The sequence below is a fragment of the Caloenas nicobarica genome, chromosome 35 (assembly GCF_036013445.1).
Source record: "Caloenas nicobarica isolate bCalNic1 chromosome 35, bCalNic1.hap1, whole genome shotgun sequence".
NCBI classification, from domain to species: Eukaryota; Metazoa; Chordata; class Aves; order Columbiformes; family Columbidae; genus Caloenas; species Caloenas nicobarica.
Genome location: NC_088279.1, coordinates 240,366 through 501,317, shown reverse-complemented (window position 1 = coordinate 501,317; position 260,952 = coordinate 240,366). Strand labels below are relative to the sequence as shown.

The window sequence follows — 260,952 nt, the reverse complement described above, 5'->3', positions numbered from 1 at the left end:
ATGGACTCTCTCACCACCCCGTGGGCTCCATCCCCGACTCACCATGGACTCTCTCACCACCCCGTGGCTCCGTCTCCCGTGTCCCCAACTCACCATGGACTCTCTCACCACCCCGTGGGCTCCATCCCCAACTCACCATGGACTCTCTCACCACCCCGTGGGCTCCATCCCCGACTCACCATGGGCTCCCTCACCACCCCGTGGCTCCATCCCTGACTCACCATGGACTCCCTCACCACCCCGTGGCTCCATCCCTGACTCACCATGGACTCTCTCACCACCCCGTGGCTCCGTCCCCCGTGTCCCCAACTCACCATGGACTCTCTCACCACCCCGTGGCTCTGTCCCCCGTGTCCCCGACTCACCATGGACTCTCTCACCACCCCGTGGCTCCGTCTCCCATGTCCCCGACTCACCATGGACTCCCTCACCACCCCGTGGCTCCATCCCCGACTCACCATGGACTCCCTCACCACCCCGTGGCTCCATCCCTGACTCACCATGGACTCCCTCACCACCCCGTGGCTCCATCCCTGACTCACCATGGACTCCCTCACCACCCCGTGGCTCCATCCCTGACTCACCATGGACTCTCTCACCACCCCATGGCTCCGTCCCCCGGGTCCCCAACTCACCATGGACTCTCTCACCACCCTGTGGCTCCGTCCCCCGCGGTCCCGCCAGACCCTCGACGACCTGGACCAACGGGTGAAGGAGGCCGGGTTGGAGATCACCTTCCGCCAGAGCTTCTTCTCCGACCCCGCTGCGCCCGTCAGGAACCTCAAGGTGAGGCCACCTTGTCCGTGTCCACGTCCTTGTCCCCACCAAGTCCCTCCATGGTGCCCACAACCATTGGGTGAAGGTGGAACCTCAAGGTGAGGCCACCTCGTCCATGCCAAGGTCTTTGTCCCCACCGAGTCCCCCCCCACCATGGGGATGGACGTGGAACCTCAAGGTGGAACCTTCTAGGAGCCACCTCCGAGGTGATTTGTCTCCCCGCAGCGCCAGGATGCCCGGATCATCGTGGGGCTCTTCTACGAGACGGAGGCGCGGAAGGTCTTCTGCGAGGTGATTGGGAAGATGGGACAGTGGGTGGTGGCCGGCGGGTGGACATCAGGTGGACATGGGGCAGTTTGGGGACAGTGGGATGGAGCGAAGTGGGGTGGGACGGGTGGCGGAGTTAGAAAGATGTGAGGATGGGTGGAAATGGGGGGAGATGTGGTGGGACACAAGGATGGAGAAGAACATGGATGGATGAAGAACATGATGGATGGATGGATGGATGATCTTCTTGCCCCACCCAGGTCTACAAGGAGAAGCTCTATGGCAAGAAGTACGTCTGGTTCCTCATTGGCTGGTACGCTGACAACTGGTTCCGCATCAAGGACCCGGCCATCAACTGCACCGAGGCCGAGATGGCCGAGGCCGTGGAGGGCCACGTCACCACCGAGATCGTCATGCTCAACCCCGAGAACACCCGCAGCATCTCCAACATGGTACAGGGTGGGCAGGACCTCCCAGCAGGTCCCAGCCATCCCACCCCCCACGTCACCACTGTGGTGATCTCTGTCCCAGACCTCCCAGGAGTTCATCGAGAAGCTTCAGAAGCGGCTGGGCAAGAACCCTGAGGAGACGGGCGGCTTCCAGGAGGCCCCGTTGGCCTATGACGCCATCTGGGCCTTGGCCTTGGCCCTCAACAAGACCTCGGCCGAGCTGGTCAAGAAGGGTTTGCGCTTGGAGGACTTCAACTACAACAACAAGAACATCACCGACGAGATCTACCGGGCCCTCAACTCCTCTGCCTTCGAGGGTGTCTCGGTGGGTTGGACGCCCTTGAGGATCTGCTTGTCCCCAGTGTGTCCCTTTCTCTTTGACGACATCTCCCATGTCCCCAACAAGGTCTCCCATGTCCCCAAGGTCTCCCGTGTCCCCAACTCCTCCACCTTCAAGGTGGTGGTACCTTGAAGGCATCTACCAAGGGTTCCCTCACGAGCCACTCCAAACCGTTCTCCCAACGCCCTTCTGGGGGGCGTGGTCCTGTCACCCGCCATGTCCCCGTCACCCGTCTCCGTTCCACCACAGGGACACGTTGTCTTTGACGCCAGCGGTTCCCGCATGGCCTGGACGCTCATCGAGCAGCTCCAAGGTGAGTGGGGACAAGCGGTGGCCACAGCGGGGCAAGAGAAAGTCCACAGGCTTGTAGAGCTTCTTACTGGTCTGTACTGGTCTGTAGGGCTCTCTACTGAACCAAACGGATCAGTAGAGCTCCCTACTGGTCTGAACTGGTCTGTACTGGTCTTCTGTACGTCCCGTACTGATCTAAATGGATCTGTAGGGCTCCCAGCCGGTCCGAACTGACCCGCTCCTGCTCTTCCAGGGGGCGTCTACAAGAAGATCGGCTACTACGACAGCACCAAGGACAACCTGTCCTGGTACAACAACGACAAGTGGATCGGTGAGTGACGTCACGCGTTGCGGGGGGGTCCCCGCCGCGGGGGAGGGGTTGAGAAGACCCCACCCCATGTCCCCCAACGGTGTCACGACAGGAGGAGCCCCCCCGGCCGACTACACCAAGGTCATCACCACCTTCCGCTTCCTCTCCCAGAAGCTCTTCATCTCCGTCTCGGTCTTGGCCTCCTTGGGCATCCTCTTGGCCATCATCTGCTTGGCCTTCAACATCTACAACGGTCACGTCCGGTGAGCGACACCCCCCTGGTTTCCTTGGGTTTTGGGGCAAAATTGTACCTTTTTTTGCAAAAACAGGGCTCAGCTGCGCGTGGTGGGAAAGACCCGAAGTCAAAACCAGAGGATTTTGGGCTTGTCCAGAAGGCGGTGGTGACAAAACATCCTTATTTTAGTCGACGTCGTTCCCCATCTCATTGTGGGTGACAACACGTGTGGTCAGCAACACCCGAGGGTTAAAAAAAGGGCGATTTTGGGCTCCTCAAGAACATGATGATGATGATGACAAAACATCGTCATTTTAGCCGACATCGTTTCCCGTCTTGTCGCCTCATTTTTTGTCCCTGTTTCTCATGTCCCGTTGGGTTTGTTGGATGTCACCGATGGTGACACGTTGTCCCCTCGATGACCTTGTCCCGCCAGGTACATCCAGAACTCACAACCGTACCTGAACAACATGACGGCTGTCGGCTGCACCCTGGCGCTGGCGGCTGTTTTTCCACTGGGACTCGACGGGTACCACATCGGACCAGGGCTGTTCCCCTTCGTCTGTCAGGTACGGAGGGGTGGGTACAGTCAGAGGAGGGACAGTCGGAGATACAGGCAGAGGACAGGGACAACTGGAGGAAGAACAGTTGGAGCTATAGCCAAGTGACGGGGACAAATCCAGGGGATGGGGACAACTGGGGGAGGAACAGTCGGAGCTACAGCTGGAGAAGGAACAGCTGGAGATACAGGCAGAGGATGGGGACAACTGGGGGAGGAACAGTCGGAGCTACAGGAAGAGGATGGGGACAGTCGGGAGCTCTAGATCTCCACGGTCGTTGGCCAAGGGAGGTCCACAGGTGGTGGGTCCCGTCTGTGGGGGTGTAACGGAAGTGGCTGCACCCAGATGGGGAGGTACAACTGAACGGGGGAAGTACAACCGGCTCTTCCCAACCCCCCCAGGCCCGGTTGTGGCTCCTGGGCTTGGGTTTCAGCCTGGCCTACGGCAGCATGTTCACCAAGATCTGGTGGGTCCACACGGTCTTCACCAAGAAGGAGGAGAAGAAGGAGAAGAGGAAGGTGAGGAGTGTTACACCCATGGGGCAGTGTCGGGGGTGACAACGCGGTGACGGTGACGCCATCGTCCCCCCCCGCCCAGACGCTGGAGCCCTGGAAACTTTACGCCACCGTGGGGCTGCTGGTGGGGCTGGACGTGGTGACCCTGGTTGTTTGGCAGATCGTGGACCCGCTGCACCGAACCATCGAGGTGGGGAAAACCGGGGGGACCCTCGGGGTGCTCCTGACCTTGGGGGGACCCTGGGGGGCTGCTGGGGTGTGATCTTGACATCGGGGGACGCTTGAGGCCTTGGGGGGCTGCTCAAGATGTTGGGGTGCTCCTGGGGGGGACAGTCCTGGTTTTGGGGGATCCTCATACCATCGAGACACTTTGGGGGGCTTGGGGGACACCTCACATCACCCCCATGTCCCCCCCAAACCCCCAGGAGTTCACCAAGGAGGAGCCCAAGACGGACACTGATGTCTCCATCCTACCCCAACTGGAACATTGTAGCTCCACCAAGATGAACACCTGGCTCGGTGGGTCAGGGGGCTGGGGGGGGATTTGGGGGGCACTTGGGGGGGTCCCCAGTTGACCGTTTGTCCCCTCCCCCCCGCCTAGGGATATTTTATGGTTTCAAGGGGCTGTTGCTGCTCTTGGGCATCTTCTTGGCCTATGAGACCAAGAGCGTCTCCACCGAGAAGATCAATGACCACCGCGCGGTGGGAATGGCCATTTACAACGTGGCGGTGAGACCCCCGGGGGGGTTGTGTCCCCTCCCCCGTTGTCACCCCACGTCACCCATGACCCCCACAGATGTCCCGTGTCCCCCCCAGGTCCTTTGCCTCATCACAGCGCCCGTCACCATGATCCTCAACAGCCAACAGGACGCGGCCTTCGCCTTCGCGTCCTTGGCCGTCGTCTTCTCCTCCTACATCACCTTGGTCGTGCTGTTTGTCCCCAAGGTGACAACGGGGACAGGGGTGGTGGCGTCGGGTGTTTTGGGGTCCGTGTGTTTCTTCTGGAGTGGGGAGGAACAATCGTCCAATGTCCTCGTTGGGTCAAGATGTTGCCTCAAGGTTGTTTCTTCTGCACTTGGGTCGTGGAGGTGACGATGACCGTTGGGGACGTGGGACCACCAGGTGGGGGCGTCGCTTGGGTTGGGGACATCAGTGACGCTGGGGGGACGTTCCAGATGCGCCGGCTCATCACGCGGGGCGAGTGGCAGTCGGAGCAGCAGGACACCATGAAAACGGGGTCGTCCACCAACAATAACGAGGAGGAGAAGTCCCGGCTGTTGGAGAAGGAGAACCGTGAGCTGGAGAAAATCATCGCTGAGGTGGGGGGCCCCAAAAATATGGGGGTTTTGGGGGGGTAGGCACCCCCAAAATTCATTTTTTTGGGTGGTGGACACCCCAAAATGGGGGTTCGGCCACCCCATGTAGGCGGGTTGGAGCTTCAAGGGGTTGATCATCTCCAAGACGCTGACACCTCAATGAGGATGACGTGGGAGGGGGGATCCCACTTTTTAGGGTGTAGAGACCCCAAAATTTGTCTTTTTGGGGGACAGCCCCCCCAAAATTTCATTTTTTGGGGGTCTAGACCCCTCAAAATCCGCGTTTCTCGCCCCGGCAGAAGGAGGAACGCGTCTCCGAGCTCCGCCAGCAGCTCCACGACCGCCAGCAGCTCCGTTCCCGCCGCCGCTCGTCCAACCCCGCGCGGGACGGTGACAACAACCACCTGCCCCCCGGGTTGGGGTCCCCCCCGCCCCCCTCGGCCCCCCCGGGTCCGTTCTACCCCCCCAACCTCCCCCTCGTGCGCTGCCTCGTGTCCGAACAGGCGGACAAGCTGGGACGCGGTAACTGCGACGGGAGCCGCGTCCATCTCCTCTACAAGTGACACCCGGAGGGGGCGGAGCTAAGCAAGGGGGGGGGCGGGGCTAAGCAGGGTGGGGTCACAGGGTGGGGTTGGGGGGGCGGAGCCTCTTGGGTACCTGATGGGGTATTTTTAAGGTGTTTAACTGGTTTTTAAGTCCCGCCCCGACGCGGGTTTGTGGGGGGTTGTGTTTTTGTCACCCGCCCACCGGTGTGGTTGGAAGGGCCATGGGGGGTTGGGGTTAAAACAGCATGGAGACCCCCCCATGTCCCCTACAGCCGTCCCATGTCCCCTACAGTCAACCTGTGTGCCCTACAACTGTCCCACTGCCCCTACAGCCGTCCCATATCCCCTACAACCATCCCACGACTCCTTACAACCGTCCTGTGCCAGCTACAACTGTTCTGGGTCCCCTACCATTGTCCCATGTCCCCTACAACCGTCCCTTGTCCCCTGCCGTCATCCTGCAACCCCGCAGCTGCTGCCTACAGTCCCACGTCCCCTACAGTCATCTCATCTCTGCTCCAGTCAACCTGTGTCACCTACAACCAGCCCACTGCTCCTACAGTCATCTCGTGTCCCCTACAGCCATCCCGTGTCCCCCTACAGTCAATCTCTCACCCCTACAGTCGTCCCATCTCCGGTACAGTCACCCCACATCCCCAACAACCCCCCGTATTCCCTCCAGTCAACCCAACTCCCTCGGGTCGTCCCCTCTCCCCTCCAGGTGTCCCCAACACCCGTCCCACCTGGGGGTGCCGGCGGTTGCATCGTGATTCCCGTAGTTTTAACGTCAGGCTGTAGCGTAAAACCCGAGTCTAGTTAAGCCAGGCCGGAGCGCCCAACTCGGACGGACAATCGCACAACGGGATCGGCGACTGTGACGGCCGGTTCGGGATCGGTCGTCGCTGCAACTGCCGCTGGTTTTCGCTGCCGTATCGGCCGCCTGTAACAGGCGGCGTGTGGAAGGTCGAGCTCAGCGTTAGGCCGGGCTTTAGACTGTTGTCTTGGGGGTCTGGTTTGTCTGATGTACAGTTGCACTTTAGTGAACAACCAGACTCTGCTCCTTGTCACGGTGTTTGTTGTGGTGGTTTCACCGCGCAAGGGAAATGACACTCGGTCCTAAACCGGCCGGAGAGCTGTAGGCCTGGCCTACAGTCAGTCCTAGGGGTTGAGTTCAGCTTTGGGGGGGAGGAAATGATCCAGCTGATCCTGGGTCCGGCTGTTCTTTGGTCCAACTGATGCTGGGTCCAACTGATCCTAAATCTGGTTGTTCCTTGGTCCAGGCTAATCGTGGATCAGGCTGGTCCCAGGCCCAGTTTATCCTCAATCTAAGCCGGTCTTAGATTCTGCTCTTCCTGGATCTGCCTGGTCCTGGAGCCAACTGGGTCCAACCTCTTCGCTCCCGTTGTTCTTAGATCGAATTGGTCCTAGATCAAGCTAAACCTGCTCCCAGGCTGGTCTTGGATCCAGCTTATCCTGGATCTGACTGTTCTTAGGTCCAGTTCATCCTGGATCCAGCTTGTTCCTAGATTTGAGTTGGGCCTGGATCCACTTAGTCCTGGATGAGGCTCTTCCTGGATCTGGGCTTATCCTAAATCTGATTGTTCCCAGCTCCGCCTGGTCCTTGGTTTAAGCTGATCCTGAAGCCAAGTTGATCCCGGATCCAGGCTGGTCTTGAAACCAGGTTTGGCTGGTCTTGGATCCAGTTAATCCTGGATTTAGGCTGGTCCTGGACCCAACTCGATCCTGAATCTGATCGATCCTGGGTTTAAGCTGCTTCTACACCTGAGCTTATCCCAGATCCAGCCCATCCTGCACCAGCCACAACCCCCCCCAGCTTTGCCTTAATACTGAGTCTAAACCCCGCAACACTCCCAAACTCCCCAGATTGGCCATTCTGGGGGTGCGGCCCAGATTGGGGTGGCAAAATAACAAAAAAACGATGAACCGCCCCAAATTCATGTGCCCCCTCCCCAAACCCCACAGTACCAAAAATTCCCTTTGGTGACACCGACTCTGCCCCTTCCCCCCCCCCCCCCAATATTTTGGGGGATCCACCGGCCCAGTTTGACCACATTGCCCCCCCCCCACATTTGGGGGGCTCAGCTCCCACCCCCTTACCTGAAAATCGGGGACATTTGTCACCGCTGTGTCCTGTCCATGGGGGGCGACTGTGTTGTCACCGCCCCCAATTTGGTGACACTATGTGGGGGACACCCCAGACTTGGGGACATGGTGGGGGGACAAGGACCCCCCGAAACACCAACCAACCTCCCCCCCAGCCACAAAACACCCAGAGGGGTCACAACCAAGTGACATTTATTGCCGGGGGGGTGACACCAGTGACATTAACGGTTGGACTTGGCCACACGCTCCAGCTCGTCCTTCTTCTTGATGGCGTAAGAGTTAGACGAACCCTGGGGGGGGCGGTAAAAAATGGGGAAAAATAAGCAAAAAAAGGGAGGGAATTACTTTAGCGGGGGAGCAGTCACGTCCGCAAAGTGTTAAAGGTGCTAATTGCATCCCCATCTCGTTACCTTGGCAGCGTTAATGAGCTCGTCGGCCAAACACTCAGCGATGGTTTTGATGTTGCGGAAAGCGGCTTCGCGCGCCCCGGTGCACAGTAACCAAATGGCCTGAAACAGCCCCAAAAAAAGGGTCGGAGAGGTGAAATAAAATGAGATTTTGGGGGTGAAGGGGATAAAGGGGGTGGGGGGCGTTTTTTGGGGGGACACAGACCTGGTTGACGCGGCGCAAAGGGGACACGTCCACGGCTTGGCGGCGAACGGTGCCGGCGCGGCCGATGCGGGTGGAGTCCTCGCGGGGGCCCGAGTTAATGATGGCGTTAACGAGGACCTGGAGAGGGTTCTGGGGGGGCGGGGGGAGGGATTAGGAAGCTTCTCACGGGGAAAAATATACGCCCAGCACCCAAAAGTGTCCCCACGGGACCCAAAAGTGAGATCCCAGCACCCAAAAGTGCCTCCTAGGAGCTGAAAAAAACACACCCAGTGGCCAAAAAAGGGCCCCATAGCACCCAGAAAGCAAGTTCTAGTGCCCAAAATAGTCTCTCCAGCACCCAAAAAACAAGTTCTAGCACCCAATAATGCCCCCCAACACCCAAAAATGCCCCCAAAGAGCCCAAAACCGCCCCCGTAACACCTCAAAATTGCCTCCTCGACATCCAAAAACACTCCCCAGCACCCAAGAACGTCCTTCCAACACCCAAACCCAGCTTTTAGTACCCAAAAATGCCCCTCCAAGAGCCCTCAAACAGCCCCTCGACACCCAAAAATATCCCTCCGACATCCAAAACCCAACTCCTAGCACCCAAACCCACCCCCCGTCCTCACCTCCCCGGTGAGCAGGTGGATGATCTCGAACGCGTGCTTAACGATGCGCACGGTCATCAGCTTCTTGCCGTTGTTGCGCCCGTGCATCATCATGGAGTTGGTGAGGCGCTCCACGATGGGACACTGCGCCTTGCGGAAGCGCTTGGCCGCGTAGCGCCCCGCGCTGTGCGGGAGGTACTTGGCGTATTTCTCCTTCACCGCAATGTAGTCCTGGAGGTGATGATGTCATCGTGTCGTCAACCAACCGCCCGCCTTTGAGGACCATCCACCAACCAACCAACCAACCGCCCAGCCTTTGAGGACCGTCCACCAACCAACCAACCAACCGCCCGCCTTTGAGGACCGTCCACCAACCAACCAACCAACCGCCCAGCCTTTGAGGACCATCCACCAACCAACCAACCAACCAACCGCCCGCCTTTGAGGACCATCCACCAACCAACCAACCAGCCTTTGAGGACCATCCACCAACCAACCAACCGCCCAGCCTTTGAGGACCATCCACCAACCAACCAACCAACCAACCGCCCGCCTTTGAGGACCATCCACCAACAAACCAACCAACCGCCCGCCTTTGAGGACCATCCACCAACCAACCAACCAGCCTTTGAGGACCATCCACCAACCAACCAACCGCCTTTGAGGACCATCCACCAACCAACCAGCCTTTGAGGACCATCCACCAACCAACCAACCAGCCGCCAGCCTTTGAGGACCGTCCACCAACCAACCAACCAGCCGCCCGCCTTTGAGGACCATCCACCAACCAACCAACTGCCCGCCTTTGAGGCCCGTCCACCAACCAACCAGCCAGCCGCCCGCCTTTGAGGCCCGTCCACCAACCAACCAGCCAGCCGCCCGCCTTTGAGGCCCGTCCACCAACCAACCAACCAACCAACCGCCCACCTTTGAGGACCGTCCACCAACCAACCAACCAACCAACCGCCCGCCTTTGAGGACCGTCCACCAACCAACCAACCAGCCTTTGAGGACCGTCCACCAACCAACCAACCAGCCTTTGAGGACGATCCACCAACCAACCAACCGCCTTTGAGGACGATCCACCAACCAACCAACCGCCTTTGAGGACGATCCACCAACCAACCAACCAGCCTTTGAGGACGATCCACCAACCAACCAACCAGCCTTTGAGGACGATCCACCAACCAACCGCCCGCCTTTGAGGACCATCCACCAACCAACTGGCCTTGGGGACCATCAAAGGCCTTGGGGGCCACCAAGTGGCCTTGGGGAACGTCCACTCTCCCCAACGTCCTCCTGGTTCTCCAGAACTTCCACCTTCTCCTCAACCTTCTCCTAAACGTCCTCCTGGTTCGTCAGAACCTCAGCCTTCTCCAGAACCTTCTTCCCAACCATCTCCTGGTTCTCCAGAACCTTCTCCTGGTTCTCCAGCCACCCCCCGAACCCTGGAAACCCCCAGCAAAACCCTCCCCCCATCCCACCCCCCCAAATCCCCAAAACCCCCCCAAACTTTCCCTCCCAAAATTCAAATTTTCTACGGGGAAACCCCGAGACAAGAAGTGACCCCAAACCCCCCGATTTCAGCCCCGAACGCGACCTGCAGGGAGATGTCGTTGATCTGAACGTCGTCCGTGCTCCATTTCCCGAAGAGTTTGATGTCGGGGGTCTCGGTCACGGCCGGGGCCGTTTCCCAGTCGCTCATACTGGGAAACCAGTTGGGAACTGGGGTCAGGGGAGGGGCCTGGACCCCCCCATTAACCCCCCGACCCGCAATTAGTGCAGCCTTAGTTAAGCCACGTTAATTATGGACAAAAAATTAAGCCTGAGTCCCAGTGAAGAGAAAGCGCCTTAAAAGGGCCTTCCCAGTATGAACTGGGAGGGCTCTGGGGGATACTGGGAATGAGACTGGGGGGGGACAGGAGGCTCTTGGACCCCCCTAAGACCCTCAAATCAGGCGGGGCTTAATTAACCGTGATTAATTAAAACCAAAAAGCGATTAAAGACTACTCCCAGTTGAACCTGGGAGAGCTGGGAGACGAGCGTTGCCCTTTTAAGGGGCAGCTCTGGGCCCCACCGTGCGGCCCTTAAAGGGGCAACGTCCCGTTGCGGTTTGGGGGCTCAGACCGCCCCTCCCCCCCCAGTCTGAACCCCCAAACCCCACCCCAGGGCCGCCCCAGTTCCTTCCTCACGCACCCCCCCCAACCCTGAGCCCCCTCAATTCCTACTTTATGCCCCCTCCCATCTTCACTCCCCCAAATCAGGGCCCCCCGTAGGCCTGAACCCCCGATTCCCGCCTCGGCGCCCCCCCGCCCCCAACCCCCCGGCCCCAAAAGGCCTCGCGCCCCCCCCAAACCCTCCGGGGTCCCCCCCGACCCCCCCAAACCCCCCGACCCGGGCCCCCCCCGACCCGCCGAACTCACGTGGCGGCGGCGGCGGCTCCGGGCAGGAAAAAGGGACCCAAGCGGGGCTTCCCGGCTCCTTATGCAGGGGCGGTTGCTTCCGGCCGCGCATGCGCAAAGCCCCGGCGCGACGCCGCGCTTCCGCCCGCCCGCCCTTACATGCCCCTGGCAAGCCCCGTGCGCATGCGCGCAGGGAAAGCGGCCCCGCCCGCCGCATGTCGCGCAAGCGCAGAGGGCGCTGCTGAAGCCGCCGCCGCCATGTCTGTTGTGGGCGCCTGCCCAAACGCCCCCATTTGAGAGGCGGCTCTTTGTAGGGCGGCTACACGGGGGGACAGCAGGGTCGGAGGGGACACGGAGGGAGGACGCCCCGTCCCTCGGGAGACGTTATAGCAACAAAAATCCCTCAACTCCGCGGAGCGACCAATGGGGGAGCGCGCAGCTCGTGGCGTCACGCGTCGCTAGGCAGAACTCGGCGGACAGGGAGAGGCCGGGGGGGCGGAGCGGCGGCGCTGCCGCGGGGGCTGACGGGATCGTGGCGGGTGGGGCGGCGCCGCCGCGGGAGGACCGAGCCCGGGGGCCCGGGGGTCTCGGAGCCGCTTCCGGAATGTTCTTCACGTGCGGCCCCAACGAGGCCATGGTGGTGTCGGGTGAGTCCCCCCCGCACGCCTGGGTCCCGCCATCAGCCTCCTGGGTCCCGTCCCCGGACGCCTGGGTCCCTCCATCAGCCTCCTGGGTCCCATCCCCGGACGCCTGGGTCCCTCCATCAGCCTCCTGGGTCCCATCCCCGGACGCCTGGGTCCCTCCATCAGCCTCCTGGGTCCCATCCCCGGACGCCTGGGTCCCCCCATCAGCCTCCTGGGTCCCATCCCCGGACGCCTGGGTCCCTCCATCAGCCTCCTGGGTCACATCCCCGGACGCCTGGGTCCGCCCCGGACGCCTGGGTCCCCCCATCAGCCTCCTGGGTCCCATCCCCGGACGCCTGGGTCCCATCCCCGGACGCCTGGGTCCGCCCCGGACGCCTGGGTCCCCCCATCAGCCTCCTGGGTCCCATCCCCGGACGCCTGGGTCCGCCCCGGACGCCTGGGTCCCCCCTGACTTTCGCGTCCCCGCAGGTTTCTGCCGCAGCCCCCCCGTGATGGTGGCGGGGGGCCGGGTGCTGGTGGTGCCGTGTCTGCAGCAGATCCAGCGGTGAGGGGGCACGTGGGGGGGGACGCGGGGGGACGCGGGGGGTGACACGAGTGTCACACGTGTCCCCAAACCCGCCCCCAGGATCTCCCTGAACACCCTGACGCTCAACGTGCGCAGCGAGAAGGTTTATACCCGGCACGGGGTCCCCATCTCGGTCACCGGCATCGCGCAGGTACCCCCGGTGTCACTGTCCCCCCCAAAGTGTCCCCCCCGTGTCCCCGCAGCCCGGCCCTGGCAACAGCGGCGTTGCCCTTTTAAGAGGCGCAGGGGTGGGCCCCACCGCGGACCCTTAAAAGGGCGATGGCACGATGCTCTGTGGGAGCGGGTCCTTAAAAGGGTCAGGTCGCGGTGGGCCCCACTGATTCCCTTAAAAGGGTCTTGGACGGGGCGGGGCGGGGGGTCTAATGTTGATTATAGAGGGTCCTTAAAATTTGCTGTGGTGGGGCCCGCTAGCCCTTAAAGGGGCAGCACATCAAAATACACTGTAGAGGTTTTGCTGAAGTAGTGCTGGGGTGGCCAAGGTGTCTTAAAAGGGTCTTGTCAAGTGTGGACCCCACCCATTCTCTTAAAAGGGCGTTGCCGCAGCCCCCACTTAAGGGGTAGAGGCTCCTAAAGGAGTTATTGCAGTGGGTGGGGTGCGGGAGGGTCTTAAAAGAGTAATGCTGCAGAGCCACACCCTTCTTGCTCTTAAAGGGGCAATGCTGCAGAGGCGGGGGGGGTACATGGGTGATCACGTGACGTGTGGGCGTGGCCGGGGGGACACAGGTGAAGATCCAGGGGCAGAACAAGGAGATGCTGGCGGCCGCGTGTCAGATGTTCCTGGGCAAGTCGGAGGCCGAGATCGCCCAGATCGCCCTGGAGACCCTGGAGGGGCATCAGCGCGCCATCATGGCCCACATGACCGTGGAGGTGCGGGAGGCCCCGCCCACCCCCAAAAGCCCCGCCCCCATAAGCCCCCACTCCTCCAGAAACCTCCCCTGGAAGCCCCGCCCCCATAAGCCCCACTCCCCATAAGCTCCGCCCCTGGCGGCCCCAACCCCCATCATCCTGCCCCATGAGTCCCACCCCCTGGAGGCCCCACCCCCACAAGCCCCACCCCCAGAACCCCCACCCCACTGAAGCCCCGCCCCCCGGAACAAGCCCCGCCCACAAAGGCTCCATGCTTTGGCCCTAAATGTGCAGGGTGCCCATTGGCCCCAACTGGCCCTTGGTGGCCCCGCCCCCCCAGGCTCTGGCCCCGCCCCCAGCCCCGCCCCCTCTGGCCCCGCCCCCAGGAGATCTACAAGGACCGGCAGAAGTTCTCGGAGCAGGTTTTCAACGTGGCCTCGTCCGACCTGGTCAACATGGGGATCAGCGTCGTGAGCTACACGCTCAAGGACATCCAGGATGACCAGGTGACAGTGGGGACACCGGGGGGTTTGGGGACATTGGGCACAACGAGGGCGTTTGAGACAATGGGGACAATAGCGATATTGGGGATAATCAGGACGTTGGGGACACTGCAGGGCCCTTGGGGACACTCCATGTGTCTGGGTATGTCCCCAAGGGAAGGGGACAAGTCCCAGGGGTGTCCTTGTGTCCCCAACTGTCACCAACTGTCCCCAAGGCCCTTGGGGATCATCCGGAGGCCTTGGGGACACTCCACCTATCCCGGGACGACCCCAGTTGAAGGGGCCAAATCCCAGGGGTGGTGGTGACTGGGGTGTGTCCTTGTCTCCGCGTGTCCCCAATTGTCCCCAACTGTCCCCGATGTCCCCAGGACTACCTGCGCTCGCTGGGGAAGGGCCGCACGGCCCAGGTCCAGCGCGACGCCCGCGTCGGGGAGGCCGAGGCCAAGAGGGACGCCGGGATCCGCGTGAGTGTCACTCTTGTCACCGGCGTCACCTCCCGGGTCCTCACGTCCCCTCCGTGTCCCCCCGCCATGTCCCCTTGTTTTCCCCATCCCGTGTCCCCTGTTTCCTCACCAAGGTCCCAATGGCACCGGGGTCCCCTCTGCTCCACGTCACCGGGTTGTCCCCAAGGTTCCCATGTCCCCACTGTGTTTCTCACGTCACCTCCTGTGTCCCCGTGTCCCCCCATGTCCCCCCATATTCCTCTATGTTCTCATGTCCCCCCATGTCTCAGTGTCCCCAGTGTCCCCATGTTCCCATTGTATCTGGAGATGCCGACTACGCCACGGCCAGCGAATAGCAGAGAACCCAGGTGTCTGGGGACCCACATTTTGGGGTTCTGGGGGCCCTGCGTGTCCCTAAGATGGGGTCAGCGGGTGACATATGACATGTCCCCAATGTCCCCTGTGTCCCCCGGTCCCTGCAGGAGGCCCGCGCCCGCCAGGAGCAGGTGTCGGCGCAGCTGCTGAGCGAGGCGGCCACGGCCCGGGCCCAGCGCGACTTCCAGCTCCAACAAGCCGAGTGTGACGGCGCCGTCAGTGCCCGCAAGGCCCAGGCTGACCTGGCCTATCAGCTCCAGGTACCGCCCCCCCGGACGCCTGGGTCCCTCCCCGGACGCCTGGGTCCCTCCTCCTCCATGGGGGTGCCATGGGTGCTCTGTGGGTGCCGTGGTTGTTCTGTGTGTCCCGTGGGTGCTCACTGGGTGCTGGTTTCCAGGTTGCCCGCACCCAACAGGCCATCGCGGCGCAGCGGGCGCAGGTGGCGCTGGTGGAACGGGCCCAGCGGGCGCAGCTGCAGGAGCACGAGGTCGGGCGGCGCGAGCGGGAGCTGGAGGCCACGGTGCGCAAACCCGCCGAGGCCGAGCGCTACCGGCTCGAGCGATTGGCCGAGGCCCAGCGGTAAGCCCCGCCCCCTCCCCAAAAAGTCCTGCCCCCTCCCCGACCAGCCCCACGCCCCCAGGTGTGGTTCCCACCCACCAGCTTGGGTGGAGGCGTTGCCCGTTTAAGAGGAGCCCTGCCCCTTAACAGCAAGCCACACTCCCTAGAGGTGGGCCCCACCCCTGGGCGAAGCCATTGCTCCTTTAAGGAAAGCTGCGCCCCTTTAAAGAGGTGTTTTGGCCCCTATTTGATGCTGCTTCTTTAAGGGGAGTGTTGCCCTTTTAAAGGACGCCCGTCCATCTTCTCCCAAGCCACGCCCCCAGTGGGCGGTCCCCTCCCCTTGGGGAAGCCCCACCCCCTTTAAGGGGCTTTTTGCCCCATGGGGTGGACCCCACTGCGCTGAAGCCATCACCATTTTAATAGAAACTGCCCCTTTAAGAGGGAGCCCCACCCCGAGGCTCCGCCCCCCAGAAGCCACGCCCCTCTAAGCCCCGCCCCCTCCACAGGGCACAGCTGATGATGGAGGCAGAGGCGGAGGCTGAAGCCATGAAGGTGAGAATGGGGGACCCAGGCGTCCGAGGAGGGACCCAGGCATCCGGGTGACCTGGCTTGGGGGTGGGGGTGACATGTGACGTGTCCCCCCCACCACGTCCCTTGTGTCCCCCATGTCCCCATTGTCCCCATTGGAATTGTAGGTGCCGGTGGGGAACCCAGGTATCTGGGAACCCACATTTTGGGGTTCTTGGGGACACCCGGGTCCCCCAGAACCCTGAAATCTGACCCATCCCTGTGTCCCCCATGTCCCCATTGTATCTGGAGGTGCCGACTACGCCATGGTGGGGGAATAATAGAGAACCGAGGGACCCGGTGACCCACATTTTGGGGTTCTGGGGGCCCCGTGTGTCCCCAAATCGGGGTCAGGGGGTGACGTGTGACCCATCCTTGTGTCCCCATGTCCCCCATGTGCTCTATGTCCCTTCATGTCCCCGCCATGTCCTAGTGTCCCCAATGTCCCTATTGTATCTGGAGGTGCCAACTACATCACAGCGGGGGAATAACAGAGAACCCAGGCATCTGGGGCCCCACATTTTGGAGTTCTGGGGGCCCCGTGTGTCCCCAGGATGGGGTCAGCAGGTGACATATAACACGTCCCCAATGTCCCCCGTGTCCCCCTGGTCCTTGTGTCCCTGTGTTCCCATTGTATCTGGAGGTGCCGACTACGCCATGTTGGGGGAATAACAACCCAGGCATCTGGGGACCCACATTTTGGCGTTCTGGGGGCCCCGTGTGTCCCTTAACTGGGGTCAGGGGTTACCGTGTGGCCTATCCCCGTGTCCCCATGTCCTCCATGTCCCCGTGTTCCCAATGTCCCCATTGTGTCTGGAGGTGCCGACTACGCCGCGGCGGGGGAATAACAGAGAACCCAGGCGGCCGGGAACCCACATTTTGGGGTTCTGGGGGCCCCGTGTGTCCCCAAACCAGGGTCGGGGGGTGCTGTGTGACCCGTCCCCATGTCCCCCCCCCAGGTGACGGGGTCGGCCCGTGCGGACGCTCTTGCCCGGCGCTCACAGGCCGACGCAGCCCAGGCAGCCGCCAAGGCCGAGGCCTTTGCCCGGTACCCGGAGGCCGCCGTGGTCGACATGGTGCTGCAGCGGCTGCCGCAGGTTTGGGGCGAATTTGGGGTGTTATGTGGGTTAAATTTGGGGTATTTTGGGGTCCCCAAGGGGGATTTTGGGAGAATTTGGGGCTCTCCATTGGGTAGTTTGGGGTCTTTTTGGGGGGTTTGGAGCATTTTAGGGTCCCCAATGGGGTTTTGGGGCATTTTGGGTTCTTTATGGGGGTTAAATTTGGGCAATTTGGGATGAAAAGGGCGGGTTTTGGGGCATTCTGGGCTGTTTTTGTGGTGAAAAATGACTATTTTGGGGGTGAAAAATACCATTTTTGAGGTGAAAAAAGCTGGGTTTGGGCTGAAATCCCCATTTTTCCAGGTGGCGGAGGCCGTGGCGCAGCCGCTGTTGGGGACGCGGCGGGTGACGCTGGTGGGCGCAGCCTCGGGACCCGTGGGGGTCGCGCGGATCCCCAGCGAGATCCTTGATGTTGTTTCCCGCCTGCCCGGAGCCATCGAGGCCGTCGCCGGGGTCACGGTCACACCGGTCAGGGCGCCCGGACGCCTGAGTCCCTTCTGGGGCACTCCTGGGTCCCTTTGTGGGAGGCCTAGATGCCTGGGTCTCCTTTTTGGGAGGGTGGGGACACCCGGACGCCTGGGTCTCCTTTTTGGGAGGGTGGGGACACCCGGACGCCTGGGTCTCCTTTTTGGGAGGGTGGGGACACCCGGACGCCTGGGTCCCCTTCCCAGTCCCCTCTTTGTCCACACAGGCTGCCCAGAAGAAGTCGGAGTGTCCGGCCTGAGCCGCTGTCACCGCGTCCCCAAAGTGCCACCGTATCCCCGAAGTGCCACCAGCCCCCCCAGTCTGTGTCCCCACGATGTCACTGAACCTCAGCCAGCACCCCCTGGTGTCCCCAAAGTGCCACCACCGCCCCCCCCCCGTGTCTGTGCCCTGGGGACACATATGTCACTTTGTCCCCAGCTCATTAAAGCTGCTGCGTCTGCATGGGGCACTCCTGGGTCCCTCGGGCACTCCTGGGTCCCTCGGGCACTCTTGGGGCCCTCGGGGCAGGGGCTGGGGACACCAGAGGTGACACGGGGACAGTGACAGAAGCCAAAGGGGACATGGGGACACTCGAGGGGACACACAAGGGACACAGGAGGGGACATGGGACACAAGGGACATTGGGAACGTGGGGACACTCAAGGGACATGGACAGAAGAGATCCCAAGACATCCCCTAAACCACTTGGGGTGGGTCCCCTCCCGGACGCCTGGGTCCCCCCCTCCTCTCCTCACGGTGCCGAACTCCTGGGTTCCTCGGGGGGAGGGGGGGTCACAGCAGCTTTTATTGTCCCCAACCCCCATAAAGGCTTCACCTCTGACCCCCCCTCCAAGTTCCACCTCCTGCCTGGGTCCCCCCCCGGATGCCTGGGTCCCCCCGGACACCGGGGTCCCTCAGTCACGCTGCGGCCGCAGCTTCATCTCGGTGAAGGGGATGGAGAAGTCGAAGCCTTTCCAGGGGAACCAGTTGATGCCCTGGGGAGAACCGGGGGGACATCAGGCCCTATAGGTGCCCTATAGACCCCCTATTGACCCCTATAGGTACCCTAGAGACCCCTACATACCCCTCTAGGTGCCCTAGTTCCCCATGCCTATCACTCCTACAGAGTCCCCCCACCGGGGCAGAGCAGACCTGAGGTGCCTCTATAGGGTCGTGGGTCCTATGGAGCCCATAGGGTGTGTGGCTCTGCAGCCCCCACAGGGCCCCCATCCCCTATGGGGGTGCAGCGCCCACACATCCACCTCTTCCCCATCAACCCCCTGTGGCCCCTATAGACCCCATTATGCCCCCCGCTACGGCCCCTATTAACCACGGTCTGCCCCACGCGCCCCCCGCTCAGCTGCCCCCGTGTCCCGTGCCTGGTGCAGCCGGGGGGTCCCGTAGCGGCCGTTGAGGTTGGCGTAGTGGCAGTTGTGGTACCACCAGGCGCCCGCGTAGGCCACGGCGCAGGGACGGGGGCGGCCGCGGGGGTCCCGGTCCCGCGTGGAGAAGGGGCTGCCCGCGTGGTAGGACAGCGCGTCGCCTGCAGGGGATGCTGTCAGCCCCGGGACCCCCCCAGGGAACCCCCGCCCCGGCCCACCCCGAGGTCCGAGATCCCCCAAGACCCTCCCAAGGACCCCACGCGCCCCCTCCCCTCCAGCGCTGGAGACCCCAAGACCGTCTCGTGGTCCCTCCATCAGCCAAGGGACCCCCAAGAACCCCCAGGACCCCCCCAAGAACCCACGAGCCCCCTTGCATCTCCCAAAGCCACCCCAGATTGCCCCAAACCTCAACTCGGGACCCCCCAAAACCCCTCCAGGACACCTCCAGGACCCCCAAGGCCCCCTCATGGGACCCCACTCATGAGCCAAGGGATCCCAAGAACCCCCAGGTCCCCCCAAAACCTCTCATGATCCCCAAGCCCACCCTAGGACCCCACAAGACCCCCCCTCTCTTACGACCCCCGAGACGTCCCAAAGCCCCCCAGGGACCCCATTGATGGGCCAAAGTCCCCCCAGGACCCCCCGTGACCCCCCAAGACCCCTCACGACCACCCTAGAACGCCCCAAACCTCAACTCGGGACCCCCCCAAGCCCCTTCCAGGACACCCCCAGGAACCCCCCAAAGGCCCCCAGGGGACCCCCAGCCCCCCGCACCCGCGGTGCCGCTGTAGCCTCCCAGGCGCAGCCGATAATGGTCCTCGGGGCCGGCGACGGCGAAGCCGCGGTACCGGGCGAAGGCGGCGTCGTGCGGGGTGCGCAGGTCCACGCGCAGCTCCGTGGGGGTCCCGGCGGTCAGCGCGTGCAGCGCCTCGTTCCCTGCACCCCAAATCCCCCCAGAACGCCTGGGTCCCTCCCAGCGCCTCGTTCCCTGCACCCCAAATCCCCCCAGAACGCCGGGGTCCCTCCCAGCGCCTCGTTCCCTGCACCCCAAATCCCCCCAGAACGCCTGGGTCCCTCCCAGCGCCTCGTTCCCTGCACCCCAAATCCCCCCAGAACGCCTGGGTCCCGCCCAGCGCCTCGTTCCCTGCACCCCAAATCCCCCCAGAACGCCTGGGTCCCTCCCAGCGCCTCATTCCCTGCACCCCAAATCCCCCCAGAACGCCTGGGTCCCTCCCAGCGCCTCGTTCCCTGCACCCCAAATCCCCCCAGAACGCCTGGGTCCCTCCCAGCGCCTCGTTCCCTGCACCCCAAATCCCCCCAGAACGCCTGGGTCCCTCCCAGCGCCTCGTTCCCTGTGCTCCCACATCCATCTGGCTGTTACCCCAGACACGTGGGTCCCCCCCAAACCCCCTCAGACACCCCTTCAGGCCCACCCAGATGCCCAGGTCCCCCCCCAACATCTGGGTTTTCCCCCAGAACATCGGGGTCCCTCCCGGACACTGGGGTCCCTCCCAAGACCCACCCAGGTACTGGGGTCCCCTCCCCAGACACCAGGGTCCCCCCAAATCCCCTCAAACACCTGAGCCCCCTCCCAGACACTTGGGTCCCCCCGGAATGGCCAGGTTCCCCCCCCCAGGTCTCCCCAAACATCTGGGTCCCCCCCAATGCGGGGTCCCGTCTCCCGGACGCCGGGGTCCCTCACCCAGCCAGAACTCGCCGCTGACGTTGCCGAAGCCGCGAGCGTAGTCGTCCCACCCCCGCCAGAAATCGGTGCCGCCGTCCTGGCGGCGCTGGAACACCTGGGGGGGGCGAGCTCGGGGGGAGCCCAACACCCCCCAGGGACCCCCAGGCCCTCCCGGTGCCCCCCAGTTCCCCTCCAAACCGCCCAGTTGCTCCCACATGCCCCCTATTGCCATCCCAGAGCCCCCAGTGCCCACCAGGACCCCCCAATAACCCCTCAGGACCCCCCAGTACCTCCCAGTCTCCCCCTGTTTCCCTCGGTGCCCCCAACCCCCCCATAACCCCTCCACACCCTGTAGAGCAGCCCCCAGTGCCTCCCAGTTACCCATCAGCGCTTCCCAGTGCCCCCCAGCGCCCCAGGTGCCCCCCAGCCCCTCCCAGTGCCCCCAGTTGCCCCCACTCCCTCCCAGTGTCCCCAGTTGCCCCCAGTGTCCCCCAGCCCCTCCCAGTGTCCCCAGTGTCCCCACTCCCTCCCAGTGTCCCCAGTGCCCCCCAGTGCCCCCAGTGCCCCCCAGCCCCTCCCAGTGCCCCCAGTGTCCCCAGTTGCCCCCACTCCCTCCCAGTGTCCCCAGTGCCCCCAGTTGCCCCCAGCCCCTCCCAGTGCCCCCAGTCGCCCCCCAGCCCCTCCCAGTGCCCCCAGTGCCCCCAGTCGGCCCCCAGCCCCTCCCAGCACCCCCAGTTGCCCCCAGTGCCCCCAGTCGCCCCCCAGCCCCTCCCAGCGCCCCAGCGTCCCCAGTTGCCCCCACTCCCTCCCAGTGTCCCCGGTTGCCCCCAGTTGCCCCCCAGCACCTCCCAGTGCTCCCAGCTCCTGCCAGCGCCCCCAGTTGCCCACCAGCCCCTCCCAGCGCCCCCAGTTACCCCCCAGCCCCTCCCAGTGCCCCCAGTGTCCCCAGTTGCCCCCAGTTACCCCCCAGCCCCTCCCAGCGCCCCCAGTGCCCCCCAGCCCCTCCCAGTGCCCCCAGTGTCCCCAGTTGCCCCCACTCCCTCCCAGTGTCCCCAGTTGCCCCCACTCCCTCCCAGTGTCCCCAGTTGCCCCCCAGCCCCTCCCAGTGCCCCCAGTGTCCCCAGTTGCCCCCACTCCCTCCCAGTGTCCCCAGTTGCCCCCCAGCCCCTCCCAGCGCCCCAGTGTCCCCGGTTGCCCCCAGCGCCCCCAGTCGCCCCCAGCCCCTCCCAGCGCCCCAGTGCCCCCAGTTGCCCCCAGTCGCCCACCAGCCACCCGCCACCGTCAGTGTCCATGTCGCAGAAGACGCGCAGGGGCCTCCGCGGGTCCCCCCCGAGGAAGACGAGGGTCTCGCGCGAGGGCCCCGGCCCGTTCAGCTGCTCCTCGGCGCAGTCGCGGGGGTGCGGGTGAGGGAGGGCGGCTGGCGGGGGGACGGCGGGTGTAGGGACCCCGGCGTCCTGCTGCCCCCCACCCAAGAACACCCCCCGTCCCCCACCCACCCAGGAACCCAAGCATCTGGGTGCCCTCCACCCAGGGACTCCCCGCTCCCCAACCCAGGGGCCCACCCAGGGGCCCACCCAGGGACCCCCCACCCGCCCAGGGACCCCTCCCGCCCCCCCCACAGGGACCCAGGGGGCCCCCCACCCAGGGAAGCCCCCACCGCTCCCCCCCCACCCAGGGACCCAGGCGTCCGGCTCACGGGTGTCAAAGGTCGTCTCCAGGGGGGGCTGGGGGGTGTCCCCCCCCCGCCCCCACAGCTGCACCCCATAATGTCCCTCCGGCTCCAGCCCCCACAGCTCATGGGACGTCGCCTCGGGGGGCAGCCGCAGCGTCTGGGGGGGCACAGGGGGAACCGGGGTGCCTGAGGGGGCACTGTTGGGGTCCTCTGGCTGTCATTGGGGTCCCCAAGGGGGTACTGGGGTCCCCGGGGGTGGTGTTGGGGCCCCTTTAGTCATTATTGGGGTGCCCTGCCTGTTATTTGGGCCCCCCAGGGACTTATTCATGTCTCGGGGGGGGGGGAGATTGAGGGGCTCTGAGTGGGTATTGGGGGTCCTACAAAGGATATTGGGGTCCCCAAGTCATTATTGGGGTCCCCAAGTCATTATTGGGGTATTCAGGGGGTTATTGGGGTCCCTGGGGCATTTTTTGGGGTCACCAGGGGCTTATTTAGGTCTTGGGGGGGACACTGGGGGGCTCTAAGGGCGTATTGGGGGGCTCTAAGGGTGTATTGGGGTGCAGAGTGGGGTTCTGAGGTCCCGGGGGGGTGTTGGGGTGCCCAGGGTGGGGTCTGGGGTTTTTGGGGTGCTCCAGGGGGGTCGTTACCTGCTGGGGACCCCCGGGGGGGCCGTAGACAAGGTCGTAGCCGGCCGGGGGGGCGCGGGGGGGCGCCCAGTGCAGCCGGGCACTGCGGGGCCACACGGTCCCTGCCCAGAGCGTCCCTGGGGCGCCTGCGGGGGGCACGGGGCCACTGACACCCCAAAACCCCCCAAAGACCCCCATGACCCCCAAGCCCACGGAGCCCACCCAATGCCACCTCCTCTGGCCACCGACACCACAGAAACAGAGACCCCCATGGACCCCCCCACCCCCCTGGTGCACCTCGGGCCCCCCCCAGCCCCCAGGGGACCCTCCCAACTGGGGACACCCCACCCAGGGCTCCAGCACCCCAGTGTCCCAACCAGCCACCCAGGCGTCCAGTCAGGAGCCGTCCAACCATCAACCATCAACCATCCAAGCATCAACCGCCCAACCGTCCGATTGTCCAGCCTCCGGTTGTCCGACCACCAATCGTCCAACCCTCCGACCGTCCATCCAACCACCCATGCATCACAATAGTCCATCCGTCTGTCCAACCAACCGTTTAACTGTCCATCCATCAAGCATTCATCCACCTACCCAGCCATGCACCCTCCCACCCACCCCACCACCCAGCTGTCCAGCCATCAACCACCCAACCGTCAAGCCATCCAACGGTCCAATGATCCATTAACCACCCAACCATCCAGTTGTCCAATAAACCAATCATCCCAGGATCCCTCCCATCCACAGAACCACCCATCCATCTATCCAGCTCTCCATCCAACCTTCCATCCGTGCAGCCACACATCTGACCATCCAGTCACCTCACATCTCTCTCTCCACCCACCCATCCCTCATCCATCCACGCTGCGTCTCCTCCAGAGCCATGTGCCTGTCCACCTGCCCACACATTCTTCTGCCTGCATCTATAATGGTCCACCCTTCCATCCATCCACCCTTCTATCCATCCAATCATCCATCCATCCATCTGTCCAGCCAAACCTCAGTCCGTCCACCCATTCAACCAACCATCTAAACATCCATCCACCCATTCAACCAACCATCTAAACATCCATCCATCCATCCATCCCTCCAACATTGCACACACCCATCCCAGCATCCACACCCTTGTTCACACCCAAGAGATGTTGCCAGATCCCACCAGACCCAAGGGACCAGGACAGGTCCTGTCCAAGCTCTTGCTGCACCCAAACCAAATGCCATCTCTGAAAAGGTCCACAGGGTGCCCACAGGACCTCACCTGTGACAGCATCGGTGGAGACGGGACCCAGACGTTTCCGACCCCACATCCCATACAGGTTGAACTTGTAGCGGCGGGACGGTGACAGCCCCGGCACGGTCACCGTGCGGGAGCCCCCGTCCACGGGCAGCACCTGCGGCTGCCCTTGCGCATCCCTGTACTGCAGCGTGAAGGAGTCAAAGGTGCCCTCGGGGACGCTCCACTGCAGCTGCACCGAGTCGGGGCTGATGTGGGAGGCCGTGAGCTCGCCCAGGCGGGGCGGGGATGGTGGTGCCTGCTCTGGTTCGGCTGCAGCTGCAATGGAGAGGACACAGTGCAGGGTGTAAAAGATGGAGCTCTGAGCAGCCTGAGCAGCCCGGTCTGGGTGAAGATGTCCCTGTTTATGGCAGGGGTTGGACTAGATGAGCTTTGGAGGTCCCTTCAACCCAAACTGTTCTGTGATTCCATGATCCATCCATCCACCAACCAAGTATTCCTCCAAACATCCACCCACGCTCCATGTACCTTGAACCATCCATACCTCCATCCATCCTTCCCTCTGTCCAATCATCTGTCCGTTCAACCAGCCAAACACCATCCATCATATATCCCCCAGTTCCTTCAACTTGCCTCCTCCCATCCCTTCATCCATCCACCCTACCTTCCATCCATCCTTCCATCCCTGCTTCTGTCCCAACATCCATCCCACAAACATCCTTCCATCCATCCCTTCATCCCTGCCGCCCGACCTGTTCCCAGCTCTCCATTCATTCCCCAGACAGCGACCAAGTGACGTTCCCAGGTCCCACCAGCCCCAAGGGACCTGACGGTTCCTGCCCAAGCTCCGCTCATACGCCAAACCCATCACCCAACGGCGACATGGAAGGGTCCCGTACAGCCCCTCACCTGTGATAGTGCCAAGGGAGACAGGACCCACACGTTTCTGCCCCACTATCCCATACAAGTAGAAATTGTAGCGGTGAGACGGTGACAGCCCCGGCACGGTCACCGTGTGCATCGATCCATCCACAAGCAGGGACTCGAGCTGCCCTTGCACATCCCTGTACTGCAGCGTGAAGGAGTCAAAGGTGCCCTCGGGGACACTCCACTGCAGCTGCACGGAGTCGGGGCTGATGTGGGAGGCCGTGAGCTCGCCCAGGCTGGGAGGGGATGGTGGTGCCTCCTCTGGTTCGGCTGCAGCTGCAATGGAGAGGACACAATGGATCAACCCATCCATCCAGATACCAAACATCCATCCTGCCAGGTCTGTCCACATCCTTCATGCAACCAGTTATCATCTGTCCATCCATCCATCCATGCATCCATCTGTCCATCCATGCATCCATCTGTCCATCCATGCATTCATCCACTTCTCCGTCCAACCCAACCCTCCAACATTGCACACACCCATCCCAGCATCCACACCCTTGTTCACCCCCAAGAGATGTTCCCAGTTCCCACCAGACCCAAGGGACCAGGACAGGTCCTGTCCAAGCTCTTGCTGCACCCAAACCAAATGTCATCTCCAAAATGGTCCACAGGGTGCCCACAGGACCTCACCTGTGACAGCATCGGTGGAGACGGGACCCAGACGTTTCCGACCCCACATCCCGTACAGGTTGAACTTGTAGCGGCGGGACGGTGACAGCCCCGGCACGGTCACCGTGCGGGAGCCCCCGTCCACGGGCAGCACCTGCGGCTGCCCTTGCGCATCCCTGTACTGCAGCGTGAAGGAGTCAAAGGTGCCCTCGGGGACGCTCCACTGCAGCTGCACGGAGTCGGGGCTGATGTGGGAGGCCGTGAGCTCGCCCAGCTGGGGAGGGGATGGTGGTTCCTGCTCTGGTTCAGCTGCAGCTGCAATGGAGAGGACACAATGGATCAAGCGATCCAGCCATCAATCCAGTTATCAAACGTTCATCCTTCCAGGTCTGTCCACATCCTTCATGCAACCAGTTATCATCTGCCCACGCATCCATCCATCCACGCATCCATCCATCCACGCATCCATCCATCCACGCATCCATCCATCCATGCATCCGCTTGTCTGTTCAAGCCAACCCTCCAGTGTTGCACACACCCATCCCAGCATCCAAACTCTTCTTCACACCAAAGGGATGTTCCCAGTTCCCACCAGACCCAAGGGACCAGGACAGGTCCTGTCCAAGCTCTTCCTCCACCCAAACCAAACATCATCTCTGAAACGGTCCACAGGGTGCCCACAGGACCTCACCTGTGACAGTATCTGTGGAGATGGGACCCAGACGTTCCTGACCCCACGTCCCGTACAGGTTGAACTTGTAGCGGCGGGACGGTGACAGCCCCGGCACGGTCACCGTGCGGGAGCCCCCGTCCACGGGCAGCACCTGCGGCTGCCCTTGCGCATCCCTGTACTGCAGCGTGAAGGAGTCAAAGGTGCCCTCGGGGACGCTCCACTGCAGCTGCACCGAGTCGGGGCTGATGTGGGAGGCCGTGAGCTCGCCCAGGCTGGGAGGGGATGGTGGTGTCTCCTCTGGTTCGGCTGCAGCTGCAATGGAGAGGGGACAATGGATCAACCCATCCAGCCAGACACCAAACATTCATCCTGCCAGGTCTCTCTACATTGTTCATGCAACCAGTTATCGTCTGTCCATACATCCTTCCATCCATCCTTCCATCCATCCACTTGTAGGTCCAACACAACCCTCCAATGTTGCACACACCCATCCCAACATCCACACTCTTGTTCACATCCAAGGGATGTTCCCAGTTCCCACCAGACCCAAGGGACCAGGACAGGTCCTGTCCAAGCTCTTGCTGCAACCCAAAGCCAACGTCATCTCCAAAATGGTCCACAGGGTGCCCACAGGATCTCACCTGTGACAGCATCGGTGGAGACGGGACCCAGACGTTTCCGACCCCACATCCCGTACAGGTTGAACTTGTAGCGGCGGGACGGTGACAGCCCCGGCACGGTCACCGTGCGGGAGCCCCCGTCCACGGGCAGCACCTGCGGCTGCCCTTGCGCATCCCTGTACTGCAGCGTGAAGGAGTCAAAGGTGCCCTCGGGGACGCTCCACTGCAGCTGCACGGAGTCGGGGCTGATGTGGGAGGCCGTGAGCTCGCCCAGCTGGGGAGGGGATGGTGGTGCCTCCTCTGGTTCGGCTGCAGCTGCAATGGAGAGGACACAATGGATCAACCCATCCATCCAGATACCAAACATTCATCCTGCCAGGTCTGTCCACATCCTTCATGCAACCAGTTATCATCTGTCCATCCATCCATGCATCCATCTGTCCATCCATGCATTCATCCACTTCTCCGTCCAACCCAACCCTCCAACATTGCACACACCCATCCCAGCATCCACACCCTTCTTCACCCCCAAGAGATGTTCCCAGTTCCCACCAGACCCAAGGGACCAGGACAGGTCCTGTCCAAGCTCTTGCTGCACCCAAACCAAATGTCATCTCCAAAATGGTCCACAGGGTGCCCACAGGACCTTACCTGTGACAGCATCGGTGGAGACGGGACCCAGACGCTTGCGACCCCACATCCCGTACAGGTTGAACTTATAGCGGCGGGACGGTGACAGCCCCGGCACGGTCACCGTGTGCATCGATCCATCCACAAGCAGGGACTCGAGCTGCCCTTGCGCATCCCTGTACTGCAGCGTGAAGGAGTCAAAGGTGCCCTCGGGGACGCTCCACTGCAGCTGCACGGAGTCGGGGCTGATGTGGGAGGCCGTGAGCTCGCCCAGGCTGGGAGGAGATGGTGGTTCCTGCTCTGGTTCAGCTGCAGCTGCAATGGAGAGGACACAATGGATCAACCGATCCAGCCATCAATCCAGTTATCAAATGTTCATCCTTCCAGGTCTGTCCACATCGTTCACACAACCAGTTATCATCTGCCCATGCATCCATCCATCCACGCATCCATCCATCCATGCATCCATCCATCCATGCATCCATCCATCCATGCATCCGCTTGTCTGTTCAAGCCAACCCTCCAGTGTTGCACACAGTCATCCCAGCATCCAAACTCTTCTTCACACCCAAGGGATGTTCCCAGTTCCCACCAGACCCAAGGACCAGGACAGGTCCTGTCCAAGCTCTTCCTCCATGCAAACCAAACATCATCTCCGAAAGGGTCCACAGGGTGCCCACAGGACCTCACCTGTGACAGCATCGGTGGAGACGGGACCCAGACGCTTGCGACCCCACATCCCGTACAGGTTGAACTTGTAGCGGCGGGACGGTGACAGCCCCGGCACGGTCACCGTGCGGGAGCCCCCGTCCACGGGCAGCACCTGCGGCTGCCCTTGCGCATCCCTGTACTGCAGCGTGAAGGAGTCAAAGGTGCCCTCGGGGACGCTCCACTGCAGCTGCACGGAGTCGGGGCTGATGTGGGAGGCCGTGAGCTCGCCCAGGCTGGGAGGGGATGGTGGTGCCTCCTCTGGTTCGGCTGCAGCTGCAATGGAAAGGACACAATGGATCAACCCATCCATCCAGATAGCAAACATTAATCCCTCCATGTCTCTCTACATTGTTCATGCAACCAGTTATCATCTGTCCATCCATCCATCCATCCGTCCATGTATTCATCCCTCCATCCACTTGTCTGTCCAAGCCAACCCTCCAATGTTCCACCCACCCATCCCAACATCCAAACCCTTGTTGACACCCAAGAGATGTTTCGCTTCCCAGCAGACCCAAAGACCAGGACAGGTCCTGTCCAAGCTCTTCCTCCACCCAAACCAAACATCATCTCCGAAAGGGTCCACAGGGTGCCCACAGGACCTCACACAGGACCTCACCTGTGACAGCATCGGTGGAGACGGGACCCAGACGTTTCCGACCCCACATCCCGTACAGGTTGAACTTGTAGCGGCGGGACGGTGACAGCCCCGGCACGGTCACCGTGCGGGAGCCCCCGTCCACGGGCAGCACCTGCTGCTGCCCTTGCGCATCCCTGTACTGCAGCGTGAAGGAGTCAAAGGTGCCCTCGGGGACGCTCCACTGCAGCTGCACCGAGTCGGGGCTGATGTGGGAGGCCGTGAGCTCGCCCAGGCTGGGAGGAGATGGTGGTGCCTCCTCTGGTTCGGCTGCAGCTGCAATGGAGAGGACACAATAGATCAACCCATCCATCCAGATACCAAACATTCATCCTGCCAGGTCTCTCTGCATCGTTCATGCAACCAGTTATCATCTGTCCATCCATGCATCCATGCATCCATCTGTCCATCCATGCATCCATCTGTCCATCCATGCATCCATCCGCCCATCCATGCATCCATCCGCCCATCCATGCATCCATCCGCTTGTCTGTCCAACCCGACCCTCCAATGTTGCACACACCCATCCCAGCATCCACACTCCTGTTCACATCCAAGGGATGTTCCCAGTTCCCACCAGACCCAAGGGACCAGGACAGGTCCTGTCCAACCTCTTGCTGCACCCAAACCAAACGTCATCTCCAAAATGGTCCACAGGGTGCCCACAGGACCTCACACAGGACCTCACCTGTGACAGCATCGGTGGAGACGGGACCCAGACGCTTGCGACCCCACATCCCGTACAGGTTGAACTTGTAGCGGCGGGACGGTGACAGCCCCGGCACGGTCACCGTGCGGGAGCCCCCGTCCACGGGCAGCACCTGCGGCTGCCCTTGCGCATCCCTGTACTGCAGCGTGAAGGAGTCAAAGGTGCCCTCGGGGACGCTCCACTGCAGCTGCACGGAGTCGGGGCTGATGTGGGAGGCCGTGAGCTCGCCCAGCTGGGGCGGGGATGGTGGTTCCTGCTCTGGTTCAGCTGCAGCTGCAATGGAGAGGACACAATGGATCAACCGATCCAGCCATCCATTCAGTTATCAAACGTTCATCCTTCCAGGTCTGTCCACATCCTTCATGCAACCAGTTATCCTCTGTCCATGCATCCATCCATCCACGCATCCATCCATCCATGCATCCATCCATCCATGCATCCGCTTGGCTGTTCAAGCCAACCCTCCAGTGTTGCACACACCCATCCCAGCATCCACACCCTTGTTCACAACCAAGGGATGTTCCCAGTTCTCACCAGACCCAAGGGACCAGGACAGGTCCTGTCCAAGCTCTTGCTGCACCCAAACCAAACGTCATCTCCCGAATTATCCAAAAACTGCCCACAGGACCTCACCTGTGACAGCATCGGTGGAGATGGGACCCACACGTTTCCGACCCCACATCCCGTACAGGTTGAACTTGTAGCGGCGGGACGGTGACAGCCCCGGCACGGTCACCGTGCGGGAGCCCCCGTCCACGGGCAGCACCTGCGGCTGCCCTTGCGCATCCCTGTACTGCAGCGTGAAGGAGTCAAAGGTGCCCTCGGGGACGCTCCACTGCAGCTGCACGGAGTCGGGGCTGATGTGGGAGGCCGTGAGCTCGCCCAGGCTGGGAGGGGATGGTGGTGCCTCCTCTGGTTCGGCTGCAGCTGCAATGGAGAGGACACAATAGATCAACCCATCCAGCCAGACACCAAACATTCATCCTGCCAGGTCTCTCTGCATCCTTCATGCAACCAGTTATCATCTGTCCATCCATGCACCCATGCATCCATCTGTCCATCCATGCATCCATCTGTCCATCCATGCATCCATCCGCTTGTCTGTCCAACCCGACCCTCCAATGTTGCACACACCCATCCCAACATCCACACTCCTGTTCACATCCAAGGGATGTTCCCAGTTCCCACCAGACCCAAGGGACCAGGACAGGTCCTGTCCAAGCTCTTGCTGCAACCCAAAGCCAACGTCATCTCCAAAATGGTCCACAGGGTGCCCACAGGATCTCACCTGTGACAGCATCCGTGGAGACGGGACCCACACGTTTCCGACCCCACATCCCGTACAGGTTGAACTTGTAGCGGCGGGACGGTGACAGCCCCGGCACGGTCACCGTGCGGGAGCCCCCGTCCACGGGCAGCACCTGCGGCTGCCCTTGCGCATCCCTGTACTGCAGCGTGAAGGAGTCAAAGGTGCCCTCGGGGACGCTCCACTGCAGCTGCACCGAGTCGGGGCTGATGTGGGAGGCCGTGAGCTCGCCCAGGCTGGGAGGGGATGGTGGTGCCTGCTCTGGTTCGGCTGCAGCTGCAATGGAGAGGACACAATGGATGAACCCTTCCAGCCAGACACCAAACATTCATGCTTCTAGGGCTCTCTACATGCTTCTTGCAACCAGTTATCATCTGTCCATCCATGCATCCATCCGTCCATGCATCCATCCCTCCATCCACTTGTGTGTCCAAGCCAACCCTCCATGTTCCACCCACCCATCCCAACATCCAAACCCTTGCTGACACCCAAGAGATGTTTCGGTTCCCAGCAGACCCAAAGACCAGGACAGGTCCTGTCCAAGCTCTTCCTCCACCCAAACCAAACATCATCTCCGAAATGGTCCACAGGGTGCCCACAGGACCTCACACAGGACCTCACCTGTGACAGCATCGGTGGAGATGGGACCCACACGTTCCTGACCCCACATCCCGTACAGGTTGAACTTGTAGCGGCGGGACGGTGACAGCCCCGGCACGGTCACCGTGCGGGAGCCCCCGTCCACGGGCAGCACCTGCGGCTGCCCTTGCGCATCCCTGTACTGCAGCGTGAAGGAGTCAAAGGTGCCCTCGGGGACGCTCCACTGCAGCTGCACGGAGTCGGGGCTGATGTGGGAGGCCGTGAGCTCGCCCAGCTGGGGCGGGGATGGTGGTTCCTGCTCTGGTTCAGCTGCAGCTGCAATGGAGAGGACACAATGGATCAACCGATCCAGCCATCAATCCAGTTATCAAACGTTCATCCTTCCAGTTCTGTCCACATCCTTCATGCAACCAGTTATCATCTGCCCACGCATCCATCCATCCACGCATCCATCCATCCACGCATCCATCCATCCACGCATCCGCTTGTCTGTTCAAGCCAACCCTCCAGTGTTGCACACACCCATCCCAGCATCCACACCCTTGTTCACACCCAAGAGATGTTGCCAGATCCCACCAGACCCAAGGGACCAGGACAGGTCCTGTCCAAGCTCTTCCTCCATGCAAACCAACCATCATCTCTGAAACGGTCCACAGGGTGCCCACAGGACCTCACCTGTGACAGCATCCGTGGAGACGGGACCCAGACGTTTCCGACCCCACATCCCATACAGGTTGAACTTGTAGCGGCGGGACGGTGACAGCCCCGGCACGGTCACCGTGCGGGAGCCCCCGTCCACGGGCAGCACCTGCGGCTGCCCTTGCGCATCCCTGTACTGCAGCGTGAAGGAGTCAAAGGTGCCCTCGGGGACGCTCCACTGCAGCTGCACGGAGTCGGGGCTGATGTGGGAGGCCGTGAGCTCGCCCAGGCTGGGAGGGGATGGTGGTTCCTGCTCTGGTTCGGCTGCAGCTGCAATGGAGAGGACACAATGGATCAACCCATCCATCCAGATACCAAACATTCATCCTGCCAGGTCTCTCTGCATCCTACATGCAACCAGTTATCAACTCTCCATCCATGCATCCATCTGTCCATCCATCCATGCATCCGCTTGTCTGTTCAAGCCAACCCTCTAGTGTTGCACACACCCATCCCAGCATCCAAACTCTTCTTCACCCCCAAGAGATGTTCCCAGTTCCCACCAGACCCAAGGACCAGGACAGGTCCTGTCCAAGCTCTTCCTCCATGCAAACCAAACATCATCTCCAAAAGGGTCCACAGGGTGCCCACAGGATCTCACCTGTGACAGCATCGGTGGAGACGGGACCCAGACGCTTGCGACCCCACATCCCATACAGGTTGAACTTGTAGCGGCGGGACGGTGACAGCCCCGGCACGGTCACCATGCGGGAGCCCCCGTCCACGGGCAGCACCTGCGGCTGCCCTTGCGCATCCCTGTACTGCAGCGTGAAGGAGTCAAAGGTGCCCTCGGGGACGCTCCACTGCAGCTGCACGGAGTCGGGGCTGATGTGGGAGGCCGTGAGCTCGCCCAGCTGGGGCGGGGATGGTGGTGCCTCCTCTGGTTCGGCTGCAGCTGCAATGGAGAGGACACAATGGATCAACCCATCCATCCAAATATCAAACATTAATCCCTCCATGTCTCTCTACATTGTTCATGCAACCAGTTATCGTCTGTCCATCCATCCTTCCATCCATCCTTCCATCCATCCACTTGTCGGTTCAAGCCAACCCTCCAATGTTGCACACACCCATCCCAGCATCCACACCCTTGTTCACCCCCAAGAGATGTTGCCAGATCCCACCAGACCCAAGGGACCAGGACAGGTCCTGTCCAAGCTCTTCCTCCACCCAAACCAAATGCCATCTCCGAAATAGTCCACAGGATGCCCACAGGACCTCACACAGGACCTCACCTGTGACAGCATCTGTGGAGACGGGACCCAGACGCTTGCGACCCCACATCCCATACAGGTTGAACTTGTAGCGGCGGGACGGTGACAGCCCCGGCACGGTCACCGTGCGGGAGCCCCCGTCCACGGGCAGCACCTGCGGCTGCCCTTGCGCATCCCTGTACTGCAGCGTGAAGGAGTCAAAGGTGCCCTCGGGGACGCTCCACTGCAGCTGCACCGAGTCGGGGCTGATGTGGGAGGCCGTGAGCTCGCCCAGGCTGGGAGGGGATGGTGGTGTCTCCTCTGGTTCGGCTGCAGCTGCAATGGAGAGGGGACAATGGATCAACCCATCCAGCCAGACACCAAACATTCATCCTGCCAGGTCTCTCTGCATCCTTCATGCAACCAGTTATCCTCTGTCCATCCATCCATCCATGCATCCATCTGTCCATACATGCATTCATCCACTTCTCCGTCCAACCCAACCCTCCAACATTGCACACACCCATCCCAGCATCCACACCCTTGTTCACCCCCAAGAGATGTTGCCAGATCCCACCAGACCCAAGGACCAGGACAGGTCCTGTCCAAGCTCTTCCTCCACCCCAAAGCCAACGTCATTTCCAAAATGGTCCACAGGGTGCCCACAGGACCTCACCTGTGACAGCATCCGTGGAGACGGGACCCACACGTTTCCGACCCCACATCCCGTACAGGTTGAACTTGTAGCGGCGGGACGGTGACAGCCCCGGCACGGTCACCGTGCGGGAGCCCCCGTCCATGGGCAGCACCTGCGGCTGCCCTTGCGCATCCCTGTACTGCAGCGTGAAGGAGTCAAAGGTGCCCTCGGGGACGCTCCACTGCAGCTGCACGGAGTCGGGGCTGATGTGGGAGGCCGTGAGCTCGCCCAGGCTGGGAGGGGATGGTGGTGCCTCCTCTGGTTCGGCTGCAGCTGCAATGGAGAGGACACAATGGATGAACCCTTCCAGCCAGACACCAAACATTCATGCTTCCAGGGCTCTCTACATGCTTCTTGCAACCAGTTATCATCTGTCCATGCATCCATGCCTCCATCCACTTGTGTGTCCAAGCCAACCCTCCAGTGTTCCACCCACCCATCCCAACATCCAAACCCTTGTTGACACCCAAGAGATGTTTCGGTTCCCAGCAGACCCAAAGACCAGGACAGGTCCTGTCCAAGCTCTTCCTCCACCCAAACCAAAGGTCATCTCCCGAATTATCCAAAAAGTGCCCACAGGACCTCACCTGTGACAGCATCGGTGGAGACGGGACCCAGACGCTCCTGACCCCACATCCCGTACAGGTTGAACTTGTAGCGGCGGGACGGTGACAGCCCCGGCACGGTCACCGTGCGGGAGCCCCCGTCCACGGGCAGCACCTGCGGCTGCCCTTGCGCATCCCTGTACTGCAGCGTGAAGGAGTCAAAGGTGCCCTCGGGGACGCTCCACTGCAGCTGCACGGAGTCGGGGCTGATGTGGGAGGCCGTGAGCTCGCCCAGGCTGGGAGGGGATGGTGGTTCCTGCTCTGGTTCAGCTGCAGCTGCAATGGAGAGGACACAATGGATCAACCGATCCAGCCATCAATCCAGTTATCAAATGTTCATCCTTCCAGGTCTGTCCACATCCTTCATGCAACCAGTTATCATCTGCCCACGCATCCATCCATCCACGCATCCATCCATCCACGCATCCATCCATCCACGCATCCGCTTGTCTGTTCAAGCCAACCCTCCACTGTTGCACACACCCATCCCAGCATCCACACCCTTGTTCACACCCAAGAGATGTTGCCAGATCCCACCAGACCCAAGGGACCAGGACAGGTCCTGTCCAAGCTCTTCCTCCACCCAAACCAACCATCATCTCTGAAACGGTCCACAGGGTGCCCACAGGACCTCACCTGTGACAGCATCGGTGGAGACGGGACCCAGACGTTTCCGACCCCACATCCCGTACAGGTTGAACTTGTAGCGGCGGGACGGTGACAGACCCGGCACGGTCACCGTGCAGGAGCCCCCGTCCACGGGCAGCACCTGCGGCTGCCCTTGCGCATCCCTGTACTGCAGCGTGAAGGAGTCAAAGGTGCCCTCGGGGACGCTCCACTGCAGCTGCACGGAGTCGGGGCTGATGTGGGAGGCCGTGAGCTCGCCCAGGCTGGGAGGGGATGGTGGTGCCTCCTCTGGTTCAGCTGCAGCTGCAATGGAGAGGACACAATGGATCAACCCATCCATCCAGATACCAAACATTCATCCTGCCACGTCTGTCCACATCCTTCATGCAACCAGTTATCCTCTGTCCATCCATCCATGTATCCATCTGTCCATCCATCCATCCATGCATCCATCCCTCCATCCACTTCTCCGTCCAACCCAACTCTCCAATGTTCCACCCAGCCGTCCCATCATCCACAACCTTGTTCACACCCAAGGGATGTTCCCGGTTCCCAGCAGACCCAAGGGACCAGGACAGGTCCTGTCCAAGCTCTTCCTCCACCCAAACCAAACATCATCTCCAAAAGGGTCCACTGGGTGCCCACAGGACCTCACCTGTGACAGCATCGGTGGAGACGGGACCCAGACGCTTGCGACCCCACAATCCGTACAGGTTGAACTTGTAGCGGCGGGACGGTGACAGCCCCGGCACGGTCACCGTGCGGGAGCCCCCGTCCACGGGCAGCACCTGCGGCTGCCCTTGCGCATCCCTGTACTGCAGCGTGAAGGAGTCAAAGGTGCCCTCGGGGACGCTCCACTGCAGCTGCACGGAGTCGGGGCTGATGTGGGAGGCCGTGAGCTCGCCCAGGCTGGGAGGGGATGGTGGTGCCTCCTCTGGTTCGGCTGCAGCTGCAATGGAGAGGACACAATGGATGAACCCTTCCAGCCAGATACCAAACATTCATCCTGCCAGGTCTGTCCACATCCTTCATGCAACCAGTTATCAACTCTCCATCCATGCATCCATCTGTCCATCCATGCATCCATCTGTCCATCCATGCATCCATCCGCTTGTCTGTCCAACACAACCCTCCAACATTGCACACACCCATCCCAGCATCCACACCCTTGTTCACCCCCAAGAGATGTTCCCGGTTCCCACCAGACCCAAGGGACCAGGACAGGTCCTGTCCAAGCTCTTCCTCCACCCAAACCAAACATCATCTCTGAAACGGTCCACAGGGTGCCCACAGGACCTCACCTGTGACAGCATCGGTGGAGACGGGACCCAGACGCTTGCGACCCCACATCCCGTACAGGTTGAACTTGTAGCGGCGGGACGGTGACAGCCCCGGCACGGTCACCGTGCGGGAGCCCCCGTCCACGGGCAGCACCTGCGGCTGCCCTTGCGCATCCCTGTACTGCAGCGTGAAGGAGTCAAAGGTGCCCTCGGGGACGCTCCACTGCAGCTGCACCGAGTCAGGGGCAACATGGGTGACTATGAGCTCGCCCAGTTGCGGTGGGGATGGTGGTTCCTCCTTTCGCAGGGCCAGAGCTGCAACAAGGACAGCACAATGCAGGACACACTGGGGACAGACGTTTCTCCATCCATCCATCCGTCATTCCACCCCCTGCTATACCCATCTAATCCCTCAGCCATCACTCCACTCACCCAACCATCTCGTTTCCATCCATTTCTCATTCCTGCAGCTCTTTGTCCACGCACCCAGCCATCCATCCAGCCATCTCTTTGTATGGCAGTTCATCCTACCAGTCAGACAGAACTCTGTCCTTCCATCCATCTGTCCATCCATGTGTCTTCCCACCCACCCACACTTCCTTCCATCCACTTCCTCTCCATGACCCATCTCCCTCACATCAGTTCATGGATCCATGAAGCAAATGTTCCAAGCACAGAACCGTCCACCTGCCTGGTTGTTAAACAGTCTGACTGTCCATCTGACCACTCACACTTCCATCCACTCATCTGTTCAGCCATGAAACCAACCATCAAGCAATCAGACCACCCAAACATTTTTCAAGTCGCCCATCCAAAAATCCCCTTCATCCATGATCTATCCAATCCCAGCAATTCATCCACGCATCTATCCATCCATGATCCATCCACCCATCCAGTCCCAGTTCATCCACCTCCCCACCATCCGATCAGCCATCCACACTCTCGGCCAATCACCCACCCTTCCACATCAACAACCCTCCACCCCTCTGACCCAACCCCAGCACCGAATCAAGGGCCAGATGGTCCTCCCACATCCCTCAGGGTCAAAGAACCCCCCAAAGCTCCTGATGTGCTCCAAGCCCAACACCCGCAGGGGACACAGACGGGGCCCAGTGTCATCCTCACCTGTGACGGCATCAGTGGAGACAAGACCGACCCTCTTCCGACCCCACACCCCATACAGGTTGAACTTGTAGCGGCGGGATGGTGACAACCCAGGCACGGTCACCGTGCGGGACCCACCATCAACTGCCAGTGCCTGAGGTTGTCCTTGTGCATCCCTGTACTGCACCGTGAAGGAGTCAAAGGTGCCCTCAGGGACGCTCCACTCCAGCTCTACGGAGCTCGGGGTGACACGGGAAACCACAAGCTCGCCCAGGCGGGGCCGGGATGGTGGTTCCTCTGACGGTGGGGCCGGCACTGCGATGGAGACAGCACAGAGCAGGAGATGAAGATCCACCCACCCGTGTGTCCTTCTGCCTGTTCCGTCCATCCACCTGTCTATCCAACCTTTCATCAATCAAACCATCATCCATCCATCCTTCCATCCATTCACACATCCATTCAATCACCTATCTTTGCACCCAGCCAACCATCCCTCCATCCACCTTTCTACCCACCTGTCTATCAAACCTTCAATCAAACCATCATCCTTCCTTCTTCCATCCATCCAACATTCCATCTACACATCCAAGCATCCACCCATCCTTCCACCCACCCACCCATCTACCCAACCTTCCATCAATCAAACCACCATCCATCCATCCAACCACCCACCCAAAAATCCATCCCCAACTTGTCTACCAAGACCAGATGACCCCGAACACCCATCTCCCTCCCGGTGCTGCCATGGGCCACCTGATGGTACCTGTTTTGGCGACGGCACCTTGGGGCTCTGTCAGCTCCAGCTCGTACATGTGCTCCCAGCCCAGCGGGGGCTCCTCGGTGCCACCTGCCCCTGCACCCAGAAGAGCAGTTATGGGCCGTCCCCACACAACTGTGTCCCTGTCTCTGTCCCCATCACCCACCTGCCGTCACCAGGAACGTGTAGGACTTGGAGACGTGTCCCCGCACCACGCCGTGCACCTCCACCCGGTACCTGGCCCCCGGCACCAGCCCCGGCAACCGAACCACCGCCGTGTCCCCCGGCACCTGGAGCTCCCCCTCGGCCCCCGCTGGCTCATCCAGGAGCCGGTACCGAATCACCACAGTCTCCACGTGGCTCCGCAGCCCATCCAGCTCCACCAGAGCCTCCCCAGCGGCCCCCGGCACCAGCTGGGGCTTGGGGTGGGGGCTCTGGCGGGGGAGCTGGTGACGCAGCAGGGCCGGGCTGCGGCGCAGGAGGTAGGAGAGGATGGCGCGGGCCACCGCTGGCACTGTTTGGTTGCCCCGGAGGGGGAAGTTGGTGGCCCTTAGGTGGCTCTCCAGGCGCTGCAGCAAGGAGCCGTTGTAGGAGGACAGTTTGGCCACCAGGTCGTGCAGGGATGGGCCACCTGGGAGCACTGGGGACAGTGGGGCTGCTGGTGACGCCGGAGACCATGGGGATGGAGGTGATACAGGGGACTGCGGTGGTGCTGGGGACCCTGGAGATGCAGGTGACCTTGGGGACACTGGGGATGCTGGTGCCTCTGGGGACTTTGGGGACGCTGGGGACCCTGGAGACCCTCGAGATGCTGGGGATCCTGGAAACCTTGGAGATGCCGGGGACCCTGGTGAACCTAAGGACCCTGGTGACCCCAAGGACAGATCCGGCGATGCTGGTGAAGCCGGTGATCCCAGGGACCCTGGTGACCCTGGGGATCTTGGGGATGCTGGAGACCCTCGGGTTGGCGGCGACGCTGGGGCCACTGGTGGCGCCGGGGAGCCCAGAGGACCCTGAGGGGACCCTGGGGTCCCCCTGTGGGCAGGTGGTGTCTGGGCAAGCACTGCGAGAGCAAAGGGGACCCGTGTCATCCACGGGTCCCCAGACGTCCCCATCTGCCAGAGCCCCGTGCGGGGACACAGGGAAGGAGGGACACAGGAAGGGACGGAGACAGATGTATGCACTGGGACAGACTGGGGACACCCCTAGGGACAGACCATGGACACCTGGCTTCATGGAGACAGACTAGGACAGAGAGACAGACAGGGACAGACTGGGGACATTCAGACCCGGGCAATGGAGGGACACATAGGGAAGGACCAGGAGATGTGGGGACATGCAAACCCAGGGGACATACAGACCCCTGGGGACAGACAAGCCCATGGGGACACATGGACCACAGGGACAAATGAGGATAGACGGGCCCAAGGGGACACACAGACCCCTGATGTCCATGCTGTCCCCATCGCTGTCCCCACACCCATGACCATGCCGCCACCCTCCCCACAGCTGTCCCCATGCCCACACCCACCACCATCCCCACGTTGTCCCCATCCCTGTCCCCATGCCCACACTCGTTGCCATCCCCATGTTGTCCCCGTCCCCATGTTGTCCCCTCGTGGTCCCCACGCCAGGCGGGTGACACGTACGGGTGCGGACGCGCAGGGTCCCGGGTGCCCCGAGGTGCTTCTCCCGCTGGGGCTGGATGAAGAGCTCGAAGGCATGGCCAGGTGACAGCCCTGTCACCTCGAAGGTGACGGCGGAGCCGGGCAGCTCGTGGGTAGTCATTGCTGCCGGCTCATCCTGGGGACAAGGGACATGCTGGGGACACCACGGTGGGACCTGGCCCTGGATCAGGCAGGTGGCCACAGCCAAGAGCTCTCCAGGGCTGGGGGACGTGTTGGGGACACGATGGGGACACATTGAGGACAGCAAAGGAGGAGCACACTGGGGACAATGCGGTGAGGACACGTCCTCGCCCTGGACGCTTGTCCTGGGGCTAGGGGGACACATTGGGGACATGCTGGGGACACCGGGGAGGGGACATGTCCTTGTTCCCCAGCAGGGCTGCAAGGAAAGTGGCTCATGCTGGGGACAAGGGACACGTTGGGGACACTGGGGAGAACCATCCCTAAGCCAGGCAGCAGATGGGTGACACCACCACAGCTCATCCTGGGGACAAGGGACACACTGGGGAGATGTCCCCATCCCTGAGTCAGGCAGCAGCGGCTTCAACCACTGGCTTGCTCTGGGGACAGCAGGGGACATGCTGGGGACACCGTAGGGACATGTTATGGTGTCCCCAAGCAGGGCTGCAGCAGGTGGCCACAGATGTCACTTCATCCTGGGGATGATGGCCACATTGCGGCCACCACACCGGGCCAGTGCGGTGTCACCACCCCTGTCCCCATCCCCAGCTCACCAGGGGGATGAGGGACACGTGGTAGCCGTCCACTGGCACGGCTGGACGGGGCCAGGTGACACGGAAGGACGTCTGGTTGCGGGTGGCCAAGCGCGGTGTCACCGCAGGGATCTCTGTGGGGACACAGCTCCATCAGTGGGTGCCACCGCGGGGACACCCTGGGGCACCACAGAACGGGGGACCCTTGGGATGGGGACACCCTGGGGACACCCTGGGACAGGGACAAGCTGGGATGGGGACACCCTGGTGATCCAAGGGATGGGGACACCCTGGGACAGGGACAAGCTGGGATGGGGACACCCTGGTGATCCAAGGGTTGGGGACACCCTGGGGACACCCTGGGACAGGGACAAGCTGGGATGGGGACACCCTGGTGATCCAAGGGATGGGGACACCCTGGGGACACCCTGGGACAGGGACAAGCTGGGATGGGGACACCCTGGTGATCCAAGGGATGGGGACACCCTGGGGACACCCTGGGACAGGGACAAGCTGGGATGGGGACACCCTGGTGATCCAAGGGATGGGGACACCCTGGGGACACCCTGGAACAGGGACAAGCTGGGATGGGGACACCCTGGTGATCCAAGGGATGGGGACACCCTGGGGACACCCTGGGACAGGGACAAGCTGGGATGGGGACACCCTGGTGATCCAAGGGATGGGGACACCCTGGGGACACCCTGGGACAGGGACAAGCTGGGATGGGGACACCCTGGTGATCCAAGGGATGGGGACACCCTGGGGACAGCACAGAGTGGGGCACCAATGGGATGGGGACACCCTGGGACTGGGGCACCAGGAGGACCCCACAGGACAGGGCACCCACTGGCTGGGGACACCACAGGGACATGTAGGGGACACCGAAGGAACAAGGTCACCCAAGCCATGGGGACACCAGGGTATGGCACCCACAGGACAGGGACACCACAGGCACACTCAGGGCCAGGGCACTGGGGGACACCGGGGGACACTGGGGGACACCGGGGGACACTGGGAGGACTGGGCGAGCACTGGGGGACACCAGGGGACACTGGGGGTAATACCCAGGTAGCATCAGGGTTCACCGTGGCTTGTGGGGACAGGAGGGAGGGCACTGGGAACACTGGGGTGGAGACGCTCGGGGAGCACTGGGGACCCTGGGGACACTTGGGAAGCCTCGGGGACACCTGGGGACACACCGAGGGTGCAGTGGGGCCCCCCGGTGCCAGGGGGACAGGCGGGGGTGGCGCACGTGGGGCCGGTGAAGCCGGGGAAGCAGCGGCAGCGACCCCCCCGGCAGCGACCCTGGTCACTGCAGCCCAGGGGACACGGGGGGGACACGGAGGGGGACACGGAGCGGGACGCGGGGGGGCAGCCGCAGCCCTCCCCGGTCGGGGGGTCACAGAGCTCCCGCGCCAGCGTGTGTCCTGTGGGGACAGGAGGGGGTGACGAGGTCACGTGGTCCCCCACCCGGCCCCCTGCATGTCACCCCCCGTGTCCCCTCCGCATCCCCCCACACATGCCCCATGTCCCCACGTCCTCCAACATCCCCTGTGTCCCCATGACCCACCCATCCCTGTGTCCCCCCCATGTCCCCTCACATGTCCCGTGTCCCCACACCCCACACACACCCATGACCCACCCATCCCTGTGTGTCCCCCATGTCCCCTCGCATGTCCCGTGTCCCCACATCCCACACACACCCATGACCCACCCATCCCTGTGTCCCCCCCATGTCCCCTCACATGTCCCATGTCCCCACATCCCACATATACCCATGAGCCCCCCCATGTCCCCACGTCCCCTCATCCCCACTTCCCCCCTTGTCCCCATGTCCCCTTATCCCCCCATGTCCCCTCACATGTCCCATGTCCCCACATCCCCATGTCCCCTCATATCCCCATGACCCTCCCATATCCCCCCATGTCCCCCACATACCGGTGCCAGCCTGAGGTCCCCGGTTGTCCCCGCACTGTCCCTGCAGCGCACGCACTTGTCCCTCCAGCTCCCGCAGACGCCCCAGGATGGCCACGAGCGCCGCTGCCCCGCAAGGGGGGCCCGGGGGGGACCCGGGGGACATCCCCGCCCCCCCCCGCAGCGCCAGTGCCAGCAGCAGCAGCGGCAGCCCCGGGGTCATGGTCCTGCGGGAAGGGGACACGTGGCAGCCGTGGGGACACCTGGGGACATCCCCTGGGACACGAAAGGGACACAGGGACACCCGCGGGGGACTTACAGACACCCTCGGGGACACCCAGGGGACACAGGGACAGCACAAGGGACTCGTGGACATGCAGGGGACACACAGACACCCACAGGAGACACCCGGGGGACACATGGACATGGTGGGAGGGAAACGGGGAACGCAAGGGACACAGGGACACCTGTGGGGACACCCAGGGGGCACAGGGACACCCACAGGGGACATCGGTGGGAACACGGACTGAGAATCACGGACACCCCTGGGGACACAGGGACACCGTGACCCCCAGCACCCTTGTATGGCCCTGCGCCAGCACTCCCAGTAACACCAGTAACCCCCCAGTAAGCCCCCAGTAACACCAGCACTCCCAGTAACACCAGTAACCCCCAGTAACCTCCCACTAACCCCCCAGTTCTCACTAACTGCAGAAGCTTCATCCTCCCAGTCCCCATTAACATCAGTAACCCCCAGTAACACCAGTAATCTCCCACTAACCCCCAGTAACCCCACTCTCCAGCAACACCCATAACCCCAGTGCCCAAAAATTCCAGCGACATCAGTAACTCCAGTAACGCCCAGTCTCCAGTAACACCAGTAATAGCAGCAACTCCACTAGTCCACACCAGTAACCCCAGTAACTCCAGTTACATGCAGTCTCCAGTAACACCAGTAATAGCAGCAACTGCACTAGTCCACACCAGTAATCCCAGTAGCTCCAGTAACATGCAGTCTCCAGTAACACCAGTAATAGCAGCAACTCCACTAGTTCACACCAGTAACCCCCATAACAGCAGCAACCCCAGCAGCACCAGTAACTCCAGTAATGCCCAGTCTCCAGTAACACCAGTAATAGCAGCAACTCCACTAGTTCACACCAGTAACCCCAGCAGCACCAGTAACTCCAGTAATGCCCAGTCTCCAGTAACACCAGTAATAGCAGCAACTGCACTAGTTCACACCAGTAACCCCAGCAGCACCAGTAACTCCAGTAATGCCCAGTCTCCAGTAACACCAGCAACTCCAGCAACACCTGTGACTCCAGCCGCTCCCCAGTAACCCCAGTAACACCAGCAACACCAACTCCGGTCACCTCCAGTAACACCAGCGACTCCAGCAATCCCAGTCACTTCCAGCACCAGCGACGCCAGTAACTCCCATAACTCCAGCGACACCAGTAAGCCCAGTAAGTCCCAGTAACCCAGTACCTCCCGTCCGCGCTCGGTTCCTGCGGCTCAGCTGCGGGATGGGGTGGGGTCGGGGGGCGTGGCCGGGGGCGGAGCCACATCCCACGCACCTGCCCCACAGCTGCTGCCCCACAGCTGCTGCCCCACCAGCTTCGGGGCCCCCAGGTGCCCGGGCCCCCCAAATCCTGCCCCACAGCCCCCCCCCGCACAGGGGACCCAGGTGTCCGGGTCCCTGAAGTCCTCCCCCCCCCGCAAAGGGAACCCAGGCGTCCGGGAGGGGACCCAGGCAGCCGGGCAGGCCCCCCCCCGTGTGTTTATGGTTGCAGTTGCCGCAGTAACCAAACATCTGGGCGAGGGCAGCCAGATGTGGGGTCCAGCTGCCAGAGCGGGGGGGCCGCTCCCAGTAACACCAGTAACATCAGTAATGCAGCACAGCCCGCCCCACAGCTCCCAGTGACACCAGTAACCGCAGTGCCACCTGCCCCAGTGCTCCCAGTAACATCAGTAAGCCACACAGCCTGCACCAGTGCTCCCAGTGACACCAGTAACCGCAGTGCCACCTGCCCCACAGCTCCCAGTAACACCAGTAATGCAGCACAGCCTGCACCAGTGCTCCCAGTGACACCAGTAACCGCAGTGCCACCTGCCCCAGTGCTCCCAGTAACATCAGTAAGGCAGCACAGCCTGCACCAGTGCTCCCAGTGACACCAGTAACCGCAGTGCCACCTGCCCCACAGCTCCCAGTAACATCAGTAAGGCAGCACAGCCTGCACCAGTGCTCCCAGTGACACCAGTAACCGCAGTGCCACCTGCCCCAGTGCTCCCAGTAACATCAGTAAGCCACACAGCCTGCACCAGTGCTCCCAGTGACACCAGTAACCGCAGTGCCACCTGCCCCACAGCTCCCAGTAACACCAGTAATGCAGCACAGCCTGCACCAGTGCTCCCAGTGACACCAGTAACCGCAGTGCCACCTGCCCCAGTGCTCCCAGTAACATCAGTAAGGCAGCACAGCCTGCACCAGTGCTCCCAGTGACACCAGTAACCGCAGTGCCACCTGCCCCACAGCTCCCAGTAACATCAGTAAGGCAGCACAGCCTGCACCAGTGCTCCCAGTGACACCAGTAACCGCAGTGCCACTTGCCCCAGTGCTCCCAGTAACATCAGTAAGCCACATAGCCTGCACCAGTGCTCCCAGTGACACCAGTAACCGCAGTGCCACCTGCCCCAGTGCTCCCAGTAACACCAGTAATGCAGCACAGCCTGCACCAGTGCTCCCAGTGACACCAGTAACCGCAGTGCCACCTGCCCCAGTGCTCCCAGTAAGCACACTGGGGCTGCGGATCCCAGTCGTGGGGCCAAGTCCCGGGTGGGGCCGTGACTCAGCCCGGCCCCCCCGCCCCCCCCGCTGTTGTTTTTGCTGCAGGACACGGGGGTGGGGGGGAGACTTGGCCGGACGCCTGGGTCCACTATGGGGGGGGTCAGGGGTCAGCCAGACCCCTAGAAGGTGTTTGGGGGGGGGATGTGGAGCAGGGAGGATCCCGGATGCCTGGGTCCCCCATGGACAGTGGGGTGCGGAGGGAGGGGGGGGGTGGAGATCCCGGATGCCTGGGTCCCCTAAGGACAGTGCGGGGGGGCGGGGGGGAGGAGGGCACGTGCATTCGCCACGAGGCCTGGCGGGGTCAGGAGGGGGTGGGGGCCCGGACACCAGGGTCCCCTGGGTGTGGGGCAGGGCGGGGGGGGGGCCCGGACGCCTGGGTTCCTTGGCCAGGGCTGGTGGTTTGGTCATTGCCCGGGGGCTGGGTGGGTCCCACACATGTGGGGCTGGGGGCAGAGGGCATGGGGCATATGTGGGGCTGGGGGGTGAAGATGGGGCAGATGCGGGGCTGGGGGTTGCCGTGGGGCTGGGGTGATGTGTGGGGCAGAGGCTGCAGGGGGGGCCCACCCTGGCCCAGCCCCATGGCAGCTCCTGCCAAGGAATTTTCTCGTCTCCATCAACAGCGTGAGGTAATGGGGGGGGAGGGAGGGAACCCAGGCGTCCGGGTGGGGGGAGGAGGCAGATGCACGAGACACGAGGGGGGGGTCACAAGACAAGCACACCCCCCCACCCCAGGATCCCCTGGGACACCCAGGACCTGCGTCACTCGGGGTCCCCCACGCCCCCCACTCAGGTGGCCAATGGCCCCACGGACACCCCAGGTCCCCCCAGCCCCACAGCTCCATCCCATCCCGCCCCCCTATCCTGTCCCCACTGTCCCCATCTTGTCCCCACCGTCATCTGGTGCCCCAGGTGGGACCCCCAACTCCCATCTCCCGCCCTTCCCCAACCCCTCTCCCCCTCCCTCCCAGCTCCGGGGCCCCCCAACACACCCCCAGGTACAAACCCTTGCCACAGCTCCCACTGTCCCCATCCCTGCCCCCAGTGTCCCCATCCCCTGGTGTCACAGGGGACATGGGGCCCAAGAATCAAGAGGACATGGGGAGTTGAGACCCAGGGAATGTGGGGATGGGAACCCTGGGGACATGGAGACCAAGGGGACACAAGGACCAGGGACCCAGGGGACAGCAGGACTCCCCATCGTGTCCCCATCTCCCCCAGCCGTGTCCCTATCACGTCCCTCTGCCCCCCCAATCAAATCAGATTAGGATAGGAAGAAATAAAACCAAATCTTGAAACCCCTTCCCACCCTTCCCTTCTTCCCAGGTTTAACTTCACCATGGACCTCCCTGGGCTACAGGTTCAGATCTGCTCCCCACGGACCCCATGGGCTGCAGGTTCAGATCTGCTCCCCACGGACCTCACGGGCTGCAGGTTCAGATCTGCTCCCCATGGACCTCCCTGAACTGCAGGTTCAGATCTGCTCCCCATGGACCTCCCGGGCTGCAGGTTCAGATCTGCTCCCCACGGACCCCATGGGCTGCAGGTTCAGATCTGCTCCCCATGGACCTCACGGGCTGCAGGTTCAGATCTGCTCCCCATGGACCTCATGGGCTGCAGGTTCAGATCTGCTCCCCATGGACCTCCCGGGCTGCAGGTTCAGATCTGCTCCCCATGGACCTCATGGGCTGCAGGTTCAGATCTGCTCCCCATGGACCTCACGGGCTGCAGGTTCAGATCTGCTCCCCATGGACCTCCCTGAACTGCAGGTTCAGATCTGCTCCCCACGGACCTCACGGGCTGCAGGTTCAGATCTGCTCCCCACGGACCTCCCGGGCTGCAGGTTCAGATCTGCTCCCCACGGACCTCACGGGCTGCAGGTTCAGATCTGCTCCCCATGGACCTCCCTGAACTGCAGGTTCAGATCTGCTCCCCACGGACCTCACGGGCTGCAGGTTCAGATCTGCTCCCCACGGACCTCCCGGGCTGCAGGTTCAGATCTGCTCCCCATGGACCTCATGGGCTGCAGGTTCAGATCTGCTCCCCATGGACCTCCCGGGCTGCAGGTTCAGATCTGCTCCCCATGGACCTCCCTGAACTGCAGGTTCAGATCTGCTCCCCATGGACCTCCCGGGCTGCAGGTTCAGATCTGCTCCCCACGGACCCCATGGGCTGCAGGTTCAGATCTGCTCCCCATGGACCTCACGGGCTGCAGGTTCAGATCTGCTCCCCATGGACCTCATGGGCTGCAGGTTCAGATCTGCTCCCCATGGACCTCCCGGGCTGCAGGTTCAGATCTGCTCCCCATGGACCTCATGGGCTGCAGGTTCAGATCTGCTCCCCATGGACCTCACGGGCTGCAGGTTCAGATCTGCTCCCCATGGACCTCCCTGAACTGCAGGTTCAGATCTGCTCCCCACGGACCTCACGGGCTGCAGGTTCAGATCTGCTCCCCACGGACCTCCCGGGCTGCAGGTTCAGATCTGCTCCCCACGGACCTCACGGGCTGCAGGTTCAGATCTGCTCCCCATGGACCTCACGGGCTGCAGGTTCAGATCTGCTCCCCACGGACCTCACGGGCTGCAGGTTCAGATCTGCTCCCCACGGACCCCATGGGCTGCAGGTTCAGATCTGCTCCCCATGGACCTCATGGGCTGCAGGTTCAGATCTGCTCCCCACGGACCTCCCGGGCTGCAGGTTCAGATCTGCTCCCCACGGACCTCACGGGCTGCAGGTTCAGATCTGCTCCCCACGGACCTCACGGGCTGCAGGTTCAGATCTGCTCCCCACGGATCTCCACTGACAATTCTCGGCACCAGGGGTCAGTGCTCGCAAAGCAGACAGCAAGCAGAGCGGCTCCTCTGCTCCCTGGAGCCCTTGAGCCCAGCGGACGGTCCCCGTGGGGTCTCTGGACACTCGGGAGGCTCCCACCGCCTTGTCCCAGATTTCCCCCCGTGATCCCTCATCCTTTCGCCGCTGGCTGAGCTCCTTGCAGGTTACAACTCCCAACACGCGTCCCGCACGGAACACGCGACACCGGCTGCCAGACAAGCCCGGGGGAGCTGTGGGGCGCCGGACGCCTGGGTCCCCCCCGGGACGTGCGGGACACGGGGGTCCCGGGGGGTTCTGGGGCTGTGGGGTCCCAGGGCTGAGCCCGGTTTGGGGGGACACAGGCAAAGCGGAGGGGTCGGGGGGGTCTCGGACCCTGAGGAGGGGTCCGGGGGGCTGAGGGCTGGGCTGCCCCACGGGGGGTCCCGGCCCGAGGGTCCCCGGGGTGGCGGGGTCCCCAGAGGGTCCCGGGGGTCCCCTGTCCCCGCCCCCCCACGCTGCCTCCGGCGCTTTCGCTTCCAACCTGCGGAGCCGGGATCTGCCCGGCGCTTGGTGACGTCATGCATGGATCGGGCGGCCATTGGCGGGCGGGCGGCGGCAGAGCCAATCGCGAGGAGGGGCGGGGCTGGGGCAGGTGGAGCTGGAGGGGGCGGGACCAGGCGAAGGGGCGTGGCCGAGAAAGTGAAAGCAAACGGCGGGACTGGCTGTGCTGGGAGGTACCGGGTGGGACTGGGGCTGCTGGGGGATGTACTGGGATGTACTGGGATGTACCGGGTGGGACTGGGGCTGCTGGGGGATGTACTGGGATGTACCGGGATGTACCGGGTGGGACTGGGGCTGCTGGGGGGATGTACTGGGATGTACCGGGATGTACCGGGTGGGACTGGGGCTGCTGGGGGGATGTACTGGGGGGCTGTGCTGGGAGGTACCGGGTGGGACTGGGGCTGCTGGGGGGATGTACTGGGGGGCTGTGCTGGGAGGTACCGGGTGGGACTGGGGCTGCTGGGGGGATGTACTGGGGGGCTGTACTGGGAGGTACCGGGTGGGACTGGGGCTGCTGGGGGATGTACTGGGGGGCTGTACTGGGATGTACCGGGTGGGAGTGGGGCTGCTGGGGGGATGTACTGGGAGGTACCGGGTGGGACTGGGGCTGTACTGGGGGGGCTGTACTGGGGGGCTGTACTGGGATGTACTGGGATGTACCAGGTGGGACTGGGGCTGCTGGGGGGCTGTACTGGGAGGTACCGGGCTGTACTGGGGGGCTGTACTGGGATGTACCGGGATGTACCGGGTGGGACTGGGGCTGCTGGGGGGATGTACTGGGAGCACTGGGCTGTGCTCTAGGGGGCTGGGTGCGGTGCAGGGGAGCTGAGGAGGCTGGACTGGGAGCACTGGTGTGGACTGGGTGAGCCCCAGGGTCCTGGGCGGAGTCCAGGGAAGCAGAGGGGGCTGGACTGGGAGAACTGGTGTTGACTGGTGAGCAGCCCAGGGTGCAGGGCAGGGTCTTGGGGATTCGGGCTGGGACTGGAGAGCTGGACTGGGAGCATCGGTGTTAACTGGTGATTTCCCCAGGTTGCCGAGCACAGTGCAGGGGAGCTGCGCGGGGAGCACTGGTCGTTACTGGTGAGCACCCCCGGCCATGGCGCTGCTCCCCGCCGCCCGCCTGGCCGCCGTCCTGCTGCTGGTTGACCTGGTGCTGCTGGCGGCGCTGGCCCGCTTGGCCCCGGCACTGGCCCGCTTGGGCCCGGCGGCCGCCTGGCTGGAAGCCGGACTGCGGCTGCCGGCGTTTGCCGCGGCCGGGCGGCTGCTGGCGCCGGGGGGGCCCCAGGGAGCCGCCGTCGTGCTCGGCCTCGCCCCCGCCGCCTTCCTCACGCTCCAGAGCCTCGTGGCGCCAAATGGCCCCGCACCGGCGCTGCTGGCCACAGCCACACCGACGTGGGTGGCGCTGACCCACGGCGTGGCCGCCGCGGCGCTGCTGGCTTGGGCTGTGCCATCACCGGGCAAGGCCACGGGCCCCGAGCCGCCGGTGTCCGTGTGGCGGCTGCTGGCGCTGGCGGGGACCGAGTGGCCCGTCCTCGGCGGCGCCTTCTTGTTCCTGGTGTTGGCCGTGCTGGGTGAGTGATGGCGGACGGGGGTGCGGGACGGTCCCGGTGTTGCTCCCCTGCACTGACCCCCCACCGGCGCCCGTCCAGGTGAGACCGCGGGGCCGTACTGCACCGGCAAAGCCCTGGACGCCGTGCGGAGCGGGGACGGACTCACGGCCTTCGCCGCCGGCCTGGTCGTCGCTGCTGATTTGGGCGGGTGGGTGTCCCTGTGTCCCCTGTCTGTCCGTCCGTCCCCCACGGCCGGGCTGACGGGGTCTCGGTGTCGCACCCCCCAGCGCGCTGTTTGGCGGCTGCCGCGGGGGCCTCTTCATCCTGGCACAAGCCCGGCTCAAGCGGAGCACCCGCCACCAGCTCTTCTCCCGCCTGGTGCGCCAGGACCTGGCCTTCCTGCAGGGGACGCCGGCAGGTAGGGGGTCCCCATCACCCCATTGCCCACCCCCAGGTCCCCCAGCCCCACCGCTGACCCCTCCCTGGCCCCACAGCCGAGCTGTCCGCCCGGTTGGCCAACGACGTGCCCTTGCTGTGCCGGGCTGTGCCGAGCAGCGTCAACATAGCGTCGAGGAGCCTGATGACGGTGTTGGGGTTGGGCGGCTTCATGGTTGGGTTGTCGCCCCAGCTGGCGCTGCTGGCGCTGGTGGAGGTGCCGCTCACCATCGCCGCGCGCAAGGTCTATGATGCCCGGAACCAGGTGATGGTGGGGACGAGATGGGACAGGATGGGATGGAGGGGACAGGATGGAGACCGGGGGGCTGGGATGGTGGGAATGGCATAAGGTGGTGGGATGGGAAGTGGGCACATGAGATGGCGCCGGTAAGAATGGTGGGGACGGGAGGTGACAGTGGATGGGATTGGATGGTAGGGATAGATGGTGCCCAGGAGTACGGGGTGGTGGGGATGGGATGGGGCAGTGGAGACAAGAAGGGGATGGAGGAATCAGGAGAGGATGGAATGATGAGGGTAGTGGGACGGGGACTGGGCACGAGATGGTGAGGACGGTGCAGTCAACAAGGATGGGGCCAGTGGGGTGAGGACAGAGCTCTGGGGCTGGTGGGGACATCCCGTTGCCACCCGGTGGGTGCTGAGTGTGGCCACCCCGCCCAGGTGCTGCAGCGAGCGCTGCTGGACGCCACGGCCAGCACGGCGGCCGTGGTGCAGGAGGCCGTGTCCTCCATCGAGACGGTGCGCAGCTTCGCCGGGGAGGAGGAGGAGGAGCGCCGCCACGACCAGGCGGTGGCCGAGATGCTGAGGCTGAAGAACCAGATGGACACGGAGCGGGCGCTTTTCACCTTCGTCTGGCGGGTGAGGCGGGCAGAGGATGGACCCTGGCGACGGGCGCCCCTGTCCCCCGCAGCGCGCTGACCCCGTCCCTGCAGGCGCTGCAGCTGGCGGTGCAGGTGCTGCTGCTCTGCCACGGGCACCGGCAGCTCCGTGAAGGGACCATCACCGCCGGCAGCCTCGTCACATTCCTGCTCTACCAGGCTAAAGTTGGCCACCAGGTGCAGGTGAGACCGCGCAACGCGTGTCCCCCCGCCCCATGTCCGTCTGTCCCCGGTGCCAGCGGCTCTGCCCCGCACAGGCGCTGGTGTTCGGCCACGGTGACTTGCTGAGCAAAGCGGCAGCCGGACGCAAGGTCCTGGAGTACCTGGACCGGGAGCCCACAGGGGACGCCGGCGGCACCCGCGCACCCGCCGCGCTGCGGGGCCACGTCGCCTTCCAGCGCGTCTCCTTCGCCTACCCCGCGCGCCCCGAGCGCCTCGTGCTGCAGGTAGAGCTGGGGGCTCTGGGGCACCCAAGGAGGGAACAGGGGCGTCCCTCAGCACCCACCACCACATCCCTCCCCCCTCCCCAGGACGTGTCCTTCGAGCTGCTCCCCGGCGAGGTGACGGCGCTGGCGGGACTCAACGGCAGCGGGAAGAGCACGTGCGCGGCGCTGCTGGAGCGGTTCTACGAGCCCGGGAGCGGGGAGGTGCTGCTGGACGGGGCGCCGCTGCGGGACTACGAGCACCGGTACCTGCACCGCCAGGTGAGCGCTGCGGCGGGTGGCGGCAGCACCGCTGCGCCGAGCGCTGCCCGGGCTCATCCTGCGCCGTGGCAGGTGGTGTTGGTGGAGCAGGAGCCCGTGCTTTTCTCCGGCACCGTCCGGGACAACATCACCTTCGGGCTGGAGGGCTGCGGGGAGGAGGAGGTGAGGGCGGCCGCCGCCGCCGCCGGCGCCCTGGGCTTCATCTCGGCGCTGGACCGGGGCTTCGACACCGGTGGGTGCCGGGGGCTGGGGGCGGGCGCGGGCGCTCGGGTCCCGCTCACCCTCTGGCCGATCGTCCCGCAGACGTCGGGGAGAAAGGGGGGCAGCTCTCGGCGGGGGAGAAGCAGTGCCTCGCCATCGCCCGGGCCCTGCTGCGCCAGCCCACCGTCCTCATCCTCGACGAAGCCACCAGCGCCCTGGACGGGGAGGGCGAGGCGGCGGTGAGCGGCGGGAGGGGCCGGGGTGGGGGGTCCCGGCCCTGGGGTCGGTGCTGACGGCGCCGGCGTCTCCCGCAGCTGCAGCGCTGGGTGCGGGGATGCGGAGCCCGGACGGTGCTGCTCATCACCCACTGCCCGCGGATGCTGGAGGCGGCCGACCGCGTCGTGGTGCTGGACCGCGGCGCCGTGGTGGAGGTGGGGCCGCCGGCCGAGCTGCGGGGCCGCCGTGGGCCCTACAGCCGCCTGCTGCAGCGTCATCCCGGCGCGGGGCGGCCGGAGCCCCCGGCCATGGGCCACGGGGAGCAGAAACTCGGTCCTGCCCCGGCGGCGGGGCGGGAGGAGGGGGCTGCTCCCCGCGGGACGGGGGTTTGCACGAAATAAAGCAGAATTGCTGCAGAGAGGAGCAGCTGCAGCGCCTGCAGGGACGGGGTCAGCGCGCTGGGGGGGACGGGGCGCCTGGACGCCAGGGGCCATCCTCTGCCCGTCTCACTTGCCGGATGAGGGTGAACAGTGCCTCCGCCGTGTCCATCTGGTTCTTCAGCCTCAGCATCTCGGCCACCACCCGGTCGTGGCGGGGAGCAGCGCCATGCCCGGGGGTGCTCACCAGTAACGACCAGTGCTCCCAGCGCAGCTCCCCTGCACTGCGCTCACCAGTAACGACCAGTGCTCCCAGCACAGCTCCCAGCGCAGCTCCCCTGCACTGCGCTCACCAGTAACGACCAGTGCTCCCAGCACAGCTCCCCTGCACTGCGCTCACCAGTAACGACCAGCGCTCCCAGCACAGCTCCCCTGCACTGCGCTCACCAGTAACGACCAGTGCTCCCAGCACAGCTCCCCTGCACTGTGCTCACCAGTAACGACCAGTGCTCCCAGCACAGCTCCCCTGCACTGCGCTCACCAGTAACGACCAGTGCTCCCAGCACAGCTCCCCTGCACTGTGCTCCAGTAACGACCAGTGCTCCCAGCACAGCTCCCCTGCACTGCGCTCACCAGTAACGACCAGTGCTCCCAGCACAGCTCCCCTGCACTGCGCTCACCAGTAACGACCAGCGCTCCCAGCACAGCTCCCCTGCACTGCGCTCACCAGTAACGACCAGTGCTCCCAGCACAGCTCCCCTGCACTGCGCTCACCAGTAACGACCAGTGCTCCCAGCACAGCTCCCCTGCACTGTGCTCCAGTAACGACCAGTGCTCCCAGCGCAGCTCCCCTGCACTGCGCTCACCAGTAACGACCAGTGCTCCCAGTGCAGCTCCCAGCGCAGCTCCCCTGCACTGCGCTCACCAGTAACGACCAGTGCTCCTAGTGCAGCTCCCCTGCACTGTGCTCACCAGTAACGACCAGTGCTCCCAGCGCAGCTCCCCTGCACTGCGCTCACCAGTAACGACCAGTGCTCCCAGTGCAGCTCCCAGCGCAGCTCCCCTGCACTGCGCTCACCAGTAACGACCAGTGCTCCCAGCGCAGCTCCCCTGCACTGCGCTCACCAGTAACGACCAGTGCTCCCAGCGCAGCTCCCCTGCACTGTGCTCACCAGTAACAACCAGTGCTCCCAGCACAGCTCCCAGCACAGCTCCCCTGCACTGCGCTCACCAGTAACGACCAGTGCTCCCAGCACAGCTCCCCTGCACTGTGCTCACCAGTAACGACCAGTGCTCCCAGCACAGCTCCCAGCACAGCTCCCCTGCACTGTGCTCACCAGTAATGACCAGTGCTCCCAGCACAGCTCCCAGCACAGCTCCCCTGCACTGTGCTCACCAGTAACGACCAGTGCTCCCAGCGCAGCTCCCAGCACAGCTCCCCTGCACTGCGCTCACCAGTAACGACCAGTGCTCCCAGCACAGCTCCCCTGCACTGTGCTCACCAGTAACGACCAGTGCTCCCAGCACAGCTCCCAGCACAGCTCCCCTGCACTGTGCTCACCAGTAATGACCAGTGCTCCCAGCACAGCTCCCAGCGCAGCTCCCCTGCACTGCGCTCACCAGTAACGACCAGTGCTCCCAGTGCAGCTCCCAGCACAGCTCCCCTGCACTGCGCTCACCAGTAACGACCAGTGCTCCCAGCACAGCTCCCCTGCACTGCGCTCACCAGTAACGACCAGTGCTCCCAGCGCAGCTCCCCTGCACTGCGCTCACCAGTAACGACCAGTGCTCCCAGCACAGCTCCCCTGCACTGTGCTCACCAGTAACGACCAGTGCTCCCAGCACAGCTCCCCTGCACTGCGCTCACCAGTAACGACCAGTGCTCCCAGTGCAGCTCCCAGCGCAGCTCCCCTGCACTGCGCTCACCAGTAACGACCAGTGCTCCCAGTGCAGCTCCCAGCGCAGCTCCCCTGCACTGCGCTCACCAGTAACGACCAGTGCTCCTAGTGCAGCTCCCCTGCACTGTGCTCCAGTAACGACCAGTGCTCCCAGCACAGCTCCCCTGCACTGCGCTCACCAGTAACGACCAGTGCTCCCAGCACAGCTCCCCTGCACTGCGCTCACCAGTAACGACCAGCGCTCCCAGCACAGCTCCCCTGCACTGCGCTCACCAGTAACGACCAGTGCTCCCAGCACAGCTCCCCTGCACTGCGCTCACCAGTAACGACCAGTGCTCCCAGCACAGCTCCCCTGCACTGTGCTCCAGTAACGACCAGTGCTCCCAGCGCAGCTCCCCTGCACTGCGCTCACCAGTAACGACCAGTGCTCCCAGTGCAGCTCCCAGCGCAGCTCCCCTGCACTGCGCTCACCAGTAACGACCAGTGCTCCCAGTGCAGCTCCCAGCACAGCTCCCCTGCACTGCGCTCACCAGTAACGACCAGTGCTCCCAGCACAGCTCCCCTGCACTGCGCTCACCAGTAACGACCAGTGCTCCCAGCGCAGCTCCCCTGCACTGCGCTCACCAGTAACGACCAGTGCTCCCAGCACAGCTCCCCTGCACTGTGCTCACCAGTAACGACCAGTGCTCCCAGCACAGCTCCCCTGCACTGCGCTCACCAGTAACGACCAGTGCTCCCAGCGCAGCTCCCCTGCACTGCGCTCACCAGTAACGACCAGTGCTCCCAGCACAGCTCCCCTGCACTGTGCTCACCAGTAACGACCAGTGCTCCCAGCACAGCTCCCAGCGCAGCTCCCCTGCACTGTGCTCACCAGTAACGACCAGTGCTCCCAGTGCAGCTCCCCTGCACTGCGCTCACCAGTAACGACCAGTGCTCCCAGCACAGCTCCCAGCACAGCTCCCCTGCACTGTGCTCACCAGTAACAACCAGTGCTCCCAGCACAGCTCCCAGCGCAGCTCCCCTGCACTGCGCTCACCAGTAACGACCAGTGCTCCCAGCGCAGCTCCCCTGCACTGCGCTCACCAGTAACGACCAGTGCTCCCAGCACAGCTCCCCTGCACTGCGCTCACCAGTAACGACCAGTGCTCCCAGTGCAGCTTCCAGCGCAGCTCCCCTGCACTGCACTTGGCAACCTGGGCTGCTCACCAGCCAACACCAGTTCTCCCAGTTCAGCCCCCTCTGCTTCCCTGGACTCCACCCAACACTCTGGGGCTCACCCAGTCAACACCAGTGCTCCCAGTCCAGCTTCTGTGTACCTACCCAGATACCTGAGACCCCCACCCAGTACTCTGGGGTGCTCACCAGCCAACACCAGTGCTCCCAGTCCAGCCTCCTCAGCTCCCTTGCACTGCACCCAGCCCCCTAGAGCACACCCCAGTGCTCCCAGCACAGCCCCCCAGCAGCCCCAGACCCAGCTGGTACCTCCCAGTACAGCCCCCCAGTACAGCCCCAGTCCCAGCCGGTACCTCCCAGTACAGCCCCCCAGTACAGCCTCCCAGCAGCCCCAGTCCCACCCGGTACCTCCCAGTACAGCCCCCCAGTACAGCCTCCCAGCAGCCCCAGTCCCACCCGGTAGCTCCCAGTACAACCAGTCACCCCGACCGCCCTTTGGTTTCACTTTATCGGCCCCGCCCCTCCCGCCCTGACCACGCCCCTCCCGCCCTGACCACGCCCCCTCCCCGCACCAAACTGCTCCAGTTCCGTCTGCCCGGCAACTGATGACGCCGCCGCCTCGGCCAATCAGCAGCGCCCACCCGACTCTGGTCCCTCCCTGTCCCGGGCGGGGACAAGCGGGATGGGGATTCCCGGTTATACCCGGTGCCCCCCCGGCCCGGTCCCTCCCGGTCCCGCCCCCGCGGTGCCCGGGGCCCCGCGTTTCACTTTCCGAGAAACGGCGGCGGCTGCCGGGAAGGAGCCGAACCGGGAGGGGGGAGAAGGGAACGGGCCCCCCGGAACGGGATCGGAGCGGGGACACCGGCACCGGGAGCACAGCGGGGCCGGGACCGGATCAATCGCCGCGGGTCACTCCGGAGCGCAACAGGAGCGGGACCGGAGCACAACGGGACCGGATCGATCACACTGGGACCAGGACCGGGACCGGACGGGAGCACAACGGGACCGGATCGATCACACTGGGACCAGGACCGGGACCGGACCGGATCGATCACACTGGGACCAGGACCGGGACCGGACCGGAGCACAACGGGACCGGATCGATCACACTGGGACCAGGACCGGGACCGGACGGGAGCACGACAGGACCGGATCGATCACACCGGGTGACACTGGGACCGGGAGCAGGACCGGACGGGCACGTCGGGGGCAGAACCGGAGCGCGTCGGGTCACACGGGAGCGCACCGGGACCAGGGCACACCGCGGCACAGCGGCAGCGGAGCGGGCGCAGAACCGGAGCGCGTCGGGTCACATCGGGCGGCACCGGGACACGCGATGGGCGCGGCCCCCGCCCGCCGCCTCCTGTCCCTGCTGAGCCCCGAGCGCGGGCGCTGCGCGGTGGTGGCGGCGCTGATGGCGGCTTCGGTGCTCGGTACCGGGGCCGGGGCATCGGGGGGCACGGGGGGCAGCACCCAGTTCGGGGGACAGCATCCAGCTTTAGGGGGGCAGCACCCGGTTGGGGGGACAGCATCCAGCTTTAGGGGGGCAGCACCCAGCTTTAGGGGGGCAGCACCCAGTTCGGGGGACAGCATCCAGCTTTAGGGGGGCAGCACCCAGCTTTAGGGGGGCAGCACCCAGTTCGGGGGACAGCATCCAGCTTTAGGGGGGCAGCACCCGGGGGGGATGCTCTTGGGGAGGGTGAGGCAGCACCCAGTTGGGGGGACAGCATCCAGCTTTAGGGGGGCAGCACCCAGTTCGGGGGACAGCATCCAGCTTTAGGGGGGCAGCACCCAGTTAGGGGGACAGCATCCAGCTTTAGGGGGGCAGCACCCAGCTTTAGGGGGGCAGCACCCAGTTGTGGGGACAGCATCCAGCTTTAGGGGGGCAGCACCCAGTTGTGGGAACAGCATCCAGCTTTAGGGGGGCAGCACCCAGCTTTAGGGGGGCAGCACCCAGTTCGGGGGACAGCATCCAGCTTTAGGGGGGCAGCACCCAGTTCGGGGGACAGCATCCAGCTTTAGGGGGGCAGCACCCAGCTTTAGGGGGGCAGCACCCAGTTGTGGGGACAGCACCCAGCTTTAGGGGGGCAGCACCCAGCTTTAGGGGGGCAGCACCCAGTTGTGGGGACAGCATCCAGCTTTAGGGGGGCAGCACCCAGTTCGGGGGTCAGCATCCAGCTTTAGGGGGGCAGCACCCAGCTTTAGGGGGGCAGCACCCAGTTGTGGGAACAGCATCCAGCTTTAGGGGGGCAGCACCCAGTTGGGGGGATGCTCTTGGGGAGGGTGGGGCAGCACCCAGCTTTGGGGGATCAGCACCCAGCTTTGGGGGATCAGCACCCAGCTTGGGGCGGGGGGGCAGCACCCATTTGGGGGGCGCCCTGAGCTTTGGAAGGGGCAGCACTCCCAGTTTGGGTGGCAGCGCCTGTTGGGATGCAGGGGACGGGGACCAGTGCCTTGGTCACACGGTGGGGTCCCCCCGCCGGGGAGGGGCTGCCGCAGGCACCGGGGGGGCCCTGTCATCCCCACGCTGTGTCCCCCCCGCAGGGGAGGTCGCCGTCCCTTACTTCACGGGGCGCGTCACTGACTGGGTGGCCAGCGAGGACGAGGTGGCGGCCGCCTGGCCCATGGTGCTGCTGGGGCTCAGCAGGTAGGACGGTGACACCGGGGACGTCGCATGGGACAAGGGGGGGTGACACACGTGTCCCCACGCTAAGCCGCCCTGGTGCCACCACCGCAGCGCCGTCACCGAATTCGCCTGCGATGTCACCTACACGGGGACTTTGAGCCGGGTGTTGGGACGACTGCAACGCCGCGTCTTTGCCGCCGTCCTGCGACAGGACGTCACCGCCCTGCAGGCGACGGGGACCGGAGCGGTGACGGCGCGGGTGACGGCGGACGTGGAGGCCACGCACGCGGCGGTGGCCGAGGCGCTCAACCTCTTGCTGTGGTACCTGGCGCGGGGCCTTTGCCTCCTGGTCACCATGGCGTGGTTGTCACCCCCCCTGGCCTTTGTCACCCTCCTGTCACTGCCCGTCCTCCTGCTGCTGCCCCGGGCTGTCGGCAAGATCCAGCAGGTACCGGGGAGAGGGGGGGACACAGGTCCCTTGTCACCTCCCTGTGCCTTCCAGCCCCTCCGAGTGCCCGGTGTCCCCTCCCCATGACTGCTGTCCCCTCCGCATCTCCACTGTCCCCTGCACATGCCCGCTGTCACTGCCCTCTGCCACCTGTCCCCTCCCTGCACCCCTTGTCCCCTCCCCATGACTGCTGTCCCCTCCGCATCTCCACTGTCCCCTGCACATGCCCGCTGTCACTGCCCTCTGCCACCTGTCCCCTCCCTGCACCCCTTGTCCCCTCCCCATGACTGCTGTCCCCTCCGCATCTCCACTGTCCCCTGCACATGCCCGCTGTCACCTGTCCCCTCCCTGCACCCCTTGTCCCCTCCCCATGACTGCTGTCCCCTCCGCATCTCCACTGTCCCCTGCACATGCCCGCTGTCACCTGTCCCCTCCCTGCACCCCTTGTCCCCTCCCCATGACTGCTGTCCCCTCCGCATCTCCACTGTCCCCTGCACATGCCCGCTGTCACTGCCCTATGCCACCTGTCCCCTCTCTGCACCCCTTGTCCCCTCCCCATGACTGCTGTCCCCTCCGCATCTCCACTGTCCCCTCCACATGCCCGCTGTCACTGCCCTATGCCACCTGTCCCCTCCCCACGCCCATTGTCCCCTCCGCGTGCCCCCAGTGCCTTCCACAACCCATTGTCCCTTCCATGCACCTTCTGTCCCCTCCGTGCCCCCACTGTCCCCTGCCTGTCCCCACCACCCCCCCCTGCTCCCCCTGTCCCCACGTTGTGCCCGCCGGCCCTGAGGTGACCCCGCTGTCCCCAGGGGCTGTCACGGCAGGTGCAGGCGGCGCTGGCGAGCGCCACCGAGGTGGCGACGGAGACGTTCCAGGCCATGGCCACCGTGCGCAGCTTCGCGCACGAGGCCGGGGTGGCCGAGCGGCACCGCCAGCGCCTGCAGCACGTCTACCGCCTGGAGCGCCGGGAGGCGGCCGCCTACGCCGCCAACTTCTGGGCCGGCGGGGTATGGGGACAGGGGACAGGGGGGTGAGGGACATGGGGATGGGGTGGCAGGGGGCTGGGGGACGTGGTGGCATGGGGCTGGGGAACATAGGGATGGAGCGGCGTGGGGACATGGGGACCTGGTGGCATGGAGCTGGGGGACACGGGGACATGGTGGTACGGGGTTGGGGGACATGAAGGCACAGGTCTGGGGGACATGGGGATGAAGTGGTGTGGGGACAGGGGACGTGGGGGCGTGGTGGCATGGAGCTGGGGGACACGGGGACATGGTGGTACGGGGTTGGGGGACATGAAGGCACAGGTCTGGGGGACATGGGGATGAAGTGGTGTGGGGATGGGGACATGGGGACCTGGTGGCATGGAGCTGGGGGACACGGGGACATGGTGGTACGGGGTTGGGGGACATGAAGGCACAGGTCTGGGGGACATGGGGATGAAGTGGTGTGGGGATGGGGACATGGGGACCTGGTGGCATGGAGCTGGGGGACACGGGGACATGGTGGTACGGGGTTGGGGGACATGAAGGCACAGGTCTGGGGGACATGGGGATGAAGTGGTGTGGGGACAGGGGACGTGGGGGCGTGGTGGCATGGAGATGGGGGACATGATGGCACAGGGCTGGGGGATATAGTGACGGAGTGGCCTGGGGACGTGAGGACAAGGTGGCACGGGGCTGGGGGACGTGACGTGGGGACATCAGGGCACAACAGCTCAGGGACTCTGGGGCACAGGGCTTCAGTGACCTGGGGATGTGACACCTCGGGGACATGGGGGGAACATGATGGCACGGAGGAGGTGACAGAGCAAGGCGGAGAGGTGGCCACAGCGAGGAGGGTGACAGGGACAGCACCCTGGGCAGTGTCCCCAGCAGTGACCTCCCTATGGTGTCCCCAGGTCTCAGCACTCGCCCTGAAGTTGGGGCTCCTCTGCTACGGGGCATGGCTGGTGGCCTTGGGGACCGTCACCACCGGGGACCTCGTCACCTTCCTCATCTACCAGATGCAGTTCACCGAGGCTGTGGAGGTGACCCCAAGGGAACGCCGTGTCCCCAAGCCCACCCCACTGTCCCCATGGCCACCCATGTCCCCATAACCTCCTTTGTGTCACCATATCCTCGCTGTTGTCCCCATGCTCGTCCCACCATGTCCCCGTGTCCTCCCATGTCCCCCCACCATGTCCCTGCGTCCTTTGTGTTCCCGTGCTCTCCCAGCAGTGTCCCCGTGCCCATTCCTAGTGTCCCCCCACCCGCCCCGCCACGTCCCCTCTGTGTCCCCAGGTCCTGCTGCACTACTACCCCAACATGACCAAGGCCGTGGGCTCCTCAGAGAAGATCTTTGAGTTCCTGGACCAGGAGGAGCAGGTGACACCCACGGGGACGCTGGCGCCCGATGTCCTGCGGGGCCACCTCCAGCTTGAGGACGTCTGGTACTCCTACCCCAACCAGCAGGAGCCCGTCCTCAAGGTGGGCACGGGGACAGGGCGGGGGACATGGGGACATGGTGGGGGACATGGTGTGAAGGGCATATGGACATGGGTGGGGACACGGAGGTGGTGGGGAGGGTGTGGGGACAGGTGAGGGGACAGAGGGACATGGTGGGGACATGGCAGGTGGTCATGGGGGCAGGGTGGGGACCCAGAGGTGGTGGGGAGGGTGCGGGGACGTGGCGAGGGGCCATGGGGACACAGTGGGGACATGGCGGGGAGGGCACAGGGACATGGTGGGGAGGGGATGGGGACATGGTGGGGGACCATGGGGACACAGTGGGGACATGGCGGGGAGGGGATGGGGACAAAGATGGGTTGGGGAGGGGATGGGGACATGGTGGGGGACCATGGGGACATGGTGCGGGACCATGGGGACACAGTGGGGACATGGCGGGGAGGGCGCAGGGAGGGCTGGGAACACTGCGGGAGGGGGCGCGGGGATGTCACCTCTGTCCCCCCCAGGGCGTGTCCCTGCAGCTGCGCCCCGGGGAGGTGCTGGCGGTGGTGGCCCCCGCGGGGGCGGGGAAGAGCACCCTGGTGTCCCTGGCCCTGAACCTGCGCCCGCCGGCGACCGGGCGGGTGCTGCTGGACGGTCACCCCCTCGCCGCCTACCAGCAGCCCTACCTGCGCTGCCAGGTGCCACCACCACGCCATGTCCCCCGCGGGTCCCCGCTGCCAGCCCCTGGCCCCAGCTGTCCTCAGTGGGTCCCCAGCACCACCCCGGTGTCACCAGCCATCCCAAACGGGTCCCCAGCACCACCCCGGTGTCACCAGCCACACCTAATGCATCCCCACCACCACCCCAACATCACCCAGGTGTCCCCACTGCCACCCCCTCTGTCACCAGCCATCCCCAACGGGTCCCCACCACCACTCCTATGTCACCAGCTGTCCCAAACGGGTCCCCAACATCACCCAGGTGTCCCCACTGCCACCGTGTCACCAGCCATCCCAAACGGGTCCCCAGCACCACCCCGTGTCACCAGCCATACCTAACGTGTCCCCACTGCCACCGTGTCACCAGCCATCCCAAACGGGTCCCCAGCACCACCCCGTGTCACCAGCCATACCTAACGTGTCCCCACTGCCACCATGTCACCAGCCATCCCAAACGGGTCCCCACTGCCACCATGTCACCAGCCATACCTAACGTGTCCCCAACATCACCCAGGTGTCCCCACTGCCACCGTGTCACCAGCCATCCCAAACGGGTCCCCAGCACCACCCCGTGTCACCAGCCATACCTAATGTGTCCCCACTGCCACCATGTCACCAGCCATCCCAAACGGGTCCCCACCACCACCCCGTGTCACCAGCCATACCTAACGTGTCCCCAACATCACCCTGGTGTCCCCACTGCCACCCGACGTCCCCACCGTGGCCCCAGCACCACCCTGTGTCACCAGATGTCCCCCTTGCCTGCCCAGATGTCCCTGCCGTGTCCACGCTCTGTCCCCACCGCCTCTCCCGCCGTGTCCCCAGCACATCCCATAACGTCCCCACCGTGTCCCCGGCCACGTCCCGCCATGTCCCAGCCGCGTCCTGCCGTGTCCCCGGCGTGTCCCCAGCTGTCCCCTCGGCCGCAGGTGGCCGCCGTCCCGCAGGAGCCGGTGCTCTTCTCCCGCTCGCTCCACGCCAACATCGCCTACGGGTCGGGGACCTGGAACCGGGCGCAGGTGACGGTGGCCGCCCGCCGGGCCGGCGCCCACGCCTTCATCACCCGCCTGCCCCGCGGCTATGACACAGGTAGGAGGTGTCCCCCATCGCCGTCCCCGCGTCCCCGCGTCCCCGCCCTGACCCCGTCTCGCGCAGAGGTGGGCGAGCTGGGGGGGCAGCTCTCCGGCGGCCAGCGGCAGGGGGTGGCCATCGCCCGCGCCCTGCTGAGGAACCCCCGAGTCCTCGTCCTCGACGAGCCCACCAGCGCTCTGGACGTCGAGAGCTGCGTGCAGGTGGGAGGTGACGCCTGTGTCCCCGCGGTCCCCCTGTCCAGCAGCATCCCGGTCCCTGGGGGTCCCCCTGGGTCTCCTCTTCCCGTCTTCCCCCGGGTCGCTGGTTCCCGTGTCCGCTTGGTCCCCAGTCCCAGTGTCCCCTGGGTCCTCTTGGTCCCTGGCGCCTGATTTCCCTCGGCCCCCAGTCCTGGTGTCCCCCGCGTCCCTCTCCCAGCAGCCCCCTGGTCCCAGAAGGGTCCCCCCGCATCCCCTCTTCCAGTGTCCCCTGCGTCTCTGGGCCCCGTGTCCCCTTCGTCCCCAGTCCTGCTGTCCCCTGGGTCCCCGGGCCCCATGTTCCCCGGGTTCCTCTCCCGACAGCCCCCTGGGCCCCATGTCCCCTCGACCCCCACGCCCCATGTCCCCAGGTCCCTGGGTCTCTCCTTCCTCTGCCCCCCTGGGCCCCGCGTCCCCTGCGTCCCCAGGTCCCGGGCCCGCACTGACGCTGCCACCCGCCGCAGGTGGAGCAGGAGCTCTTCGGCGCCAGCGGGGCCGGGCGCGCGGTGCTGCTGGTGACGGGGCAGGCGGCCCTGGCCACGCGGGCGCAGCGGGTGGCCGTGCTGGACGGGGGGCGACTGCACGAGCTGGGGTCCCCCGGGGAGCTCCTGCGCCCCGGCAGCCGCTACTGGCGGCTGCTGCGGGGCGGGGGACAAGGGGGGACAGCGGGGGACGGGGACGTGGGCAAGGAGGGTGAGGGACAGCGGGAGCTGGGGACGGGGACACCAGGTGCCAAGATGGGGACACCAAGGGATGGGGACACTGAGAACACGGATGGGGACACCCTGAACCAGGACGGGGACACGGGGGGCAGAGATGACATCCAGAGCAGGGATGGGGACACCAGGAACAGAGATGGGGGCTCCGGGGACATGGATGGGGACACTGAGAGTTGGGATGGGGACGATGGTAGCTGGGACAGGGACACAAGCAGCAGGGGTGGGGACACTGAGGACAGGGATGGAGACACGAAGGCCAGCAATGGAGACACCAGGGACAGGGATGGGGACGCCAAGAGCAGGGACGGGGACACAAGGAGCAGGGATGGGGGCACCAAGGATGGGGACACCGCAAACCTGGATGGGGACACCGCAAACCAGGATGGGGACACCAAAAGCCACGACAAGGGACAGTGAGAGCCGCGATGGGAGTGGTGGTGATGTGGCAGGACACGGACTGAAATAAACCGTTTTGTTTGTACCCAGGGTGTCTGGGGGACCCTGGAGCTGGAGGGTGGGGGTCAGGGGTGGGGGCGCGCCTGGCTGGGTTACCAGATCACGGAACCCCAGGTTGAAGGGACCGCAAGGATCACCTGGTCCAGCCTTCCTTGGCACAACCCCGGCTTAGCCAGGCTGGCCCTGGCCTGTCCAGCTGAGACTTAAACGTGTCCAGCGCTGGGGGATCCACCACTTCCCTGGGGAGATTATTCCAATGATTGCTCTCATGGGGAAAAACGTCCGTCCCGTGTCCAGTCGGAACCTCCCCCGGTGTCTTCTCCAAGGAAGAAGGCGTCTCCAGCTTCTTCGTAGCCGCCTGGCACACGGCGCTGAGGTCTCAGCCCCTTTTCTCCCAGCTAAACGAACGCAGTTCTCTCAGCCTTTCCTCACGCGGCAGCTGCCCCATCCTTGGATCATCCCGGTGGCCATTCCCTGGTCCCTCTCCAGCCTGTCACAGCTGTTTGGTACAGCAGGAACCAAAACCAAACACGATATTGCAAGTGTGGCCCGAGTAGAGCGGGATGGTGACTTGTCCCCGCTGGAGATGCCCGTGTTGCTGCAGCCCAACACCCCGTTGGCTCTTGCTGAAGGAGCCACTGATCTCTCATTAAGTTTGCTGTCCCCCAGGTCCCTCGCACAGAGCTGTCCCAGCCGGGAGGTCCCAGCCGGTGCTGCTCTCCTGGGTGATGTTTGCCCGGGTGCACGACCTGACACGTGTCCTCGTTGAACGCAGTGAGGTTCTCGTGAGCCCAGCTCTTCCAGCCCCTCCAGGTCACCTCCTCCCCCTTCCCAAGTGTCCATTTCCCCCCTCACTTCGGTGCCATCGGTAAACCCCACCAGGGAACACCCGATCCCATCCTCCAGATCGCTTATGGAGATGCTGAACAGCGTTGGGGCCCAAATCGAGCCCGGGGGGAACCCACTTGTGACAGGTCACCCTGTTCAGACTCATTGCTGTGCTGCCAGCATGGGTTCGGGCACGAATCCCAAACACCGCACCGTGCCGCGCTACGGTGAACAAAACCAGCTCCGTCCCAGATAAAACCAGTCCAGCCCCAGCACCGGGAGCACAGGCACAGCCCAACGGAGGGGGCAGAGCAGGGTTTATTGAGTGCGCTGGGAAATGTAATCACACGGAAGAAATCAGTTCTAAGCCCAGAGTTAAAAAGCCACAAGCAATCGCAGTGCCTGATTTTAGCAGGACCAGAAGCAGGGAAGCTCCCCCGGCCAGAAGCGCCGCCAGCGCAGCCGGGGAGCGCAGCGCAGCGGGCCCGGCTCTCTCCGCGGGCAGCCGCCGTCTCCTCCAGCCCCTCTCTGCCTCCCGCCGGCCAGAGGGCAGGGGCCGCGTCCAGCCCCGTGCCGGCCCCGCGCCGGGCGCTCAGGCGGTGAGCACTGCGGGGACAGGAGGAAGAGACAGCGTCAGCCAGGGCCACCTCCCTGTCCCCAAGCCTCTCCCCGCAGCTCTGTGGCCCCTGGGCTCCGGGTGCCCCGGGGAGCAGGGAGAGCTGGGGCCGCCCCGTCCATCCCCCCGGTCCCACACCGCACCTGGGGCCGAGCTGCCCGAGCTGCCGGACCCCCCGTCCGCGCCTGCGGAGAGAAACAGCCGTGAGCTGCCAGCCCCGCGCTCCCCGCGGGCTCGGGGCCGGTGCCAGGAGCCGGCCCGGGAGCCACGGCCACGCTGCAGCCCCCGCCGGAGGACAACGGTGCCACCAGCAGCGGGGGCAGACACCGGCTCTGCCTCGGGGCTTTGCAGAGGGGGGCACAGCGGGAAACACCGGCAGCGGCCAGAAACCGGAGCCACGAGACCGCCCCGGCGCTGGGCAGCAAACGGAGCCGGACCTGCCCCCGGTACCCCCGGTACTCACTTGGCGCCATGCCGTAGCCCTTCTCCTTCTTCCCTAAAGAGACAGAGAGCCATCAGCACCCACCGCGCTTCGCCGCCGGGCCCGGGGGCTCCCCAAGTGCAGCGGCTCGTCCCGCAGCCCCCCCAGCCCCCAGCCCGGCCTTCCTCCCACACCCTCTGCCTCACCGGCCCCCCTGCTTTACCTGACCGGTACTTCCAGATGGCGAACCCAGCGATGCCGGCGACGACCCCCAGGACGGCAGCGGCCACCGCCAGCGGGATGATGAACGGGTTGGGCTCCGGCTCTGGGGGAGAGCGGGGCCGTGAGCAGGGGCAGCGCAACCAGCCCAGCCCAGCGCCCCACGCGCCCGAGGCCACCGGTCTCACCGCTCGCGACGAGCAGGGGCTCGCGCAGGCTGGCGTGGTCCACGCGGCACCGGTACTTGTCCCTGTCCTCCGGGCGGGCCTCGATGGAGGCAGAGGTGTAGTAGGTGCCGTCGCTGTTGGGCGCGACGCCGCCCCACTCGGTGTCCTGGTCCCTGACCTCGCCGTCCTTCAGCCAGCTCACGGTGATGGGCCGCGGGTAGAAGCCGTACGCGCGGCAGCGCAAGGTCAGGGTCCCGTGGGCCTCCGTCCCCGACACCCGCACCGAGGGGGGCTCTGGGCAGGGGGCAGCGTGAGGGCCAGCACACGCGCCCGCGCCGCCCGGTCCCCGGGTCCCCGTCCCGCCCTCACCTTTCCTCTCCAGCACGGCCTGCCCGTAGCTCACGTATTTCTTCAGCCACTCGATGCAGGTGTTCTCCAGGTAGTGCTTCTGCCGCTCAGCTTCAGTCCCGTCCTTCTCCCACTTCCTCTTGGTGTTTTGTGCCGCCACATCCGCCGCGGTGAACGTCATCGTGTCCAAGTCCAAGGCGATGTAGTCCCTCCCGTCGTAGGCGGACTGATAAACCCCCCCGGTGCTACCGTCCTCCAGGAGGTCACAGCCGTACATGCGCTGCCTGGTGCGAGCCCCTGAAACACGACCAGGAGCAGGGGGACGTTCAGTGGGGCACAGACCCCCGGCGGCGCCCCCGCCCCAGCCCTGCGCGAGGCCGGGGGGTCGGGCACCGGCAGAGCCGCCCCGTCCTGCCCGGGCCCACGGCACCCGGGCTGTCACAGGAGGCTGTGACACAGAGCCCTGCACGCTGGGCATGGCGGGGCTGCACCAGCCCCACGGCCCCGGACAGGCCCCAAATACTGGGGGAGGACAAGGAGATGGGGTGGGGGTCTGGTACCACGGGGAGGGCAAGGGGCCACACACTGGGGGTGGGAGCCCGTCGGGTTCTGGGGGTCTCGACTGCCACAGGGGAGGCGAGGGGCTGGGAGGGGACAGCCAGGAGCTGCGGGGACAGGAGGGGCTGGGACGGGGTATCCAGGAGCCTCCCAGTCCTGGGATGGGGCTGCTGGGCACTGGTGGGGGGGATGTGCTGGGCTGGGCGGCCAGAAGCCCCCCTGGCTCTGGGATGGGGGTCCCAAGCACTGGGAATGGGACAGGGCAGCTGGGACCCCCTCAGGTGGGGGACAGGGGGGCTGGGACCCCTCAGGCGGGGGAACGCGGGGGCTGGGACCCCTCAGGCGGGGGAACGCGGGGGCTGGGACCCCCTCAGGCGGGGGAACACGGGGGCTGGGACCCCCTCAGGCGGGGGACACGGGGGCTGGGACCCCTCAGGCAGGGGACACGGGGGCTGGGACCCCCTCAGGCGGGGGACTGGGGGGCTGGGACCCCCTCAGGCGGGGGAACACGGGGGCTGGGACCCCCTCAGGCGGGGGAACACGGGGGCTGGGACCCCTCAGGCGGGGGACTGGGGGCTGGGACCCCTCAGGCGGGGGACTGGGGGCTGGCAGCCCCTGACAGTGACACGGGGCAGGGAAGGGCGGGCACAGGCCGGGGCAGGATCTCAGGGGTGGGTTAGAAACTCTCCCGTCCCACGGAGCCCCATCCCAGCCCCACGGGGCCCCCGCCCAGCCCACACTCACTCCCGCTCTGGTTGTAGTAGCCGCGCACAATTTCCAGGTTCATGCGATCAATCTGCTGATCGCTCCGTCCGATCTGGGTCTGTCTGTCCCAGTACTGCTGATCCAGGTTGGCCGCCATCCAGTCCGCCCGGGGCACTGCCCTCCCCGTGTCACTGTCGTAGCGCATGATGAGGTTCCCGTCCACGTACCCCACAATCATGAACTCAGGCACCCCCGGGCTGGGCTCCGACACCACAACATAAAAATAGCGCAGGGAGTGGGGCCCTGTGGGGACACGGGGGGCAGTGAGAAGCGGGGGGCAGCGGCGCCGGGGGCAGACGGGTGAAGGTGCAGGGATGGAAAGCGAGGGTGGGCGGGGGCCCAGATCGGGCTGTGGGGGCAGCGTCAGGGGGGACGCGGCTGGTGGGGGATGTTGGGGAGCGAGTCGTGTCCTGGGAACCAGGAACAGAAGCCCAGAAGCTCCTGGTATCGAGGAAACGGGGTCTGGTGGTTGGGGGACCCGAGTTGCGCAGGAAGGTGGGTCCAGGGGGGGCCCTGGTGTCAAAGAAATGAGACCCAAGGGAGGGGATGAGGAGGGGGGTCCGGTTCCCGGGAAATGGGGGTCCAGCATCCAGTGGGGTCCCAGGAAGGGGGACCGGGGTTGGGGTTTGAGAGCGGGTGCTGGGACCCGGGGAGGGGAACCGGGGGGGTGGGAAAGGGAGATCCGAGGGTTCCCTGTGCCGGGGGGATTCCTGGTGCCCAGGGACAGAGGGAGACCAAAGCGGGGGAGTCCCGGGGCCCAGGGAAGGGGTTTCGGGGGTCCCGCTGCCCGAGGAAGGGGGTTCCAGGGGGTCCCAGTGCCCAGGGAAGGGGGGTCCAGGAAGGTCCATGGGGGTCCAGGAGGTCCCGGTGCCCAGGGAAGGGGGGGTCTAGAGGGATCCACGGGGGTCCCGGTGCCCAGGGAAGGGGGGGGTCCAGAGGGATCCACGGGGGTCCCGGTGCCCAGGGAAGGGGGGTCCAGGGGGTTCCAGGGGGTCCCGGTGCCCAGGGAAGGGGGGTCCAGGGGGTTCCAGGAGGTCCCGGTGCCCAGGGAAGGGGGGTCCAAGGGACTCCAGGGGGTCCCGAGTCCCCGCGCTCACCGCTCGCCGCCCCGCCCAGGACCCCCAGCAGGACCCCCAGCAGCAGCGCCCGCCCCGGCCCCATCGCGCCGCTGCTCTCCCGTCCTCCCCGGGCCGCTCCGCACGGACCCGCACAAAGCCCCGCCCCAAGCCCCGGGTCCAGCCCCGCCCCTCCCCGCGATTGGCTCTGCTGCCGGCTGCCCGCCAATGGCAGCCTGATACGTGCATGACGTCACTAAGCGCCGGGCAGATCCCGGCTCCGCAGGTTGGAAGCGAAAGCGAAAGCGCCGGAGGCAGCGCGGGGGGGCGGGGAGAGGGGACCCCCGGCACCCTCTGGGGACCCCGCCACCCCCGGGACCCTCGGGCCGGGACCCCCCGTGGGGCAGCCCAGCCCTCAGCCCCCCGGACCCCTCCTCAGGGTCCGAGACCCCCTGACCCCTCCGCTTTGCCTGTGTCCCCCCAAACCGGGCTCAGCCCTGGGACCCCACAGCCCCAGAACCCCCCGGGACTCCCCAGGACCCCCGTGTCCTGCACGTCCCGGGGGGGGGAACGCAGGCGTCCGGCGCCCCACAGCTCTCCCCACACACCACCCCGGCTCTGCCGCCCGGAGAGTTTCTGGGTGAAAAAGCTGGGAAAATGGTCAAATAATCCTGGGGAGTGTGGGCACCCCCAGGGGTTGTGCTCAGTGTCCCTTGCACCCCGTGTCCCCTGTGCCCAGCACTGCCTGTGCCCAGCGTCCCTTGTGCCCGGTGTCCCCTGTGCCCGGTGTCCCTCGTTCCTGGTGTCCCTTGTTTCTTGTGCCCCGTGCACATTGTCACCCATGCCCAGATGTCACTCGTTCCCCGAGCACATGGTCCCTCGTGCCCGCATGTCACTCGCTCTCTGTGCACATGGTCCCTCGTGCCCGGCATCACTCATGCCCCCGTGCACGTTGTCCCCTGTGCCCTGATGTCCCTCGTGCCCTATGCACAATGTCCCTCGTGCCCGGCGTCACTGACACCTGGCAGCACTCGTACCCAGCCCCGCTCGTGTCACATCCCGGGTGTCCCCTCAGCCTTTTCCCCTCAGCGGGATCCCCCATACAAAACCACCTCGTCGCCACAGAGCGTGTTTATTGTTGATGGTGTCACCCCGAGGGTGACAGTGACATGGTGGGGCCATCGGGGCCAGGAGGTCACCATCCCGGGGGTCCTCAGATGCTGCCTGGGGGGAAAGTGGGGATGCAGGAGGGGGGACACACCCCCTGGGGACCGGGGACGGGGACGCGCGGGATGCGCCGTTACCTGCGGGGTAGTTGTCTCCGGGGAGGGGAGTGTAACCTGCAAGAGGGAGCAGAGGGGGTGAGGAGGGTCCGTGTCACCCGGGTCGCTGTCCCTGTCCCCCCCAGCCCCTGTCCCTCCCCACGGCTCACCCGGTGCCGGTGGCCTGGCCCGGTAGCAGTAGACGCCGGCGATGAAGAAGCTGAGCCCCAGCGCCATCACCACGGTGGCTGCGGCCACTTTCAACGCCAAGCCGGGGGACAAGCCGGGACCTGTGGGGACACGGTGGGGTGAGCAGCAACACGACGAGGACCCAGGCGTCCGGGTGGGTGTCCTCCCCCGCCCCCGCTCACCCCAGTCCTCCAGGAGGGGCTGGTCCAGGCTGGCGTGCTGCACCGAGCACGTGAAGGTGTCCCCGGCCACCGGGGCCACCATCAGGGTCACCTGCGTCTGGTAGGTCCAGTCGCCGTTGGGGACGGCGGAGATGGGGGGGTGGTCACCGGGGCCCACGACGTCCCCGTTGTGCAGCCAGATGACGGTCACCTCGCGGGGGTAGAAGCCCCAGACGTGGCAGGTGAGCAGGACGGGCGCTCGCGCGTTGCCCGTCTTGGAGGGGATGATGCGGGCTCGGGGCGGCGCTGCAGCGGGAGGGGGGCAGTCAGCACCAGGTGAGCCCCCTCCCCAGCCCAGGCCATGTCCCCACGCAGCATCCCCATGCGATGCTCCCTGCAACGTGCGATGCGACAAGCGTGTGCAATGTCCCCGTGCAACGTGCAATGCAACACCCTGTGCAATGCTCCGTGCAAAGGTCTGTGCAACACCCTGTGCAACGCTCTGTGCAACATCTCCAAGCAATGTGCAATGCCACATCCCCGTGCAATGCTCTGTGCAACATCTCCAAGCAACGTGCAATGCCACATCCCCGTGCAATGCTCTGTGCAACATCTCCAAGCAATGTGCAATGCCACATCCCCGTGCAATGCTCTGTGCAACATCTCCAAGCAACGTGCAATGCCACATCCCCGTGCAATGCAACGTCCCCATGCAACACCCCATGCAACACCCCATGCAATGTCCCCATGAAACACCCCGTGCAATGCAATGTCCCCATGCCACATCCCTGTGCAATGAGCACTGCAATGCCCTGTGCAAAGCCTTGTGCCGTGCTCTGTGCAACATCCCTGTGCAATGCAATGTCCCCATGCAACCCCCCATGCAATGTCCCCATGCAACACCCTGTGCAATGCAATGTCCCCATGCAACATCCTCGTGCAATGCAATTTCCCCCTGCAATGTTCCAAGCAACCTCATGCAACGCTCCCCCACCCACGTCCCCGTGCGAAGCCCCCGTGCGACGCCGCGGGGCTCACTCTGCCGCAGCGCCGTGGAGGCCCAGAACCGGGGGGCCAGCTCGCGGCACGCCTGGCGCCGCTCCTCGGTGCGCTGCAGCCAGGCCGTGTCGTTGTTGAGGACGGTGGCGAGGTGGGTGGCGTAGGGGTGGAGCAGCCCCCAGTCGCAGGGGACGAAGCGCCGGGCGCTGGGGTCGTAGCAAACCAGCGGGTTCTTGTTGAAGACGAAGGCGAAGTCGAAGGCCAGCGCGGAGCCGTTGGGCGCCAGCGCGCAGGAGCTGGACACGTGCACCAGGAAGGCGCCTGCCGGGGGGACACGGGGGTGAGGGGCGTCTCCCATGGTGCCTCTGTCCACCCCCGTGTCTCGGTCCATGTCTGTCTGTCCCCATCCCTCCATCCATCCCACTCCTCCATCCATCTCTGTCCATCCCATCCCACCATCCATCTCATCTCCACCTCTCCGCCCATCCCTCCATCTCTTCCCCAGCTGAATCCATCCCTCCATCCAGCCTCATCCCTCCATCCAACCCCGTTCCTCGCTTCCTCCGTCTCCATTCACTCCCATTCCTCCACCCACCTCCATCTCCCCATCCCTCCACCCACCTCCATCTCCCCATCCCTCCACCCACCTCCATCCACCTCCCGTCCATCCCCGTGTCTCCATCCGTTCCCACACCTTCATCCATCCCCATCCCTTCATCCACCCTCACCCATCCCCACCAACCTCCATCCATCCCCCCCAAAACCGTCCCTGGGCTCCTGCGGGACTGAGAACCCCGAGATTGTCCCTGGGGTCCTGCAGAGCCCCCCCCAACCCATCCGTGGAGTTCTGAATGGCTGAGCCCCCCCAAACCACCCCAGAATGTCCGGAGAGTCCCACAGGGCAGAGCCCCCAAACTGTCCCTGGGGTCCCATGGGACTGAGTCCTCCAGAACTGTGCCCAGGGTCCCACACGGCCCCCCCACCCCAACCATCCCTGGGGTCCCATGGAGCAGAGCCCCCAAACTGTCCCTGGGGTCCCATGGGACTGAGTCCTCCAGAACTGTGCCCAGGGTCCCGCACGGCCCCCCCACCCCAACCATCCCTGGGGTCCCATGGAGCAGAGACCCCCAAAATGTCCCTGGGGTCCCACAGGACAGAGCCTCCCCAAATTGTCCTCATGGTCCCACAGGTCTGAGCCCCCCCCAACCATCCCTGGGGTCCCATAGGGCAGAGACCCCACATTGTCCTCAAGGTCTCTCAGGGCTCAGCCCCCCCAAGCCATCTCTGGGGTCCCACAGGGCTGAGCCCCCCCGATTGTCCCCAGAGTCCTGTGGAGCTGAGCCCCCCCAGATTGTCCCCGGAGTCCCATGGAGCTGGGTCTCCCCCACTTCCATCCTCAGGGTCCAATAGGCTAGGCCCCCCCCAATCCACCTCGGTGGTCCCACGGGGCTGAGCCCCCCCCGATTGTCCCCAGAGTCCGGTGGAGCTGAGCCCCCCCAAACATTCCCCGGGGTCCCACAAGACAGAACCCCCCCAAACCATCCCCGGGGTCCCACAAGACAGACCCCCCCAAACCATCCCCGGGGTCCCACAGGACAGACCCCCCCAAACCATCCCCGGGGTCCCACAGGACAGACCCCCCCGAAACCATCCCCGGGGTCCCACAAGACAGGACCCCCCAAACCATCCCCGGAGTCCCACAGGACAGACACCCCCAAACCATCCCCGGGGTCCCACAGGACAGACCCCCCCAAACCATCCCTGGGGTCCCACAAGACAGGACCCCCCAAACCATCCCTGGGGTCCCACAAGACAGGACCCCCCCAAACCATCCCCGGGGTCCCACAAGACAGGACCCCCCAAACCATCCCTGGGGTCCCACAGGACAGACCCCCCCAAACCATCCCCGGGGTCCCACAAGACAGAACCCCCCAAACCATCCCTGGGGTCCCACAGGACAGGACCCCCCCAAACCCTCCCCGGGGTCCCACAGGACAGGACCCCCCCAAACCATCCCCGGGGTCCCACAGGACAGACCCCCCAAACCATCCCCAGAGTCCCACAAGACAGACCCCCCCAAACCATCCCCGGGGTCCCACAGGACAGGACCCCCCAAACCATCCCCGGAGTCCCACAAGACAGACCCCCCCAAACCATCCCCGGGGTCCCACAGGACAGACCCCCCCAAACCATCCCCGGGGTCCCACAGGACAGAACCCCCCAAACCATCCCCGGGGTCCCACAGGACAGGACCCCCCCAAACCATCCCCGGGGTCCCACAGGACAGACCCCCCCAAACCATCCCTGGGGTCCCACAAGACGGAACCCCCCGAAACCATCCCCGGGGTCCCACAGGACAGACCCCCCCCCATCACCCCCAGGGTCCCCGGTCCCCCCGCAGCCCCCACCTGCCCCCCGGGCGCCCAGGGCCAGCCCCAGCAGCACCAGCATGACGGGTCGGGGGTGTCCGGCCGCTCTGCCCCCCGCACCCCCAGCGCGGCCCCCGCACCCACGTCGCCGGGGGGGCCCCGGGACACCCAATGCCGGGCGGCGCCGCGCGGGCATCACCGGTTGCCGGAGCAGGAGGCCCGGGCGGCCGCCACCGCGGGGACATTGCGCGGCGAGCGAGTGTCACCCGCTGTGTCCCCAAACCGCTGTTCCCACGCCGGGGGTCACCGTCCCGTGGGAACCCTGATGTGACCCCCACCCCCCAAAGAAGGTTGGGGACCCAGGCGTCCGGGCTGCCCCCCCAGGGGTCCGTGTCTCCCCCCAGCACCACTTCCGCGTGTGGCGCTAACCCCTCCCCGCTCCCAGTAACCTCTCTGTCTCCAAACTGGGAGCACTGGGAGCCCCCCCAGTCCATGAGGGGCCACCACGGACAAAGCCACTCCAGGACGGGGGGCACAGAGGGTTTTATTGGGGGGGTCGAGGGCCCCCCCGAGCGGGCACCCCCAGGCTGGTCCATGGGGGTCCTGGTGCCCCGAGCCCCACAGGGGGTCACAGCGGGGGGCTCAGAGTTTGGTCACCGCCTGGTCACGCGTGGCCAGGGGGGGACCAGGATGGGCACCGGGATGGGGACCAGGACTGGGACCAGATCCGGGACCAGAACCAGATCCAGGACCAGGACTGGGAGCAAATCCGGGACCAGGACAAGAACCGGGACCAGGACAAGAACCAGGACCAGGATGGGGACCAGGACTGGGACCAGATCCAGGACCAGAACCAGATCCAGGACCAGGACAAGAACCAGGACCAGGACACGGACCAGGACTGGGACCAGACCCAGGACCAGGACACGGACCAGATCCAGGAGCAGGAGCAGGAGCAGGACCTGTCAGACCTCAGAAGACAAATCAGCGACACCCCTAATCCTGCCAGGTGCCGTGTCCCCCAGCGTGTCCCCCACCTGCCACACACGTGTCCCCACACGTCCCTCACCCGCTGCCGGAGCCTGACGGCAATAGCAGAAGGTGCCAGCGGCAAAGATCATCAGCCCCAAGGTCAATGTCACCGCTGCCACCACCACCTTCTCCGTCAGCTCCGGGGACAAGCCGGGACCTGCAGGGACGGAGCGGCCACGCTGAGCCGGCGGGGACCCAGGCGTCCGGGTGCCACGTCCCCGTCCCCCGCGCTCACCCCAGCGCTTCTGGAGGGGCCGGTCCAGGCTGACGTGCTGCACCGAGCACGTGAAGGTGTCCCCAGCGCGGGCGGTGACCCTCAGGGTCACCTGCACCTGGTAGGTCCAGTCGCCGTTGGGCAGGAGCTTGGCCGTGTCCCCCGTGGCCACCACGTCCCCGTTGTGCAGCCACAGGACGGTCACCTCGGGGGGGTAGAAGCCCCAGACGTGGCAGGTGAGGACGGAGTTGGGGGTGTTAGGGAGGGAGTTGGGGACGATGCGGATTTGGGGTGGCGCTGGGACAGGGAGGGGACAGTCAGTGCTGGTGACAGTCCCGTCCCCACTTCGTGTGGTATCCTGTGTGGTGGCTGGTGTGGCGGCAATGTCCCTGTGCAATGTCCCCGTGCAACGTCCCCGTGCAACATCCCCATGCAATGTCCCTGTGCATTCCCTGCGCAATGTCCCCAAGCAATGTCCCCATGCAACAGCCCATTCAACGTCCCACTGCAATATCCCATACAGTGCCCTGTGCGACGTCCCCATGTGTCATCCTGTGCAATGTCCTCGTGCAACATCACGTTCAACGCCACATGCAATGTCCCCGTGCATTTCCCATGCAATGTCCCCATGCAACCTCCCCGTGCAACGTCCTCATTCAGTACCCCATGCAATGTCCCTGTGCAATGCCCCATACCCTTCCCGTGCAACATCCCTGTGCGAAATCCCCATGCAATACGCCTGTGCAATGTTCCCGTGCAATACTCCTGTGCAACACTCCTGTGCAACATTCCTGTGCAATATGCCTGTGCAATGTTCCTCTACAATATTCCCACGCAACATTCCCATGCAACACTCTGTGCAATGTTCCCATGCAATGCCCCATGCAATACTCCCGTGCAATATTCTCTTGCAATATTCCTGTGCAACGTTCCCATCCAATGTTCCCGTGCAATACTCCCACGCGATGTCCCCATGCGATATCCTCATGCAACGTTCCCGTGCAACACCCCGTGCAACGTTCCCATGCCATGTGCCCATGCAATATTCTCATGCAACACCCTGTGCCACGTCCCCGTGCAACCCTCCCACGCGAAGCCCCCGTGCGGTGCCGCCGGGCTCACTCCGCCGCAGCGCCGTGGAGGCCCAGAAGCTCGCGGCCAGGTCGTGGCACGCCTGGCGCCGCTCCTCGGCGCGCTGCAACCAGACCGCGTCGCTGTTGAGGATGTCGGCCGCAATGGTGGCGTAGTCGTGGAGCAGCCCCCAGTCGCAGGGGACGAAGCGCCAGGCGTCGGGGTCGTAGCAAACCAGCGGGTTCTTGTTGAAGACGAAGGCGAAGTCGAAGGCCAGCGCGGAGCCGTTGGGCGCCAGCGCGCAGGAGCTGGACGCGTGCACCAGGAAGGCGCCTGCCGGGGGGACACGGGGGTGGCCGCTGTCCCCAGGAGTGGCCGCTGTCCCCAGGGGTGGCCGCCCCGCCACAGTGTCCCCCGCAATGTCCTACCTGCCCCCCGGCAGCTCAGCGCCAGCCCCAGCACCCCCAGCACCCACATGCTCGGCAGGTGAGATCTGGCGTCTCCTCAGCCTTCATCCTTCCTCCTCCTCCTCTTCCTCCTCCTCTTCCTCCTCCCCGGGGCTTTCCCGGGGATTTGGTCCGTGCGTTGCCGGCGGTGGCCGCCACCCAAGTGGACTGTGCCCCAGGGCTGGGCTCGGCACAGCCGGAATCGTGAGTCCCTGCCCAAGGGGGAAACTGAGGCACGGCTCTGGAGGCAGGTTTTTGGGGGGTGCAATCCAGCTGAACCCCAATATCGGCCAGCGGAGAAGCCACCACCACGGCCACATCCCGCCCTTCTTCCTCTTCCCAGAGGGGAAACTGAGGCACAGCTCTGGGGGAGGCTTTGCAGGGGGGTGCGATTCGGCTGAACCCCAACATCAGCCAGTGGAGAAGCCACCACCACGGCCACATCGCACCCTTTGGCCGTGGGGAAACCGAGGCACGGCTCTGGGTACAGCTCCTGGGGGGGCGATCCAGGTGAACCCCACATGAGACAGCAGAGGAGCCACCCCAGAAGCCGCCCCCCCACCTTTCACAGTGGGGAAACTGAGGCACGGCTCTGGGGAGGGCGATCCAGCCCAACCCCAGAATCAAGCAGCGAGAAGCCCCCACCGTGGCCACATCCCACCCCTTGGCCGTGGGGAAACTGAGGCACGGCTCTGGGGACGCAGGGACAGACAGGGACTCTGGGCGCAGCCACAAACGGGGTTTAATCCTTGCGGGGGAGAAGGCCCATCCCAACCCCCCCCGCCGCCGTCTTCACTCCTGCACCGAGCGGCTCCGTCCTCTGCGCCAACCGCGCTCAGCCTGGGGGGGACACCAGAGCGGGGTCGGTGATGTCCCCACCCCACCCCACCCTCCCCAGTTGGGACCCCGGCGTTCGGGTTGTACCCCGCTCACCGTACCCCGCTCACCATACCCCGCTCACCGTACCCTGCTCACCGTACCCCGCTCACCGTACCCCGCTCACCATACCCCGCTCACCGTACCCTGCTCACCATACCCCGCTCACCGTACCCCGCTCACCGTACCCTGCTCACCGTACCCCGCTCACCATACCCTGCTCACCGTGCCCCGCTCACCATACCCCGCTCACCATACCCTGCTCACCATACCCCGCTCACTGTGCCCCGCTCACCATACCCCGCTCACCATACCCTGCTCACCGTGCCCCGCTCACCGTACCCTGCTCACCGTACCCTGCTCACCATACCCCGCTCACCATACCCTGCTCACCATACCCCGCTCACCGTGCCCCGCTCACCGTACCCCGCTCACTGTGCCCCGCTCACCATACCCCGCTCACCATACCCTGCTCACCATACCCCGCTCACCGTGCCCCGCTCACCGTACCCCGCTCACCACACCCCGCTCACCGTACCCTGCTCACCGTACCCCGCTCACCGTACCCTGCTCACCGTACCCCGCTCACCGTACCCCGCTCACCACACCCCGCTCACTGTGCCCCGCTCACCATACCCCGCTCACCGTACCCCGCTCACCGTACCCCGCTCACTGTACCCTGCTCACCATACCCTGCTCACCGTACCCCGCTCACCATACCCCGCTCACCGTACCCCGCTCACTGTACCCTGCTCACCATACCCTGCTCACCGTACCCTGCTCACCATACCCCGCTCACCGTACCCCGCTCACCGTACCCTGCTCACCATACCCTGCTCACCGTACCCCCCCGCTCACCATACCCCGCTCACCGTACCCCGCTCACCGTACCCTGCTCACCGTACCCCGCTCACCATACCCTGCTCACCATACCCTGCTCACCATACCCCGCTCACCGTACCCCGCTCACCGTACCCCGCTCACCGTACCCCGCTCACCGTACCCTGCTCACCGTACCCTGCTCACCGTACCCTGCTCACCGTACCCTGCTCACCATACCCCGCTCACTGTGCCCCGCTCACCATACCCCGCTCACCGTGCCCTGCTCACCATACCCCGCTCACCGTGCCCCGCTCACCATACCCCGCTCACCATACCCCGCTCACCATACCCTGCTCACCATACCCCGCTCACCGTACCCCCCCGCTCACCATACCCCGCTCACCATACCCCGCTCACCACACCCCGCTCACCGTACCCCGCTCACCGTACCCCGCTCACCATACCCTGCTCACCATACCCCGCTCACCATACCCCGCTCACCGTACCCCGCTCACCACACCCCGCTCACTGTACCCTGCTCACCATACCCTGCTCACCGTACCCCGCTCACCGTACCCCGCTCACCATACCCCGCTCACCGTACCCCGCTCACTGTACCCTGCTCACCATACCCTGCTCACCGTACCCCGCTCACCATACCCCGCTCACCGTACCCCGCTCACTGTACCCTGCTCACCATACCCTGCTCACCGTACCCTGCTCACCATACCCCGCTCACCGTACCCCGCTCACCGTACCCTGCTCACCATACCCTGCTCACCGTACCCCCCCGCTCACCATACCCCGCTCACCGTACCCCGCTCACCGTACCCTGCTCACCGTACCCCGCTCACCGTACCCTGCTCACCATACCCTGCTCACCGTACCCCGCTCACCATACCCTGCTCACCATACCCTGCTCACCATACCCCGCTCACCGTACCCCGCTCACCGTACCCTGCTCACCGTACCCCGCTCACCGTACCCCGCTCACCGTACCCTGCTTGCCGCGCTGTGTCACCACCATCATGGCAACACCCAGCAGCCCCAGCAGCAGCCCCAGCGCCATGGCCGCGCCGCACAGCGCCGTCTCCAGCTCCTCGGCGGCGACGGGGTCCTGCGGCACTGCAGGGCACATCGCGGGTCACCGCCAGCTCCGTGTCCCCCCAGGCGTCCCCCCGTTGTCCCCGCGCTCACCCCAGTAGGCGATGATGGAGGAGTTGTCCCCCTCGCGGGTGACGACGCAGCTGTAGACGTCACCGGCGGCCGGCGTCACCGGGAGGTAGGAGAAGCGGACGAAGGCCAGGTCGGCCGTGGGGGTGTAGTGGGTGTGGGTGGCGCCGCGGGTGACGGGGACGCCGTCCAGCCGCCAGCTGATGTCCACGGCCGGCGGGAAGATGTTCTCCACCAGGCACACCAGCGTGTTGGGCTCGCCCAGCACCGGCGGGTGCTGCGGGAACACGGCGGCCACCGGGACACCTGGGGGGACGAGGAGGGACGGCGTGGGACGGAACCCACCGAACCCTCCTTCGGAGGTCACCTGGGCCACGGGCAGGGACGTGGTCACCCAGGGCCAACCCAACCTCGGGCATCTCCAGCCTCTTGAGGAACCTCTTCCAACAACAAATCTCTTTCTTGGTCTAAATCTGCCCCTTTTTAGCTTAAACGTTCCCCCTCATCCCATCAAAACATCTCCCACCTCTTGAGGAACCTCTTCCAACATCTCACCACCCTCAATGTAATGAATTTCCTCAGATTTGATCTAAATCTGACCTTTTTTAGCTTCAAATTCTTCCTCCTTGTCCAGTGTTGCGTCACTGACCCCAAGTCCTGGTTGCCACCATCCACTCAGTTCCTCATCCATCAAACCCATCTCCACCTTGGAGCGGAGAACGTTGTGATGGACCATGTCAACAGGACGATAGTGGCACCTGCCATTGATGGACCAGCACTGGTCGCAGTAAGGACCCCTGAGGAACACCAGTTGACACTGGTCTCCATTTGGATACGAAGCCATTGACCGCAACTCCCTGGATGCCACTGTCCATCCACCAACTCCACTCAACTGAGAGAGGAGGACGTTGTGGAGGAGCACATCAAAGGGACGATGGTGGCACCTGTCACTGATGAAGGTATAGACCAGTTTTGGTCCCAGTACGGGGCCCCCAGGGACACCAGTTACCACTGGTCTCCATCCAGACACTGAGTCATTGACCCCAACCCTTGGTTGCCACCATCCCACTCAGTTCCTCATCCATCAATTCCATTTCCAACTTAGAAGGACACCACGGAGGACTGTGTCAAAGAGATGGTGGTGGCACCTGTCACTGATGAAGATATGGACCAGTTTTGGTCCCAGTATGGGTCCCCGGGGACACCAGTCACCACTGGTCTCCATCCAGGCACTGAGTCATTGACCACAACTCTCTGGTTGCCAGCAGCCACCCAGTTCCTCATCCATCAAACCCATCTCCACCTTGGAGCGGAGAACGTTGTGGGCGACCATGTCAACGGGCCAATGGTGGCACCTGCCGTTGATGAAGGTATGGACCAGTGCTGGTCCCAGTAAGGAGCCACCAACCACCACTGGTCTCCATCCACATGTTGACCTATTGGCCCCAACTCTTGGTTGCCACCACGAACCCAGTTCCTCATCCATCAAACCCATCTCCACCTTGGAGCAGAGAACATTGTGGGCGACCGTGTCACGTACCCTTGGACTCGGGCATCTCGCCGGTGGCCAGGGCGGTGAGGCTGCGGCGCAGGTTCTGGCAGAACGTGGCGTCGCGCAGGAGCTGGGAGGGGGTCTCCAGGGCGGGGGGCCAGGGGGGCAGGTCAGGCAGCCGGGGCGTCCAGCGGGACATGGGGAAGTCGAACCAGAAGAGCTGGTCGGCGTCGAAGGCCAGAGCCAGGCCCAGCGACGGGGCGCCCGGTTGGCAGAACAGAACCTCGGCCAGGGTGTGCGCCGGCTCTGGGGGGGACGGGGGGACACGGTGAGGGGAGGGGGACTGGGGGGACCCCTTGCACTAGTGAACATCCCCCTCCTTGCACCCTCAGCCCATGCACACCCGCTTGCACTAGTGCACAGCCCCCCTTGCACCCCCAACCTGTGCACGGCCCCTTGCACCAGTGCACAGACCCCTTGCACCCCCACCCCGTGCACCCCCCCTTGCACGAGTGCACAGCCTCGTGCACCAGTGCACGCTCCTCCTGCTCACGCTCACACCCCGTGCACTAGTGCACAGCCCCTTGCACGAGTGCACAGACCCCTTGCACCCCCACCCCGTGCACCCCCCCTTGCACGAGTGCACAGCCTCGTGCACCAGTGCACACTCCTCCTGCTCACGCTCACACCCCGTGCACTAGTGCACAGCCCCTTGCACTAGGGCACAGCCCCGCCGCGCCGCCCCGCACTCCCCCGGTGTCCCGTCGCGTCCCGCCCGTGTCCCCCGGTACCGTCGGTGACCGCGGCTCCCAGGGCGGCCCCGAGCAGCGCGGCCGCCAGCACGGCGCTCCCGCCCGCAGCGCCCATCGCTCCGGGACCCGTTACCGGCTCCGGGACCCGCACCGGGCGCCGGGACCCCTCAGCCAATGGCCGCGCTCCGCCGCGCCGCGTCACGCGTTGCTGGGCAAGGGAGCCTCGAGCGGCACCCGGGCGCGGTGACAGAGCGGACCCAGGCGTCCGGGGGCCGTCCCCGCCCCCCCGCACCCCACGGGGACGGGACCTCCCGCCCGTGGACCGCCCTGGCGACCCCCCCGGGGACACCCCCGCTCCCGGTGTGGCGGGTGCGATCGCTCGCGTTCTTTAATTAATTACCGGCCGCTGCTAATGAGGGGACCCCCAGGTCGGGGTCGCGTGTGTCACCCCCCGTGGGTGTCGCTGCCGCGGGGGGGTTGGGGGCGCGGGGAGGACGGGACACGGGGCCCCCCGTGCGCTGCAACGCGCTGCACGCACGGGATCTGCTGTGCACTGCATCTGCTGTGCGCTGCGTTCACTGCGTGCGCTGCACCTGCTGCCTACAGTTCACCTGCTGTGTGCACTGCAGCCTGCGTGCGCTGCATCCAGTGTGTGCACTGCATCTACTTTATGCACTGCATGCAATGCCTCCAGTGCATCCACTGTGTGTGCTGCATTTACTGCATGCGCTGCATCAGCTGTTTGTGCTGCATCCAGTGCAGGCACTGCACCCACTCTGTGCACTGCAGCTGCTGCAGCACCCAGCACCCCACTGGTGCATGCGCTGCACCCCGAACAACACGGAGCACCCTGTCACTGCACGTACTGTACCCAGGGCACCCCCAATCCCATGCACTGCACCACGTGCAACACTGTGCACTCCATCTCTGTGCAATGCAGCCTGTGCACCCCATGCCTGCACGCACTGCACTCCATGCAACACCGTGCACCCCAATCTCTATGTGCAATGCAGCCTGTGCACCACATCCCTGCATGCACTGCACCCCTTGCAACACCATGCACCTCATCTCTATGTGCAATGCACCGTGTGCACCCCATCCTTGCACGCACTGCATCCTGCGCAAGACCGTGCACCCCATCTCTATGTGCAATGCAGCCTGCGCACCCCGTCCCTGCACACGCTGCACCCCGTGCGACGCTGCGGCCCCCACCCATGTGCAACGCAGCCCCTGCACCCCAGGAGCGTGCACGGCCCCCGCCGCACCGCCCTGCACCCGCCGCGGGCCCCGCAGCCGCCACGCTGCCGCGCAACTCCCGAGTGGGTGCTGCAATCCCAAACCCCCCGTGTGGGCGTCCCCCTCCCCACGCCTCCCGCCATACCTGACACCCCCACGGGCGCACCCCCGCCATGCCGTGCACGCATGCAATGCCCCACACCCGTGGGCACCCCGTCCCCCGCCCCGCACTGCCACGGACACCCGTGGGTGCCCCCTGCACCCCGCTGCAGCAGCCCCGCAGGGCGCATGCGCAGCGCCATGCCGGCACTAGGACCCCGCGGAGCCGCGGCGGGTCCCGCCGGGCGGGGGGGGGATGAATGGGGCCGTGGGAGCCGCGGGGGCGCCACGTGACGGCGGGGAGCCAATCGGGCCGCGGGTGACGTAGCGCGTGGCTCCCTTTTCTGCCCTGGGATGTTTTTTTTTTAAAAATCTTTTTTTTTTGCCCCCAAACCGGGGTTTTTTTGCGGCGCGCGGCGGGGGGCGGCGCGGATGAAGCGGGACCGGGGACGGGGGTCGCGGCCCCGCGTGGGGGCGGCTCAGGTGAGTGACGGGGGGGCGCCCTGCCCTCCCCCCCGAGGAGCGGGGGCGGCGGGAGGTCACGTGGCGCTGCCGAGCTGTCAGTCAGGCGCGGATCCGCCCCCGCGTTGGCGCGGCGGCCAATGGGCGGCCAGGACGGCGGTGACGGGCAGGTGGGGCGGGAGGGCGGGGCCGCTTTGTGCGCGCCGGCGGGGGCGGCGGTTTGGGGCGAAAAGCGCCATGTTTGGGTGTTCGCGCGGGGGCGGCGGCGGGCAGGGCCCCAAGTGCTGTGTCACGGCGCGGGGGAAGGGCGGGATCCACTCGTGTCCTGGAGACCGGGGCGGGGGCCGCTGAGCCCGGGACCCCCGTGAGCGCGGGGCGGGGGGGGCGCTGGGGTCCCGGCGGGGCGGCCGCGGCCGTGCGGGCGCCGTGGGGGTGAGCGGCCCCCGCCGCGGGGGTCCCGGCGCCGCCGTGGGTCCCCCCGGTGTGTGTGCGGGGGGGCGCACCGGCGGACAGGGCCCGTCCCGGGGCTGGCGGCCGCAGCGGCGGCGTGTCCGTGGGGGTTCCCGCGTCCCCCGCAGCGTGAGGCGGCCGTGGCGCGGCCCGCGGGGCGCGGGGGAGCCCGGTGCGGGACGGGGCGCGGCGGCTCCGGGGTTCCGGCGCCCTGCGGCCCGCGGGAGCGCGGCGAGGGGGGTGAGGGCGGGCGGGGGGGATCCCCGCGGTGCCCGGCGTCGCCGGGGGTGGCGGGGCCGCCCGGGAGCGCCGGTTCATTGTCCGCCCAAGGCGGCCGCAGCCGCCGCTCAAGATGGCGCCGCCGGGCCCGGCTCCTCTCCGGGGAGCGCGACAACAGCCTCCAACGGCCGCTTCCGCCGGCCGGCCCCGCCCCCCACGTGACCCGCCGGCCAATCGCCTCGCAACGAATGGCAGCGCCGGCCAATGGGCGGTGACAGCGGCGGCTCCGTGGGACGAGGCGCCGGGCGGAAGGCCGGGAGGGGAGGGGAGCGGCGCGGCTGAGCGACGCGCCGCGCGGCCAATGGGAGAAGCGCGGCGGGCTCGGCTCCGCCCAATGAGGCCGCGGCGGGGCGGGGCGGGCCGGGCGGGTGATGTCAGCGCCGCCGCCGCCCAATGAGGGGCCGGCTGGTGTCTATATAAGGGCGGCCGGGGGCAGGCCGAGCGGCGCCATTTCGCTGGGACGGAGGACGGAGCGGGTCGGGCCCGGTGGTGAGCGGGGGGCGGCCCCAAACCGGATCCATCCTCCGCCGGGCGGCCCAGCCCCCGCCTCCGCGCTTCCCGGAGGGCTCGCCGGACCCTCCCCGGCCTCCGTAGCGACCCCTGCCTGCGGCCGGCGGCGAGGGGGCCTCCCTCCCCCGCCCCCCGCGCTCCCGCCCTCCGCCCCTCAGGGAGCCAAGATGGAGCCGGCCCGCTGATCGGCCCCGCCGCAATCCGCTGTCATCCGCCGCCCGGACCGCCGCGCCTCGCCTCGTCCCCGGCCTCCCCCGACGCGCCCGGCGCCCAGCGACGCGGCAAGGCCTGTATTGAGCGGATCGCGGAAGATCCGGGGCGCAGCGGAGGCTCCGAAGAGGGCACCCCCCCCCGCGCTCCCCGCCCGTCACATCCCGCCCGCTCCCCGCCGCCATCTTCTCCGCGCCCGTTCATGTGAGGCCGGCGGATGGTCCCGGCCGGAGCCGCCGCCGCCTGAGCCCCGTCCCCGCCCTGCCCGGGGAGGGGACACCCGGCTCGGCCCCCCGGTGATGCGCTGACGAGGGGGGGGCGCCCCCCACCCACCCGCGGTCGCCTGGACCCCCCGGACCCACCGCCCCCGCGTGTCCGGGCAAAGTGGGGGGGTCGTCGGAGGAGCCGGGAGCGCGGGCCGGGCACGGAGCCGCCGCCATGCTGCAGAATGTGAATCCCCAGAGCAAGTAGGTGCCGCGGGGAGCGGGGCTCGCGTGGCGGGGACACCCCCGGGGTCGGGCTGCGTCCCTGCGCGGTGACACGGGGACAGACACACGGACACTGGGGGGTGTCACCGCCCCACCCGTGACATTGTCACCGCGGGTCCCCCCGCCCAGCGCCGTCCTTGGCGCTTGAGCCGCGTCCTTGGCGGCCCCGGGGGGACAGTTGGTGACAGGTCAGCCGGGGGTCTCACCCCTCGCCCGGGTTTGGGGGTTCGGGCAGGAGCCGCTGGGAACCTCCCGGTGTCCCCAGGTCCCCACTGCGTCCCCAGGGTCTCCGCTGCCGCCGCGACATCCTCGTGGCAAAATTTTACCCCTTTCTGGATGTTTTTGCGCCTCGTCCTGTTCTTTGCCTGATGGTCGTTGCCCTAAAGCGCCGATTTTCGCCTCTAAACCGCTGCGGTGGCGGCTGCGCCGCGTCCCCGCGGGTCCCCACGGACGGTTCTGTGTGACAGCGGCGCCGTCAAAGCGCCCGCGACATAATGGCCTGACCGCGGGTGTCCCCAAATCCCCCCAGGCCCTCCGGGGAGCGGGTGGCACCGTCACCGTGACACGCACGGTGTCACCGTCGCCTCTTTGGGGACGAACCTGGACCTGCGTCAACCTCTCGCCAACACCGGGCGCTCGTTTGGCCGCGATTAACGGGCGCTTTTGGCCAAACCCCCCAGGAGACGCGCGGCAGATCCGGGGAACTAGATCCCGTTCCCGCGCCACGGCGTCTTACCTCTCAATTGCGGCGTCAGGAGCGTCCGTCTCTTTTTTGGGGCATCCTGCGCCCCAACCCTGTTGTTTTGCGCCCCGTTAACCGCGTCTCTCCTCCCGCAGGATTCTGGGGGAGAGCAATGCCGGGCTCATGGGCCTGGCACCGGAGTCGACCCCCGGCAAGCGGATCCGCAAACCCTCGCTGCTGTACGAGGGCTTCGAGAGCCCCACCATGGCGTCGGCGCCGGCGCTGCCGTCCCCGCAGGCCAACCCCCCCCCGCCCGAGGTGTCGAACCCCAAGAAGCCGGGGCGCGTCACCAACCAGCTGCAGTACCTGCACAAGGTGGTGATGAAGGCGCTCTGGAAGCACCAGTTCGCCTGGCCGTTCCGCCAGCCCGTCGACGCCGTCAAGCTGGGTTTACCGGTACCGCGGGGGGGGCGCGGGAGGCGGCGCGGCGCTCGGGGGGGTGTGAGTGTGTCTGTGTGTCCCCCTCCGTGTCCCCGAACGCGCAGGCAGGGGGTTCGAGGCAGATTTGTTGCCGAATTCCCGATGCCATGTGTCCCCCACAACGAGTGCAGGGCCAGCGCCATCCCCCCCCAGCCACAGAGACGCAGGTGCCGGGGCTGCGCGTCCCCCCCGGGGGTGACACCCCCAGCCCCTCGTAGCCATCGGGGCAGGTTTTGGGGACACCCTTTTTGTTTTTGTCCCCACGAAGGTCTGGATGAGGCGACGCAGCCGCTCTTGAGGGACCCCCGGATGCTCCCCCCCCAGCTAATCTCTTGTCCCCTGAATGCGTTTTGCAGATGCCCATCCATGAATTTGTAGAAGACAGCCATCTCGTGACCCCAAAATTAAACGCCAGCCCCCCTGTGCACCTGTGGCGCCCAAGGAGTTAAAGCCCAGAGGTAATTTAAATTTCCACGGAGGTTTTGCTTTTTAAATTTAAAGTTTAGCAATAGATTTCCCCCCGCAAGCCCCATCTCATCTCTCCTGCAGGACATATGTCACCTCAAGACGCCAAAATTTGGCGTCCCCCATAGTGTAGGGTCCCCCCGGCACTCAGGGCCCCCAAGTGACAGGGACGGTGACACTCGGGAGGGGACAAGGCCCCACGGTGTTTTTTTGGCCCCACGCACCCCCTGCCTGTGCCTGTGCCCCGAGTGAGAGCTGGTGTGCGAGCGGGGGACACGGCGCGGCCGCCAGCGCGTCCCTGACCGCGTCCCCACCGTCCCTTGTCCCCAGGACTACCACAAGATCATCAAGCAGCCCATGGACATGGGGACCATCAAGCGGCGCTTGGAGAACAACTATTACTGGGGGGCCGCCGAGTGCATGCAGGACTTCAACACCATGTTCACCAACTGCTACATCTACAACAAGGTGAGAACCGGCACCGCTGGCACCGTCCGGCGCATCATGGTGCTGGTTGTGACACTGCTTGTGACATGCTGCTTGTCCCTGCAGCCCACAGATGATATTGTCCTGATGGCCCAAACCCTGGAGAAGATTTTCCTGCAGAAGGTGGCTCAGATGCCACCAGAAGAGCAGGAAATCGTGGTGCCGGTGGCCAAGAACAGCCATAAAAAAGGAGCGTCGCGTGCAGCCGGTACGGTGACACCACGTGGGGTGGGGACAGCGGCACGGGGGGGACGCAGGGTGTCCCAGGGGGGTGACAGCGGCGCTAAGGGGCGTCTCGTATGGTCCCAGCGCTCCTGGCGGGTCTGACGGCCGCGCAGCAAGTGCCAGCCGTGTCCTCGGTGTCCCATGCCACGGTGTACGGCGCCGCCAGCCCCGACATCCCCACCACCATCGTCAACATCCCGCACCCCTCGGTCATAGCCGCGCCACTGCTCAAGTCGCTGCACGGGCCCCCAGCCGCGCTGCCCGCGCCCACGCAGCCCCTGGCCAAGGTGCGGGGATTTGGGGGGTTCAGAGGGATTTTGGGGGGAGATTTGGGAGGGTTTTGGACAGGTTGGGGGAGATTTGGGGGTTTGGGGATATTGGGGAATTTCAGGAGGATTTGGGGGTTTCAGGGCTATTTGGGGGAGGATTTAGAGGGTTTTGGGGAGGGTGGGGGAGTTTTGGGAGGATTTGGGGAGTTCAGGATGATTTGTAGGGGGGATTTTGAGGATTTTGAGGCAGACGGGAGGGTTTGGACAGGTTGGGGGAGACTTGGGGGCTTTGGGAGCATTTGGGGGGATTGAGGGATTTTAGGAGGATTTGGGGGTTTGGGGAGGATTTTGGGGAAGATTTGGGAGGGTTTGGACTGGTTAGGGGAGACTTGGCAGATATTTGGGGGGGATTGGGGGCGATTTGGGGGAATTTGGGAGCATTTTGGGGGAGGATTTGGAGGAGTCGGGGGGGTTCAGGATGATTTGGAGGGTTTTGGGGTTGGGAAGATTTAGAGGGGTTTTGGGGCTTCAGGGGTATCTGTCGATCCCGCGTCCCCCCATCCTCACCCACGTCCCTTTTTCTCTGTTTTCCCGGTTTTGTAGAAGAAAGGCGTGAAGCGGAAAGCGGACACCACCACCCCCACCACCACGGCCATCATCGCCACCAGCGGCGAGTCGTCCCCATCGGCCTCGTCGCTGCCCGAGCCCAAAGCCGCCAAAATCCCGGCGCGGCGCGAGAGCGGCCGCCCCATCAAACCCCCGCGCAAGGACCTGCCCGACTCGCAGCAGCACCAGACGTCCAAGCGCGGGAAGCTGTCGGAGCAGCTCAAGTACTGCAACGGGATCCTCAAGGAGCTGCTGTCCAAGAAGCACGCGGCCTACGCCTGGCCCTTCTACAAGCCCGTGGACGCCTCGGCCCTGGGGCTGCACGACTACCACGAGATCATCAAGCACCCCATGGACCTCAGCACCATCAAGGTGGGCACGGGGGGCGAGTTCGGGGGGGTTTGGGAGGATTTTGGGGGAGATTTGGGGGTTTGGGAGATTTTAGGAGGGTTTGGACAGGTTGGGGGAGGCTTGGGGGGATTTGTGGGGGTTTCAGGAGCATTTGGGGGGATGTGCGGGGGCTTTGGAGGAGATTTGGGAGGGTTTGGAGAAATTTGGGAGTTTTGGGGGGATTTGGACAGGTTGGGGGAGACTTAGGGATTTGTGGGGGTTTGGGGAGCATTTGGAGGGGTTTCGGAGGCGTTTAGGAGGATTTTGGGGGATATTTGCAGGGGTTTGGGGGGTTCAGGGGGATTTGTAGGGATTTGAGGGTTTGGGGAGGATTTTTGGGGGGTGCCGCTCACATTTCCCCCTGCAGCGGAAGATGGAAAACCGCGATTACCACGATGCCCAAGAATTCGCCGCCGACGTGCGGTTGATGTTCTCCAACTGCTACAAGTACAACCCGCCCGACCACGACGTGGTGGCCATGGCGCGAAAGCTGCAGGTGAGGGGGCGGCCGGGTGTCCCCCAAAATAAACCCCCCCACCTAAAATAACGCCCGTCCCCCAAAATAACCCCCATCCCCGCGCAGGACGTGTTCGAGTTCAGCTACGCCAAGATGCCGGACGAGCCGCAGGACGCCAGCCCCCCGGCGGCGTCGGCCCCGCTGAGCGGCGCCCTCTCCAAATCCTCCTCCGAGGAGTCGTCCAGCGACGAGGACGATGAGGATGAGGACGAGGAAGACGAGGAGGAGGACGAGAGCAGCAGCGAGAGCTCGTCGGGCAGCGAAGAGAGCTCGGACTCGGAGGAGGAGCGCGCGCACCGCCTGGCCGAGCTGCAGGAGCAGGTGGGGCCCCGAGCGCCGCGTCCCCCCTGCGCCGCGGCCCCCCGGCGCCGCGGCCTCACCCCTGTCTCCCCACAGCTGCGGGCCGTGCACGAGCAGCTGGCTGCCCTCTCGCAGGGCCCCGTTTCCAAACCCAAAAAGAAGAGGGAGAAGAAGAAGAAGAAGAAGTCGGAGAAGCACAAAGCGCGAGGAGCAGGAGGCGGCGACGAGGAGACGCGGGCGCGCCAGGCCCAGCTCCGCAGAGCCAAGAAAGCCGCCGGCACCGGCTCCAAGTGAGTGCGATAGAGGAGCCGCTGTCCTGCCGGCAGCGGGGAGCGCATTTTGGGTTGGGAAATGCGGAAATTTGGGTCTGACGTGGCGTTTTACCCCACCAGGAACTCGAAGAAAGCGTCGAAAGCGGCGCTGCCGCCTCCGCCCGCGCTGTATGACTCGGAGGAGGAGGAGGAGAGCAAACCCATGACCTACGACGAGAAGCGGCAGCTCAGCCTGGACATCAACAAGCTGCCCGGGGAGAAGTTGGGCCGCGTGGTCCACATCATCCAGTCGCGGGAGCCGTCGCTGCGCGACTCCAACCCCGAGGAGATCGAGATCGACTTCGAGACCCTCAAACCCTCGACGCTGCGCGAGCTCGAGCGCTACGTCCTGTCCTGCCTGCGCAAGAAGCCGCGCAAGCCCTACAGCGAAAGTGAGGGGGGGGTCTCTGGGGCCGGGGGGGGCTTTGGGGGGGACCCCACTGACCCCCCTGTCCCCGCAGCCCTGAAGAAGCCGGTGGGGAAGACGAAAGAGGAGCTGGCGCTGGAGAAGAAGCGGGAGCTGGAGAAGCGGCTGCAGGACGTGAGCGGGCAGCTCAACTCGGCCAAGAAGCCCCCGAAGAAGGGTGAGTTGGACCCGTTTGCCACAGACAGCCCTTTTTTCTCCCTCTTCTCCTTTTCTCCTCCCTTTTTTCTCCATATTTTTTCTCTCTCTTTACTCCCCCTCCTTTTTTTCTTGCCCTTTTTTTTTCTGCCCATTTTCTTCTCCCTTGTTTTTCTCCCCTCCCTTTCCTATCGCCCATTTTCTCCCTTTTTTTGTGCCTTTTTTCTCCCCGTCCTTTTTTTTTCTGCCCATTTTCTTCTCCCTTGTTTTTTTCCCCCCCCATTTTCCCTCTTTTCTCTCCTCTCTTTTTTCTCCTTTTTTTCTCTTCCCCTTTTTCCCACCGCTTTTTTTTTCTGCCTTTATTTCTCCCCCTCCTCTCCCCCCCTTTTATTTTCCCCCCTTTTCTGACCGTTCTCTGCCCCATTTTCCCCCCAGCCACGGACAAGCCCGAGTCGGCGCAGCCGGTTCCGGTGTCCCGGCTCAGCGCCTCCAGCTCCAGCTCCGACTCCTCCAGCTCCAGCTCCAGCTCCTCGTCCTCCGACACCAGCGACTCGGACTCGGGTTAGAGGGGGGGTCGCGGCCCCCCCAGGTTTGGGGGGCGCGGGGGCAGGTTCGGCCGCGGTTCTGCGGGACCGGACCCGGGTGAACCGGACTGAGGGGGGGACACCCCGGTGTTTACAGGCCGGGGGGGCCGGGCTGGGGTCACCCCCTCCCTCCCCAGCAGGTTTTACTGTTTGTTGTTTTAGGGTTGGTTTATTTTTTTTTTTCTTTTTTTTTTCTTTTTTTTTTTTTTTCTGAATTTGTGGGGTTTTTCCAAAGGGGAGAAGTTTGGGGTTTTTATGAAAAAAAAAAAAAAAAGGTAAAAACCAGTTTAAAAAAAAAAGTAATAAAAATCTTTTAAAAAAGAAGAAAAAAAAAAAAGCCACTGGGGGGGTTGCGAGTCCCCAGTTTGGGTTTTGCCGTGGGGGGGCTCTTCCCTGCCCACCCCCCCCGTCTGTGGAAGATTTTTAATTTATTTGCGCCGCGGGGACCCCGGACACCCCGTGTCCCCCCTGGACACCCCGTGTCCCCCCCGTGTCCCCCCGGCCGCCGGGGCCGCTGCAGCATGTTCCGGGGGGGGAGGGAGGGGCCGCCTGTTTTTTACGTTGACTGTATAATTTTTTTCTACTCGTTTTATTTTGTTTTGGGTTTTCCCCCCCACCCTTCACCCCCCCGTTTAGCTCCTTAGAGCCGTGTTTTCATCTTATTGTATGTTTCGAACCTTTCGATTCTTTAACATGTAAATAAAGAAAATATTATTCGAGTTGAGCCGGGGCTGTTGTGTCACTCGCGGGAGGGACACATGGGACAACGCACAGCAGGACGGGGGGGACAGCGATGTGCAGAGGGACATGGGGACAGAAACGGACAGGGGGACAACACACAGTAGGACACATGTGCCTGTCACCCAGTGTGGCCCCCAGTGCCCTGGGTGTCCCGTGTCACCCGGCTGAGCGCAGGTCACTGTCCCCAGCGCCCTGGGGTGCGGGACACATTGTGTGGCCATCGTGTCCCCATCCTGGGGTCACTGGGTGTCCCCCACTGTGTGGGGACAGGATGGAGTGTACCTCACCATTTGGGGTCCCCTTGTGGGGGACACAGCTCTGGCTGTGGGTGGGTACCCGGGGGACACGCGGAGGTTGGGGACAAGCTGATCTCTCTTGGCCGGTTCGGGATGCGCCGGGGGACACCGGTCACATCCTTCAGCGCCCCCCCTGCCCAGTGTGACACTCAGAGTGTCCCGGGCTGGACGGACCCACAGGATCATCGAGTCCAGCTCCTGTCCCTGCACAGGACACCCCACGGGTCACCCCGTGTGTCTGAGGACGGTGTCCAGTCTCTTGAACGCTGTCAGGCTGGGCTGTGACCCCCCCCGGGGAGCCTGTTCAGTGTCCAGCGCCTCTGGGTGAAGAACCTTTTCTCATGTGCAGCCGCCCCTCCCTGGCACGTCCTCTGCCGTTCCCTGGGGTCTGTCACTGTCCCCACAGAGCTGTGCTGGCTGCACCAGGACGCGGGTCCCTCTTGGCTCCGGGTCGCCGGTGGCTCGTGTTCAGCTTGCTGTCCGTCAGGACCCCCAGGTGGATCTCCGTGGATCTGCTCTCCGGCACCTCGTCCCCCAGTCTGTCTGCACAGCCGGGTTGTGTGTCCGGGCGCAGAATCCGGCGCTTGCCCTTGTTGAACTCCGTGCGGTCGGTGATTTCCCAGTTCTCCGGTCTGTCCAGATCCCCCGCAGGGATCTCTGCCCTCCGGAGTGTCGACACCTCCGCCCAATTTTGTGTCATTGGCGGATTTACTAAGACATCCCGCAAGTCCTGTGCCCAAATCGTTTATAAAGACACTGAGGAGCGCTGGCCCTAAGACGGTCCCTGTGGAACCCGCTGCCGCCTGGCCGCCGGCCCAGTACGACCCCGTTTACCAGAACCTTCGAACCCGGCCCGTCAGCCGATTCCTCACCCGCTGCTCTGTGCCCACCCAGCCGCGCGCCGCACAGCTTGTCCACGAGGATCCTGCGACCGGCACGGTCAAGTCTTTACTGAAATCCAGAAAGCTCACGTCCATTTGCTTCCCGTGGTCAACTAGGCGAGTAACCTTGTCCTGGAACGAAATTAAGTTGGTCAGGCAAGACTTCTCCCTCTTGGGCCCACGGGCTGGAGCGACGACCGCGCTGTAGTTCAGATGTTTTCCAACGGCTCCCGGAATAATCCCCATGGTTGTGCCAGGCACTGAGCTGAGCCTGACAGGCCTGGAGCTGCCGGGCCAGCCCTGTTGCTCTTCGTGCACATCGGGACGACGTTTGCTGCCGCCCGGCGCCCAGGGCCGCTCCGCGTTCCCGAGGGCCATGGAAGATCAGGGACGACCTCGCTGTCGCATCAGCAGCTCTTCAGGCGCCCTGCGATGGATCCCACCAGGCCCATCGACCTGTCGGGATCCAGCTGGAGCAGCAGATCCCGCACACGTTCTGGATCCGTTGGGAGTTCATGGTTCTCGCACCCGCGGTTTTCCAGCCCGGGGTTATGGGGGGGCCCAAGTCCATCTTCAGTGCTGAAGATCAAGGTGAAGAAACCACTAAATGTCCATGTCCCTGTTAATAAGGTGTTAATAAGGTGCCCAGCAATTATTGGCCAATGTTATGTCTGGTTTGCCTTTTGCCATTACTGTATTTTTAAAAAGCCTTTTTTATTGTCCTCCACATTACTGCCCAGCTTCAGCTCTAACTGAGCTTTGGCAGCGCGATTTCCTCCCTCCGATGACGAGCAGCATCGCCGCCGTCCTCCCGCGCCGCCCGCGCTGCTTCCGCTGCCCGCAGAGTTCCTTTTTTTGCTGTATTTCAAGAAGATCCCTGCTCAACCAAGCTGTCTGTCTGCCTTGCCGGCTGGATTTTTGGCGTTTTGGAATTGCCTGGTCCTGTGCTTTCAGTAGGTGGTACTTCGAAAATGACCAAACACCTTCAAAAGCTTCTTCCCGGGGAATCTTACTAAGTATTTCTCCGAGCAGCCTGAAGTCTGCTCTCCTCATGTCTAGCGTTAAGTTTTCCTCCCGTTAGCAAAGATTTCGACCCCAGTGCTTTGTGGTCACTGTCTCCAAGGGAGCCCCAAGCCACATCTTCCATGGGATTAGTAAGAATCGAATCTAGGAAAGCACCTTTCCTGGTCTGTTCCCTTAGTACCTGCACCAAGACTTTGTCACCCAGATGCTTCGGGAATCTTCCGGATGCGCTGGTGCCAGCTGTGTGACATTCCCAGCTGACACCCGGCAAGGTGAAGTCCCCCGTAAGGATTTCTTATGATTCGGAGGCTTCTCTTAGTTCCTTAAAGAATAACTCACCAGTGTCCCCATCTTGGCTGGCGGGCTGTACCGGACACCCACAGCAACATCGCTCCGCCTGTCTGACCCTCAGTCCTCACCCAGAGCCTCTCAGCTTCGCCATCGCCGGCTGAAAAGCCTGAAATTCCGACAGTTACACGAGTCACGGAGCCTCGTGTTGATCTGCTGGGCCTGCCCGTTCCATCCTGCGTTCCTGCCCGCGACTGAAATAGAATAAAACCAGCTGAGGCACCGAGCGGCCGCCCCAGAGCTCTGAAATCCCTGTAGATTTAGCACTGCCTTCGCAGCGACTTCCCCGTGGGTCAGGCCGGGGCATCGGCCCCTCTGCTCCCTTCGGAAGGGAGGCGCCCGTGGCAATTACCCTTCTTTTCCTATTCACACGAGAGGTTTAATTGGCTTCACGCGGGGCCCGTGCTGGCCAGAGGACCCCGCCGTCCCAGAGGGGTCTCGGCGGCAGCAGCTGTTTGCGCATCCGGTTCCGGGACCCGGTTTCTGCCGTTCCGGCCGCTGCCGCCGTCTCCCTTGTCCCGCGTCCTCCGGGCCGCCCCGTACAGCCCGCTGCCGAGGCCGTCCTTCGTACCTGGCGCCGCGGTTGGCTCCGGCTCCGGCTCCTGCGCCAGGGATGCCGCGCTGCGAGTCCACCACCCAACCTCCTTTTCTGGCCGCGACGCCCCTCAGCCTGGGGACGGAGCTTCCAGAGCACCCCAGCCCGAGCGGCTCCTTCCCTCGGGCTCGTTGCCCACACGGGAACTCGCTGCTGCCGCCCGTCCCGGGGCAGAAACTCGGGCACGCTCTGCACCCCGGACCTGGGCGGCTGCACCTGTCCTCGCAAGATCAGTGCCGAATTCCCTCCCCATCCAGGCGCCGAATTCCCTCCCAGTCCAGGTGCCGAATTCCCTCCCCATCCAGGCGCCGAATTCCCTCCCAGTCCGGGTGCCAAACCCCCCCTTCCCCAAAGACCCCCCAGAGGGATCCCCAAGAACGCAGCACCCCGGGCCCGGCTCTCAGCGCATTTATTTGGGGGGGGGGCGCCCCCGGCTCCGGGGGAGGCGGCAGCAGCGGTGGGGGTGGGGGAGCCCAGAGTGGGCTGGGGGGGTCGGGGGGGCTGGGACCAGTGCTGGGCAGTGGTGACGGTGCAGATCGGGGGGGGCTGCAGCCACTTCAGGAGCCCTATGGGGGGGGAAAGGGGAGAAATCAGCAACTGGGGGGATGGAGGGGGCTCCGGCCAGGGCGGGGGGAGCCGGACGTTACCTGCAGCCTGGGGAGCGCGGTGCCCTGAAACACAGAGACAAGGTCAGTGCCGCAGCAGGGGCAGCCCCCCCGCACACAGGAGACACCCCAAACCCCGGGGACCCCCCAGCCAGCACCCCCACACTCACCTTCTTGCGCATGTAGAGGAAGAGCCCCAGCGCCAGGAAGATGAGCCCCAGCACGAAGCCGCCCACCCCCGTCAGCATCTTGCTCCTGGCGCCGTCCGCCTGCAGCTCTGCGGGGCCGAGAGCAGCGGGTCAGGGCTGGGGGGCCCGTCCCCATCCCCTCCCCACCCCAGGGTGCCGGGCAGGGCGGGACCTTACCCCAGAGCTGGGTGACCGGGCGCTCCAGGCTGACGTGCTCCACCTGGCACGTGTAGGTCTCCCCGCGCTGGGGGGTGGTTTCCAGAAACACCAGCACCTGGTAGGTCCAGTCTCCGTTCTGGATCACGTCCGTGGACACCACGTGCTCCGTCTCCTCCTGCCCGTTCTTGAACCACTTCACCTCAATCTCCGCGGGGTAAAACCCCGTCACGTAGCAAACCAGCCTGTCGGTCTGGGGCAGGGAGCTCGACTGCATGGGGTAGATTTCCACCTTGGGCTGGACTGCGGGAGAGAGAGCTGGAGGGGCTGGGACAGCACTGGGACCACCCAGCCCAGCCCAGGGCTGTCCCTGCGGTCCCCACGCAGGGAGGGTACAAGGGACTCGTGTCATGCACGGGTGCAGGGGGTGCCCAAAAAACACAGCACGGACACGCTGTGCCCTCCTGCCAGCCCGGGACTGGGTTGTGTCTGTCCCCGGGGAGATGTTCTGCCACACACTCACCTTTCCTCCCCACAACGAAAGAGGCTGCCGCCACCCCGTAGTTGTGTCGGCAGAACGTGTCCACCTCAGCCCGTCTCTGCTCCAGTAAGTCCGGCTGGCTGTTCCAGTACTTGGCCTCAGGCTCCCCCAGGGGGGTGTCAGCCACAAAGATCCCCAGGTCGCTGTCAAAGTGCACTAACTGCTGCCGGTTGTAGAGGTACCTCTGCACAAACCTCACCTGCTCCGTGCCGTTGGTGAACTGACACTCGGCCTCACCCAGGTGCTGGAAGAACCCTGTTAGCACGGGGAGGTGGGTCAGTCTGGCCGGTTCCCCCCGCCAGGCACCCTCAGCCCCCCAGGCAGGGCAGGGTGGGAGGCTCCATGGAGCCCCCTCCCCATCCCCGCTGTCCCCCCGGCCTCCCCCACAGCCACACGGCCGGTGTGATCCTGACCCCGTGAGGTGTCAACATCCCAGTCTGGGGACAGGGAGGAGCCAGGGAGGACCCGGGGGGATCTGAGGAGGGGGGACCATCACCCCATGTTGGGGAGCAGGAGGGGACACGGGAAGGGGTGAGTGCAGGGATGAAGCCAAGGGAAGGGACCCAGAGCAGAACTGAGCCCAGGGGCTGCTCCACGGGTTCAGCAGGATGGGGGAGCATCTCCCCCAAACTGGGAACTGGGTCTCACCTGGAGCCCAGCGCTTCCAGCCCCACAGAGGATACAGGACAAGACAAGGGGTGCGGTGGGGGCGCCTGCAGTGTCCCCTGGCAGCAGGACCCTCCTCACCGTGTCCCCACCAGCACCCAGCACCTCCCAGGACACGTGTGGGACCCGTCCCCACCAACCCCCTCCCCACCCGCACAGTCCCAGCTCACCCGAGGTCTCCTGGCCACGAGCCGGGGGGGCTCCCAGCACCACCAGTGCCACCAGCACGGCCGCAGCTCCCAGAACACGACCCGCTGCCATCGCCGATCCCAGCAGAGGCTGCAAAGCTGCTGGGACCCCCACACCAGCCGGACTCTGCCAGTTCGGGGAATCACCCCGGTCCTGCCCAGTGCCGCGACTGGGCCCAGTGAGCGGCGAGGCTGGGCAGCATCACCCGTCACCAGGCAGAGCTGGGCCACGCGGGGCTCTGGCTGACACTTGTCCCGCGCTGGAGCCCTGAGCCCGGGGGGGCGCCTGCTGGCCCCCCAGCACTGGGGCTCCCCGGCCCCGGCGGCCCCCACCCCCGCCCTCCCCCGAGCCCTCTCCGGGGGTCTGCGCAGCCCAAGTTCATCAGTGCACCCCTGCGGGACCCGTCTGTGTGTCCGTCCGTCTGTCTGCTCCGCAGGGCGCTCTGCGCTGCCGCTCTGCCTGGGAACAGCGGAGTCACCACCAGGGCGCCCTCCCATTGGCTGAGCCCCGGGGGGGCCCTGTCCCGCGGGCACAGGCCCCCAGCACCCAGCTCCCGGCCAAGGGCAACGCCGGCCCCTCGCCTGGTCCCGCTCTCGCTGCCCGCTGCCAGGAGCGGCCATGGCCGGAGGACGGGGCGTCCTGCTGGCGCTGCTGGCACTGCTGACCCTGCCGGGCGCGGGGGCCGTGAAAGGTGCGTGAGGGCACCGGGACGGGGTGGTGGGTCTGGGGGCAGAGCCGGGCACGGGGTGCCTGGACCCCCGGGGTGGGGCTGTGGGGCTGGTGCCGGGGCTGAGGCAGCGCCCTGGGCACGGGGAGCTCCGTCCCCCCATGGCTGTGGGTAACCCCAGGTGGGGAGGGGTCCCGGGCGCACCCCAGGAGGGCAGGACAGGCTGCGGAAGAGGGACCGGGACACTTGTTCCTGGAGCTCCCCTGGCCCAGCTCCCCCTGCCCCGAGTCACCCAGCTCCGTGGGTCGGGCCCCTGCAGCACCCGCTGCTCCTGGGCGTCCACCGCAGCAGCTGTGCCCAGCGGCCCGGGCAGGTCATTGTGTGGGGCACGAGCACCAGCACCCCACCCCACAGCACGTCTGGGGACAGGCCCCTGTGGTCCCCACAGCCTGTCACTGGCCCAGCCTCAGGTGATGAGGAAGGGAAACCTCCTGAGGGCATGGAGAGGCTGGGGCTGGGGCTGCATTGGTGAGGGGAGGGGTGTCAGCATCTGCCCAGCCCTGCGGGACCCCGGGGGAAGGGGGAGGCTCCGGGTGGGCTGTTCCCCCCATCAGGGTCCCTGTGCACTCACAGTGTCCCCATGGGGAGCCCGTGGGGAGATGGGGGAGCCCTGTGGCGGTGGGAAGGACACTGACCCGACTGTCTGTCCCTTCCCAGTGGGGAACGTGCTGATCCAGGCTGGCTCCTACCAGCGGGATGAGAGTCTGCAGCAGGAGGGCGGCCAGTACATGTTTGATTTTGATGGGGACGAGATCTTCCATGTGGACCTACAGAAGACCGAGACTGTCTGGCGCCTGCCCGAGTTCGGGGAATTCGCCAGCTTCGAGGCACAGGGAGCACTGCAGAACATTGCTGTGTTAAAACAGAACTTGCAGATCCTGATGAAAAGGTCCAACCATTCACGAGGAACCATCGGTAACAACCCGGCCATGGCACGGCCAGTGCCGTCACCCTGGGGACCCTGCCAGGGCCGTCGCTCCCACACCCTCGGCCCAGCCGGCAGCGGGTGCTCAGTGCCCTGATCCCCTGGAGCACGGGGGACCCGGCACAGCCCCACGCTGGGGTGGGGGGGGTCTCCCTGGGTGGGTGGTGGGGCACAATGAGGCCTTTTCTAACCAGTGGGGAGCACTAACTCCTCCCCATTGTCCCCAGTGCCACCCGAGGTGACGGTGTTCCCCGAACGCCGAGTGGAGCTGGAGGACCCCAATGTCCTGATCTGCTACGTGGACAAGTTCTGGCCACCTGTGCTCTCCATCACGTGGCTGAGGAACGGGAAGGAGGTGCAGGACGGTGTCTTTGAGACCGTTTTCTACCGAGGGCAGGACCGCACCTTCTGCAAGTTCTCCTACCTGCCCTTCGTCCCCACCCGGGGGGACTACTACGACTGCCGTGTGGAGCACTGGGGGCTGCCCACCGCCCTCCTGAAGCACTGGGGTGAGCACGGGGGCTGGGCTGGGCCCGGACGCCTGGGTCCCCTCCCCTCGCAGGCAGCGATGGGGGCTCAGCACCCACCCTCACCCCCCACAGAGCCCGAGCTGCCCCTCCCCGCCTCCGAGAGCACCGAGACCCTGGTGTGCGCCCTGGGCCTGGCCGTGGGCATCGTCGGCATCGTCGTGGGCACCATCCTCATCATCAAGGCCATGAAGATGAACAGCGCCCGCAACCGGCGGGACCCCTTGTGAGGAGGGGCCCACAGTGCCCTCAGCCCTGCGCCCCCCGCCAGCCCCCGCTGTGCGCCCCATACCCAGCTCTGTCCCCACGGCCCAGCCCTGCGTCCCCATGTCAACCAGCTCCATGCCCATGGCCCCACCAGAAGCCCAGCACCCCATCCCATGCCCCGTGTCCCAGACCAGCACCACATGTCCCTGGGACCCCAAACCCGCTGCACCCCCCGGTGCCCCGCTGCCCTGCCCCATGGCCGCCCCGCTGACCGGGGCTCTGGCTTCGTGGGCCCGAGGAGCTTCTGAGCAGCAGTAAAGGTGGCTGGGGACTGCCTGGCCCCGCCAAACCTGTTGTCACCAGGTCGTCTGTGCCCTGCTCGTCCTGGGGATACAGTGTGGTGGGGAACAGGGGATGAGGAGGCTGCGGGGCTGGCAGGGACATGGAAGGGGTTTGGGGGGCAGGGGGAGCAGAGGTGGGGGCAGGACACCTGGGTCCTTGCAGAGTGGTGGGTGCCATGTTGGGGCACAGGGCAGTGTCCCCTTGGTGGCACTGCGGGGGGACAGAAGCAGCGACCGCTGGGGCGAGACGGGTGCCCCGATCCCCTGCCCACCCACCACAGCAGGGCCAGGCACCAGGATGGGGACACGAAGCCACTGACCAGGGCCGGTGAGGGGACCCATGACCCCTCGTCCCTGTCCCTGATCCATCCAGGCTCTGCTGCCCACCCCTTCCCCACACAACGGGGTGTCCCCCCCTCACACTGTCCCCCACGCTCAGCAGCCCTGGGGCCACCAAACACGTCTGGTCCCCTCCAAGGACTCGGAGCCCTGTCACAGGCTCATGGGCAAGTGACCCACCCCTACCCCACTGTCCCCAAACACCAGGGCCGGGGGTACATAGACACTTTATTAGGAAGAACTGGAGCAGTTCGGGGCCACCAGCGCAGGGTCCTGGGGACCCCGTGGCTGCAGAGCAGGGATGGTGAAGCTGCGCTGGGGCAGGAGGGACGGGGTGACCCCAGGATCAGTGCGGGGACGTGGGGCTCAATGACAGGGCAGTGCGAGGTGGAGGTGACACTGCAGGGCAGAGGATGGACAGCGCAGGAGCAGATCTGCAGGAGATCGTTCAGGAGCCCTGTGGGGAGAGAAGGGGGTGACCACGGCGATGGGGACGGGGTGTCCCCAGGGCTCTGCCCCGGCACTATCGGGGACACACTCCATAGGGACGTGCTGGCCCTGAGGCAGGGGGGGACCAGCCCACACGGGGAGGATAGAGCAGGGTGGAGGAGCCGGACGTTACCTGCAGCCTGGGGAGCGCGGTGCCCTGAAACACACAGACAAGGTCAGTGCCGCAGCAGGGGCAGCCCTCCCGCACACAGGAGACACCCCAAACCCCGGGGACCCCCCAGCCAGCACCCCCACACTCACCTTCTTGCGCATGTAGAGGAAGAGCCCCAGCGCCAGGAAGATGAGCCCCAGCACGAAGCCGCCCACCCCCGTCAGCATCTTGCTCCTGGCGCCGTCCGCCTGCAGCTCTGCGGGGCCGAGAGCAGCGGGTCAGGGCTGGGGGGCCCGTCCCCATCCCCTCCCCACCCCAGGGTGCCGGGCAGGGCGGGACCTTACCCCAGAGCTGGGTGACCGGGCGCTCCAGGCTGACGTGCTCCACCTGGCACGTGTAGGTCTCCCCGCGCTGGGGGGTGGTTTCCAGAAACACCAGCACCTGGTAGGTCCAGTCTCCGTTCTGGATCACGTCCGTGGACACCACGTGCTCCGTCTCCTCCTGCCCGTTCTTGAACCACTTCACCTCAATCTCCGCCGGGTAGAAATCCATCACGGCGCAAACCAGCCTGTCGGTCTGGGGCAGGGAGCTCGACTGCATGGGGTAGATTTCCACCTCGGGCTGGACTGGGGCAGAGGGAGAGAGCTGGAGGGGCTGGGACAGCACTGGGACCACCCAGCCCAGCCCAGGGCTGTCCTTGCGGTCCCCACGCAGGGAGGGTACAAGGGACTCGTGTCATGCACGGGCGCAGGGGGTGCCCAAAAAACACAGCACGGACACGCTGTGCCCTCCTGCCAGCCCGGGACTGGGTTGTGTCTGTCCCCGGGGAGATGTTCTGCCACACACTCACCTTTCCTTTCCACAGCGTAAGGGGTATCCACCCCGTAGTTGTATCGGCAGAACGTGTCCACGGCAGCCCGTGCATCCTCCAGTATGTCCGGCTGGCTGTTCCAGTACTTGGCAGTAGGCTCCCCCAGGGGGGTGTCAGCCACATAGATCCCCAGGTCGCTGTCAAAGTGCACGTACTGCTGCCGGTTGTAGAGGTACCTCTCCACAAACCTCACCTGCTCCGTGCCGTTGGTGAAGTAACAGTTGGCCTTATGCATCTCCTGGAAGAACCCTGTTAGCACGGGGAGGTGGGTCAGTCTGGCCGGTTCCCCCCGCCAGGCACCCTCAGCCCCCCAGGCAGGGCAGGGTGGGAGGCTCCATGGAGCCCCCTCCCCATCCCCGCTGTCCCCCCGGCCTCCCCCACAGCCACACGGCCGGTGTGATCCTGACCCCGTGAGGTGTCAACATCCCAGTCTGGGGACAGGGAGGAGCCAGGGAGGACCCGGGGGGATCTGAGGAGGGGGGACCATCACCCCATGTTGGGGAGCAGGAGGGGACACGGGAAGGGGTGAGTGCAGGGATGAAGCCAAGGGAAGGGACCCAGAGCAGAACTGAGCCCAGGGGCTGCTCCACGGGTTCAGCAGGATGGGGGAGCATCTCCCCCAAACTGGGAACTGGGTCTCACCTGGAGCCCAGCGCTTCCAGCCCCACAGAGGATACAGGACAAGACAAGGGGTGCGGTGGGGGCGCCTGCAGTGTCCCCTGGCAGCAGGACCCTCCTCACCGTGTCCCCACCAGCACCCAGCACCTCCCAGGACACGTGTGGGACCCGTCCCCACCAACCCCCTCCCCACCCGCACAGTCCCAGCTCACCCGAGGTCTCCTGGCCACGAGCCGGGGGGGCTCCCAGCACCACCAGTGCCACCAGCACGGCCGCAGCTCCCAGAACACGACCCGCTGCCATCGCCGATCCCAGCAGAGGCTGCAAAGCTGCTGGGACCCCCACACCAGCCGGACTCTGCCAGTTCGGGGAATCACCCCGGTCCTGCCCAGTGCCGCGACTGGGCCCAGTGAGCGGCGAGGCTGGGCAGCATCACCCGTCACCAGGCAGAGCTGGGCCACGCGGGGCTCTGGCTGACACTTGTCCCGCGCTGGAGCCCTGAGCCCGGGGGGGCGCCTGCTGGCCCCCCAGCACTGGGGCTCCCCGGCCCCGGCGGCCCCCACCCCCGCCCTCCCCCGAGCCCTCTCCGGGGGTCTGCGCAGCCCAAGTTCATCAGTGCACCCCTGCGGGACCCGTCTGTGTGTCCGTCCGTCTGTCTGCTCCGCAGGGCGCTCTGCGCTGCCGCTCTGCCTGGGAACAGCGGAGTCACCACCAGGGCGCCCTCCCATTGGCTGAGCCCCGGGGGGGCCCTGTCCCGCGGGCACAGGCCCCCAGCACCCAGCTCCCGGCCAAGGGCAACGCCGGCCCCTCGCCTGGTCCCGCTCTCGCTGCCCGCTGCCAGGAGCGGCCATGGCCGGAGGACGGGGCGTCCTGCTGGCGCTGCTGGCACTGCTGACCCTGCCGGGCGCGGGGGCCGTGAAAGGTGCGTGAGGGCACCGGGACGGGGTGGTGGGTCTGGGGGCAGAGCCGGGCACGGGGTGCCTGGACCCCCGGGGTGGGGCTGTGGGGCTGGTGCCGGGGCTGAGGCAGCGCCCTGGGCACGGGGAGCTCCGTCCCCCCATGGCTGTGGGTAACCCCAGGTGGGGAGGGGTCCCGGGCGCACCCCAGGAGGGCAGGACAGGCTGCGGAAGAGGGACCGGGACACTTGTTCCTGGAGCTCCCCTGGCCCAGCTCCCCCTGCCCCGAGTCACCCAGCTCCGTGGGTCGGGCCCCTGCAGCACCCGCTGCTCCTGGGCGTCCACCGCAGCAGCTGTGCCCAGCGGCCCGGGCAGGTCATTGTGTGGGGCACGAGCACCAGCACCCCACCCCACAGCACGTCTGGGGACAGGCCCCTGTGGTCCCCACAGCCTGTCACTGGCCCAGCCTCAGGTGATGAGGAAGGGAAACCTCCTGAGGGCATGGAGAGGCTGGGGCTGGGGCTGCATTGGTGAGGGGAGGGGTGTCAGCATCTGCCCAGCCCTGCGGGACCCCGGGGGAAGGGGGAGGCTCCGGGTGGGCTGTTCCCCCCATCAGGGTCCCTGTGCACTCACAGTGTCCCCATGGGGAGCCCGTGGGGAGATGGGGGAGCCCTGTGGCGGTGGGAAGGACACTGACCCGACTGCCTGTCCCTTCCCAGTGGGGAACGTGGAGATCCAGGCTGAGTTCTACCAGCGGGATGAGAGGCTGCAGCAGGAGGGCGGCGAGTTCATGTTTGATTTTGATGGGGACGAGATCTTACACGTGGACCTGCAGAAGACCGAGACTGTCTGGCGCCTGCCCGAGTTCGGGGAATTCGCCAGCTTCGAGGCACAGGGAGCGCTGCAGAACCTGGCTACAAACAAATACAACTTGGAGATCCTGATGGAAAGGTCCAACCGCTCTCAGGGAACCATCGGTAACAACCCGGCCATGGCATGGCCAGTGCCGTCACCCTGGGGACCCTGCCGGGGCCGTCGCTCCCACACTCTCGGCCCAGCTGGCAGCGGGTGCTCAGTGCCCTGATCCCCTGGAGCACGGGGGACTGGGCACAGCCCCACGCTGGGGTGGGGGGGGTCTCCCTGGGTGGGTGGTGGGGCACAATGAGGCCTTTTCTAACCAGTGGGGAGCACTAACTCCTCCCCCTTGTCCCCAGTGCCACCCGAGGTGACGGTGTTCCCCAAACGCCGAGTGGAGCTGGAGGACCCCAATGTGCTGATCTGCTACGTGGACAAGTTCTGGCCATCCGTGATCTCCATCACGTGGCTGAGGAACGGGAAGGAGGTGCAGGACGGAGTCTTTGAGACCGTTTTCTACCCACGGGACGACCACAGCTTCCGCAAGTTCTCCTACCTGCCCTTCGTCCCCACCCGGGGGGACTACTACGACTGCCGTGTGGAGCACTGGGGGCTGCCCACCGCCCTCCTGAAGCACTGGGGTGAGCACGGGGGCTGGGCTGGGCCCGGACGCCTGGGTCCCCTCCCCTCGCAGGCAGCGATGGGGGCTCAGCACCCACCCTCACCCCCCACAGAGCCCGAGCTGCCCCTCCCCGCCTCCGAGAGCACCGAGACCCTGGTGTGCGCCCTGGGCCTGGCCGTGGGCATCGTCGGCATCGTCGTGGGCACCATCCTCATCATCAAGGCCATGAAGATGAACAGTGCCCGCAACCAGCGGGGCCTCTTGTGAGGTGGCAGCGCCCAGGGCTCCCTGTCTCCCCCACCCTCAGCTAGTCCCCCTGCTCACCCCAGTGCCCCGTGTCCCTGCCCCATCTCCTCTGCACCCCCTTCTCCCATGCGCACCACACGCACCCATGTTGGGGACGGCCCCAGAGCCAGACCCAGCAGAGCCCATCCCCATGGCCCTCTCCAGCTGCAGACACCACATCTCCTCCCTGCCCAGACGCGGGGTGTCTCCTGCAGACCGCTGAAGGGAAGGGAGGCGTCTCCTGCCCCACAGCCCTGCCCTCGGCGCACAGTCCCGCACCCTCCGCTCCTGCTCTGATGCTTTGTCACCACAATAAAGTGGTTTGGGGTTGATCCTGCTGGGTGACCCTCACTCTGAGTCCCTTCTCTGCACCATGTAGCAGGTGATGGCAGCTCCATGACATCCAGGTGATCTATGGGGTGGTGGGTTGTGGGGCAGGGCTCCAGGGGTCTAGAAGGGGTCTGGTGACCTCAGGACTCCCGGGTTCTCTCAGACGATGTAGGTGGTATCTCAGCACCTCTAAGGGATGGTCCCATGGGGAACGTGCCCACTGGTGGCTCCTGGGGGATCACAGAGTCCATGGGCACAGTCACACTCATGGCAAGGCCAGAAGGGGCTCTGGGACAGCCCCACCCATCCACACCACGGATACCAACAGAGGCCCTGGGGGATGTGTCTCCCCAGTTAACCAGTTGTGGGGAGTGACAACAGCAGGCCCTGGGCAGGGGGAGCCCTCGCTGGGTCCGCCAGCGTCCAGGGAGGTCCCCAGGGGTGGCTGGGCTCCACGACACTGCTGTTCACCCCATGGGTGCGAGGGCACCGTGGCCGATGCCCCTGCAGGGTCAAAGGCCAAGGGACAACACAGAGGGGGAACAGGCAGACTACAGGCAATGATACCGGTTCAGCCTACAGGCATCACACCCCATGCACGTGCATGTACCCTGAGCGGCGGAGGGAAACCCCGAGAGCCGTTACCTGGGGCAGGTGGAGCAAGGCTGGATCTTGCCCTCAGCCAGACCTGTTCTCCCAGCAGCAGCTTTGCGTGCTGACTGGCGAGACGCCACGGCCCGGCTCAGGAAGCCTCTGGCAGCGCCTGTTCTGCTTCCTCTTTCCTGCCCGGGTCCGTGGGGTCTGTGCACGAGGCTTGTGCACGTGGGCCGGGGGTGGCGGGGGGCTCCGTGGGGCCTGGCACGGCCCCGGTGCAGAGCCCGGGCTGGAGACCTTTGCTACTGGAGCTCCAGTTCGTGCCCATGACAGGGTTCAACCCACAGGCCAGGGACGCGCTGAGCCCCACGTGCGAGCCTCACGCTCTGGGATTGAGATGGGGCCACAAACTGGCAAAACCACCATTGCCGTGGGGCTGTGGAGGAGAAGGAGGAAACCCCCGGACAAGAAGTAAATCCCTCCCGGGAGCAGCGACGTGGACCAGGCAGCGCAGCGGCTCGGGGTCTGCTTCCCCCCTCGCTAGGAGAGGAAGATGCGGCCGGAACAGAAAGCGGACGACGCACGGCAGGGAGGATGTGAAACCCGGCCGCCTCGCATGTGGGCGACACGCTGGGGGCGTGTGGGGACACCAGCGGCACCCACCTGAGCCCCCCATGAGGAGCACTGGGAGGACCCGGTGGGAGGCAGAACCACCTGGAGACAACTGTTTCTAGGGCAAAAAATCTCAGAAACAGGCAAGCCCGACCCCGGCATCGCACGGTGGTGATCAGACAGAACCAGGGTCAATCCGGGGCTGGTCCCCACCGTGGGTCTGTCCCCCCGCACTGGCGGGGCTGCGCCCTGAGCTCAGCGCTGGGGGCACCAGCGCGCCCTGGGGACACGGCGGGGCAGGGGGGACGCGACGCTTGTCCCCCGGTGCCGCCACACGGGCTCCGCAGCGACCGGGACCTGCGCTGCGCGGAGTCTGCCGGAGACTGGTGACGCTGCCCGGTGCTGCCTGCTGATTGGTTGCGCTGGGGTTACTGGAGGGCAGGGGGAGCAGCCACAGCCCTTTCCCCGAAACGGCGGCGGGGGGGACACCGGCTTGGGTGGAAATCCCCTGTCCCTGAGCCGGCAGGACGGACAGACGGCAGCTCCCGGCTCGCCCCGCGGGGTCAGCGATCGCTGCCGCATCAAGTCACCGCTGGCCTCAATAACCAGTTCCAGTAACACCACTGGAAGCCCAACAGTTTCCACTCGATGACTGCAATTACGTATCAACTACAAAGGGATAAAACATTCCGGTGCTCGTGCAGCCGGCAGCTTGTCGATACTTCCCTCTGACCCTCCTCGTCCCCCAAACTGTTACACATGAACACATCTTCTCATCAGAAACGCCGCAGAAATTACAGCATCCGGCTCCTCCGCGCTTCTCGCCGCCGGAGCCCGGCTGCCCCGCACGGGGAGAGGAGCCGCCGCTTCCCCTCACCTGCAGCGGCGCCGCTGCCGCCGGGGACGCTGCGGGGACCGGCCGGGGGGCTGCGGGGGCCGGCCGGGGAGACGCTGCGGGGACCGGCCGGGGGGCTGCGGGGGCCGGCCGGGGAGACGCTGCGGGGACCGGCCCGGGGAGACGCTGCGGGGGCCGGCCGGGGAGACGCTGCGGGGGCCGGCCGGGGAGACGCTGCGGGGACCGGCCGGCGCCACCAAGCGACCGCTGGGCGCCCGTTGCTCCTCCCGCTGCCGCTTTTCTGCCGTTTTCTCCTCAGCGCAAGCTCGCGCCGTTCCCGCCCTTTTCTCCCGCCTCAGCCTCGCGCCGTTCCCGCCCTTTTCTCCCGCCTCAGCCTCGCGCCGTTCCCGCCCTTTTCTCCCGCCTCAGCCTCGCGCCGTTCCCGCCCTTTTCTCCCCTCGTGCTCCGGGTTTTGTTTTGTGGAGGTTTTTTGCGTGTTTTCTTCTTGTATGTTTGTGTTTGGTTTGGGGGGGTTTGTGTGTTTTCTTGTTTGTTGGTCTTTTGTTCATTTTGGGTTCTGTTTGCTTTTTGGTTTGTTTTTTGGGGTTTTTTTTCTGCTTGTTTTTTTGTGTTTTGTTTTTTTTTTTCTTGTTTGTGTTTGTTTGTGGGTTTTTTTTGCATTTTCTTGTTTGCCGTGGTTTCATTTGTTTTGGGTTTTGTTTGTGGTTTGGTTTTTTGCTTGTTGGTTTGGGTTTCTGCTTGTTTATTTTTTGTGGTTTTTGTGTTTGGTTTGTTGGGGGTTTTTTTTGCATTTCCTTGTTTGCTGTTTGTTTGTTGTTTTTTTGATTCTGTTTTTGGCCATGCCCTTTTCTTTTCCATTTTCAACACCTCTGTAAAAAGCCCGTTGCAGGATGGAGGAAATCACATATGTAAGTGAAAGAAAACAACAACAAAACCACAACACCCCAAAAGCAGCAAAATTATAGATGATATATTACAATACAACTTTTAAAATTACTTACAAAACATTGTACAGGCGGACGGCTCAGCACCGGGGGCACAGCTCTGCTTTTTAAGAAAACTAAAAAGCAAAGGCTGCTGCCCCTTTAAACTTCTTTTTATTGGACGGCACCAAGAAAATAATATTTTTAACTTTTTTTTTTTTAATTTATTTTTTTTCCTCCCCTCCCTCCTCCCCGAGCACTGGGCTGGGTTCATCTCCATGTAGAAATTCACTTCTTGGGTGACTAGTTGGGGTTTTTTTTGGTGGTGGGGGGGGGAATCCAAAATTGACGCCGCAGGGACCGGTCTTGATGTTTGCATCCACTCCTTTAAATAACATAATTAATTTAAAAAATAAAATAAAACAAAACAGTAAAAACACGTCCTCGTTCCTCACGTCCTTCCACGGGACAGGATTTCGAACGGCGGGAGGTGGGACAGGGACCCTCTGAGCCGACGGGTGCAGCGGGGAAGAGCTTTTTTTCTTTGCGTTTTTTCCAAATTAATTACCGTTGATTAGCAGAGTAACGAAGCGGCTGCTCCACTTGCCCGAGCGCTGCCCCCGAGGGACCATTTTGGACGCACGAGGGGCGTCCTGGTCGAATCCGCGCGGGGAACAGGGACGAGGGGTCTCGGCGCGGATCCCAACGTGCTCGCGATGCTCGAGCGTCGTCCACGTTCGGCTCCAAACCCCTTTGTTTCTCAAACAGAGACGAACCCGAGCGCCGTTCCCCCCGTGTGGCGGGTGGGGGGCACAGCATGGAAAATAATCCCGTATATGCCGGGGAAAAGGGTTTTCGGAGGGAGGTACCGGAGGAAAGGAGCACCGCTGGGCGCCGAGGGAGGTAGTGCGGATCTGTTAAAATTTTTTCCTCTCTGTCTCTCTACATATTAAAATATCGATTTATTCTAAGCGTTGAAGTCTCTTTGGCGCCCCGGCGCGGTGGCTCCTCGCGGCGGCGGGAGGGGGTGAGGCTGGTCCTGCCGCTTCGCCGCGCTCCGAGCTGGCGTTTTGGGGGGTGGGATGCGAGGGGGCCGGGGTGGCGGGGTTGGTCCTATCCGAGGAAACACGCCGGGCCCAGCTCGAAGCCGAAGCGCTGGCCGGGCTCGCCGAAGTCGGCGACGCGCACGTCCCGCAGCGGGAGCTGCTCCGGCCGGGGGGTGTTCAGCTCCAGCACCGTCTGTCCCGAGCCCGTGCGCGCCTGGCGAGGGACGGGACAGGGTCACCCCGCTCCTCACCCAGCGCCTTCCGCTGCTCCTCAGCCCTGGGGTGCCCTGACCAGCCGCCCCTTCTGCTGCGATCGCGCTGGGTCAGCCCTGTCCAGGGCGCCCTGCGTGGGGTGTTCCTCCATCCCTCCAGTGCCTCCAGTTCCTCCGCCCCTCCAGTGCCTCCATCCCTCCAGTTCCTCCATCCCTCCAGTTCCTCCAGTTCCTCCAGTTCCTCCATCCCTCCAGTTCCTCCATCCCTCCAGTTCCTCCATCCCTCCAGTTCCTCCAGTTCCTCCAGTTCCTCCAGTTCCTCCATCCCTCCAGTTCCTCCATCCCTCCAGTTCCTCCAGTTCCTCCATCCCTCCAGTTCCTCCATCCCTCCAGTTCCTCCGCCCCTCCAGTTCCTCCATCCCTCTAGGTCCTCCATCCCTCCATCCCTCCTGTTCCTCCATCCCTCCAGTTCCTCCAGTTCCTCCAGTTCCTCCATCCCTCCAGTGCCTCCATCCCTCCAGTGCCTCCAGTTCCTCCGCCCCTCCAGTTCTTCCATCCCTCTAGGTCCTCCATCCCTCCATCCCTCCTGTTCCTCCATCCCTCCAGTTCCTCCAGTTCCTCCATCCCTCCCAGTTCCTCCATCCCTCCCTGTTCCTCCATCCCTCCCAGTTCCTCCATCCCTCCCTGTTCCTCCATCCCTCCCAGTTCCTCCATCCCTCCCAGTTCCTCCATCCCTCCCAGTTCCTCCATCCCTCCAGTTCCTCCAGTTCCTCCATCCCTCTAGGTCCTCCATCCCTCCATCCCTCCAGTTCTTCCTGTTCCTCCATCCCTCCAGTGCCTCCAGTTCTTCTGCCCCTCCAGTTCCTCCATCCTTTCACCCCTCCATCCCTCCATTTCCTCCATCCTTCCAGTTCCCCCACCCCTCCATCTTGGTGCCTTTTGGCGCCTCCTCCCTCCTCGTTACCCGTTTGTGCCTTCACCCGTCCCTTTCTCCTCAACTTCTATAGAATCATTTCGGTTGGAAGAGACACTCACGATTAGAGTCCAACCATAACCTAATGTAACTCCAGCACTAAACCAGGTCCCCAAGAACCTCGTCTAAACGCCTTTTAAACCCCTCCAGGGACGGTGACTCCAGCACCGCCCTGGGCAGCCTGTTCCAACGCCCCACAGCCCTTTGGGAAAGAAATTGTTCCCCAGATCCAACCTCAACCTCCCCTGGCGCAACTTGAGGCCGTTTCCTCTGGTCCTGGCGCTTGTTCCTGGGGAGCAGAGCCCGACCCCCCTGGCTCCCAGCTCCTTTCAGGCAGGTCAGAGATCAGAAGGTCTCCCCTCAGCTCCTGCTCTCCAGCTGAACCCCCAGCTCCCTCAACCTCATCACCCTCGTGCTCCAGCGCCGTCCCCGCCGCGCTCACCGCGCAGCCGTCCGTCACCGCCTTGATGTAGGGGCTGTTGTCGTAGCCGAGCTCCTCCTCGCTGGCCGCCAGGAAGCGGAGGGCGCGCTGGTGGTCCCCGGCGGCCGCGCTGCGCCAGCCCACCGAGCGCTGGCAGCGGTACGTGAAGTTCTGCCGGGCGGACACGCTGAGGAGCCGCAGGAAGGTCAGCTGCACCACGCCGAGCGGCTGCGACTCCGAGTCCACGTAGGAGAACTGCGGGAACGGGAGACGAATTAATGGGGGACGATGGTTTGAGGCGTGTGAAAAACGGGGCTGGAGGGGTCTGGTGGGGTCCAGGCCCCCCCCGGAGGAGGCAGCTGGGGAAGGAGATGGTGGGAAGGGCTGAGAGGTTCAAGTTCAAGTGGGAGATGTTTCTCTTTCTCCTTAGACACCCCACGGGCCAGCAGCGTCCTCACCCTGCTGCCCCCCTGGAACTGGCTGAACCAGCGCTGGGGAAGCTCCTTCTCCCACGCCGACATCTTCACCTGGGAGAGGAGAGAGGAGAGAGGAGAGAGGAGACCGTGAGCAAGGGGGGAGCCCCATGGCGCCCTCTTTGAATCACAGAATCATTTCGGTTGGAAAGACCCTCAGGATCACCGATTCAACCGTAACCCAACTCCAGCACTAACCCATGGCCTAAGAACTTCTAAACGTCTTTTAAACCCCTCCAGGGATGGTGACTCCACCACCGCCCTGGGCAGCCTGTTCCAATGCCCAACAGCCCTTTCCGGGAAGAATTTTTTCCTAATATCCAACCTCAACCGCCTTAGTGCAACCTGAGGCCATTTCTTTTTGCCCTATCACTTTTACTTGGGAGAGACCAACCCCCTCCGTGCTCCAAGCTCCTTTCAGGCAGTTCAGAGATCAGAAGATCTCGCCTCAGCTCCTGTTCTCCAGGCTGAACCCCACAGCTCCCTCTTCTCACGGCCGATCCCCCCATGTCCCCTCACCTCCTGTATGTCCTTGCTGGGAAACACGCAGGTCTCCCCGCCCGCCGTGAAGTTGCAATAAACCTTGAACGAGTCTCTGGCGCAGCCCTGGTTGGGGTCGATCCAGTACTCGCCTGCGCGGGGAGCAGCGGGGTGAGCGCGCGGGGCAGCGCCGCCGTGCTCGCCACCGTCTGTCCCCACCAGTGCCGCTCACCGTCCGGCAGCCCCGGGTGGCTGAGCCGCAGGTCCTGGCAGGTGCGCGCAGGGTTGTCCCGCGTCCCCATGGGGCGCCGCAGCCCCTCGATCTCCTGCTTCAGGGAGCTGAGGGAGCCCAGGATCTCCTCCATGCCCTCGGCGGAGTTGCGCGCTGCCCGCTCAGCCGCTGTGCCCTCCTCGTCCTCCAGCAGCTGGCTGGCGTCGATGGAGCGCTTGCTCTTCTTGGGCAGCTGGATGGGCAGGGGCTGGATCACCTCCCCGGGGGGGCCCTGCGGCAGGTACAGCACCCTCAGCACCCGAGCACGGGGGCCGCGACCCACCGTCCCCCATGCCCCAAACATCCCTGTGCTCAGGCTTTTGAGGTGGGAAACACCCCTCCGCATCTACCCCACGTGTCATTTCAGCTGCGGAGGGGCCGTTCCTACTCTGTTTCCCCAAAAATAAGACAGGGTCTTATACAATTTTTTCTCCAAAAGACGCTTTTGTATGTGTACAGCTGCCTGGACACTATTTAAATTGACTTTCTTAATGAACTGTAACTGGGGCTTATTTTTGGAGTGGGGCTTATTTTCGGGGAAACAGGGTTCATGTCACCCCTTCCCTTGAGCCACTCACCGGGTGTCCTGGGGGTCCCGGGGGTCCACGTTCACCTTTGGGTCCAGCTTGGCCCTGGAGGAAAGAGACACTCAGAGACACTGGGACTGAGGGTGGTGACAGGGTGGGGACACTGGGGCTGAAGGTGGTGACAGGGTGGGGACACTGGGACTGAGGATGGTGACACCAACTCAGCGCTTACCATGGCTCCCTTGGCACCTTTGGGACCCGCTGGGCCCTGCAAAGCAAGAGCAGGTATCAGTGACCAGGGCTGGCGTTGGGGGGGACACAGCAGCCCCCCCAAAAACACAGGGAGGGAAACTGGGAGCCCAAGCACAAGGATGGGAGAGGGGAGCAAGCAGCGGGGTTTGGGGAGGGACACAGGACACGGGGGACACTCACGGGAAGCCCAGGGGGGCCAGTGGGGCCGATGGGTCCAGTAGCACCAGGGATCCCCTGTACGAGCAGAAACCACCATGAGGAAACCAGGACGGCCCCGTTCCAACACCCCCCACTCCCAGAGACCCCCCGAATTGTCCCCTGCACAGATCCCCCCAACCACAACCTCATCCCGTGCTCACCGTTTCTCCTTTCTGCCCCGTGGAGCCCTGGGGGCCGGGGAGGCCCCGGTCTCCCTTCTCCCCCTGCTCCCCGGGGGGGCCGATCAGGCCGATGAGACCGGGGTGGCCCTGGGGAGACACGAGCGGAGATCAGCACGGGGACATGGAGGGGACACGGAGGGGACAGCACCCAGGGGACCCACGGGGCCCAGTGCAGTTTAGGATCTTCACTGGGGTGCCATGGACCCCAAATTGTGTCGGGTGCAACAGTGACCCCGAGCACTTGTGTCACCTCGCTCACCTTCTCTCCTTTGGCACCGGTGTCACCTTTGAGGCCGGGGAGACCCGGGGGACCCTGTGGGGATTGGCAGGCAGACACGTGAGTTGTGGGGAGCAGAAAGTGGGGGACCCCCCTTGGGGAGCTGGGGGCACAGGGGCCACACTCACCACTGGTCCTGGGGGCCCAGCCTGGCCCGTGGTGCCTGGTTTGCCTTGTTCTCCCTGCACGGGTGACAACACGGGGTGAGTCCTACCGCTCCGAAATCGGTGTCAACGGTGGCAGCGCGCCCCCCGGTCACCCCTCCGTGTCCCAGTCCCCTCCCGTGGTGACAATCGGACCCTCACCCCTGCTCTGCCCTGCGCCTGCGGACCCCACTGCACTCCCACCCCCGGGACCCCGGTCCCGTCACCAGGACACTGGCACTTGTCACTGGGATGTTGGCACTTGTCACGGGGACAGTGGAACCCGTCACCAGGACGCTGGCACTTACCACGGAGCCGGGCAGACCCCTGAGCCCGTCGGGTCCCTGCTTCCCAGCGAGGCCCTGGGGACCCACGGGACCCGTCTTGCCAGGAGCACCCATGGCGCCCGGTTCTCCCTGTGGTAACAAAGGAGAGGTGACACCGATCCCGTGCGCACAGAGCTCGGCAGTGCCACCGGGGTGTCCCCGCGCTGAGGTGTCACTGAATCGCTCACCTTGGCGCCCTTCTCGCCCTGACGCCCCTCGGGGCCGGGGGAGCCGGCGGGACCCTGCGGAAGGAGACACGGAGTGGTGAGGGACAGGGACACCCGGGCAGGGGGGACGGGGTGTGTGACAGCCAGACCTGCCACCCGGTGCTTACCCTCTTCCCCAGGGGACCAGGGGGACCGTTCTCGCCTGTGGGACCCGGAGAGCCCTGCGGAAGGAGAAAAAGAAGTTGAGCGAGGCGGGCGCAGAAGCGGGATGGAGAGGAAGAGGATCCTGCGCCCGGTGCAGGGACACAATGGTCCCAGGACCAGGGGGACCAGACGGTGGCCGCCAGAGGGAGGACGGGCTGGGCTGCCCCAAACCCCGGTGTTCCTGGAGCAGAGGGGTCGATTCAGCCCCCAAATTCATGGAAGGGTCTGGTTGAGATGTCCCAGAGCGATGGTGATGGGGGACGCGCCGGACTGGGTCACTCACCGGCTCCCCAGGCTCGCCATCCTCGCCGCGCTCGCCTTTGGCTCCATCCTGGCCCTGGTGGGAAGGGACAACCCGGAGTCACCACGAGGCCACATGCACCCCCCCGAACCCCAACACAAATTCCCGGGGGGGAAGCCACACTCACCCTGGGGCCCATTTCACCGGGGGGTCCGGGGTCGCCTGGAAACCCAACGGGGCCCTGGAACAGAGTGAGGAGCTGCCTGAGGGGGCCCCAGACACTCCGAGCGAACCCCCCCCGCACCCCCTGTGTCCCCCGTGTCGGGGGGACACGGCACTCACGGGGTTGCCCTTGGGCCCGTCGTCGCCGGGGGGCCCTTTCCCTCCCGGTGGCCCCGCGGCCCCGGCGGCTCCGGCTTCTCCCTTCTCCCCTCGCTCTCCTCGCGGGCCCTGCGGCACAAGGGGGGGTCAGCGGCCAGCGGGGACAACCGGGGGACAACCGGGGGACAAGGACAGTGTCCCCACCATCACTCACCTTCACTCCTGGCTCTCCTTGGATTCCTGGGGCCCCCGATTCACCGGGGTCCCCCTGAAACGGGAACAGAGACAAGTCACCCCGTCACCAAGCCGCCCGGATCGGTCCCTCAGACACCCCAATAACGCAGCTCCCGTCCCCCCCACTCCGGGAGTGAACCCCAAATGTCCCGGACGTACCTTCTCACCGGGAGGTCCCAGGTTCCCAACACCTCCGGGGGGCCCCTGGGGTCCCTGTGGGGGGGAGAGCAGAGCGGGTCACCCCAGGGTCACCCCAGCACCCCACATGGGGACGGGGACTGGGGGGTCACTTACATCCGCTCCAGAGGGTCCAGCGGGGCCACGGGGACCTGGGGGGCCGGGGGGGCCCTGGGTGTGTGGGGGGAGGAAGCACGGAGTGAGGACACTCCTGGGCGCCCCCACCCAGAGCAACACGGTGTGGGGGGGTCGGTGTCACTTACCATGGGGCCCACGTCACCCGTTTCGCCCTTTTCACCGGCCGGACCTGGCAAACCCTGCGGAGACGGGGAGAATTAACAAGGGGGAGAATTAACGAGGGGGAGAATTAATGAAGGGGAGAATTAACGAGGCGGGGACACAGCGGGGTGGGGGGGACATTGTGGGGGGTCTCACCTGGAGCCCGATGGGGCCGGGGGGGCCGTTGAAGCCCCTTGTCCCCTCGTCGCCCTTGGCCCCGAAGTGTCCCTGGGGACCCCGGGCACCCGGTTCCCCGTCGGCGCCCTGCGGTGTGGGAGCGGGGGTCGGTCACACCATCACCGTCCCGGGGGTGTCACAGGACCTCCCCCTCCCGCATCACGTCCCCTCTGTTGTACTCACGGCTGCTCCAGGCTGCCCGACCGGCCCGATGGGCCCGGGGGGACCAGGGGGACCCTGTGGGGACAGAAGGGGACAGTGAGGCCAGGGGACAGCGGTAACAAGGCGGGGGGGGGCATGGGGGACACAGGTCACACTCACGTGCTCGCCCTTGTTGCCTTTGGTTCCCTTCTGTCCCGGCTCGCCCACCTCACCCTGGGGGGGACAGGATGCTCAGCCCCGGCATGGGGGGGACATGGGGACACTGGGGCGGGGGGGGACCTCACCTTGTCACCGTCCTCCCCGGGGCCACCGGGGGGGCCAGCGGGGCCAGGTAACCCCACAGGGCCCTGAACGCCATCCCGGCCGGCGGGACCCATGGGGCCCTTCTCGCCCTGGGGAAAGAATTGGGGAGGGGGGTGAGGGATGCAGACCCCCCCTCGCACCCCGATGTCCCCGCGATGTCCCCAAGCACTCACGGGAACTCCTTTCTCTCCGGCGGGGCCCGGTGGTCCCTGCGGTCCCGGCCGTCCGGGGGGGCCGACGGGACCCCCTTGTCCTGGGCCACCTCTCTCACCTGGGGAACCCTGGGGGGAAAGATGGAGATTTGGGGAGGGGGGACCGTGGCGACAAACAGGGGGGGTCATTTTGGAGGGGGGGGGACACACTCACTGCGGGTCCGGGGGGTCCCGCTGGTCCCTCGTTGCCTTTCAGCCCTGGGCCGCCCTGCGCGATGCGGGGGTCAGTGCGGTGTCACCGGGGGGTGCGGGATTGAGGGGGTCCCGAGGCCGCGGTTACTCACCGGGGTGCCGGGCAGACCCCGCTCACCGGGGAAGCCCCGCAGACCGGCCGGACCGTCCTTCCCGGGGGAGCCGGCGGGGCCGGGGTCTCCCTGGGGGGCAGAGGGTGAGATGAGTGGGACACCCCCCGGTACCCCCTCCCGCCCCCCACACGCCCCCGCCCCGTCTCACCTTGGTGCCCTCTTTGCCCGAGGGTCCCGGCAGCCCCTGCTCGCCGGGGGGGCCGGGGGGGCCCGGGTGGCCCCGCTCCCCCATGGGGCCGGACTCGCCAGCGGCTCCCTGGGACACGGCGAGGACAAGAGTCAGCGCAGCCCCCGGGGAACCGGGGACCCCCCACCCACCCACCTGAACTCACCTGAGGTCCCACCACCCCGGGGGGGCCGGGGGGGCCGGTTTTCCCTTGGAATCCCTGTGGGGAGAGAGGAGAAGGGGTGAGGGGGGCCACCTCGGGGTTGGGGACACGTGGAGGGGACACGGGGACACTCACAACTTCTCCACGCTGGCCGGGGTGGCCGGGGAGCCCGTCCTTGCCGGGGGGGCCCTGCGGAGAGGGGGGGTCAGCGGCACCGGAGGCACCTCACGGTGTGTGGGGGGGACACCCCGGTACTTACGGGGGGTCCTTTGGGTCCTGGGAAACCGTTGGGTCCCTGCGGTCCTGGCAGCCCCTGGAGGGGAGAACGGTGGGGGACAGTGCTAATTAATGCTAATTAACACTTGACCTTGTTAGCGGAGCAGCACTGACACCCCCCATGGAGGTGTGTGTGATGGGGGGTCATGAGGGGGGTGCAGAGCCCGGCACAAGTGCCACAGGGTGGGTGACACCCCAGGGGACACCAGCTGGGACCCCTCCACCCCAAAACCGACCTGGGGGCACTTACCCGTTCGCCGGGGGGACCGTGGGGGCCATCGCTGCCAGACGTGCCCTGGGGTGGGTAAGGGAGGATGGGGCGAGGTTTTGGGGTGCCCATAGGTGACACACGCCCCCCCCAGCCCCCCAAAACTGACCTTGGCCCCTGACTTCCCGGTGGCTCCTCGTGGTCCCCGCTGTCCCCTGGGACCCTGCGGGAGGACAGGGGGTGACGGATGGTCCATCACCCCCCACACAATTTGGGGGGTGCTGGGCTGGTGTGGGCACCCCGGGATTGGGGTTTGGGGGGGGGTGCAGCACAGCCCCCCCACATCAACTCTGCCCCGCACTCACCGTGGGGCCACGCTCGCCCCTGGGCCCCGATTTGCCGGACAGACCCTACAAGACAAATCGCTTCAGAAACACATTTTGGGAGGTGGGGGGGACACAGGGCAGGGACCCTCCCTGGGTGCTAATGTCCCCTCTTCGTGTTTGTGTCCCCCCAGCTTCACAGCCAGTCCCCAAGGGGGGTCACTCACCCTCGCGCCCTTCTCGCCGTTGCTGCCGGGGAATCCGGGGAACCCCTGGGACCCCTGGGGACGGAGAGTTGGGGTCAGTGGAGTTTTGGGGGTCAGTGGTGTTTGGGGGGGGAACACACATGTGGGGCAGCCCCATGGCTGACATGTGGGGCAGCCCCACGGCTACCGTGCTCACCTTGGGCCCCTGTCGCCCCGGGTACCCGGGCAGGCCCGGCACCCCCAGCTTCCCCTGCGGAAAAAAGGTGTGGGGTCACGGGGGGGTCGTGGGGTGCAGAGAGGGTTCACCCCCCGTCCCCTCGTGCGTCCCCTCGCGTGTCCCCTCACCTTCTCGCCAACCAGCCCAATGGGTCCAGGGTCACCGGTGGGTCCCGTCCGTCCCTTGGGACCTTCGGGTCCGTCCTCACCCCGTGAACCTGGGACCCCGATTTCACCCTGGGGGGTACACCAGGGGGGTGTCAGGGCGGTCTGGCAGCCCCGGGGGGGACACCGGGGACCCCCTGCACACCTACCCGGTCGCCTTTCACGCCCATGTCGCCCTTGAAGCCGGGGAAGCCTTCCTCGCCCTGCGGAGAGGATGAGGATGGTGACGGTGGCATTGGGGGGCACTGAGGCGGGGGACAGACAGGGACAGACACCCACCTTCTCGCCCTTGTGTCCTTTCAGCCCCCGGATGCCGTCCACACCCTGGGGACAGAGGAGGGGGTGACACACGGCACGGGGCGGTCACACCGCTCCCAGTTCTTCATGTTTTTCCCCCAAAACCCCGGCACTGACCTTGACACCGCGTGGCCCCGGGTAACCGATGGGGCCCTGGGGACCCGAGGGACCCTGCGGAGGGACAGGCACATTGGCACCATGCGCCAGGGGACACTCGGGGGGCCAAAGACCATGATTTAACCCCCCCGGGGTCGGGGACACGTTTGGTGACATCGGTGCTTTACCTGGTTGCCCTTGGTGCCGGGGGGTCCCTCCTTCCCGGGGTGGCCCTGGGGACAGGAGAGGGGACAGAGTTGAGATGGGACACGCGGCCCCATCCGCATGCCCCCCTTGTATATCCCACCCCCCCGGACCCACAACCAGCCCGGCGGGGGCTCCAGAGACTTGGGGACATGGGGACAGTGGGTCAGAGGTGGCCGGAGCATCTTTGGGGTGCTGGATGTGCCACTGTCCCCCTGGGGGGGTGACACTGCCGGGGGGGTGACACTCACGGGGGGTCCGTCGGAGCCGGGCATGCCGGGCAAACCGGGTTTCCCTTGGGGACCCTGTGACAGAGGAGCCGGGTGAGCGGTGGCACCGAGCGGGGGCACAGCTTTGTGCCCCCCCAGTTCCCCTGCACCCCCCTGGTGGGGACCCGGCCCCACCTTCTCTCCGGGGGGTCCTGTGGCACCTTGTGGTCCCGGGAGACCCTAAAACACAGCAATGGGGGGGGTTACGCCGTTGTGCCCTCCCTTGCTGCGGGGGGGTCCGGAATGGGGGGTCACCTGAGTTCCGGGGGTCCCTTGCTGGCCGGGGGGTCCGGGCTCCCCTTGCGGCCCCTGTGACGGTGGGTCAGAGCTGAGGACGCTGTTGGGGACACGCCGGTGTCCCCAGTGGGGCATCACGGGTGGGGTGTCATTGGGGGGGGACACTCTGGGTGCCCCCCTAGACTCACCAGGTTCCCCTTGGGCCCCATGGGACCGTCCATTCCACGCACGCCCTGCGAGGAGACGGGGCTAAGGGGGGACACGGATTTGGGGGGAACATGGGGACAGGGGGGACAACAGGTTTGGGGGGGACATGTGTGACAGCGGGTTTGGGGGGGACATGAGGACAGAGAGGACAGCAGATTTGGGGGGACATGGGGACAGCGGGTTTGGGGGGACACAGGAATGGGGAGACATGGGGATGGGGGGAAATGGGGGACAGCAGGTTTAGGTGACACAGAGGGACAGGGGGACGGGTGGTTTGGGGGGGACATGGAGATGGGGGGACGCAAGGATGGGGGCTCTGACCACAGCACTTACCGGAGGGCCGGGGATGCCGGGGGGGCCTTTGGGGCCGAGCAGCCCCCTGGGTCCCTGTGGGGGCACACGGAGGGGTCAGGGGGCACCAGGCGGGGGGGCGGGAGGGTGATGTCCCCCCCCAGGTGCCACCACTTTGTCCCCCCTCATACCGCTTCTCCGGGGAGCCCTCGGGGTCCCACATCTCCGTCATCTCCCTGCGGAGGGACAAGGGGGGCGGACAATGAGCAGGGATGTGGGGGGGCCCAGCCCGTGTGTCGCCCCCTCGGTGGCCCCACTCACCCTCTCGCCGTCCTCGCCGGGGGGTCCCGGCACCCCCTGCGCGCCGGTGTCACCCTGGGGGACACAACCCGGTCAGGCGGTGACGGTGCGGGGGGGTCGGTGCGGTTTGGCGTGGGGGGGCAGGTAAAGGGGGGGTGTGAATGGACCCAGTGTGCGGTGTGAATGGGGCTCTGTGCGCCGGGCGGGACGCGCCGGGGACCGGTGTTTGCTCAGCCCGCGGTTTGGGGCACAGCCGGGACGGGGGGGACGGGGAAGAGGGGGGTGGGTACCCCCCCGCTTTGAGCGGGGGGGGCTCCAGCGCCGCTTTCACCCCCACGGCGGTGACTCACCCGGTGGCCTTTGTCACCTGGTAGACCCGGCAGCCCGTCGAAGCCGCGGTCACCCTGGGGGAGACATAAAAATGTCACTGAGGGCACCCCTCGGGGTGGGGGGGGGTGCTGGGGTGCCCCCCAGGATCAGCCAAGATCCAGGACAAGCCGAGGCCAGTCAGGATCCAGGGTAGACCGGGACCAGTGGGATCCAGGATAAACTGGGACCAGTGGGATCAGCCAGGACCTGGGATCAGCCCCCACAGAGGGACTCCCAAATCGGGGGGGGTCCTGCACTGTGTCCCCCCCCGCTCCGTCCCCCCACCCCCTGGAATCGCCCCGTTCCGTCCAGGCTCCTTGTCCCCATCCCACAGGATCCCAGTGTCCCCAGTTCACCCTGGGGACACCAGTTCCTGGCCCAGAGCTTTACTGGGGGGACCCCGAGGGTGGGGGGACCCCGAGGGTGGGGGGGACCCCGGTGCTGCCTCGGGGACCCCCTCGTTACCTTCACGCCGGGATCACCGGGCATCCCCCGTGCACCGTCAGCCCCCGGCCGGCCCTGTGGGATGGGGGGGGTGAGAAGGGTACACCGACCCCTCCAAACCCCCCAAACCCCCCTATTTCCCCCCCAAATCCCACCCCAACTCACCCTCCGGCCGGGCTTTCCGGGGGGGCCCATCAGGCCCTGGGGACCTCGGGGACCCTGTCAGGGGGGCAGAGTGTTAACGAGGTGCCGGTTAACGAGGCGGTGCCGTGGGGGGGTCACTGGGGTCCGCTCGCCCCCCCACTCACCTGAGGGCCGAAGTCTCCGGATTCGCCCTTCATGCCGGTGCTGCCGGGCTGGCCCTGCCAGACGGGGGGGTCAGTCAGGGGGTGCCCCCCCAGACACCCCAACCCCCCGCCCCACAGCACCCACCCCCACAAACCCCTCTGAACCCCAAAACCCTCCTGAACCCCCAAACCCCCCGGATGCCGATACCCACCATGGGTCCGGGGCGGCCGGTGTACCCCATGGGTCCGGGGGGGCCCCGCAGGGCCAGCTGGGGGGGCAAAGCACAGAGGGGGGGTCATTCCTCATTGAGGGGGGGGATGCGACCCCCCCGACCACCCCAAATCCGGCACCTATGGGTGCAAACAGCTTTGGGGACCCCATTGCAGGGTCCGGGGGGGTGTCATGAAGGGGACTCCCTCAAAATGAGGACCTCCCCCCCCCAGACTGGGGACCTCCCCCCAATATGGCGACCCCCCACCCAAAATGGGGACCTCTCCCAAAATGGGGATGTACCCCCCAATATGGGGACCCTCCCCAATATGGAGACACCCCCGCTCCAAAATGGGGACCTGCCCTCCGATATGGTGACTTCCCCCCGCAACATGGTGACCCCTCCCCCCCAAAACGGAGACCTCCCCCCAGTATGGTGACACCCCCAAAATGGGGACCTGCCCCCAGTATGGTGACCTACCCCCCACAATGGGGACCCCCCAGGACTCACCCGGGCCTGCTGCAGCAGGGCCTGGGCCTGCGCCTCCTGCGCCGCCACCGCGGGGCCTTTGTCCCCACCGCTGCTCCCGAAGCGGAACTGGGACAGGGACACGGTGGGGGGGGGTCCCCACGGGGACGGGACCCCCCCCCAGAAATCAAAAATGGGGGGGGAACACAACCCTGTCACCCCTCGGCCCACTCACCGGCAGCATCATGGAGGTGCCGGGGGGCCCGGGGGTCCCGTCGGAGCCGGGGAGGCCGGCGCGGCCGGGGGGGCCCTGTGGGGGCACGGCACAACGGGGGGGTCGGTGGTACAGAGTGGGGGGGTCAGCGCCCCCATGGAGGGTTTTGGGGCCCCCCCGCACTCACCCTCTCGCCGGGCTCTCCCGGGGCGCCCGGGGGTCCCTGTGTCCCCGGTGGTCCCGACATGCCCTGGGGGGGACAGGACATGGGGGCGATGGTGGCACCGTGGGGGGGACAAGGGGGGATACCCCCCCAAAGCATCACCCGAGGTAGGGGGGTCTTACCGCGGGTCCCTCGGGGCCGGGGGGACCCTCCACCAACATTCCCTGGGGGAAGAGGGGGGTTATGGGGGTGTCACAAATCGGGGGGGACACACGGGGTCACAAATCGGGGAGGGGACAGGGGTCACAGATCGGGGGGGGGTCACACGTACCGGTTCAAAGACGGCGGGTTCACCCTTCTCACCCTTGTAGCCCCGGACGCCGTGCACAGCCTGGGGGTGGCAGACATGTAACCCCCCCCGAGGGACCCGTCAGTGCCGGGACCTGGGGACCCCCCCGGGACCCCCCGAACCTGCCACGGGGGGGCTGAACCCCCCCCGGCCCCGTTAGCGCAGCGTTAATCAGGGCGGGGCCTGGGGATGGGGTTGAAGCCCCCAAAATATACGCCCCCCCCCCCAAAAAAATACAGAAACTCCCCCAAAAATACAGAACCCCCCCAAAAAATACAGACCCCCCCCAAAATACAGAACCCCCCCAAAAAATACATAAACCCCCAAAAAATACATAAACCCCCAAAAATACAGAACCTCCCCAAAAACACAGAAAACCCTAAAAATACAGAAACTCCCCCCAAAATACACAAAATCCCCAAAAATACACACCCCCAAAATAAAGAAACCCCCCTCAAAAACACAGAACCCCTCAAAAGTACAGAAACCCGCCCAAACATACACACCCCCCGCAAAGGGAAGGTCAGGGAGGGGGATTTAGGAACTGGGGGGGCTGAGATTTAGGAACTGGGGGGGGGTTGGACCCCAGTTCAAATCCCAGCCCCCCCCGCATGGTGGCTTGGGGGGTGGGGGGGTGTTAATTACCTTGTCCCGCAGGGTAATTAACACCAGCACCGCCCTTAATTGGGGGGGGCAAAGCACACGGGGAAGAATGGGGGGGGAGGTGGTGACATCACATGTGGCCCGAGTGACGTCACACCCCAGACATGCGGGGGGGGGAAATTGGGGAGGGGGACATGGGAAATGGGGGGGGCACATGGGACGAGACAGACACGGAGACGGGACAGATGGACGGACGTGGAGATGGACGGACACTCAGGAACCCCCACGGCCCAAGACTTACGCCCATCTCCTCGGGGGGGTCCATATAGACGTACTCGTACCCCCGGGCGACCCCCCCATCGTCCTCCTCCTCCTGCGGCCCCGTCTCCTCCCGGGGGGGGCCCGGGGTGACCCCCCAGGGCTGCTCCGGGGCGGGGGGCAGCCCCGTGTCCTGGGGGGGGCACGGGGAGAGGTCACGGGGGGAGCGGGTGGGACGGACAGACGGACAAGCGAAGCGATGGACACGCAGCCCTTTGGGGGGGGGGGGTAGGAAATGACCCCCCAAAACCCACCCAGATCGTTTTGGGGACAAAGCGATCGCTGGGGGGGGTGGGATTTCTCGGGGCGGGTGTGAGAAATAAAGACTGGGCTGGAGAGGGCCCCCCCCATCTTTCCAGCGCCCCCCCGCTTTATTTCCAGCGCCGGGACGGATGGACGGACGGACGCGGGGTCGCTCTCTACCTGCCGGTAGCTGTTCCCTCGGGGGGGGGCGCTCGGGCCGGTTTTGGGGGACCCCCCCTTGCCGGGGGCCGTGCTCATCATCCGCTGCTTTTTCGGGGGGGGGCCCTTGGGGCGGGGGGGGTCGGCGAGGACGAGGCGGCGGCAGCGACACCAACACACCCCGGGCGGGGAGGGGATTTTGGGGAGGGGGGGGAGACAAAACACAACGCGTGAGGTCCTGGGGGTGCCACGAGTTGGGGACCCCCCCACGCCCTTCCCCATCACCTTCACACTCCTGTTTGGGGTTTGTTTTTGGAGGGGGGGCACACTGCGAGGCAACAGGACGGACACACAAGACAGATGGACGGACAGACGGGCCCCCGCCCGCCGTTACCTTTTCGGGGTCCCCCCCCGGGGGGGGCCTGTCCTCGCTATTACTGTAGTAGTTGGGGTACTCGTAGTACTCCCCGGTCTCCTCGGAGTACTTGTGGGGGGACACAGCCACGGGGGGGCGAGAAGAGGGACATGTCACCGAAACGCAGCTGCTGGGGGGGGGGGACACCGGGGACACCCCCCTGTCCCCATTGCGGGGGGTGAACCCATCAACCCCCCCACGGAGGAGGGCGTCCCCCCCAAATCCTGCATCCCCCACATCCCGCATCCCCCCAGATCCTGCGTCCCCCCAAATCCTGCACCCCCCCTCCCCAAATCCCGCCCCCCCACCTCCTGCCGGGCGGGTTCCTGCGCAGGGGGGTCCCCGTGCCCCCCCCCGGCACAGTCGGGGCTGTAGAGCTCGCAGTAATCGAACGCAGCCTGGGGGTCCGGGGCGATGAGCAGCTGCTGGATGTCACCCTGCGGGACGCCGGGGGGGTCAGAGGGGGTGACACCCCCAAAACCCCCCCAAAACCCCCCAGCATCCCCCCCCGCACCTGGAAAACCTCGTCGTCCAGGGCGCGGGTGCCGAAGACGGTGACGCCGTGGGTGTCGATGTGGGGCCGGGGCCCGCGGGGAAGGGGCCGCGTGTCCCCCCGCCCGCAGTCCAGCAGCAGCGTGGCCGAGCGCCCGCGCACGCTCAGGGCCACCCGGTGCCACCTGCGGGACACGCGGCCGTGGGGACACGGCGGGGCGCCGCGGGGACCCCCGCACGCCCAGGGATCCATCTGATCCCCCCGGGACCCCCCTGATCCCCCGGGACCCCCCGTCTGCCCCAGGACCCACTGCCTGGCCCAGGACCCCCCTGATCCCCCCGGGACCCCCCTGATCCGCCCAGGACGCCCCTGATCCCCCCGGGATGCCCCTGATCCCCCCGGGACCCCCTGTCTGCCCCAGGACCCCCCTGATCCCCCCGGGACCCCCCTGATCCGCCCAGGACCCCCCTGATCCCCCCGGGGCCCCCCTGATCCCCCGGGACCCCCCGTCTGCCCCAGGACCCACTGCCTGGCCCAGGACCCCCCTGATACCCCCGGGACCCCCTGTCTGCCCCAGGACCCCCCTGATCCCCCCGGGACCCCCCTGATCCGCCCAGGACCCCCCTGATCCCCCCGGGGCCCCCCTGATCCCCCCGGGACCCCTTGTCTGCCCCAGGACCCCCCTGATCCCCCCGGGACCCCCCTGATCTGCCCAGGACCCCCCTGATCCCCCCGGGGCCCCCCTGATCCCCCGGGGACCCCCCGTCTGCCCCAGGACCCCCCTGATCCCCCGGGGACCCCCCTGATCCCCCGGGACCCCCCTGATCCCCCCGGGACCCCCCTGATCCCCCTGGGACCCCCTGTCTGCCCCAGGACCCCCCTGATCCCCCCGGGACCCCCCTGATCCGCCCAGGACCCCCCTGATCCCCCCGGGGCCCCCCTGATCCCCCGGGGACCCCCCGTCTGCCCCAGGACCCCCCTGATCCCCCGGGGACCCCCCTGATCCCCCGGGACCCCCCTGATCCCCCGGGGACCCCCCGTCTGCCCCAGGACCCACTGCCTGCCCCAGGACCCCCCTGATCCCCCCGGGACCCCCTGATCCGCCCAGGACCCTCCACCTGGCCCAGGACCCACCGCCCGCTCTGGGATCCACCCCCCGGCCGCGGGACCCCCCCGATCCTCCCGGGACCCCCCTGCCATCCGTGGAACCCCCGGCCCCCCCGGCCCCACCTGCCGTCCGCCAGGTCGGCCCCGCGGAACCGCGGCTGCTCCAGGGGCCCCGGGCGGCCGCGCTGGTCGGTGTAGACGAGCCCGGGCGAGGGTCCCAGCTCCAGCCCCAGCTGCCGGACGCCGTCGCGGCTGTAGACGGACAGCAGGGCCTGCGCGCCGCGCTCGGGCCGCACCAGCGCCATGACCGAGAAATCCTCGGGGAACCCCCCTGCGGGTGGGGGGTGAGAACGGGGCGGGCAGACACCCCCCAGAAACCCCCCACTCCACGGGGCAGATTCCCCCAGAAACCCCTCTGCGGGGCAGATCCCCCCTGTGAGACCAAAACCTCCTCCGTGGGTAAGAACCCCCCCCCCAAAAAACCCCTCTGTGGGCCAGAACGCCCCTGTGACCCCCAAAATCCCTCTCTTTGGGGCAGAAACCCCCCAAAACCTCCTCCACGGGAGACTTCCCCTCCTACAGTCGCCCCAAAACCCCCTTCCATGGCTCCCCCACCCCTCATGAGACCCCAAAACCCCTTGATGTCCCCGTGTTCCCCCCAATGTCCCCATGTCCCTGACGCCCCCAACCTCGCCAATGTCCCCACATTCCCGTGTCCCCGATGTCCCAGTCCCCACCAACATCCTCATGTCCCCTGACGTCCCCATGTCCCTGATGTCTCCGTGTCCCTACCGATGTCCCCGTGTCCCTGATGTCCCTGTGTCCCCCTCAGCTCGTAATCCCCCCCGCAGAGCAGGACACCCCAATGTCTCCAATGTCTCCGTGTCCCCCGACATCCCCGTGTCCCCACCGATGTCCCCGTGTCCCTGATGTCCCCACGTCCCCGGCGTCACCGCTTACCGGGGAAGAGCTGCCGGGTGGGCGCGCTGAGCTGCGCCCGCCGCCCGATCCGGTAGGCGCCGTCGGCACCGGCGCCGCGCGCGGAGCAGAATCCTGGGGCCCTCCGGACGCCCTCGGGCAGCGCGTGGAGCCGCAGGATCCTCAGCACGTCCACGGGGTCTCCTGGGGACACGAGGGGACACGTTATGGGGGTGCCATGGATGCCACGGGGTACCACGGAAAACCGTGGGGCGTCTTGGGGTGCCCCAGGCACTGCAAGGTGCTATAGGATGCCATAGGGTGCCATGGGCAGCCATGGGGTGCCCTGGGCACTGCAGGGGGTGTCATGGAGTCCCATGGGATGCCATAGGGTCCTATAGGATGACATGGGGTGCCATGGAGTCCTATAGCGTACCATAGGGTGCCCTGAGATGCCATAGGATGTCATGGAGTCCCATAGGGTGCCATGGGATGCCATAGGGTCCTATAGGATGCCATGGGGTGCCGTGGGGTGCCCTGGGCACTACAGGGTGCCATGGGGTGTCATGGAGTCCCATAGGGTGCCATGGGATGCCATAGGGTCCTATAGGATGCCATGGGGCGCCGTGGGGCACTGCAGCCGTGCCCGCCCCGCCCCGCTATCCGAATTCCAATCTCCCTCCCGGGACGCCCATGAAGGGCCCTTTGTTCGGCTGCGGCGGCACCGGGACGGCGGCCGAGCCGGGGGGGTCTCGCCGGTGCCGGCGCCCCCCCAGCGGCCGGACCCCCAACCATCCCCCGAACCGTCCCCCAAACGTCGCCGAACGTCCCCCGAACCATCCCCCCGTCCCCATTCCTGTTTTCCCCATCGCAGCATCTGCTGAACCCATCAGGGGCAGCAGCCAAGCACCGGGGCCGGGGGGGGGGACGGACGGACAGACAGACGCGGTGCCACCGCGCCGGTGCGGCTGTCCAGCGCGACCCCAGCGCCCCCCAAACACCCCGAAATTCCCCCAGAGCCCCATCCCCGACGGGGTGCGCGGCCACAGGGCCCCACGTGTGTCCGTGTGTCCGTCTGTCCGCCTCCCCTCCCCCTCCGCCTCCCCCCGCCAGCCCCAACCTGCGTTTCTCATCATCCGTCCCCGTGGCACCGGGATCGCAGCCCCCCCGGCCCCCCCGGCGCTTGGCCGGGACCGTTGGGCTGTACTGGGATAGCTGGGTTGTACTGGGATAGCTGGGCAATACTGGGACAGTTGGGCTGTACCGGGATAGCTGGGTTGTACTGGGACAATTGGACCATACTGGGATAGCTGGGTTGTACTGGGACAGTCAGGCCATACTGAGATATTGGGCTGCACTGGGATATTTGGACTGTACTGGGATATTTGAGCCATACTGGGATATTGGGCCGTACTGGGATATTTGGACTGTACTGGGATATTTGAGCCATACTGGGATATTGGGCCGTACTGGGATATTTGGACTGTACTGGGATATTTGAGCCATACTGGGATATTGGGCCGTACTGGGATATTTGGACTGTACTGGGATATTTCAGCCATACTGGGATATTGGGCCGTACTGGGATATTTGGACTGTACTGGGATATTTGAGCCATACTGGGATATTGGGCCGTACTGGGATATTTGGACTGTACTGGGATATTTCAGCCATACCGGGATATTGGGCCGTACTGGGATATCGGGGCCGTCCCGGGGCACTGGCAGCAGCCCCGTCCCCCCCGTCCCCCCCACTCCCCCCCGTCCCCGGGCTGGCAGCGCGGGGGGGGCGGCCGCATCCCCTCCTGTTCCCCGGCCTGGCCCCCTCCCAGCGCACAGAGGCACCTTTCATCCCTTCATCCTTCCATCCGCGGGAGGAAAAGCCATTACGGGCACATAACTCAACTCCCGGGGGGCTGGGGGGGGCACGGAGGGGCCCCCCCTTCCCCCGTCCCACATCCCCCGAACGGCGGCGGCGGGGACGGTGTCACCGGCCACCTGCGGGGACCCCGGGGACGGGACCCGGGGGGGTCGGTGTCTGTTCTGCCAGCGGTTGGGGTCCCGGGATCCTGGGGGGGTCTTGGGATCCTGGGTCCTTCCTGAGACCCCCAAGTGTTCCCCAAACTCCTGGGTCCTTCCTGAGACCCCCCAGGTGCACCCGGGACCCCCAGGTGCTCCCCGAGCCCCCCAGACTCCTGGGTCCCCCCAAGCACTGGGGTTGTCGGGGGGCTCAGCCGTGGGGCACAGGGGCCGGGGGGTCCAGGAAAGGTTTTTGGGGGGGGTCAGGAACCAGCAGCCGCTCCCGACTGATCCTGGCCCAAGGAATTTCCAGCAGCCGCTGCCAGTGGAAAAAAGAGCCGGAAGGTGGTGGGGAGCGGAGCACCGGCTGGCAGAGCCGTCGGGGGGACACGGGGGGGACACGGGGGACACGCGGGTCCCTGCTCAGGGGGCGACACGCGGGTCCCTGCTCAGGGGGCGACACGGGGGTCCCCCCACTATGCCATGGATGGAGGGACAGACGGGGTCCCTGGCACCCCAAGGGGAGTCTGGGGGGGGACAGATGGCACCCCACGGTCCCTTGGGGACAAGGGGCCCTGCTGGCGCTGTCACCGTGTCCCCCCCGGGCTATAAATAGACCCGGAGCCGCCTGCGGTGGCCACGGGGCTAAAAATAGGGTGGGTGGGACCGTGGTGGTTGGACCGGCCCAGTACAGCCCAGTACTCCCAGTTACACCCAGTACACCCAGTTACGGTGGCCCAGCAGCCCCCGGTGCTGCAGCCCCCAGTCCCAGTTCCAGCCCTGCTGGTTCTCCCAGTCACAGCCCCCAGTAACCCCCAGTCACAGTCTCGGGGTGTCTCCCAGTATCTCTTGTTCCAGCCTCCACACGGTTCCCAGCTCCAGCATCCCCACTGCTCCCAGTCACCAATTCCCAGCAAATCCCAGTTACGGCACCTGCACAGCTTCCATCTCCCAGTTACAGACCTACAGTACTTTCCAGTACCTCCCAGTATCTCCCACTTAAAACCTCCACACAGTTCCCATCTCCCAGGACCTTCCAGTTCTCCCAGTTACAGCCCCCAGGTATCATCCCCGCTGTGCCTCCCAGTTACCAGCACCGGGACCCCCCAGTGCTCCCAGTATCAGCTCCAGGTGCCCCCCAGCCTCCCCTGCAGCTCCGATGCTGCATCTCCCCAGTTCACCCAGTACCAGCTCCCAGCAGCACCCCGGGCGCTCTGACCCTCATCCCCGCCAGTCTCCCCAGTGCTCCCAGTAACGGTTCCCAGTACCAGCTCCCAGCAGCAGCATCCCGGGCGCTCCGAGCCGCTCCTCCCCAGTCCCCCCAGTGCTCCCAGTACCAGTTCCCAGCACCAGCTCCCAGCAGCATCCCAGCTCCTCCCCAGTCCCCCCGCACTGGTCCCGGTCCCGGTCCCACCTGGTGCCGCCGCCGCGGGCCGGGCCAGAGCGATGAGCCCGAGGACGGCGAGGGGCAGCGCGGGGCCGTGCGGGGCCATGGCGGGGCCGGACCGAACGGCGGCTCCGGGACCGAGCGGCTCCGGGACCGAGCGGCTCCGGGACCGAGCGGCTCCGGGACCGAGCGAGCGGCTCCGGGACCGAGCGGCTCCGGGTCGGACCGAGCGGCTCCGGGACCGAACGGCTCCGGGTCGGACCGAGCGGCTCCGGGACCGAGCGGCTCCGGGTCGGACCGAGCGGCTCCGGGACCGACCGAGCGGCGGCTCCGGGTCGGACCGAGCGGCGGCTCCGGCTGCTCCCGGGCACGGTCGCGCTCCGAGTGCGCCCGGTCCCGCCGCCCGCCCGGTCCCAGCCCCGCCGCCCCCCCGGCCCCGCCCCCGGGACACCCCCCGCTCCGCCCACGGGTCCCCCAGGGCCACCCCCGCCGTTACCCCCCCGTCCGCCCACGGGTCCCCCCACGGTTACACCGCGACCGCCCCGTTATCCCCGGGTCACCCCCAATTACCCCCCCAGGTGTCTCCCCCACCGGGTCCCCCGTCCCCAAAAGCCCAATCTCGGTCCGCAGACCCGCGGCCCCCACCCTGCCCTCACCCTGTGTCCCTGTCCCCACGCTCTGTCCCACCCCCAATCTACACCCCTCTCCCTCATCTCCATGCCTGTCCCCATCTCCTGACCCCCCTGTGCCCTTGTCCCCACTCTGCAACCTTGTCCCCATCCCAAAGATTGGTCCCAGTCCCTCCTCCCTGTCTCCATTCCCTGGTCCCCTCCCTTGTCCCCTGTCCCCATCCCTGTCCCCACCCCAGCCCCTCTCCCCTCCCTTGTCTCCCTCCCCACCCAGGAAGGACACGGGGACAGTGACAGGTAGGACACAGGGACAGGCAGGACCTGGGGACAGGACACACAGACAGGACACAGGGACAGGCAGGCGGCAGTGGGTGTGGGTGTGTGTGCCCCCCAGCTCTGGTGTCCCCCCCATCCCAACGTCCCCCCCATCCCAATGTCCCCCCCCTGCCCCGTTGTCCCCCCCGTCCCCGCAGCCCTGGCCCCGGCCCAGCCGCAGACACTGGCCCGTTGAGGCGGGACAGAGCGGCCCTGTGTGCCGGGGGGGGTCAGGGGGGGCCCCGCTCCACATCCCCCCCCCAGTGGCTATTTTGGGAGCCGCAGATTTGACCCAAAACTCACTGCGGTGGGTGGAGGTGGCGGCCGGGGGGGGGACAGAGGGGACACTCCCGGGGCTTTGGGGTTCGGGGGGGCCCCTGTGGTGTGGGGGGGTCTCTGTGGTGTGGGGGGGCTGCCTGCAGCGCCCTCCCCCCAAAACAAGCCCCAAAGCGACTGAGAAGCAGCAACTTTAATCACTTAAAATCCAAAGCGACCGGGTTGGTTTTTCTTTTTTTGAGGGGGTGGGAAACGCCAAAGGTGAATAAAACCACGAGTGGGGGGGTCGGGGGGGGCTGTAGGACCTACAATAAAAACAAAGCCCCCCCCGCTCCCCAGCGGGACCCCCCCACCCCCCTCCCCCCGCCCTGGGTACCTGCTGCATAGTGGGGGGGGGTTCAAAGTGCTATCGGGTGCCTGAGTGGTGGGGGGGACATGGGGGGGACACGGGGTGACCCCCCCGGCCCGCACTGGTTTGGGGGTTCAGGGTGCTGCATCCCCCCCAAAAAAACCCACCCCGGGGGGGCCACCCTGGTGTAATGAGCACCAGGACGGGGGGTTATGATACAACGTCCCAAACAGGGAGAGGGCGCACAGGGACCCCCCCCAAATCCCTCAGGGGGGGTCGGGGGGGCCCTGTTACCCCCCCGCCCGTTTTGGGGGGGTCTCAGGAGAGCTGGTGTGGAGCCTCCAGCATCTCCATGAGGAAGGTGTCGATGGGGGTGTCCCCAATGAGCTTGAAGAAGAACAGATGCTCCAGGCACTTGAGGCCGATGGAGCGAAGGGCTGGCAGGCGCAGCAGCAGTTTGGCAAATCTGGGGGGGGCCCAGGGGGGGAATTTAGGGTTGGGGGGGTGGCACCCCCAGCTCCGAGCCCCCCCAGACCCACCTGCCCTGCTGCTCGGGGTATTTCTGTTTGCAATAGGACTCCAGCGACGCATAAACCTTCTCCCGCAGCAGCTCCACCTCGCTGGGGTTCGAGAGGCCTTTGGCGTCTGGGGGGCACAAAATTAGGGGGAAGGGGACAAAATTGAGGGGGGGGGCAAATTAGAGTGGGGGGGGGCAAATTAGAATGGGGGGGGCAAATTAGAATGGGGGGGGCCCCCCACCGCGTAACCCCCCCACCGCGTAACCCCCCCACTTCTGGCAGCACTGTACCTGGGTTGAAGAGGATGATGGCGCGAAGACACCCCAGCTCCGTCTTATCCATCCGCATGTCGCGCATCTTGGAGACCAGCTCGGTCAGCACCCTGCGGGGTGGGGGCACCGGGGGGGTCAGCGGGGTTTTGGGGACCCCCCCAGGCCGCGAGTCCCTCCGGTTCACCCCCCACCTGTCAAAAATGGCCCCCACGCCCGCGCTGTGGGCGCTGTTGCGGTGGACGTGGAGGCCGGTGGCCAAGAGGATCCCGTCCTTGACCGTGATGGAGCGGTGCGAGAAGGAGGCGATGAGCAGCTCGTTCCAGCCTGGGGGGCCAAACAGGGGTCAGTACCCCCCCAAAATATGGGGGGAACACCCTGAGACCCCTCCCCCAGCCCCACATATCCAACCCCTCTGCGCCATGGGGCTCACACCCCCCAACCCAGGCTGCGGATGGCCCAAATGTCCCTGGAAACACCACCCCTGGCGGGGGGGAAATGGGGGTCAGGACCCCCCCCCCAGCTCCCCAAAATCTAGGGAGGGGGTCCTGAGACCCCGTCCCAGCCCCTCAAAATCTGCGAGGACACCCTGAGCCCCACAGGTCCCCCTGCCCCACACACACCATAGGGCTGACACCCCCCATCCCAACACCCCAAATGTCCCTGTTGTTCCTATCCTGGGGGGGTCCCCAGAAACATGCACAGGGACCCCAAAATCTGCCCCCCCGCAATGGGGCAGATTCCCCCCACCCCCCCACTGACCCTTCTATGAGGCAGCCCCCAAAAACCCCCTTCCATGGCTCCCCCACCCCCCAGGAGTCTCCAAAATCCCTTAACGTCCCCATGTCCCCCACATTGTCCCTATGTCCCCGTCCCCCCGCTGTCCCCATGTCCCCCAATGTCCCCGTGTCCCCTCACACCCCCATGTCCCCTGACGTCCCCACATCCCCCGACATCCCCATGTCCCCCTCGTGTCTCCTGATATCTCCAACGTCCCCCTCCCCTCACTGTCCCCATGTCCCTGATGTCCCCCAACACCCCCATGTCCCCTGCTGTCCCCATGTCCCTGATGTCCCCCAACACCCTCATGTCCCCCTTGTCCCCATGTCCCCGCTCACCCGCCCGCAGCAGGATGACTTGGTCGTCCAGGGGCAGCTGTGAGAAATGGGGGATGCGCTTGGCCCACTCCACCAGCGTGAAGAGCTGCTTGTCGGCGGCCTGGCAGATGTTGGTCACCGGGTCATTGGGCTGGGGGGGGACACATCAGCGTGGTGACCCCAAAAACCCCCAAGAACTCCTCCATACCCCCCCAAAAAACCACCCACCGAGCTGCCCCCGCCGCCGCCGCCCTCCACCGTTTGGTCCGACTTCTGCTCCACCGCCAGCTCAGCCTCCAGGATCTTCTCCACCGGCATCTCCTCGTTGGCATTGGCCACCAGGTCACCGTCCCCGTCCTTGTCCTTCCCGCGCTGACGTTCCTCCTGGACGGCTGCAACGCGCAACGTTGTACGACTCAATATATTCATTACACAGAATCACAGCGTGTCGGAGGTTGGAAGCGACAACTGGCAACGGGTGTAAACTGGAACACAGGAGGTTCCGCTTAAATATGAGAAGAAGCTTTTCCATGATGAGGGGGACAGAGCCTGGACCAGGCTGCCCAGGGAGGTTGTGGAGTCTCCTTCTCTGGAGACATTCAAACCCGCCTGGTTCTGTGTAACCTCATCTGGGCGTTCCTGCTGCGGAACAGACGATCTTCGGAAGTCAATCCAACCCCCGACGCTCTGTGATGAGCCCTGGAGAACCCGTAACACGTCACCCCAGCGCTCCCAGTTACCCTCGCGCTTCATGCCGGTGGCCAGGCACTTCTGGTAGCGGCAGTACTGGCAGCGGTTGCGCTGGCGCTTGTCCACCACGCAGTCCTTGTTGTCGCGGCACGTGTAGGTCAGGTCCTTGCGGATCGTGCGCTTGAAGAAGCCCTTGCAGCCCTCGCAGCTGTACACGCCGTAGTGCTTCCCTGGACACGGGGACACGGTGGGGGGTCCTCAGGGTGGCCCCAAAACGTTCTCGAAGTGGCCCCAAAATGTTCCCAAAGGGGCCTCAGGGCGACTCCAAAATGTTCCCAAAGGGGCCTCAGGGTGGCCCCAAAATGTTCTCGAAGTGGCCCCAAAATGCTCCCAAAGGAGCCTTAGGGTGGCCCCAAAACGTTCTCAAAGTGGCCCCAAAATGCTCCCAAAGGGTTTTCAGAGTGGCCTCAAAATGTTCTCAAAGGGTCATCAGAGTGACTCCAATATGTTCTCAAAGTGGCCCCAAAATCTTCTCAATGCGGCCCCAAGATGTCCCCAAGGTGACTCCCCATGTCCCCACCATGTCCCCGTGTCCCCCCCACGTCCCCATGCCCCGTACCCAAGGACCGGTCCCCACAGATGGCACACAGCCGTGTCCCCATGTCCCCTACCTGAGAACCGGCCCCCGCAGATGGTGCACAGCTGTGTCCCCATGTCCCCCCCATGTCCCCGTGTCCCCTACCTGAGAACGGGTCCCCACAGATGGCGCACAGCCATGTCCCCATGTCCCCCCCATGTCCCCGTGTCCCCTACCCGAGGACCGGTCCCCACAGATGGCGCACAGCCGTGTCCCCATGTCCCTCCCATGTCCCCGTGTCCCCGTGTCCCCTACCCGAGGACCGGTCCCCACAGATGGCGCACAGCCGTGTCCCCATGTCCCTCCCATGTCCCCGTGTCCCCGTGTCCCCTACCCGAGGACCGGTCCCCGCAGATGGTGCACAGCCGTGTCCCCATGTCCCTCCCATGTCCCCGTGTCCCCTACCCGAGGACCGGTCCCCGCAGATGGCGCACAGCCGCTTCCCGGTGGCCCCGTGGGGGTGACAAGGGACCGGGCGCAGCCCCAGCGGGGGCTTCACGTCGTCAGAGCTGCTGACGGGGGGGGGCAGCCCCGGGAGCGTCACCGTGGAGTTGATCTGGGGGCGCAAACCCCGTTTTGGGACCCCCCTTGTCACCCATCCCCCCATTTCCCCCACCCCACACAATTTCTTGCCCCCCCTTCCCCTCCCATCTCCCCCTTTTCTGCATTCCTCCCATTTTTGGGGACCCCTCTCTTTTCCTCACCCCCCCATTTCCAAGCTCCCTTCTATTTTCTGCACCCCCCCCATTTTTGGGGACCCCGCTTTTCCCCTTCCCCCCCCTCACTTCTGACCCTCTCCTCTTTCGTGCATCCCCCCATTTTTGGGGTCCCTCCCTTTTCCCCCATCCCTCCCCTTTCTGAACGCCCCCCCCCCCCCTTATCTGCATTCCCCCCATTTGGGGGACCCCCCCTCCCCATTTTTGTCCCCCCCCCTCACCTGGGGGCTGCTGACGGGGCCGTAGGCGATGGGGGGGGTCGCGGGGAGCCCCCCCCCGCCCGGGGAGCCCATGGATGAGCTGATGACGGGGAAGGGGGAGCCCAGGCCGGGGGGGGGGGGCAGGGGGGACCCCATGGGCGCCCCCAGCAGCGGGGGCGGGGGCAGGGGGGGCGGCGGCTCCGGGGGGGGCGGGGAGGCGCTCAGGGAGGAGCTGTCGGGGCTCCGGCAGTCTGGGGGGGAGGGGGGGTCAGGGACCCCAAATCCGACCCCTGAGCCCCCCCCAAATCCATCCCGACCTCCCCAAATCCACCCCCTGAGCCCAAATCCATCCCTGACCCCCTCAATCCATCCCGACCTCCCAAATTCATCCTGACCCCCCCAAATCCACCCCGAGCCCCCAATCCATCCCGGCCCCCTCAGTCCATCCCTGACCCACCAATCCACCCCCTGAGCCCCCCAAATTCATCCCGAGCCCCCAAGTCCACCCCTGCCCTCCATCCCCTGAGCCCAAACTCACCCCCTGACCCCCAACTTCACCCCAGGATCCCCCTCAAGTCCCCACAGCCCCCCCCAACAACCCCAGGACCCCCCAAACCCCCCACCCTCCCAGCCCCTCAGTGCCCCCCAAACCCCCTTGGCACCCCAGGACCCCCCAAACCACCAACCCGAGCCCCCCACATCCCCCCCAGACCCACACCCCCCCCCCCCAGGGCCCCTTCTGCCCCCGTCCCCCCAAAATCACCTCAGGACCCCAAAAACCACCTCAGCCCCCCCAGTCAATAGGCTGAGCCCCCCCAACCCCCCGCTCCCCGCTGACCGCGATCGCTGTCGCCCATCCCGCGCTGCCGGCGGCTCCGGGGGCTCCGGCCTCGTCCGGTCCGGTCCCGTCCCGACCCCCCCGGGGCCGCTCCGGCCTCGTCCGGTCCGGTCCCGTCCCGACCCCCCCGGGGCCGCTCCGGCCGCCGCCGCTCCCGCCGCCCCACAACGCCCCGCGCGCCTCCCGGCAGCCCCCGCGCCGCGCCGCCCGCCGGCAAGATGGCGCCGCCGCCTTCACGTCGTCTTGGCAACGGGCGCTTCCGCCCGCTTTCTCTCCGTCTCCGCCGAGATCTCGCGAGATCTCGCGGTGCCACGTCGGGCTGGAGCCGGAGCGGGAGCGGAGCGCGCGGACGGTGAGACCCCCACCCGGGGCACAGAGACGCGGCCAGAAGGGCCCCCGCCCGCCCCCCCACCGCCTTTATGGCCCCGCCGCTCCCTCCCGCCGCTCTGGCTGCCCCGTCCCCATCTCTGTGGTGCCCCCAGGGGGCCGCTCTGCACCCTCATCCCTTTGTCTCTGTGGTGTAGTTGGTTGACGCCGCTCTAGCCCGTTAGGGCCGCTCTATCCCCCATCTCGCCGCTCTTTGGCACCCCCAGGGTTCCCGTTCTAGGCCCTGTCTCTATGGTCTGTGTCCCCTCCACCCCTTGGGAGCCAATGTGGCCTGTCCGGACCCTCATCCCTTTGTTTCTATGGTAGGCTTGGTTGGTGCCGCTCCATCTTCTCTTTAGGTCTATGGTATGGCGCATTACGGCCACTCTAGACTGCAGTCTTGCCACTCTATGGCACCCCCGGGGGTCCCGCTCTAGGCCCTGTCTCTATGGTTGTGTCCGTCCTCCCCATTGGGGCTTGTCTGGACTCTCATCCATTCATCTCTATGGTAGGGTTGATTGGTATCGCTCTATGTCCTCTCTAACTCTATGGTAGGGCTGCTCTGTCCCCCCGTCTCCCCGCTCTATGGTGCACCCGAGGGTCCCTCTCTAGGCGCTGTCTCTATGGTTGTCCCCCCCACGTGGCCCCTCTGGCCCCTCACCCCCGTCTCTGTGGCAGGACCCCGGGGCCATGGCGGCCGCGCGGACAGGTGGATTCGCCGTCACCATCGCCATTGCCGCGCTGGCCCTGAGCCTGCTGCCGGGACACGGCGCCGCGCACGAGGGTCCGGACCACGGGCACGGCCACTCGCACAAGGATCTGCACCACGGTCATGGACACTCGCATGAGGGCGCGTTCCACGGCCATGGTCCCTTGCACGAGGATCCACACCATGGACACGGCCACTCGCACGAGGATCCGCACCATGGACACGGCCACTCGCACGAGGATCTATATCATGGTCATGGCCACTCGCATGAGGGGCTCTACCATGGACACGACCACTCGCACGAGGATCTGCACCATGACCACTCGCACAAGGACCCACACCACGGCCTCTTGCACGAGGATCCGCACCACGGGCACTCGCACGACGGGCTCTACCGCGGCCATGGGCACTCTCACGAGGGCGTGTTCCACAGCCACGGCCACTCGCACGAGGATCCACACCACGGACACAGCCATTTGCACGAGGATCCGCACTCCCAGCCCCAGCGGGACACGCTGACGCTGTGGCTGCAGGTGGGTGTCCCCTCCTGTCCCCTCCCGTCCCCATCCCGGGGACACCGGGGTGTTGGTGCCCCCAGCGTGTGGGCGTCGGTGCCCCCGTTGTGTGGGTGTTGGTCACCCCATTGTCCCGCAGACGCTGGCGGCCACGCTGCTGGTGAGCGCCGCCCCGTTCCTGCTGCTGCTGCTCGTGCCCCTGGAACCCGGCGCCCCCCGGCACCGCGCGCGGCTGCGGCTGCTGCTGAGCTTCGCCGCGGGAGGGCTGCTGGGGGACGCCTTCCTGCACCTCATCCCGCACGCACTGGGTACGTGACGCCCCCATCACCCACTGACTGTCACCTCCCGACACCCCTTGTCCTCTCCTGACACCCACCAGGTCCCCTCGCTGTCCCAGGGACACCCTGACACCCACTGGCCCCCCTGTGTCCTGTCCCTGACACCCACCAGGTCCTCATGTCACCTCCTGACACCCCCACGTCACCTCCCTGACACCCACAGGGTCCCTTCCCTGCCTCGGGCACACCCTGACACCCTCATGTCCTGTGTCCCCTCCCCACCCTGAGGACACACACAGTGACACCTCCATGTCCCCTGTGTCCCCTCTGTCCCCTCCCCACCCTGGGGACCCGGTGACACCCCCGTGTCCCCGCCTTGCTGTCCCCACAGCCCCCCACGCGCATCACGAGGATGGTGACCCCGGTGGCCACGGTGGCCACGGCCACTCGCACGGTAGGAAATGGGGGGTCATGTCACCCTGGGGACACCGTGGGGACCGTGGGTCCCTCAGTGTCCCCTGTGTCCCCCCCAGGGGCGCAGCACGGGCACATGGTGGCCGTGGGGACGTGGGTCCTGGCCGGGATTGTCACCTTCCTGGTGCTGGAGACGCTCGTGCGACACGTGCGGGGCGGCCATGGCCACGGCCACAGTCACGGTGACGGTCACGGGCACGGTAGGTGACACCTGCCCTGGGCGGGGACACGGGAGGGTCCGGGGAGGACGCTGACCCCGCAGGGTCATTGTCACCCCTGTCATTGTCACCCCGCAGGGGCCAAGGCCAAGAGCAGTTCGAGCGAGGGGGATGAGGAGCCGGATGGGACGGTCCCCAAGGGCCACTCCAAGGGCCACCCCAAGGGCCACTCCAAGGGCCACCGTGGGAAGAGCCGGGACAGGGGCAAGGAGGCGGGTACGGGGGGACGGGACATGGTGGGGACAGGGGGACACGGCAGGGATGGGGACACTGCGGGGGACACAGGGACACTGGGGGGAGACAGGGACACTGGAGAGGGGGGTGACAGAGACTAGAAGGGACTCTGGAGGGGACACAGGGACCCTATGGGAACAGGGACACTTGGAAGAGGTGACAAGAACTTGAGGGGCTCTGAAAGGGACATGGGGACCCCAGTGGGGACAGGGACATCACGGGGTGGGGACATTGGGGGTCCCTGATGTCCCCGTGTCCCCAGGCATGGGGGTGTCCGGGTACCTGAACCTGGTGGCCGACGTCGCCCACAACTTCACGGATGGTTTGGCCATCGGCGCGTCCTTCCTGGGGGGGCCGGCGCTGGGGACGGTGACAACGGTGACAGTTCTGCTGCACGAGCTGCCGCACGAGCTCGGGGACTTCGCCATCCTGGTGCAGGCGGGATGCAGCAAGCGCCAGGTCAGGACGCCTGTCCCTGGGTCACCTGTCCCCAGGTCACCTGTCCCCAGGGTCCTTGTGTCCCTGAGTCACACTGTCCCCATTTCACCCTCTCCCCAGGTCACCTGTCCCCATGTCATCCTGTCCCCAGGGTCCCTGGGTCACTATGTCCCCAGAGTCGTCCTGTTCCTGTGTTCTCAGTGTCACCCTGTCCCCATATCACCCGTCCCCAATGTCACCCTGTCTCCAGGGTCCCCGTGTCCCTGGGTCACCATGTCCCCAGGTCACCCTGTCCCCATGTCCCCAGTGCCACCCCTGTCCCCACTCCCTCCAGTGTCCCCAACCCCCTTGGTCCCCCCAGCCCCTCCCCACCCAGCAGAGGGAATATCCCTGTCCCCACCTTGTCCCCAGCCGTGTCCCCCCCGTGTCCCCAGTCGTGTCCCCACTGTCTCCCCCATGTCCCCAGCTGTGTCCCCCCCCTGTCCCCAACCATGTCCCTGCTGTCCCTCCCATGTCCCCAGCTGTGTCCCCAACCGTGTCCCCATGTCCACAGGCCATGCGGCTGCAGCTGGTGACGGCACTGGGAGCGCTGGTGGGGGCCGCCTGCTCGCTGCTGGCCGAGGGGGGGGCGGGCGGGGGTCCCCCGGCGATCGGGGGGGTCCTGCCCTTCACCGCCGGCGGCTTCATCTACCTGGGGACGGTGACGGTGCTGCCGGAGCTGCTGCGGGACACGCGGCCCCCGCAGGCGCTGGCGCAGCTGCTGGCGCTGCTGGCGGGGGTGGCCATGATGGCGGCCATCGCGCACTACGAGTGACACCCCCTTTGGGGACACACACCCCCGGGGGGGACACGTCTCCTCTCGGGGGGACATCACGTTTCGGGGGGTGACATCACGTTTTGGGGGTTTGGCCCTCGGGGAGCTGGTGGCCGTGATGGCGGCCGTTGCCTATTACAAGTGACAGCTCCTCGGGGGGGGACAATGACACCCCGTCTTGGGGAGGTGGCACCTTCTCTTGGGGGCGACACCCCATTTGGGGGGGGGGACATCACGTTTGGGGGGGTGACACCATGTTTTGGGGGAGTGACACTGCGTTTTGGGGGTTTGGCCCTCAGGGGAGCTGGTGGCCGTGATGGCGGCCATCGCCCTGTGCGAGTGACACCCCCTCAATGGGGACACACACCCCCTCTGGGGGACACACACCTCATTTTGGGGAGGTGACATCACGTTTTGGGGGGGTGACACCACATTTTGGGGGGGTGACACCACGTGTTGGGGGGGTTTGGCCCTTGGGGAGCTGGTGGCCGTGATGGCGGCCATTGCCCACTACAAGTGACATCCCCGTTTTTGAGGGGGGACGCACCTCATGTTGGGGGTGACACTCCATTTTGGGGGCTGACAGTCTCTTTTGGGGGGTGACACCCCTGTTTTTTGGGGGGACACCCTGTTTTTGGGGGGTTAGGACCTCAGGGGAGCTGTATTTAACCAGCCCTCACTGGGGGTCCCCCAGTTTTGGGTGTTTGGGACCAAGGGGGGTGACATAGGGGGACCCAGGTGTCCGGGCGGGGTCACCTGTTGTGGGGGTGTCAGGGTTTTTTTTTTAAATAACTGTAACAAATTGTGGATTTGATTAATTAAAGAATAAACAAGACGAGCCAATGAGGTGCTGGGGGGACCCAGCATCTGGGCTGGGGCGTCACCTGTTTCCAGGCAGATTCGGGGGTTTGATGGGGGGGGGGGAGGGTTGTTTGTTTTTTTTGGTTTTGGTTTGGTTTTTTTATGACTTGTGGATTTGATTAATTAAAGAATAAATGAGATGGACCTGAGGGGACCCAGGTGACCAGGGCCCACGAGGGGGGACCCAGACGTCCCATGGAGGGACCCAGGCGTCCAGGCGGGACGTCACCTGTTGCCAGGCAGATTTGGGGGCATTAGGGGTTATTTTAACTGCTGCAGGGAATTGCGGCTTTGATTAATTAAAGAATAAGTTAGACGAGGCCCTGAGAGGACCGAGGAGTCCCAGCCCCACGGGCGGCTCCAAAACCCGCGGAAATGAGCGAAAAATCCGCTCTCGGAGGACCGGCCACAGAGCGGGGTGCGGGGTAGAGCGGCCGCGCGGCGTTGCCCTGCCCCGCGGGCGCCTCGCTGGTCACTTCCGGGTTCGCCATGGGCTCCGGCGGGCGCCTCCGCGGGGCGCTCGCGCTGGTGACAGGTGGTGACGTGGGGGGGGCACGGGACGTCACGTGACGGGGGGGACAGACACCCCCCCCCTGGGGGGGGGACAGACCCCAAGGGTGACACTGGGGGGGTGGGACAGTCCCGGTGACACTTGGGACACGGGACAGACCCCACGGGTGACACTGGGGGGGGACACAGACCCCACGGGTGACATTGGGGAGGCGTCACAGACCCCACGGGTGACACTGGGGGGGACACACACCCCAGGGGTGGCACTTGGGGGGGTCGCAGAGCCTGCGGGTGACATTGGGGGGGACACAGACCCCACGGGTGACGTTGGGGAGGCGTCACAGACCCCACGGGCGGCACTTTTTTGGGGGGGCGGGGGGAGTGACAAACCCCACGGGTGACTCTGGGTGGGGGTGGGACAGTCCCTGTGACACCTGGGACAGGTGACCCCCCGGTGACCCCCCGGTGACCCGCAGGGGGGGGCGGGGGCATCGGCCGCGCCGTGTGCGCGCGCCTGGCCCGCGAGGGGGCGCGCGTGGCCGTGGCCGATCGCGACGCGGGGGGGGCGGGGGACACGGCGCGGGGGCTGCGGCCCCTCCCCGCCCCGGGCCCCCCCCACGCGGCCTTCGACGTGGACGTGACCTCGGCCACCAGCGTCACCCGCCTGCTGGAGCGGGTCCAGGTAACACCCCCGGGACACCCCCGGGACACCCCCGGGACACCCCCGGGGACACCTCCCGGGGACACCTCCCGGGGACACCCCCGGGACATCCCCTGGGGACACCTCCCGGGGACACCCCCCCTGGGGACACCTCCCGGGACACCCCCTGGGGACACCCCCCCTGGGGACACCCCCAGGACACCCCCGGGGACACCCCCCCTGGGGACACCCCCGGGACACCCCCTGGGGACGCCCCCCCTGGGGACACCCCCGGGACACCCCCCCTGGGGACACCCCCCACACACGGGAACACGGGTGACTCCCCTCCCCCCCACCAGGAGCACTTTGGGGACCCCCCCGGGGTCCTCGTGGGCTGCGCGGGGGTGACAAGGGACGAGTTCCTGCTGCGGCTGGGGGAGGGGCCCTGGCAGGAGGTGCTGGGGGTCAACCTGACGGTAACGGGGACACGGGGGGACACGGGGGGACACGGGGACAGCGGGGGACTTCGGGGGTGTGGGGACATGGGGACAACGGGGGGAATGGGGAACGTGGGGAGGATGGGGGGACATGGGGACAAGGGGACATAGGGGGGATATGGGGACATGAGGGACATCGGGGGAACATGGGGGGATATGGGGACAGGGGGGACATGGGGGAATTGGGGGGACACAGGGATATGAGGGGACGTGGAGACATTGGGGACATGGGTGGGACGTGGGGACATCGGGGGGACATGAGGGATTTGGGGACATCAGGAGAACATGAGGGGACATGGGGACATTGGGCAGATGTGGGGGAGACATGGGGACATTGAGGGGGACATGGGGACATTGAGGAGGTACCTGGGGACACACACAGGGACACGTGTGTCCCCCAGGGGACGTTCCTGGTGACACAAGCGGTGGCCCGAGCTCTGGTGGCCACGGGCGCCCCCGGCGGCTCCATCGTCCACGTGGGCAGCGTGGTGGGCAAGGTGGGTGACGGGGACACGGGACAGGGACACGGTGGATGACGGGGGACATGGGGACTCACCCGTCACCCCCCGTGTCCCCCTTGTCACCCCTGTGTCCCCCGTGTCCCCAGGTGGGGAACCTGGGCCAGGTTCACTACGCGGCGGCCAAGGCCGGAGTGCAGGGCCTGACCCGCAGCTGCGCCAAGGAGCTGGCCAGGTGGGGGACATGGGGACAACCGGGGACATGGGGACACGGCGGGGGACGCTCAGACTCCCCCGTCCCCCTGCCACCCCCCCAGGTTTGGGATCCGCTGCAACGTGGTGCTGCCTGGGTTCATTGTCACCCCCATGACCGAGAAAGTGCCACCAAAAGTGCTGGAGAAGGTGACAGGGGGGACAGGGGGACACATGGGGACCCCGTGGGGATGGGGATATGGGGACTCTGGGGGGGACATGGGGGACAGGGACACATGGGGGGACGTTATGGGGGGTGGGGACCCAGAGAGATCGTGGGGAACGTGGGGACAACAAGGTTCTGGTGAAGGTAACGGGGGGTGACATGGGGAGGGGACACTTGGGGACACCTGGGGACACTGTGCTGGCTCAGTTTGCAGGGATGGTGCCGCTGGGACGTCTCGGGGACCCTGAGGGTGAGTGGGGACATGAGGGGGGACAGAGGGGACATGGGGGGGACAGGGGACATGAGGGGACACTTGGGGACACGTGTGTCACTGTGTCCCCCCCAGACGTGGCCGATGTCATCGCGTTCCTGGCATCCCCCGAGAGCAGCTACATCACGGGGGCCAGTGTGGAGGTGACAGGTGGGGACATCACGTCACCCCCGTGTCCCTGTCCCCCCCACGGGTGTCACCCCCCGCAGTGTCCCTGTCCCCTTGGGATCCCGTGGGTCCCATCCCCTGGGTCCCCATCGCCCCCGCAATGTCCCCCCCATGTCCCTGTCTCCTCTGTGTCCCCATCCCCTGTGTCCTCACCCCCCCAGTGTCCCCATGTCCCTCCCATGTGCCCGTGTCCCCCCCCGGTGTCCCCACCATCTCTCTCCTTTCAGGGGGTCTCTTCATGTGACGGATCCGGCCGCGCCCCCCCCCGTGTCACCTCCCCCCAAAATAAACGGGGTGAAGCCCCTCCCCCACCCGCCGCTGCCTCTGCTCCCCTGAACTCCTGGGTCCCCCCCGAACTCCTGGGTCCCCCCCGAACTCCTGGGTCTCTCCCGAACTCCTGGGTCCCCTGCCTCAGTTTCCTCCCCCCGAGCGGGCGCGGGGACAATGCGGGGGGGGGAGGGGCGGCGGGGGGGGGCGGGGCCGGGAGATGCCGCCCATTCATGTCCCATCACTCGGGGCAACCGGGGTCCCGGGAGGGGAGGGGGGTCCCCGCGCTGGGTGGCCCCCACAGCGGGGGGAGCGGGGGCGGCCCCGCTTTGTGTCCTCCCCTCCGCCCCCCCGCCATTCCCGGCCGCCGGGACGGCGGGAGCGGCGGGAGCGACCGGACACCGGGGGTAGCGGCGGCGAACGGGGCCGGGGGGCGCGGGGGGGACACCGGGTGTGGGGGGGGATGGTCCCCGCTGGGGCCCCGATTCCCGGGACGCTCCGACCCGGAGCCGCTTTCCCGACGGAGGCACCGAATCCCCCCCCGGGTGGGTCCCGACCCGCTGCCGGTGGATCACGGACCCTCCCGGGGTTCCCCGACCGACCCCGACCCGCTCCCGGTGCTCCCTGGACCCTCCCGGTTGCCCCGACCCGGTCCCGGTGGACCCGGAGTCGCTCCCCGACGGTCCCCGGACCCCCTCGGGACGCCCCGATGGGACTGGCCCCGGTTCCCGGTGATCCCCGGACCCCCCCGGGTGCTCCGACCCGCTCCCCGGTGGCCCACGGACCCCACACGATGTCCCCGGCCGGCTCCCGGGGGGTCCCGAACCGGTCCCGGGGCCGCTCCCGCCCGGCTCCGGTTCCCCGCGATGGCCCAGCCCCCTCCCGCTGGGTCCCAACCTGCTCCCGGTGCAACCGGAGCCCCCGGATCGCCCCCGCCCGGGTCCCGGTTCTCCCCGCGTGTCCCGTGGGTTCGGGCTCCGGCCGCTCGGGGCGGCCCCGGCACCGGGAGAGGGTCCCGGGGGTCCCGGTGTCCCCGTCCCCCACTCCGCGACACCGGGCACCGGCTCGTGATTGTCCAAACGCAATTCTTGTGTGGGCCGAGAGTTGGGTGTGGACGTCGAGAGCCGGGGCTCAAACCGACACCGGGGACACCGGGGACACCGGGGACACCGAACCGGGGCTCAAACCGACACCGGGGACACCGGGGACACTGAACCGGGGCTCAAACCGACACCGGGGACACCGGGGACACCGGGGACACCGGGGACACTGAACCGGGGCTCAGACCGACACCGGGGACACCGGGGACACCGAACCGGGGCTCAAACCGACACCGGGGACACCGGGGACACCGGGGACACCGGGGACACTGAACCGGGGCTCAAACCGACACCGGGGACACCGGGGACACTGAACCGGGGCTCAAACCGACACCGGGGACACCGGGGACACTGAACCGGGGCTCAAACCGACACCAGGGACGCGGGGGACATGTGGGCCACGGAGCCGGGGCTGCTACGGGCACCGGGGGACACCGAGCTGGGGCTCCCGCCGACACCGGGCACCGGGGGGCACCGAGCGGGGGCTGCTACCGGCACCGGGGGACACCGGAGACACCAGAGGACACCGGAGGGGCAGAGCCGGGGCTGCTACGGACACCGGGGGGCACCGAGCTGGGCTTCCAGCCGCCTCCAGACCCCGGGTCCCCCCGGGTCCCCCCGGGTCCCCCCGCCCGCAGCAGGTGCCTCCGAGGCCCCGCCCCCGCATCCAGACCACGCCCCCGGACCGCCGGCCCCGCCTCTTGCACCCTCGCTGCGTTCCCATTGGTCGAGCCGCCCGATTGGCGGGGAGAGGACGGTGGGAGCGGCGAGCGCGGCAGCGGCGAATCCTATTGGCTGCCAGGACCCGCGGGAGAAACCCCGCGGCTGTGATTGGCTGCGGGAGGAGGCGGGCGGGAGCTGAGGGGGAACGGCGAGGCCGGTGATGTCATCACCCCGGGCGAGCAGGAAGTGACGCTGGCAGGAGGCGCCGCCCCCTCGGCGAGCGGCAGGAAGGGGGGAGCGGGAGAGGCCGCGCCCGGGGACGCGGGGACAGCGGGGCCGGGTCGGGCCGGGGGTTCGGGCCTTCCCGGGGCCGGGTCGGGCCTGCCCGGGGCCTCCGGTCGCCGCCGCCCCCCGCACAGCGCCCCCCCCCCCGCCATGGCCGCCCCCGCCAACGCGCAGAGCGCCAGCAAGACCTGGGAGCTGAGTCTGTACGAGCTGCACCGAACCCCGCAGGTCCGGGGGGGGACACGGGACAGGGGGACAACCCTGGGGGCACACGGCGGGGGACACGGGACACCTCCTGGATGGGGGGGGACCAGGGGACACGGGACACTCCGCAGGTGGGGGACAGGGGGGGAGACATGTGGGACATGGGGGCAAGGGGGGACAGGGGACAGCCCCTGGATAGGGGGGACAGGAGGGGATGTGGGGACACGGGACAGTGCTGGTTGGGGGGGGGTGGGACAGGGGACACGAGGCCGGGGACACCCCAAGATGACGGGGGGGGCACCCGAGGGGAGGGGACACCCCAAACCCAGGGGGTGTCCCCAGCATGGGGGACACTGTCCTGCCACCCCAAGCTCAGGGGACCTGGGTCAAGGGGTGTTCCTAGGGTTAGGGACAGGGGACCGCGGTGTCCCTGGGGAGTCACAGTGTCTTGTCACCCCAAACCCAGGAGATCCAGGCCCAGGGATTGTCCTCAAGCTGGGCGACACTGTCCTGTCACCCCATGTTCAGGAGACCTGGGCCGCAGGGGTGTCCTGGGGGTGGGGGACGGTGTCCCCAGGGTGGATGACACTGTCCTGTCACCTCAAATCCAGGAGATCCAGGTCCAGGGGTGTCCCCAGGGTTGGGGACAGGGGACCTGTGGTGTCCCTGGGGGTCACAGTGCCTTGTCACCCCAAACCCAGGAGATCCAGGCCCAGGGGGTGTCCCCTTGGGGTGTCCCCAAGGTGGGAGATGCTGTTGTGTCACCTCAAACCCAGGACACGTAGTTCTAGGGGGTGTCCCCGAGCTGGAGGACACTGTCCTGTCACCCCTGCCCCTGTCACCTCCCTGTCCCCACAGGAGGCCATCATGGACGGCACGGAGATCGCGGTGTCCCCGCGCAGCCTGCACAGCGAGCTCATGTGCCCCATCTGCCTGGACATGCTCAAAAACACCATGACCACCAAGGAGTGTCTGCACCGCTTCTGCTCCGACTGCATCGTCACCGCGCTGCGCAGCGGGTACGGCGGCACCGTGGGGTCACCATGGCATCCCCGCCGCGTCCCCTTGTCCCCGCCTCACCCCCGCGTCCCCCCAGGAACAAGGAGTGCCCCACGTGCCGCAAGAAGCTGGTGTCCAAGCGCTCGCTGCGGCCCGACCCCAACTTCGACGCGCTCATCTCCAAGATCTACCCGAGCCGGGACGAGTACGAGGCGCATCAGGACCGCGTGCTGGCCAAGCTGAGCCGCCTGCACAACCAGCAGGCACTGAGCAGCAGCATCGAGGAGGGGCTCAAGATGCAGGCGCTGCACAGGTGGGGACACCGTGGGGACACCGCGGGGCCTGGGGACGCCAGTCCCTCCCAGTTCCTTCCAGTCCCTCCCAGCCTCTCCCAGTGGCTTCCAGTCCCCCCCACTCCCTCTCAGCGCCCCCCATTCCTCCAGTCTCTCCCACTCCTCCCCAGTCTCTCCCACTCCCGCCCAGTCTCTCCCACTCCCTCCCAGTCTCTCCCACTCCCTCCCACTCCTCCCCAGTCTCTCCCACTCCCTCCCAGTCTCTCCCACTCCTCCCCAGTCTCTCCCACTCCTCCCCAGTCTCTCCCACTCCTCCCCAGTCTCTCCCACTCCTCCCCAGTCTCTCCCACTCCTCCCCAGTCTCTCCCACTCCCTCCCAGTCTCTCCCACTCCCCCCCAGCCCCCCCATTCCACCATTCCCCCCATTCTCCCCATTCCCCCACAGTCTCTCCCATTCCCCCCATTCCCCCCAGTCCCCCATTCCCCCCAGCCCCCCACTCCCCCCAGCCCCCCACTCCCCCAGCCGCGTGTCCCGCAGGGCGCAGCGCGTGCGGAAGCTCCAGGCCGAGTCGGACACGGCGACGTTCAGCGGCCCCGAGGACAACGGGGACAGCCGGTCCCAGCTGAGCGGCGCGTCCGGGGCCGCCGAGCCCGGACCGAGCCGGAAGCGCTCCCGCGGCTCCGACGAGTCGGGGGCGGAGCCGGAACCGGAAACCCCGCCCCAGGAGGGCGTGGCCGGGCGGGGCAGCCCCGAGCCGGGCGGGGACGCGGGAGGCGGAAGTGAGATAGAGCTGGTGTTCAGACCGCACCCCCTGCTGGTGGACAAGGGCGAGTACGCGCAGACACGGTGAGGACGGGGGGACACATGGGACAGGGACAGGGGGACGCTGGGGTGTGGGGACAGGGATATGGGACAGGGACGCATGGGACAGGGGGACATGGGGACAGGGGACGGGGGTAACTGTGGTCATGGGGACACTGGGACAGGGTGGCACTGGGGACAGGGTGACGCTGGGGACATGGGGACACTGGAGAATCTCCCTTCTCTTCCTCCTCCTCCTCTGCCTTCTCTTCCTCCTCCTCCTCTGCCTTCTCTTCCTCCTCCCATCCTCTTTCTCCTTCCTCTTTCTCCTCCTTCCTTCTCCATCTCCCTTTTCTTTTTCTTTCTTTTCCTCTTTTTTTGCTTCTCTCCTCCTCTCCCTCTCCTCCTTCCTGTTCTTTTCCATCCTTTTTTCTTTCCTCTTTCTATTTTTTCCTTCTCTTCTTCCTCCTCCTTTTCTCTCTCTCTGTTTTTCCTTCTCTTTTTCCCGTTTTTCCCCAATTTCCCCGTTTCCCAGGTACGTGAAGACAACGTCCAACGCCACGGTCGATCACCTCTCCAAGTACCTGGCCCTGCGCATCGCGCTGGAGGAGGCACCGGGGGGGCCCGAGGCCGCGCTGGGGGACGTGAGCGAGAAGCAGTACAGCATCCACATCGCTGCCGCCGCCAGCTTCACGGTGCGGGGACACGGGGGGGACATGGGGGGTCACAGGGACCGGGGGGGACACAGGGGATCGGTAACTGAGGGGGGACATGGGGGGACGTGAGCGAGAAGCAGAACAGCATCCACATTGCTGCCAACTTCACCGTACGGGGGGGGTCCTGACCCCGTGGGGGGGCACAGGGGACCCAGGGGAGGGGACAGGGAGACCAGGGGAGTCACCACATTAAGTGTGACCTCCCCAGACCCTGGACAGGTCCCTGGCACTGGGGGACAGGGAGGAGACAGGGACTGGGAGGGGGGGGATGTGGGGACACAGGGGATCAGTGACGGGGGGAACACAGGGACGGGGGGACACGGGGACCATGGGGTGGCCCAGGGGACGAGGGGGACACAGGGATGGGGGCACCCCAGGGACTTGGGGGCCGACACAGGAGATTGGGGGCGGCACAAAGGTGACAGGGGGAACACAGGGGACCAGAAGTCCCAGTGCGGGGGGTCACCCCATTAACTTTGTCTCCCCAGACCCCAAACAGGTCCTTGATGCTGGGGGTACCAGGGGGGACACAGGGACTGTGGGACATGGGACCCAGGGGAGTGAACAGGGGGACAGAGGGGACTAGGGGGACACCCCATTAACTCTGCCCCCCCAGACCCTGAACGGGTCCCTGACGCTGGAGCTGGTGAACGAGAAGTACTGGAAGCTCAGCAAACCCTTGGAGCTTTACTACGCGCCCACCAAGGAGCAGAAATAGGGGGGGACATGGGGACCCCCCCCGGGGTCTCCACACGGACTGGCTGGGGGTCCCAGAGGGGTTTGGTGTTGGATTTGGGGGGCACCGGGGAGGGGACAGTCCCTTGTCACCTGCTGTTGGGGGGAGGGTGATAGTTCCCTGGGGGTCCCCCCACCTCCCCCAAGCACCCCCCAAAAAGACCCCCCCAGTGTGTCCCCCCATGGCAGTGGGTGGTGTCACCGCAGCGTGATGTCACCTTCTGTCCTTTGTCCCCTGGGTGGGGGACAGTGGTGGCCCCAGACCCCCCAGCACCCCCTGGACTCCCCCAGCAATAAACCATCACTCGGGTCCTTTCTCACCTTTATCTGCACGTTTTGGGGGGTGTCACCCCCAGGGGTGACAATGGGGGAGGGCGAGGGGACAGAGAGACACCTGGGGGGGTGAGGGGACAGATGGACAACCCTCCCCCCCCGCCCCAGTTTAAAAGTTGGGTTTGTGCTTCTTGAGCTCGACCATGAGGTGGTGGATGTTGATGAGGTCGGCGCGCACGGGCAGCGAGCGCAGCGGCGGCTGCGCCAGCACCTTGTGGAACCGGTGGTAATACTGGATCAGCTGCGTCAGGGCGCCCTGCGGACACGGGGAGGTCAGGGAGCCCTGATTTCCCCGGAACCCCCCCAAAAAAATCCTTCGGCACCCCCCGAAACTGCAACCTGGATGATGCCGGTGCCGTTCTTGAAGTTGCTGAAGGATCTCATGACGTCCTGGCTGAGCGACTCCACCGACGCCTTCCAGGTGCTGGAAAAGCCTCGCGCCAGTTGGGTGACGCGAGCTGGGGGGGTAAAACACTCTCAAGAACTCCAAAATTTGTGAAGGGGTCCCCAAAATTTACCCCCCACCCCGTTTTCTTACCCTCTTCCCCGCGCAGCCGCTCCAGCTGCCCCTTCTCCAGCAGCGCCTCAGCCTCCTTGACAAAGGCGATCATCCCCCCGAACGGGGGGGACAGCAGCTCCTCGATGAACTCCTGGGGGGGGAACCACTTCCTCAGACTCCCCCCGATGTGGGGGACACCCCCTCAGAAAGGGGGACACCCTAAAGTTAGGAGGACCCCAAAAATAGGGGGGCTGGTACCTGCGTGCGGGCAGAGAGGAGCTGCTGGAAACCCTCCACCTCTTTGCTCTCCTCCACCGCTCGCTCCTGGGGGAGAGGAAATGGGGTATTTTGGGCCCCTCCTGTTAAACTTGGGGGTGCCCCTAATTTTGGGGGGGGTCCCCAAGGTCTGGAGGGGGTCCCCAGGGTTTGGGGGAGTCGTTACCATGAGAACGCCCAGCATCATGTCGTAGTTGTTGATGAGGAAGATGAGCTGCTCCTTGCGGGAGGAGAACTCGGCCGCCACGCGCAGGACAAAGTTCTCCACCTCCACCTGAGGGGGGAAATGGGGCGTTGGGGGCCTCCCCAAAAATGGGGGGGGGTCTTTGAGCCCCTGAGCCCCCCTCCAAAATACCTGCAGCTGCCCCAGCAGCGCATTCGTCTTCTCGTTGGGGAAGGTCTGGTTGATGCTGACGATGGCGGAGGAGAACTCGGCGTAGCGGCGTGTGATCTGGGGGGGATCAGGAGGGTTTGGGGGGCCGGGGGGACCTCAAAATTCCCTCCCTGAGCACCCCCCGCTCTTACATAGTGGGGGCGTGTGTCCAGGAACCCCAGTTTCTGGGGGTCGGTGCTCTGGATGCTCTGGATGTTCAGCTCCAGGATGTGCTCAAAACGCGGCCACAGCAGCTCCAGCAGCGCCTCCCAGTACCTGGGCGGGGCACATGGATTCGGGGGGGTCCCTGCGAGATTTGGGGGGGTCCTGGCAACATTTTGGGGTCCCCCCCGCTCACTTGTCGACGGCCGGGATGTTGCGCTTGGCCATGATGGCGCGGAAGCGCAGGACGATGTGGATGCAGAGGAACACGGCGATGCCATCGTAGCAGTCGCAGACGTACGCGTCCATGTGTTTCTAGACATTTTGGGGGGGTCAGCAGCTTCTGGGGGGCCCTCCCCAAACCCCCAGGGCCCCCCAGTTTACCAGGAACATGGCCAAGGTCTTGCCCATGACGGCGTTGAACAGATCCTGCGCGCTGGGGCCCGTCACCATGAAGAAGTCGCAGAGGAACAAATACTCGCGGCAGCTGTTGTCGAGCAGCGCGTAGTGCTGGCTGCGGAACAGCGACTCGAAGGGGAACTGCGGGTGGACAGACGGACGGACGGAGGTCAGGACGCCCCCGAAACCCCCCCGGAATCACCCCAAAATCCTCACCCTGATGTCACTTTTCTGGGCGGCGTGGGGGACGATGATGGGCCCCTCCAGCTCGGCCGCCCCGATGACGCTGCCGCGGTTGCCCAGCGTGAAAACCGTGTTGCGGTTCTTCAGCGACGGTTTGGAGAAGAACCGTGATGGGATGGGGTCAAGGAAATAACGGGGGGGGGCCCCCAAAATCCCCTGAAACCCCCCAAAAATCATCCATCCCCCACAATCACGGGATATCTTTCTTGGCTGTGTCCTCCACCCCCATGAGATCGTCTTTCTCTGCCACCTCCTCGTACTGCGGGGGACAAAATGAGGCGGGGTCAGCACCCAAAATGTGTCTCCACCAACCCCCCAGAGCCCCCCCAAACCCCCCCGGCCCCCCCAAAACCCACCTGGATCTTCATCAGGCGGCTGGTGTAGGATTTGAAGTACGAGAGGTAAATCTTGCTCATGGTGTCCACGTACTGTTCCCGCAGCTCCTGCGCCACAGCCCGCTCGTTCCCCAGCAAAAACTGGTAAAAAAACCTACTGGGCAAACTGGGAGAGGTCAGGGCACCCCCCCCGCACCCCCATTTTATCCCTGACCCCCCCAAATCCCACCTGTACTTCAGCAAAGCGTTTTGGGGGATCTGGTAGTTGGTCATGGGCTTGCGGAAGGAATAAATCTTCTGCAGGACAAACTCACGGATTTTGGTCACTGCCTGGGGAAGGGGGGACACACACAAAGGTTCTGGGGTGTCCCCAAGGTTTTGGGGTGTCCGAGGGGGCGGTTCTCACCTTAATCTTGAGCTTCTCAAGGACGTGCTGCACGTCAGCGCAGGCCACGGTCTCCCGGAACGCTTGTTCCTTCACCGAGTCGATCTTCCCGTTCAGCTCCTGCAGCTGCTCCAGAAACTCTGGCTCCGTCACCGGCACCTCCAGGATGGTGCTGGGGGGGGGGGCGGGAGGTGACAAAGGGGACATGGGGAGGTGACAGAGGCTGCAGTGTCACCATGTCCCACCTGATCATGGTGGGGGGGACGACGAGCTGGTCCAGGAGCCGACCGAGCTGCCGGCGCACAGCGCGACGGTTGCGCAGCCGCAGCGTCATGGCCACCGACTGCTCCTGCAGCGTCCGGATCTCGCAGCTGATGCTGCTCAGGTCACACTGGAACGTGCCCAACATCTGCTCCATGCGCTGGGGGGGACATGGGACAGCGCGGGGTGAGGGACACCCCAGGGACGCGCTGGGGACACCCTGGGGACGCCCCCGTCCCGCCCTCACCTCCAGGATGGCATCACACGCCGTGATCTGGTTGTGCAGTGACGCGATGTTCTCACTCTCCTTGATGTCTGGGGGGGTGTTAAGGACTTGGGGACACCCTGGGGACACCCTGGGGACACTGTCACCCCCCCCAGTGTCACAGCCCCCCCAGAGGATACAGTCGCGGATGGAGGCACGTTCCACCTCCTGCAGCTCCAGCTCCACCTGCTTGGAGTATTCGCGCAGATCCACGCCCTGCGGGGACACTCGTGTCACCGAGGGGGGGACACCACGGGGACAGCACCATGGGGATGGGTTTTTTTTGGGGGGGGTGTGACAAAAGCCACTGACCGTCTTCAGCGCCTCCTGCACCAGCGCGTCCTCCAGGTTGGCCTGGATGTGAACTGGGGGGGGGGACACGGGGGGGATGTCACCGCTGTCCCCAAACTGCCCCCCCCGGGTGTCACCTCCCCCCCCCAACACCCCCATGTCCCCCCAAAACATCCTTTAACTGTCTCCTCCCCCCTGACCCCGCCTCCTGTCACAGGTCCCGTGTGTCCCCCCCATATCATGTGTCCCCCAGTCACTTGTGTCCCCCGCCAAGTGGTTTCCCCCGATCTCCTTGTGTCCTCCCCACCTCGGTTCCCCGTCCCCCTGTGTCCCCCCCGTCCCTTGTGTCCCCCCCGTCCCCCGTGTCCCCCCCGTGTCCCCCCCCGTCCCCACCGTCCACTTCATCCAGCACCAGCTCCTCCCCCTCCAGCTCCAGCTCGGCCTCGGCGGGGCCGGGACCCAACTCCGGCTCCAGCTCCGGCTCCAGCGGCAGCTCCGGGCCCCGAACCTGCGGCACAGGCGGCGGCTCAGCCCCCCCGGGCCCCCCGGATCCCCCAAACGCCCCGAACCCGCCGGGTCCCCCCGCTGCTCCCGGCCCCACCGCGGCCTCCGCCGCCATGACAGCGGCTTCTGTCACATGACTCCGCCCCTCCACTTCCGTCCCGCAGCACTTCCGGCTCGACGCCACTTCCGCCCTCTCTCTCTCTTCCAGCGGAGCCGGCGGGAGGCGCAGGCCGCAGCCATGGTGGGCGCCGGGCGGGATCGGCCGCCATCGGGGCCCGGGGAGGGCGAGGGGGCGGCGGGGAGGGAGCGGGGGGGAGCGGGGGGGTGCGGAGGAGCGGCGGGGGGGGCGGTGGCGGGAGCGGATGGCGGCGGTGGCGGGATGAGAGCGGGACCCCCCCCCGCCATGGCGGCCGTGTCACCCCCGGGACCTTCCCCGGCCCCGCGACCCCCCCGCGTGTCCCCAACCCCCGTGACTGCCCCACCCCCCGGTGATCGTGGCCCTTGTCCCCTCTCGTGACTGTCCCACCCCCGGTGGCCCTGTCACCCCCGGTGTCACCGTGTCCCCCCCAGTCCCTCGTGATCCCCGAGAAGTTCCAGCACATTCTGCGCGTCCTCAACACCAACATCGATGGGCGCCGCAAAATCGCCTTCGCCATCACGGCCATCAAGGTGAGGGCACGGGGCCGTGGGAAGGGGGGGAACACGAGTGTTGTCACCCCCCCCGACCCCTCTATTTTGTCACCTCCAGGGCGTGGGACGTCGTTACGCGCACGTGGTGCTGCGGAAAGCTGACATTGACCTGACCAAACGGGCCGGGGAGCTCACCGAGGATGAGGTGGGGGATGGGGACATCACGGAGGGATTGGGAAATGATAGGGGGGTTGGGGACATCCCTAGGGGCGTGGGGACATCATGGGGGGGTTGGGGACAGCTCTGGGAGTGTCACCCCATTTGTCCCCAGGTGGAGCGCGTCATCACTATCATGCAGAACCCGCGGCAGTACAAGATCCCTGACTGGTTCCTCAACCGGCAGAAGGACGTGAAGGATGGGAAATACAGCCAGGTGGGTGGGGACACACATCCCCGAGTCTCCTCAAATGTTCCCCAGTGTCCCCTGGTGTCCCCTGATGTTCCCTGCCCCCCCCACAGGTTTTGGCCAACGGGCTGGACAACAAACTGCGGGAGGATCTGGAGCGGCTGAAGAAAATCCGGGCGCATCGAGGGCTGCGGCACTTCTGGGGGTGAGGGGGGACCTGGGGACATTGGGAGTGGGGTCACTAGGATTGTTGTCATTTCCCCACAGAGTGGAGGGGGCCGTGGCACTTTTGGGGGTGACGAGGGGATTTGGGGACATTGGGGAGGAGACTGGGGACACCAGGGGGTCTTGGGGACACCAAGAGAGGCGACACCTGGGGACAGAGTCCCTGAGGTGGCTGCACGTGCGAGGGGGACATGGCACTTCCAGGGGTGACAAGGGGATTTGGGGACACCAAGGGGTGTTGGTGACACTTGGGGGGCTCTTAGGGACACCGGGAGAGGTGACACTTGGGGACAAGGTCCCCAAGGCCACTGCACTGTCCCCGTCCCCAGGCTGTGTGTGGGGATGTGGCACTTGGGGGGTTTGGGGACATGGGGGACACGGGAGGGAGGTGACACTTGGGGACAGTGTCCCTGACCCCTGCGTCCCCCCACAGGCTGCGTGTGCGGGGCCAACACACCAAGACCACGGGCCGGCGCGGCCGAACTGTCGGCGTGTCCAAGAAAAAGTGACACGGGGGGTGGGGAATAAAAGTGACACTTGTGGTGACAGGAGCGTGACACGAGTGTGACTGCGCCGGGGGAGGGGCCGTGCACGAGGGCGAGTCCTTGCACGAGGATGGGGTCTTGTACGAGGACGTGGTCTTACAGGATGATGGGGCTTTGCACGAGGGTGGCGCCTCGTGCGAGGACTTTGCACGAGGAAGTGGCCTTGCACGAGGGCAAGTCCTCATGTGAGGATGAGGCTTTGCACAGGGACGGGGTTTGGGACAAGGATGGGGCCTCTCACGAGGACTTTGCACAAGGGTGCGTTCTTGCACAAGGATGAGCCCTCGTGCAAGGGGCTTTGGGGTGCGCTGGGCAGGGCGCGTGGCCGCCGTGTGCAAGCCACGCCCCCGCTCATGCAAGCCGCGCCCCCTTGCTCACGTGCTGCCCGCAGCAAAGATGGCGGTGCCGGTTCCCACCCCTGCCTGCCCTCAACAAACATGGCCGCTCTCACCGCCCCTCCACGCCGCCCTCAACCGACATGGCGGCACCGCTTTCCCCAACGCCTCCCCTGCCAAACACCAATATGGCGCCGCCGGCCTCGCCCTTCCGCCGCGCCGCCGCGTTCTGATTGGCAGCGACGTCGCCCTCGCCGCTCTCCCATTGGCTACAGCGCCGGAAGAGGCGGGCGGGCGCCACACGTGGCGGCGGATGGCGGCGGCAGCGAGCGGCGGCCGGTCCCGCTCCGTCCCCCGGCGGCTCCGGGCCGGGCCGGGCCCCGCGGCCGCCGAGCGGGGCCGGGAGCGGGGGGAGGCGGGCGGCGTGTCCGGGGTGAGCGGGGCGGCGGGAGGGGGGCGGTCGCGGTTCCGGGGGTCCCGGGGTCCCGGTTCCCGGTCCCAGCTCCGTGTCGCCGCAGCGCAAGGACCCGTTTCCCGGCCCCGCTCCCCTGGCCCGGCCCCGAGTGAAGCGGTTCCTGCGGGGGGCGAAGGAGAAAGCGGTGAGGGGGGAACGGGGGGTCCTGGGTGGGGAGGGACACAACAGGGTCCTGGGGGGTGGGGGGGCCAGGGGGGGACTTGGGGGGCTGGAGATGGGGGGAAACATTGGGGGAGTCTTGGCAGGATTTGGGGGGCTGGGGAGGAGATTGGGGGGCGATGGGGGCACTTGGGGGGGGAAGAAATTGGAGGGATGGGGGGGAGAAATTAGGGTGTTTTGAGGGGATTGAGGGGGCAGAGATTGGGGTCCCCTGGGAAAGGAGCAGCTGGGGGGGGACACAGAGATTGGGGGGATTTGGGGGGTCCAGAGGGGCCTGGGGGGGATGGGAGATACTGGGGGGCCCTGGGGGTGGCGGGGTCCCCGCTCACCCCGTGTCCCCCAGCCCAGGGCCGCCCGCCCGCGGCTGCGCCGGCAGCTGAAGCTCTGGGAGCAGCGGGAGGAGGCGGCGGCCGAGGGGGCGGCGAGAGCCGAGCTGCTGCTGCCACAGGAGCCGGGGTGGGTCAGCGTGTCACCCCCGTGTCACCCCCGTGTCACCCCCGAGTCACCCCCGTGTCACCCCCGTGTCACCCCCATGTTCTCTCACCCCCAGGTTTCTGGAAGCTGACCCCGGTGAGGACACCTGCACCGTCACCCAAAGGGACATCGCCGAGGCCGTGGACATCGCCAGCGCTGCCAAGGTGACACCTGGGGACACTTTGGGGGCGGGGGTGACACCGATTTGGGGCATCTCACCCCGTTTTTCTACAGCACTTTGAGCTGAAACTAGAGCAGTTCGGGCCATACCGGGTGGATTACACGCGTGATGGGCGGTGAGTGGGGCCGGGCCGGGGTGTCCCCCCCCGTGTCACTTCCCTGTCACCCTGTGTCACCCGCTGTCCCCGCTGTCCCCAGGCACCTGCTGCTGGGCGGCCGGAGGGGACACGTGGCCGCCCTGGAGTGGGGGACGAAGCGGCTGATGTGCGAGATCAACGTCATGGAGAGCGTGGCCGATGTGGCGTGAGTGACACGGGGACATGGGGGGAACACATCGGGAGGACACGGGGGGACATGGAGACACGTGCATGACACGGGGAGCTGGGGACGTGGGGGACACGGGGAGCTGGGGACACATCGGGGAGCTGGGGACATGTTGGGGATACAGGGAACAGGGGACATATCCCCACCCTCCCCGTGTCCCCACGTGTCCCCCCACGTCCCCAGGTGTCCCCATGTCCCGTGTCCCGCAGGTGGCTGCACACCGAATCTCTCGTTGCCGTTGCCCAGCGCCGCTGGCTCCACGTCTACGACAACCAGGGGCTGGAGCTCAACTGCCTCAAGCGCTTCCCTGGGGTCCTGCGCCTGCAGTTCCTGCCCTTCCACCTGCTCCTGGCCACTGCCGTAGGTCCCGGACACCTGGGTCCCCTGTGTGGGGGTCACCTGGCTTGGTGGGGGGGGTCCGGAGTGTCCCCTGCCTTTGATTTGCACAGAAAAATGCAGATTTTGGGCAATATCTGCCCTTCCACCTCCTCTCCCTGGACACCTGGGTCCTCCTCCGGATGCCTGGGTCCCCTGTGGGGTGGGGGAGGGGGGCACCCAGCTTGTGCGGGGGTTGCCGAGTGTCCCCCGCGTTTGATTTGTGCAGAAAAAGGCAGATTTGGGGTAATATCTGTTATTCTGCTGCCTCTTGGCTGCCCCTCTGGTCCCTCCCTGAACGCCTGGGTTCCCCCCAGACGCCGGGGTCCCCCATGTAGCAGCAAGGAGGGGTCATTGCCCTTCCGGGGGGGTTCCAAAATTGCAGGTTTTTTTGGCAGAACGCGACGGGTTTTCTGCAATATCTGGACATTTCGGTGGGGCAGGAGGTGGCCGCACTCGCCACCCGCGGCGGCCGCCTGAGCGTGATGGCGCAGAACCCAGCAAACGCCATCGTGCACCTGGGCCACAGCAACGGTAAAAACTCCCCAAAATACCCCAAATCCGTGTCCCCGCGACCTTGGCCTTGCCTTGAACCATGTTGTTGTCCCCAGGGACGGTGACACTCTGGTGTCCCTCGGTGCCGGAGCCGCTGGTGCGGCTGTTGTGTCACCGCGGGGCCGTGCGGGCGCTCGCCATCGACCCCACCGGCACGTGAGCAAAACTCCCATTTTTTGTTTTTTTGTTTTTTTTTTTTTTTCACTTTTCTGGGGCTTTTTTTGGGTGTCACCGCCGTCCCTATGTCCCCCACCCCGCACAGGTACATGGCGTCGGCGGGGACGGACAGACAGCTGCGTGTGTGGGACGTGCGGACGTGGCGGGCGCTGGCGGAGCTGGTGCTGCCGCTGGGCGCCGGGCACCTGCATTTCAGCCAGCGGGGGCTGCTGGCGGCCGCCTGCGGGGACCAGATCACGGTAACACCCCCCCGGGGCCTCCCCAACCCCAAAATTGCCGTTTTTCCCCCCCAAAAAGGGGTATGAGGGGGTGGGGAAGGAGCAGCCCCCGCAAACCCCAATTCCTCCCCCAAACCCCACTTCCCCATTCCCCAAACTCACTGTTTCCCCCCAGGTGTTCCGGGGGGTGGGGGAGGGCCCCCCCCGGCCCTTCCTGTGTCACCGCCCCCCCTGCCCCCCCCACGCCCTGCGCTTCTGCCCCCTGGAGGACGTGCTGGGGGTGGGGCACGGCGGGGGGTTCAGCAGCCTCCTGGTGCCAGGTGAGTGGGGACCCCCCCGAACCCTGAACCCCCACCCCAAAAAAACCCCCAAAAAACCAAAACTCCCTTTTTTTTCCCCATTTTCAGGGGCGGGGGAGGCGAATTTCGATGCGCTGGAGCTGAATCCGTATCGGAGCCGCCGGCAGCGCCAGGAGTGGGAGGTGAAGGCGCTGCTGGAAAAGGTAAATGGGGGAGGGCACCCCAAAAATGGGGGGGGGGCTGAGTCTGGGGTTGAGTCCCCAAAGGGATGGGACCTCCCAAAAGGATGGTGAGGGGGGGCAGAGTGTGGGGACCCCCCACACCAAAGCGTTGGTGACCGCCCCCCCCAAAACTGCTGGGGGGGGCCCACAATCTTGAGGGGGTCCCGAAGTGCTGCTGACCCCCTAGATCATTCCTGACCCCCCAAATCAGATGCTGGCCCCCCCCAAAATGACTCCTGACCCCCCCAAATTGGTCCTGACCCCCCCAAACCACTGCTGACCCCCAATTTCTCCCCCCTAGATCCCGGCCGAGCTCCTGACCCTCGACCCCTCCCAGTTGGGCCACGTGGACAAAACCAGTTTGGAGCAGAAGCGGGAGGAGCGAATCCAGCGCCTGGTACTGGGAGACACCTCCCCAAATCTGGGGGTGTCCGACCCCCCCAAGCCCCCCTGATCCCGCCCAGATCCACCCAAACCGCCCCTGACCCCCCTGGGGCTTCCCCAGGGCTTTGACCCCCAGGCCAAGGTCAAGTTCAAGCCGCGCCGCAGGGTCAAGGGCAGCGACCCCCAGCGCCGCAAGCGCCAGGTGGCCCATGAGCAGCTGCGGGTGAGTGCGGGGACCCCCCTGAACCCCAACATGCAGCTTTTTGGGGGGGTCCCCACCTTATTTTGTGTGTCCCCCCCCCAGGCCGCCATCCGGCAGAAGGTGGAGCAGCGTGAGAAAAAGGGGGGGGAGGGGAAGAAAGGGGGGGCCCCCACCCCCCCCAAGAAACGGGGGGCACTCGAGCGCTTCCGGAAATAAATGTGGGGAGGTTCCCCACAATGTCCCCCCCACCACCCACCATGGGGGTCCTCAGTGTGTGTGTCCCCACTTTGGGGTCCTCAGTGCGTCCCCCCCAACTTTGGGGTCCCTGGTGTGTCCTCCTCCAATATGGGGGTCCCCAGTGTGTCAGTGTACCCCCCCCCAACTATGGGGGTCCCTGGGGTCCCCTCCCCACTATAGGGATCCCCAATGGATGTGTCCCCCCCACCATGGGGGTCCCCAACGTGTCCCCCCGACCCTGGGGGTCCCCAGCCCCCCCATTAAAGCCCCTCATGTCCCCATCCTCCCCCAAGCCAAGAGCCACTGCGGTGTCACCAGCCCCGGGGGGTTTATTGCAGCGGGGACAGGGACAGGGACACTGCGGTGGCTGCCAGCGCCATGTGACGTCATTGTCACCATGCAGTGTCCTTGTCCCTGCGGTGCCTTTGTCACCGTCACACCTGGGGATGGTGCGGCGCCGCGCGATGTCCTTGTCCCCGTTGCACCGGGGCTGGGTCTTCATCCCGCTGCCAACGGTGCATCCCAGAGCTGCTGCAGCTGCAACGCGGCATCCCGGGGCTGCTGCAGCTCCTCAAACGTGTGCAACATCTTCATCCTTGTTGCACCGGGGCTGAGTCTCCATCACGCTGCATCCCGGGGCTGCTGCAACATCTTCATCCTTGTTGCACCGGGGCTGAGTCTCCATCACGCTGCATCCCGGGGCTGCTGCAGCTCCTCAAACGTGTGCAACATCTTCATCCTTGTTGCACCGGGGCTGAGTCTCCATCACGCTGCATCCCGGGGCTGCTGCAGCTCCTCAAACATGTGCAACATCTTCATCCTTGTTGCACCGGGGCTGAGTCTCCATCACGCTGCATCCCGGGGCTGCTGCAGCTCCTCAAATTTGTGCAGCTTCGCTGTCCCCATTGCACCAGGGCTGTGTCATTATCACACTGCAACGGTGCATCCCAGCTGGGACTGCTGCAGCTCTTCGAGAATGTGTGCGACGTCCTTGTCCCCGTTGCACCAGGGCTATGTCTTCATCACGCCGCATCCCAGAGCTGCTGCAGCCCCTTAAACACGTGCAACCTCGTGCACCATCCTTGTCCTCGCTGCACTGGGGCTGCTCCTCCCAGATGCTGCATCCTGGCGTGGCTGCAGCTCCTTAAGCCTGTGCAGCATCATGCAACGTCCTTGTCCCCGCTTCACCGGGGCCGCTCCTCCCAGACGCTGCACTCCGGGACTCCCGCAGCCCCTTGCGCTGTCCCCGCTTTGTCACTCCCAGAGCCACTGTGCAGCCGCCAGGGCCCGGCAGCGCAGCAGCCCCAGCGCCCGCTGCACGGCCCCGCATGCCCCCCCGTCCCCGCGCAGCAGCGCCCACACCCCGCGCAGCTCCGGGGGCTGCAGCTGGTGGGCACTGAACAGCAGCTCCCCCAGGCAGCAGCGGTCGGGGGGGAACCGCGTCGCCCCTGCCATGCGCGCCGAGTGCCGCGGGGACACACCGGCCCGCCAGGCGCACAGCCCGACCCACACGTCCTCGGGGGCGACCAGCGGGACGTGTGGGGCGGCCGCCAGCACGGCCAGCACGGCCTCGCGGGACAGCACGTACGCGGTGCCGCTGCAGTACGGGGGGAATGCGGCGCCGGGGTACGCGGTGACCGGGACGTGGTGGCGGGCGCGGGGGTCCCGCTCTGGGCGCACCCACCAGTGCACCCGGCCCAGGTAGAGCCGGCGGGGCCGCGGCCGTGACTGCAGGTGCCTCGTTAGCGCGGGCAGGTTGACGAACACGTCGTCGTCGGCCTTGAGCACGAAGCGGGAGCCGGGGCAGCGTGTGGCCGCCCAGCGCAGCAGCAGCAGCGTCTTGAGGGTCAGGTTGGCGTAGGTGTCACCGAAGGGTCCCTGCAGCAGGTCCCCGTGCCGCCGCCGCTCGGCCACCAGCGCCGCCTGCTCCGCCGGCCCCCCCGGGACCCCCAGCACGAACAGGGTGCGGGCGCTGAGCCCCCCCGGGCGGGGGTCGCCCCCCCACGTGTCCCGCACCGCCTGGCGCTGGGCGGCGTGGGAGGGGGCGCTGGGGACCAGGACCAGGAGGAACGGGGCGGGGGCGCCGCAGGGCGGGGGGGGCGGGAGGAGCCGAGGGGGCACGGAGGCGTCGGCAAGAATCCCAGTGTCTGCAAGTGCTGCAGCGTGTGCGAAGTCTGCACCGTCCACAAGGTTCGCGTTGTTTGCAAATATCGCGCCGTTTGCAACTATCGCATTGTCTGCAAACGCTGTGTTTGCAAAGCCTGCAGCATTCGCACCATTCACAAACCCCGCGTTTGCAAACCCCGCACGGTTTGCACCGTCCGCAAACGCCATTTTTGCAAACCCCGCCCCGTTTGCACCCCCTGCCGGGTCCCCCCCGTCCCCCCCCCGCTCCTCCCAGGCCGCCAGCGCCGCCGCCAGCAGCTCCTCGCCCCCCCCGGCCCCCCCCAGCCCCAGCCCCAGCAGCGCCAGCGCCAGCACCGCCCCCCGCCCCGCCCAGCGCCCCGCCCCCCGCCAGCGCCGGCGCCGCCACATCCTCACCGGGGGGTGTCCCCTCCCCGTGTCCCCCCCCCGCCAAGGGGACACCGCGGGGACACCCGGAGGTGCGAAGTCCAAACGCGGCGGAGCGGAGGGGCGGTAGGACCGCGCGTGCGCGCCGCTCCGGGGGGCGGGGCCAAGGGAGCGAGTGGGGCGGGGAGACGGATAGGGGCGTGGTCTCGGCGGAGGGGAGTGGGGATTGGTCGAGGGGGCGCGGGGGTGTGGTGTTGGTTTGGGGGCGTGGCTTGAATCCCGAAGGGGGCGCGGCGATAGCGGGGCGGGACAAAGGGCGTGGTCTTGGCGCAGAGAGGGCGGGGCGACGGGCTGGGCGTGGGAGGGGACCGGGGTGCGCAGGCGCGGGGCGGAAGGGGCGGAGCCGCTGCGCGTCACGTGGGCGGCTGGGGGCGGAGCCAGAGCCGGTTCCGGCGGGAGGAGAACGGAGAAGGTCCGGGGGGGTCTGGGGGGTCCTGGGGACGTCTGGGGGGCCCTGGATGGTCTGGGGGGTCCGGGAGGGATCTGGGGGGGGCCTGGATGGTCTGGGGGGTCCGGGAGGGATCTGGGGGGGGGGCTGGATGGTCTGGGGGGCCCTGGGGGCGCTTTATGGCGACGGAGGGTGTCTGGGGGGACCTTATAGGGTTTGGGGTTCTGGGGGGGCACTTGAGGGGGTCTGGAGGGGTTTATGGGGGTGTGGGGGGTGGAGGGGGCTCTGGGGGGTTCCCCGGGGGGTTCTCTGGGGTTTGGGGGTGTCTGGGGGGTGTCTGCGGGGTTTGGGGGGCTCTGTGGGGAGCAGGGGATCCCCATGGGGCTCCTGGGGTTTTGGGGGGTCCCCCAACCCCCCTGCTCCCCCAGCCCCCCATGGCGGAGCAGATCCAGAAGAAGCTGCAGGGAGAGCTGGAGAAATACCAGCAGCTGCAGAAGGGTACGTGCCCCCCAAAAACCCCCAGGGACCCCACACCCCACGGGCCCCCAACACCCCCTTGCACCCCCAAAACACCCCCTTGCATCCCCCAACCCTCCACACACCCCTAAATCCCGTCCTGCAGCCCAAAAGCCACCCCTGCACCCCCAAAACTCCTCCTGTGCCCCCCCGCACCCCTCTTGCACCCCCAAAACCCCCCCATGGACCCCCTAACCCCCCCCCGCACCCCATAACCCCCCCTTGGACCCCAAATTCCTGCCCCCCATTGCCCCATTCCCCCCCCCGAACCCCCATGTCGGGGTGAACCCCCTTTTCTGTGTCCCCCCCAGACCTGAGCCGCTCGGTGTCCGCACGGCAGAAACTGGAGGCGCAGCTGACGGAAAACACCATCGTCAAGGAGGTGGGTGACCCCACAACCCCCCAAAACCACCCTAAAAACACCCCGCTGACACCCCAAAACCCCCCCGGGGCCCTCCCAAAACCAGGAGCTGGACCTGCTGGACACCACCAACACTATTTTCAAGCTGATGGGGCCGGTTTTGGTGAAGCAAGAGATGGACGAAGCCAAAACCACAGTGGGGAAGCGCCTGGACTATATCACCGGTGAGATGTAGGTGCTGGGGGGGGTTAAATCGGAGGGATTTGGGGGTTTATTCCCACCCTGAACCCCCTTTTTTTGGCAGCAAACGCTACGAGCAGCAGATGCAGGAGCTGGAGCGGCGCTCGGAGCAGCAGCGCGAGACGCTGGGGCGGCTGCAGCAGGAGCTGCAGCGGGCGCAGGGCAAGGCCTGAGCCATTTGGGGGGGCCCCCCGCCCCCCCATGCACCCCCTGCCCCCCCCGGCACCCCAAACCTCCCCCAAATTCCCATTAAACCCCCCAAAACGGCAGAATCGCTGCAACCCCCTCGTAGCGTGTTTATTTTTGCGCCTCAATGTTGTGACCCATAAATGCTTTGACTTCCCTCTGATTTTTTTTATTTGGGGGGGGCACCCCAAAAAGGGGGAGGGGGGGAATCGTGTGACCCCCAAGATTGAGTCTGGGGCGGGGGATTGAACAGGGACACCTCCCCCCCCAATTCTGTGGGGCACAGGGGAAATCCCGGCTCGTGGTGTAGATGTTGGGGGAGGTAAAAAGGGGGGGGGCAGCACCCCAAAACCACCACCCCCCCCCGGATTTTTTTGAGGGGTTTTGGGGTGATAATGGGGGGGGTACACCCCAAAATTACCCCCCCACCCCCCGAATTTTTTTAGGGGCTTTTTGGGGTGGTAATTGTGGTGGGCACGGACGTGCTCCAGCTCCTCACACCCGGCTCAACCCGCACCCCAAAAAACCCCAGATGAAAAAGGGGGAATAATGACAAGCAGAAATAATAATTATTCTAATTTGTGTGTGTGTGTGTGTGTGTCAAACCATTCTACAGTGAAACCAGAGCGAGAACAAGAGTGTCTTGGTGTCACAGATGTGGCTCCAGCTCCTCACACCCAGCTCAACCCCCCATTTTTGGGGGGTCCCTACAGATCCTCCCCCTTCCCACCCCCCAGAACTGCCACCTCCACCCACCGTGACGGGGGGTCCCCCACCCCCGTTTCAGCAGGGCTGTGGGGAAGGCGCAGAGCCCCACGGTGGCGCCGGGGCCCAGCCCGTGGCGGGGGGTGCAGAGCAGACACCTCCATATTTCGGTGCCAGAAAACAAAAAAATAAACCAAAGCACAGAAATACTAAGCGGAAAAGCCTCTTCTTTTGGCTGTTTGTCCCCTCAGCCATAACACCCCACAGAAAAATCGCTTTTTAAAGCAGGAACGATGGCATTGTGATGGGTACCCAATGGGTCTGGCTGCCATTTTGAGGGGATCCCTGTGGCTCCTGCTCCGTCCCACCAACAAAATAAAACAAAACACACGCACAACACAGACAAAAAAGGGGGAATAACGACAAGAACCACCAAGCAGAAATAATCAGTATTCTAATTTTTTTTTTTTGTGTGTGTGTGTGTGTATTAAACCGTTCTACAGCGAAACCGGAGTGAGACCACCTTGGTGGGTGTGGACGTGCTCCAGCTCCTCACACCCAGCGCACCCCCCCACGTTTCTGGGGGGGTCCCTACAGATCCTACCCCACCCCACCCTCCTCCCCGCCCCCCCCGAACGGCCACCTCCACCCACCACGGAGGAGCGTCCCCCCAAATCCCGTTTTAGCAGGGCTGGCGGGGGAAGGCGCAGAGCCCCAAGATGGCGCCCGGGCCCTGCCCCGCGTGCGTCCGCTGGTGCCGCTTGTGGTGCGAGCTGCGGCTGAAGCCCTTCCCGCAGTGCGCGCAGGCGTACGGCCGCTCGCCCGTGTGCACGCGCCGGTGCTGGGTCAGCGTGGACTTGTCGGTGAAGCTCTTGCCGCAGTCGGCGCAGCCGTAGGGCCGCTCGCCGGTGTGGATGCGGCGGTGGCGGATGAGGTTGGAGCTGACGTTGAAGCGCTTGCCGCAGTGCGCGCAGGCGTACGGCTTCTCGCCCGTGTGGATGCGCATGTGCTTCACCAGGTCTGAGTTCTGGCTGAAGCTCTGCCAGCACTCGCCACACGTGTTGGTGCCCGGGAGCCCCGCGGCCGATTTCGGCGCCTTCTCCTTCTGGCGCCAGCGCCGCCCCGGCGGGGGCCCGGCCGGGGAGAAGCTCTTCCCGCAGTCGACGCACTTGAACGGCCTCGGCCCGCGGGGACGCGCGGCCACCGGGACGCTGGGGACGCCAGGCGAGACCTGGAACAGCCGGGGACACGGGGTGAGTCACTTGGTACCTGAAATCGCCATTTCGTCACCAAATAAAGTCTGTGCGAACGAGGGGGCCGAGCCCCGAAATCAGCGTGCAGTCACAAAATAAGGCTGTACGATTAAGGGGGTCGAGACCTGAAATCAGCAATTAGTCACAAAATAAGTCTATAGGATTAAGGGGGTCGAGACCTGAAATCAGCAATTAGTAATAAAATAAGTCAGTTGATACCTAAAATCAGCAATTAGTCATCAAATAAAGTCCATGGGAACGAGGGGATTGAGACCTGAAATCAGCAATTAGTCACAAAATAAGTCAGTTGATACCTAAAATCAGCCATTAGTCACAAAATAAGTCTATACGATTAAGGGGGTCAAGACCTGAAATCAGCATTTAGTCACAAAATAAGTCAGTTGATACCTAAAATCAGCAATTAGTCATCAAATAAAGTCCATGGGAATGAGGGGATTGAGACCTGAAATCAGCAATTAGTCACAAAGTAAGTTGGTCAGTACCTAAAATCAGCAATTAGTCACAAAATAAGTCTATACGATTAAGGGGGTCGATACCTAAAATCAGCGTTTAATCACAAAATAAGTCTATACGATTAAGGAGGTCGATACCTAAAATCAGCAATTAGTCACAAAATAAGTCTATAGGATTAAGGGGGTCGAGACCTGAAATCAGCAATTAGTAATAAAATAAGTCAATTGATACCTAAAATCAGCATTTAGTCATCAAATAAAGTCCATGGGAACGAGGGGATTGAGACCTGAAATCAGCATTTAGTTCACAAAATAAGTCAGTTGATACCTAAAATCAGAAATCAGTAATAAAATAAGTCTACGCGAATAGCAGGGTTGATACCTAAAATCAGCAATTAGTCATAAAATAAGTCGGTCGATAATTAAAATTGGCATTTAGTTGTAAAATAAGTCTACACGAATAAGGGGGTCGAGACCTAAAATCAGCATTTAGTAATAAAATAAGTTGGTTGATACCTAAAATCAGCAATTAGTCATCAAATAAGTCAGTTGATGCCTGAAATCGGCATTTAGCCACCAAATAAGTCTATGCAAATAAGGGGGTTGACACCGAAAATCAGAGATTAGTAATAAAACAAAGTCTATACAAACAAAGGGGTCAAGACCTAACACCAGGAATCAGTAATAAGATAAGATATACAAATAAGGGAGCTGGTACCTAAAATCGGCATTTAGTCATAAAACAAGTTGGTCAATACCTTAAATCAGTGATCAGTCATAAAATAAAGTCTATGAGAATAAGGGGGTCGAGACCTAAAATCAGCAAATAATAGAGTCTATACGAATAAAATATAAAATCAGCATTGAGTAATAAAATAAGTCTATATGAATAAGGGGGTCGGTACCTAAAATCAGCAATTAGTAATAAAATAAAGTCTGTACAAATAAGGGTCGTAGATTTGGGGCATTTACTAAGCTACTAAGAATAAAGTTCAGAGGTGCTGGGCAATTTGTAGGCCTTAAGTCCCAAGAACGGTGTTTTTTGAGATTCGTTAAGACCCAAGAACAGGAAACGAGGCGGCGCCACCAGCGCCAGGGACGGTTCATTGGTTGGGTTTTGGTTACGAGCCGAATAACGGAGGGAAACGACGCACAGGCCGAGGATTTTGTGGAAATGTGGGGAATCTGAACATTCTGCGTGGAAAAAAAGCAGAGTCTGGGATCGCTGGGGGTTCCTGCAGGTGATGGCGCAAAGGGGCACGAGCAGCTCCAAAACCGTCAACGATTTGGGTTTAGAACTCCTAAAACCGTCAAGGATTTGGGTTTAGAACTCACACTTCCAAAACCACAAATTGCTTTGGTTTTAGAATTCTTGCTTCTAAAAACCTTAAATTGCTTTGGTTTTAGAACTCTCATGTCTGAAACCGTAAATCAATTTGGTCTTAGAACCCTTGCCTCCAAAACCGTAAATGATTTGGGTTCAGAACTCCTAAAACTGTCAAGGATTTGGGTTTAGAACTCCTAAAACCGTCAAGGATTTGGGTTTAGAACTCTCACTTCCAAAACCATAAATTGATTTGGCTCCCAGTTCTAGAACCATAAACCACTTTGGCTTTAGAACTCCCGGTTCTAGAACCGTAAACCACTTTGGTTTTAGAACTCCTGGTTCTAGAACCGTAAACCACTTTGGTTTTGGAACTCCCGGTTCTAGAACCGTAAACCACTTTGGTTTTAGAACTCCCAGTTCTAGAACCGTAAAGCACTTTGGTGTTCTAGAACCGTAAGCCACTTTGGTTTTAGAACTCCCGGTTCTAGAACCGTAAACCACTTTAGTTTTAGAACTCCCGGTTCTAGAACCGTAAACCACTTTGGTTTTGGAACTCCCGGTTCTAGAACCGTAAACCACTTTGGTTTTAGCACTCCTGGTTCTAGAACTGTAAACCACTTTGGCTTTAGAACTCCTGGTTCTAGAACCGTAAGCCACTTTGGTTTTAGAACTCCCGGTTCTAGAACCGTAAACCACTTTAGTTTTGGAACTCCCGGTTCTAGAACCGTAAGCCACTTTGGTTTTGGAACTCCCGGTTCTAGAACCGTAAACCACTTTGGCTTTAGAACTCCCAGTTCTAGAACCGTAAACCACTTTGGCTTTAGAACTCCCGGTTCTAGAACCGTAAACCACTTTGGTTTTAGAACTCCTGGTTCTAGAACCGTAAACCACTTTGGTTTTAGAACTCCCGGTTCTAGAACCGTAAACCACTTTGGTTTTAGAACTCCGGGTTCTAGAACTGTAAGCCACTTTGGTTTTGGAACTCCCGCTTCTAAATCGCTCTGGTTTTGGACCTCCTAAAGCTGTAAATCGCTTTGCTTTCCGACCTCCTGAACCCGTAAATCTTTGTTTTTGGCACCGTCTCCTCCAGAGCCGCCCGCGCCCGTTCCCGGGCGCCCCCACCTCCTTCCCGCAGTCGCGGCAGCTCCGCGGGGCCGCGTGCGCACGCCGGTGCCGCAGCAGGTTGGCGCTGCCGCCGCAGCTCTTCCCGCAGTCTCTGCAGGCGAAGGGCCCGTCCCCGGCGTCGCCGGCGTCGCCGCGGTGTCCGCGCCGGTGCGCCGCCAGCGCCGCGCTGTGCGCGAAGCTCGTGCCGCACTCCACGCAGATGTTGGGGTCCTCGCCGGGCGCTGCGCGCTGCCGAACCACCGTGTCCTTGCGCTTGCGGCCCCCGCGGCCCCGGGCGGGGGGCGAGGGGGGGGGCACCGGGGGGGCCGGGACCCCCGGGGGCTTCGGGGAGCGGCCGCGCTCGGGGCAGCGTTTGGGGGACATGGGGACTGGGGGGGCTGGGGGGTCCCGGCGATGGGGGGTCCCGGCGATGGGGGGGGTTCTGGGGGGATCCTGGTGATGGGGTGTCCTGGGGATTGGGGGGGGGCCTTGCAATGGGGGGTCCTGGTAATGGGGGGGGGGCTCTGGTGACTGGGGGTCCCGGTGACGGGGGTGTCGCTGCACCGGCCTCGCCTGTGGGGACAAGCAGAAGAGACAAAGTTGAGCCGTTTTGCCCCAAAAATGCCACGCTGGGAAGCGCCCGCCCCCCCCGAAATGTCGCCTCAGGGGTGCCCAGCACGCCAGGACCCTTGGAACGGCGCCTGGGGGGTGCCCGCCCCCCGGGGCCCCCCGGCCCGAGGACGCAGCCGCCGCTCAGCCCAGGGCTGGATTTTGGGGCAGAAACCCCGAATTCAGCCATTCTCGAGTGGGGAGGGGCGGGGACACCGGCCCCGCGTTGTCCCCCGAGCCCCCCGGGGTCTCCCCCGGGTCTCACCGCCCCCCGTTCCCGTTCCCCCCGGTCTGTCTCACCGCCCCCCCGGCCTCGCTCACCGCCCCCCGCTCCCGCCTCCCCTCGGGCCCCCGTTCCCAGCCCCCCCGTTCCCCCCGGTCTCTCCCACCGCCCCCCGGTACCTGCGGCCCCGCCCGGCGGCTCCTCCCGCCCGGACAATGGAGGCGGCGGCGCCGCTGACCCAGGAAGTTCAACCCCCGGGGGCGGGGGGGAACCGGCCCCGCCTCGGACCCCCGGCCCCCCCGACCCCCCATTCGCATCCCCACCGCCCCCCGACCCCGATCCCCAGGGCACCCCCCGGCTTGACCCCCCATCCGCCACCGCCGCCCGGTCTCGCATCCCCGTTGCGCCACCCGCTCCCGCCCCGGCTTGACCCCCCCATTCCCCTTTGTGCCCCCGCCCCCCTCAGTGGGACCCACAGCAGGATCGTGTGTCCCCCCCCCGACCCCCAAACCTGGGCTGGGGAGGGCCATGGGGTCTGGGGGGGGGTCCCTCAGGGTTTGGGGGGTCCCACAGAGGGGGGGCGGGCAAAGGGACCCCCCCAAGCTGCACATTTGGGCAGCGGGGCGGGGTGGCGCTCGGCAAACAACGACTCTTTTTTCTTCACTTCTGCCAAATTTTCTGTGTTTGGGCCCCTCGTGCTCATGGTGGGGGGGACACACGTCACACAGGGCCCCGTTCAGGATGTCCCCCCCAGTGACACAACGGCCATGACAGAGCGGACAAGGGGGTGCGGGGGGGTCCCCAAACCCTCACCCCCCAGAGCTCCAATAGAGACAGTGACACGACCCCCGTGGGGACGTCCCCAGTGCCGCATCCCCGTTCCGCGCGTGGGACAAGAAAAACATCCCTGTGAGTCTGTCCCCAAAAGTCAACTTGGGGTGTCCCCAAACCTCTGGGGTCCCCAATAGCTGCAACCGGGGACAGGGTGACATGGAGTCCCTGCTGACGTGTCCCCGTTCGACACATGGGACAAACAAAACGTCCCCTCGAGGCCATCCCCACGGCAGCACAAAGTTGATGTGGGGTGTCCCCAAACCCCGGTGTCCCCAACAGCTCCAATGGGGAAACAGTGACACGGAGTCCCCGTGGGGACGTCCCTGGTGACGTGTCCCCGTTCGACACATGGGACAAGCACAACGTCCCCTCGAGTCCGTCCCCACCGCGGCTCCTCTTGTGCCGGCTCCCCGGAAACCCCAAAACCCGCGTGTTTCCCCCCGAAACTCATCCCAGGTGGCCGCGCTGGGGACACGGGGCTGCAGTGTCCCCGCGGTGTCCCCGCAGGTGCCGCCGCAGCTCCGCGGCCTCCGGGAACGTCACCCCGCAGCGGGGACACGCTGGGGACGCGTCCCCGTGGCCGCGTCGGTGCCGCAGGAACGCGGAGCTGTAGCTGAAGCTCTTGCCGCAGTCACCGCAGGAGAAGGGACGGTCACCGCGGCGCCGTGGCGGGACGTTGGGGACACTGGGGACAGCGGGGACGGTGTCACCGAGGGTCTTGGAGCAGTCAGTGCAGCCCAACGGGGGCTGGACGGGGATCGTCTTGCGCTGGGGACAACGGCGGGGACGGGCCTGGGGGCTGTGAGGGGACAAGGGACATGTCAGACAGGGGGACATCCCGGGACAGAGGGGACAGGGAACAGGACATGGGACATCACCACAAACAGGAAACGTGGCCCAAAATTGCCCAAATCTTTCTGCCATGAAACCGTTTCCCAACTGGGCCGGGCTATAAAAAACGAAAACCCTTTTGCTCATGGACCTCAAGAAGCATGTGAACTGTCCCTCTATGTCCCCTGTCCTCCATGTCCCTGTACCTGTCCCCGTGTCCTCTGTCCCCATAAATGTCCCCCCATGTCCCCATACCTCTCCCCCGGTATCCCTGCACCTGTCCCCCCGTCTCTGTATCTGTCCCCCATGTCCCCTGTCCCCCTATCTGTCCCCCATGTCCCCTGTCCCCCTGTGTCCACGTACCTGTCCCCCGTGTCCCCGCGGTGTCCCCGCTGGTGCGCGTTGCGGTTGGAGCTGCGGGTGAAGCTTTTGCCGCAGTCCCGGCACCGAAACGGCTTCTCCGCCCGTCGCCCCCCCCGGCCCCGCCCACGGGGACCCCGACACTCGGGGGGCGCCCCTGGGGTTTGGGGGGAACCCTCCAGGGTCACCCCCCCACAGGACAGGGCGACGTGCAGCCCCGACAGCTCCGGGACAGGGGGGTCGGGATCGTCCTCATGTTCACTGCTCGAACCGGCATCTGGGGGGACAGGGGGTCAGTGATGGGGGATTTGGGGTGCATAGACAGGGGGTCAGTGGGGGGGGGTTTGTGGTGCACAGGGACAGGGGGTCAGTGGGGGGGTTTGGGGTGCACAGACACAGGGGGTCAGCACGGGGGATTTGGGGTGCCCGGTTTCGGGGTCCCTCACCCGTCAGCGCCACCCGCAGCGTCTCCCACTCTTTGCCGTCGTTGGGGTCGGGCACCCCCAGCTCCTCGGGCGGCTCCAGCCGCGACACCAGCGGGGGACGGGCCAGCGGGAAATCTGCAAACCACAAATCGGGGAATAAAAAGAAATTCTGGAGTTTGGACGGGGAGGAAGAGGAAGATGGCGACAGGGATGAAGACAAGGGTGAGGATGAAGATGAGGCACTAGAAGGGGGTGGAGATGGAGACAGCGATGCAGGAGACAGGAACGAGGACAAGGATGATGATGAGGATGACGTGAATAAGGATGAGAGCGAGGATGAGGATGGAGAGGGCGACCGGGATGGGACAAGGATGACGATGAAGGTGCAAATGAAGATAAGGATGTGGAAGGGGCCGAGGGTGGGGACAGGATGATGATGAGGATGATGATGAGGATGAACATCAGGATGAAGATGATGATGAGGAGGAGCATGAGGATGAAGATGAGGCCGCAGGTCTCACCCAGCAGCATCAGCGCCTCGAAACTCTCCTGCATGTCGCCGTCAGCAGCACCTGGGGGGAAATCCGGGTTCAGGGGCCCCCCCAGAGCCTCCTCACCCCCCAACCCCGCCAGGGGTTCCAGTGGGGTGTCCCCCCCAACTTGGGACAGCTGGTACCTGCAGCCGGGGTGCAGGGTGTCCCGGGGGGACCCAGGGGGTTCTGGGGATCCTGGGGGTGTGGGGAGTTCAGGGGGTCCCGGGGGGCCCCAGAGGGTTTGGGACCGGGGGGTTCCAGGGGCTCCGGGGGGTCCTGGGGGTTTCGGAAAATCCCAGAGAGTTCTGGGGGTTCCTATGTGGTGCAGGGACGGGGGGTCCTGGGGGGGTCCCGGGTCCCCGGTTGGGTCCCGTTCGCTCCCCGGCTCGGAGCCGCCGCTGCCGCCCGGGCGGAGCCGGATGAGCCGCCGCTGACCCAGGAAGTGCCGCCCCCGACGGGCTCCAGCCCCCCCCCCATCCATCCTCCATCCTCCATCCCACCCCCATCCAGCCCCCCCAGCCCACCCCCCATCCATCCTCCATCCTCCTCACCCTGTATCCTCCATCCCACCCCCATCCAGCCCCCCCAGCCCCCCCCCCATCCATCCTCCATCCTCCTCACCCTGTATCCTCCATCCCACCCCCATCCAACCCCCCCAGCCCACCCCCCATCCATCCTCCAGCCCACCCCCCATCCATCCTCCATCCTCCTCACCCTGTATCCTCCAGCCCACCCCCCCATCCATCCTCCATCTCTCCAACCCCTCCCCATTCTCCGGCCCGACCCCCCCATCCTGCATCCCCCTCCCTCCATCTCTCCCCCCTCCATCCTCCTCCCATCCTCCATCCCTCCCCGTCTCCCCATTTCTCCATCCCCATAATTAAACAGCAATAATTAAATAATCTAATAGCTAAGCAAACTCATAACTGACGTTATAACGGGCCCTCCCGTAACCGCCCAGCACAGCCCGCCCCGCCCCCCCGTTACCTCATTAGCAATTAGCGCCACCAGCCGCTCATTATGTTAATTAGCGCGGCCCTGGCGCCGCCCGGAAGTGCCCGGCAGTTCCCCCGGCAGCCGCGCTCTATGGCCCGGCGGTCCTCCAGCTCACCGGAAGTCGCACTCTATGGCCCAGCGGTCCTCCGGAGGAGCCCTGCGGAGCCCAGGTGAGTGCGGAACCCCCCAGGGTCCCACAGTCCCCCCGCCCAGTCCCCCCCAGCCCCTCCCAGTGTCCCTCAGCCCCTCTCCCAGTTGCTTCCCCGTCCCCCCAGCCGCTCTCTAAGTCCCCCCGGGTCCCTCCCAGTTGCCTTCAGTTCCCCCAGCCCCTTTCCCAGTGTCCCTCAGTCCCCCCAGCTCCCCGTACCTGCTCCCCGCTCTCTCCTGGGAGGCCCCACCGGGCCTGACCCCCCCCGGCAACCCGGGCGGTCCCCGGGGGGCGGCGCTGGGGGCGCGAACCCGCGCGGGGGCGCCATGGCGGGCGGGCCGCGCCACGTGACCGCTCCTCGTCACGTGACCCGGGCGGCGGGAGGGGGCGTGGCCTGGCGGCGGAGGGGGCGGCACCGGCAGCGCCACCACGTGGCGCGGGGACACCGTGGGGACACCGTGGGGACACCGTGGGGACACCGGTGACACTGGGGGGCCAGGGGGGGCCATGGAGGGCCCCGCCCCGCGGGCGCCGCGCGCGCAGCTGCAGTGCCAGAACCTGCACCAGTTCCTGCGGGGGCTCAGCCCCGCCCTGCTCGACCGGCTCTACGGGCACCCGGCGCCCTGCCTGGCGGTGTTCCGGTGAGAGACCCCCCCGGGCACCCCGACCCCCCCGGGCACCCCGACCCCCCCGGGCACCCCGACCCCCCCCGTCCCCCTGCTCCCCCCCGTGGTAGGACAGAGGGGCACCCACAGCTGCGGGTTTTGGGGGGGTGGTGGGGGGTGTGGGGGATCTGGGAGGTCATGGGGGTTCGGGGGGGCTCTGGGGGGTAATCACGGTCCCCCCCAAAAAGGGAGCTGCCCCCCCGGCCCAGTCGCTGGTGCTGTGGGGGTTTGGGGGAGCTATAGGGGGGCTGTGGGGGATCTGGGGGCTTTGGGGTGGTTATGGGGGTTTGAGGTGCTCGGGGGGGTATTTACTGTCCCCCCCCCCAGGGAGCTGCCCCCCCTGGCCCAGTCACTGGTGCTGCGGCTGCTGTTCCTGGAGCTGCCCCTCCCCCAGGCGGCGCTGGGGCTCTGGGTGAAGAAGGAGCACGAGAGGTGGGGGGGCTTGGGGGTCCCAGGGGGCTTGGGGGTCCCAGGGGGCGTCCCAGGGGGGAGGTGACACGCCTATGTCCGCAGTGCCTGAGCTGACAGCCAGGGGGCGCTGCGGGCCCTGTGGGGGGGTGGGGGTCAGTGGAGTGTTTGGGGGGTCACAGGGGTTTGGGGGTCACTGGAGGGGTTTGGGGGGTCACAGGGGTTTGGGGGTCACTGGAGGGGTTTGGGGGGTCACAGGGGTTTGGGGGTCACTGGAGGGGTTTGGGGGTGTCACAGGGGGGAGGTGACACTGTGGCGTCCCCACATTGCCCAGGCTGACAGCCAGGGGGCGCTGCGGGCCCTGCAGGGGGGTTTGGGGGAGTCTCAGGGGTTTTGGGGTCACTGGGAGGGTTTGGGGGGTCCCAGGGGGTGTCACACAGGGGGGTGACACTGTGCTGTCCCGCAGTGCCCAGACTGACAGCCAGGAGGCGCTGCAGGCCCTGCGGCTCCTGCACCCCCACACGCTGCCCGGGGGGCTCCCGGGGGTCGCTCTGCACCCCAACTTCCGGCTGAACCTGCGCGTGGCCCTGCTGGGGGGGTCAGTGGCACCGGGGGACATGGGGGACAAGGGGGGACACGGAATGAGGGGGGACAGTGGGGTGACATCGCGGGACATGGGGTGGGGGGACAATGGGGTGACATGGGGGGAACTTGGGGTGACAGCAGGATGAGGGGACCCCGGGGGGGGTTGGAGACACTGGGGGGAACACCAGGTGACACACAGGGACCCATTTTAGGGGGTCCCCCGGTGGGATGTGGGGACACCGGGGGAGATTTTGGGGACACTGGGGGGGTTTGGGGACCCCGGGGGTGACATGGGGACCCCCGGGGGGGGGTGGGGACACCGTGGGGGGGACACCAGGTGACACAGGGACCCCTTTTTCAGGGGGTCCCCGTGGTGGGACACCACGAGCCCGCTGGGCCCCGACCGGCACGCGCGGGACGTGCGGGCGCTGGATCGATATGCCGAGGAGCGCTGGGAGGTGGGGACCCCAAGATCCCCCCCAAATCCGATGGGGGGGACACAACCCCCAAATCTGGGGAGACCCCCCAGGCCCCAAATCCAGGCATTTTCACCCCAAAATCCCAGGTGATCCTGCACTTCATGGTGGGGTCGCCCAGCGCGGCCGTGAGCCAGGACCTGGCGCAGCTGCTGGTGCAGGCCGGGCTCATGAGGAGGTTTGGGGGGAATTTGGGGGGTCAGGGGGGTTTCGGGGGGTCCCCGAGGGGTTTGGGGGAGTCCTGGGGGTCCCTGGGGGAAATTTGGTGGATTTTGGGGGGGTTTCCCAAGGGGTTTGGGGCTCCCTGGGGGGATTTGGGGGCTTCCTGAGTGGGGGACTGGGGGAATTTGGGGCTCCCCAGGGAGGGTTTTGGGGTGGGCAGGGGGTCTTTGGGGGCCACTAGGGGGGCTTGGGGGGGGTCCTGGGGGAAATTTGGGGGGGTCCTGGGGAGGTTTGGGGTGTTTTAAGGGGGGATTTGGGGGCATCCTGGGGGGTTTGGGGGCTCCCCGGGGGGGGTTGGGGGATCCTGAGGGGGTTTGGGGGAGTTGTGGGGAGGAATTGGGGTCCCCAAGAAGGTTCAGGGGAGTTTCAGGGGGTCCCCAGGGGGTTGGGGGGATTTGGGGACCCCTCCTCAGTTTCAGCCCCCCCTCCAGTTTTAGGGTCCCTCTCCAATTCTAGGGACCTGCCCAAGTTTAGGGATCCCCCTCAAGTTTTAGGGACCTCCTCTCAGTTTCAGGGCGCCCTCAGTTTTAGGGGCTCTCTTGCTTTTGGGCACCCCCCCAGTTTCCAGCCTCCCCCCCGCCAAGTTTAGGGACCCCCCCAAGTTTCCAGCACCCCCCTGAAGTTTAGGGACCCCCCCTAATTTGGGGTCCCAGCGAGGGGGGGGACGCCCCCTGCATCACCTCGGCCGGGTTCCAGTTCCTGCTGCTCGACACCCCCGCCCAGCTCTGGTATTTCATCCTCCAGTACCTGCAGGGGGCAGAGGTGAGGCCGGGATGGTCCCCCCAAAAAACAGGGGGGGTCCCCAAAACCGGGACCCCCCCCAAATCCGCAGGGTCCCCCCTAAATCTCTGCCCCCCCCCCTCCCCAGGCGCGGGGGATGGACCTGGTGGAGATTCTGTCCTTCCTGTTCCAGCTCAGCTTCTCCACCCTGGGCAAGGTACAGGGACCCAGGCGTCCGGGGGGACCCAGGTGTTTGGGAAGGGGACCCCTCCCACCCCCAAAAAACCCCACCATGGATTGATCTGGGGAGGGGCGGGGGATAACTGGGGGTTACTGGGGGAGTAACTGGGGTTAACTGGGACTTGGTGTCACCAGGATTAGTCCATGGAGGGCTGGGGTTACTGGGGGTGAGTGGGTTGTTACTGGGGGGTTACTGTGATGTTACTGGGAGGCTACTGGTGCTAACTGGGCTGTCCCCAGGATCACCCCACCGAGGGCTGGGGTTACTGGGGGTTACCGGGAGGTTACTGGTGCTAACTGGTGCTGACTGGGCTGTCCCCAGGATTACTCCACCGAGGCCATGAGCGAGTCCCTGCTCACCTTCCTGCAGCACCTGCGCGAGTTCGGGCTCGTCTTCCAGAGGAAGGTGACAGCGGGTGACACCGCGGGTGACACTCTGGGTGACACTGCGAGGGACACTGCGGGTGACACAGGAGGGGGTCAGGGGACACGGCGGGTGGCAGGAGCCCCTCAGGGCTCATTCTAGTCCCCACGGTTGTGTCTGTGATGCCATGTCCCTCATCCCCGTCACCCCCTGGTCATTGTCACACCCGTTGTCCCCAACGTGTCCCCACCGTGTCCCCGCAGCGCAAGTCCCGCCGGTTCTACCCGACACGCTTGGCCATCGCGCTGGCCTCAGGGACATCGGGGTGTCCCCCCGAGCCCGACGCTCGCGGCTTCGTCATCGTCGAGACCAACTACCGCATCTATGCCTACACTGGTCTGTCCCTAAATGTCCCCAAAAGTCCCCAGGGAGGTGACATGGGACCCAGGCGTCCCCCCCACCTCCACTGATCACTCGTCACGTTCTGTCCCTTTGTGTCCCCGTTGTTCATCCCCACCTGTGCTGACCCCCGTGTCCCCACGTGCCCTGTGTCCCCAGACTCGGAGCTGCAGGTCGCTCTCATCGCCCTCTTCTCCGAGCTGCTCTATCGCTTCCCCAACCTGGTGGTGGCCCAGGTGACAAGGGACAGTGTCCAGGCAGCCATCGCCAACGGCATCACCGCTGACCAGGTGGGGACACCGGGGACATGGCGGGGGGGACACTGGGGACAGGGGGGAGGGACATGGGGGACACTGTGTGGGGAGAGATGGGGGGACATGGAAGGGACACAGGAAACATAAGGGAGATGACGGAAGGACACAAGTCACATGGGGGCACACAGGGGACACGGGGGTCATCGGGGGACATGGGACACAATGGGGGAGACATAGCGGGGGACACAGCCAAGGGGGCTGGGGGGCCCTGGGGTGACCCTGGGGACATCAGGGTGTCCCCCACTAATGTCCCCCCCGCCAGATCATTCACTTCCTGCGCACCCGGGCACACCCTGTCATGGCCAAGCAGGTGGGTGGCACCGCCTGGATGCCTGGGTCCCTCCCGGACGCCTGGGTCCCCCTGATGGTGGGTGGGAGGGGTGTTCCCTGCACGCCTGGGTCCCCCCCGGACGCCTGGGTCCCCCTGATGGTGGGTGGGAGGGGTGTTCCCTGCACGCCTGGGTCCCCCCCGGATGCCTGGGTCCCCCTGATGGTGGGTGGGAGGGGTGTCCCCCCGGATGCCTGGGTCCCCCCGGACGCCTGGGTCCCCCCCGGACGCCTGGGTCCCTTGCAGAGCCCGGTGCTGCCGCCCACCATCACGGACCAGATCCGGCTGTGGGAGCTGGAGCGGGACCGGCTGCGCTTCACCGAGGGTGAGGGGACACCGCGCTGTCACCTGCGTCACCTGGGGTCACCCGCTGTCCCCAAGAGGGGGGTGGCATCTCCAGGGTGTCCCCAAGGGTGTGTGGGGGAACTGGTGTCCCCAATGGGGGACATTTGGGGCGGGGGGTGGTAGCCTTGGGGGTCCCTGAGCTGTCCCTGATGTCCCCAAAGGGAGGTGACAATCCTTGAGGTCCCCGAGGGGAGGGGACAGTCCCTGATGTCCCCATGGGGAGGGGACAGTCTTGTGAGGTCCCCATGAGGAGGGGACTGTCCCTGAGGGGGGTGACAACCCCGGCGGGTCCCCAAAGGGAGGGGACAGTCCCTGATGTCCCCAAAGGGAGGTGCCAGCGCCGGGAAGAGGTGCCAGTCCCCCCCGGTGACACCCATATCCCCAGGGGTGCCGCACAAGCGCCCCTGTCTCCCGGGGGGAGGTGGCACTCACCCGTGGCTGTCCCCGTTGGCGACACGCGTGTCCCCTCACGTCCCCGTGTCCCCAGGGGTGCTGTACAACCAGTTCCTGTCCCCCGGGGACTTCGCGCTGCTGCGGGACCAGGCGCGGGCGCTGGGGGTTCTGCTGTTCGAGCACCCGGCGCGGCGGCTGCTGGTGGTGACGCCCGGGGGACACCCCGATGTCCGACGCTTCTGGAAGAGGCAGAAACACAACGGGTAACAATGGGGGGACCCCCAAACTGCACCCTCGAAACGGACCCCAAAAACCGTGCCCGAAAACCTGAACCCCAAAACTGCACCCCCAAAAAAAGAGACCCCAAAAACTGCACCTCGCCCCGACGTTGGGCACTTCTGGAAGAGACAGAAACACAGCGTGCGAGGGGGGGACCCCAAACTGCAGCCCGAGAAGTGCACCCCCAAAACTGGGACCCCAAACTGGACCCCAAAAACGGGACGCCAAAACTGGGACCCCAACATTGCACCCCAAAAACTGCCTCCAAACCCCCACTGCCCCTAAAACCCACCCTCCGTTCCAGTGTGACCAGGCACCCCGATCTATTTGGGCTCTGACACCCCAACACTTTGGTTCTGACAGTGGAAAAGGAACTTTTGGTAGAAAATGGGGAATTGTGAGGAAAAAACTGGGGGTCCAGGGGAAAAAGGTATTTAAAAAAGTCAGTTTTGCAGCATTTTTTTGGAAAAAAAAAGGGGATTTGCAAAAAATGGGGGTTTCCTGAGAGGAAAAAATGTTTGGGGTTTTTTCATGTGCAGGAAGAAGGTTTTTTTTACTGAAAGAAACTTTTTATGAGAGTTTTTTATAATAAAACAGCGTTTTGAAGAAAAGCTTTTGATGAGTTCTCAGGAAAAACTGAGCAAAACGGGTTCACGGGAGGGAATAAATGGGGATTTATTGACAAAAACTGGGGTGTTCTGAGAGGGAAAATCAAGGGTTTTTTTTGGGGGGGAAGAGTGAAAAACTGTGATTTTTGAGATAAAATTGTGATGTTTCCTGCAGGGAGCACAGACACTTGAGGGAAAACAGTTTTGAGGGGGATAAATCAAAGGAGGATAAATCCCTGGGGAGTCTGGAGGCCCCTGGGTCCTGGTGCCCGGCCGCTCGGGGATGTGCCGAGACCTCTGCTGGTCCGTAGAGCTTCTTACTGGTCCGAACTGGTCCCTGCTGGTCCGAACTGGTCCCTGCTGGTCCGAACTGGTCCCTACTGCTCTACACTGGTCAGGGCAAGAGAAAGTCTGCAGGCTTGTAGAACTTCTTACTGGTCTATACTGGTCTGTAAGGGTGTCTACTCAACCAAACAGATCAGTCGAGCTCCCTACTGGTCTGTACTGGTTTGAACTGGTCTGTAAGCTCTGTACCGATCTAAATGGATCTATAGGGCTCCCAGTGATGTCCAGTAACGGCCCTCTCGTATTCCCAGTGACTCCCAGTCCCCACCCCATGCTCCCAGTGGATCCCAGTATCTCCCATTGGCTCCCAGTAAACACCAACTTGTATTCCCAGTGACTCCCAGTTCCCCCCCACGCACTCCCAGTAGCTTCCCAAGTGGCGGGAAAGCGCCAGCCAATGAAAGGTGGGAATACAAAAGCCCTTCCTCCTCGCTGGCCAATGAGAGGCCACGTCTGGACGCACAGCTGCTGCTCGGCCAATCAGGGCTCGAGGGGCGGGGCCTGGGGTAAAGTTGGGGCCGAAGGGGTTAAAACTGAGGCCTGGGGGGGTGTAAATCAGGCCCTGGGGGGGCAAATCTGGGGTCTGGGGTGTAAATCTGGGGCCTTGGGGCCTAAATCGGGGTCCTAGAAGCGTAAATCTGAGCCCCACGGGAGTAAAACTGGGCCTAAGGGGTGAAATCAGGGCCCGGAGGGGTAAATCTGGACCCTGAGAGGGAAAATCTGGGCCTAAAGGGATAAATCTGGGCCTAAGCAGGGAAATCGGGGTCCTGGGGGGTAAATTTGGGCCCTGAGGGGTAAATCAGGGCCTAAAGGGTTAAATCTGGGCCCCGAGGGGCACAGTCTGAGCATAAAGGAGTAAATTTGGGCCTAAGGGGGCAAACGAGAGTCCTGAAGGGTGAATTTTAGCCCTGAGGGGTTAAATCTGGGGCCTTGGGGCCTAAATCGGGGTCCTGGAAGTGGAAATCTGGGCCTAAGGGGGTAAATCTGGGCCTAAAGGGGTAAATCCAGGCCTAAGGGTGTAAATATGAGTCCTGAGGGGGTAAATTTGGCCCTGAGGGGGTGAATCTGGGCCTAAGGGGGTAACTGCAGGCCCCGGACGCCTGGGTCCCTCCCTGGAGCCCGGAAGCCGGGGCGCCCCGAGGGCGGAGGAGGGGACGTGACGTGGGTGTCACCGGCTGGTGAGGACGGTCCCCGAAGGGTACACGGAGGTAAGTGCTGGGGGGGTTGGACCCGGATGCCTGAGTCTCCCCCCGGACCCCTGGGTCCCACCCAGTCGCCTGGGTCCCCTCCATGGGTACGGAAAGGGAAGTGAAGGGGGTTTTCCTGCATCCGGATGCCTGGGTCCCTTAGAGTGGCAGTGGTGGCCACGCCCCGACGCCTGGGTCCTCTCCAGGGTGCCTGGGTTCCCCCCAAATGCTTGGGTCCCTCTTCTCTTCATTATGGGCTTGGGGGGAGGGTCCCCACCAGGATGCCTGAGTCCCCTCTTGGACGCCTGTGTCCCTCCCCGAAAGCCTGGGTCCCTCTTCTCTTCATTATGACCTTGGGGAGGGCTCTGTACCTGGGTGCCTGGGTCCCTCCTGGACGCTTAGGTCCCACACGGATGCCTGGGTCCCCTCCCGGATGCCTGGGTCCCTCCCGGACGCCTGGGTCCCTCTTCATTATGGCCTTGGGGAGGGCTCTGTACCCGGACTCCCTGGTCCCTCCCAGACTCCTGGGTCCCACCCGGACGCCTGGGTCTCTTGCAGGATGTCCTCTCCACTGCTGTCCCCGGCGGTGGCCTCGGCCACAGAAGCCACTGGCCAAGCCCTGGGCGCTCTGGTGGCACTGACCGAGTCACTGGGGATGCCGGTGACGGTGGCGCTGGCGCTGGATCAAGCGCGAACAGTGCTGGAGGGGGCGGAGGCGGCGCTGGTGGCGCTGCAGGAGGCGCTGGTGGCCGCGGTGGCGGCGTTGGGGACGTCGGGGACGTCGGAGACCCCGGGGCTGGACCCCGAGGGGCTGTACCGGGCGCTGGGGGCAGCGGCCGAGGCGGCCGCGGCCCAACTGGAGCGGGAGCTGCGGCGGAACCGGCGCCAGCGCCGGGTGTTCTGGGCCGGCCGGACCCTGGCGTTGGGGCTGATGGTTTTCTGCGCCCCCCTGCGTGAGTACAGACCAGTACAGACCAGTATGGACCAGTGCGGAGCAACTGGGAGCCCTACAGATCCATTTAGATCAGTACAGAACTTACAGACCAGTACAGAACTTACAGACCAGTTCAGACCGGTAGGGAGCTCTACTGATCCGTTTGGTTCAGTAGAGAACCCTACAGACCAGTACAGACCAGTAAGAAGCTCTACAAGCCTGTAGACTTTCTCTTGCCCTGACCAGTATAGACCAGAGCAGAACAGACCAGTAGGGACCGGTTCAGGCCAGTAGGGACCAGTTCAGACCAGTAGGGAGCCCTACAGACCCATATAGACCAGTGGGGACCAGGAGGGACCAGTAGGAAGGACCAAATGGAAGGGGACACTGGGAGGGGACTGGGAACACTGGGACACCTGGGGATACTGGGATGGAACTGGGGACATCAGAAGGGGACAGTGACACCCGGAAGGGACAGGGGACACTGGGAGGGGACTGGGGACACTGGGATGGAACTGGGGACACTAGGAGGGTACACTGGGACACTGGGGACACTAGGAGAGAACTGGGGACACTGGGAGGGGACAGGGGACACCAGGAGGTGCCACCGGGAGGTGCCACCAGCTGCCACGTCCCCCTGTCCCCCTAGTGTCCCTGGACGCTGTGCGCGAGTCCCTGGGGGTGACGCAGGAATGTCACCTCGTCCCCTGCCTGGCCACGGTCACCTTGCTCTGCCAGGGGGTGCTGTGGGCCCTGGGGACATCGCGGCATCACCTTGTCACCGCTGCCAGCCACCAGCGGCACCAGGCGCTGCGGTACCGCCGCCTGGCCCGGGCCACCGCGGCCGCCACCGCGGCCACCACTGAGGCCACCGCCGAGGCCGCTGCGGCCACCGCTACCCTGGGGACGCTGGAGGAGGTGACGGGTCACCTCAGGGACCTGGTGGCCGCTGTCACCGAGGACCTGGAGGTGGCCCGAGGGTTCCCGGCCAGCACCGCGCTGCTCGGGGACATCGTGGTGGCCTTGGGGACGGTGCTGGGGGACGAGGAGGGGACGCGGCGGCTGGAACAGGCGGCGCGGGCGCTGCCGGGGGACGAGTAGCGGACGGTGATGGGGACATCGGGGGTTTGGGGACAGCGGGGTGGCCCTTTGTGGTGGGGACAGCCTGGTGTCCCCTGGCCCCATCTGGGGACACTGGGAGGGTCTTGGGGACACCCCGATGTCCCTTGACCCTTCTGGGGACACTGGGATGTCCCTTGTCTCCTCTGGGGACAGTGGGAGGGTCTCGGGGACACCCTGATGTCCCTTGTCCTGTCTGGGGACACTGGGAGGTACTTGGGGACACAAGGCCCTGTTGGGGACATCGGGGGGGGGGCGACATTGGAGGCCGTAGCGCCCTGTTGGGGACACTGGGGGACACTGGCGCCCGTTGGGGACACTGAGGCCTGTGGGACCCCCTTGGGGACAATAAAGGGGACACTGTGTCACACGGAGGGGACACGGGACCCCGTTGGGGGCCCTGGCGGGGGGGACCCAGGGGGGACACGTCACTGGGGGGCGGGTGACGTTCTCGGGCCAGCCCCTCCCCCAGCCCAGCCCTGAGTGCGGCCGCGGCCACTGACGCGTCACCGGACACCATGGGGACCCCCGGGGCCACCAGGGTCCTTGTCACCCCCGAGGTGGGACAACGGGGAGGAGGGGGTGGGGGGGAGGGGACAGGGAGGACGGAGGAGGCGGGGGGACAGGGGAGGGGGTGGCAGGAGGCTGACGATGGGATGGGGATGGGGGTGACAAGGGGATGGGGGGACATGGGGACAGAACGGGGGTGGCAGAGGGGACAGGAGGGTGACAAGAGGATGGGGATGGGGTGGCAGGAGGTGACAGGGGGACAAAGGGACGGGGGTGACAAGGACAGGAGGATGGGGGTGGCAGACAGGACAGGGGGTCAGGGGGTGACAGAGGGGACAGGGGATGGTGGGGACAGAAGACCGGGGAGGTGACAAGGGGACAAATGCCACGGGGGGTGGCATCTGGGCACCACGAAGGGGACACCAGTGAGGGGACAAGGGCCACGGGGGTCCCAGGGTGACACGGGGAGATGGGGGCACCCCAGAGGTGACAACGCCCCCTGTCCTTGTCCCCAGGTGTCCCCGGCACTGCTGGAGCCGCTGGTGGCCGCGGTGGCCACGCTGGGCGAGTTCGGGGCCATTGCGGGGGACATCCCGGTGGCCACGTCCCCGGGATCCCTGCGCGCGGGGCTGGTGGCCTTGGTGGCCACCATAGGACGGGCCATGGGCCACCAACCCTGCGGGGCCACCAGCCTGAGGAGCCTCCTCCGCACCCTCGGGGCGACCGGGGCCACTGGGGCCACCACGGGGGACACCTGGGCCACCACAGTCACCCCAGGGGCCACTGAGGCCACCGTGGCCACCACAGCCACCCCGGCGGCCACCGCTGCGCTCCCACCAGGGGACCCCGACGTCCCCAAGGCCGCCCCAGGTGCCACCTGGGCCGCAGTGGCCACCATCACCCGTCGGTGGCGGGAAGCGGTGGCCTCAGCTGCAGCCACCTGGGCCACCGCGGCGGGTGACGCCGAGCGCTTGCGCGACGCTGTTGTCACCGTCGCCACCGCTGGGGCCACTGCTGATGTCCCCAAGGGCCACCTGGCCGCCGCGGTGGCCCAGGAGGAGGCGGCGCTTCGGGGACTGCTGGCGGCCACCCGGGCACTGCCGGTGGCCACTGAGGTGGCCGCAGTGGCCTCGGAGGTGATGTCGCATGGGGAGCGGGTGGCCCAGGCCAGCGCAGGGCTGCGGGCGGCCAGCGAGGCCACCGAGGCAGCGGCGGTGACAGCGGTGGCCGCGGGGGTGGCCCGGGAGAGGGGACGATGCGCGGCGGCGGCCGCGGGGCCGCTGGGCCGCTTGGTGGCCGCTTGTCACGGGGCCACTGGCTTCTACTGTCACCTGCAGCGGCTCCTCGAGGACGTTGAGGCCGCGGTGGCTTCTGGTGGCCCCGGGGAGGAGCTGGTGGCCACGGTGACGGCGGCCGAGACGCTGTGGGACGCCAGCGCCCGCCTGGCCAAGTGTCACCTCCTGGGGACGCTGCGGGTGGCCCGGGGGCTCCTGGTCACCGGGGGCGTCCCTGATGTCACCGCAGTGGAACGGGGGTGTCGCAAGGCCAGAGCCGCCATCCCGGGGCTGCTGCGGGGACAGCGGTAGGGGGCGCTGGCAGCCGCGGGGACACCAGCCTCACTGGGGACAAGTGGCGTCATGGGGACACCAGCCTCACTGGGGACAAGTGGCGTCATGGGGACAACGGCTTCCTGGGGACAAGTGGCTTTGTTGGGGACCAATGGCCTCGTTGTGGACAATTGAAAGCCCAATGGTTTTCCACCCCAAAATCCCCAGATTTCCACCCAAACCCCCCAAATTTTGCCCCCCAAACCTCAAATCCCCTAAAAACCTCAAATCCCCTCCGAAATTGATATTCTCCCAAAAAATCCAAATCTTCCCCAAAAATCCAAATACCCCCCAACTCCAAATCCCCCAGAAACCTCCAAATCCCCCTCCCCTAAAAAAAAAAAAAACCACGAAAACCCACTCAAATCTCCCCCCAAAAACGTCTCATGTTTCAAACGCTCAAACGGTGTTTATAGGAGGGGGCGGGGCCTGGAGCGGGGGCGGAGCCCTGAGCAGGAAGGGGCGGAGCTCCAGGCTCCGCCGCGGCAGCCGCGGTCAGGGGGGCGGGGTTTGCTCGGGGGGCGGGGCCGGCAGCCGGAAGGGGCGGAGCTCCAGGCTCTGCCGCAGCATCCCCGTCAGCAGCAGCTCGGCCGAGCTCAGGGGCAGGTCCAGGGCCCGGGCCCGGCCCCAGCGCGCGGCGTCCTCGGGACACGTGATCACCAGGCGGCGGGGCTGGTCAGAGGGGGCGGGGCCGGAGAGGAGGGGGCGGGGCCAGGTGGAGGGGGAGACAATTAAGGGACATGGGGGGGTCATGGGGTGAGTGGATAATGGAGGGAAGGGACACTCTGCCCGCCCCCCCCCCCAATAGGGACCCACCAGCCACCCCTTGGTGGCTTTAGGTCCCCAACATCCCCCCATTGTCCCCAATGTCCCCTCCATTGTCCCCAACATCCCTCCAGTGTCCCCAATGTCCCCTCAGTGTCCCAATGTCCCCCACATCATCCCCAACATCCCCGCATTGTCCCCAATGTCCCCTCAGTGTCACAAATATCCCCCTCCCAGTGTCCCCAACATCCCCCCATTGTCCCCAATGTCCCCTCAGTGTCACAAATATCCCCCTCCCAGTGTCCCCAACATCCCCCCATTGTCCCCAATGTCCCCTCAGTGTCACAAATATCCCCCTCCCAGTGTCCCCAACATCCCCACAGTGTCCCCAATGTCCCCTCAGTGTCCCAATGTCTTCCCCATTGTCCCAAACACCCCCGCATTGTCCCCAGTGTCCCCCCCCTCATTATCCCAAATGTCCCCCTCCCAGTGTTCCCCAACATCCCCCCCGATGTCCCCATTGTCCCCTCACCCGGTATGTTCGGGGCATGCGGGGCAGGAAGGTGCCCCCGGCACAAGTGACAATGTCCCTCATGTCCTCGGGGGGGGGATGGACGCTGGGGGTGACATGGATCTCGTAGCCCTGGGGACAGTGATGGGGGGTGACACAAAGGGGACACAAGGGGACACTCAGGGACACTGGACACTCTTGGGGACCCTTGGGAACCCTTGGGGACATTGGGGACAGTGGCAGCACTGACCTGCAGCAGGGGGCGCTGTCGTGCCCTCCGCAGTGACAGTGACAATTGGAACCCGAATTGTCCCTCGCGCTCGGGGTCACTGACCAGGAAGGGATCTGGGGGCAGGACTCGCCTGGCAGCCGCGCTCTGGGGACACGGTGGGGACACATTGGGGACACCACGGTCACCCCCTGACACCCCCTGTCTCCAAGGAGCCACCGTGTCCCGTGTCCCACCCCATTGTTCCCAAACACCCCCCTGTCCCCAAGGCCACATCCCATGTCCCCAAGGGCCCCATCTTTCTCCCCAAGGACTGTCATGTCCCCAAGGCCACCTCCCCATGTCCCCAGGAGCCACCGTGTCCCCAAAGCCACTTCCCTTGTCCCCAAAGCCTTTGTCCCTTGTCCCCAAGGCCTTTGTCCCATGTCCCCAAGGGCTCTCCTGTCCCCAAGGGCCCCTCCATTGTCCCCACGGCCACCATGTCCCCGAAATTCCCTTTTCTGTCCCCAAACGCCCATCGCCTTGTCCCTAAGGTCCCCCCTTGTCCCCAAGAGCTGCCGTGTCCCCAAACACCGCCCTGTCCCCAAGGCTACAATGTCCCCAAAATCTCCTTTTCTGTCCCCAGAACCCCCTCTCCTTATCCCCAGGGTCCCCATCCCTTGTCCCCAGTGTCCCCCCTGTCACCTGGAGTGGCCACAGGGGGGTGACAATGGGGACCCCTTGGGCCACCTTTTCCCAGGTGTCCCCCGTTCCCTTGTCCCCAATGTCCCCCTTCTCCCCAGTGTTCCTCCCTGTGCCCTCATCACCTGCAGTAGCCACTGGGGGGTGACAATGGGGATCCCTCGGGCCACCCCACACAGGAACTTGACGGTTCGTCGCACACGGTCGGTGACCAGGTGGGAACAACCGGTGACATCGGTGGCCACCGAACCCCCCAGTGTCCCCAGGGCCACCAGCAGCGCCGGGGCGGCCACTAGCCCTGTGAACAGCACCTAGGGACATGAGGGGACATTGGGGACATCAGGGGGACACCGTGGGGACACCCCTGGGGTGGTGACAGCCATCAATGTGACATGGGGACAGGTTGGGGTCACAGTGGGGACACCCCTGGGGTGGTGACAACGATGGACAGGACATGGGGACACTTGGGGACATGTTGGGGACACCCTGGGGCCACCACCAACCCCACGAATGTGGGGACATGGTGGGGACACCAGGACATGCTGGGGACACCGGCGGGAGGTGAGGCCACAATACCTGGGGGGGGTTGTTGCTCGGCCCCACCCGTGGGCGGAGCTTGGGCCTGGGGACCAATGGAGACTCTGCCTCTTCCTGCTGGGGGTGGGGCCACAGTCAGACCTGCCCCCCCCACAAGCCCCGCCCACCCAATGAGCCCCCCACCCACCCCACCCTTGTTAGCCCCGCCCCCCCTCTGGCCACACCCACCCGTGCACGCCTCATCGGGGGGCGGGGCTTGGGCGGTGGGCAGGGCCTCGTGATTGGCAGCTCCGGTGCAGGGGGGCGGGGCCGGAGGCGATCGCACCACGGTTGGCAGGCGGGGCTGGGAGGGGCGGGGCCGGGAGCTCCATCCCCTTTGGCTCCACCCCCTCGGCTCTCGGCCAATCGCTGGCTGCGGCGAAGCCCCGCCCCCACCTGGGGGGGCGGGGTCAGTGCCTGGACGCCTGGGTCCTTCCTGGACGCCTGGGTCCCCTTGAACAGGGCGGGTGGGGGGCACCCAGGACACCTGGGTCCACTCACCTCCTCACTCGATGGCACCGTCACTGCTTGGGGGACCCTGGCGTCCAGGGGGGACCCAGGCGTCCGGGATGGGACCCTGGTGTCCAGGGCGTGGCAGGGTGGGGCCGCGGGGGGCGGAGTTTCCTTCTTCTCTTCCTCGGGGGGGTCGAAGCGCTGGGTGGGCTCCTCGGGATCCCAACCTACGGGAGGGGACCCAGGTGTCTGGGGGGGACCCAGGCACCCGGGGGAAGGGGACCCAGGCGTCCGGGGCCACCAACCGTCATCCGCCGGCGACAGGAAGTTCTGGGTGGGCTCCAAGAAGAGGGCGGGGTCACCTGGGGGCGAGAAAGAGGTGTGAGAGGGGACCCAGGCATTGGGAGGGACCCAGGCGTCCGCGCCCACCCCCTCTCACCGTCGCTGTCGTTCTCTTTCCCGTCCCCTGAATTCGGGGCCAGAAACGGCAAATTTGAGGGTGCAACATCTGGATCCGGAGTCTCCGGCACCATGGGGGGATCTGTTGAGATGTTCAGGGGCGTTTTGGGGATGGAAACAGCTAGATTTGGGGGGTCGCCCTCAACATCTGTCTCACTGTTCCTGTTGATGTCCCTGTTGTCGTGCTGAACATCTGGATGTTGGGACGTTTTGGGTCGAATTCGTCGGATTTGGGGGCGTCCAGCATCTAAGGTTGGCAGTTCCAGCTCCACGTCTGTATCGCTGTCCCCATCGCTGTGTGATACCGGTGGAATATCTGGATTTGGTCTCTTTAGTGTCACATCTGGACCGTGGGAGGTTTTCTGGGGGAAATATTGGGTTTTGGGGCGTCCAACATCTGGAGTTGGTGGTTCCAGGTCCACGGGAACGTCTGGATCTGAGTCCACATCTGTATCGCTCTCCACGAGGGGCCAGGGTCCATTTTGGGGAGTGGGAACCTCTGGAATTGCTGGTTTTGCACCTGCAGCTGGATCAGGGGAGGTTTTGGGGTGAAAATGGTGGTTTTGGGGGCCCCGACATCTGGGGCAAGGGGAAGGGACCGAAGCATCCGGGAAAAGGGGACCCAGGTGTCTGGGGAAAGGGGACCCAGGCATCCGGGGCCACCAACCGTCATCCGCCGGCGACAGGAAGTTCTGGGTGGGCTCCAAGAAGAGGGCGGGGTCACCTGGGGGCGAGAAAGGGGCGTGAGAGGGGACCCAGGCATTGGGAGGGACCCAGGCGTCCGCGCCCACCCCCTCTCACCGTCGCTGTCGTTCTCTTTCCCGTCCCCTGAATTCGGGGCCAGAAACGGCAAATTTGAGGGTGCAACATCTGGATCCGGAGTCTCCGGCACCATGGGGGGATCTGTTGAGATGTTCAGGGGCGTTTTGGGGATGGAAACAGCTGGATTTGGGGGGTCGCCCTCAACATCTGTCTCACTGTCCCTGTTGATGTCCCTGTTGTCGTGCTGAACATCTGGATGTTGGGACGTTTTGGGTCGAATTCGTCGGATTTGGGGGCGTCCAGCATCTAAGGTTGGCGGTTCCAGCTCCACGTCTGTATCGCTGTCCCCATCGCTGTGTGATACCGGTGGAATATCTGGATTTGGTCTCTTTAGTGTCACATCTGGACCGTGGGAGGTTTTTTGGGGGAAATATTGGGTTTTGGGGCGTCCAACATCTGGAGTTGGTGGTTCCAGGTCCACGGGAACGTCTGGATCTGAGTCCACGTCTGTATCGCTCTCCACGAGGGCCCAGGGTCCATTCTGGGGGACGGCAACATCTGGAATTGCTGGTTTTGCACCTGCAGCTGGATCAGGGGAGGTTTTGGGGTGAAAAAGGTGGGTTTTGGGGCCCCTGACGTCTGGGGCAAGGGGAAGGGACGCAGGTGTCCGAGGAACCCACCTGCCCCCAACGGGGGGTCGATTCCTCGGTTCATTACCTGGGTTGGGGGGGGAGGGAAGAGAGAAATAATTACCCCAGGGGAACAAAAATTGCCCCCCCAGCCCCCGAATTGCCCCAAGCACCCCCCAAAAATGCCCTTTAACCCCCCAAGTGCCCCTGGGACCACGCAGAATGCACCAAAAGGCTCCAATTTGCCCCCAAACTGCCCCTTTAGCCCCTCAAAACTGCCCCACAGGGCCCCAGATTGCCCCAAAACAGCCCCTCGCCCCCCCCAAGTGCCCCGGGACTGCCCAAAATGCCCCGAAGTGCTCCTCGCACTCACCCGTCCCGCGCCACCGCCCCCTCGCCCCGCCCTCCCGCTCCCATTGGTCGTCACCGTCCCCCGTGACCGCCCAGCGGGCGCTCCCATTGGCTGCTGCGCGCGTCCTTCCGGCGGGGAGCATAGAGAAGAAGCGGGGACAGTCCTCCGAGAGAGGCAGAGCGGCCGCGGCCAGTTTTTTTAACCACAGGCCGCGGCGGGGCGTGGCCTCCCGCCCGCACCGCCCAATGGGAGCGAGGCGAGCGGGCGGCACCGTCCAATGGGAGCGCGGGGGGCGGGGCGCCGCCTCTTTCTCTATATGAGGCGGCGCCGGCCGGCGCGAGCCGCCATTGTTTCCCGCCGCCGCCGCGCGCCGCTGACAGCGCTCTCGCTTTAAAGGGGCCGCGCCATCTTTCCTAGCGATAAAAAAAAAAAAAAAGAACCCGGGTGGGGCCCAACCGCGCCAGCGCCGCCAGCATGAGGGAGATCGTCCACATCCAGGCGGGACAATGCGGCAACCAGATCGGGGCCAAGGTGAGCGGCGGGGGGCGGGGTGGACCCCCTTGTTCCCTCCCCACGCGGCGCGGCCCCTCCCTCCGCGCGCAGACAAAGGCGGCCGCGAAGCGGGGCGGTTTTCGCCCCAAATTTCCCATTTCCCCCGCAGCTCAACGCCTAAATTAACAAGCCGGTTCGCGAATTTGAGGGGGGGGGGTTCGGGTGAAAAACGAAGCGGTTCGGTCCCAAAATGGAGGTTTCCGGCCTCAAAATGGGGGCGGCCCCGCCCGCGCACGCGGCGCCAAAATGGCGGGTTCGCGGCCCGCCCGCGGCCGGCGGCCCCGGAACGCGCCCTCGGACCCGAAACCGCCCTTTTTGACACGAAAGAGCCACCTTCCCCTCGTCGTCCCCATCGACTAAACAGCTTCGCGCGAAGCTCGGCCCCAAAATAGCTTTTTCTTGGCCTCGATTGATGGATTTTCAGTCCTAAATCGAACCCGTTTAGGGGCGGATTTCGCCCCCAAAAATGCGGCTTTTTGTTTCCCGCCCTTTCGCCAAACAGGATTTTTAAGCCGAAAAAACAAGCGCTTTCCCCCCCTTAAAGCCGCCCCAAAATGGGGATTTTTGCGCCTAAAAAACGAGTTTGCGCCCCCCAATACGGTATTTTGGCTACAAAAGAGGCATATTTTACACTAAAAGTGCGGCTTTTAACCCCAAAATAAAGATTTTTTTTTTTTTAAATGGGTCTCAAATCGGGTCGTGCTGCCCACAGCGCGTTTGGACCCAAAATGAGGGGTTTTCACCCCAAAAGAGAAGGTTTCTGAGCCAAAAATAGGGATATTTTGCCCCCAAATGGGGGTTTTTAGCCCCAAAATATGGGCATGTCCCCCCCCATGGGATCATTTAGTCCCAAAATGGGAGGTTTTCGCCCCAAAAATGCCATTTTCTCTGCCTCAAAATGGCGTTTTTTCTTTTCGAGACCTGAAATACAGTCTGGGAATTTTAAGAAAATAAAGGTTTTAAAATCCCAAAATGAAGGATTTTGGGATCAAGATGGAGTTTTCACCCTCGAAAAAAGAGCTTTGTTCTCTAAAATTTGCCCTAAAATGGAAAAATTCCAGACTTTCTGGTCTCGAAATGGAGATTTTTAGATCTAAAATACGATTTATTTTTTAACCCCAAACCTTTTTTTTTCAGCATTAAAATGTGGGGGTTTTTTCCTCTTTAAAGGGATTTCCAGCCCCAAAATGGAGCTTTTCACCCTCAGAGAAAGATTTTTTTTTCCTAAATTGTCATTTTTAGTCGTCAATTTTTTTTTTCTGCCCCAAAATGGGCTTTTCTGGACCTAAAACCTTTTTCGCCCCATATTTTTTTTTTTTTTAGTTGCAAGTGGATTTTTTCACAGCTAAACCCGTGATTCTCGGTCCCAAAATGGAGGTTTCCAGCCCCAAAATGGAGCTTTTCGCTCAAGAATGAAATGCCATTTTTTGCCTCAAATGCTGAGTTTTGCCTCACAGTTTATATTTTTCCACCCTGAAAACATCATTTTTTTGCTGCACGATGGCAATTTTGTCCCTAAAATTGAGTGGTTTGACCCCCAAATAAGACAGAATATATTTTTCAGCCCCCAAACAGCATCTTTGTTCTCTAAAACGTCCAAAAAGCAGCTTTCTGACCCAAAAAAGCCATTTTTCTGCTCAGCAATGTGTTTTTTAGCCTCAAAACAAGATCATTTTACTGCAGAATTATAATTTTTTGGCAGCTTTTTTTCCAAAAATGCCCATTTCTGCCCCAAAAAAGAGGCCCCAAAATTTCTGCTTTTTACCTTAAAACTTATTTTTCAGTGCAAAATGAAATTTTTTAAGCCAAATGTCCCCACAATTAAACTTTTAAACCCAGAATCGCACTGTTTTGGCCCTTTTTTCCCCGACAGGGCGTGTCCCGTCCCCACCCCCCCCCGCCCGCCCTGGTACATTTTTTGGGCGAAAAAAAATCAAAATTTTGGGGGAAATCTGACAGCGGGGAGGGGGATTTTTTGGGGGGGAGGAAAAGGCAAATTTGGGGCTGTCACTGAAATTCAAACGGTTTCCGGTTCCCGCCCTTTTGGGGGGGCGGGGCCTCACCCCCCTCAGGTTGGCTCCGCCCCCTTTGCCATGTCCCACCCTCCCATTTGTTCTCCTGCAGTTGGCTCCGCCCCCAGGGTGTCTCATCCTTTCAGGCCTCAAAGCTCCTCCCACCTGGGCTGGCTCGCCCAATCAGATTCAAGGCTCAGCCACCCAGGGTTGTCCAATGGAGCTCCCGCCCTTTAGCGCAGGCTCCACCCCTTTGGGGCGGGGCCTCACCCCCCCATTCACCAACCAGCCCCTTGGGGTTGGCTCCGCCCCCTTTGCCGCATCAAGCTGCCCCATTGGCTCGTCCTCCAGGCCTCAAAGCCACGCCCCCTTGGCTACAGGCTCTGCCCCTGGGGGAGCTGAACCTGCGCCTTTAAAGAGGCTCCACCCCTTTGGGGGTGGGGCCTCACTCCCCATACACCAACCAGCCCCCCGGGGATGGGTTTGTCCAATCAGGCTCTGCCCCTCCAAGCCCTGCCCTCTTTCTAAGCCCCTCCCACCTAAAACCCCAAGGGAGGTGGGGTGCAGATCCCCCCCCCAAGGATCCATATGGAAGGAGGGGGTGGGGCTGGGGGGGTGGAGTCTCCATGGCCACACCCCCTTGTGACCACACCCTCCTGTGGCCCCGCCCAGTTCTGGGAGGTGATCAGCGACGAGCATGGGATCGACCCGACTGGCACCTACCACGGGGACAGCGACCTGCAGCTCGACCGCATCAGCGTCTACTACAATGAGGCCACTGGTATGACATCATCATGACATCATCACCCCCACCCCACCCCCCGGGGGTCCCCTCTCAGTCCCCGCCCCCAAAAACCCCAAATTTCCCCCCAAAAACCCATCGACGCCGGCAAATCCCAAATCCCCCTCCCCCGTGCCAGTGGGTCCGGCCGGTCAAAAACGCGGCGTGTCGCCCCAAAATCGCCAGCTCTCACCCCAAAAAGCTGTTGCTGGCAGCCTTGAATCCCAAAACGGCCATTTTTTGCCCCAAAATCCACCCATTGTGCTCCCAAATGGTGCTGGTTCCTTTTTCTGCTATGTGTTCTGAAATTCTCACTTTTCACCCCCAAAATTTGTCTCCCAAACCCCCACATTTCACTCCAAAAAGCTGCTGGCGACACCCACAAATCCCTGCGCTGAAAATCGCCATTTTTCAACCTAAAATCCACCTTCTATGCTTCGAAATACGCTTGCTCAGAATTTCTGTGGTGCCCCCAAATCTCCTGATTTCCCCCCAGAATGTGCCTCTGGCACCCAATATCCTTCTTGGGTTTGGTGTTGTCCCAAAATAATCACTTTTTACCCAAAAATACCCTGTTGGGACCCGAAATTCCCCAAAACCCTCCAGAATTCCCCAAAATTTGTCGTCCCCCCTATCCCCCCCCCACCCCCCCCATTTGAGGCAATTTTGGGGGTAAAATTTCTGGAGTTTTTAGGGCAATTTTGTCCATTTTTGGGCCAATTTGGGGAGTTTTGGAGTGATTTGAGGGACAATTTTGGCCATTTGGGGTTTTTTGGGGCCAATTTCAGGGGTTTTTGGGGGAATTTTGAAGTTCTTGGGGAGGCAGTTTTGGGGTGATTTGGGGGGCGTTTTGGGGCCAATTTTCTCCACTTTTTGATCAATTTGGGGTTTTTTGGGGAAGTTTTGAGGTTTTGTGGATTTTGGGGTTAAATGAGGCAGTTTGGGGTGTTTGGGGAGTCAATTTGGGGCATTTTTGGGCCAATTTTTGGCTGATTTTCTCTGTTTTTTGGCCGATTTGGGGATTTTCTCAGGCACTGGGTTCGTTTTTGGGGTGTCCCAGTCCCACCCTCATTGTCCCCATTCTCCCCAGGGGGTAAATACGTCCCCAGGGCCATCCTGGTGGACCTTGAGCCGGGGACCATGGACTCGGTGCGATCGGGGCCCTTCGGGCAGATCTTCCGGCCCGACAACTTCGTCTTCGGTGAGTGACATCACTTCCTGTCCCCAAATGTCACCTCCAGGAGCCCTGAGGTCACATCAGGGTCCCCAAGGTTGGTTTGAAGGTCCCCAGGGTTGGGATCAAGGTCTCCAAGGTGGTTTGAGGGTCCCCAAGGGCGGTTTGAGGCCCCTAAAGTTGGGTTGAAGATCTCCAAGGTTGGTTTGAAGGGTCCCCAAGGTTGCTTTGGGGTCCCTAAAGTTGGGTTGAGGTCCCCGAGGTTGGTTTGATGGCCCCCAAGGGCAGGATCGATGTCCCCAGGGGTGACATCAAGGTCCCCAAGGTTGACGTCAATGTCCCCAAGGTCCCTTTGAAGGTCTCCAAGCTGGGATCAAGGTCCCCAAGATGACATCAAGGTCCCTTTTATGGTCCTCAAGGTTGGGATTAAGGTCCCAAGGTCACATCAAGGTCCATTTTAAGGTCCCCAAGGTTGGGATCAAGGTACCCAATGGTGACATCGAGGTCCCCAAGGTCCCTTTTTAGGTCCCCAAGGTTAGAATCTAAGGTCCCCAAGGTCACATCAAGGTCCCCAGTGAGGGTTTGATGGCCCCCAACGTTGGGATTAAGGTCCCCAAAGTCCCCGCAGGTCCCTCAAACTCTCCCCCAAGGTCCCCAGACCCCTTCGGTGACCCCTCAATGATGTCCCCGTGGTGCCCCCAGGCCAGAGCGGCGCCGGCAACAATTGGGCCAAGGGCCACTACACGGAAGGCGCCGAACTGGTGGACTCGGTCCTGGACGTCGTGCGCAAAGAGGCGGAAAGTTGCGATTGTCTCCAGGGCTTCCAGTTGACCCACTCACTGGGCGGCGGCACCGGCTCGGGGATGGGGACGCTGCTCATCTCCAAAATCCGCGAGGAATATCCCGACCGCATCATGAACACCTTCAGCGTCGTCCCGTCGCCGAAGGTCTCGGACACGGTGGTGGAACCGTACAACGCCACCCTGTCTGTCCATCAGTTGGTGGAGAACACGGATGAGACTTACTGCATTGACAACGAGGCGCTTTACGACATTTGCTTCCGCACCTTGAAGCTGACCACGCCGACCTACGGCGACCTCAACCACCTCGTCTCGGCCACCATGAGCGGCGTCACCACCTGCTTGAGGTTCCCCGGTCAGCTCAACGCCGATCTCCGCAAGCTGGCCGTCAATATGGTTCCGTTCCCGCGTCTCCACTTCTTCATGCCGGGTTTCGCGCCGCTCACGTCGCGCGGGAGCCAACAGTACCGAGCCCTCACCGTCCCCGAGCTCACCCAGCAGGTGTTCGACGCCAAGAACATGATGGCCGCCTGCGACCCGCGCCACGGGCGCTACCTCACTGTGGCCGCCGTCTTCCGTGGCCGCATGTCCATGAAGGAGGTGGACGAGCAGATGCTCAACGTGCAGAACAAGAACAGCTCGTACTTCGTGGAGTGGATCCCCAACAACGTCAAGACGGCTGTGTGCGACATCCCGCCCCGCGGGCTCAAGATGGCTGTCACCTTCATCGGGAACAGCACGGCCATCCAGGAGCTGTTCAAGAGGATCTCGGAGCAGTTCACAGCCATGTTCCGCCGCAAGGCCTTCCTGCACTGGTACACGGGCGAGGGGATGGACGAGATGGAGTTCACCGAGGCCGAGAGCAACATGAACGACCTAGTGTCCGAGTACCAGCAGTACCAGGACGCCACGGCCGAGGAGGAGGAGGATTTTGGGGAGGAGGCTGAAGAGGAGGCCTGAGGCGGCCCCGTCATCATCCTCAGAGAGCCCTTGGTCTTTGTCATCGTCCTTCGAGAGCCCTTGTCTGTCACCGTTGTCCTCAGAGAGCCCTTGGTCTTCAATGTCATCATCTTTGGCCTTCAACGTCGTCATCCTTGGTCTTCGTCATCCTCAGCCCTTGGTCTTCATCAGTGTCGACGAAGAGCCCTTGGTCTTCACCATCATCCTCAAAGAGCTCTTGGTCTTCAGTGGAATTCTTCAGTCTTCATCAGTGTTAAAAAAGCCCTTGATCTTCAACGTCATCGTCTTTGGCCTTCAACGTCGTCATGCTTGGTCTTCATCATCTTCAGAGAGCCCTCGGTCTTCAACATAATTCTTCAGCCTTCGTCAGTGTTAATGAAGAGCCCTTGGTCTTCATCATCATCCTTAACGAGCTCTTGGTCTTCGATGTTGTCATCCTTGGTCTTCGTCATCCTTGGAGAGCCCTTGGTCTTCATCCATGTCAACGAGGAGCCGTTGGTTTTCATCATCATCTTCATGGGGTGGGGGCGGAACTTCCTCCTCCTCCTCGGGAGGGATGAAGCGCTGGGTTGACTCCTCAGGGTCCCAATCTACAGGAGGGGACCCAGGCATCCGGGAGGGGACCACCGGAGCAGTTTTGGGGATGATTTGTGGTGGTTTGGGTCCATCCCAACATCCCAAGGTTGTTGTGAAGGTCCCCCAAAGTGACATCAAGGTCCCCAACATCAGTTTGAAGGTCCCTGAGGTTGGCTTGAAGGTCCCCAAGGTTAGTTTGAAGGTCCTCAGTGTTGGGTTGAGGTCCCCAAGGTTGGATTGAAGGTCCCCAGGGAGTGCAACCAAGGTCCCCAAGGAGGATGAAGGTCAGTGGCTGTCACCATTGTCACTGGAAGCTTGTGGCCTTCGTCACCATTGTCCTCGGTGGCACTGGAGAGCCCTTGGTCTTCATCATCGTCACCGGAACCCCAAACCTTCGTCATTGTCACCCAAGAGCCCATTGACCTCCATCATGGTCACCCAAGAGCCCGTTGACCTTCGTCATGGTCACCAGAGAATCCTTGTTGTTATCGTGGTCACCCAAGAGCCCCTTGACCTTCACCATGGTCACCGAAGAGCCCTTGACCTTCGTCATTGTCACCAGAGAGTCCCAAACTTTGGTCATGGTCACGCAAGACCCCTTATCCTTTATCATGGTCACCCCAGAGCCTTCATCATTGTCACCCAAGAGCCCTCGTCCTTCATCATGGTCACCCCAGAGCCCCAAACCTTCATCATCACTGGAGAATCCTCGTCCTACATCATGGTCACCCACGAGCCCTTGACCTTCGTCATTGTCCCCTCTCCTGCTCCCCGTTGTCACCCCCCCCCCCCAACCTGGGGTGATGACATCATCACTAAATTATTACAGCCCCGCGGCACCAAATTCCTCCTGTTTCCACCCAGAAACGCCGCTCCAGCCGCGGGGGGTTCCCAGTGTCCCCCGTGTCCCTTCTGGGGCTCTCGTGTCCCCTCCTGTCCCCTCGCACCCTTCCCCCACAATCCATCCCCTTTGGGTTCGTTTTTCACTTTTTGCCTCATTTTGTGTGTGGGTTTTTTTTTTTATATTGAAAAAGCTGCCCCTGGGGGAATAAACCAACCGGGTTGAAGCCACTGGAGTGTCCCATGTCACCTCATTGTGTCACCTCATTGTCCCATGGGGGGAGGGGTGGGGGTGGTCTGTGTGTCTCTCTTGGGGTCCCCAAAGGTCCCAGGGTGGGGGGCGGGGGGTGTCCCCTTCTTTGTCCCTCCATGTCCCCTGTGTCCCCTTGAGCGTCCCCTCGTGTCCGGTGTCCCTTGTGTGTCCCTTTGTTCCCCCCGATGTCCCCTCCTGTGTCCCCCCATGTCCCTTGTGTCCCATGTCCCTTGTGTCCCATGTCCTTGTGTCCCATGTCCTTGTGTCATGTCCCCCAGTCCCCTCCCGTGTCCCTTTGTCCCATCCCATTGACCCCCCGTGTCCCTGCGTCCCCCTGTGTCCCCTCCCTTGTGTCCCGAGTCCCCCAATGTCCCCCTTGTGTCCCCTCCTTTGTCCCCTCATGTCCCTTCCCATGTCTCTTGTGTCCCCTTGAGTGTCCCCATGTCCCCTTCAATGTCCCCCGCGTCCCCTTGTGTCCCATGTCTCCTCCTGTGTCCCCCCATCTTCCGTCCCCTTGAGTGTCCCCATGTCCCGTGTGTGTCCTTCTGTCCCCCTTGTCCCCTCCCTTGTGTCCCCTCCCCTGTCCCGTGTGTCCCATGTGCCCCCAGGCCCGTGTCCTGCCCCGTGTCCCCTCGAGTGTCCCCACGTCCCCTTGGGTCTCTCATTGTCCCCGTGTTGCCTCTGGTGTCCCTCCGTCACGGCCATTCGGTGATGGGCTCGTGATGGTTCGTTTACCTTGATCTCGAGGCGCAAAATTAAGGCAACCAAAATGCCAAGGGGTTATAATTCAGTCAAGCCGTGTTGCTTTATTAATTTGCCTGTAAAGCGACACGCGATAGAGAGAGTAGAGAAAAAGGAAAGGTAAAAAGAAAGGGGCAGAATGAGGTTTGGCTACCACCGAACGAGCTCCAAAGGCGTCCCTCTGGTCTCGGGTCCCGTGACGAGAGTCCTGCCGGTCCCGTGTCGTGGCCCAGGATCCTTCGGTGGGGAGATCTCAACGATGTCCCGTCAGGAATTGTCTTTTATGCTTCTTCACCCCCCTTCACTCCCACAGATCGAGGCCAATCTCCGCCTGTACCGCGCAATCCAGGCTTAACCGCGCAGCCCAAAGCGTCCTCGATTCTTTTGCCAGAACCCGCCTGCGCCGCCTCGGCCCGGGGGCTCTTGCCGGTCCGTTGGGCGACCCCAAGGCCCTCGGCGAGCCCCTGCGCGTGCTCTCCTTCGCTGGCCCCTGTCACGGGGAGGAGGTGGGGGCGAGTCGGGCTCAGGCAACGGGTGAAAATCCGTCTCCTGGACAGCAGTTATTGTCCCCGGGTCGGAGCGGCCTCCGTAACGCAATTCCTCCCAGGGCGTGGGGGCAAGTTTGGCTCGGGCAGCAGGTGGAGTCCACGCAGCAGCCGTTGTTACCGCAGCTGCAGGTCGGAGAGGCCCGCACAACACGGTTCCTTCCTCAGGCCTCTCTCCAGGTCGTCGTCCAATTCCCTCCACCAGCCCATCTGTTCTCCAAGTCCCCGATGGCGATGTTCAGGCAGAAACTTCTTCTACGTGCTTTGTGTTTTCCCAGAACTCCTGACTGCAATGAAAATGGAGCGTTGTTTTTTGGTTTTTACTGCTGCATACCAAGCTGCTGATACAATCTCTTCTCCTAGGACGGACGCTCAGGTTATCTAGCGGGGGTTAGAGTGAGCGTCTTGTATCTGTAGATGGAGTTCTAGCACTTCTGAAGGAAGCGGGCATTTTTTCCCCTGTGAGACGTGTCCCCGCTCCCTCCTCTCTCCTCTCCGGCCCCCCCGTTCCACACTGCCCCCTCCATCGCCCCTTTGCTCGCGGACCCCCGGGGCACCTGCGCTGCCCCAAAGCGCCCCTTGTCCGTAGCTCTGTCCTCCCCACCCACTCGCTGCTCTGCAGCCCAGCCCCATGGCAGTTGTTTTCCCCGGGAAGCTGTATTTCTATTTCTAGTCATATATATTTATGCATATGTATATATACACATATGAAATTATTTTTAAGTTTCTATAGATGCTATATAGAGAGATACCTATATGTATATTTTATATATGTGTGTATATATATATGTATGCAGATGGAGCATCCGAGGGCTCTAATGGACCGAGGAAGAACTAGAAATGGAAACAGAAGTTAAATAGAAGGGAAAGCCGCGCCGGATATGCAAATCGCCTGGAGGTTCCAGCGAGTGGGCGGAGAGAACGCGAAGGGCGGTGCAGAGCGGGCCAATCAGGACGCGCGAGAAAGCTGGAGGGGCGGGGCGGAGCGCCGCGCGGGGCAAACGGGGAGGGGTGGTGATAGGCGGGGAGAATGGAAATTGACGCGCATAGGCAGCCAATCGGGTTGCGGGAAGGGAAGCGAAGGGGCGGGCAGGAGGGGGCGTGTCCCACGGGCTTCCCGGTGCGCATGCGCAAAGATGGCCGCTGGCAAGCGCGGGCGGCGCTCTCGGCGGCCGTGTGCGCGCCCCGCTCGAGCCCGGAGCGGTCCCGCCGCGCCGCCGTTCGTCGCCGTTTCTGCGCGGCCCCGGTGAGTGCCCGGCCCGGCCGGCTCCGCTGCGGCCCCGCCGCCCCGGAGAGTCGGCTCTGGGAGCCGTGCTTGTGGGGAAAACGGGCCCCAATGGCGCGGTCCTCGCGCGGCTGCGCCCCGAGGAGGGTTCGTGGGGGCGGAACCCGGGGAGGAGCAGCCAATGGGACGGCGCGGTGGCGTGGAAAGCAGCCAATCAGAAAAAACGCCGACAAAGAGCCCGCTAGGGTGTATTTTAGCTCACCGGGAGGACTGGGGAGCCCCCTGGGGATAACGTGGATAGAGAAACCTCGATGGCATGTGATGGCCAGTGGCAGAAGTTGATTGACGGGAACCTGAGGAATCCAGCCGAGCAGATCCACCGGTCCTAGTAAAGCCAGGGAAACACAGGAAAGGAATGGAGTTTTTAATTGATACTGGAGTATCTTGTTCTATTTTGAACCAGGAAACGATCCCCTTAGATAAAGATTTTGTAACTGTAGCGGGAGCTACTGGCCAACAAAAGAAAGCTTTATTTTTACGGCCAATCAAATATAAGTTAGGAAAACCCGTCGGAATGTATAAGTTCTTCTATATGCCTAGGTCGCCAAAACTGTTACTAAGACGAGACCTATGAAAACAATTGAAAGCAATCGTAACATTCAAACGGGGGAAAGTGAGATTCAAGATAAAAGAGCCGGGATTTTAATTGGCAGTGATTCAAACTGACAAGCAAAGCCAAATAGCTCGGGAAATATTGGATCGAGTATTTGCAGGGGTATGGGCTTCGGCAGTTCCCGGTAAATCAAAGAATGCAGAACCAGCGAAAATTAATTTGAAAGCTGGAGCTGGACCAGTCAGAACTAGACAATATCCTCTGAAATTAGAGGATAGAGAAGGGGTAAAAGAAATGACCGGTAACTTTTTGCAGTTTAGGCTGCTGATAGAAGGTGGGTCAGAAGCGAACACTTCAATCCGGCCGGTAAAGAAACCAGACAGTAAAAGCTATAGGTTAGTGCAAGATTGGAGAGCGATAAACAAAATTACCGCAGATTGACACCCGGTAGTAGCTAACCCTTACACGTTGTTAGATAAATGGCGAGATAATCACAGATGGTCTACTGTGTTGGATTTCAAAGATGCCTTTTTCTGTCTTGCATTAGCCAAAGAGAGTCAGAAGCTTTTTGCTTTTGAGTGGGAAAATCCCTTTACTGGGAGAAAGACCCAATTAACCTGGGTCGTGTCACCCCGGGGATGCAGGAGCAGCCCTGTGATTTTCGGAAACCAGTTAGCAGGAGAACGTGACGCCTGGGAAGCTCTTCCGGGCAACGGGACTTTGTTGTCTCCTTATAGGCACAAAACCCGAAGAGGGTTGTGTGCGATGGACTGTAAGCTGACCGATTTTCTGCGATTAAGTGAGCATCGGGTTTCCCAACAGAAGGCCCGGCCGATGCGGCACCGAGTGACTTATCTGGGACTGGAGATCTGCGGGGGACGGCGAGAGCTGGGGACAGAGCGGAAAGAACCTGCTTGCCGGACGCCGGAACCGGCGACGGTGAAAGGGCTGCGGACGTTTCTCGAAAGGACAGGTTGGTGCGGGCTTTGGATTTGGAATGCTGGACTCTCAGTAAAGCCTTTGTACGAGCTGTTAAAAGAAAACAGCTCCGAGTTGAATTGGACGGGAGAAGCCAGGAGGGCTTTTTCGCAACTGAAAAAGGAGCTGGCGAGGGCTCCGGCCCTGGGCCTCCCAGGTGTCACCAAACCGTTTTGGTTGTACTCACACGAAAGGCAAAGTATTGCTTTGGGTGTTCCGGCGCAGCGGTTAAGGTCTCCTGAGCGAGCCGCGGTCTGCTTCCCTAAGCAGCCAGACGAAGCGAGCAAAGGCTGGCCTGGCTGTCTTTGAGCCGTGGCAGCTGTCGCGCTCGACGTGCGGGAAGCTCGTAAGCTCACTGTGGGACAGCAAATGACTGTATTAGCGTCCTCTGAAATACCAGGCCGTGCGGGTGGAACAAGATGATGGAAATATTGCTGCTACTGACACTGTCAATCCAGCTTCTCTCCTCAGTGGATCTGTTTCGGAGCCTGTGGTGTCCGATTGCTCGGAAACAACAGAAGCTGTTTGCTCCAGCGGACCGGATCTAAAGGAGCAGCCGGCCGCTGGAGGATGCTGAAGGCTCCTGGTTCACCGTCGGAAGCAGCTCTGCGTAAAGCGAGGAGTACGTCAAGCCGGGTGTGCGGCGACAACTACCCACAAGGTAATCGAAACTAAACCTTTACCTGCAGAGACTTCTGCCCAGAAAGCTGCGCTCACACGAGCTTTAGAATTATCCAAAGAGAAGAAGGTTAATATTTGCACTGTTTCAAAGTATGGTTTTAGAATGGCGCGTGCCATTTGAAAAGAACAAAGTTTATTAACAGCAGAAGGAAGGCAGATTAAATATGATGCTCCAATTGTTGGAAGCTGTGCCGTTGCTAGAAAAGTTGCCATCGTGCGTTGCAAAGGGCATCGAAAGGGAGCAGTGATCAGGAAATTGGAAATAAATGGGCAGATCGCAGATTATACTGCTAGACAAGCAGTGTCACGGCCCCCCTGCCCTGCCTGGCCTCGCTGGCTTTTCTGTTGTTCTGTGGCGGTCCTTCTCCCGCCCTTCCTAACTGCTTTCCCCTCCCTCCCCCAGCCAGCCATCCCCTCTTTCTTTTCTCTCTTCCTGGGTGTTTTTTCTTTCTGTGTATCTCCCTCCAGCGGCCCAGCGCCGTTGGTTTGGTTCGTTTTTTTCCGCTCCGGCGCCGTCCCGCTCTCTGTGCCTCTTTCCCCTGGCTGTCGCTCTGTGGTGCTCCTCGTGTCTGTGTTTTTGCAATTCCTCCGTCTCTGTCCTGCAGCCCATGCTATTGTCCCGCTCCCTGTCGTCGTTTCTCTCCCTGCATTCTGCCCCCGTCCTTTTTTCCCCTCCTCGCTCCGTCTCTCGGTCCTGCTCCCTGCCCGCCCCCGTTCCTGTTTCTCTGCCCTTCTCCTTGTGTTTCCCCTCGTTTCTCTGTCCCGTTCCCTCTTTGGTTTTGTTTCCGGGACGCTCTGCCCCGCTCCCTGTCCCGCGGCCCGGCGCCCGTTTCTCCTTGGTCTGTCTCTCCCGCTGCCCGTTCTAGGAGTTTTCCCCAGCGTCTGTGTCCTGCTGCTGGTCTCTGATCTTGGCCTCTCCTTCCCTTTGCCCTGCCTCCCTGTCCCTTTTGCCTCTCTCTCTGTGTCGCCTTGTCTTGCTCCCTGTCCCTGTCTTTCTCTGACAAGCTGAGCTGCTCCTTGCCCTCCTTTTTCGTGGAATCACAGGCTCATCCTGCTTGGAAAAGACACGTGCAATTTTATAATCTCTCGGCTGTTTCGAGAAACTGCCTGGATGAGATCATTCCTTTTCTTGTTTTCTTTTTTTTTTTTTCCTTTTCTGTTCGTTTGTTTGCAGCGAGGCAGCTCGCGAGGACAGGTGAGCTGCTGGACTCTTGAACAAAAACGTTGAGGGCGAGGAAGGGAATCCTGGCTACGCTTAGGCTTGGGGAAGTGTACGTCGGTATGCGCGTCTGTCGTCTGCGCGGCTCTGGGAAAGCGCGTTCCAGGGCAGCTGAAGCTGCCCGCGGGTCAAGAAGAAGGGCCGGGGGTGTGAAAAGAAGCGGGCGCGCTGCGGCGGCGCGGGGGGCGCTGCCGCTGCGGGCGGGGTCGTGGCCGCGGCCGTCAGAAAGCGGGGGGCAGCGGTCGGACCGGCCGCCGGGAAAAAAAAAGAGGCCCCCGGCTGTCGTGGGGCAGCCCCGCTGCGAGGGGGCACGGGCGAGGCGGCGGCAGGAGGCGGCAGCGGCGGCGGCGTCTTCTCGGTCCCGGGCAGAGCGGGGAGAAACCTGCCGGCCGGCGCTCCTTAGGGTCGAGCGTTTCTCTTGTCTTTGTTCACAGTGAATTTATGGGCACACTGGAAATAGCCTTGAATGTTTAAACGTAGAACTGAATTTTTAGTGAGAAGTGGCATGGGCATAGTTAATTTTGGAGCACCTGGGTGCCAGTTGGAATGTAAGGAATGAAACGGGATGGAAACTAGTAATCGAAGCTGGGGTTTACTCGTGGGTTTTTTTCCTTGTTAATATGTCGATGGCATGTTGTCCTGCGGCTCGATCCCCGTTCTGTTTAGTGGAGTCTTCAATTGAGGACATTCAGGTAAAAAAAATGTGTCCTTCCAGAAAAGGACTAATTGTTCGTAGGGCTGAGAGAGGCTTTTAAGTACGTGATCAGAATCGAAGCTGAATACTACTTTACGATGCTGCTGTTGGTCTTCGCTTTCGTTTGTTTCCCCGCCGCTCCCTAATGTTTGGGAGCTCCAAGTCGGATTTTATTTTTTTCAATGACTAAGACGTGTTTTTCCCCCGGGAGGGGCTGTGCTTCAAAATGAATGTGTTTGCTCACAAATGTGCAAGTCCGTTGGTGTAAGACACACAGAAACCCACCGTAGTCGAGTTCGAAGCGTGTGTCTGGGAGATGGATGGTTTAATTTTACGAGTTCACAGCTGTGCAATTGTAGTGCCGGAGGAAAATGAAAGCTAAGGGTTTTTTGTGGCGTGGGTAGGCATCCGCACACCTTTTTAGGATAAGCGAATGACCGCGGTTTGTTCTTTACTGTTTACTTTCCATCTTTGAAGCTGCACGGCCAAACGCGCTCGGGGTCCCCGCAGGGCGGCGAGCAGGCGAGTGAGGATGCAGAGCGGGCCAATCAGACGGCGCGAGCAAGGTTGAGGGGCGGAGCGCTGATAGGCGGCGAGAATGGCGATTGACGTGCGTAGGCAGCCAATGAGGTTGGTGGAGGGGCGGTGCTTGCGAAGTCCCTACTGCGCATGCTCAAATGGGCGCAGTCCTCAGTCAGGTCCGGCGCTGGCGCGGGCTTGTGGGGGCGGAGCGCGGGAAGGAGCATCCAATAGGAGGGCAGCGCGGTGGGGTGGAAAGCAGCCAATGAGAGCGCGCCGACTCAATCCAGTTGGAATAGCTAGCTCCCTGGCAAGCGTGTCCGTGGTGTCTCGGGGGGGTACCGGGAATGAACGGGACGGGCGTCGGGGCGAGGGCCGGGAGGCTGCGGAGCTCTCGCCGCGGCCGGCTCCCGGGGATGTGGAGGCAGGCGGTCCAGGGCAGGGCAGTCCTTCGTGAGGTCCCCGGAGCCGGCAGAGGGGCATGAGGTGACAGGCGGGAACCTCCCGCCGGGTGTCGGTGCCCGCTGAGCGCGGCGGGACGGTGGGAGGGAGCGAGGGGAACGGAGCGGCGAAATAGGCGGCAGGTGAGTGCGGGTGTGGCGAGGGTGACTGTGATGTTGGAACAGGAGGAACGGGATGGGCCAGTGCGGTGGGGAGGTGTTAATTAGGTTTCCCCCTCCTGCCCTCATGGCCGAGCTCGCGAAGCTGGTGAGAGGCGTGTGACTCTTAGGGCAGGTGGGCTAAAGGTCTGTGGCCTGGAGCCATGTCTCCGGTGCAGCGCCCGTTCCCGGTATTGCGGTCTCTCCGGGAGCGGCGCAGCCCCCTTTTGTCAGGGGGATGTTTACAAACAGAGCTAAGGTGCGGTTGCAGGCTCGGCGGCGTGGCGAGTGGGGTGCCGCTTTGGCGGAAGCGCGGAAGCTCAGGGCGAGGCCCGGCGGGTTCTGTGTCTGTACGTGCGATGGGGTGTGTCCACCCACGCCAGGCTCAGGGTCCTTCCCGGCCCGAGCACCCTCCCCGTGGAGAGGAGCCCCGTGGAGCCGTGGCACGCACGCGCTTCAGCTTCCCCTTTCTGGACAACGTGGCACAAGAGGAAGAAAAAGAAAACGCACACACAAAATGACAGCGCAAGACCTCGCGCCCAATAGGCATGTGGCTTTGCGCTTCAGGCGGGGAGGCGATGGGCGGAGGGAATGGCAATTCAAGTGCAGAGCGGGCCGATCGCGTGCTTGCGTGCTGCCGCGGGCCGGGGACAGCTGGGATCGGGACTCAGAGGCGCTGCCTCCGGGTGCCGTCGGCCAGCAGAGCAAGCGGGGCGCGTTAGCCTTCCGGCACCGGGCTGGCAGGCGGCGGTGTTCGTTTTCGGGACTTGCGGCCGTCCCTGCGACAGGGGCGCTTTCCTGCCGCGGCTCTCTGTTTTTTTTGGTTTGGTTTGGGTTTTTTTGCGGGATTCCCGCGGAACGCGGCCCGACTGCTCGCCCGGGGCTGCCGCGCCGGGTCTCAGTGCTGCCGCCCTGTGGGCGAAGCGCGGTACTGCAGGCGGCCGCCCCAATGCGGTGCCGCGGTGCTGCCGCCGTGTGGCGAAACTCGGGTACTGCAGCGCACGGCCAGCAAGGGCTGCTGCTGGGCGATCCCTTATTCTGACTAATTCCTCTGCTTCTTTCTGCGCTATTTTCTTAAGATGCTGAACTCTAATTTCGAATTTTTGATTTTCATAGGGGGAGCTATGAACACCTGATGCTCAGGAGATCCTGCAGCCCAGGCGGGGAACACAATGTGGGAGAGCAGAGCCCAAGCAGGAGACATGGCAACATCTTCCGTCCCCACCGTGCCATGGGGCAGCTGCCGGCCTGTGGGATGGGGGCTGCGACTGTTTGGGGCGCTGCCCCCTGTTTTGAGGAGCTGTGGTATGTACCTACGTAAATGGCATTATGAGAGCAAGGAGCTGCTCGTGGGGGCTATTTCCCTTTTCTACCTTTTTTTGGAGAGAAAAGAAGGGGGGATTTGGGGGGGTGATGATGTTGTTACTGGGGGGTGTGCTGATGGTACTGGAGGAGCAGGCCAGTGAGAGATGGGGGGGTTACAGCCCCAACATGCCTGAAGGATGTAGGGTGTATAGTGGTACTGTGGGGAGGAGAAATTTCTCCCTGTGCTCTGCAGGGAAAACAAAATAAAACAATCCTACATCAAAGCTGTCCTGGAGAAATAGTTGCTGTTTGTCATTCAGGTTCTAGAACTGCCCGATGTCCTGTTAAAGGTTGTGGTGGTGCAGGTCAGGGATCCCCAGGCTGTGCCGAGACCACAGGACGGCTGCTGGTGGAACAAAAGTCAAGGACAACTTCTCAGAGGTAAGAACCTTTCGATTTGCTCTCCTCAGGACACATCCATTTGCCTCTGGGCCTCTCACAGGCTTACTCGCCACCTTGTTCCCTCAGAAACCCGTTTCCTTCCAGTTCCTCTGTGATTGCCCCGCCTGCCTTTGCGTGCCCGCAGGCTCTTTGGTGGCATCAAGGTGCCCGTTTGACCTTTTGCTTCATTAAATTCCCCTCTTTTTCTCTCTTCCCCTCAAAACTTCCCCATTTGCTTTTGGCACATCCCAGAGGCCTCATTTTTCCCGCTGTACGCTCTCATGCCCGCTCTGTTTGCCCCTCCGCTCCCTTTAGAACTCCTCCGGTTTCCACCTGCTCCTCTCAGGACAGCCGAGCTTGTCTTTTGGTTACCTGAGAGCCCCCATTTACCTTCCTTGTGGCCGCCCCCCGTGTTCTTGTTGCCTGGGGACCTGTTTGTGTGTTTTGCAGCCCAGAGGCCTCTGTTTGCCTCTCTGCTGACCCAGAGCCCTGCACGTGGCCTCCGGTTGCTGCGGGACCTCTCCCTGGGGCAGCGTGTCCTGGAGCCATCGCAGGCACCCCCATCAGCTCCCCACATCCCTCCGTACCCTTCGCGTGCCCCTGTCCCCTCGAGTCCCCTCCATTGTCCTTCCAGGCCCCAGAGTCAATGTGTGTGGCAAGTGGCCTCGTCAAACCACGTCCCTTCCAGGCGCCTCCGTCCCCCACACGGTCCTCTCGGGAGGAGGGCGTCAGTATCGCTCTGTGGACTCGTTCGTCTTTCTTTAGACCTCTCCCGAGGGGTTTTGTCATTTATTTTCGTTTGAGATGCCTAAGTGTTACTTACGGTGCTTGGTACTGTTTCTGCCATGTGGGGTTTGTTGTTTCCAGCCTATCCTGGTGTTTTCTGTCCTTTGGGATTTATTTATTACTGTTGTGAGAGTCAGAGAGAAAACGAGGAGTCTCCGTGACTTACAACTGTTGTTGATCTGCAGTGTTTCAGAGCAGGATTCTTACGGGATGTATTTCTCCCCGGAATGCGGCGCTGGTACAAGTTCCCCAGGACCCGTGCCCAGCAGGTCTGCCGGGCTGGGCGGGCGCTGAACGGACGCGCTGCAGCGGCCGCCGGACCAGCCGGGGCTGGTCTGACCGTGTCCGGCCTCGAACGTGGGGTTTGTTTGCACTTGCGGGCTGAAACAGCAGTTTCCTTAATTAAAAATACCCCAACAGGGCCCCCGGCTGTTTATAAATGGAGGTATTAAAAAACCTCCCAGGTAGTAATGATTCCCAACATAACATTAAAAGATTTAAATGCAAAATAAAATTAGAAAACAGTGAGTCATGACTGTCTATATTTAACCACAGCTTTTTTGGAAGGTGTGTGAAAACATCACAGGAATGAATTACCTCTAAGTAGAGTCAAAATAAAAAGACAGCAAACTACATCTGATTAACAACAGTTAATTTTAATTTTTCACTGTGATATCCAGTCTGGGCTTCTCCTGCAGGGGCGTGTCCTCGAGAGGCCACGCCCCCAACTCACCCCCTCAAAGCTCCGCCCCTGCCAGTGTGAGCCCTCCCCAAGGGGCGTGTCCCATGCAGGCCCCTCCCCTTTCACCGCACCGCCCGAGGAGCATGACGCTCTGAGGCCCCGCCCCCAACTCCTCCCAACCACCTCCCCTAAGCCACGCCCCCTCAGAGCATGTCCTGCAAAGGCTCCACCCCCTCCAAAGCCCCTCCCTTGCTAAGCCACGCCCCCCTGGGGCACATCCCTTGCTGACCCCACCCCCGAGTGGGCTGTCCAAGGGGTGACGCCTGCACAGGCTCCACCCCCGGGCTCCTCCCACAGGGCGTGGCACACGGAGGCTCCACCCCCTTCCCCAGGCGGGGCTCCCCGTGGGCGCGTCCTCTCATAGTCCCCGCCCCTCCGCACTGACCCCACCCCCTGCATGCGGTGTCCCCCCCATCTGTGCCCCATAAGTAACCCCATAGCAGCCCCACAGGTACCGCTATAGCAGCCCTGTACCTGCCCATAAGTGCTCCAGACACGCCTCTGAAGAGCCCCTATAGCAGCCCCACAGGTACCGCCACAGCCGCCCCATCCCGCCCCGCGACGGCCGCTGCGGGACCGCCGGAGCCCCCGGCCACACACCCGCCCCGCAGCCCCACAGCGCGCGGTGCCGGTGAAGCCACGTCCTGGCTGCGGCCGGAGGAGCCGCCGCTTTTCGCCCCCACATCCCCCCGATCGCCGTTCCCGCTGCGGCCGGAGGAGCCGCCGCTTTTCCCCCCCCACATCCCCCGATCGCCGTTGCCGTTGCGGCCGGAGGAGCCGCCGCTTTCCCCCCCCACATCCCCCGATCGCCGTTCCCGCTGCGGCCGGAGGAGCCGCCGCTTTTCGCCCCCACATCCCCCGATCGCCGTTCCCGCTGCGGCCGGAGGAGCCGCTGCTTTTCGCCCCCACATCCCCCGATCGCCGTTGCTGCTGCTGCCGCCGCTGTCTCAGGAGCTGCCGCTTTTCCGCCCAGCCCCGACTCCCCCCCCCCCGCCTCAATCGCCGCCGCCGGACGAGCCACCGCTTCCTGCCTCTTCCGCCATCTTGTCTCCCCCCTCCTTTTCGCCGCCGCTATTTTATAGTGAGGTAGGAGGGGGCGCCCGCTGATTGGCTGCCGGCGCCCGGCGCGAAAGCCGCCCATTGGCTCATCCCCGCTCGGGCTTCTCCGAGGGGGTGGGAGAAAGGTGCTGATTGGTGAGCGTATCGTTGAGGGAAGAAAGGCGCTGATTGGTCACTGCCTTCCCGCCGAGGTTCGCCCAGCCCGTGCAAGGCGCTGATTCGCTAGTGCCTCTGAGGTAAAAAAGGCGCTGATTGGTCGCCGTCTTCCCGCCGACGTTCTCCCACAGTAACGAGGCGCTGATTGGCCAGCGCGGCTGAGGCGGGCGTCTCGTCCATTGGCCGGAGGGCGGGCGGAGGGCGGGACCGGGCGGGACAGCGAGGTGATAAAGGACGTGGCGCGGAGCGCGCCGGGTGCAGGACGTGGCGGCGGCGGCTGCGGCTGCGCGCGGTGCTGGGCGCTGCCGAACCGGCTGATCCGCCCCCCCCCCCCGCGGGACCCGAGGGACCGAGAGCAGCGGGAGCGGCGGCTGGAACCGATTAACGGGCGGGTCAGGGCGTTAATTATCGTGCGGGAGTTAACTGGGGCTCGGCGGGGTGACGAGCGCCCGGCGGGCTTGGGTGTCTTTGGGGCTTTGATGGAAACTGGGGGTTTAAAAGCCGCGGGTTTGTGGCTGTTGGGGGGGGGCTGAGGCTCCCGCAGCCGCTTTAACTGTTCGAATCGTTGTGTTCAAAGCGGGAGGAGCCGGTTTGGGGCTTTTCTCGGGAGCCGGGGAGGTTTGGGTCCAGTTCGGCTTCCAGAAGTTTTTTTTACATATTGTAGGGGCGTTTTGGGTGCCGATTTGTGCTAAAAGGCACCTTTAAAATCTCTGTATTGTAATTTTATCAGGAGAATTAATGTTTAAAGCTCGGGGGGAGGTTTGGGGCTTTTTCCCAGGAGTTTGAGTCCAGATTAGGGTTTTTTTTTTAATGTTATTTTTTAAAATATGTTTAAGAGGTTTATTTGAGGTTTTATTTGGAACATTTTGGGCGGGTTTGAGGCTCCTAAAATTTAATTGTTCGATTTATTAAAGTTAATGTCGAAATTATTGTATTTAAAGTCGGGAGGGGCCATTTGGGTCGAATTCGCATTTTAAACGTATTTAAAGTTGCGGATCCCATTTTGGGGGCTGATTCGTGACTTTAAAGCTTTTAAAACTGGGAGGAGCCGTTTTGGGGCTGTTTGGGTCTAAATCGGCTTTTTAAAGGTTTATTTAACGCTTTTAAAGCTCGAGGGGCAGATTTGGGGCTTTAAAGCTTTTAGAATCTATTTACTGATAACGAATTTATTCAATAGATTAATATTTAAAGCGCAGGGGGAGATTTGGGGCTGTTTCCCAGGATTACGAGTCCAAATTCGGCTTTTTATTTTAACTGCTTATTAGGTTAAATTATTATATTTAAACGGGGCTTTATGAGGGTTTTTTTTAATTGAGGTTTTTAGGGTTTTTTTTAGCTTTTTGGGCGGTTGTGAGGCTCCTAAAGCCGCTTAATTGTTGAAATAATTTAAATGTTTAAATAATTGTGTAAATTATTGTGTTTAAAGTCGGGAGGGGCATTTTGTTGCTTTTTGAGGCGATTTGGGGGCTGAATTCACTTTACCGAACATATCTAAAGTTCGGGGTCCCAGATCTGGTGCTTTTAAAATCTATTTATTGATAATTTACTGAATTAATATTTAAGCGGGAACAAACTCGGCTTTTTTAACCCGCCGCCATTTTGTCTCCCCCCTCACCCTGAGCGGGGTGAGGAGACGCCCGCTGATTGGCCGGTGCCGTCTGGCGGGAAAGCCTCCCATTGGCTCAGCCCCGCGCGGCTGTCTCCCAGGGGAGGAAGGCGCTGATTGGTCGCCGCGTCCCTAAACCCACCTAATTCTTTAAATTGTATTATTTCAATATTACTATATTATTTAATATGGTAATATATGAATATAAATAATACAGATCTATAAAATTAACATATTAGTGTATTAACAATATAAATTATATAGTAATATGATGAATAATAAAAATGTATATTATATACTAACCATCAATTCCTATTATTAATTAATTAATATATAATAACATAATATAATAATGTGATGTATAATGTATTATAACAATATTTATGATATGTTAATATTCATTAATATTAATATATATAGATATAGTAATATATAATTACTATATAATATATCTAATACATTAATATATATCTTATTCTATTATATAAAGCTGGGAGGGACCATATTTGGGTGGGTTTTTGATATTTTTGGGCTGTTTTTAGGATAATTTGTGCTCAAAGAAGCTTTTAAGATCTTTTTTTTTTTGGCAATCAATTTGCTCACTAAGTTAATATTTAAGCAGGGGGGGTTGGGGCTATTTCCCAGGATTTTGAAGCAAATAACGCCTTTTTTTTTGTTGTCTTTGTTTTGTTTTGTTTTGTTTTTACAACTGCAGCTCCTGCTCAGAGAACAGTGAAGGCAGCCTGGCCACGCCCCCCATCTGCTCCGCCCTGGCCACGCCCCCCATCTGCTCCGCCCTGGCCACGCCCCCCATCTGCTCCGCCCTGGCCACGCCCCCCATCTGCTCCGCCCTGGCCACGCCCCCCATCTGCTCCGCCCTGGCCACGCCCCCCATCTGCTCCGCCCTGGCCACGCCCCCCATCTGCTCCGCCCTGGCCACGCCCCCCATCTGCTCCGCCCTGGCCACGCCCCCCATCTGCTCTGCCCTGGCCACGCCCCCCATCTGCTCTGCCCTGGCCACGCCCCCCATCTGCTCCTGCCGGGCCACGCCCCCCATCTGCTCCTGCCGGGCCACGCCCCCCATCTGCTCCTGCCGGGCCACGCCCCCCATCTGCTCCGCCCTGGCCACGCCCCCCATCTGCTCCACCCTGGCCACGCCCCCCATCTGCTCCTGCCGGGCCATGCCCCCCATCTGCTCCTGCCGGGCCACGCCCCCCATCTGCTCCACCCTGGCCACGCCCCCATCTGCTCCTGCCTGGCCACGCCCCCCTCTCCAGCTGGCCACGCCCCCACTGCCCACTATGGGGGGAGTCACAAGGGTCGATGGGGCGGTTGTGGGGGGTCACAGGGGTGTGGGGTCAATGGGGCTGTTGTGGGGTGAAACACCCCACAAGAGGCTGAACCCCCTGCAGGTGAGTGACCCACACACTGACCCACACCCTGTAGTTCTTCCACTCTGCCCCATAGATTCACAGCACCTCATAGCTCCTCTGCTCTGCCCCATAGACCCACAGCACCCCATAGCTCTTCCACTCTCCCCCATAGATCCACAGCACTGCCCCACAGTAACTCACACCTCTCCCACTCTGCCCCATAGACCCACAGTGCTGCCCCACAGCACCCTAGAGCTCCTGCACTCTAACCCAGAGACCCACAGCGCCCTGTAGTTCCCCCCCTCTGCCCCATAGATCCACAGCACTGCCCCACAGCACCCCATGGCTCCTGCACTCTGACCCACAGACCCACAGCGCAGCTCCACAGCATCCCATATCTTGTTCACTCTGCCCCATAGACCCACAGCATGTCATTGCTCCTGCAGTCTGCCCCATAGATCCACAGTGCTGCCCCACAGCGCCCCATAGCTCCTGCACTCTGCCCCTTAGGCCCACAGTGCTGCCCCGCAGCACCCTTTAGCTGCTGCACCCTGCCCTATACATACATAGCACCTCATGGCTTCTACATTTCCCCCACAGATCCACGTTTCTGCCCCACAGCACCCCACACCTCTGTCCACATCACCACCCTTTCTGACCACGCCTCCACTGCCCACTATGCGGGGGGGCACAAGGGTCTATGGGGTGGGTGTGGGGAGTCATGGGGGCTGTGGGGTCAATGGGGCTGTTGTGGGGCGAAACACCCCAGAAGAGGCTGAACCCCCAGCAGGTGAGTGACCCACACACTGACCCACAGTGACCCATAGCACCCCATAGCCCCTCTACTCTGCCCCATAGGTCAACAGCACCCTGTAGCTGCTCTCACTCTGCCCCATAGATGGACAGCACTGCCTCACAGCACCCCATATCTTGTTCCCTCTGCCCCATAGATGGACAGCACTGCCACAGCACCCCATAGAATCTTCACTCTGCCCCATAGATGGCAAAGCACTGCCCCACAGCACCCCATGGCTCCTGCACTCTGACCCATAGACCCACAGCACTGCTGCACAGCACCCCATAGCTCATCCACTCTGCCCCATAGATCCACTGCAGTGCCCCGCAGCACCCTGCTTCCTCCACTCTGCCCCATACATACATAGCACTGCCCCACAATGTCATGGCTCCTCCACTCTGCCTCAGACATTCACACCAGTGCCCTCAGTAGCTCGTACGTCTTCCACTCTGCCCCATAGATGCACAGTGCTGCCCCATAACACCCTAGAGCAGCTCCACTCTGGCCTCAAGACCCACAGTGCTGCCCCACAGCACCCCATACCTCCTCCAATCTGCCCCATAGATCCACAGCACTGCCCTACAGCACCCCATGGCTCCTGCACGCTGCCCCACAGCAGCCCATAGCTCCTCTACTCTGCCCCATAGTCCCACAGCACCCCATAGCCCCACAGCACCCCATAGCTCTTCCTCTCTGCCCCATACATCCACACCAGTGCCCCACAGTAGCTCATACCTCTTCCACTCTGGCCCATAGCCCCACAGTGTTGACCCACAGCACCCTAGAGCTCCTCCACTCTGCCCCATAGACCCACAGCACCCTGTAGTTCCCCCCCTCTGCCCCATAGATCCACAGCACTGCCCCACAGCACCCCATGGCTCCTGCACTCTGACCCATAGACCCACAGTGCTGCTCCACAGCACCCCGTATCTTGTTCACTCTTGCCTCATAGAACTGCAGCACCCCATAGCTCCTCCCCTCTGCCCCCTAGATCCAAAGCACCCCATAGCCCCTCTACTCTGCCCCATAGGTCAACAGCACTCTGTAGCTGCTCTCACTCTGCCTCATAGATGGACAGCACTGCCACACAGCACCCCATAGAATCTTCACTCTGCCCCATAGATGGCACAGCACTGCCCCACAGCACCCCCTTGCTCCTGCACTCTGACCCATAGACCCACACTGTTGCCCCACAGCACCCCATATCTCGTTCCCTCTGCCTCACAGACCCACAGCACTGCTGCACAGAATCCCATAGCTCATCCACTCTGCCCCACAGATCCACTGCAGTGCCCCACAGCACCCGTGCTTCCTCCACTCTGCCCCATGCATGCATAGCACTGCCCCATACCCTCATAGCTCCTCCGCTCTGCCCCATACATTCACACCAGTGCCCCCAGTACCTCATACATCTTCCACTCTGCGCCATAGATACACAGTGCTGCCCCACAGCACCCCAGAGCTCCTCCACTCTGCCCCATAGTCCCACAGTGCTGCCCCACAGCACCGCAGAGCTCCTCCACTCTGCCCCATAGTCCCACAGTGCTGCCCCACAGCACCCCAGAGCTCCTCCACTCTGCCCCATAGTCCCACAGTGCTGCCCCACAGCACCCCAGAGCTCCTCCACTCTGCCCCATAGTCCCACAGTGCTGCCCCACAGCACCCCAGAGCTCCTCCACTCTGCCCCATAGTCCCACAGTGCTGCCCCACAGCATCCCAGAGCTCCTCCACTCTGCCCCATAGTCCCACAGCGCTGCCCCACAGCACCCCACAGCTCCTCCACTCTGCCCCATAGTCCCACAGTGCTGCCCCACAGCACCACATGGCTCCTCTACTCTGCCCCTTATAGCCACAGTGCTGCCCTACAACACCCTTTAGCTGCTGCACTCTACCCTAGAGATGCGTACCACCCCATAGCTTCTGCATTCTGCCCCATAGATCCAGGTTTCTGCCCCACGGCACCCCACACCTCTGTCCACATCACCACCCTTCCCTCCCGACCACGCCTCCACTGCCCACTATGGGGCGGTCACAAGGGTCGATGGGGCGGTTGTGGGGGGTCCCGGGGTCTGCGCAGTCAATGGGGCTGTTGCTGGGTTAGGGGGCAGGGTCATGAGGGTTAGGGAACGTGGGGACACAGAGACGCCCATGGGGTGAGTGTGGACATGGGGACACTGAGACCCCTGTGGAGGGAGTGGGGACACTGGAGACCCCCCTGCAGTGAGGGGGGGGCATGGGGGACCCCGACCCCCGTTCCCCCCGGGTGTCAGCTCTGCGGGTTCTGCCACCAACGCGCGTCCCTGACGTGGCACGTGCTGCGCCATGGGGGGGCAGGGCCATCCCTGCCCTGCCCCCGCTGCCTCTGGACCCCCAGCGCCTCCAGTTCCAGGCGATCAGGAGCCTCCGTGAGCTCCCCCGAACCGCCCCTGTGGCACCCCGGGGACCCCGACCCCCCGGCACCCTGTGCTTGGTGACCCCCAGCCCCCCGCGCCCCTTCGCCCTTGGGCCCCTCCTCTGTTATTTATTTCCTGTCGGCCCCCCGGGGTGTGCGGGACTGGGGGGACCGTGGGGCCCGCGGTTTTATCTTGGGGGGCTCACCCTTGGGCCCCCCCATTCCATTAAAGTGATGGATTTTGCTGCTGTCGTTGCTCTCTGGGGGCGGGGCGGGGCGCCGTTTGGGGACACAGCTCCACCCCCAGTGCTGAACGCGGGGGATCGGGGGGGCTATGGGAAGAGTCTATCGGGGCAGCGGGACACCCCGAGGATGCTGTGGGGACCCCCTCCATGGGAGCCAAGGACACAGCGGGGACCCCACGGGGACACTGAGGGGACCCCCAGGGATCTTCCCGAGGGGACCCCCCTGGGAATCACGAGGGCGCCTGGGTCCCAGTGGGGGTGTCACCTCCAGAGCCCCCAAATGCCGTGGGCACCCCTGTGGCCCCTTCCCCAGTACCCAGGAGCTGCCCTGCCCCCCGCGAGGAGCCCCAACGCCCCCGGGCTGGTGTCAGACCATCACCCGCCCCCCCTTTTTGTGCACCCCCAAATGGGAGTAAGTGGGTTTCCCCCTCCCATCCCCCGGGGGTTGTCCCGGTCCCTGGAGCTGGGGGGGCGCCAGGACCCAGGGGGAACCCGGACCGAGCCCCGGCTTGGCGGCCACGGCCCCGGGCCCGACAGAAACCGGCAGAGCACGGCAGAGCCCGATAAGGGCCGACGGGGCCTGACGGGGCCCGACAAAACTTGAAACAGCACGATAGAGCCCCACAGAACCTGACCGAAGTCAACAGACCCTGACAGCGCCCGATAAAGCCCGACAGAGCCCAACAAAGTCCGATAGAGCTTGACAGAGTCTGTCACATCCCGACAAAATCTGACAGAGCCCGGGAACGTCCAACAGAGCCTGACAGAGCCCGTCAAAGCCCAATAAAGACCGACAGAGGTCAACAGGGCCCAGCGGGGCCTGACAGATCCCAACAAGGCGCGACAGGGCCTGACAAAGCCCGACAAAGAGTGACGGAGCCTGCCAAGGCCTCACACAGCCCCACGGAGCCTTACAGGGCCCGGCAGGGCTCGACAGGGCCTGACCGAGTCTGACAGAGTCTGACAGAGTCTGACGGAGGCCTGTGGGGGAGCCTGGGGAGGAATGGGGAGCTCTGGGGAACCAAGACACGTTTTGGGGAGCCCGGGGGAACCAAGACGAGCCCTGGGGAGAACTTGGCAGCCTCGGGGAATCGATGCGAACCCTGGGGAGGACGGTGGATCTCAGGGGAGCCCCAGGGAGACGAGGCGATAGCTGGGGAGAGTCCGGAGAGCCCTGGAAGATGAGGGGGGTCCTGGGGAGACCTTTGGAGTCCTGGGGAGGCAAAGAAAGCCCTGGGTTACTTTTTAGAAGAGATTCTCGTAGAATCTATTTATTACCATATTAATTATTGACCCTGCCCCTTCCCCAGGGGATTGGTCAGGGTGGTGGGCGGGGCCTGGGCTGATTGACCCCGCCCCTTCCCCAGGTGATTGGTCAGGGTGGTGGGCGGGGCCTGGGCCGATTGACCCCGCCCCTTCCCCAGGGGATTGTGGGAGGGGGTGGGCGGGGCCCGGGGTATTTGAGCCCCAGCCCCTGGGCAGGAGCTCATTCTGCTCCAGGGCTGCTTTGGTGCTGGTTCTCTGCTGCTCCTTCAGCAGTGGGCAGCTTTTGAGCTGTTTAGTCAGCATGGACAGACCTGTTTGGAGAAGTGGAGGTGTCTGCTAGAGGTAAGAGCTCCAGGAGCAGCAAAGGTTCAACAGCAGCTGTAGCAGAAAGTGTGTTTGTAACTATGTGTAATTTACTAAATCAATTTCAGGTGCTTCATGTTTTCCCAGAACCCCTGACTGCAATGAAAATGGAGCATTGTTTCTTTGGTTTTTACTGCTGTATACCAAGCTGCTGGTATAATCTTTTCTCCTAGGACGGACGCTCAGGTGATCTAGCGGGGGTTAGAGTGAGCGTCTTGTATCTGTAGATGGAGTTCTAGCACTCCTGCAGGAAGCAGCGGGGCCATAAGGCAGAGTGTCTTTCTGGCTCTGGGGTGGCTCATCGCCTGCCTGATCACCCACAGAACACGGTGTTGTCCCCAGAACCCTTGCAGTGGGCGGTGGCCCCTGGTGGATGGATGATTCAAATGTCCTTCCCAGAGCTCAGCCAAGGTGCGCAGTGGCTATTAGACTAGTACTGGTAAATATTACCCTGGTGCTCAATAGTGTGTGTCTGTTTTCTTTTCTTATTGCAGGGGATGAAGGGGAAACTGGCAACTGCAGGAAGATCCCCGTGAGCCCATGTGGTGTTTTCCTCCCCGGATGGATTCAGTCCCTTGGCCCTCTGAAAGCTAAGTGGAGGCACGGGGGCTGGGGAGGGGCTGGGAACTGCAGGGGCGGGGGGCTAAAGGTCTCAGAGGGGAAAGGGCCGTCCAGGAACAGTTCCCTTTGGGTGGGTAAAGGGCGCAGGGAACCTTACAGTGCGATGCCAGCTTGGGCAGGGCAGCTCCAGCCTGTGTCTGCGTTGTTGTGCACTTCGGGAAGCCTGCCTTGCGCCGTTCAGACGATCCTGGGGTCTCGTCGTGCCCGAGGGGCATGACAGACATCTCAGGCGCCATCCCGGGGTCTGGAATGCGGGTGCCGATTGGCCTATCGCCACTTGGGTGCCGGTTTTCCTGTATCAGCAGCCGAAAGCGTGGATGGTTCTTGCGCCTTGGACATTTCTGGTCAGTTGTTTTATGGTGGTGTTCAGGGCTGCGTGGGCAGCTCTCCTCTCTACCCATCCAGTCTAAGGGACTGGCACTTCAGGATGCTGGGAAGAAGTTCTTAGGTCTTGCGGGAGCGTTTTGCCAGTGCCGCCGTCTCGGTCGGTTGGTTGGTTTGTGCCAGTGCCGCCGTCTCGGTCGGTTGGTTGGTTTGTGCCAGTGCCGCCGTCTCGGTCGGTTGGTTGGTTTGTGCCAGTGCCGCCGTCTCGGTCGGTTGGTTGGTTTGTGCCAGTGCCGCCGTCTCGGTCGGTTGGTTGGTTTGTGCCAGTGCCGCCGTCTCGGTCGGTTGGTTGGTTTGTGCCAGTGCCGCCATCTCGGTTGGTTGGTTGGTTTGTGCCAGTGCCGCCGTCTCGTAAGGGGCCGTGACGTTCGGCTCCTTTTTGTTTTGGGGTTGCAGTAGAGGCTTCTCGCCTCTCTTCTGCCTCCCCACAGGTTCTTTTGATTGATGCAGTCTCTGGTCTTGGAGTCATTCTCATTGTCGAGCGTTTTTGGTGCTGTTGCAGTCGTGCTGTTTGTAGCGTTCTGTGGAGCGTCAGTCTTCGCATGTGCGCGTTTGGCTCGGAGCTGCTCTGCCTGGAGACGTAGAGTCATGGGTGGGTGGACTGAGCCCTAGGAGTCCATGGTTAATCTCTTGATATATGTAATAGTGTGGGCAAAGGTTGTTCAGTCATCTAGGACGGAGCAGCTGTGGGCAGGGGCAGTGGGCAGTCCCTTCACCAGTAATTTAGGGGCTCGATTAGAGCTTCTGGTGTTATTTGTGAATAGAAAGCAGACCTGTGGAATGGTCAAGCTGTTGATCAGCATCTGGGTGACCTGTTGAATACCTTGATTTCAGATGCAGAGGGAAAACTTGGCCCAAAAGAGCGACGGAAGAGGCAAGCCGAGCGCCATAAGCAGGTGGGCCGGTGCGAGGTCTCAGAGGGAAGGTGTGCCATGTGCCTCTATGTAAGTTTGGTTGTTTCTCTATTTTATAGGTGCGAAGCGAGGAGGAAAGCCGGGTATTGGCACCGCAGCTCCTCGGTCGAGGTGAGCAAGGAGCGCTGGGCCGAAGCAGCGTCTCATTTCAGGTGTTGTGTTTCTGGTGCAGGTCTCAGCATCCTTTGCTTGTGTTTTACAGGTGGTAGCTGGGCCTCAACGCGGTCAACAGCGTGGCAGGTGAAGGTGATGGAGGCCAGGTGGGTGAGCAGCCAAGGTAAAGGGGCGGGACATGGGACCGTCTGTGGGCAGGCTGTGCTTTTGGGCAGTATCTGAGCATGCGCCTTTGTTTTAGCAGGCGCTACAGGCAAGCTCGGAGGGGCGAAGCCGCACGCCGACCAGCAGCCAAGAAGGTGAGGAGGTGGCTGGTGTTCAGGAGCACAGTACTGCCTGGTGACTCGGTTCAGCGTTTCCTTCTTGTTTTGCAGGGGCTTTGTGGACCCCTTTGGACTCAGAGGACCGTTTGCAGTGAGCAGGGGTAGGGGTGAGGAGGAGTGTGGGGCTGGGGACTTGTCCCAAGCACTAGAGCTCTTTTTCTGCTGTCTTAGGTGCCACGAGTGGTGAGGGTTTCTGCCTGCGCCCATGGCACGAGAGGCTGAATGGAACGCCTGGGAACTTCGGGGGAGGTGGGTGCTGTGGATGTCGTCGGTGTTGATGCACATGATATTTAGTGCTGGCACTGCTTAGTGAGTGTGTGTTAACTTGTGTTGTTGCAGATGTTGATGAGGAACCCGGCAATGCAGGAAGATCCCCGTGAGCCCATGTGGTGTTTTCCTCCGTGGATGGATTTGGTCCCTTGGCCCTCTGAAAGCTAAGTGGAGGCACGGGGGCTGGGGAGGGGCTGGGAACTGCAGGGGCGGGGGGCTAAAGGTCTCAGAGGGGAAAGGGCCGTCCAGGACCAGTTCCCTTTGGGTGGGTAAAGGGCGCAGGGAACCTTACAGTGCGATGCCAGCTTGGGCAGGGCAGCTCCAGCCTGTGTCTGCGTTGTTGTGCACTTCGGGAAGCCTGCCTTGCGCCGTTCAGACGATCCTGGGGTCTCGTCGTGCCCGAGGGGCACGACCGGCATCTCAGGTGCCATCCCGGGGTCTGGAATGCCGGTGCCAATTGGCCTGTTGCCAGTTGGGTGCCGGTTTTCTTGTATCAGCAGCTGAAAGCGTGGATGGTTCCTGCATCTCGGACATTTCTGGTCAGTCGTGTGTTATAGTGTAGTTCTGGGCTGCGTGGGCAGCTCTGCTCCCTACCCATCCAGTCTAAGGGACTGGCACTTCTTCCCAGCATCCTGAAGTCTTTAGGTTTTGCAGGAGTTACTTGCACTTGTGCCGTCTCTGTTTGTTGTGCCAGTGGCGCCGTCTCGTAAGGAGCCGTGATGTTCGGCTCCTTTTTGTTTTGGGGTAGCAGTAGAGGCTCCTCGCCTCACCACTGCCTCCCTGTAGTTTGTTTTGGTGCCGTCTCTGCTGTTCTCATGGTTGAATGACTTTGTTCCTGTTGGAGTGGTGGTGTTTGTAGCGTTCTGTGCAGCATCAGTCTGCACATGTGCGTGTTTGTCTTGGAGCTGCTCTGCCCGGAGGCATGGAGTCAGGTGTGGGTGGACCGAGCCCCAGGCGTCCATGGTTAATCTATTGACACATTCAAGTCTGTAGGCAAAATTTGTACTATCATCCAGGCTAGAGTATCCATGGGCAGGGGGAGTGGACAGTCCCTTCACTTGTGTTTTACAGTTGATACCAAAGATCATTGTTGACTAGCGTGCTGTTATTTCACAGACAGTGTCTTAACTAATTTTTTTTCTTTGTAGGTGACCGCGTTGTCAATATGAGTCTTTTTAGCTAAAGAAAAATGCCTCTTAAGAGTATATCACTTGTCATTATGACCTTTGCTTCACGGCAACAAAAGCAGCTACAGACTACGATCGCCACCTGTGAGATCAGGCCCGCATTGCACTTCTTTGAACAAATAGGATTCATTCACAGAAAACACTACATTCAAGGCTGGCATGAAGTGCCTATGGACCGTAAACCGTATCTAGAGCTGCACAAAGCAAAGGCCTGTCTGAGGTCAGTGCAAAGGATCCACTAAGAAGCAAGAAGACTCCAGACACAACTGTTGCTATTGTTGCTATCATGGTGTGAGGGGTGGGTAAATAGTGTGTAAGGGTATAAATACCCAGGAATTTCTACACTCGGGTGGGACCTCAGCAAAGGCAGCAGTTTGAGTCAGCCCTCCCGCCGTACCACTCTGTTCGGTTACTTGTTTTCATGGACTTTGCCTGAGAGTTTGCCTCCAGGGACCAAGGATCCGGACCGCAATCCACCAGACCCCAGGCCCCTGGAGGGGAGGTAAGGACGTCGAGGTGCAGAATGATGAAACTCTGAAATCCCAGCTAAGTGATATAAGGGGTTGAGTGAGCACATGCAATCCTTTGGCCATATATAAATGTAATCCCTTAGGTGTTTCCCCTACGCTCTGTGTATTGTAGACATGAGCTGTAGATCCATCTGGGGCTAAGTTTGGATCCAGCCGCACCTAGACTCTTCTCCGAGGAAGAGTTTAGAAAGCAAGGGGGTCCATTCCGAACCTCACAACAGACACAAAGCGTAGATCCAGCCTGGGGCTAAGTTTGGACCCTGCTGCACTTAGACTCCTCTCTGAGCAGGAGTTTAGTAAGCAAGGGGGTCCCATCTGAACTTCGACTCAACAGAAGCGCCCCCCTTTAGCTTTCGGCATTTCCCGTCCAGGTACAGATCACTCTGAAACGAGTCTCACCTGAATATGCCCGGCATATTTTGTCAAAGCAGTAATAGTCCCCCTTGCCATCACTCTAACGTCGCACGGTAAGCGATCTAAAACCGCTCTCGGCCAGCAGCGCCCCGAGTCACTCACCCGACACCAACCGATGGCGGCAGGATGGCAGGCGCCGTCCCCGATTACTGATGGAGGCACAGGGCGAGTTAGAGGTCCAGATTCTCGGAGGAATGAGCCCGTGGTAATAGTCACGATTGGAAAGCTGTGGAAGAAAAGCTCACTATGCTCAAGAGCCATAGGAATGATGGAAAGGGAATTAATAGCAAAGTGTACCTTAAGGAACCAAGACACGTTTTGCAGAGCGCCGGGGAGGAATGGGGAGCCCTGAGAAACCAAGACACGTTTTGGTGAGCCCTGGGGAGTAATGGGGATCCCCGAGGAAGCAAGACACATTTTGGGGAGCCTTGAGGAAGCAAGACATGTTTTGGGGAGCCCTGAGGAACCAAGAAACGTTTTGGGGAGCCCTGAGGAGGAAGGGGGAGCTCTGAGGATCCAAGACACGTGTTGGGGTGCCCTGCGGAGCAATGGGAAATGAGCCCTGGGGGGGCCCTGTGGGGGCCCTGTCGGGCTCTACTGGGCCCTGTTGGGCCCTGTCGGGCTCTACTGGGCTAAACTGGGCCCTGTCGGGCTCTGTCGGGCTCTGTTGGGCTCTACTGGGCTCTAGTGTTCCCTGTCGGGCTCTGTCGGGCTCTACTGGGCTCTGTCGGGCTCTACTGGGCTAAACTGGGCCCTGTCGGGCCCTGTCGGGCTCTGTCGGGCTCTGTCGGACTCTACTGGGCGCTACTGGGCCCTGTCGGGCCCTGTCGGGCTCTGTCGGGCTCTACTGGGCCCTGTAGGGCCCTGTCGGGCTCTGTCGGGCTCTACTGGGCCCTGTCGGGCTCTGTCGGGCTCTGTCAGGCTCTGTCTGGCTCTGTCGAGCCCTGTCGGGCCCTGTCGGGCTCTACTGGGCTAAACTGGGCCCTGTCGGGCTCTACTGGGCTAAACTGGGCTCTACTGGGCCCTGTCGGGCTCTACTGGGCTAAACTGGGCCCTGTCGGGCCCTGTCGGGCCCTGTCGGGCTCTACTGGGCCCTGTCGGGCTCTGTCGGGCCCTGTCGGGCTCTGCTGGGCTAAACTGGGCCCTGTCGGCCTCTGCTGGGCTAAACTGGGCCCTGTCGGGCCCTTTCGGGCTCTACTGGGCTAAACTGGGCCCTGTCGGGCTCTGTCGGGCTCTACTCGGCTCTACTGTTCCCTGTCGGGCCCTGTCGGGCTCTACTGGGCCCTGTCGGGCTCTGTCGGGCCCTGTCGGGCTCTACTGTTCCCTGTCGGGCCCTGTCGGGCTCTGTCGGGCTCTACTGGGCTCTACTGTTCCCTGTCGGGCCCTGTCGGGCCCTGTCGGGCCCTGTCGGGCCCTGTCGGGCCCTGTCGGGCTCTGTCGGGCTCTGTCGGGCCCTGTCGGGCCCTGTCGGGCCCTGTCGGGCTCTACTGGGCCCTGTCGGGCCCTGTCGGGCCCTGTCGGGCTCTACTGGGCTAAACTGGGCTCTGTCGGGCTCTGTCGGGCTCTGTCGGGCTCTGTCGGGCTCTGTCGGGCTCTGTCGGGCTCTGTCGGGCTCTGTCGGGCTCTGTCGGGCTCTGTCGGGCTCTGTCGGGCTCTGTCGGGCTCTGTCGGGCCCTGTCGGGCCCTGTCGGGCCCTGTCGGGCCCTGTCGGGCCCTGTCGGGCTCTGTGGGGCTCTGTGGGGCTCTGTGGGGCTCTGTGGGGCTCTGTCGGGCTCTGTCGGGCTCTGTCGGGCTCTACTGTTCCCTGTCGGGCTCTGTCGGACTCTACTGGGCCCTGTCGGGCTCTGTGGGGCTCTGTGGGGCTCTGTGGGGCTCTGTGGGGCTCTGTGGGGCTCTGTGGGGCTCTGTGGGGCTCTGTCGGGCTCTGTCGGGCTCTGTCGGGCTCTGTCGGGCTCTGTCGGGCTCTGTCGGGCTCTACTGGGCTCTACTGTTCCCTGTCGGGCTCTGTCGGTCTCTGTCGGGCTCTACTGGGCTCTACTGTTCCCTGTCGGGCTCTGTCGGGCTCTGTCGGGCTCTACTGGCCTCTACTGGGCCCTGTCGGGCTCTGTCGGGCTCTACTGGTCCCTGTCGGGCTCTACTGGGCGCTACTGGGCCCTGTCGGGCCCTGTCGGGCTCTACTGGTCCCTGTCGGGCTCTGTCGGGCCCTGTCGGGCTCTACTGGTCCCTGTCGGGCCCTGTCGGGCCCTGTCGGGCCCTGTCGGGCCCTGTCGGGCCCTGTCGGGCCCTGTCGGGCTCTGTCGGGCTCTGTCGGGTTCTGTCGGGTTCTGTCGGGCCCTGTCGGGCCCTGTCGGGCCCTGTCGGGCTCTGTCGGGCTCTACTGGGCTCTACTGTTCCCTGTCGGGCCCTGTCGGGCTTTGTCGGGCTTTGTCGGGCCCTGTCGGGCCCTGTCGGGCCCTGTCGGGCCCTGTCGGGCTCTGTCGGGCTCTGTCGGGCTCTGTCGGGCCCTGTCGGGCTCTACTGGGCTCTGTCGGGCTCTACTGGGCTCTGTCGGGCTCTGTCGGGCTCTGTCGGGCTCTGTCGGGCTCTGTCGGGCTCTGTCGGGCTCTGTCGGGCTCTGTCGGGCTCTGTCGGGCTCTGTCGGGCTCTGTCGGGCTCTACTGGGCTCTACTGTTCCCTGTCGGGCTCTGTCGGGCCGTGTCGGGCCGTGTCGGGCCGTGTCGGGCCCTGTCGGGCCGTGTCGGGCCCTGTCGGGCCCTGTCGGGCCCTGTCGGGCCCTGTCGGGCTCTGTCGGGCCCTGTTGGGCTCTACTGGGCCCTGTCGGGCTCTGTCGGGCTCTGTCGAGCTCTACTGGGCTCTGTCGGGCCCTGTCGGGCCCTGTCGGGCCCTGTCGGGCTCTGTCGGGCTCTGTCGGGCTCTACTGGGCCCTGTCGGGCCCTGTCGGGCCCTGTCGGGCTCTGTCGGGCTCTACTGGGCCCTGTCGGGCCCTGTCGGGCTCTGTCGGGCTCTGTCGGGCTCTGTCGGGCCCTGTCGGGCCCTGTCGGGCTCTGTCGGGCCCTGTCGGGCTCTACTGGGCCCTGTCGGGCTCTGTCGGGCCCTGTCGGGCCCTGTCGGGCCCTGTCGGGCTCTGTCGGGCTCTGTCGGGCTCTACTGGGCCCTGTCGGGCCCTGTCGGGCCCTGTCGGGCTCTGTCGGGCTCTACTGGGCTCTAGTGTTCCCTGTCGGGCCCTGTCGGGCTCTGTCGGGCTCTGTCAGGCCCTGTCGGGCCCTGTCGGGCTCTGTCGGGCTCTGTCGGGCTCTACTGGGCTCTACTGTTCCCTGTCGGGCCCTGTCGGGCTCTGTCGGGCTCTGTCGGGCTCTGTCGGGCTCTACTATGCCCTGTCGGTTTCTGTCGGTTTCTGTCGGGCTCTGTCGGGCTCTGTCGGGCTCTGTCGGGCTCTGTCGGGCTCTGTCGGGCTCTGTCGGGCTCTACTGGGCTCTACTGGGCCCTGTCGGGCCCTGTCGGGCCCTGTCGGGCTCTGTCGGGCTCTGTCGGGCTCTACTGGGCCCTGTCGGGCTCTACTGGGCCCTGTCGGGCTTTGTCGGGCCCTGTCGGGCTCTACTGGGCCCTGTCGGGCCCTGTCGGGCCCTGTCGGGCTCTACTGGGCCCTGTCGGGCCCTCTCGGGCCCTCTCGGGCTCTGTCGGGCTCTGTCGGGCTCTACTGGGCTCTACTGTGCCCTGTCGGGCCCTGTCGGGCCCTGTCGGGCCCTGTCGGGCCCTGTCGGGCTCTGTCGGGCTCTGTCGGGCCCTGTCGGGCTCTACTGGGCCCTGTCGGGCCCTGTCGGGCCCTGTCGGGCTCTGTCGGGCTCTGTCGGGCTCTACTGGGCTCTACTGTTCCCTGTCGGGCCCTGTCGGGGGGGCCTGGGGAGGAATGGGTAGCTCTGGGGAACCAAGACACGTCGTGGGGAGCCCTGAGGAACCAAGACACGTCTTGGGGAGCCCTGAGGAACCAAGACACGTTTTGGGGAACCCTGAGGAACCAAGACACGTTTTGGGGAGCCCTGGGGAGGAATGTGGAGCCCTGAGGAACCAAGACACGTCTTGGGGAGCCTGGGGAGGAATGGGGAGCCCGGGGAACCAAGACACGTTTTGGGGAGCCCTGGGGAGGAATGGGGAGCTCTGGGGAACCAAGACACGTTTTGGGGAGCCCGGGGGAACCAAGGCACGTTTTGGGGAGCCCTGTGGAGGAATGTGGAGCCCTGAGGAACCAAGACACGTTTTGGGGAGCCCTGGGGAACCAAGACACGTTTTGGGGAGCCTGGGGAGGAATGGGGAGCCCCGGGGAACCAAGACATGTTTTGGGGAGCCCTGGGGAGGAATGGGGAGCCCCGGGGAACCAAGACACGTTTTGGGGAGCCCCGGGGAACCAAGACACGTTTTGGGGAGCCCTGGGGAGGAATGGGGAGCCTTGGGGAACCAAGACACGTTTTGGGGAGCCTGGGGAGGAATGGGGAGCCCGGGGAACCAAGACACGTTTTGGGGAGCCCTGGGGAGGAATGGGGAGCCCCGGGGAACCAAGACACGTTTTGGGGAGCCTGGGGAGGAATGGGGAGCCCGGGGAACCAAGACACGTCTTGGGGAGCCCTGGGGAACCAAGACGAGCCCTGGGGAGAACTTGGCAGCCTTGGGGAATCGATGCGAACCCTGGGGAGGACGGTGGATCTCAGGGGAGCCCCAGGGAGACGAGGCGATAGCTGGGGAGGGTCCGGAGAGCCCTGGAGGATGAGGGGGGTCCTGGGGAGACCTTTGGAGTCCTGGGGAGGCAAAGAAAGCCCTGGGTTACTTTTTAGAAGAGATTCTCGTAGAATCTATTTATTACCATATTAATTATTGACCCCGCCCCTTCCCCAGGGGATTGGTCAGGGTGGTGGGCGGGGCCCGGGCCGATTGACCCCGCCCCTTCCCCAGGGGATTGTGGGAGGGGGGTGGGCGGGGCCCGGGGTATTTGAGCCCCAGCCCCTGGGCAGGAGCTCATTCTGCTCCAGGGCTGCTTTGGTGCTGGTTCTCTGCTGCTCCTTCAGCAGTGGGCAGCTTTTGAGCTGTTTAGTCAGCATGGACAGACCTGTTTGGAGAAGTGGAGGTGTCTGCTAGAGGTAAGAGCTCCAGGAGCAGCAAAGGTTCAACAGCAGCTGTAGCAGAAAGTGTGTTTGTAAGTATGTGTAATTTACTAAATCAATTTCAGGTGCTTCACGTTTTCCCAGAACCCCTGACTGCAATGAAAATGGAGCATTGTTTCTTTGGTTTTTACTGCTGTATACCAAGCTGCTGGTATAATCTTTTCTCCTAGGACTGACGCTCAGGTGATCTAGCGGGGGTTAGAGTGAGCGTCTTGTATCTGTAAATGGAGTTCTAGCACTTCTGCAGGAAGCAGCGGGGCCATAAGGCAGAGTGTCTTTCTGGCTCTGGGGTGGCTCATCGCCTGCCTGATCACCCACAGAACACGGTGTTGTCCCCAGAACCCTTGCAGTGGGCGGTGGCCCCTGGTGGATGGATGATTCAAATGTCCTTCCCAGAACTCAGCCAAGGTGCGCAGTGGCTATTAGACTAGTACTGGTAAATATTACCCTGGTGCTCAATAGTGTGTGTCTGTTTTCTTTTCTTATTGCAGGGGATGAAGGGGAAACTGGCAACTGCAGGAAGATCCCCATGAGCCCATGTGGTGTTTTCCTCCCCGGATGGATTCAGTCCCTTGGCCCTCTGAAAGCTAAGTGGAGGCACGGGGGCTGGGAAGGGGCTGGGAACTGCAGGGGCGAGGGGCTAAAGATCTCAGAGGGGAAAGGGCCGTCCAAGACCAGTTCCCTTTGGGTGGGTAAAGGGCGCAGGGAACCTTACAGTGCGATGCCAGCTTGGGCAGGGCAGCTCCAGCCTGTGTCTGCGTTGTTGTGCACTTCGGGAAGCCTGCCTTGCGCCGTTCAGACGATCCTGGGGTCTCGTCGTGCCCGAGGGGCATGACAGACATCTCAGGCGCCATCCCGGGGTCTGGAATGCGGGTGCCGATTGGCCTATCACCAATTGGGTGCCAGGTTTCTTGTATCAGCAGCCGAAAGCGTGGATGGTTCTTGCGCCTTGGACATTTCTGGTCAGTTGTTTTATGGTGGTGTTCAGGGCTGCGTGGGCAGCTCTCCTCTCTACCCATCCAGTCTAAGGGACTGGCACTTCAGGATGCTGGGAAGAAGTTCTTAGGTCTTGCGGGAGCGTTTTGCCAGTGCCACCGTCTCGGTCGGTTGGTTGGTTTGTGCCAGTGCTGCCGTCTCGGTCGGTTGGTTGGTTTGTGCCAGTGCCGCCGTCTCGGTCGGTTGGTTGGTTTGTGCCAGTGCCGCCGTCTCGTAAGGGGCCGTGACGTTCGGCTCCTTCTTGTTTTGGGGTTGCAGTAGAGGCTTCTCGCCTCTCTTCTGCCTCCCCACAGGTTCTTTTGATTGATGCAGTCTCTGGTCTTGGAGTCATTCTCATTGTCGAGCGTTTTTGGTGCTGTTGCAGTCGTGCTGTTTGTAGCGTTCTGTGGAGCGTCAGTCTTCGCATGTGCGCGTTTGGCTCGGAGCTGCTCTGCCCGCAGGCGTAGAGTCATGGGTGGGTGGACTGAGCCCTAGGAGTCCATGGTTAATCTCTTGATATATGTAATAGTGTGGGCAAAGGTTGTTCAGTCATCTAGGACGGAGCAGCTGTGGGCAGGGGCAGTGGGCAGTCCCTTCACCAGTAATTTAGGGGCTCGATTAGAGCTTCTGGTGTTATTTGTGAATAGAAAGCAGACCTGTGGAATGGTCAAGCTGTTGATCAGCATCTGGGTGACCTGTTGAATACCTTGATTTCAGATGCAGAGGGAAAACTTGGCCCAAAAGAGCGACGGAAGAGGCAAGCCGAGCGCCGTAAGCAGGTGGGCCGGTGCGAGGTCTCAGAGGGAAGGTGTGCCATGTGCCTCTATGTAAGTTTGGTTGTTTCTCTATTTTATAGGTGCGAAGCGAGGAGGAAAGCCGGGTATTGGCACCGCAGCTCCTCGGTCGAGGTGAGCAAGGAGCGCTGGGCCGAAGCAGCGTCTCATTTCAGGTGTTGTGTTTCTGGTGCAGGTCTCAGCATCCTTTGCTTGTGTTTTACAGGTGGTAGCTGGGCCTCAACGCGGTCAACAGCGTGGCAGGTGAAGGTGATGGAGGCCAGGTGGGTGAGCAGCCAAGGTAAAGGGGTGGGACATGGGACCGTCTGTGGGCAGGCTGTGCTTTTGGGCAGTATCTGAGCATGCGCCTTTGTTTTAGCAGGCGCTACAGGCAAGCTCGGAGGGGCGAAGCCGCATGCCGACCAGCAGCCAAGAAGGTGAGGAGGTGGCTGGTGTTCAGGAGCACAGCATTGCCTGGTGACTCGGTTCAGCGTTTCCTTCTTGTTTTGCAGGGGCTTTGTGGACCCCTTTGGACTCAGAGGACCGTTTGCAGTGAGCAGGGGTAGGGGTGAGGAGGAGTGTGGGGCTGGGGACTTGTCCCAAGCACTAGAGCTCTTTTTCTGCTGTCTTAGGTGCCACGAGTGGTGAGGGTTTCTGCCTGCGCCCATGGCACGAGAGGCTGAATGGAACGCCTGGGAACTTCGGGGGAGGTGGGTGCTGTGGATGTCGTCGGTGTTGATGCACATGATATTTAGTGCTGGCACTGCTTAGTGAGTGTGTGTTAACTTGTGTTGTTGCAGATGTTGATGAGGAACCCGGCAATGCAGGAAGATCCCCGTGAGCCCATGTGGTGTTTTCCTCCGTGGATGGATTTGGTCCCTTGGCCCTCTGAAAGCTAAGTGGAGGCACGGGGGCTGGGGAGGGGCTGGGAACTGCAGGGGCGGGGGGCTAAAGGTCTCAGAGGGGAAAGGGCCGTCCAGGACCAGTTCCCTTTGGGTGGGTAAAGGGCGCAGGGAACCTTACAGTGCGATGCCAGCTTGGGCAGGGCAGCTCCAGCCTGTGTCTGCGTTGTTGTGTACTTTGGGAAGCCTGCCTTGCGCCGTTCAGACGATCCTGGGGTCTCGTCGTGCCCGAGGGGCACGACCGGCATCTCAGGTGCCATCCCGGGGTCTGGAATGCCGGTGCCAATTGGCCTGTTGCCAGTTGGGTGCCGGTTTTCTTGTATCAGCAGCTGAAAGCGTGGATGGTTCCTGCATCTCGGACATTTCTGGTCAGTCGTGTGTTATAGTGTAGTTCTGGGCTGCGTGGGCAGCTCTGCTCCCTACCCATCCAGTCTAAGGGACTGGCACTTCTTCCCAGCATCCTGAAGTCTTTAGGTTTTGCAGGAGTTACTTGCACTTGCGCCGTCTCTGTTTGTTGTGCCAGTGGCGCCGTCTCCGTTTGTTTGTTGTGCCAGTGGCGCCGTCTCGTAAGGAGCCGTGATGTTCGGCTCCTTTTTGTTTTGGGGTAGCAGTAGAGGCTCCTCGCCTCACCACTGCCTCCCTGTAGTTTGTTTTGGTGCCGTCTCTGCTGTTCTCATGGTTGAATGACTTTGGTCCTGTTGGAGTGGTGGTGTTTGTAGCGTTCTGTGCAGCATCAGTCTGCACATGTGCGTGTTTGTCTTGGAGCTGCTCTGCCCGGAGGCACGGAGTCAGGTGTGGGTGGACCGAGCCCCAGGCGTCCATGGTTAATCTATTGACACATTCAAGTCTGTAGGCAAAATTTGTACCATCATCCAGGCTAGAGTATCCATGGGCAGGGGGAGTGGACAGTCCCTTCACTTGTGTTTTACAGTTGATACCAAAGATCATTGTTGACTAGCGTGCTGTTATTTCACAGACAGTGTCTTAACTAATTTTTTTTCTTTGTAGGTGACCGCATTGTCAATATGAGTCTTTTTAGCTAAAGAAAAATGCCTCTTAAGAGTATATCACTTGTCATTATGACCTTTGCTTCACGGCAACAAAAGCAGCTACAGACTACGATCGCCACCTGTGAGATCAGGCCCGCATTGCACTTCTTTGAACAAATAGGATTCATTCACAGAAAACACTACATTCAAGGCTGGCATGAAGTGCCTATGGACCGTAAACCGTATCTAGAGCTGCACAAAGCAAAGGCCTGTCTGAGGTCAGTGCAAAGGATCCACTAAGAAGCAAGAAGACTCCAGACACAACTGTTGCTATTGTTGCTATCATGGTGTGAGGGGTGGGTAAATAGTGTGTAAGGGTATAAATACCCAGGAATTTCTACACTCGGGTGGGACCTCAGCAAAGGCAGCAGTTCGAGTCAGCCCTCCCGCCGTACCACTCTGTTCGGTTACTTGTTTTCATGGACTTTGCCTGAGAGTTTGCCTCCAGGGACCAAGGATCCGGACCGCAATCCACCAGACCCCAGGCCCCTGGAGGGGAGGTAAGGACGTCGAGGTGCAGAATGATGAAACTCTGAAATCCCAGCTAAGTGATATAAGGGGTTGAGTGAGCACATGCAATCCTTTGGCCATATATAAATGTAATCCCTTAGGTGTTTCCCCTACGCTCTGTGTATTGTAGACATGAGCTGTAGATCCATCTGGGGCTAAGTTTGGATCCAACCGCACCTAGACTCTTCTCCGAGGAAGAGTTTAGAAAGCAAGGGGGTCCATTCCGAACCTCACAACAGACACAAAGCGTAGATCCAGCCTGGGGCTAAGTTTGGACCCTGCTGCACTTAGACTCCTCTCTGAGCAGGAGTTTAGTAAGCAAGGGGGTCCCATCTGAACTTCGACTCAACAGAAGCGCCCCCCTTTAGCTTTCGGCATTTCCCGTCCAGGTACAGATCACTCTGAAACGAGTCTCACCTGAATATGCCCGGCATATTTTGTCAAAGCAGTAATAGTCCCCCTTGCCATCACTCTAACGTCGCACGGTAAGCGATCTAAAACTGCTCTCGGCCAGCAGCGCCCCGAGTCACTCACCCGACACCAACCGATGGCGGCAGGATGGCAGGCGCCGTCCCCGATTACTGATGGAGGCACAGGGCGAGTTAGAGGTCCAGATTCTCGGAGGAATGAGCCCGTGGTAATAGTCACGATTGGAAAGCTGTGGAAGAAAAGCTCACTATGCTCAAGAGCCATAGGAATGATGGAAAGGGAATTAATAGCAAAGTGTACCTTAAGGAACCAAGACATGTTTGGCAGAGCGCTGGGGAGGAATGGGGAGCCCTGAGAAACCAAGACACGTTTTGGTGAGCCCTGGGGAGTAATGGGGATCCCCGAGGAAGCAAGACACGTTTTGGGGAGCCTTGAGGAAGCAAGACATGTTTTGGGGAGCCCTGAGGAACCAAGAAACGTTTTGGGGAGCCCTGAGGAGGAAGGGGGAGCTCTGAGGATCCAAGACACGTGTTGGGGTGCCCTGCGGAGCAATGGGCAATGAGCTCTGTGGGGGCCCTGGGGGGGCCCTGTCGGGCTCTACTGGGCCCTGTCGGGCTCTACTGGGCCCTGTTGGGCCCTGTCGGGCCCTGTCGGGCTCTACTGGGCTAAACTGGGCCCTGTCGGGCTCTGTCGGGCTCTGTCGGGCTCTACTGGGCTCTACTGTTCCCTGTCGGGCCCTGTCGGGCCCTGTCGGGCTCTGTCGGGCTCTACTGGGCTCTACTGTTCCCTGTCGGGCTCTGTCGGGCTCTACTGGGCTCTGTCGGGCTCTACTGGGCTCTACTGGGCCCTGTCGGGCCCTGTCGGGCTCTACTGGGCTCTACTGGGCCCTGTCGGGCCCTGTCGGGCTCTACTGGGCTAAACTGGGCCCTGTCGGGCTCTGTCGGGCTCTACTGGGCCCTGTCGGGCTCTGTCGGGCTCTGTCGGGCTCTACTGGTCCCTGTCGGGCCCTGTCGGGCCCTTTCGGGCCCTACTGGGATAAACTGAGCCCTGTCGGGCCCTGTCGGGCTCTACTGGGCTAAACTGGGCCCTGTCGGGCCCTGACGGGCCCTGACGGGCCCTGACGGGCTCTGTCGGGCTCTGTCGGGCTCTACTGTTCCCTGTCGGGCTCTGTCGGGCTCTACTGTTCCCTGTCGGGCCCTGTCGGGCTCTGTCGGGCTCTACTGGGCCCTCTCGGGCTCTGTCGGGCTCTGTCGGGCTCTGTCGGTCCCTGTCGGTCCCTGTCGGTCCCTGTCGGGCTCTGTCGGGCTCTACTGGGCCCTGTCGGGCCCTGTCGGGCCCTGTCGGGCCCTGTCAGGCTCTGTCGGGCTCTACTGGGCCCTGTCGGGCCCTGTCGGGCCCTGTCGGGCCCTGTCGGGCTCTGTCGGGCTCTGTCGGGCTCTACTGGGCCCTGTTGGGCCCTGTCGGGCTCTGTCGGGCTCTGTCGGGCTCTACTGGGCGCTACTGGGCCCTGTCGGGCCCTGTCGGGCCCTGTCGGGCTCTGTCGGGCTCTACTGGTCTCTGTCGGGCCCTGTCGGGCTCTACTGGGCCCTGTCGGGCCCTGTCGGGTTCTGTCGGGCCCTGTCGGGCTCTACTGGGCCCTGTCGGGCTCTGTCGGGCTCTGTCGGGCTCTGTCGGGCTCTACTGGGCCCTGTCGGGCCGTGTCGGGCTCTGTCGGGTTCTGTCGGGCTCTACTGGGACCTGTCGGGCTCTGTAGGGCTCTGTCGGGCTCTGTCGGGCTCTACAGGGCTCTACTGTTCCCTGTCGGGCCCTGTCGGGCTCTACTGGGCCCTTTCGGGCTCTACTGTTCCCTGTCGGGCCCTGTCGGGCCCTGTCGGACTCTGTCGGGCTCTGTCGGGCTCTACTGGGCTCTACTGTTCCCTGTCGGGCTCTGTCGGGCTCTACTGGGCTCTGTCGGGCTCTACTGGGCTCTGTCGGGCTCTACTGGGCTCTGTAGGGCTCTACTGGGCCCTGTCGGGCTCTGTCGGGCTCTACTGGGCTCTACTGTTCCCTGTCGGGCCCTGTCGGGCTCTACTGGGCCCTGTCGGGCTCTACTGTTCCCTGTCGGGCCCTGTCGGACTCTGTCGGGCTCTGTCGGGCTCTACTGGGCTCTACTGTTCCTTGTCGGGCTCTGTCGGGCTCTACTGGGCTCTGTCGGGCTCTACTGGGCTCTGTCGGGCTCTACTGGGCTCTGTCGGGCTCTACTGGGCTCTGTAGGGCTCTACTGGGCTCTGTCGGGCTCTGTCGGGCTCTACTGGGCTCTGTCGGGCTCTGTCGGGCTCTGTCGGGCTCTGTCGGGCTCTGTCGGGCTCTACTGGGCCCTGTCGGGCTCTGTCGGGCTCTACTGGGCCCTGTCGGGCCCTGTCGGGCTCTGTCGGGCTCTACTGGGCGCTACTGGGCCCTGTCGGGCCCTGTCGGGCCCTGTCGGGCTCTGTCGGGCTCTACTGGGCTCTGTCGGGCTCTGTCGGGCTCTACTGGGCCCTGTCGGGCTCTACTGGGCCCTGTCGGGCCCTGTCGCGCTCTGTCAGGCTCTACTGGGCTAAACTGGGCCCTGTCGGGCCCTGTCGGGCTCTACTGGGCTAAACTGGGCCCTGTCGGGCCCTGTCGGGCTCTGTCGGGCTTTGTCGGGCTCTACTGGGCTCTACTGTTCCCTGTCGGGCCCTGTCGGGCCCTGACGGGCTCTGTCGGGCTCTGTCGGGCTCTGTCGGGCTCTGTCGGGCTCTGTCGGGCTCTGTCGGGCTCTGTCGGGCTCTACTGGGCTCTACTGTTCCCTGTCGGGCTCTACTGTGCTCTGTCGGGATCTACTGGGCTCTACTGGGCCCTGTCGGGCCCTGTCGGGCTCTACTGGGCTAAACTGGGCCCTGTCGGGCCCTGTCGGGCTCTGTCGGGCTCTACTGGGCCCTGTCGGGCTCTGTCGGGCTCTACTGGGCGCTACTGGGCTCTGTCGGGCCCTGTCGGGCCCTGTCGGGCTCTGTCGGGCTCTACTGGGCCCTGTAGGGCCCTGTCGGGCTCTGTCGGGCTCTACTGGGCGCTGTCGGGCTCTGTCGGGCTCTGTCTGGCTCTGTCGAGCCCTGTCGGGCCCTGTCGGGCTCTACTGGGCTAAACTGGGCCCTGTCGGGCTCTACTGGGCTAAACTGGGCCCTGTCGGGCTCTACTGGGCTAAACTGGGCCCTGTCGGGCCCTGTCGGGCCCTGTCGGGCTCTGTCGGGCTCTGTCGGGCTCTACTGGGCTCTACTGTTCCCTGTCGGGCCCTGTCGGGCTCTGTCGGGCTCTACTGGGCTCTACTGGGATCTGTCGGGCTCTACTGGGCTCTGTCGGGCTCTACTGGGCCCTGTCGGGTTCTGTCGGGCTCTACTGGGCCCTGTCGGGCCCTGTCGGGCCCTATCGGGCTCTGTCGGGCTCTGTCGGGCTCTGTCGGGCTCTGTCGGGCTCTACTGTTCCCTGTCGGGCCCTGTCGGGCCCTGTCGGGCTCTGTCGGGCCCTACTGGGCGCTACTTGGCTCTGTCGGGCTCTGTCAGGCCCTGTCGGGCTCTACTGGTCCCTGTCGGGCCCTGTCGGGCTCTACTGGGCTCTGTCGGGCTCTACTGGGCTCTGTCGGGCTCTGTCGGGCTCTACAGGGCTCTACTGTTCCCTGTCGGGCCCTGTCGGGCTCTACTGGGCCCTTTCGGGCTCTACTGTTCCCTGTCGGGCCCTGTCGGGCCCTGTCGGACTCTGTCGGGCTCTGTCGGGCTCTACTGGGCTCTACTGTTCCCTGTCGGGCTCTGTCGGGCTCTACTGGGCTCTGTCGGGCTCTACTGGGCTCTGTCGGGCTCTACTGGGCTCTGTAGGGCTCTACTGGGCCCTGTCGGGCTCTGTCGGGCTCTACTGGGCTCTACTGTTCCCTGTCGGGCCCTGTCGGGCTCTACTGGGCCCTGTCGGGCTCTACTGTTCCCTGTCGGGCCCTGTCGGACTCTGTCGGGCTCTGTCGGGCTCTACTGGGCTCTACTGTTCCTTGTCGGGCTCTGTCGGGCTCTACTGGGCTCTGTCGGGCTCTACTGGGCTCTGTCGGGCTCTACTGGGCTCTGTCGGGCTCTACTGGGCTCTGTAGGGCTCTACTGGGCTCTGTCGGGCTCTGTCGGGCTCTACTGGGCTCTGTCGGGCTCTGTCGGGCTCTGTCGGGCTCTGTCGGGCTCTGTCGGGCTCTGTCGGGCTCTACTGGGCCCTGTCGGGCTCTGTCGGGCTCTACTGGGCCCTGTCGGGCCCTGTCGGGCTCTGTCGGGCTCTACTGGGCGCTACTGGGCCCTGTCGGGCCCTGTCGGGCCCTGTCGGGCTCTGTCGGGCTCTACTGGGCTCTGTCGGGCTCTGTCGGGCTCTACTGGGCCCTGTCGGGCTCTACTGGGCCCTGTCGGGCCCTGTCGCGCTCTGTCAGGCTCTACTGGGCTAAACTGGGCCCTGTCGGGCCCTGTCGGGCTCTACTGGGCTAAACTGGGCCCTGTCGGGCCCTGTCGGGCTCTGTCGGGCTTTGTCGGGCTCTACTGGGCTCTACTGTTCCCTGTCGGGCCCTGTCGGGCCCTGACGGGCTCTGTCGGGCTCTGTCGGGCTCTGTCGGGCTCTGTCGGGCTCTGTCGGGCTCTGTCGGGCTCTGTCGGGCTCTGTCGGGCTCTACTGGGCTCTACTGTTCCCTGTCGGGCTCTACTGTGCTCTGTCGGGATCTACTGGGCTCTACTGGGCCCTGTCGGGCCCTGTCGGGCTCTACTGGGCTAAACTGGGCCCTGTCGGGCCCTGTCGGGCTCTGTCGGGCTCTACTGGGCCCTGTCGGGCTCTGTCGGGCTCTACTGGGCGCTACTGGGCTCTGTCGGGCCCTGTCGGGCCCTGTCGGGCTCTGTCGGGCTCTACTGGGCCCTGTAGGGCCCTGTCGGGCTCTGTCGGGCTCTACTGGGCGCTGTCGGGCTCTGTCGGGCTCTGTCTGGCTCTGTCGAGCCCTGTCGGGCCCTGTCGGGCTCTACTGGGCTAAACTGGGCCCTGTCGGGCTCTACTGGGCTAAACTGGGCCCTGTCGGGCTCTACTGGGCTAAACTGGGCCCTGTCGGGCCCTGTCGGGCCCTGTCGGGCTCTGTCGGGCTCTGTCGGGCTCTACTGGGCTCTACTGTTCCCTGTCGGGCCCTGTCGGGCTCTGTCGGGCTCTACTGGGCTCTACTGGGATCTGTCGGGCTCTACTGGGCTCTGTCGGGCTCTACTGGGCCCTGTCGGGTTCTGTCGGGCTCTACTGGGCCCTGTCGGGCCCTGTCGGGCCCTATCGGGCTCTGTCGGGCTCTGTCGGGCTCTGTCGGGCTCTGTCGGGCTCTACTGTTCCCTGTCGGGCCCTGTCGGGCCCTGTCGGGCTCTGTCGGGCCCTACTGGGCGCTACTTGGCTCTGTCGGGCTCTGTCAGGCCCTGTCGGGCTCTACTGGTCCCTGTCGGGCCCTGTCGGGCTCTACTGGGCTCTGTCGGGCTCTACTGGGCTCTGTCGGGCTCTGTCGGGCCCTGTCGGGCTCTGCTGGGCTAAACTGGGCCCTGTCGGGCTCTGCTGGGCTAAACTGGGCCCTGTCGGGCCCTTTCGGGCTCTACTGGGCTAAACTGGGCCCTGTCGGGCTCTGTCGGGCTCTACTGGGCTCTACTGTTCCCTGTCGGGCCCTGACGGGCTCTGTCGGGCTCTGTCGGGCTCTACTGGGACCTGTCGGGCTCTGTCGGGCTCTGTCGGGCTCTACTGGGCTCTACTGTTCCCTGTCGGGCCCTGTCGGGCTCTACTGGGCCCTGTCGGGCTCTGTCGGGCCCTGTCGGGCTCTACTGTTCCCTGTCGGGCCCTGTCGGGCCCTGTCGGGCTCTGTCGGGCTCTACTGGGCTCTACTGTTCCCTTTCGGGCTCTGTCGGGCTCTGTCGGGCTCTGTCGGGCTCTACTGGGCCCTGTCGGGCCCTGTCGGGCTCTGTCGGGCCCTGTCGGGCTCTACTGGGCCCTGTCGGGCCCTGTCGGGCCCTGTCGGGCTCTACTGGGCTAAACTGGGCCCTGTCGGGCTCTACTGGGCTAAACTGGGCCCTGTCGGGCTCTGTCGGGCTCTGTCGGGCTCTACTGTTCCCTGTCGGGCCCTGTCGGACTCTACTGGGCCCTGTCGGGCTCTGTGTGGCTCTGTCGGGCCCTGACGGGCCCTGTCGGGCCCTGTCGGGCTCTGTGGGGCCCTGTGGGGCTCTGTGGGGCTCTGTGGGGCTCTGTCGGGCTCTGTCGGGCTCTGTGGGGCTCTGTCGGGCTCTGTCGGGCTCTGTCGGGCTCTACTGTTCCCTGTCGGGCCCTGTCGGGCTCTGTCGGACTCTATTGGGCCCTGTCGGGCTCTGTGTGGCCCTGTCGGGCCCTGTCGGGCTCTGTGGGGCTCTGTGGGGCTCTGTGGGGCTCTGTCGGGCTCTGTCGGGCTCTGTCGGGCTCTACTGGGCCCTGTCGGGCCCTGTCGGGCCCTGTCGGGCTCTACTGGGTCCTGTCGGGCCCTGTCGGTCCCTGTCGGGCTCTGTCGCGCTCTACTGGGCCCTGTCGGGCCCTGACGGGCTCTGTCGGGCTCTGTCGGGCTCTGTCGCGCTCTACTGGGCCCTGTCGGGCCCTGACGGGCTCTGTCGGGCTCTGTCGGGCTCTACTGGCCTCTACTGGGCTCTGTCGGGCCCTGTCGGGCTCTACTGGGCCTTGTCGGGCCCTGTCGGGCCCTGTCGGGCCCTGTCGGGCTCTGTCGGGCTCTGTCGGGCTATACTGGTCCCTGTCGGGCCCTGTCGGGCTCTGTCGGGCTCTACTGGGCTCTACTGGGCCCTGTCGGGCCCTGTCGGGCTCTGTCGGGCTCTACTGGTCCCTGTCGGGCCCTGTCGGGCCCTGTCGGGCTCTGTCGGGCTCTACTGGGCTCTACTGTTCCCTGTCGGGCCCTGACGGGCTCTGTCGGGCTCTGTCGGGCTCTACTGGGTTCTACTGTTCCCTGTCGGGCTCTGTCGGGCTCTGTCGGGCTCTGGCGGGCTCTGGCGGGCTCTGGCGGGCTCTGGCGGGCCCTGGCGGGCTCTACTGGGCCCTGGCGGGCTCTGTCGGGCTCTGTCGGGCTCTGTCGGGCTCTGTCGGGCTCTGTCGGGCTCTGTCGGGCCCTGTCGGGCCCTGTCGGGCTCTACTGGGCTCTGTCGGGCTCTACTGGGGTTTGTCGGGCTCTACTGGGCCCTGTCGGGCCCTGTCGGGCTCTGTCGGGCTCTGTCGGGCTCTACTGGGCTTTGTCGGGCCCTGTCGGGCTCTACTGGGCCCTGTCGGGCTCTGTCGGGCTCTACTGGGCCCTGTCGGGCCCTGTCGGGCTCTGTCGGGCTCTGTCGGGCTCTGTCGGGCCCTGTCGGGCTCTGTCGGGCTCTACTGGGCCCTGTCGGGCCCTGTCGGGCTCTACTGGGCCCTGTCGGGCCCTGTCGGGCTCTGTCGGGCTCTGTCGGGCTCCACTAGGCTCTGTCGGCCTCTGTCGGGCCCTGTCGGGCTCTGTCGGGCTCTGTCGGGCTCTGTCGGGTTCTACTGGGCTCTACTGGGCCCTGTCGGGCTCTGTCGGGCTCTACTGGGCGCTACTGGGCCCTGTCGGGCTCTGTCGGGCTCTGTCGGGCTCTGTCGGGCTCTGTCGGGCTCTGTCGGGCTCTGTCGGGCTTTGTCGGGCTCTACTGGGCCCTGTCGGGCCCTGTCGGGCTCTGTCGGGCTCTGTCGGGCTCTGTCGGGCTCTACTGGGCCCTGTCGGGCTCTGTCGGGCCCTGTCGGGCTCTACTGGGCTCTGTCGGGCTCTACTGGGCCCTGTCGGGCTCTGTCGGGCTCTGTCGGGCTCTGTCGGGCTCTGTTGGGCTCTACTGGGCCCTGTCGGGCCCTGTCGAGCTCTGTCGGGCTCTGTCGGGCTCTGTCGGGCTCTGTCGGGCTCTACTGGGCCCTGTCGGGCCCTGTCGGGCCCTGTCGGGCCCTTTCGGGCTCTGTCGGGTTCTGTCGGGCTCTACTGGGACCTGTCGGGCCCTGTCGGGCCCTGTCGGGCTCTGTCGGGCTCTGTCGGGCTCTACTGGGCTCTACTGGGCCCTGTCGGGCCCTGTCGGGCTCTGTCGGGCTCTACTGGTCCCTGTCGGGCCCTGTCGGGCCCTGTCGGGCTCTGTCGGGCTCTGTCGGGCTCTACTGGGCTCTACTGTTCCCTGTCGGGCTCTGTCGGGCTCTGTCGGGCTCTGTCGGGCTGTGTCGGGCTCTACTGGGCTCTACTGTTCCCTGTCGGGCTCTTTCGGGCTCTACTGGGCCCTGTCGGGCTCTGTCGGGCTCTGTCGGGCCCTGTCGGGCTCTACTGGGCCCTGTCGGGCCCTGTCGGGTTCTGTCTGGCCCTGTCGGGCCCTGTCGGGCCCTGTCGGGCTCTACTGGGCTCTACTGGGCCCTGTCGGGCTCTGTCGGGCTCTGTCGGGCTCTGTCGGGCTCTGTCGGGTTCTGTCGGGCTCTACTGGGCCCTGTCGGGCCTTGTCGGGCCCTGTCGGGCTCTGTCGGGCTCTACTGGGACCTGTCGGGCCCTGTCGGGCTCTGTAGGGCTCTGTCGGGCTCTGTCGGGCTCTGTCGGGCTCTACTGGGCTTTACTGTTCCCTGTCGGGCCCTGTCGGGCCCTGTCGGGCTCTACTGTGCCCTGTCGGGCCCTGTCGGGCTCTGTCGGGCTCTACTGGGCTCTACTGGTCCCTGTCGGGCTCTGTCGGGCTCTACTGGGCTCTGTCGGGCTCTACTGGGCTCTGTCGGGCTCTACTGGGCTCTGTCGGGCTCTGTCGGGCTCTACTAGGCTCTACTGGGCTCTGTCGGGCTCTGTCGGGCTCTGTCGGGCTCTGTAGGGCTCTACTGGGCTCTACTGGGCCCTGTCGGGCTCTGTCGGGCTCTACTGGGCCCTGTCGGGCTCTGTCGGGCTCTACTGGGCCCTGTCGGGCTCTGTCGGGCTCTACTGGGCGCTACTGGGCCCTGTCGGGCCCTGTCGGGCTCTGTCGGGCTCTACTGGGCTCTGTGGGGCTCTGTCGGGCTCTGTCGGGCTCTACTGGGCCCTGTCGGGCTCTACTGGGCCCTGTAGGGCCCTGTCGGGCCCTGTCGGGCTCTGTCGGGCTCTACTGGGCTAAACTGGGCCCTGTCGGGCCCTGTCGGGCTCTACTGGGCTAAACTGGGCCCTGTCGGGCCCTGTCGGGCTCTGTCGGGCTTTGTCGGGCTCTACTGGGCTCTACTGTTCCCTGTCGGGCCCTGTCGGGTCCTGACGGGCTCTGTCGGGCTCTGTCGGGTTCTGTCGGTCTCTACTGGGACCTGTCGGGCTCTGTCGGGCTCTGTCGGGCTCTGTCGGGCTCTACTGGGCTCTACTGTTCCCTGTCGGGCCCTGTCGGGCCCTGTCGGGCTCTGTCGGGCTCTACTGGGCTCTACTGTTCTCTGTCGGGCTCTACTGGGCTCTGTCGGGCTCTGTCGGGCTCTGTCGGGCTCTACTGGTTCCTGTCGGGCTCTACTTCGCCCTGTCGGGCCCTGTCGGGCTCTACTGGGCTAAACTGGGCCCTGTCGGGCCCTGTCGGGCTCTACTGGGCCCTGTCGGGCCCTGTCGGGCCCTGTCGGGCTCTGTCGGGCTCTACTGGGCTCTACTGTTCCCTGTCGGGCCCTGTCGGGCCCTGTCGGGCCCTGTCAGGCTCTGTCGGGCTCTGTCGGGCTCTGTCGGGCTCTGTCGGGCTCTACTGGGCCCTGTCGGGCCCTGTCGGGCTCTGTCGGGCTCTGTCGGGCTCTACTGGGCTCTGTCGGGCTCTACTGGGCTCTACTGTTCCCTGTCGGGCTCTGTCGGGCTCTACTGGGCCCTGCCGGGCCCTGTCGGGCTCTGTCGGGCTCTGTCGGGCTCTGTCGGGCCCTGTCGGGCCCTGTCGGGCTCTGTCGGGCCCTGTCGGGCTCTGTCGGGCCCTGTCGGGCTCTACTGGGCTCTGTCAGGCTCTACTGGGCCCTGTCGGGCCCTGTCGGGCCCTGTCGGGCTCTGTCGGGCTCTACTGGGCTTTGTCGGGCCCTGTCGGGCTCTACTGGGCCCTGTCGGGCTCTGTCGGGCTCTACTGGGCCCTGTCGGACCCTGTCGGGCCCTGTCGGGCCCTGTCGGGCTCTGTCGGGCTCTGTCGGGCTCTGTCGGGCTCTGTCGGGCTCTACTGCGCTCTGTCGGGCCCTGTCGGGCCCTGTCGGGCCCTGTCGGGCTCTGTCGGGCTCTGTCGGGCTCTGTCGGGCTCTGTCGGGCTCTACTGGGCCCTGTCGGGCTCTGTCGGGCTCTGTCGGGCTCTGTCGGGCTCTGTCGGGCTCTGTCGGGCCCTGTCGGGCTCTACTGGGCCCTGTCGGGCCCTGTCGGGCTCTGTCGGGCTCTGTCGGGCTCTGTCGGCCTCTGTCGGGCTCTACTGGTCCCTGTCGAGCCCTGTCGGGCCCTGTCGGGCCCTTTCGGGCCCTACTGGGCTAAACTGGGCCCTGTCGGGCCCTGTCGGGCTCTACTGGGCTAAACTGGGCCCTGTCGGGCCCTGACGGGCTCTGTCGGGCTCTGTTGGGCTCTGTCGGGCTCTACTGGGCTCTACTGTTCCCTGTCGGGCTCTGTCGGGCTCTACTGGGCCCTGTCGGGCCCTGTCGGGCTCTGTCGGGCTCTGTCGGGCTCTGTCGGGCTCTGTCGGGCCCTGTCGGGCCCTGTCGGGCCCTGTCGGGCCCTGTCGGTCCCTGTCGGGCTCTGTCGGGCTCTGTCGGGCTCTGTCGGGCTCTGTCGGGCTCTACTGGGCTCTACTCTGCCCTGTCGGGCCCTGTCAGGCTCTGTCGGGCTCTACTGGGCCCTGTCGGGCCCTGTCGGGCCCTGTCGGGCCCTGTCGGGCTCTGTCGGGCTCTGTCGGGCTCTGTCGGGCTCTGTCGGGCTCTACTGGGCCCTGTTGGGCTCTGTCGGGCTCTGTCGGGCGCTACTGGGCCCTGTCGGGCCCTGTCGGGCCCTGTCGGGCTCTGTCGGGCTCTACTGGTCCCTGTCGGGCTCTGTCGGGCTCTGTCGGGCTCTACTGGGCCCTGTCGGGCCCTGTCGGGTTCTGTCTGGCCCTGTCGGGCCCTGTCGGGCTCTACTGGGCTCTACTGGGCTCTGTCGGGCTCTGTCGGGCTCTGTCGGGCTCTGTCGGGTTCTGTCGGGCTCTACTGGGACCTGTCGGGCCCTGTCGGGCTCTGTAGGGCTCTGTCGGGCTCTGTCGGGCTCTACTGGGCTCTACTGTTCCCTGTCGGGCCCTGTCGGGCCCTGTCGGGCTCTACTGGGCCCTGTCGGGCTCTACTGTTCCCTGTCGGGCCCTGTCGGGCCCTGTCGGACTCTGTCGGGCTCTGTCGGGCTCTACTGGGCTCTACTGTTCCCTGTCGGGCTCTGTCGGGCTCTACTGGGCTCTGTCGGGCTCTACTGGGCTCTGTCGGGCTCTGTCGGGCTCTACTGGGCTCTACTGGGCTCTGTCGGGCTCTGTCGGGCTCTGTCGGGCTCTGTAGGGCTCTACTGGGCTCTACTGGGCCCTGTCGGGCTCTGTCGGGCTCTACTAGGCCCTGTCGGGCTCTGTCGGGCTCTACTGGGCGCTACTGGGCCCTGTCGGGCTCTGTCGGGCTCTGTCGGGCTCTGTCGGGCCCTGTCGGGCCCTGTCGGGCTCTGTCGGGCTCTACTGGGCCCTGTCGGGCTCTGTCGGGCTCTGTCGGGCTCTACTGGGCCCTGTCGGGCTCTACTGGGCCCTGTCGGGCCCTGTCGGGCCCTGTCGGGCTCTACTGGGCTAAACTGGGCCCTGTCGGGCCCTGTCGGGCTCTACTGGGCTAAACTGGGCCCTGTCGGGCTCTGTCGGGCTCTGTCGGGCTTTGTCGGGCTCTACTGGGCTCTACTGTTCCCTGTCGGGCCCTGTCGGGCCCTGACGGGCTCTGTCGGGCTCTGTCGGGTTCTGTCGGTCTCTACTGGGACCTGTCGGGCTCTGTCGGCCTCTGTCGGCCTCTGTCGGGCTCTACTGGGCCCTGTCGGGCTCTGTCGGGCCCTGTCGGGCTCTACTGTTCCCTGTCGGGCCCTGTCGGGCCCTGTCGGGCTCTGTCGGGCTCTGTCGGGCTCTACTGGGCTCTACTGTTCCCTGTCGGGCTCTGTCGGGCTCTGTCGGGCTCTGTCGGGCTCTACTGGGCTCTACTGGGCTCTGTCGGGCTCTGTCGGGCTCTGTCGGGCTCTACTGGGCTCTACTGGGCCCTGTCGGGCTCTGTCGGGCTCCGTCGGGCCCTGTCGGGTTCTGTCGGGCTCTACTGGGCTCTTCTGGGCCCTGTCGGGCTCTGTCGGGCTCTACTGGGCCCTGTCGGGCCCTGTCGGGCCCTGTCGGGCTCTACTAGGCGCTACTGGGCCCTGTCGGGCTCTGTCGGGCTCTACTGGGCTCTGTCGGGCTCTGTCGGGCTCTGTCGGGCTCTACTGGTCCCTGTCGGGCTCTACTGGTCCCTGTCGGGCTCTACTGGTCCCTGTCGGGCTCTACTGGGCCCTGTCGGGCTCTACTGGGCTAAACTGGGCCCTGTCGGGCCCTGTCGGGCTCTACTGGGCTAAACTGGGCCCTGTCGGGCTCTGTCGGGCTCTGTCAGGCTCTACTGGGCTCTACTGTTCCCTGTCGGGCCCTGTCGGGCCCTGTCGGGCTCTGTCGGGCCCAATCGGGCCCTGTCGGGCTCTGTCGGGCTCTGTCGGGCTCTACTGGGCTCTGTCGGGCTCTGTCGGGCTCTGTCGGGCTCTGTCGGGCCCTGTCGGGCTCTACTGGGCCCTGTCGGGCCCTGTCGGGCCCTTTCGGGCTCTGTCAGGTTCTGTCGGGCTCTACTGGGACCTGTCGGGCCCTGTCGGGCTCTGTCGGGCTCTGTCGGGCTCTACTGGGATCTACTGGGCCCTGTCGGGCTCTGTCGGGCTCTGTCGGGCTCTGTCGGGCTCTGTCGGGCTCTGTCGGGCTCTGTCGGGCTCTACTGGGCTCTACTGCGCTCTGTCGGGCTCTACTGGGCGCTACTGGGCCCTGTCGGGCTCTGTCGGGCTCTGTCGGGCTCTACTGGGCTCTGTCGGGCTCTGTCGGGCTCTGTCGGGCTCTGTCGGGCTCTACTGGGCCCTGTCGGGCTCTGTCGGGCTCTGTCGGGCTCTGTCGGGCTCTACTGGTCCCTGTCGGGCTCTATTGGTCCCTGTCGGGCTCTATTGGTCCCTGTCAGGCCCTGTCGGGCCCTGTCGGGCTCTGTCGGGCTCTGTCGGGCTCTACTGGGCTCTACTGTTCCCTGTCGGGCCCTTTCGGGCCCTTTCGGGCTCTGTCGGGCTCTGTCGGGCTCTGTCGGGCTCTACTGGGCTCTACTGTTCCCTGTCGGGCTCTGTCGGGCTCTGTCGGGCTCTACTGGGCCCTGTCGGGCTCTACTGGGCCCTGTCGGGCTCTGTCGGGCTCTGTCGGGCTCTGTCGGGCTCTGTCGGGCTCTACTGGGCCCTGTCGGGCCCTGTCGGGCTCTGTCGGGCTCTGTCGGGCTCTGTCGGGCTCTGTCGGGCTCTGTCGGGCTCTACTGGCCTCTACTGGGCTTTGTCGGGCCCTGTCGGGCCCTGTCGGGCCCTACTGGGCCCTGTCGGGCCCTGTCGGGCTCTGTCGGGCTCTGTCGGGCCCTGTCGGGCTCTGTCGGGCTCTACTGGGCTCTGTCGGGCTCTGTCGGGCTCTACTGGGCCCTGTCGGGCTCTGTCGGGCTCTACTGGGCCTTGTCGGGCGTTGTCGGGCGTTGTCGGGCTCTGTCGGGCTCTGTCGGGCTCTGTCGGGCTCTGTCGGGCTCTACTGGTCCCTGTCGGGCTCTGTCGGGCTCTTTCGGGCTCTACTGGTCCCTGTCGGGCTCTGTCGGGCCCTGTCGGGCTCTACTGGGCTAAACTGGGCCCTGTCGGGCCCTGTCGGGCTCTACTGGGCTAAACTGGGCCCTGTCGGGCCCTGTCGGGCTCTGTCGGGCTCTGTCGGGCTCTACTGCGCTCTACTGGTCCCTGTCGGGCTCTGTAGAGCTCTGTCGGGCTCTGTCGGGCTCTGTCGGGCTCTGTCGGGCTCTACTGGGCTCTACTGTTCCCTGTCGGGCCCTGTCGGGCCCTGTCGGGCTCTGTCGGGCTCTACTGGGCCCTGTCGGGCCCTGTCGGGCCCTGTCGGGTTCTGTCGGGCTCTGTCGGGCCCTGTCGGGCTCTACTGGGATCTACTGTTCCCTGTCGGGCCCTGTCGGGCCCTGTCGGGCCCTGTCGGGCTCTACTGGGCCCTGTCGGGCTCTGTCGGGCCCTGTCGGGCTCTACTGTTCCCTGTCGGGCCCTGTCGGGCTCTGTCGGGCCCTGTCGGGCTCTGTCGGGCTCTACTGGGCTTTGTCGGGCTCTACTGGGCTCTGTCGGGCTCTGTCGGGCTCTACTGGGCTCTACTGGGCCCTGTCAGGCTCTGTCGGGCTCTGTCGGGCTCTACTGGGCCCTGTCGGGCTCTGTCGGGCTCTGTCGGGCTCTACTGGGCGCTACTGGGCCCTTTCGGGCTCTGTCGGGCTCTACTGGGCTCTGTCGGGCTCTACTGGGCTCTACTGGGCTCTGTCGGGCTCTGTCGGGCTCTGTCGGGCTCTGTCGGGCTCTACTGGGCTTTGTCGGGCCCTGTCGGGCTCTACTGGGCCCTGTCGGGCCCTGTCGGGCTCTGTCGGGCTCTGTCGGGCTCTGTCGGGCTCTGTCGGGCTCTGTCGGGCTCTACTGGGCCCTGTCGGGCCCTGTCGGGCCCTGTCGGGCTCTGTCGGGCTCTGTCGGGCTCTGTCGTGCTCTACTGGGCTCTACTGCGCCCTGTCGGGCTCTACTGGGCGCTACTGGGCCCTGTCGGGCCCTGTCGCGCTCTGTCGGGCTCTGTCGGGCCCTGTCGGGCTCTACTGGGCCCTTTCGGGCCCTGTCGAGCTCTGTCGGGCTCTGTCGGGCTCTACTGGGCCCTGTCGGGCCCTGTCGGGCTCTGTTGGGCTCTGTCGGGCTCTGTCGGGCTCTACTGGGCTCTGTTGGGCCCTGTCGGGCCCTTTCGGGCTCTGTCGGGCTCTGTCGGGCTCTACTGGGACCTGTCGGGCCCTGTCGGGCTCTGTCGGGATCTGTCGGGCTCTACTGGGCTCTACTGGGCCCTGTCGGGCCCTGTCGGGCTCTGTCGGGCTCTGTCGGGCTCTGTCGTGCTCTACTGGGCTCTACTGCGCCCTGTCGGGCTCTGTCGGGCTCTACTGGGCGCTACTGGGCCCTGTCGGGCTCTGTCGGGCTCTGTCGGGCTCTGTCGGGCTCTGTCGGGCTCTGTCGGGCTCTGTCGGGCTCTGTCGGGCTCTGTCGGGCTCTACTGGGCCCTGTCGGGCTCTGTCGGGCTCTGTCGGGCTCTACTGGTCCCTGTCGGGCTCTGTCGGGCCCTGTCGGGCTCTATTGGTCCCTGTCGGGCCCTGTCGGGCCCTGTCGGGCCCTGTCGGGCTCTACTGGGCTAAACTGGGCCCTGTCGGGCCCTGTCGGGCTCTACTGGGCTAAACTGGGCCCTGTCGGGCTCTGTCGGGCTCTGTCGGGCTCTACTGGGCTCTACTGTTCCCTGTCGGGCCCTTTCGGGCCCTTTCGGGCTCTGTCGGGCTCTGTCGGGCTCTGTCGGGCTCTACTGGGCTCTACTGTTCCCTGTCGGGCTCTGTCGGGCTCTGTCGGGCTCTGTCGGGCTCTGTCGGGCTCTGTCGGGCTCTACTGGGCTCTGTCGGGCTCTGTCGGGCCCTGTCGGGCTCTGTCGGGCTCTGTCGGGCTCTGTCGGGCTCTACTGGCCTCTACTGGGCTTTGTCGGGCTCTGTCGGGCTCTACTGGGCCCTGTCGGGCCCTGTCGGGCCCTGTCGGGCCCTGTCGGGCTCTGTCGGGCTCTGTCGGGCTCTACTGGGCCCTGTCGGGCCCTGTCGGGCCCTGTCGGGCTCTGTAGGGCTCTACTGGGCGCTACTGGGCCTTGTCGGGCTCTGTCGGGCTCTGTCGGGCTCTGTCGGGCTCTGTCGGGCTCTGTCGGGCTCTACTGGTCCCTGTCGGGCTCTGTCGGGCTCTGTCGGGCTCTACTGGTCCCTGTCGGGCTCTGTCGGGCCCTGTCGGGCTCTACTGGGCTAAACTGGGCCCTGTCGGGCCCTGTCGAGCTCTACTGGGCTAAACTGGGCCCTGTCGGGCCCTGTCGGGCTCTGTCGGGCTCTGTCGGGCTCTACTGCGCTCTACTGTTCCCTGTCGGGCTCTGTCGGGCTCTGTCGGGCTCTGTCGGGCTCTGTCGGGCTCTGTCGGGCTCTGTCGGGCTCTGTCGGGTTCTGTCGGGCTCTGTCGGGCTCTGTCGGGCTCTACTGGGCTCTACTGTTCCCTGTCGGGCCCTGTCGGGCCCTGTCGGGCTCTGTCGGGCTCTACTGGGCCCTGTCGGCCCCTGTCGGCCCCTGTCGGCCCCTGTCGGCCCCTGTCGGCCCCTGTCGGCCCCTGTCGGCCCCTGTCGGCCCCTGTCGGCCCCTGTCGGCCCCTGTCGGCCCCTGTCGGGCCCTGTTGGGCCCTGTCGGGCCCTGTCGGGTTCTGTCGGGCTCTACTGGGACCTGTCGGGCCCTGTCGGGCTCTGTAGGGCTCTGTCGGGCTCTACTGGGCTCTACTGTTCCCTGTCGGGCCCTGTCGGGCCCTGTCGGGCTCTACTGGGCCCTGTCGGGCTCTGTCGGGCCCTGTCGGGCTCTACTGTTCCCTGTCGGGCCCTGTCGGGCTCTGTCGGGCTCTGTCGGGCTCTACTGGGCTCTGTCGGGCTCTACTGGGCTCTGTCGGGCTCTGTCGGGCTCTACTGGGCTCTACTGGGCCCTGTCGGACTCTGTCGGGCTCTGTCGGGCTCTGTCGGGCTCTACTGGGCTCTACTGGGCCCTGTCGGGCCCTGTCGGGCTCTGTCGGGCTCTACTGGGCGCTACTGGGCCCTGTCGGGCTCTGTCGGGCTCTACTGGGCTCTGTCGGGCTCTACTGGGCTCTACTGGGCTCTGTCGGGCTCTGTCGGGCTCTGTCGGGCTCTGTCGGGCTCTGTCGGGCTCTGTCGGGCTCTACTGGGCTTTGTCGGGCCCTGTCGGGATCTACTGGGCCCTGTCGGGCCCTGTCGGGCTCTGTCGGGCTCTGTCGGGCTCTGTCGGGCTCTACTGGTCCCTGTCGGGCTCTGTCGGGCTCTACTGGTCCCTGTCGGGCTCTGTCGGGCCCTGTCGGGCTCTACTGGGCTAAACTGGGCCCTGTCGGGCCCTGTCTGGCTCTACTGGGCTAAACTGGGCCCTGTCGGGCCCTGTCGGGCCCTGTCGGGCTCTGTCGGGCTCTGTCGGGCTCTACTGCGCTCTACTGTTCCCTGTCGGGCTCTGTCGAGCTCTGTCGGGCTCTGTCGGGCTCTGTCGGGCTCTACTGGGCTCTACTGTTCCCTGTCGGGCCCTGTCGGGCCCTGTCGGGCTCTGTCGGGCTCTACTGGCCCCTGTCGGCCCCTGTCGGCCCATGTCGGCCCCTGTAGGGCCCTGTCGGGCCCTGTCGGGCCCTGTCGGGCCCTGTCGGGTTCTGTCGGGCTCTACTGGGACCTGTCGGGCCCTGTCGGGCTCTGTAGGGCTCTGTCGGGCTCTACTGGGCTCTACTGTTCCCTGTCGGGCCCTGTCGGGCCCTGTCGGGCTCTACTGGGCCCTGTCGGGCTCTGTCGGGCCCTGTCGGGCTCTACTGGGCCCTGTCGGGCCCTGTCGGGCTCTGTCGGGCTCTGTCGGGCTCTGTCGGGCTCTACTGGGCTCTACTGTTCCCTGTCGGGCCCTGTCGGGCCCTGTCGGGCCCTGTCAGGCTCTGTCGGGCTCTGTCGGGCTCTGTCGGGCTCTACTGGGCCCTGTCGGGCCCTGTCGGGCTCTGTCGGGCTCTGTCGGGCTCTACTGGGCTCTGTCGGGCTCTACTGGGCTCTACTGTTCCCTGTCGGGCTCTGTCGGGCTCTACTGGGCCCTGTCGGGCCCTGTCGGGCTCTGTCGGGCCCTGTCGGGCCCTGTCGGGCCCTGTCGGGCTCTACTGGGCTCTGTCGGGCTCTACTGGGCCCTGTCGGGCCCTGTCGGGCCCTGTCGGGCTCTGTCGGGCTCTACTGGGCTTTGTCGGGCCCTGTCGGGCTCTACTGGGCTCTGTCGGGCTCTGTCGGGCTCTACTGGGCCCTGTCGGGCCCTGTCGGGCTCTGTCGGGCTCTGTCGGGCTCTGTCGGGCTCTGTCGGGCTCTACTGCGCCCTGTCGGGCCCTGTCGGGCTCTGTCGGGCTCTGTCGGGCTCTGTCGGGCTCTGTCGGGCTCTACTGGGCCCTGTCGGGCTCTGTCGGGCTCTGTCGGGCTCTGTCGGGCTCTGTCGGGCTCTGTCGGGCCCTGTCGGGCTCTACTGGGCCCTGTCGGGCCCTGTCGGGCTCTGTCGGGCTCTGTCGGCCTCTGTCGGGCTCTACTGGTCCCTGTCGAGCCCTGTCGGGCCCTACTGGGCTACACTGGGCCCTGTCGGGCCCTGTCGGGCTCTACTGGGCTAAACTGGGCCCTGTCGGGCCCTGTCGGGCTCTACTGGGCTCTACTGTTCCCTGTCGGGCCCTGTCGGGCCCTGTCGGGCCCTGACGGGCTCTGTCGGGCTCTGTTGGGCTCTGTCGGGCTCTACTGGGCTCTACTGTTCCCTGTCGGGCTCTGTCGGGCTCTACTGGGCCCTGTCGGGCCCTGTCGGGCTCTGTCGGGCTCTGTCGGGCCCTGTCGGTCCCTGTCGGTCCCTGTCGGTCCCTGTCGGTCCCTGTCGGTCCCTGTCGGGCTCTGTCGGGCTCTGTCGGGCTCTGTCGGGCTCTGTCGGGCTCTGTCGGGCTCTACTGGGCTCTACTGGGCTCTACTCTGCCCTGTCGGGCCCTGTCAGGCTCTGTCGGGCTCTACTGGGCCCTGTCGGGCCCTGTCGGGCCCTGTCGGGCTCTGTCGGGCTCTGTCGGGCTCTGTCGGGCTCTACTGGGCCCTGTTGGGCTCTGTCGGGCTCTGTCGGGCGCTACTGGGCGCTACTGGGCCCTGTCGGGCCCTGTCGGGCCCTGTCGGGCTCTGTCGGGCTCTACTGGTCCCTGTCGGGCTCTGTCGGGCTCTGTCGGGCTCTACTGGGCCCTGTCGGGCCCTGTCGGGTTCTGTCTGGCCCTGTCGGGCCCTGTCGGGCTCTACTGGGCTCTACTGGGCCCTGTCGGGCTCTGTCGGGCTCTGTCGGGCTCTGTCGGGCTCTACTGGGCCCTGTCGGGCCCTGTCGGGCCCTGTCGGGCTCTGTCGGGTTCTGTCGGGCTCTACTGGGACCTGTCGGGCCCTGTCGGGCTCTGTAGGGCTCTGTCGGGCTCTGTCGGGCTCTACTGGGCTGTACTGTTCCCTGTCGGGCCCTGTCGGGCCCTGTCGGGCTCTACTGGGCCCTGTCGGGCTCTACTGTTCCCTGTCGGGCCCTGTCGGGCCCTGTCGGACTCTGTCGGGCTCTGTCGGGCTCTACTGGGCTCTACTGTTCCCTGTCGGGCTCTGTCGGGCTCTACTGGGCTCTGTCGGGCTCTACTGGGCTCTGTCGGGCTCTGTCGGGCTCTACTGGGCTCTGTCGGGCTCTGTCGGGCTCTGTCGGGCTCTGTCGGGCTCTACTGGGCTCTACTGGGCTCTACTGGGCCCTGTCGGGCTCTGTCGGGCTCTACTAGGCCCTGTCGGGCTCTGTCGGGCTCTACTGGGCGCTACTGGGCCCTGTCGGGCTCTGTCGGGCTCTGTCGGGCCCTGTCGGGCCCTGTCGGGCTCTGTCGGGCTCTACTGGGCCCTGTCGGGCTCTGTCGGGCTCTGTCGGGCTCTACTGGGCCCTGTCGGGCCCTGGCGGCCCTGTCGGGCTCTACTGGGCTAAACTGGGCCCTGTCGGGCCCTGTCGGGCTCTACTGGGCTAAACTGGGCCCTGTCGGGCTCTGTCGGGCCCTGTCGGGCTCTGTCGGGCTCTACTGGGCTCTGTCGGGCTCTGTCGGGCTCTACTGGGCCCTGTCGGGCCCTGTCGGGCTCTGTCGGGCTCTACTGGGCCTTGTCGGGCGTTGTCGGGCTCTGTCGGGCTCTGTCGGGCTCTGTCGGGCTCTGTCGGGCTCTGTCGGGCTCTACTGGTCCCTGTCGGTCTCTGTCGGGCTCTTTCGGGCTCTACTGGTCCCTGTCGGGCTCTGTCGGGCCCTGTCGGGCTCTACTGGGCTAAACTGGGCCCTGTCGGGCCCTGTCGGGCTCTACTGGGCTAAACTGGGCCCTGTCGGGCCCTGTCGGGCTCTGTCGGGCTCTGTCGGGCTCTACTGCGCTCTACTGGTCCCTGTCGGGCTCTGTCGAGCTCTGTCGGGCTCTGTCGGGCTCTGTCGGGCTCTACTGGGCTCTACTGTTCCCTGTCGGGCCCTGTCGGGCTCTGTCGGGCTCTACTGGGCCCTGTCGGCCCCTTTCGGCCCCTGTCGGCCCCTGTCGGGCCCTGTCGGCCCCTGTCGGGCCCTGTCGGGCCCTGTCGGGCCCTGTCGGGCTCTGTCGGGCTCTGTCGGGCTCTGTCGGGCCCTGTCGGGCTCTGTCGGGCCCTGTCGGGCTCTACTGGGCTCTGTCGGGCTCTACTGGGCTCTGTCGGGCTCTGTCGGGCTCTGTCGGGCCCTGTCGGGCCCTGTCGGGCCCTGTCGGGCTCTACTGGGCCCTATCGGGCTCTGTCGGGCCCTGTCGGGCTCTACTGTTCCCTGTCGGGCCCTGTCGGGCTCTGTCGGGCCCTGTCGGGCTCTGTCGGGCTCTGTCGGGCTCTACTGGGCTCTGTCGGGCTCTACTGGGCTCTGTCGGGCTCTGTCGGGCTCTACTGGGCTCTACTGGGCCCTGTCAGGCTCTGTCGGGCTCTATCGGGCTCTACTGGGCCCTGTCGGGCTCTGTCGGGCTCTGTCGGGCTCTACTGGGCGCTACTGGGCCCTGTCGGGCTCTGTCGGGCTCTACTGGGCTCTGTCGGGCTCTACTGGGCTCTACTGGGCTCTGTCGGGCTCTGTCGGGCTCTGTCGGGCTCTGTCGGGCTCTACTGGGCTTTGTCGGGCCCTGTCGGGCTCTACTGGGCCCTGTCGGGCCCTGTCGGGCTCTGTCGGGCTCTACTGGGCCCTGTCGTGCTCTGTCGGGCTCTGTCGGTCTCTGTCGGGCTCTGTCGGTCTCTGTCGGGCTCTGTCGGGCTCTGTCGGGCTCTGTCGGGCTCTGTCGGGCTCTGTCGGGCTCTACTGGGCCCTGTCGGGCCCTGTCGGGCCCTGTCGGGCTCTGTCGGTCTCTACTGGGCTCTACTGCGCCCTGTCGGGCTCTACTGGGCGCTACTGGGCCCTGTCGGGCCCTGTCGCGCTCTGTCGGGCTCTGTCGGGCCCTGTCGGGCTCTACTGAGACCTTTCGGGCCCTGTCGAGCTCTGTCGGGCTCTGTCGGGCTCTACTGGGCCCTGTCGGGCCCTGTCGGGCCCTTTCGGGCTCTGTCGGGCTCTGTCGGGCTCTACTGGGCCCTGTCGGGCACTGTCGGGCTCTGTCGGGCTCTGTCGGGCTCTACTGGGCTCTACTGGGCCCTGTCGGGCTCTGTCGGGCTCTGTCGGGCTCTGTCGGGCTCTACTGGGCTTTACTGCACCCTGTCGGGCTCTGTCGGGCTCTACTGGGCGCTACTGGGCCCTGTCGGGCTCTGTCGGGCTCTGTCGGGCTCTGTCGGGCTCTGTCGGGCTCTGTCGGGCTCTGTCGGGCTCTGTCGGGCTCTACTGGTCCCTGTCGGGCTCTGTCGGGCCCTGTCGGGCTCTATTGGTCCCTGTCGGGCCCTGTCGGGCCCTGTCGGGCTCTACTGGGCTAAACTGGGCCCTGTCGGGCCCTGTCGGGCTCTACTGGGCTAAACTGGGCCCTGTCGGGCTCTGTCGGGCTCTACTGGGCTCTACTGTTCCCTGTTGGGCCCTTTCGGGCCCTTTCGGGCTCTGTCGGGCTCTGTCGGGCTCTACTGGGCTCTACTGTTCCCTGTCGGGCTCTGTCGGGCTCTGTCGGGCTCTGTCGGGCTCTGTCGGGCTCTACTGGGCTCTGTCGGGCTCTGTCGGGCTCTGTCGGGCTCTGTCGGGCTCTGTCGGGCTCTACTGGGCCCTGTCGGGCCCTGTCGGGCCCTGTCGGGCCCTGTCGGGCTCTGTCGGGCTCTGTCGGGCTCTGTCGGGCTCTACTGGCCTCTACTGGGCTTTGTCGGGCCCTGTCGGGCTCTACTGGGCCCTGTCGGGCCCTGTCGGGCTCTGTCGGGCTCTACTGGGCTCTGTCGGGCTCTGTCGGGCTCTACTGGGCCCTGTCGGGCCCTGTCGGGCCCTGTCGGGCTCTGTCGGGCTCTACTGGGCGCTACTGGGCCTTGTCGGGCTCTGTCGGGCTCTGTCGGGCTCTGTCGGGCTCTGTCGGGCTCTGTCGGGCTCTGTCGGGCTCTACTGGTCCCTGTCGGGCTCTGTCGGGCTCTGTCGGGCTCTACTGGTCCCTGTCGGGCTCTGTCGGGCCCTGTCGGGCTCTACTGGGCTAAACTGGGCCCTGTCGGGCCCTGTCGGGCTCTGTCGGGCTCTGTCGGGCTCTACTGCGCTCTACTGTTCCCTGTCGGGCTCTGTCGAGCTCTGTCGGGCTCTGTCGGGCTCTGTCGGGCTCTGTCGGGCTCTGTCGGGCTCTACTGGGCTCTACTGTTCCCTGTCGGGCCCTGTCGGGCTCTGTCGGGCTCTACTGGGCCCTGTCGGCCCCTGTCGGCCCCTGTCGGGCCCTGTCGGGCCCTGTCGGGCCCTGTCGGGTTCTGTCGGGCTCTACTGGGACCTGTCGGGCCCTGTCGGGCTCTGTAGGGCTCTGTCGGGCTCTACTGGGCTCTACTGTTCCCTGTCGGGCCCTGTCGGGCCCTGTCGGGCTCTACTGGGCCCTGTCGGGCTCTGTCGGGCCCTGTCGGGCTCTACTGTTCCCTGTCGGGCCCTGTCGGGCCCTGTCGGGCTCTGTCGGGCTCTGTCGGGCTCTGTCGGGCTCTGTCGGGCTCTGTCGGGCTCTGTCGGGCTCTACTGGGCTCTGTCGGGATCTACTGG

The 260,952-nt window shown here is 64.3% G+C and overlaps 31 protein-coding genes across 46 annotated transcripts in view; 16 read left to right on the top strand and 15 right to left on the bottom strand.

Annotated features, from left to right (window-relative positions):
- The window catches only part of GABBR1 (gamma-aminobutyric acid type B receptor subunit 1), an 11,148-nt gene extending 5,493 nt beyond the window's left edge, over positions 1–5,655 (top strand). Inside the window, exons 4-18 of the mRNA XM_065654777.1 lie at positions 685–786; positions 1,003–1,068; positions 1,305–1,496; positions 1,576–1,818; positions 2,083–2,146; positions 2,378–2,455; positions 2,547–2,697; positions 3,106–3,238; positions 3,631–3,747; positions 3,827–3,934; positions 4,170–4,263; positions 4,346–4,473; positions 4,561–4,689; positions 4,920–5,063; positions 5,360–5,655. Of these exons, the coding sequence (XP_065510849.1) occupies positions 685–786; positions 1,003–1,068; positions 1,305–1,496; positions 1,576–1,818; positions 2,083–2,146; positions 2,378–2,455; positions 2,547–2,697; positions 3,106–3,238; positions 3,631–3,747; positions 3,827–3,934; positions 4,170–4,263; positions 4,346–4,473; positions 4,561–4,689; positions 4,920–5,063; positions 5,360–5,623 (2,013 nt within the window). The 3' untranslated portion in view covers positions 5,624–5,655. The remainder of the gene's footprint in view (positions 1–684; positions 787–1,002; positions 1,069–1,304; positions 1,497–1,575; positions 1,819–2,082; positions 2,147–2,377; positions 2,456–2,546; positions 2,698–3,105; positions 3,239–3,630; positions 3,748–3,826; positions 3,935–4,169; positions 4,264–4,345; positions 4,474–4,560; positions 4,690–4,919; positions 5,064–5,359) is intronic.
- Positions 5,656–7,904: 2,249 nt separating this feature from the next.
- On the bottom strand, positions 7,905–11,442 carry RPS5 (ribosomal protein S5). The gene is made up of 6 exons (XM_065654839.1): positions 11,355–11,442; positions 10,532–10,637; positions 8,953–9,162; positions 8,342–8,470; positions 8,140–8,238; positions 7,905–8,019 (listed from the first exon to the last, which is right to left on the bottom strand). Exons 2-6 carry the CDS (start codon positions 10,634–10,636, stop codon positions 7,951–7,953), a joined length of 612 nt encoding a protein of 203 aa, XP_065510911.1. The 5' UTR covers position 10,637; positions 11,355–11,442; the 3' UTR covers positions 7,905–7,950.
- Positions 11,443–11,854: 412 nt separating this feature from the next.
- On the top strand, positions 11,855–17,900 carry FLOT1 (flotillin 1). Its single transcript, XM_065654805.1, has 12 exons — positions 11,855–11,980; positions 12,446–12,521; positions 12,603–12,693; positions 13,287–13,430; positions 13,796–13,915; positions 14,281–14,376; positions 14,838–14,990; positions 15,128–15,309; positions 15,795–15,840; positions 16,815–16,952; positions 17,277–17,441; positions 17,665–17,900. The coding sequence occupies exons 1-12, from the start codon at positions 11,938–11,940 to the stop codon at positions 17,695–17,697; spliced, it is 1,287 nt and encodes a 428-aa protein (XP_065510877.1). The 5' UTR covers positions 11,855–11,937; the 3' UTR covers positions 17,698–17,900.
- Positions 17,901–17,972: 72 nt separating this feature from the next.
- Positions 17,973–44,318, bottom strand: TNXB (tenascin XB). 9 transcript variants are annotated; one of them, XM_065654758.1, is made up of 35 exons: positions 44,236–44,318; positions 42,769–42,971; positions 42,030–42,257; positions 40,849–40,961; positions 40,076–40,229; positions 38,593–39,489; positions 38,433–38,522; positions 37,691–37,984; positions 36,587–36,880; positions 35,941–36,234; positions 35,295–35,588; positions 34,641–34,934; positions 34,033–34,326; positions 33,399–33,692; positions 32,765–33,058; positions 32,140–32,433; positions 31,486–31,779; positions 30,847–31,140; positions 30,192–30,485; positions 29,538–29,831; positions 28,832–29,125; positions 28,192–28,485; positions 27,523–27,816; positions 26,893–27,186; positions 26,270–26,563; positions 25,600–25,893; positions 24,946–25,239; positions 24,061–24,354; positions 22,824–22,948; positions 22,201–22,333; positions 21,770–21,921; positions 20,523–20,619; positions 19,595–19,756; positions 18,818–18,981; positions 17,973–18,433 (listed from the first exon to the last, which is right to left on the bottom strand). In XM_065654758.1, exons 1-35 carry the CDS (start codon positions 44,313–44,315, stop codon positions 18,353–18,355), a joined length of 8,853 nt encoding a protein of 2,950 aa, XP_065510830.1. In that variant the 5' UTR covers positions 44,316–44,318; the 3' UTR covers positions 17,973–18,352. The 9 variants fall into 9 exon arrangements, with proteins under 9 accessions (XP_065510830.1, XP_065510832.1, XP_065510833.1 ...); XM_065654760.1 differs by having other exon boundaries at positions 38,433–38,516; XM_065654761.1 differs by lacking the exon at positions 44,236–44,318 and adding an exon at positions 44,121–44,229.
- A 5,503-nt stretch (positions 44,319–49,821) lies between these two features.
- TAP2 (transporter 2, ATP binding cassette subfamily B member) lies at positions 49,822–53,367 on the top strand. Its single transcript, XM_065654722.1, has 11 exons — positions 49,822–50,535; positions 50,614–50,722; positions 50,802–50,932; positions 51,009–51,214; positions 51,628–51,825; positions 51,900–52,028; positions 52,103–52,291; positions 52,376–52,549; positions 52,622–52,781; positions 52,853–52,989; positions 53,065–53,367. The coding sequence occupies exons 1-11, from the start codon at positions 50,061–50,063 to the stop codon at positions 53,365–53,367; spliced, it is 2,211 nt and encodes a 736-aa protein (XP_065510794.1). The 5' UTR covers positions 49,822–50,060.
- Positions 53,368–57,092: 3,725 nt separating this feature from the next.
- LOC136000799 (antigen peptide transporter 1-like) lies at positions 57,093–65,164 on the top strand. Its single transcript, XM_065654772.1, has 10 exons — positions 57,093–57,847; positions 58,959–59,061; positions 59,152–59,488; positions 60,301–60,498; positions 61,392–61,520; positions 61,774–61,959; positions 62,445–62,618; positions 63,569–63,728; positions 63,795–63,931; positions 64,429–65,164. Exons 1-10 carry the CDS (start codon positions 57,097–57,099, stop codon positions 65,098–65,100), a joined length of 2,847 nt encoding a protein of 948 aa, XP_065510844.1. The 5' UTR covers positions 57,093–57,096; the 3' UTR covers positions 65,101–65,164.
- A 1,102-nt stretch (positions 65,165–66,266) lies between these two features.
- LOC136000842 (class I histocompatibility antigen, F10 alpha chain-like) lies at positions 66,267–70,265 on the bottom strand. The gene is made up of 8 exons (XM_065654840.1): positions 70,159–70,265; positions 69,041–69,304; positions 67,760–68,035; positions 67,412–67,684; positions 67,228–67,329; positions 67,047–67,079; positions 66,727–66,768; positions 66,267–66,573 (listed from the first exon to the last, which is right to left on the bottom strand). The coding sequence occupies exons 1-8, from the start codon at positions 70,220–70,222 to the stop codon at positions 66,560–66,562; spliced, it is 1,068 nt and encodes a 355-aa protein (XP_065510912.1). The 5' UTR covers positions 70,223–70,265; the 3' UTR covers positions 66,267–66,559.
- Positions 70,266–71,232: 967 nt separating this feature from the next.
- LOC136000831 (HLA class II histocompatibility antigen, DM beta chain-like) lies at positions 71,233–75,368 on the bottom strand. 2 transcript variants are annotated; one of them, XM_065654825.1, is made up of 6 exons: positions 75,136–75,368; positions 72,767–73,048; positions 71,750–72,034; positions 71,549–71,668; positions 71,421–71,456; positions 71,233–71,340 (listed from the first exon to the last, which is right to left on the bottom strand). In XM_065654825.1, the coding sequence occupies exons 1-6, from the start codon at positions 75,290–75,292 to the stop codon at positions 71,330–71,332; spliced, it is 891 nt and encodes a 296-aa protein (XP_065510897.1). In that variant the 5' UTR covers positions 75,293–75,368; the 3' UTR covers positions 71,233–71,329. The 2 variants fall into 2 exon arrangements, with proteins under 2 accessions (XP_065510897.1, XP_065510898.1); XM_065654826.1 differs by having other exon boundaries at positions 75,296–75,362.
- Positions 75,369–75,732: 364 nt separating this feature from the next.
- Positions 75,733–77,890, bottom strand: LOC136000765 (HLA class II histocompatibility antigen, DM beta chain-like). Its single transcript, XM_065654721.1, has 5 exons — positions 77,842–77,890; positions 77,465–77,746; positions 76,364–76,639; positions 76,168–76,285; positions 75,733–76,015 (listed from the first exon to the last, which is right to left on the bottom strand). The coding sequence occupies exons 1-5, from the start codon at positions 77,888–77,890 to the stop codon at positions 75,739–75,741; spliced, it is 1,002 nt and encodes a 333-aa protein (XP_065510793.1). The 3' UTR covers positions 75,733–75,738.
- Positions 77,891–78,584: 694 nt separating this feature from the next.
- LOC136000840 (class II histocompatibility antigen, M alpha chain) lies at positions 78,585–83,108 on the bottom strand. The gene is made up of 5 exons (XM_065654838.1): positions 83,014–83,108; positions 82,271–82,528; positions 80,755–81,036; positions 80,557–80,682; positions 78,585–78,699 (listed from the first exon to the last, which is right to left on the bottom strand). The coding sequence occupies exons 1-5, from the start codon at positions 83,087–83,089 to the stop codon at positions 78,695–78,697; spliced, it is 747 nt and encodes a 248-aa protein (XP_065510910.1). The 5' UTR covers positions 83,090–83,108; the 3' UTR covers positions 78,585–78,694.
- Positions 83,109–85,471: 2,363 nt separating this feature from the next.
- Positions 85,472–92,922, top strand: BRD2 (bromodomain containing 2). 4 transcript variants are annotated; one of them, XM_065654780.1, is made up of 12 exons: positions 85,474–86,687; positions 87,546–87,846; positions 88,666–88,803; positions 88,888–89,029; positions 89,131–89,333; positions 89,919–90,293; positions 90,679–90,807; positions 90,895–91,149; positions 91,264–91,418; positions 91,521–91,831; positions 91,901–92,023; positions 92,437–92,922. In XM_065654780.1, the coding sequence occupies exons 1-12, from the start codon at positions 86,659–86,661 to the stop codon at positions 92,565–92,567; spliced, it is 2,292 nt and encodes a 763-aa protein (XP_065510852.1). In that variant the 5' UTR covers positions 85,474–86,658; the 3' UTR covers positions 92,568–92,922. The 4 variants fall into 4 exon arrangements, with proteins under 4 accessions (XP_065510850.1, XP_065510852.1, XP_065510851.1 ...); XM_065654779.1 differs by having other exon boundaries at positions 85,475–86,687; positions 91,225–91,418; XM_065654781.1 differs by lacking the exon at positions 87,546–87,846 and adding an exon at positions 88,227–88,328 and having other exon boundaries at positions 85,476–86,687; positions 91,225–91,418.
- A 3,945-nt stretch (positions 92,923–96,867) lies between these two features.
- LOC136000833 (class II histocompatibility antigen, B-L beta chain-like) lies at positions 96,868–98,969 on the bottom strand. The gene is made up of 6 exons (XM_065654828.1): positions 98,796–98,969; positions 97,942–98,214; positions 97,440–97,721; positions 97,245–97,351; positions 97,117–97,140; positions 96,868–97,035 (listed from the first exon to the last, which is right to left on the bottom strand). Exons 1-6 carry the CDS (start codon positions 98,884–98,886, stop codon positions 97,027–97,029), a joined length of 786 nt encoding a protein of 261 aa, XP_065510900.1. The 5' UTR covers positions 98,887–98,969; the 3' UTR covers positions 96,868–97,026.
- A 382-nt stretch (positions 98,970–99,351) lies between these two features.
- LOC136000839 (HLA class II histocompatibility antigen, DR alpha chain-like) lies at positions 99,352–101,559 on the top strand. The gene is made up of 4 exons (XM_065654837.1): positions 99,352–99,505; positions 100,199–100,456; positions 100,694–100,975; positions 101,069–101,559. Exons 1-4 carry the CDS (start codon positions 99,433–99,435, stop codon positions 101,221–101,223), a joined length of 768 nt encoding a protein of 255 aa, XP_065510909.1. The 5' UTR covers positions 99,352–99,432; the 3' UTR covers positions 101,224–101,559.
- A 536-nt stretch (positions 101,560–102,095) lies between these two features.
- On the bottom strand, positions 102,096–104,361 carry LOC136000834 (class II histocompatibility antigen, B-L beta chain-like). The gene is made up of 6 exons (XM_065654829.1): positions 104,183–104,361; positions 103,332–103,601; positions 102,826–103,107; positions 102,631–102,737; positions 102,503–102,526; positions 102,096–102,337 (listed from the first exon to the last, which is right to left on the bottom strand). The coding sequence occupies exons 1-6, from the start codon at positions 104,271–104,273 to the stop codon at positions 102,329–102,331; spliced, it is 783 nt and encodes a 260-aa protein (XP_065510901.1). The 5' UTR covers positions 104,274–104,361; the 3' UTR covers positions 102,096–102,328.
- Positions 104,362–104,739: 378 nt separating this feature from the next.
- On the top strand, positions 104,740–106,985 carry LOC136000838 (HLA class II histocompatibility antigen, DR alpha chain-like). The gene is made up of 4 exons (XM_065654835.1): positions 104,740–104,892; positions 105,586–105,843; positions 106,081–106,362; positions 106,456–106,985. The coding sequence occupies exons 1-4, from the start codon at positions 104,820–104,822 to the stop codon at positions 106,608–106,610; spliced, it is 768 nt and encodes a 255-aa protein (XP_065510907.1). The 5' UTR covers positions 104,740–104,819; the 3' UTR covers positions 106,611–106,985.
- A 3,927-nt stretch (positions 106,986–110,912) lies between these two features.
- On the bottom strand, positions 110,913–132,647 carry COL11A2 (collagen type XI alpha 2 chain). Its single transcript, XM_065654768.1, has 66 exons — positions 132,325–132,647; positions 128,935–129,096; positions 128,098–128,305; positions 126,889–127,051; positions 126,683–126,811; positions 126,354–126,443; positions 125,541–125,690; positions 124,619–124,678; positions 124,470–124,511; positions 124,312–124,374; positions 124,146–124,220; positions 123,953–124,039; positions 123,443–123,499; positions 123,252–123,305; positions 123,109–123,162; positions 122,965–123,018; positions 122,481–122,534; positions 122,152–122,205; positions 122,022–122,066; positions 121,873–121,926; positions 121,521–121,565; positions 121,351–121,404; positions 121,231–121,275; positions 121,078–121,131; positions 120,811–120,855; positions 120,644–120,697; positions 120,509–120,553; positions 120,379–120,432; positions 120,194–120,301; positions 120,045–120,098; positions 119,870–119,923; positions 119,685–119,729; positions 119,489–119,542; positions 119,362–119,406; positions 119,095–119,148; positions 118,971–119,024; positions 118,839–118,892; positions 118,655–118,762; positions 118,486–118,575; positions 118,356–118,409; positions 118,163–118,270; positions 117,971–118,078; positions 117,846–117,899; positions 117,708–117,761; positions 117,504–117,611; positions 117,332–117,385; positions 117,186–117,239; positions 117,051–117,104; positions 116,872–116,925; positions 116,679–116,786; positions 116,524–116,577; positions 116,379–116,432; positions 116,059–116,112; positions 115,913–115,966; positions 115,707–115,814; positions 115,384–115,437; positions 115,238–115,291; positions 114,958–115,065; positions 114,779–114,832; positions 114,579–114,614; positions 114,398–114,451; positions 113,781–114,051; positions 113,588–113,700; positions 113,054–113,122; positions 112,617–112,850; positions 110,913–111,203 (listed from the first exon to the last, which is right to left on the bottom strand). The coding sequence occupies exons 1-66, from the start codon at positions 132,401–132,403 to the stop codon at positions 111,057–111,059; spliced, it is 5,178 nt and encodes a 1,725-aa protein (XP_065510840.1). The 5' UTR covers positions 132,404–132,647; the 3' UTR covers positions 110,913–111,056.
- Positions 132,648–133,695: 1,048 nt separating this feature from the next.
- RXRB (retinoid X receptor beta) lies at positions 133,696–138,996 on the bottom strand. The gene is made up of 10 exons (XM_065654802.1): positions 138,832–138,996; positions 138,015–138,244; positions 137,483–137,633; positions 136,491–136,670; positions 135,979–136,142; positions 135,772–135,901; positions 134,848–134,980; positions 134,675–134,766; positions 134,406–134,511; positions 133,696–134,332 (listed from the first exon to the last, which is right to left on the bottom strand). Exons 1-10 carry the CDS (start codon positions 138,848–138,850, stop codon positions 134,185–134,187), a joined length of 1,353 nt encoding a protein of 450 aa, XP_065510874.1. The 5' UTR covers positions 138,851–138,996; the 3' UTR covers positions 133,696–134,184.
- A 53-nt stretch (positions 138,997–139,049) lies between these two features.
- On the top strand, positions 139,050–143,063 carry SLC39A7 (solute carrier family 39 member 7). Its single transcript, XM_065654795.1, is given in 9 exon segments — positions 139,050–139,104; positions 139,107–139,183; positions 139,876–140,439; positions 140,561–140,729; positions 141,091–141,153; positions 141,233–141,373; positions 141,470–141,607; positions 141,888–142,084; positions 142,617–143,063. Coding segments are annotated over 9 exon segments (1,665 nt in total). The 3' UTR covers positions 142,878–143,063.
- Positions 143,064–144,222: 1,159 nt separating this feature from the next.
- Positions 144,223–147,016, top strand: HSD17B8 (hydroxysteroid 17-beta dehydrogenase 8). The gene is made up of 9 exons (XM_065654834.1): positions 144,223–144,273; positions 144,725–144,930; positions 145,248–145,364; positions 145,787–145,882; positions 145,993–146,078; positions 146,161–146,245; positions 146,469–146,511; positions 146,608–146,682; positions 146,928–147,016. Exons 1-9 carry the CDS (start codon positions 144,228–144,230, stop codon positions 146,942–146,944), a joined length of 771 nt encoding a protein of 256 aa, XP_065510906.1. The 5' UTR covers positions 144,223–144,227; the 3' UTR covers positions 146,945–147,016.
- Positions 147,017–148,990: 1,974 nt separating this feature from the next.
- RING1 (ring finger protein 1) lies at positions 148,991–153,084 on the top strand. Its single transcript, XM_065654819.1, has 6 exons — positions 148,991–149,243; positions 150,078–150,238; positions 150,316–150,531; positions 151,050–151,358; positions 151,849–152,008; positions 152,646–153,084. The coding sequence occupies exons 1-6, from the start codon at positions 149,166–149,168 to the stop codon at positions 152,745–152,747; spliced, it is 1,026 nt and encodes a 341-aa protein (XP_065510891.1). The 5' UTR covers positions 148,991–149,165; the 3' UTR covers positions 152,748–153,084.
- On the bottom strand, positions 153,075–157,240 carry VPS52 (VPS52 subunit of GARP complex). The gene is made up of 20 exons (XM_065654784.1): positions 157,188–157,240; positions 156,980–157,094; positions 156,608–156,660; positions 156,436–156,511; positions 156,278–156,345; positions 156,015–156,190; positions 155,791–155,941; positions 155,614–155,714; positions 155,406–155,538; positions 155,251–155,308; positions 155,023–155,156; positions 154,792–154,947; positions 154,604–154,722; positions 154,398–154,521; positions 154,228–154,323; positions 154,039–154,146; positions 153,855–153,920; positions 153,636–153,747; positions 153,437–153,555; positions 153,075–153,353 (listed from the first exon to the last, which is right to left on the bottom strand). Exons 1-20 carry the CDS (start codon positions 157,203–157,205, stop codon positions 153,207–153,209), a joined length of 2,130 nt encoding a protein of 709 aa, XP_065510856.1. The 5' UTR covers positions 157,206–157,240; the 3' UTR covers positions 153,075–153,206.
- Positions 157,241–157,259: 19 nt separating this feature from the next.
- RPS18 (ribosomal protein S18) lies at positions 157,260–158,897 on the top strand. The gene is made up of 6 exons (XM_065654841.1): positions 157,260–157,331; positions 157,661–157,759; positions 157,839–157,925; positions 158,052–158,153; positions 158,240–158,331; positions 158,785–158,897. The coding sequence occupies exons 1-6, from the start codon at positions 157,329–157,331 to the stop codon at positions 158,858–158,860; spliced, it is 459 nt and encodes a 152-aa protein (XP_065510913.1). The 5' UTR covers positions 157,260–157,328; the 3' UTR covers positions 158,861–158,897.
- A 395-nt stretch (positions 158,898–159,292) lies between these two features.
- WDR46 (WD repeat domain 46) lies at positions 159,293–163,525 on the top strand. The gene is made up of 15 exons (XM_065654720.1): positions 159,293–159,664; positions 159,750–159,830; positions 160,209–160,321; positions 160,416–160,503; positions 160,574–160,635; positions 160,718–160,822; positions 161,053–161,203; positions 161,617–161,752; positions 161,830–161,929; positions 162,036–162,189; positions 162,344–162,488; positions 162,576–162,670; positions 162,990–163,085; positions 163,194–163,295; positions 163,377–163,525. Exons 1-15 carry the CDS (start codon positions 159,293–159,295, stop codon positions 163,488–163,490), a joined length of 1,914 nt encoding a protein of 637 aa, XP_065510792.1. The 3' UTR covers positions 163,491–163,525.
- A 305-nt stretch (positions 163,526–163,830) lies between these two features.
- On the bottom strand, positions 163,831–165,858 carry B3GALT4 (beta-1,3-galactosyltransferase 4). The gene has a single exon (XM_065654814.1). The coding sequence runs from the start codon at positions 165,843–165,845 to the stop codon at positions 164,766–164,768; it is 1,080 nt and encodes a 359-aa protein (XP_065510886.1). The 5' UTR covers positions 165,846–165,858; the 3' UTR covers positions 163,831–164,765.
- Positions 165,859–166,422: 564 nt separating this feature from the next.
- Positions 166,423–167,930, top strand: PFDN6 (prefoldin subunit 6). Its single transcript, XM_065654843.1, has 5 exons — positions 166,423–166,494; positions 166,899–166,968; positions 167,298–167,368; positions 167,454–167,578; positions 167,652–167,930. The coding sequence occupies exons 2-5, from the start codon at positions 166,905–166,907 to the stop codon at positions 167,758–167,760; spliced, it is 369 nt and encodes a 122-aa protein (XP_065510915.1). The 5' UTR covers positions 166,423–166,494; positions 166,899–166,904; the 3' UTR covers positions 167,761–167,930.
- A 1,222-nt stretch (positions 167,931–169,152) lies between these two features.
- LOC136000763 (zinc finger protein 696-like) lies at positions 169,153–173,778 on the bottom strand. Its single transcript, XM_065654719.1, has 3 exons — positions 173,647–173,778; positions 172,654–173,208; positions 169,153–169,709 (listed from the first exon to the last, which is right to left on the bottom strand). The coding sequence occupies exons 1-3, from the start codon at positions 173,776–173,778 to the stop codon at positions 169,161–169,163; spliced, it is 1,236 nt and encodes a 411-aa protein (XP_065510791.1). The 3' UTR covers positions 169,153–169,160.
- Positions 173,779–174,101: 323 nt separating this feature from the next.
- On the bottom strand, positions 174,102–177,973 carry LOC136000835 (zinc finger protein 316-like). 4 transcript variants are annotated; one of them, XM_065654830.1, is made up of 7 exons: positions 177,814–177,973; positions 177,438–177,603; positions 176,594–176,790; positions 176,439–176,489; positions 175,939–176,052; positions 175,496–175,769; positions 174,102–175,100 (listed from the first exon to the last, which is right to left on the bottom strand). In XM_065654830.1, the coding sequence occupies exons 4-7, from the start codon at positions 176,470–176,472 to the stop codon at positions 174,749–174,751; spliced, it is 774 nt and encodes a 257-aa protein (XP_065510902.1). In that variant the 5' UTR covers positions 176,473–176,489; positions 176,594–176,790; positions 177,438–177,603; positions 177,814–177,973; the 3' UTR covers positions 174,102–174,748. The 4 variants fall into 4 exon arrangements, with proteins under 4 accessions (XP_065510902.1, XP_065510903.1, XP_065510905.1 ...); XM_065654831.1 differs by having other exon boundaries at positions 176,594–176,765; XM_065654833.1 differs by having other exon boundaries at positions 176,594–176,726.
- Positions 177,564–183,925, top strand: GTF2H4 (general transcription factor IIH subunit 4). Its single transcript, XM_065654801.1, has 14 exons — positions 177,564–177,616; positions 178,094–178,235; positions 178,587–178,691; positions 179,134–179,265; positions 179,614–179,710; positions 179,818–179,906; positions 180,604–180,712; positions 180,819–180,887; positions 181,233–181,316; positions 181,538–181,670; positions 181,833–181,963; positions 182,250–182,297; positions 182,562–182,640; positions 183,148–183,925. Exons 1-14 carry the CDS (start codon positions 177,577–177,579, stop codon positions 183,318–183,320), a joined length of 1,431 nt encoding a protein of 476 aa, XP_065510873.1. The 5' UTR covers positions 177,564–177,576; the 3' UTR covers positions 183,321–183,925.
- Positions 183,926–187,997: 4,072 nt separating this feature from the next.
- LOC136000822 (uncharacterized) lies at positions 187,998–190,048 on the top strand. Its single transcript, XM_065654809.1, has 2 exons — positions 187,998–188,085; positions 188,551–190,048. The coding sequence occupies exons 1-2, from the start codon at positions 188,044–188,046 to the stop codon at positions 189,619–189,621; spliced, it is 1,113 nt and encodes a 370-aa protein (XP_065510881.1). The 5' UTR covers positions 187,998–188,043; the 3' UTR covers positions 189,622–190,048.
- Positions 190,024–195,096, bottom strand: MDC1 (mediator of DNA damage checkpoint 1). The gene is made up of 13 exons (XM_065654783.1): positions 195,081–195,096; positions 194,759–194,795; positions 194,118–194,663; positions 193,984–194,040; positions 193,297–193,842; positions 193,163–193,219; positions 192,906–193,084; positions 192,594–192,800; positions 192,405–192,482; positions 191,954–192,139; positions 191,169–191,294; positions 190,940–191,050; positions 190,024–190,314 (listed from the first exon to the last, which is right to left on the bottom strand). Exons 2-13 carry the CDS (start codon positions 194,790–194,792, stop codon positions 190,138–190,140), a joined length of 2,304 nt encoding a protein of 767 aa, XP_065510855.1. The 5' UTR covers positions 194,793–194,795; positions 195,081–195,096; the 3' UTR covers positions 190,024–190,137.
- Positions 195,097–195,408: 312 nt separating this feature from the next.
- TUBB (tubulin beta class I) lies at positions 195,409–202,985 on the top strand. The gene is made up of 4 exons (XM_065654804.1): positions 195,409–195,590; positions 198,296–198,404; positions 199,495–199,605; positions 200,281–202,985. Exons 1-4 carry the CDS (start codon positions 195,534–195,536, stop codon positions 201,336–201,338), a joined length of 1,335 nt encoding a protein of 444 aa, XP_065510876.1. The 5' UTR covers positions 195,409–195,533; the 3' UTR covers positions 201,339–202,985.
- The last annotated feature ends 57,967 nt before the right edge of the window (positions 202,986–260,952 follow it).

Coding starts and splice junctions, on each gene's coding strand:
- LOC136000839 (XM_065654837.1), top strand. CDS start 99,433: ATGGCCGGAGGACGGGGCGTCCTGCTGGCGCTGCTGGCACTGCTGACC. Junction 99,506..100,198: donor GGGCGCGGGGGCCGTGAAAG/GTGCGTGAGGGC, acceptor GTCCCTTCCCAG/TGGGGAACGTGCTGATCCAG. Junction 100,457..100,693: donor CCATTCACGAGGAACCATCG/GTAACAACCCGG, acceptor CATTGTCCCCAG/TGCCACCCGAGGTGACGGTG.
- LOC136000831 (XM_065654825.1), bottom strand. CDS start 75,292: ATGCCCGCGCGGCGCCGCCCGGCATTGGGTGTCCCGGGGCCCCCCCGG. Junction 72,035..72,766: donor CTCCACGGCGCTGCGGCAGA/GTGAGCCCCGCG, acceptor CTCCCGCTGCAG/CGCCGCCCCGAGCCCGCATC. Junction 71,669..71,749: donor GCCCCTCCTGGAGGACTGGG/GTGAGCGGGGGC, acceptor GTGTCCCCACAG/GTCCCGGCTTGTCCCCCGGC.
- B3GALT4 (XM_065654814.1), bottom strand. CDS start 165,845: ATGGCGTTTGCGGACGGTGCAAACCGTGCGGGGTTTGCAAACGCGGGG.
- RING1 (XM_065654819.1), top strand. CDS start 149,166: ATGGCCGCCCCCGCCAACGCGCAGAGCGCCAGCAAGACCTGGGAGCTG. Junction 149,244..150,077: donor AGCTGCACCGAACCCCGCAG/GTCCGGGGGGGG, acceptor CTGTCCCCACAG/GAGGCCATCATGGACGGCAC. Junction 151,359..151,848: donor GGCGAGTACGCGCAGACACG/GTGAGGACGGGG, acceptor CCCGTTTCCCAG/GTACGTGAAGACAACGTCCA.
- TUBB (XM_065654804.1), top strand. CDS start 195,534: ATGAGGGAGATCGTCCACATCCAGGCGGGACAATGCGGCAACCAGATC. Junction 198,405..199,494: donor CTACTACAATGAGGCCACTG/GTATGACATCAT, acceptor CATTCTCCCCAG/GGGGTAAATACGTCCCCAGG. Junction 199,606..200,280: donor GCCCGACAACTTCGTCTTCG/GTGAGTGACATC, acceptor TGGTGCCCCCAG/GCCAGAGCGGCGCCGGCAAC.
- PFDN6 (XM_065654843.1), top strand. CDS start 166,905: ATGGCGGAGCAGATCCAGAAGAAGCTGCAGGGAGAGCTGGAGAAATAC. Junction 167,369..167,453: donor AAAACACCATCGTCAAGGAG/GTGGGTGACCCC, acceptor TCCCAAAACCAG/GAGCTGGACCTGCTGGACAC. Junction 167,579..167,651: donor GACTATATCACCGGTGAGAT/GTAGGTGCTGGG, acceptor TTTTTTTGGCAG/CAAACGCTACGAGCAGCAGA.
- LOC136000799 (XM_065654772.1), top strand. CDS start 57,097: ATGGGGATTCCCGGTTATACCCGGTGCCCCCCCGGCCCGGTCCCTCCC. Junction 57,848..58,958: donor GATGGCGGCTTCGGTGCTCG/GTACCGGGGCCG, acceptor TCCCCCCCGCAG/GGGAGGTCGCCGTCCCTTAC. Junction 62,619..63,568: donor AGCCCTACCTGCGCTGCCAG/GTGCCACCACCA, acceptor CCTCGGCCGCAG/GTGGCCGCCGTCCCGCAGGA.
- MDC1 (XM_065654783.1), bottom strand. CDS start 194,792: ATGAACCGAGGAATCGACCCCCCGTTGGGGGCAG. Junction 194,664..194,758: donor CGACCCCCCGTTGGGGGCAG/GTGGGTTCCTCG, acceptor CCCCTGATCCAG/CTGCAGGTGCAAAACCAGCA. Junction 191,295..191,953: donor CCCCCCAGTGGCTACTGCAG/GTGATGAGGGCA, acceptor CCGTGTCCCCAG/AGCGCGGCTGCCAGGCGAGT.
- RPS18 (XM_065654841.1), top strand. Junction 158,154..158,239: donor AGGATGGGAAATACAGCCAG/GTGGGTGGGGAC, acceptor CCCCCCCCACAG/GTTTTGGCCAACGGGCTGGA. Junction 158,332..158,784: donor GGGCTGCGGCACTTCTGGGG/GTGAGGGGGGAC, acceptor GTCCCCCCACAG/GCTGCGTGTGCGGGGCCAAC.
- TNXB (XM_065654758.1), bottom strand. CDS start 44,315: ATGTGGCTCCGCCCCCGGCCACGCCCCCCGACCCCACCCCATCCCGCA. Junction 36,881..37,690: donor CTCCACTGATGCCGTCACAG/GTGAGGATGACA, acceptor TCCTTGTTGCAG/CTCTGGCCCTGCGAAAGGAG. Junction 27,817..28,191: donor CTCCACCGATGCTGTCACAG/GTGAGGTCCTGT, acceptor TCTCCATTGCAG/CTGCAGCTGAACCAGAGCAG.
- LOC136000842 (XM_065654840.1), bottom strand. CDS start 70,222: ATGGGGCCGGGGCGGGCGCTGCTGCTGGGGGTCCTGCTGGGGGTCCTG. Junction 67,080..67,227: donor CATCTGGAAGTACCGGTCAG/GTAAAGCAGGGG, acceptor CTGTCTCTTTAG/GGAAGAAGGAGAAGGGCTAC. Junction 66,769..67,046: donor GGGCTACGGCATGGCGCCAA/GTGAGTACCGGG, acceptor TTCTCTCCGCAG/GCGCGGACGGGGGGTCCGGC.
- WDR46 (XM_065654720.1), top strand. CDS start 159,293: ATGGCGGTGCCGGTTCCCACCCCTGCCTGCCCTCAACAAACATGGCCG. Junction 159,831..160,208: donor GGGGGGCGAAGGAGAAAGCG/GTGAGGGGGGAA, acceptor CGTGTCCCCCAG/CCCAGGGCCGCCCGCCCGCG. Junction 161,204..161,616: donor ACCTGCTCCTGGCCACTGCC/GTAGGTCCCGGA, acceptor TTTTTTTGGCAG/AACGCGACGGGTTTTCTGCA.
- LOC136000833 (XM_065654828.1), bottom strand. CDS start 98,886: ATGGCAGCGGGTCGTGTTCTGGGAGCTGCGGCCGTGCTGGTGGCACTG. Junction 98,215..98,795: donor TCGTGGCCAGGAGACCTCGG/GTGAGCTGGGAC, acceptor CCGTGCTAACAG/GGTTCTTCCAGCACCTGGGT. Junction 97,722..97,941: donor TTTCGTTGTGGGGAGGAAAG/GTGAGTGTGTGG, acceptor TCTCTCCCGCAG/TCCAGCCCAAGGTGGAAATC.
- COL11A2 (XM_065654768.1), bottom strand. CDS start 132,403: ATGGCCCCGCACGGCCCCGCGCTGCCCCTCGCCGTCCTCGGGCTCATC. Junction 122,535..122,964: donor CCGGTGATCCCGGCGTGAAG/GTAACGAGGGGG, acceptor TGTCTCCCCCAG/GGTGACCGCGGCTTCGACGG. Junction 119,543..119,684: donor GGGGCGAGCGTGGCCCCACG/GTGAGTGCGGGG, acceptor GTCCTCCCGCAG/GGTCCCAGGGGACAGCGGGG.
- VPS52 (XM_065654784.1), bottom strand. Junction 154,324..154,397: donor TGGACACACGCCCCCACTAT/GTAAGAGCGGGG, acceptor GATCCCCCCCAG/ATCACACGCCGCTACGCCGA. Junction 153,354..153,436: donor ACGGCACCGGCATCATCCAG/GTTGCAGTTTCG, acceptor CCGTGTCCGCAG/GGCGCCCTGACGCAGCTGAT.
- BRD2 (XM_065654778.1), top strand. CDS start 86,659: ATGCTGCAGAATGTGAATCCCCAGAGCAA. Junction 91,150..91,224: donor TGGCCGAGCTGCAGGAGCAG/GTGGGGCCCCGA, acceptor GTCTCCCCACAG/CTGCGGGCCGTGCACGAGCA. Junction 91,419..91,520: donor GCCGCCGGCACCGGCTCCAA/GTGAGTGCGATA, acceptor TTACCCCACCAG/GAACTCGAAGAAAGCGTCGA.
- LOC136000835 (XM_065654830.1), bottom strand. CDS start 176,472: ATGCAGGAGAGTTTCGAGGCGCTGATGCTGCTGG. Junction 176,053..176,438: donor CGAGGCGCTGATGCTGCTGG/GTGAGACCTGCG, acceptor TGTGGTTTGCAG/ATTTCCCGCTGGCCCGTCCC. Junction 175,770..175,938: donor GCTGCGGGTGGCGCTGACGG/GTGAGGGACCCC, acceptor CTGTCCCCCCAG/ATGCCGGTTCGAGCAGTGAA.
- RXRB (XM_065654802.1), bottom strand. Junction 134,767..134,847: donor GTGGGGGCCATTTTTGACAG/GTGGGGGGTGAA, acceptor CCCACCCCGCAG/GGTGCTGACCGAGCTGGTCT. Junction 134,512..134,674: donor CATCATCCTCTTCAACCCAG/GTACAGTGCTGC, acceptor TGTGCCCCCCAG/ACGCCAAAGGCCTCTCGAAC.
- LOC136000763 (XM_065654719.1), bottom strand. CDS start 173,778: ATGGGGGGTCGGGGGGGCCGGGGGTCCGAGGCGGGGCCGGTTCCCCCC. Junction 173,209..173,646: donor GCCGCCGGGCGGGGCCGCAG/GTACCGGGGGGC, acceptor TTGTCCCCACAG/GCGAGGCCGGTGCAGCGACA. Junction 169,710..172,653: donor GCCGCGACTGCGGGAAGGAG/GTGGGGGCGCCC, acceptor CGGCTGTTCCAG/GTCTCGCCTGGCGTCCCCAG.
- RPS5 (XM_065654839.1), bottom strand. CDS start 10,636: ATGAGCGACTGGGAAACGGCCCCGGCCGTGACCGAGACCCCCGACATC. Junction 9,163..10,531: donor TCAACGACATCTCCCTGCAG/GTCGCGTTCGGG, acceptor CATCACCTCCAG/GACTACATTGCGGTGAAGGA. Junction 8,239..8,341: donor CTTTGCGCCGCGTCAACCAG/GTCTGTGTCCCC, acceptor GGGCTGTTTCAG/GCCATTTGGTTACTGTGCAC.
- LOC136000838 (XM_065654835.1), top strand. CDS start 104,820: ATGGCCGGAGGACGGGGCGTCCTGCTGGCGCTGCTGGCACTGCTGACC. Junction 105,844..106,080: donor CCGCTCTCAGGGAACCATCG/GTAACAACCCGG, acceptor CCTTGTCCCCAG/TGCCACCCGAGGTGACGGTG. Junction 106,363..106,455: donor CGCCCTCCTGAAGCACTGGG/GTGAGCACGGGG, acceptor CACCCCCCACAG/AGCCCGAGCTGCCCCTCCCC.
- FLOT1 (XM_065654805.1), top strand. CDS start 11,938: ATGTTCTTCACGTGCGGCCCCAACGAGGCCATGGTGGTGTCGG. Junction 14,377..14,837: donor AGAGGGACGCCGGGATCCGC/GTGAGTGTCACT, acceptor CGGTCCCTGCAG/GAGGCCCGCGCCCGCCAGGA. Junction 17,442..17,664: donor CCGGGGTCACGGTCACACCG/GTCAGGGCGCCC, acceptor TTGTCCACACAG/GCTGCCCAGAAGAAGTCGGA.
- LOC136000840 (XM_065654838.1), bottom strand. CDS start 83,089: ATGGGCGCTGCGGGCGGGAGCGCCGTGCTGGCGGCCGCGCTGCTCGGG. Junction 82,529..83,013: donor GGGAGCCGCGGTCACCGACG/GTACCGGGGGAC, acceptor CGTCCCCCCCAG/AGCCGGCGCACACCCTGGCC. Junction 81,037..82,270: donor CGAGATGCCCGAGTCCAAGG/GTACGTGACACG, acceptor TCGTCCCCCCAG/GTGTCCCGGTGGCCGCCGTG.
- LOC136000822 (XM_065654809.1), top strand. CDS start 188,044: ATGGGGACCCCCGGGGCCACCAGGGTCCTTGTCACCCCCGAG. Junction 188,086..188,550: donor GGGTCCTTGTCACCCCCGAG/GTGGGACAACGG, acceptor CCTTGTCCCCAG/GTGTCCCCGGCACTGCTGGA.
- LOC136000834 (XM_065654829.1), bottom strand. CDS start 104,273: ATGGCAGCGGGTCGTGTTCTGGGAGCTGCGGCCGTGCTGGTGGCACTG. Junction 103,602..104,182: donor TCGTGGCCAGGAGACCTCGG/GTGAGCTGGGAC, acceptor CCGTGCTAACAG/GGTTCTTCCAGGAGATGCAT. Junction 103,108..103,331: donor TTACGCTGTGGAAAGGAAAG/GTGAGTGTGTGG, acceptor CCTCTGCCCCAG/TCCAGCCCGAGGTGGAAATC.
- TAP2 (XM_065654722.1), top strand. CDS start 50,061: ATGGCGCTGCTCCCCGCCGCCCGCCTGGCCGCCGTCCTGCTGCTGGTT. Junction 52,029..52,102: donor AAGTTGGCCACCAGGTGCAG/GTGAGACCGCGC, acceptor TGCCCCGCACAG/GCGCTGGTGTTCGGCCACGG. Junction 52,782..52,852: donor GGACCGGGGCTTCGACACCG/GTGGGTGCCGGG, acceptor ATCGTCCCGCAG/ACGTCGGGGAGAAAGGGGGG.
- LOC136000765 (XM_065654721.1), bottom strand. CDS start 77,890: ATGTGGGTGCTGGGGGTGCTGGGGCTGGCGCTGAGCTGCCGGGGGGCA. Junction 76,286..76,363: donor GCCCCTCCAGAAGCGCTGGG/GTGAGCGCGGGG, acceptor CCGTCCCTGCAG/GTCCCGGCTTGTCCCCGGAG. Junction 76,016..76,167: donor TGCCGTCAGGCTCCGGCAGC/GGGTGAGGGACG, acceptor TCCGTGTCCTGG/TCCTGGGTCTGGTCCCAGTC.
- HSD17B8 (XM_065654834.1), top strand. CDS start 144,228: ATGGGCTCCGGCGGGCGCCTCCGCGGGGCGCTCGCGCTGGTGACAG. Junction 144,931..145,247: donor GCCTGCTGGAGCGGGTCCAG/GTAACACCCCCG, acceptor CCCCCCCACCAG/GAGCACTTTGGGGACCCCCC. Junction 145,883..145,992: donor TGGGCAGCGTGGTGGGCAAG/GTGGGTGACGGG, acceptor CCGTGTCCCCAG/GTGGGGAACCTGGGCCAGGT.
- GTF2H4 (XM_065654801.1), top strand. CDS start 177,577: ATGGCCCAGCGGTCCTCCGGAGGAGCCCTGCGGAGCCCAG. Junction 182,298..182,561: donor ACCCTGTCATGGCCAAGCAG/GTGGGTGGCACC, acceptor GGTCCCTTGCAG/AGCCCGGTGCTGCCGCCCAC. Junction 182,641..183,147: donor CCGGCTGCGCTTCACCGAGG/GTGAGGGGACAC, acceptor CCGTGTCCCCAG/GGGTGCTGTACAACCAGTTC.